Source organism: Lycorma delicatula, chromosome 2, assembly GCF_047948215.1.
Source record: "Lycorma delicatula isolate Av1 chromosome 2, ASM4794821v1, whole genome shotgun sequence".
Classification (NCBI taxonomy): Eukaryota; Metazoa; Arthropoda; class Insecta; order Hemiptera; family Fulgoridae; genus Lycorma; species Lycorma delicatula.
Window position 1 is genome coordinate 142,258,008 of NC_134456.1, and position 276,708 is coordinate 142,534,715.

The following is a 276,708-nucleotide window of genomic DNA, read 5'->3' on the forward strand; positions in this document are numbered from 1 at the left end:
TGAATTCAGTTTAATCTTTTTTTTTTTTAATTTAAATATATTGATTTATTAATAATTATTAACCTCTGATTGTAAAAAAAATTGCGATAAATAATTCAATAATAATAATATTTTTTTTTTTTGCGGAGGGAGGTGGAAATGTATTTACGCACAGAGTGTCGGGCTCCCGCTGATGGTATTATCCAATCACTATCAGCAGACTACCGACTAAAAATACCCCCCTTTCTACCACGACTCGACCCGGAACCGTTTAACACATTACTTTCGGTCGAGTCCTCCTATACGAGCCTGATTAGGTGCTACCTAATTTTCAGGACTATCGAGGTCAATCTTTTTGGCCCTGAGAATGTTGCCGACGAATCGGGCTACACTTTTCCAGCTGCTCAGGTCGCGGAGCATCATCGCAACCACGTTGTGGGGACTCAGTTCTCCGAGATCCGCCTCTACTGTCCCTCGATCTGCCGCCCACCGAGCACATTTGAAGAAGGTGTGCTCAGCGTCGTCCCGTACACCGGGGCAATACAGGCAGTCGGGGGACGGCGCTTTGCCTATGACATGGAGGTAAGCGCGGAAGTACCCGTGACCCGTTAAAAATTGGGTCATGTAATACTCCACCTCTCCACGCCGTCGCTCCGTCCACGATCTGACCAGAGGGATAAGCCTTGCGTTCCATCGTCCTCTGGTCTTATGGTCCCCGGTCTCTTGCCATGCGAGGAACGTGCGAGTGCGTTCCTCGTTGGCATTGGTCACCCGGTCTTCGCCTGCCCGTCGCCTCCTGCAGCTCCCTTGCTAAAGTAGCAATGGGTATGACGCCGGCGACCACAAGTACTGCAGGCTCGGAGACCGTCCGATACATGGAAGCGACTCGCAAGGCTGCGGTGCGTTGCACCTGCGCGAGCCGCTTCCGGTTTCTCGCAACTCTTAATGCCTGGGTCCACACTTCCGACCCGTATAACAGGATGGAATGCACAGTGGACACACAGCATCGCAGACAGCAATCGCCGTCTGCTGGCCTTCGCCATAAGCCGGCTGAGAGCAGTTACGGCTTTCGCAGCTTTGTCGGCGGCTGTACGAAGCTGCTCAGCAAAGCTGAGTTTCCGGTCAATCATCATACCGAGGTACTTTGCAGCCGGCTTAGTCTCGACAACCTCTACCCCGACCCGTAGGGAGAGAAGGGTGTCGATACGCTTCTTCGTGAGAACTACGATCTCCGTTTTGCTGAGGGCTAGAGACAATCCATGGTCGTCCAGCCAGGCACCGACTCTGTGCATGGCTCGACCGAGCCTCAGTTGAGCGCGGTCTGCGACAAGTAGCGCAATGTCGTCAGCGTACCCAACCAAGGCAGATTCTTCAGGCTTCTCCAGCCTCAGCAAGCCATTGTAGACGGCGTTCCAAAGGTCGGGGCCGAGAATCGACCCCTGCGCCGCCCCTGACGTGATCGTAGTTCTACGCCAGCCTACTGCGGTCTCGTAAATGAGACCGCGGTTCCTCAGGTATGCGTCCACCATTCTGAGAAGGTATTGACGCACATGGAACGAATGCTCCAGGGCCCGAATCATATCGCTCCACCGTGCGGAGTTGAAAGCGTTTTTTACGTCCAACGTAACGAGAAGGACCACACGCCGCGAAAAATGATTGTGGTTCTCTGCTCGCCGTACTGCCTCAACAACCTCCTGAATTGCGTCTAGGGTCGACCGACCCTGCCGGAAACCGTACTGGTTAGGTGACAGGCCACCTGCCTGATTCATCGCCGCAACCAGTCTTTTCTTTAACAGCTTGTCCAATACCTTCCCAGCTGTGTCAAGCATACACAATGGGCGGTAGGAGGACGGCGATTCTGGGTTTTCTTTTCCCTTGGGAATTAGCACAAGACGCGCGGTCTTCCACCTGGCGCTAAAAGACCCAGCCTTCAGACATGCATTATACATGTCTAGTAGAAGACAGGGCCTGCAGCGCCCCACTAGTTTGAGTACCTCGTTCGGTATACCGTCGGGACCAGGGGCTTTTTTGCCTTTCAGTGACCGTAGGACTCCCTCCAGTTCCTCCATCGAGAAGAGTGGGAAGTCGCCCACGTCGCCGAAGTCCCGCTCGGCACGGACCGAGTGGGCCGGGAACATCTTAACGACGTGTTCCGCTTTAGCCTCGTCTAGTGGAGCTGATGACCGCGATACCCCCAATCGCCGAGTTACTATCTTGTAACCCAGCCCCCAAGGGTCTGCATCCACGGTCTCCGTCAGTTCTCTCCAGCAGCGTGCCTTGCTCACGTTGATGGCTCGACGAAGCCGCTTCTTTGCCGTCTTATACTCGGCTGACCTGGCGTTCGCGTCTATGCGATTCCTTGCACGTTGCGCCACCCGTCTTAGTCGAAGACACTCTCGGCGCAACCCCGCAATCTCCGGTGTCCACCAGTACACGGGTCGCTTCTGGTGCCTCGGCCCCCCGTGGGGCAATGAAGCGTCGCATGCAGAAGCGATCAGCCGCATGGTCGTAGCAACTATGGCTTCAGCGCCAGCGTCCCTCCTGTTGGTGAAGTTTTCAGGGGCTACCACCCTGCCAAGAAAAAGACAGATCTTTCTGTTGAATTTATTCTCGTCGATTTTGTTGACGGTATATCTTTTCACCAGCCCCGGGCGCTCTCGTGTACCATCTAGGACTCTAAATGAGATATATTGGTGGTCGCTACCGGTATAATCTTCGAGAACTCTCCAGTCCTGAACGAGCGTGACCAGCTCTTCGGATGCGAGGGAAATATCAGGAATGGTTTCCAAATATCCTGGGCGGCGGAACGTCGTCGTGTTACCTGTACTGAGAATCAGGAGTCCAGTACTTGCCGCCATATCCAGAATGTATTTCCCTCTGGAGTTGCTTTGCGCCATAGCCCAGTCTACCGCCCTGGAGTTGAAGTCCCCAGCTACCAACAACTCACCAGCGGCAGCGAGGATAACATCCTCCAGCGCGTCAACTTTCCGGCGAAAGACCGCTATCGAATCATTTCGGGTGAGGTAACAGCTAAATATCGTCACTTCACCGCAGCAGATCCAAACAAACCCCTCGCCTGCGCCGTGCCTCCAAACTTGTGCTCTGCTGCGATACGGAATCCATATCGCGGCAGTCCCGAGCGAGTCTCGGAACCATTGGGAGTCGTCACGATCCAGGTACTGCTCGCTGATCAGCACCAAAGCCTCCCTGTCTCTGGCTTGCTGCAGCAGCAAGTCATCAGATAGCCGGCTCCTGTTAAGGTTGGCCTGTATTATGTTCAACATTTTAACGAAGCCTTCTCTTCGCCTGCTCCAGGGCTGCCCGGAAGACCTGACACTCCCTTGTTCCAGGTGCGTGAGCCAGCTGCGAATTGTTCACCCCTTTTTCTTGGCAGACCATGCACCGAGGGGGGCGGAACACTCCTTAGCCTTGTGCTCCCCTTACCCGCACTTATGGCTGAGCTGGCTTCTGTCAGGCCCCTTACATCCACGAGCCAGATGCCCATACCCATGGCACCTGAAACACCGTGGGACTGTGCCCTGGGTCTGATTTGGCAGTACAACCAGCCAATCCTTATCTTGGATTGGCTTAGTAGTCTGGAAGCAGCCTTCTCTCCAATCTCTATTAATGCTGCTTTCTGCTCCCTGGCATTAGCACTGGTAACACTAACTCGGCAGTCTCCTATATCTCTGAGATCTCTTCTCAGTGCTGCTTCCACATCCTCCTTCCCTGTGACGCAGTCTAGACCTCGGATCTCCAGTGTCTCCCTCAGTTCCAGATTGTGGACTACAGCTCCTTCTCCGAGGACAGACTTAAGAACAGCGCTAAAGGTCTTTTTGTCTTTGGTAGCGCTGCCGAGTTCTATCAGAATATCTCCCGCCCTAGTTTTCCTTATTGCCGCTACCTCTGCCTCAGTCTTCCCCAGTTTCACCCCCTTCCAAATTTGACTGAGCATTTCGGCATACAATAATAATAATAATAAAAAAGTGAAAAAAAAATAGAAGTTACAACTGAAATAAAATTTTATGTACTTTTAAAAATGTGTATATGTAATTTAATAGGCATACAAGGAAGTCAAGTGGTGTCCACATTAGATTTTTTTTTAATATTTTGGTAAAGAGTTGCATTCCATCAAGGCATTCATTCATTATTGGTTTCATTTTTGTTATTATCAATAATCTTAGCCAGTAAATTACATTCATATTTACAACAAACAGTGGGATTATGTGGCCATGTAATTTCCAGTTATGAATGATATTGTTTTGCTAAAATATAACTGGTTATTACTAGGTGTTTAATACAATTATAGATATAACTAAAGTTTTCACCAACTAAACTCACATATTCTGTTATTTGTACAATCTTCTCCACTTGTACTATTAACAGTGCCAATATTAGTTCAGATACCCGTTCCTGTATTTATACATTATAAACTTTGGCAAGTAATATATTACTATACCAGTTGCACAATATTATATTTGTTTAATCTATTAAATTATTGCAAGAAATATTACTGCTCTGGTTACAGTTTATTGTAAATGTCCACCAAGGACATGTAATGAACATTGCCCTTGTAATTTCAAAGTAACAGTGCCATTATGAAGAATTTTCTTCAAAGTAGTACTCTTACAATTGAATACACAGACTCCAACAGTTTTTCCATTTTTGGAAGCATTCCTGGAGATTTTTTTTTGGATGTTAGGAACCTTTTCATATTTTCCTGAATGTCTTCATTTGAGTTAAATCAGTTCCCTTTCAGTGAAAATTTCAATTTAGGAAACAGGTAGAAGTCGGCAGAGGATAAATAAGGGGAATAAGGGGTTGTGGGGAAGCACAGTAATTTGGAATTTGGTGAAAAATTCCTCGATCGAGAACGCACAATGAGCCGGTGCATTATCATGGTGGAGGACCTAAATCTTGTCTCGCCAGAGCATAAGCCTTTTCTTCCACACATTTTCGCGCAAACTGCTGAAGGACACTTTTATAGTATTCCTGGTTGATGGTTCTTCTCCCTAGGGAAAAATTTGCAATATAAACTTGAATAAAATCAACATTTTCTTCCGAATCGATTTTGTCATGTTTTTTTGGTTATGGTGAAATTGGACTCTTCCACTGCAATCATTATGCCTTTGATTCTGGATCATACTATAAACCCATGATTCGTCACCTGTAATTAACCTATTAAACAATCTGGGTCAGTTTTGCTCTTTTAATCACTTCTTGGGGTACTTCAAGTCGAAGTTGTTCCTGCTGGTGTGACAATACTTGATGCATGTTCAAATCTTCAGTGAAAATTGACTGAACTGTGAAGAAACTTAAATTTAATCCATCAGCCATTACTAATTGTAAGTCTATGGTCAGAGCGCACTAAATCATAAACTTTCACGTTTTCATTGATTTTTGAAGTGAAGAGCCATTCGGATGGGGGTCATCTTTGGCCGATTCACAGACACCTGTTTGAACCTGTTGAACCAGATAAAAATATTTGACCCTAGAAGACATTTGATGGCACAGAAATTTATCTCCAAAAGCTGTTTTTAAGAGTTCATAAGTTTCTTAAGATGATTTTCCAGTTCTCATACAAAATTTGACACAACCTCTTTGTTCTGGTTTTTCATACATTTTGTGAAATTGATAATCTGCTAGTAATCGAAAACAGTCTTCACTCACCAAGATGCCACTATCGACTGAACAAAAATATTGCTGTGTTTTTGCAGGACGTTTCAAGAACAAAATAAACTTCCCCTTCCACTTCTGCAGGCAAACCTACTCCTCCTATTGAGCTGTGGCAGCAGCTGTTTTAAAATTTTCCATTCACATCTTGTATGACATGGAATTTATGTAATTATTTTCTTCAGTGAAATATATATTCTATTATCTGAATTTGACTATAGTTATCTACAGTAGATTAATTTATAAGTTGCTCCACAACGGTTAGTTGAGCCTTGTAAATTTGAATTGCTCATAAAATCTACAAAAAAATACCTTCCTTGATTTCAATCCTGGTTCAATTTTTTTTTAAATCCATAATAATGAAAAATGTTGTAACTTCGGGCAATTTTTATACATAATATGAAGCCTTCTAGGTTTAATGAGTAGATGGTTTATGCATTGACTAAATGAGCAGTCGGCTGTAAGATCTCGTGTAGTTTTAATCTTAGTTTGGTTTTTAAGTTTTATTTAAGATTGTTAACTATTTTATTAAATTAGTAAGTTGTATGGAATAAATATGAATATCATACATAGTCTTCCAATAGAGATGACCCAGAGGGGCTTCAGTGTTTAAATACTGTAAATAATAAAAACAAACAATTTAAAAAGAAAATGGCCCATGGTAATCTTGCACATGAATCTGATATTTATAAATTATTTTAATTCTCTTCTATTTAATAATAAAGAAACTACCTTTAAGTAGTAATAAAACTTTATAACACTAGAAATTAAGAAATAAATACGAGTAAAATTTAAAAATTCCATTTTGAAGTTAATACTTGTGAAGCTACAGCAATTCGTCTGACTTAAGTAAATTATTTTTTAATTTTTTTTTTGTAATTTACATGGACTCAGGGGGTGTCATGTATTTGACACTATTTGGTACTTTTTCGGAATTTCACAGCCACTCAATTTGGTCTGTTTTAAACTACCGTTAAATATTGCAGGTATTTATTTAGTTGGTAATAAGTTGTAAATAATTTGTATATTTAATTAATTAGACGAGATTAGCGAGCGTAGTTTATATTGGTTAGATTACGTTGATTCAGTGTACTAACGAATCGTAAATACATCAACATAACCTAACCAAATGACTACGCTCGCTTTGCTCGCTAACCTCGACTAATTAATGTTAAATTTATAAGTTATAAACAAATTATTACTAACAAAAGTGATAAAAATTTTCACCTTTTTCATCTGTGAAATTCCCAAAAAGTACCCGCTGTTATTTTTTCTTTTTTTTTAATAAAAATAATCCTTTTTTTATTTTATGATTATTCTGGGTGGTTTATGTTGTAAAATAAATATAAAAACAATATTTTTATTAATTGAATTTAAAACATGTGATCTGGTTTTTCCGGTTTCAAAACATATGGTAAAATAATTTCCAGTTATTTAGTTAAGTTTATCTTTAATCATATTACTTATACTTATTGATTTATTTAAGGACAGTTATTAATAAGTTAACATGAAAAATTGAAGTTTACACTTTTATAAAGTGAAAAAGATCATGAAATACTTTCTGAATATTTAGAAATATTTTTATAGAAATTTTCATGACTATGTGAAAATAATGAACAAATATTAAAAACACAAACTGCCAAAAAAAAACATTGCTGACAAACATTGCTCTTTAATATAGGATAATTACTAATATAGTATAATTAAAGAGTGTGCGGGTGACAATTTTGTATATAGTATATATATTTTTTTCTAATTTTTAAATTTATTATGTATAAACTATATATATATATATATATATATATATATATATATATATATAGATATTTCATAGGCTAATATATATAAATATCTATAGCCTATGATACTCCTGGTAATGTAAGGATTCCAATGCAGGGTCGGTCATACATCTTCGTTGAGCTGGTACAGTGGAACAAATACATACACCTAAATATATTGTACTCCATCTGTGCTGCATAGGAGTTCCTGTGGTTAAGATGTGCTCTTTAAATTAATAACAGACAAGAGTTTTACAAAATATATTATGTTTCATATTTATGTTTTTAGTATTCAAACATTTATAATTAAAAACAAAAAAAATCTTCATTTCGGAGGGGGATGTTAAGGTACCACCAAAGAAAACCTGCAAGTCTATAGGTATTAAACCTGTTTCTAGTGCTGGAACCAGAAAAATTCTTGTATAAAGTCATCTTCAGTACAAAAAAAAGTACATAGAAGTTAATCAGAAATAGAGAGATATGATAAAATATGTTAAAGAAAAATAATACCAACCAAGTTAATCAGTTACAGACTTGACTTTTTTTTTTTCATATATATATATATATATATATATATATATACCTTAACTGTACCAATAATGTAAGGAATACATGAGGTTATTCATCTAAATCAGTTCAGCTGTTGAGCTGCTGTGATGGAACAAACACATCCATCCATCCATACACACTAAATATGTTACACTTCTTTTTGGGCAGTTGTGTAAAAACATGTATTACATAAAATGGCTAAAATATTGATCAATATGATTTTTAAAGATTATGTTAAAAAAACAGTGAATAAATATGTAAAGCATGACAAAAGATTTTATTTTTTAAATTTATTTTTATCATTATGACCTCATTATATTTGTAAAATGCATTTTACAAATATTTTAACATGAAAAATATTGTACACAATAGAAAAATTGCCAGTTCAAAGAATAAGATGAAAGCATCAAAGGACATTGCTTAGACTGCTATAGGAAATCCATCACAAAGTGATCAGATATCTGATCTATTCAATCAAATGATTTTATCTTGATCATTAAGTAATTATTTTGTTAACAAACGTGAAAATTTAAAGTTGTAACACTAAACAAAAAATCCTAAATTACAATAATTACAATCCTTTAAATTTTCACCATAGGTTGAGATGATGTACAACCTTTAATAATTTTTTTTTTTTTAACAAATGAAGAAGTAATGGAGAAGAGTGATTTAATATTTTGAGAACAGTCTGTCAATCTAACAGCAGTTTAGTTTTATGAAGGGTAAATGTATTATTATAAATGTTATCTATAATTTTGTCTGATGCCGTGAATGCCATGAGCAGGTTATATCTTGCAATCAGATTATTTTATAATCTGTTTAAAGCATTCAATCCTATGAACTACAGTATACTGTTAGAAAAGATTCAGTTTTATATTTTTACTGTTATGGTTATTAATTGGACATACTCTTAATCAGGAAGTCATAAACAGAATTCAAATTTCATAATGTTTGCAGCTGGCTCAAATATGCAGAAGATATTCAATTTTAGAACCTTCTGTGATTAATATCTACCAGTTATGTATAACTGTTTTATTAGGTAATATTTTTGTATGTAGAAATGATACACAGCATCTGTAACAGATAACAATTCTTGCATTATAGAGATCTTATACAAATTCTGTTGGCTATGAATAAGTTGTACTGCAGTAATGGTTTGATCCTGAATACTTTTAAAACTTATTCGTTGAGCTCTATTTTTATGAATCTATGAAATAGAAAATAAGATATATAAAAAATTCTTTAAAGTTTTATAATTCTTTTACACCTAGTTTCAAAAAGTTAACAAATCTCATCTTACCCCGGTCACTATTGTATTCCGGGGTATGCTTATTTATATATTAACTGGTCCCTTGACAGTTAAAAATGAATCTTTCTGACAAACTTAAAACAGATCTCACAGAAACACCTTAGGGAACAACAGTTCTAATATTCATGAGTTCATTGGAACTGGTCTGTGATTTGGATTATTATTATTATAATGCTTTGATTATTTATATGTTTTTATTCTTGTTTTGCTTTGTTTGATTCCTTGTAACATATTTTCTACTGCAGTCAGGGTGTATTGTGACTAAAATTTAAATAAATATGATATACTATCTTACTCTAGTATTCTTAATAGTTATAATAACTTGGTGTTGCATTGTTAATGCCTAAAGTGGTTAGGGTACATGTTTAGTACATGATCAAAGAATACATCTGAGTGTTTTAGGATTGTATGTTTAATATGTTGTTCTATGTTAAATCTAAAGTGTTTATAAGCTGTATAAATTTTATAAACACTAATATACTGAATTGAACTTAACTAAATAAATTGTTAAATAAGTGGTTTGGTAATGTATTAAAGTGGTTCCTAACTACTTGAAGCTAAATGTCATTGGAAATGACAATCTGTAATACAATCTGGAAAAGTACAATCTGTAATATTACTGAGGAAGGAAGATTTGGATCAAAGTCATGAAAAAATCTTCAAGAAGCATATTTTAGGTATTTATGCCTAATTATTTTACAAAAATGAATTCTATTTAAAAGTAGTTTTTATTTAGTCATGATTATTTCTTACAAATGACTATTAAAATATTACATTTCCTATATATATATATATATATATATATATATATATATTTGGATATTACACATTGTTGGATTTATATATTTATATCCAACAGTTTTGATATTTTGGTTTAGAGAAGATACTGTTTTAATTTTGTCTTCTTCATACTGTTGTATAAATATCTAGGTATATTTGTGGAAATGGAGTTTCATTTACAATAATTTTCATTAAATCAAAAACAATTTAAACAAAAAGAATTGGATTCTAACATCAAAAACCGTTTGACATGTTGAATGGATATAGAGTTCATTTGTTACATTAAAAAAAGGGCATTTTAAAAAACTGATCCTTACAACACTCAAATATCAGAATAAAACTGATATTTATGTTGTAAAAATTGTAAATGATACAGTATGTTATTTGTTATATAAAGTTTATTACATGTTATTTGCAAAATTAAAGTTTAAAAATTGTGAACTGTTTTTTTTGAAAACAGAATTATCTTGCAGTTCATTTTTATTCATTTTAGATCTATCATTTTTAATATTTTATTAAATATTTTTTGATGAAAATGTAATTCTCTTTCAATTTCAGTACACTGTGGATACGCTGCAGATTGTGGTAAGTTTTATTATATGCTAAGGGCTTACCATTCAGATTCAAAATTACCGCTACTGAAGGAATTTTTAACAAAGAGAATAGTAACGATATTGTCCGGGTATTTCATTTTATTAACTTGAAGACACAAATATTTTTACTTTTATATATTTTTAATGGCATTTTAAATATTTAGTTAAACATATAATATTGTTTTTTATAAGCTATTCAAATAATTTTATATTAGATTTTTGATGTTTGCCTGCATTAGTATTGCGTCACAGTTGCTTAGCCAATCAGCGAGCAGATAAATTTTCATTTTTGCGGAGAAGATTCAGCCATGTTGAGTAGGGAAGTAACAAAGCTACAGGAAGGAAGGAGAACATCGGTTCGGCGTTTTTAACATCTTATACCACCACCTAGGACGTCATGGCTGACCCGGAAAAGCAGCCCGAACAACCAAAGGCTGTCTCACACAAGCCAGTCCTTGGTAAGCTTAGTTTAACAAGTTATCTTAATATTTATTTGGTGTATTGTTATTTATTCTTCGTGCGAAAAGCCGACCACTCGTGCCTCCATGTTCTAACACCCTACAGGTCTCTGACCTGAAGGCCGCATAGTAGTAATTAGCTAAAAATCGTTGCTATTGTTGCTACTTACTTGTTATGAATGCTTGGTTATTAAATATTGTAGGGATTTTCAGATTATTAACAGTATTTATAAGGCCATATTACAGAATGCTGCAGAGAGGGAACTTTAGTCGGCCTTAACATTCGAATGCAACGTGTTCGTTAATGAGTTAAGGTACATAAAATCTAATATTAAAAATAGTGTATGTAGTTGTTTGATATTTATGTACATATATTTGTATACTTTGTGCTGTAGATAGCTAGAATTAAATTCGGTTACATAGTTATTTTGGCAATTAATAGAACGTATAGGCTCTTTGTTTAAAAATTGTAATTTTTAGGGGTGTTTTCCTATTTTTATAATTAGCTGTCTTTAAATGTGATTTGTAGTTTGTACATACTACCTTTTTACATGAGTAATCGAGAATATTAGAAATTAATATTATCAGTTTCAGTAAATTGTGTAAAGAATTTTATCTAGGAAGGTTCTAATTAAAAAGGTGTGAATTTTTAATAAGTATATTTTATTTTTAATTTTAAAATCTACGTTAAGTATTTCTGCTGTGATTTGTAATTAAATTTAAAAAAATTAGAACAAACAGATTCATTATTGTTGAAGATTTTGGCATCAATGGTTTTGAATACTTACATATACAAATTACTTACTTATTACACAAATTTATATAAATACTTGCTTTAAATTTCAGATTAATGAATCTGACTTATTTTAAATTATGAATTTTTAATGTACATAAACAACTTTAATAAATAGCAAATTTAATTACACTTTTTATTTTAAAATTAGGTTTTTTATTGTGACCATATCTGATGCTATTTTTTCTATCATAACCAAACTAAAGAAATTGGTTTAGCTTACAGTTAACTAATTTTTACAGACTTTCCTGGTATTGTTAGTTAGCCTTGCAATTCTACCTTATTAATGAACAGTAATGTTCTTTTTTTTTGTGAATTTTGGGCAATGGTTTTCCTGTCATCCCAATTTATTTTATGATCATAATTATTATATCCCCTTTTTTCTTGTGAATTAAGTTGAAGTGCTGCCTATTAGCTTATCTAAACAGATTTAATTTTTGCTTTCTCAAATGCTATTATGAAAATCTAGAGTAAAAAATACCTTTGAACAGACATTCCTAGTGTCGTTGCGTAATTTATTTTTGAAACAATTTCTTGTTAATCTCTTGCTCATGTTTACTACTATTTTATTCTTTTTAAAGCCTTCTATAAGGCTATTCCATTTATTCTTCTATAAGTCCTTCTTATTTATACTATCTTAAGGAAGCATTGGTCATGATGTCCAGTATCATTAGTATCCAGTATACATACTACTAGCAAGAAGTATGTATTCATTGGCATAGAAAATTCAACTTTTAAAATTTGATTTCATTGGGAAAAGTTGAGAAAATCTGCATTAAACAAAAAATATGGAAAAAAGGTTTATGTAAGTTTTGTTAGTTTTAATCAGATTCCACATAACAAATATTTTAAATATTTGTATGTGCTGTTAAAAATAAGTTATAGATTATCAGTGTTTTTTCTTTTTTTAATTAGAACAGTTGGTTTTTTGCAAAATTTACTATATTGATACGTGGAAGCTGGCTACTTTGAATTCAGTCTTTTATTCAACTGATAATGATAAACTGTGAAAGGTCATGGTTCGTGAACTTATGATGGAAAAATTATTATTGAAAGATAAAATAATATTTTTAGAACTTAATGATTAGCTATAATCTGTTTTTTTTTTTTTTTAATTAAAATTAATTTGGGTTCACCACCTTCTCAGAAACTGAAATTTATTCTCCCAGCAATTTTTCGCAAACTATTTTCCATTAATTGATAATTGATAATACATTCAGTAATTGATAGAATCTAATTAGGTATCAAAATTAAGTATACATGACCATAATTTGTGCGCATGTTAGATAATGGTACTACTGAGAATCCTTTATATCATACTGATTTTATGTTGCCTACCAATCTTTTCTGTTTGGACTTTCATTATAATAGTTTCTTCTGCTGGTTCAAACCAAACCACTTTAGTTTGCATTTTAATTTATTTCATTAATAAAATTCAGAAACTATTTTTTGAGTTCTAATTTAACTGTATAATTTCAAAACTTTCAACGAATAGGAAATTCATAGTGTCAGAATAACTGCTGTAATTGTGCATATAGTAAATATTTTTCTACTGTGGCTTTGGGTTAACAGGTTTAAATTTTTGTTCATAGTTGTACATTCCAAATTGTATAGGTACTGTGTATATATATTTTGTTACAATAATACTGCACATTATGTGCAGTATACATAATTTTAGACACATTATTCAATTGACAAAACTATTTTGGCTATTGTGCTTTCTTTACTTGCTGCATTTCAAAAACAAAATTTAACAAATCAATTTTATCAGAATTCAATTTAAATAAATTCTTTATTTAAAAAATAAAATAGTCATTGTGTTGAAATTTGTTGAAAGAAAGTTTGATTTGCCCATCGTGTAAACTTTATCCAGAATTATTTTTTTTAATGTCTCATGCCTGACACTGAACCTGTGCCTGTGTATAGCATGGGCTGGAGTTTCCATGTTGGTATACAAAGCCCATGTATAGCATGGGCTGTCGTACTTTATTCCATTAAAAATTTCACTTGTATTTGTCTTGTTAGTAGTTTAAGGACAATTTTAATGGCAAATTGATTATTACATTTATAATGGATGACATTTGTGATAGGAAGTTAATTCATACATGAAGTTGAATAGTTTTGTTCAAAAAAGTTATGTTCAAGGGTGAGTAATATTTCAAATGTTTAAATTTGTCAACTTTGTTCAATTGATATGTCAAGCAGATGGTGAGATTGTAGATAAAAACAAATATAGGCCATCAAAAACTAACAGTATTATTGGTAGTAGTTATATCATGTATCATTTATACTGATATCAACCTGCAATGCCAGTATTCAATAAAAATAGCGTGGAATATCAAATTCAATAAATCAACTGTTCAATTTATATTGAAGTTTCTGGAATGTAGGATGAAATTATTTAAATTTGAATTGCTCAAAACTCTTAACTGATCAAAATAGAACAATTTTTAAAGGAATTAAAAAACTTTTAAGAAAGTGATCACTGGTTTACTGTGTTTATATGCACTAAAACTGATCTCTAACAATCACAAGATTTTGAATGTGATCAGTTTTTATCCATTCTTTTGAATCTTTATATGATAAAACCCCTCTTTCATACAGTGAAGTAGGCAATGATCCTTAAAGAACATTTATACATTTTTCAATTTATCCAGCTTTGTTTTCTGTTGGTTTGGTGTCAGGCAGGATATGGTTTCTCAACAAGCCCAATAAGTATGACTGATAAAAGTGTATATAATAGACCTTAGTATTTATAGTATGTAACCATAACTGGTTTATGCTGACATTTGAGGTCTACACTAGTAAATCATACATACTGGTGATTCTTTATCTAGATAAGAGAGAGAAAATATATGAAAGCTATTGGAACTTGTATGCTGCACTGTAAAGAATTGAATACATTAAATGTGAACTAAATATATATGATCATAATTTCACAAAATGACTGCATTTGAAATTATAATTATTTCATATTATTGACATTCAAATGGAAATAGTGGTCAAAAAAATTTCTCATTATCAGTGGCTAATGCCTTCATTATATTATATCATGCTTCAAATAAATGCTGTTTGAAATTTTATCATTTGGCATTAGGATTAGGGGGAAAAGCAGGTATTCTTGCATGGAGAAGAAAGCACAACCTGAAAGTGTGTGTGACAAGTTTGTTCTGAAAAGGGAAAAGCTACTGCTACTTGAAAGGCTGGATGTAGCAGTTGTTTACCAGAGTGCTGTCTATATCACATCAAAGCAAATTATTTGCTTTTACATGATTGAAGTGTAGTGTAAATTTTTTTTTGTAAATGTATTTGATTTTGAAATATAATTAACAGCTCGTGTAAAAGTTCAAATATTGTGATTATATTTACAAACTATCAAAGATAGGTTGGGACTTATCAAAAATAGGTTGGTTTGGACTTAATGTCAGAATACCAGGATCTCTTAAATTTCACATTTTCTTCTAGGATTCAAAGTGTTAATGGAAAATTCATTTGAAGTGTATGATATACTTCAAATAATATTCCAGAACAGGTTTTATTTTGATGTTATCAATTTCCTCTTAAAAAAAAAATTGAAACTGTTGAGACTAGGGTGGTTGTGTTTAAATAAATAGTACTGTCATGAATTTATGTGGATAACTCTACTATATAAACTAAATTTTTTAAATGATGTACAGAAATGTTTGAAAGACCGTATTTTATTACTTGATAATGTTAAGAGTGATAAAACATGCTATTAATTTATTCAATTGTTTACATAACACTGAATGTTGTTACAGCAAACCTTTTAATTTAAACTATTGTTCAAGATAAATAGAATTAATATTTGCACCACCACCAGTTTATACAAGCAGTATGCTTTTATTATATAGCAACTTCTTTTGCTTAATGAAGGTATAGAGACATCTGTTTTTGTACTAGTTTTTAAAATTTGAAACATAATTATCCCAAAAATTTTTAACAAAACAAAATTACCTTTCATTTCATTTTCAATAATTTTTTGTTGGCCTTAACATGAATTCAGTTGGTCCTTTAAAAATCATGACCCCTCTTCCAGAGGATATGGTTTGATAGTTTGGTTTCTATGAGTAGTTTACTTTCAGAAAGAAGTTTGTAAGAAGTATCCCTCACCTTCCTAGGAAAGTAGGACATAAAGCTAAATCTTGGGGAATTATTTTCTTTTTTGGATACCAAAGAAAACTGCTGAAACCTTAACTATGAATCAAGGCTTCCTAAATATTTTTTCAGTGTTGCAGAGGGACTAGTTTTTTCCCTCCTTTTTTAGCTTAAATCAACCCCATGTTTGTTTAACATGCAAAAAAATACAACTTTGCATCAAAGTTCTATTGATTTTATTATATTTAAATGCTTTAGGTTGAAAATGTTACAAAATGAATTAACAATCTTTTAACTTAACTTTTGTGAATATTACTAGATGTAAAGAAAATATGAAAATAAAATGTTGGAAAACAAGTACTTAGTAAGCATTTTAAGACCTATAAAATTCTTGCATTAAAATTGGTAAAATGTCGGTCATATGTTTGAGACATTGACATTGTAAGATGTTTGAGACAGTTTTTAGACCACTAAATATAGTGGCAAATTGTTTTATTTGGTGCTGTATCTGAGTAATTGCTATATTTGCTTGACATTGTACAGGGATTGAACTGATGTATAAATTGTGACAAGTGTTATTTTTCATATTTGTGAATTCACAACAATTAGTATTGGTAAACTTAAAAATTAACTTTAAACATCTCATCTCTTAACAGATAAAGTATTTAAATGTTGAGTGGGTTTTGTAACTATTACTTTTCTCCAATGAGGTCATTGCCATGAGTACCTAGTTTCAATTCTAACTTGTTTCACTAGCAGCCTTCACTTTCAATATTGATCTATTTTTTTTTAAGTCTGAACATTTACTTTGAAATTAATGTATTATTTTCTTGTATCTTTTTTCACTTTTGATAGTGGGAGTTTTTATCAGTAGTGATACCAATCATCAAAGTGTATTCCAACCTCACACTAATATGCACATAAAATATATTACTCTTGCATGCATACTTTAAATGATTACTGTATTCAGTAGGACTGTCCCAAAATGCCTACAGGATGTGCATCATTAATAGTACAGGAAAATTGTTAGCAAATGTTTTTATTTTCTATTGATGAAACTTGTTTTGAAATGTTCTTGGATATTTTCATTAATATCAGATGCATTGTTTTTGTCATTGCACATGATTTACAAAATTAGTCTTTATGCAAGTTGAATAGTTAGTTTTATCTTTGGGTGTAAGTTGCAAAAGTTTTTTTTCTTCAAATAAGCATGCTTAATCTTGCATTTATAGTACTTTCAGTGATCTTTGTACTATGTCTTATCACAAATGGTTGAATTTTAAATTTTATTGTTATTTTTATCTTTAATGATAATATTCCTAAGAATATCTTTAATAGCCTAGTTATATTCATGTAAAAGAGATTAGTATTTACAAATTAGCATATCTTGTCATCATGTATATACTAATTTGTAATCGTGCTTGACTGAGCAATTCTAAATCTGAAAATATTATGCTTAAATTAAGATTGAGTTAACTGTAATAGGGGCGCTACAGTGAACTGAATTTGTGCAGATTTTTTAAAACTGCAGATTTTGATACTACTCTAAATGAAAATTCTTAACAGTATACTTGCTAAATTATACATGATAGGATTTCCTGTATCCATTCTTTACTTTATATGGTGTACTTAGCAAACTTAGATAATTTTAACATGAATGAAAATTGCCATATTTTATGGAATACTCCAATCTCTGTAAACTTTGGAAACCACCAGTAATTGTACTGTATAAGTAATCTTTCCACAATTTTATCTTCCTGTGAGGTAAAATAACCCACTCTCATGACTTGGAAAACCTCCACTAAATAATGTTTACTGTGTTTACTGTTCACAATTGTTTCTTGTATAAATTCTGACATTAAAAGAATTTGTAAGGTGTGGAGGTTTTTGATTGAGCTACTGAGGCAGTTTGTATATCAGAAAATGTATTACTTGCCAAAGTATTGTTTATAAAAAATTGTATTGAATTCACTGAATATGAATATTTATATAACACAGAACAATTAGTTTAACATCAGGGTTGTATTATATATATCAGTAGAAAGGCATATTTAGTGTGAAAGTACTGGTCACTGTGAGCTGGTATATAATTTTACCAGTGTAAGTACTTAGTACAGAGTGAGTACTTATGTACATAGGCAATTAGTGTGGGAAGATAATTAAATTGTGTAACAAAAAAGGGTCATGAGCTTTTTGAAGATTTCCATTTTAAGAATTTTTTAGCAATTTCAGTTGATGAAGCTGTATGGCCTTGAATCTCTCTTGTATGAAAGTTGTATTTTTGTGTGCATTCATATATGCACACTTATGAACTGCATGTTTCAGCCTATAAGAATTTTTATTTGTAATGAATTGCTGCTTAACAAACTGTCATTACAGAATAATTTTTGGTTGTTAAAATTAACTGTTTAATGTGTGATATTGTCAAACTTCAAATAGTTTGCCACATGAATGAAATCAATTTTATTAGAGTTCAGTTTTGTATGTTTAAGTGAGTACCATTTTACCTCAGCTGCAGCATGGCTGTGTTAATGCACATGTGCACAAACTACATCTATTGGTTTGCTGCAGATGCCATTATATGATTTTTACATGTCTTTTAGTTTCTGTGCATGCTTAAGTTATGTAATTCATTACTCAGCTGAAAGTTATGGAATCATCAGAAATTGGCATGAAATGATGGAATGGTGAGAAAATGGGTAGGGCATGTAGAGGCTAGTAAAAAGGTAACTGTATGGCATGGAGTGGGAGACCCTGTTATTACTGATGACCTGATGCAGAGAATTAATGGAAAAGTACAATAGAATACTGTTAATGATTTTTTCATCACTATAATAATTGAATTTATATAAATGAACTCCTTAAATTTCATGTAGTATTTTCTATGAAATTGTCTTACTCTAAAATTGTTGGATGTTGTGCTCACACTGGTTATCAAAAATGGTTGCAGAAAAAAGTAGTGCTTTGAATTTTCTATGATAGAAAGCGATAAAGGAGAGTTATTAAGCTGAATTGTTACTGTTGAGACACAGGTCTTGTATTAAATCTGTCAGTAGTCCATGGAATGGACACTCAGTATATCTCCCCAAGTAAAGTTCAAGCAAACAGTTTGCCCAGGAAATCATGTGAACTGTGTTTTGGGATACAGGGAGGCCATACCGTCGGTCGAAACTATAAATAGAAGAATGTTGTAACTTTTGACTAAATTGTATCGTAAAATTCAAAACAAGCATGGCATGGTCAGTGCAGGAATGATGCTGGTTTTTAGCATTGTCATTTGGCTGGCAATACCTCAGTCAGCACACTCAAAACAGCCTTTTTTGAGTGCCAAAACTGTCTTCAGGCAGCAAATTTATATGAAACGAATGATAAGTCTCAAATTCTGTTTTAATATTTATGGCCATTTCTATTTTTAATTTGTTCATTAGTTTATCTTTCGCATTTTAATAAGTGTAATTGAAATTTAAAAGAAATAAGTTAGTCAGTCTCTTCTATTTGACAATTTCATTTATCAGTTGGATAAATGTTTTGCTATGTTTTTTTACAAATTTCATACCCTATTCTTTTGAATAGTGAATAGCTTATTCAGTAATATGAAACTACCACTAAATTTATTATGACTGTTTACCAAGAAATGAATAATTTAATATTTGATGAAAAGTAGCTGTGAAGTAGTCAAATGTTTGCCACACAAGAAATTTTGAGGTTTTAATGTTTGTATGTTTGCTGGTAGTGTAAAAAGATTTCTTGTACTTTGCTTTTTGTGTTAGCTTCATTAAAGTATACCTTTTGATTGTTGTTAAATTGTTCTGCAGAAAATATAAATCAAAATTTATCTTAGCATTGTTTTTATGCACCATTAATTTACATAAGATCATTTTTATGAGTTAATTTTTTACAACAGTCATATACTCTGCATAAGTCATAAATATTTTTATGAAACTATTTACTTTGTGATGTTCTTTTAGTGCAAATAATCAAGAGTAGATGTGAACTTTATATTTTATTTTAAAGGTTTTATCAGTCAAGTATTATCACCCACTTCCACTTTTTCTTGTAATTTATTTCTGAACATTCTTTTAAAAATGTTGTGGTTTATTGGAAGATTTTGCATTGTGTGGTTATTTTGAGATTCTAGGATTTATTTTAAGTATTATATATTTGTTAGTAAGCTCAGGAGAATTTACAAACCCTAATAATTTTTTTTTTTTTGTTTTGACCCACTTTTTGTTTCTTTTAACTGGTTTGATGAAGCTCTTAGATTCCCTATTTAGTGCCAGTAGTTTCATTTCTGTATACCCCACATTCTACATCCCTAACAATTTTTTTTACATATTCCAAACTTTGCCTGCCTGCACAATTTTTCCCCAACCTTCTGTCCCTCCAGTATCAAAGCTATTCCAGGATGGAATAACAGAAATGTTCTACTTCCATAATGTTTTCTCTTCCTATTTTTATATTCACTGGTCCATCTACATTATTTCTACTAAATTTCATTACTTTTATTTTATTTATTTTCATGTGGTAGTTCTTGCATAGGACTTTTCATGCTGTTCATTGTTTTTCTTTTATCCAATCTTTTTTATTCTCTACTACAATTACTATATCAGCGAATTGTAGCATCTTTACTTTTCACCTCTGTATTCTTCAAATTTGTCTGCTTCCTGGTTTCTTTGGTATCATGACAATAACTCTTTGAAGTCTGACTTCCCCTTTGTAAATGTTACACCAGTAAATATTACTGCATAGTTATTCTGCAGGTATCCTGTCCATCCCAGGAGCCTTTCTGCTATTCAAATCTTTTAATGAAAATCTTCTATTAAATTCAGACCTCTGTATTGTATCTCCCTTTACATCCTCTTCCTCTGTAACAGTTTCTAATTAATTTCTTCCATATTACTCAATATATTCCACCCATTACGCATTGCACATCATTCTTTTCATACATAGTTTTGAATTAAATTTTTCATGGTTTAAAGCACAGTGTAGCTTTAGTTTGTGCCTGAGAAACAAGAAGTAGAATCAAATTTAGTTTGCCTTATCATATGCTTTATATTAGCTAAATTTAAAATCATTATCTTTACTTAAATTTTAATAATTACTATTTATCATTATTAATAATAAAATGCTTAAGCAGACCAAAAATGCACTCTGTTAAAAGAAAAGGCATAGGCCCATGTCAAACCTAGTGTTCCTGTTTGTTCCTTAATTGTGCAGTTGTCACATTTTACTTATGTATATTTGAGAGGTTTAAAAGGCACACAGTTCTGTGTTATCTATGTAAAGTTACAAGTTATATTATACATATTTGTCGCCTTTATTAGTAATTTTTTTATTTTTAATAGTTTTTCTGAGCAGCCCAGGAATGGCTAAGTTTTCAGCAATGCTTTTGTAGCTTTTGGTTTCAACATGCAATAAAAGTGAAAACTGTTGTCAGTTATTGATTTACCTGCATCTTTAAAGATCTGATTACCATTACACTAAAAGTTGTTGCACTATTTTGTAAATAATGAAAACAATCTTTGTAGTTGACGCTGTCTGGTAGGAGAACCAGGAATGCTTTTTCAGTTCTGCTTTTATAATTATTTTTAGTTCTGCACAAGGATTTTAGTCATGTTAGAGAAGAAAATGTTAGGAAGGGTCTGCAAATGTTTTGGCTTCTGTCAGTTTATTTTTTTCTAGTTTGTTCTGTTGTAGCAAACTGTTTGTAGCACAGCAGTAATATAGGTTTCATTTGAGTTCAATGTCTATAACATTCTGTTTTAAACTGACAAATTGATGGTCTGTAGGATAATACAAGTTAGTATTTATTTTATTATACAAAATTAGTTTTTCATATTTGACATTTTCAAATAAGAATAGTAAGGTAACTTGTACTCTTAAGTGTTGTTTTAATAATTTTAGTGCAAGAAAAAAATGAGTCAAATAGAGATATAAGCTTCTTTTTTTCCAGCTATGAGGGTAACCGGGGTCGTAAAATGGTTCAATGTGAAGAGCGGCTATGGGTTCATTAACAGGTAAAAAAGCTACTCAAAATAAAGTTTTGAGGTTTTTTTTTATAGTAATATAGAATTAAAAATATTAAAATAAGCAACTAAGTTTATATATCATAATGTACTTGTGTTGAAATTTTATATACTGTCAAATACGACAAAATAGTAGCTCCTATTTGTTGTCTCCCATCATTAATAGATTGCTTTAATTAACTTAGAGTAATCTAAGTTAATCCTTTACAGTGCTGTGGAATTGTAGAAATGTTCATTGTCATTAAAAAAATACTCATCGTAGCAATTATATAATCGTATAATCACTATGATTTAATGGGCTGTGTAAAGAAATTAAATCACTACACAGAGATATTAACTGCACTACATAACTTTTCAAATATTACACCTAACCAACCTATAAGGAAATAGAAACTAATTGCCTGTGACATCCTGTGCCTGGTACATCAGTCTTTGTAAACATTTAATAGGTGAAATCCAGATGTGATTCACAGTTGAGAATCTTTAGCAGGATGATTCTATATTACCCACCGGGTTGGTCTAGTGGTTAACGCGTCTTCCCAAATCAGCTGATTTGGAAGTTGAGAGTTACAGCGTTACAAGTCCTAGTAAAGCCAGATATTTTTACATGGATTTGAATACTAGATCGTGGATACCGGTGTTCTTTGGTGGTTGGGTTTCAATTAACCACACATCTCAGGAATGGTTGAACTGAGAATAGTTTGAATGGTGTGAGTAGTTTGCATTTGGGGTATCTCTTGTGATATGCTCCTCTTAATGATGCTTACTGCAAACAGTTCATCCATCACATTCTTGATGTAAATTCTCATCCTACTAAGATGTTAGAATTCAGCTGAGGGAGCAACCCAAAAAACCCAGGAAAAGTACTTAGATGAAAAGCTTTTTGTATATTCATCTGATATTCTGTACTAAAACATGTTTTAGTGATATCAGTCGTATTGTATTAGGTGTTTATCATTTTCTGAGTAGTGTAGGCATAATAATAACTCGGCACTCTTAGCACATTTGCTATATAATATATATATTTTTTCAATCAAATTATATTATAAAAAATATTTTTTAGCATGGGTTTGGCATTGCTAGTGGTGACTGTCTAGCACTGACTAATGTAATTTCACAATTTGCATAGAAAAAATTTCTAAATCCATTTTGCGTAGTTATTCAACAAGAAATTGCGCCTAAGAAATTAGGTGAAATCTTGAGGTAGAGGGTGCCCTGCTGCACAGTGTTTCTGATCGAAGTAATTGACAAAGGTTGGTCAAAATCAGTCCAGTTGTGGAGATTGAGGCCAACATCACACACATACATACAAACATTTACATCTGGATAAATTCCATGTGGTTTTTTGGGTTCCTTAGGTATCAAAAACTTGATCTAGTGAAAACCGCACTACCCAAATTGGTCAGGAGTTATAATTGAAATATAGCTTTGTGGTGCTAGTAATTTCTAAATGTTTTAAAAAAGGAATTGCATGCTATTTATTCTGTTAAAATGTTATTTATGCTTATATTATCTTGCCCTGTATGTTATACTGTAGTACAGTATACTGGGAGATTCAAAAAACAATTTCATAACTTTAAAAGCATAATAAATTTAAAAAAATAACGTAACTTCAATTTGTGGTAGTCTCATTTCATGCTTTGTTAATAAGTACTAAAATTTGTTCACCAGCACCGTTACCAATATTTTTAAATTTGGATAAATTTACTGGTGTGAAATGTGCTTTGTTTGGTTTCACGATTTGTCAGCAACTGCAGTTTGTAGAGTACGGTAGGGTAGGCATACATGGCACCACCTTTGTTGACAAGTTGTACTGAGGATGCCCACGTGTAACAACTCTGAAAGCTTAGCATGTATTCCAAAGAAATCAACGTACATCATGTGAGATGGGCAATCCATAAACCAGTATTTGGTGTATATCACTAAATTTCACTTTGAATTGCACAATTCAAAGTGCATATTATAATGTAAAAAATTACACTTAAGCCATACACACTAACCGGTGGTTCAACACATTTCAGATGACAAAGTTGCTAGGTTGCAGTTTTGTGGGGAAATGATTAAAATTGTAAATGCATTTTAGATAATATAATTTTTAGTGATTGGCAAAGTTTCACATCAGTGGCAAGGTGAACATCCATAACTGCTGATTATGGATTAGTGAAAACCCTTGTGAAACTTTGCAGCACATTCATGATAGCCCTAAGGCCAATGTTTTTTTGTACCCCAAGGCCTGTTCTTCCAGGAGGCATCTGTAGATGGTATAGTTTACCTGCACATAGTTTTGAAAAAAAAAACTGTTCAAATGAAGAAGCACTTCGCTGAAAAAAGGAATTGAATCTATCCCCTTATTAAAAGATTAGCCATGTCTGGTTTCTAGTTTCCACTTTAGGTCTCCTCCAGCTCTTCTTAATTTAAACCTGTAGAATTAATATTCAGTTTTCCTAGATGTTTACTTGGGAGAAGGTACTCCAAATTTCAGCTTTCTTTCTGGAACATGTGAGGGACATTCAATAATTAGACAAATTGATGTAGAAAAACTATTTTTACAAAATGAGACTTTTGCTACTTACAGTATTAATATACTTGTCCCCACAATGAACTGGTTTTTTTTATAGTTGATGCAGCAAACGAAGTCTGTTTTGTTGTTTGAGCCACTTTCCCACAGATTCTTTGACCTCCTTGTTGTTGCTGAGCATTTTTTCCACACAAGGGCTACTTGAGTGGACCAAACAAATGAAAAACAGAGGGAGCCAAATCCTAGACTGTAGGGAGGATGTGGTAGTATCTCCCAACCTAATTTTTCCAAAGGTTTCTTGGGTCAACTGGGCAGTGTGAGGGTGAGCATTGTTGTCTTGTAGCAAACCTTTTCTTTGAGATCAGCAATAAGACAAATATTGCAGATCTCAAAGAAAAGGTTTGCTACATGACAATTACTTTTTTCATCAGCATGTCTGAGTAGTACACACTGATTACTATATGCTGATTTTCCAAGTAATTACAAAAAACACCGTGGGCATCCCAAAATACAGTCAACATGAATCTTTTCCTGTGATTCTTGTGTTCAGAAATTTCTTTGACAGGTGAGCTGGTTTGCTTCCATTTCATGCTTTGTCTTTTGGACTGTGGTTCAAAATGGTGAAGCAGTTTCATGTTAAAATCTTGTTTAGAAAGGGTCACAGTTTAGAAAGTCTGTACACAGATTGTCTTGTTTTAACTCTTTTCGGACCCACCTTGCATTTGTTTTGCTGTACTTGAGATTTTTACTGTGTTACGAACTTTGCCAACGCTTACTGCAACTGTTGTGTCAACTGTAATACGTTCGTCAATGAGTTGACGATGCTCGTCAGTAACTGAGGTTTGACGGTTTTTGAACTGTTCTACCCACTTATAAAAATTTCGGTTCAATTTTCACCATATTGTAAAATCATTGAGAAAAGATTTTAGCCGGTTTCACTTTCAGAAAGCAAAAAACGGATCACCGAACGTCTCTTTAATTATCTGAATTGTATCTTTAATTATTGAATCTCTCTTGTAGAACGGGGAGTTAAGTACGGTTATATTACTGCAAATAACAAATATGATATGACAAAGAACGGTTGAATTTTCCAAATTTATTAAAATCGTAAAATTCGTTACAAACTGAATTTACAGAAATTAAATGGTGATATTCGAATTGTACTTGTTAAAACTGCATAAAAATCTGCCCAGAGAAACACATATACATTATTGCAGCGCCCCCTTGTGGCCGATAACCGTAAAACTGATTTTACCTACATAATGCAAAACCGCATCGAAGTCTGTCGAGTAAGTCTGTCTGTAGTGCATGTATGTCTGTCATTTCATTCTGCTGATTAATGTATTCATCCGTGTATTGAGTTAAGGGTTAATTTTAGTTACGGCATTATGTTTTGTGACTTAGGCGACAGTGATCCATCCAGTTAATTGTTCCCCCATAAAAATGTATAAATTTTGACAGTGCCAAATGATGGCATTAAACCGTTTGAGAACAGATCGATATTGAGTAGGAATATAGGGGGCGTTTGGTGTGTCGCCCACAATTTTTGAAAAGCTGATGATGTAACCTTTAATGATTTTTCTTGAACACTTTACAATACATAAAATTTAAATTGAAAATGAAATATTCAATTAAATTATGTAAAAAAATACTTTTAACTGCGTAGTAGATGTACTAAGCGTATTTTTTAAATCTGTATCTTACTTTAACGTATTTTTAACCGGCACTTGAATTTTTGGTAGACAGATTTTAACGTATATGTGATGAACGTAATGAATTTCATTAAAGCCCTAATTGAGAAATGTACAATATTCAGCTTACTCTTTTTTATTCGTAGTTTTAATCATAGTATTTTAATAGTTGATTAATGAAATAATTTGCATAATTTTGCTATTGCGGTGTGCATGGAAAATTTATTGCCGTGAAAATTTTATGTTAAACGTAGCGGTAGATTTTGATAAGATGTTTTACGTTTGTGTAGAATGGAATTAAGAGAATGAAAATGAAGGTGAGGAGTTGAAAGGTCTTAGTGTAGCGTAGTAGTCTTATGTAGGTAGGGTTTGCTATATTGAGCGTGGGTAGTAATGCGGGCTCTCGTCTCGCTCATCCATACCAACCAACCGACCGACCGACCGTCAGCCAGCCAGCCGGCTGCACTAGACACGCGCTTGCTTCCCTCCCGGCTTGACTAAGTTCATTGACCTCGCGCTTTAGGCGATTGACCCACATCATATTTTTTCCTTTACTTACTGATGAACCTACTCTGATAAAAAAATGTTTAATCATAAGATTTTAAATTTTTTATTGCCTTATTAATCTGATGGTTCGTGATATTAAAAAAATTGCTTATAAACTTAACTAAATGTCAACTTTGACATTTGTCAGAAACTAGTAAAAGTTCAAGTTTTAAAAAAGTTTTAAAACCAGTGGTTTCTTAGTTTAGTAGCTTAGTAGTTAAGAACCTTAACCTAAATTTGCATATCAGATTTTTGCCTGTAAATATTCCAAAAAAACCTTAATTATTTTTTCTATTCATTAAGCAAAGTGAAATCAATTTTAATAAACCTTGCACGTGGGATTCCTCTTTAATAAGAAAATATTTAAAAATTATTTTGAATTGTTTTCTGATTGCCTAGTAAATGAAAAAATGTAGAGTTTTTACATTCAAGGTTTTTACAAATAAGTATGAAATTTGGTTTTGGGATTATTACCTCTTCTGGGAGTGATGAAATAGAATAGTGATTAGTATGGGTTAATGATTTGTATATAATTGATGGATGTATGTTTTATTTATTCATTCCTTTATTTTTTCTTCCCAGGAGTGATACAAAGGAAGATGTATTTGTCCATCAGGTATGTGCTAATATTTTTTGTTAGTTTAAAATTAAGTTTTAATTGATAATGAATGTGTATATTTTCAAGGAAATAGATTTTATCCAATTTTTGAAATTGGGGTTCTTGCTGTATAAATCCCATTAAATTTTTTCCTTATTTTCCTAAAATAAGGACTTATTGCTTTCATTTTAAAAAAATGAAGTACATACAATTTTACATAAAATTTTACAATTGTTTATTGTAAAATATTTTTTACAAATAGAGGTTAATAATTAATAAATCAAATTCTTCCCCCCTTGAAAAAATCCAAATATTTCATGAATTTTAGATTTTATTTGGTATTATTTTGAACCAAAGTAAATAAGTACTGCTTATATCGGTTGAAAAGCTCTTGTTGAGGGCTCATTGAGAACACTATTGGTCCGGTTGATTGCAGCCCAAAATTTCAACATCCTACATACAGATAATCAGTTTTTGAATACACTGAAACTAGTCAAAATGGATGTTCCCATTGAAATTGAATTTTTCTTTTTTGGAAACTTTTGGTCCAGTTGATTGCAATAAAAGTTCATAATGGATGTTTCCATTGAAATCTGAACTGAATTTTTCACAATCACAATACTTCCTTTACTTCATACAAGGAAGTAAAAACATTTTTCTTTCTGGTATGGCTAATGTTATGCCTTAAAATGTTATTGAATCTGTAAACTTTTGTAAAGTCTAACAAACTGATAGTGAAAGCAGTATTTTATAAACTAAACTAAGACTGCCAGATTTTCATCTTTAAAGTTATAGTCAAATGTTTTTGGGCCAGGGAATTATTTCCTTTATCTTCAGTTGAAGCATGTTAGTTTAATGATAACAAGTTTTTGGCAGTCTTGAGCATAACTTGCCCAAAAAGAGGAGTGCAAGGCTTTACTTGCTTAGTATTAATGTTCAGATAAAATTAAGTGTGGGGGAGGGCTTACTCAAATTGTAGCATTCAACTGTTGAAAAATGTTGTGGCAGGAAAACTGAAATAGGCAGTTGAAGTAATGTTTACTTTGTTGATGCAATGTATTTAGTGGAAGAATTTGATAAAATGAGGAATTTTGAAAAAAATCACTAACTCATGAAGAATTGCATTGCATTTTAGCAACTGCCATTGATGCAACTAAAGTTGAACTTATTGATGTTGATGAAAATATAACAAGACCCCTTCATCAGGTTCAATTGATATAACTGATTCATTTATATACTGAAAGACATTGATGTTAAAAAATTTATAGGGAGAAACCAAAAAACTGTAAATGTAAAAAGAAACTGGCTTAGACTGGCACTGTCAGAAAGAGGCTTCCTTATTGCCCATTAATAGTTCTAAAGAATTGCAGAAAATAGAGGTACATTTGATTTTACATATCAAAACAAATTTGTGACAGTTACCAGTAACCATAATGGCATACATCAATTATCAGATATACGAGGTGTGATCAAAAAATACGGTGAATAATCTTTTATTAAAAAAAGTAATAAGGTTACATAGATTTTATCTCCTTCAAAGTACTGTCCGTGGCTAGCAATGTACTTATCCCAACGATGACTCCATGACTGGAGGCATTTCTGGAAGGCGTCTTTTGGAAGGGCGTTCAGCTGCTCGGTTGTGTCCCTCTCAATGTTAGCAATGATGTCAAAACGTTTTCCTTTAAGCACAGTTTTAATTTTTGGGAAGAGCCAAAAGTCGCATGGTGCTAAATCCGGTGAGTATGGCGGAAGTGGACAGACAGGAACACTTCAGCCAAAAACTCACATGGTGCTAAATCCGGTGAATATGGCGGATGTGGACAGACAGGAACACTTTTCAGCCAAAAACTCGCAAATGAGAAGCGAGGTGTGACACGGCATGTTGTCGTGGTGAAGAAGGAAGCCATTATTGGTCCATTTTTCTGGTCGCTTTCTTCGTACGTCGTTTCGCAAAATGCTTTGAACGGATCCGTACGAGATGTTAAGGTCTTCCGATAGCTCTCGAATAGTCATTCGCCTGTTTGAACGAACCATTGTTTCCACTTTTTGCACATTTTAAACTGTTTTTTAAGGTTACTGGACGTCCTGCACGCTGCTCGTCTTCAACACTCATTTCCATTTTTAAATCGCTCATACCACTTGTACACAGTCTTCAAAGTTACATTATCGCCATACACAGATTCTAACATTTCGTGAGCTTCTTTGGCACTCTTTTGCAACTTAAAACAAAACTTAATGTTCATGCGTTGTTCAAAATCCATGTTGCGCGACAGACATGATAAACACAACCTCACTCTGCAGTTCTGGCAGCTGACTGGCAAGCTCGAACGTGTTACAACTTGTCCCTGCCTGTCTCAGTTGATCATGCTATTGGACAAATTACAGCATATGGATGTAGCATCGGCAGTTGCCGCTATAAAAATTCATTCACCGTATTTTTTGATCACACCTCGTATATCCATTATTGCTCATCACTAAGCAGAATATACTAAAAAAAGTAAATGATAAATTTGAGTGCATAGAAAAAATGGTGGTGGCCAAATAATTCTAAAATCAGTCAAATTGATTTTTAGGTCTAGTCTCGCATTATCACTAAAAATACCATGAAACATTGCTGAAAATGAAGAAAAATGTAAAGATATTCTCCCTCGTCACAAATGGCAACCAAGGATTGTGAGTTAAAATTCAGTTTGCTAGTAGAAGTGAAAAAAGCTAGACACTAATCTATGCAGAAACCATAGTTTTGGTGTGTAAAATGTAAAGTGCATTAGCAGCAAGTAAGTTTTTATAGAAAAAATTTAAAAAAATGAAAATAGCTGTAATGTAAATTGAGTGCATTAGCAGCAAGGAAGTTTTTATAGAAAAAATTTAAAAAAATGAAAATAGCTGTAATGTAAATTGTTCACATGGCACCATTTTTATGATTAATAATTTTTTGCATACTTTTTGTGAAAGGTGTGTGTCTTATTCCTGAGCAATAGATATTTTTATTTATATGAAAATATTTCTAGCTTTATCTACTTATGTCCAGCAGTTAATGGGTTAATGTAAAGATTTTTTGTATATGTACACTTCATTTATTTTTCTTTTTAAATTTTATATAACTTTAGTCAGAAATTTCTTCTAAATGTGCAATTTCATTGTTGATTTTTTTGGGGAAATATTCATTCTCCTTCCTTGTTGGTTTTTGTACATGACATAAAAACTAATTACTCAGATATATTTTTCAGATAAACAGCATAAGAAATTAAATTAGGATTAAAATAAAAATTTAAATATTATGCATTAACCATTGTCAAATTAGATTAATATCTAAACATATATTACATTTTTTCTGGATATAATGATTTACGTCATTTTCATTAAAAATTAGCCGTCTAAAGGTGAAAAGTGATTTAATGGATTTCCATAAGTAACAACTGATTTTTACTCAGTATGACTGACAGCTAATGCTTTGCAAACTGCTCTGGTGTATGTTGGCTTTGAATAATATTTGACACATTTGAGAAATAATAATAATAATTCACATTGAGAAATGAAAATTGTATAGGTGGTGTGGTTATATTTTTGTCTAACAAAACTTGTTATTGTTTAAAAGAAAATGCTTATTTTGATATGTTAAGTGATATGTTAAGTGTATATGAATATTTTTAGGGTTGGACATAGAAAACTGCTTTAATTGACTTTGTATTTAATTTCAGTCAGCAATCTTAAAAAACAACCCTAAGAAGGCGGTACGCAGTGTGGGTGATGGAGAAACTGTTGAGTTCGATGTAGTAGCAGGGGAGAAAGGTAATGAAGCTGCCAATGTAACTGGCCCTGCTGGTGAACCGGTCAGAGGTTCACCATATGCTGCAGATAAACGACGTGCATTCTGGCGATACTACAGCCACAGACGTGGTACAAACAGAGGTGGACCAGGCGGGCGTCGCCGTGAAGGATACGACAGCGGTAAAGGGGATGGTGAAGAGGGCTCTAGTGGTGAAGGAAGAGACGGTGGACCTCCTCAGCGACGATACCGCCCAAGACCACGATTTGAACCCAATTATTACAACAGACCCAGGCGTCTACCACAAAACCTGGATGATGTAAGAACTATTGCAGTATATTTTCCATTTATAAATTATTATAAGAACAATTTGTTGCTTAAATCCATTTAGTTATAAATACACTGCTGTTATAATAGTACACTACATACAAAACTGTTCATTAATGAATACACTTTGTGATATCTTTTCACAGATGTTGGGGTAATATTCATATTTGGTGTCATTCAGTCATTAGCTATAATTTTGTCAATCCTAGTGTAAATACACTACATTTAAAATAATTTATAAATTCAGTTCATTTATAAAGATACAGAAAGACAAATGAAGTAGCAAAAAAAAACCTGGTAGACAATATTGTAATTGATTTGCTGGCAACTTGCAGCATCTGTTAGAAAAGTTGCAGGGAGAAATTTTGTTAGTGCTGTGCAGGTTTGTTAAACAATCAGATGAGTACATGTTTCTTTGAGATGTTATCCATGAAACATTTAGCATTACTCAAATTACTTTAGGAAAAATTAGGTAAAATGTTATAGCCAATCTGCAATTCTACTTTAGTTGTCAGGGCTGTGAAATCTAAATTTCAAAACAAGTGCAAACACCAATTGGCCAAATTATTGGGTCTTAAGTATTTTGTATTGAAAGGATTACTCTGTTCCCGTCATAAACCTGGACATTGAGCAATATATTTTTAGTTAACTTTAAATTCAATTTATTAAAATGTATTGTAATGATGAATGTAAGATTACAAGACCAGTGAGCTGAAGTTAATATAAGTATGTTTGTCATAATAGGGTGATGGCAAGGAGGTATCCGGGGAATATGCTGGAGAGGGAGAAGGCGGCAGGAGGGGCCGTGGTGGTCCACCACGTAGGTTCTTCCGTCGAAGCAACAATTACAGGGGAGCCAGGCCACCACCACGTAGACCACGCTCCCAGGATGGGCAAAACATGAGCGAAAGTGAAAGGGATGGCGGTGGTAGACCACCACCACCACGTCAACGATACCGCAGGAGAGTCCAGCGCTCGCAGAATAACCCTCGTAACAGCCAAAGTGACGTTGAGGCAAAGCCTAAGGTAATGTAATAAAAGTAATAATGGTTGTATATTTTTTATACAGTTATCTGTGCGCACGCGCACACACACACACACACACACACACACACACACACACACACATGCACACGCACACATACATACATACATACATACACACACACACACACACACACACATACACACACTCATAATTAAGAGGTTTCTAATAGCACCTTAGGCATGCTGTACATATCTGAAGTGATGTTACTATTAAAAGGAAGCTCCAAAACTGAAATTAAAGAAGGAAAAGTTACCTTATCCTTAACATTACTTTTTGTAATAAATTTTACAATATAATAATTTTGTAATATAATAGTAATGAATTATTAAAATTTATTAAAAGTAAAATTTAATAAAATTATTCAAATAAAAACACTTCTTTATATTTACAACAGATAGTGAACATAACTAGTGTTATGGTGGAACACAACACCAGTGAAAAAAGAATGAAAAGAATTATTAAAGCAAAAGAAAATGTTATTTTCCTCTCAATGAAGGAGTTATGATTTTGGGAGAAATCTTAAAGCATTAATTTTTTAAGATGCCAGTTTTTAAACGAAGTGGTGGCAAATAAAATATAAAGTTATCAACATTATCAGATTCTACAAAAATTTTTAATTCTACTAAACCAATTAGTGTTAATCAAGTCTGGCTTGATAAATATTTGTATCTGTAGTTTTTGGTCCACCTCTTTTGTAGTAATTTGTTCTGAACACAATGCAAAAAATGAATTGTAATTGCTGTAATGCCAAGTAATTTTATTAGTTACGTGATACTATTATGTGACGATTTTATATTTGTTTTTAAATTAATTTTTGATTTAAGCAATTGGATAAATTATTTTTAAATATTTAATGAAATTTTTGTTTCAGTCTGAGCAGAACTTGGCTGCTTCGGGCCAGCCAGAAGTAAGTTGTATTATTATTATTATTAATATTAATAAATAGTTAATTGTGCAGCACACTGTTTAGGGATATAGAGTAAATCAAATTAAATAAATTTAGAATTACTCTGTTTTCAGTCTGGTTAATTCTAGTAATGTTTTTGGTATTATGCTTTGTATTGTTTTTGTTAATTTAAAAATTTGAATAAGTAGTTTTTTAGCTTTAAATATGCAAGCCCAATATCTGAGATTACAAGAAGAGTATTGATGTTTTTATATTATAATACTGCAACTGCTTGCATATATTGCCATTTCTGTAAGAGAAAAGCAGGATTGTTTCTATCCGTGGTCAATTTCTTGGTGCATGGGACATATACCAGTTAACCTGGTAATTAAAATTTTACAGAATTTTTACTCCCAATTCAGGTGGGAGCCCACTACCCTTGATGGATTAGCATATTCCATTATCTCCATATTTTCAATTTCAAAATTATTTTTCATCTGCTCCATGTCTAAAGCCTTGGTAATATTCTCATTTAATTTAAAATCCCGTTGTATATGTTCACCTGGTATTGTTTTCAAGGGAAACTGCTCTTTGTGTGATTATAGTATGAATTTTAAGTTTATTTGGTTATTAGTTATGAGGAGCAAACTTGCTTTTGGTACATTTAGTGTCACTAAATGTTAATTCTCTGTATTTTAAGATTAGAGTTTAGGAATGAATGTGTCATTTGACACTGGTAAAATAAATGAGTTATTAAATTTAATTTTATTTTACAGCCTGAGCAAACATCAGCAGCTCCTACTACAGATCAAGTAAGTTTTAATGGGTGTGGTTGCTCTGGCTTAACATTAAACTAACTCCCTTTTTATATCTAAAATTTAACAAATTTGATTTTTTAACACAAGACATGCTTTGAGATAAATGAAATCTTTTAATTTTAATTAACTGCTGAGAAAAATAATAATCATAGGTTATCTTTCTTTGCATTGATCTAAAGATTAAAATAATTGCAAAATTTTAAGTGAGATAATTTTTTTATTAAAAGCTGGTGTAATTTTGCATGAGATTTAATCATTTTTAATAATGAAATGTTATATATTAATGGTGTAGGTTAGTGGTAGGTATAACTGACAAGTCTAGGAAAATATGTACATAATAAAGGTGCTGGATGACATAAGTCGCAATAAATAAAAAATTACACCTTAATTCACTTATGTTAGGTCTTCACACTATTTGTAAATCATGTTTAGAAACAGTAACATTTCAACTTGCTGAGGTACCCAAGAAAATTCTTCCTTTGGGGTAGTCTCCATAAGAATTATCTGGTTCAAATGTGAAGATCCTTTTATCCCTTCCAGTGCTATTTTCACTTTGTCTGCCTTTAAAATTTAAAACATGTTTATGTAGAAGAAACGAGAATCTGTTTTCTTCAGTCTGGCCTAATATGAAGCTGTGATACTTCTGCTAAGGAGAAATTGCAATATGTACTTGTTTACTACTTGTGATATTTCTGTTTACTCTGAAATATTTATCTAAAAAGATTTAAATATCATTTTTAAGATCCTCAATTTTTTGTCCTTTCCTTAAATTAAAATTACTAATTTATAGTAACATAAAAATTAGTAAAAATATAGAAATAATGAAAAAGTATAGAAAAAAAAATCTATATAAATAAAAATGTAAATGTTTGTTCAGCACAACGTTGCAATCGAATATCTGTGTTTTTATATACTTACTATTTGTATACCTAAGATGTCACACCTGTGACAGGTAAAAACATGTTGGACATAAAAGCAACACACTATACCAAATTTTAAGATTCCATTTCAATGTTTCTGATGTCTGCTATAGATTGCTGGACAGATTTATGCATGAGGAAAAAGAAAATAGGGAAAGATCAAAAAGTAAAAGGGAAGAAGGGGGAAAAGAAAAGGGAAAGGAGAAAAAAGTGAAGGGGGAAAGGGAAATGGGGGATGAAATGGAAAGGGAATATGGTGCAAATTAAAATGGGAAAAAAGATAAGTTCTGTAATGTAATTTTCATTCAGTCCTTACTGTTCACGCCAAACGAAATGGAGGATTGTAATTTTATAGAGCCTGTGGCTTACACTGATGTTCCCATTAAAGTTGTTTCTACTTAATTAATGGATGATTATTAATAATCATCCAAAAAATGTACTAATACATTTTGTCAGGGGTTTGTATTAGCAGTGTAAAGCTTAAGTTTAAACAATGTCAAAATTTAAAAATGTACTTACTTTTTTCTACTGAGAAAAGGCCTTTGTGGTTGATCTATCTTGTTCTAAAGTCTACTTCCTATTGCTTTCATCCTATTAATTTTTATATACACTTTCCAATTTTATCCTTAGCTAACATGCATTTAATTTTAATTCCTCCCTATTCCTCTTGAATTGTCAGATTTAATTAATTGTGGATAAGGGGAAAAAATCAAATTAACCAACCATAGGAAACAAGTAAATAAAGTAGATATTTTAATATTTGAGGTATTGGCAAATATGTTACTTAGTTAAATTTTGATACTTATTTAGGTAGTTAAAATAAAATTTTACTTCTTTGATATAATATTGTTTTAAATCTTTATTACAGGATGGAGTGCAGGCTCAGTCTGTTCAGAACACCACCACAGAGAGCTCCGCCTAGAAAGGCAGAAACATCATTTTGCCTTTTTAACATCATTTATAAACATCTTTATTATATCTACATACCTTACAACCTTAAATTGAATTTAAAACATCATTCTTATTATTAATACCTTTTATTTTATCTTTTGTTTTGTTAACATCCGTTTTTTTCTTCTGTTGTGTTATGCATATGTCAATTTAAAGGAAAAAAGAGAGACCTGTAATACATAGAAAGAACAGTTATAAAAGTAGTCTGCTGGTTATAATGGTTACTTTTGAAATTAAGTTTGTTATTTTGTCATGTATTGATTTTTCTGTTTGTGTTACAAATAATGGTTCTGTATTATTAAGACCTGCCATTTTATATGTACTCGTATACTGATGCAGCATCATTTGATAACGACTCAGAAAACCCGGGTTTATTAAATAAGCATTAGAGGATATGTTAATTATTTTATAATGGCTTTAAATTTATAATTTTATATTTTTTATTTTTGGTTAAGCATTAACAAATCTTTTGTATTGTTTTAATTTATATTAATATTTATTTTTGAGAGTATTTTTGTTTCTTTTTATGAAATTGAGATCTATAACTACAACGGGTTTTGTCATTGATAATTTTTGTCTGTATTTTTATTTGCGTACATTGATAGATTTAAATAATAGTGTGGGGTTTTCTGTTGCAAGAAGATTAAGTGTTAAAAAAAGGTCTGTCATTTTTGTTTTATTTTTCGTAAATATATATATAATGTATACTGGTTTTCATTATTTTGGGCACATCTCAATAATTGTAGATTTGTTAACAACTATTTGTGGGTTATTTATGTGATTAGGTAAAAAGATTTGTGCTCAAGTTCTTTTTAAGACTGTGTGAAATTTTTTATTTTAAAAAATCTGTCTGTAAAAAACGTTTTTGCTGTTTGTTCCTTAATGTAACTAAATTTTTTCCACTAAATTAAACAACTGAAGAACTATTCAGAGCTGTTCTGAATAGGAAAAAAATTATTGCCTATTAAGTCTGGTAATAAAAAGGTAGCTTTAAATTTTGAGGCTGCTGCTGAAGAGCTGCTGTCTGTATTTTAAAAGTCTAGTATGAGATACTGCCATCATATTTATTGTAACTTAAGAATTAAAACGTCTAACGTTTTTAATATTATCAATCATTAAAGATCTTTACTAAAAGCAATTTTTATCATGCTGACATGATAAAAATTTCATCACAAACAAAGCTGTGATGTGCTTTTAGAACAGTCTGTAAGTGATGAAAATAAGCAGAGCATAATATCTTCTGCTTACATAAATTGTACAAATTTCTAAAAGAAGGAAGAGAAGTCAATGAAAGTTTTAATTTTTTCACGAAACATTTGCATTTTGAATAAACAAGCCAAAAAAATGGATGAGGTTGTTTTTTGTTCTTTTCCCAGTAATCCTAGTTTTTCCAGTATCCATAGAGATGCATACAACATGACTTCATAGTAGTTATTGTTAAGATTTATTTTGACATCTTAATAAGGTTTGACACCTGTAGGACTAAATGAGCATAATTAACATCTGGTAGGACTTGATTTACTGCACTCACTTTTAAGCCTTGCAGAGGCAGACAACAATGGCAAAAGTGACAGGGCTATATGCCCAACAGGTCACTGGAGGGATCTACAATGACCAAAGTTGTAAACATTTGGTCAGAATTATTTAAATTGTGCAGGTAGCTGACCTGCTGGATGAACATTGATCAAATATGCAGAGCTATTTTGAAATAATTTTTAGCTGGGTTTTAAGTCCATTAGAACTCTATAGGAAAATACTCCCAAAAACTTAAAAAACAAGAAACAAGCTACTTTCTTAAAATTTTAATGGAATTTAAAAATTGTATGTTTTGATCTAATTTTGGATTGTTTTATTATAAAATTCTGAATTTTTATAGTAAGCAGAAAACTGATTGGTTCAGTCTGATAATTGCACAATGTGAACATGCACATGTGCACTCTCACACTCTCTCACTTCCAGATCCCAAAACAAATTAAGCTTGATTTTTTGCAATCTATACCAGCTAATCTGTCCATGTTATGATGCTGCCCAGCATAGTAGTACAGGTGTTGTTACAGTAGGTCTTAAGCGGTTGAGTTTTACATTTCATGGTATGGAGGACACTATACCATGAAATGGTATGTGTCGTCCACTTATACATCCATGGTGTGGAGGACTTACCTACTTACATCCACTTTGCTTTGGGAGTTCTGCAACTGGTGAAAACAAAATTATTTACTAAAAAGGCAATAGGCAGAAGTAAATCCTCAACTGGAATGCAATTTTCAACATCAGCTGTTTTATTGATTTTTATTGGACCCAGCTTCTGTTGTGCCACTTCCATTTACTAGATATGAATTTCAATGACCAGGATCTTAGGTTTTTGTTGAATTATATATTGAATGCACTTTGAATCTAGTGTATTGTTCAATGAATTGCCATGCAGAGATAGCGTGCAATTAAAGGTGACTTAATGCCTAGGAATTTAATAAACTTTTCTGCAATATATCTGGTTTATGTATATTTTATGTACATATATTAAGATATTTTTAAATGAATATGTTCTTAATTTGGCTTCACCCAAAAACCTCAGAATGGTCGATCAGACTGTAAAATACTACACTGTAATACTTTACATATCATTCTCTGTAATACTTGTGGTTCCAGAAGCTAAAACAGAAAAAAAGAACCAAGAAGCTATATCAATTTCATGTCTGCAATGAAACCGTTAAAATTTTAGTCACTCAAACCCACTGGGTTGGTCTAGTGGTGTACGTGTCTTCCCAAATCAGCTGATTTGGAAGCTGAGAGTTCCAGTGTCGAAGTCCTAGTAAAGCCAGTTATTTTTACACTGATTTGAATACTAGATCATGGATACCCGGTGTTCTTTGGTGGTTGGGTTTTCAATTAACCACACATCTCAGGAATGGTCGAACTGAGAATGTACAAGACTACACTCATACATACAGCCTCTGAAGTATTAATGGTAGTTACTGGAGCCTAAACCGGAAAAAGAAAGATTTTAGTCAAACCCAATTTGTACATCACAGTATTATACTTTATCATACTTTACATCACAGTATTTTTAAATAACATTGAAACCAGGTGAGTAAAGATGGTACCACAGTAACTTATAAGAGATCAAAGCAAACATCCAAGTCTATTGAATTGCTAAGATATCTGGACCTACAATCAGTAGGTATTGCTTAACTTAAGGTTATTTCATTCACATTGCTGTAATACATAGGAGAAATGGTGCGTTTACTATATGAGAGTAATATGTGTAATTTGAGTTTACTATTCGTATGTGTTGATCGTGTAGTGTGCAGACACAGACACTGAATGTCAATTTTTTTATCGTTTTACCTGACACATTTTAACAAAAGCTGAGTTAGATGAAGTTGTCACAATGGGAGTTAAGGCTATCAATCTTATGGCTCTTCATGTGTTAATGTATTCCACCATATTTTTTTTGTTGCTATAATGGACTGTGTTTTTCAAGTACTGTCTGATGTATAACTCTCATCCAGTAATGTTTGACATTCTTCATAGCAATCACAATTAGACTGTGGATTTAGCTACAACCTTGTATATGCGTTTTGAAAATTATCTTGTGAATCTTACGTTACATTTATTAAATTTTGTTAAGTTATTATTTTACAGCTTAAAGTTTATAATTTAAATCATTTTTATTGTACACTACCATAAATAAAAGATAGCAGAAATAGAATTTAAATAAAAAGTATAACATTTTATTTAGTAAAAACAACATATATTTAATAATATTTGGTGTGATATCACTAAAGACTGGAAATTTTAATGAGGGATAACTGAAAATATCGTGGGATTTATCTGAGAATATCCTGCTAGAATATCTATTAGCTGAGAAGGTTCTTGTTTTGTAATTGAGTGAATAAAAATGTTCCAGAACTACAGCAGGCCATCCTTGACTCTTGGACCTTCAACCCTGATTTGATCTACAACCACTATGCTAACTTGTAACTTGGTAGGTTTTAATAAATCAAAAGGAATGCGAAGAACATACTCAACATGGATCCATTGCATTATTTCTTTAAAATTAAGCTATAACAAATTTAAAAAAAACTATTTTATAAAATACAGTATAGTTAATGAAAAGTAGCAGGACATTTGACACTGTTTCAACCATGTTGACACCAATAACTATTGAACTATTTCCCTAAAACTTGCTGGTAATTCAAGAATTGTATTCTGTGTTCACATGTACTGATCTGTCAGTCACACAATACCATCAAAGTATTTTTACATAGCTTCCAGTTTTTCTGACCCCTCTCCAAATAAATATTGGGCTTGAAGTCATTGTAATGGTTTATGCTTTGAATAGAATTTAATTTTTAAATTTGTTTCAAACAATATTTAGCATATTATTGGGAATCAGTTAGGTCTTAATGATTTGATCTAAAGGAGTTTACAAAGACAGTGCTAATGTGAGATTGGGGAGGACCAGATTAACACATGCTCCTCAATGAAAATCGTCCAAATTAATCTGAATCATTCGGTGCTTGCGCATTCTATGATGGAGAGATACCTTTCGGAGGGGGTGCTAATATAGCACTCATCTCTGAACCTTATGCGCTTAGGGGTAAGATAGTATCAGAATGTGGTGGTGTGACTAATATGGCTGTGTAGTCCTCTCCCTGTACGGGAAGTACTCCAATGGAGGGGAGGATACATAAGGGTGCAGATTTGTGTTATCTATTATTATGCCTGTTATATTTCATCCAATATTGATACAAGGAGACACGGATGAACCTTGCAAGAGAATTGTATGTCTGTAGGCTGGCGATTTTAATGTGTGGTCTACGACTGGCATCAGTGCATACAGATCCCCAGGGAGGTTATCATGGAAATAGATTTGGTTTGCCTTAACGTTGGAACGGTTAAGACGTTCAGAAGAGGGAATTATGGATCTGTAATTGATGTCTCATTTTCCACCATGGGCCTTGCAGAAAAGATTACTAGCTGGAGCGTCTAGGACGGGTACTCAGCAAGTGACTATCAGCCGACAGTTATAACTGATGGTAGAGGTGGTAACACTGTATGGCAGCACCAACAAGGCTGAAGCATCTGGGATCTTGATCCGGGACATGTTATGGGGAATATAAATTTTGAGCTTGTAAATGAAGCGATTACTCTGCTGAGGATAAAGCTAGATGCCTGGTTGTTGAGTTACAGTGGGTATGCAATAAAGACACTTCCTCGTAGGTATAACAGAAGGGCTGTCAGCTGTTTTACTGGTGGATGGCAGATATTACATGAAAAAGGAAGGAGTATATAACTGCTAGATGAGTGGTAAGGACTCTGCTGGGGCTGTAAATGTATAAGGCCAAGAAAAGGGAGTTAGCACGCACGATTAGTAATTCCAAAAGACGTTGTTTGAGGAAATTAATCTGTGAGGTTGAAATGGATTTCTGGGGAAGACCGTACCGCCTGCTAGTCAGGAACGGTGTCAAACCCAGGACACTGTTTACTTGGGACCCAGGTGAGGTCACTGATATCATATTGAGGAGCTATTCCCCGTAGAGAAGGTAATTTGCCGGAGCTGGAGGAAAATGAGGGGCCTGTGGCATTGCTTGGTATGGAGAAACTTCTTGCAGCAGTAGAGCGTAAGCCTGACAAATAAGGTGCAGAGCATATCTGCTTTCTAACCAGATGGTTAAGGTGGTGGTCCGGGCATATCCCGAGACTTTTCTGAGTGAATTTAATACATATTTACAAGAGGGTGTGTTTCCTAAGAGGTGGAGGCGGCAGCGCCTTATCCTGATTTCCAAGCTGGGCAGGGACTTAGTGCTTCCAGCCTCATACAGGCCCTTATCAAGGTAATTCTATAAAAAAAGGTCTTAATGCCTAGTTCCCTGCAATTTCTTTCAGGTAAACATCTGAAAAGTAGTATTAAGAATTTTCATTTGTTGGCCACAATTGTATAAATTTTTTGTTGATTACAATATTAACTGAGAAATTTAATGTCACTTATTATTTACCAATATGTTGTTTTATCATTTACTAATTTTATATGTTGACAACATTTTTACCTAATTTTTATGTTACATGTAAGAAGGAGTTTTTCTTGGATGGATAATGTGCTAAATTAAAGTAGAATCATCATTCTGTTATATTTTGGTTTGCTGCATGGTTTCATGAGACAAGTTTATAATACTAAACTTGATGATTATTAAAAAGTCCATAAACAAGCAATGCAAAATTAAATATTAATTTCATTTATTATTATTACTATTTGTACAAAATACAAATAATAGCCTAATAATAATAATAAAATTTTGTTATATTTAAGTTAATAATAAAAGAAAATAACAAATGCTTAATGTAGAATAGATGAACAGCTGAAATAAACACAAGCACTGTGTGTGCTTTTACTGTTGAGTCAACTGGTGGTTTAGATGTCTTTATTAAACATTTTTTCTACATCAATATTAGTTTAGCAATGGAGTATTTAATTACATTAATTTATTTACAAATAACAGTAAAAATGATATAAACTATTTACTTTCACCTGTAATACTTCTTTTGTTATGTCACTTATGCCTTTTAAGAAACATTAACAATTGTAAAGATCATCTTTTCTCATTAACTAATTAATAAAAAAATAAAAATAATAAATGTCTACTTTCATTTGAGGAAAAACTTATAGTAAAAAAATCTTTTTTCAAGATCGTAAATATTAATAATTCTTCTTTGACTAAAAATAAAATTGTTAATTAAAAAAAAAGTTAATGGTTAAAGATTATTCATATTAAAATTAACATTCACCCCGCCCTCGGTAAGTGAAGGACGGTAGAGCGACACTTTTGCTGTTGGACTGTGAGTTGAAGAGTGAACTAAAAAAATATACGCCTGTTTAATGTTACACTAGTTTAAATTAGAAATTCAGTATAGTAACAGATTTATAGTTTCAAAAAAATCCTTAAAGAATTAGAAAGGAATTCTTCCGTACTTATATTCCTGTTTCTCTTAAACATTCTTTTCATCGTGAAATGCTTTCACTAAACTAAATAAATACTGATCATATTAGAAGTAAAAAAACTAATACATATGTAAGTTTTAACTTCTTGGCGAAAAATAGTTACTAGTTTAAGAGATGTGTTTTGGTAGCATTGATTTATCTCAAACTGGTACAGATCGCTGACAGTGCGCAAGTGAATATTGACGTAGTTTTGTTTTAAAACTTGTTTATCAACAGGTGTTTCAATTTTTTCCTTGACGTTTGTGAGCGAGTGCGAATTATTTCCTGAATCTCTTATTTCTAATTAGTCGAATTTACCAGAACAAAACTAAGTGAAATTAAAAAAAAGGGGCGTAAATAACCTAAAATGTGAGAAACATAATTGTAAATATTAGATCATTCTCATGAATATCACTACGAACGACCCTAAATAAATAGTTGGGTAAGTAATTAGTAATGATTGTTGGTCGATTTTTTTTGACCTATGCGAATTTTTTTGCCCATTACCATGTTTTATCTACGTGCAAAGTTGCGTTGCCTTTGTGCATTGCAGCATTTTATTCACAAACACGAGAATACAGCTAAAGCATTTTCAGAACTTGAAACTAACATATCAAACTACTAGTTATATCCGCATTTTTATCTTGCTAGGATGAGATTTTATGAACGTTTGAATTTTGATATTCACGGCATTCCATGTTTTTAGAAGTTCGAAAAATTTTTTAATATGTACACTACCATTTATTTTAGTGATGTGTGGTTTTTTGGCTTTAGTTTGTTTAGAATGAACTGTAATGAGACGATTAAAATCTTAAAATATTATTCTGCGGTTTCGTTACATCATTTTTAGGAATGGCTTGGATTAGCTGTTTTTCTGATCTGTAAACATCTATCTAATTATAAACCCATTTATTCACGTTTGTTACAAGTAATTAAGAGGCATTCACCTCATTTAATTAATTCATCCCATGTTTCATCATGGCAACATTTACCATTAAAAACTTGTATTTTGACTAGAGTGTGTTCATAAAATTTCTTTGTTTTGCTGATGTTAAAAACATCTTTTTGAGTCATTTCAATCATTTCTAATAACTTGCTCATTTTTATACTTTATTATGTTTGCCTGTTATCAGTTTCACTTTCACCTCAATACTTATAAATGAAATAATGATTATTTTTTAAAACTGTCAACCCTTTCTGCAGGAGCTTTAAAATAAGTCTATTTAGAAATTTCAAGTTTTTCACCTTTACTTCTTTTATTCAAGAATCAACACTTTGAACACTTTTGTTCATGTACTAAGACACGAATACTTGTAATTATGGATCATATTTTTCTTTTTGAGACATTAACCAGGTGATTTATTTAATGCTATTCTTTCATTCTGTGCTATTCATTTAATTTTAGATAATTACTACGTTTTATATTTCAAGTTATCTGTTTATTTATCCAATCTTTGCCCTTTACAGTTTTTGTCTTTTACATGTACTTCAGTTACCATATTAACTAAAGCTGATGTCTGTTGCAAGGTCCCACCAACCTAGTTTGTCTCCTACAGGAATCTGCTACATATTTCTGTCCTCTCTTATTCATAAAACCATTCATTTTGAATTTTATTAACATACAGACTGTATTTCCAAGCCGATTTTATCTATTCTTTTTCTGTTGCCCATGATTCACCCCCCATTTAGCTGAACAAATATCTTCAAAAATGCATTTTTAATTCTTAGTCTAAATATATTAGCAGTTTTCTTTTCAACAAAATATTTGATTTTAAAATAATGTAATTCTCCTACTTACACATTGTGGTCTCAAATTTATTAAATGGATCATTATCCTCCTTTCTGTCATATTTTGTTATCTTTGCTTTATTCTTGTTTATTTTCCAATTGAATTCTCTACAGTAATAAATACATTCCATTTCATTGTTTCTTCTAATTCATCTGAACATCCTTCACCTTGAATAGTTATACCAATCTGAAAATTTTCTTTCAGTTCCTGCATTAGTTTTACTATGTACAAGTTGAAAACAATGAGGAAAGACTATCCTTCCCTCATTACTTTCTAAATTAAAGCTTGTTTTTATTTATTTTTTACTATCTGATTCTTATACAGACTATAAATAACTTTTTTTTTATATCTAAGGCTCAATTTTCTTAAAATTTTAAATATTTGATTCTATTTTATGCAGAAATGCTTTCTTCAGATCTATAGTTGCCTTGGAAGTGGCTATTCTTCTTATGTATGCTTTTGAACTTATACCCATGCATTTTTTGAAATTAAATTGATCTTCATCTAATAAACCTCCTACTTCATGTTTTATTTAATTAAATGTCATAGTATTTTGAGTAATGAGGCATTAAATTAGAGGTTTGATTGTTTACCTGCTCATATATTCTTTGGTTTGGTAAAAAAATTAAGAAAATCTCAATCAATAAATTTTACTCTTAATTTTGTGTAAGTTACATTTGAATAAATAAACTGATTTAGATGGTTTATTATCAATTGCTACTGATTTGTTCTTGTTCAAATATTTCAGAGCTCCATCAAATTCAGATCATAATCACACCCCTCCTCTGAAGATGTCTTCTGAAATCAATTTTTTTTATCCTCTAGTACTTTTATCACAGTCTTTTTGCTCTGTGTTGCCCTTTGTATTCCTACTATCTATTAGTTTTTTACTTTTTCTATCACAAAAGTTTAGATGTACACCTTTGATACAAATGTATTTTGTTTCTTTTCCCTAGAGCTCTCTTAGAGAATATAGTTTTCATTAGTTGATACAGTTTTGTGCATTTGTACATTCTGAATTATGCAGCTGTGTACATTCTGCATTCATTGTTCACTTTTAGTATATTTCTCATTATCCATAGTCTTTTTTTTTTTGTTTGATTAATTTTCTATCTGTCATTTCTTCTGCTCTAATTAGTTCTTTTTTAATTTTACCATTATTTTTCAACTGAATCTAAAGTTATAGTAATTTCTAAGCCTGAACTTGTGATTTGTTGAAATTTTAACTTTTAACATATCTTTTATGCTGTCTATATTCCACATCTTTGTTCTCATTTTTTTTGTTAAATTTTTTAAAGCTAATCTGCACTTCATTGTTATTAAATTCTCAGAATCAATGTCAGATCTTGGGTGTGTTTTACAGTCTATAATTTAATTCCAAAATTTCTTTTCAATCATATATCTGTCTGATGTCTTACTGTGTCTTCTTGTGTCACCAATGTGCACCTTCACTTTTATGATTTTTGAATTGGTATGTTATCAATCACTAGTTTATTCTTAGTGGAACATTTTAATATAGTTCCTCTTTATCTTTCTGACGCAGCCAGTTATCTCCCAACCATTTTCCCTTGTCATCCTTCTCCTATAATGGCATTCAAGTCTCCCCTAATCATTAAATTATTCAGATTTTACTTAGATTGCTCTTTATTTTTTGCTAGTCTCATATTACTGGGCTTTCCTTTATCTGTAACCTGTTGAAGATAAGGAATGTTGGGGCAACATCCTGTTGCCTGCCTGCAGCTAGGCTTCTGATCTAATATAGAGGGACATATCACGTATTAAATAGAATACAGTGAGGGCATGCTACAAAACAACTTAAAAATCATTAGAAACTAAAGATTCACTGATTTTTACTTAAAATGAAGATTAAGTTAGATAAATATTTAAATGACTGTAAAGAGAGGATTTATTTCAAATTATTAACAGTGTTTAACAATTTAATTATCTATTTTATTCATCAGGGGTGTTTTGAGTTAATGAAAAATTAAAGATATTATTGTTTAAGTTTCTTAAATTTTACTGTTATCCCCAAGTAATGAGAGAGGTTTGTATTTCTATTGTTAACTGGATAAAATGTACAAGTATGTCCCAAGTCAATGCACAATAACTTATTGTGCATTGATGAAATTGAAAAAAAAAAGTTGTGAGGAAAATTAGACATTAATTAAGATTTATAATTAGTGATGTACAAAAATGGATTTGAGGTAGTCATTTTGTAAATTGTGAGTATTCTTCATTCTCTCCTCATTCTATCCACTGTAGTGTTGAGGTTGCTTTATTCCTACATCTCCATCTATATTTCCATAGCCAGTGTCTTCATTCTACCCAGTTCCAGTGCGTTTTCATTCACCTCCCTTCACATTTATTTGGTACGATTTTCATTGGAATATCCAGGTCTGCCTCCTACACTACTGCCTACCATATTAGCATTCAGACTATTTTACCTTTGCATTATTACTCATTCTTCGTAGGTGGCTCTATCATCTTATACCTTAGCTATTAAACATCCATGCTTAACATTCTAGCCTTATCTGATTTTGCCACTTATTGTATTTCTCAGAATTCTTGCAATTTTCACATGCGATTTAATTTCTGTGGTTCACATTTTGTTCATATATTCTGCCTCTGTCAGCTACCTAAGGTGTGATAAAAAATGAAGAGAATTTTTTAATTTTACACGCCGTGTCATTTTTATGAGTTTGTCTTTGATAGCAGCACTGCTTATAATGTATATCATTATTTTCAACACATTAGACATTTAGTTCAAATTTGGCAAGCCAAGTAATAAGGATGTGTTTTATTAAGATTGGTGATTTATTGATTTCAAAATGACAGAACAAAAAATTGTATTAAATTTTGGGTTAAAAATGGAATAAAGTGAAGTGTTGACTTCTGTTGACTCCTATTCTGTTTAAAATGTGATGTTAAATTGTGAATTGGTTATTTTTAATTTTGAGAATAGAAAATAAGATTGATGATCTATTAACCTGTAATTACTAACAGTTTTCTGTAAGTAATTAAAGTATTAATTACTTATAAATGTTTAAAAATTAAGTTGTTCAGTTATTGTTATCAATCTGCTGTTTATCAAATACTTACTAATGTTGATCAGATGTCTTTATATGCCTTTTGGTTAAATAATGTGCTATACTCATTAATGTATGTTTAGAATGAATACTCATGATGGATAGGATAAAATTAATCTTAATTTAAAATGCTTTTGTTAAGTAAATTAGTTTTATTGAATTTTGTTTCAGGAGATTAAATAAATGTATATAAAATGGAAACAATCATAATAATTTGTGTTTTGGCATTAATATTTGTTAGCGCATTTTTTAGTTTAGTTTTAGTATGTCGACATAAAAACATTCGTAGTAAAACTTCACATTATGTAAAAAAGATTTCAAATCCTCAAAAATTGTAAGTTATATCTTCTAATTTTTCATTAATATATTTTTTATTTAATACTTTAAGGTGTATCACTTCTATATTAACTTTGTAATTGTCTGTGTGATTAGCAAGTACAGCTTGCCTACAGATAAACACAGACTTTTGTTGTTAATAAATAAATAGGATGATTACGTTAATAGATCCAAATACAGTAAACAGAAATTGCAACTTCTAAAAATTTTTGCAGTAGATTTTCAGGTGGTACTTTCACCTTTATGTGACTGGACATTTTTACTGTGCGATTAGGTTTTGCTTATTGAAAAAAAAATGATTTTCTAATTTAATCTGGTTGCTTGTTTACCAGTACTTTCTCCAGAATATTATTTGTTGGATATTTCCAGAATGTTATTTATAAACAGTAATTAACCTACTATAATTTTTTTAAATGGTTCCAAAATCTATTTATCTAATATATTTTAAAAATAATGAAAGATTGAAAGCACATAACCATTAAGCATACAGAACAGAATGCTCACTGTTCATTTTATGGAATAAACTCAACTATGAATTTGCCACTTTATATATCATCTTAAGCTATTTATTTGATAAAATTTCATATTACAAATTGGTCCTTCTGAAATAAATAGTAAACTGTTATATGACTTAATAGTTGTTACGTTTCAGTTAAATTCAGCATTTTATTTCAGCCTTTTGAGTTTATAAAATGATTGTGTAAAGTTTAGTTAGAATTCAGAATTGTTTTAATTTATAGAAAGCTTAGATGACTGAAGGTTTTTTGAAATAAAGCCACCATCAAGTTAAGCTGTGATTACAGCTCAATGACACCAACCATTGGAGGATTGTTTCATGATATTCTACTGGACTGTGTTTAGTACACTATCCAGTCAAGTATGTGTCAACTAAGAACATCTAATGTATTTTCTACCATTATAAAATTATTTAATCTTAATATGATGCTTGATTATCTAAATTATTCACTGAAGTGTGGTTTCTTTTAAAAAGAAATGATTTATCATTGTGATTGAAATGATTTATAATTATTTTTTGATTTTCTTGTTAAGTGGATGAATGTAGATGTATTATTTACATCTATAGATTCTTTTGTTACGATGCCTGCATGTACAAGAAAGAAGTGCAGTTGCTAATTGTAATTGGGGTTACTGTTAAAATGTATTGATTCTTTAAGAGTTATACATTGTTGAGAGTCCGATCTCAATTTTTGATAACTACTCTCATGATCATGTGGCTACAGGTAACCAAATAATCTGTTGTGGCTAAAAATAATAAAATGTTTTCCAGTAACAGAATCAGCAAAGAGGAAGACAATTTAGTATGTTTTTAATGCCTTTTCCCAGCATTTTTTGCTTTTAAAGAAAGCAAAGATTGTATGTTGTTTTCAAGGAATGGATAAAAAAGGTGATTTATAAAATGTCAGATTCTCAAAACTTGATTAAAAAAATATACCAATTTTGTGTGAATAGTAATATCAATAGGTGTACAAATAAAATCAGTTTGTTATTTGCTATTGCTCTATCCTTTACAGTAGAGTTAATATCTGATTACAGTGAAATGAAATTTTGAGGTGCTGTTTCAAAATTTTTATGACTAAAAAATACCACCTAGTAATTAAAAAATAGTTCTTTGAACTGTTATAGAACAAGTACATGCACCATGACCCTAATTGCTAGCCAAGCGTAGTGTCCTTGATATCTACTTCATCTGTCATGCACTTGCATATCAGTACCAGTATTGTTTAGTTTATCAGCTCGCTGTTAATGCAGCATTTTTTAAAATACAAATCATGACTAAGCAGTAAATAGTGTAACAGGTCTTGGATGTATCTGTAGGTTAAATGGATTGTTATCATTTGTTTTTTTACTCAGGATAATTTTTTAGTACTTTATTAATGGAAACTTGTTTTTGATATAGAAAAGTATATTATTGGTGGTTGTTATTGTTATAAGTTTATTGTAACACTATTTGTATTTTTTATTGTTATTATTTATTTATTAACTTTGAATGAGTTTTTTTATAATACCAGAAAATTATAAAATACCTTTTAGAGAATCATTGTACTTTTGTTCTTTTATTTATAGAATTTAATTTACAGCAGTAAATGCATTTTTTTTTTTTTTTTTTAGTCATCACGATAATTCTACTCTTTTAGTGTCTGATTTAGAATTGGGTGAAGTTTGTCTTCATCCTCAAATAGAACAGATTCTAGAACAATGGACTGCAGATGCTTCAGGTAAATGTTTTTTCAAGTTTCTGGAAGTTTTAGTTACAAGATCTGTTCAAAAAGTATCCGATCATAGGTTGTGAAAAGATTAGCTATATAGTGGCTTCCAATCTTAGCCTTCGTTGAAGTAGTCCCCACGTGGTTCCACATACTTAAACTAGCCTGTATTGCTGGAAATAATTTTTAGATCTCTTGGAATAAATACCAACAACTGTGCTGTCGTTTTCATTATTACGCTCTTATGAGTATCAAATATAAACATTTGCAACGGCGTCTTAAGCTTTGTAAACAATGCAGAGAGTCATGTCTGGTGAGTAAAGAACCTAGTGACCCTGAGGAATTCTGTGCTTGACCAAGAAAACCAGAGTTGGATGTGATGAGTGGTTGGATGTGTTATTTTGATGCATCTTCCAACTACATCTACTTAATAATGAATTGTTTCATTAGGTATCACAAAACTTTTGACATTACTTCATGCCATATTGTTGTGTTCAAGTATTCAATCGTTATACACATAATAAAAATGTGACTAGCATCTATTATATCTATTATGCTAATACACACAATGGCTGCTTGACAAAAACTGATGCACTCTATGAGATTACAAAAACAAACACCCTTAACCTTTTCTGATCATGTAGCCATTAAATGATGCTATGTACGGCATCAGTTTTAAAACGCTGTTACAAAATCATTTTATATGGTATCTAAGTTGGTTATTTTGTTTTATATTCACAAAGGAATCAGTTTTATTACACAATTTGAACGAGGTTTTTACGATGTTAAATGTTTTATTTAGCCTAGAAAAAATATGAACATTTTTTTCTCAGAAATGTGCTTGTGTGTGTGTGTGTGACTTGTGTATTATAATTGCTATGAGGGTTACGGATTTATTTATTATTTACAGAAATAGCTTATTATATTAGCAACATATCGATATAATAAATTATGTTATATGGCACAAACAAAAAAAAAAGGTTGTTGTGGTCATAAATATGTCACTTTTACTTGAGGTCTAAAATATCTTTTCTGACAATAGATATCGGTAAATATGAAACGCATAACGATTTGTAATGAATAACAGTATACAGTAAAAATTGTTTTTTGTAAATCTGAATAGTCTTTTAAGTGGTGTGAATTTTTATAAAACGTAGTTTTCTGAATCTACTTTCACTTATACTAACGTATGAGATTTATGACACGGGTTTTTCATCAAATTTTGCCCAATTTTCAACCGATTTGCCTGAAAGTATTATTTTTAAAATCAGCAAACTATGTTTCATAAAGACAAAACAAAAAAAAAATTTTGCTAATAAAAAACGCCGTAGAAATGCACAAAAAATCCTGCAATTAAATTATCATAATTTCTGTACAGTTTCAATTTTTTTGTTGTTATGGGCATAAAAAACATCCAATCTTAACGGTTTTTTTTTGTCAGAATCTGTTAAATCTCTTTAATGTACTGTAATTTTTTGAAATTTTTTTCACAAGAGGTTAGCATAAGAATATGAAAAGAGGTAATCAGATACCAACATAGTGAGAGGCAATCATTTACCAACATTTTTTTTTTTACGGAGCGCTAATCAACCGTGGATCATTGTGATGGGAAAAGGTTAAGCACTTGATACTATTTTGTGCTCTACCAAGCTTTACCACTTGCATTCAAGTACTCTTTGAGAAAGAAATATGGTTGTATACTTTTTGAATTAAACTCTTTTCTTCCTATTTCACTGTGGGAGATTTATGATGGATACTGTTGTGACAAAATGGGATGATTTGGTTAATGATGTCAACACTTAGTTCAGATACCATGTAACCTTCAGGTAAATCAGTATTATAAAAAATTTAGACACTCGGTGATGATTTATTTTTGATAAATCATATACCTTGAGTGTAGGATTAAGAAGGAAATATAGTGCTTAGCTTAGGTATTTTAGCTAGTGATGTGGCTATAAATGATTTTGATAATCTAAGTAGATTTATCTTCAGGTAGTGACAAATTGTTGAACCTACTCAAAGTGATAACGATGATGATTCAGAACATGGGGTGGGGGGGGATATGTGGTTCCACACACAGAACTTAAATGGGTAATAAAAGCATATCCTCCTGAGCCAGAATTATTACTCAAAGAAGAATTCAAAGTAAGGAATCTTGGCATAAACAACTGCCTACAGAGTAGCAGTCCCTCTGGCATAATTCTACCTGTTTTTTCTGACAGTTCAGAAAAAAATAAATATGCACAAGAGTGCATTCACAAGTCAGATTCTGGCAATATGGTTCCCTTTTCCAGAAATCAAAAATGATTTGATGTATCTATCCTCGAGATGAAATATATATCCTTAGTGATAAATGTGGGGTTCAATCCAAAAAACAATAAAGAGAAATATTGGAGCACTTCAAAATCCCAAATAATTGAGTTTTCCCCATGTACAATGTCACTAAATCGTTTTGAACTTATATCTTCTGTTTTCCATATAAGTTCACAACACATTCCTTCTGGGCAACCAAGCCATGACCCATTTTACAAAGTTGAACCACTTCTTAATGCTGTGAAATTCATTCAAAACACATTTTACTCCAAAAAAATGTATCGATTGATGATTGGTATGAAAAATAGATTTGCACATATTAATTACTTCCCAAGTAAAAGACATAATACTAGGTTTGGAATTAAGATGTTTGAAGTGGTTGAAAATAAACATAGTTATATAATGCATACCAAACTTTATAGTGGAAAAACTTTTTAGCTGATTCTAATGTGACCCTTTCACTGAAAGAGTAATTATGCACTTTCTATTGAATAAAGGCTTTCATGTTTCTATAATTTTTATATTAAACTTCCTTTAGCAAAACGATTGTTAGGTAACAAAATATTTTGTACTGGAACAGCAAGTAAAAGATACAAAATTCTACTGAGATCAGTACTAAGTACAAAACTTGACCCTCAGACCTCCGTATATTTCAGAAATAAAGAACTACTTCAAGTTGGTTATTGGGAAAAGTGCACAAGAAACCTCAGTACCTTATCACAACTGGCTACCATGCCGAGGACAAAATTATTCTAATCATGGCAAACCAAATAATAAACCAGTTTTCACTCATAAATATAATTTGAATACGGGTGGGGTGGATAACAAGGATAAGTCAGTCTACCATCTAACATGTGACTAAGCAACAAGAAAATATTGGAAGAAAATTTTCTATAGCTTGTTGGATGTGGCTTTGTTCAATGTTTGTGTCTTATATAATTTGAATACTGACAAACCCTTGGTTATGAGGAATTTTTAGTCAGCATTGTTGAGAGCCTAGTTGATGAAGAAACTCTTGGTAATATTCAAAATGAACCTGGATCATCACAAGATGTAGGACATCAACTGGTATGCTTGCCAAGAATCAAATTGCAGTTGTGCCTGGTCTGTTCCATCCCCCAGCAAAAAATCCTGCAGTCATTTCTGGTGCCCACGTTTAACTGTGGTGTTCATCCACAGTGCTTCCATAAGTTGGAACACTTTTGGAGACCCAATAAGGCAGACAGAAAAAGAAATCGCTCTGAAGATATGGCGGATGAATCCAATGTTCTCTAGAGCACCAAAATGTTGTATATAGTGTAAGAATAACTTAATTTTTTTTCCTAGTAATGTAAAGTAGCAAAAAATGTACATTTTCTTCATAACCACAAAGTTGTGAACGTTATGTATATAATATAAGTTTGGTTATGGTAGTGTTTGTTTGGTTTATGTAGACTGAAACTTTTGAAAGTGAACATGTTTTTTTTATTTTTCTGATATTGTATCAAGACTTTCTCAAACAAACAACTTTGTGGGTATAACTGTTGTATTGTATTATTATTCATTATTTTCTGAAAAAAAAAAATTTATATCGCTTAATGATTTGTAAAAGAAAAATAATTTTTTGAATTTTTAAAAAAATTGTTTGCAAAATGCCTAAAAAATGCTTAACAGAAGGTAATATAGTCAGCGGGTTTAGGGTTAACATTTAAAAACGTGCAGTATTTTATTAAATAGGTGAGGAATTTTTCATTTTAGAGGTATATGAAATATTTTTTTCTTTAGGGTTGGCAGTATGAAACTACTGCTATTTATTTATTTTGATTTAAAGATGATTTATAATAAAGTAATTGTAGATTATCTTCTTTTTTTTAATGATAGATCACTTAATCAATTTTCATGACATTTTCAAAATAATCAGCTTTAAAAATTAATTATGTTATTATGTGTAAATTGCATTGCATCAGATCAGTCTGCAATGATCCAATGATCAATCTTTTTAGATCCTAATTATTCCAAAACAATTCCTTTTTTATCTAGTAATAGTTAATATATGAGGCATAAAGTAAGTACCATTTCCTTCTATCTCTGCCACATCATTGCAATTGTAGCTCTGAGCAAGCATGCCACATTCTCTCATTTGTTGGCTTTTGATAGACATCATTAAAAATACAGTGATGTTTGTTTACAGTTTATTAAAATGTTTAAAAAGTTCAAGTCAATTGAGACTCCCATGGGAGCTATGTGAGAAATGTCAAAACAGCTGATATTCATTGGCAAATTGGTGAATTTTATGGTGAAATAGCTTTAAATGATGGAATGGTAGAGAATGGGTGCAGCAGTTCAATGAGTGATGCAGTAATGTGCATGATGAGTAAAGGAGTGGGGGCTCTTCTGTCAAAATAATGATTTGGTTATGCAAGTGGATGAAAAATTAAAGAAAATCAATAGGTTACAATATTATTGTTAGGTTTTGACTTCCCTGAAATTTCATTAACATTTTTGCCTGAAATCATAACAAAACCTTGTGTATTACAAACGCTGCTCTTGTTGGATGCTGAAAATGTTGAGGAGATTTGCAAAACCAAGCGATTGGACTTGGTTCAGTCTTTTGTTATTTGATTTGAAAATAAAGGTGGTGATTTTTTGTGAGGCAAATAGTGACTGGTGATGAGACTCAAGTGTTCATATTGCCAAACAATCCAAATAAATGGCAACACATAATATATAGAAAAAAAAACAAGAAATTCTAAACCACCATTTGAACATGAAAAATGATATGCACTGCCTTCCAGGATAAGAAGTGGTTTGTTGGTTGACTTCTTGACTATAGATGCTTTGTTTTACTGTGGTAACTCTAAAAAACAAAAGGCGCCATTAAATCCACAGCAAGAGGCTTATTCATTCGAGAGAGGTTTTTTTGCTTCATAACAAAGCTCATCTGCATGTTGCCAGTGAAACTCAAGTCTGACTGAACAGTTTGGGTGGGAGCAATTGAAGCACCCACCTTGTAGATTATTGATCAGTTGTTGAGTGACTACCACTTGTATCTCAAATTTCAAGCGATTTCTTGCTGGTCAGCACTACGATAATGTTGTCGACATGATAAATGGTGTACAATTACTGGTGGTACCTTTCTTTGAGGAATAAATGAAAACTGATTAAAAAATGTCTTAATAGTGGTGGTATTTATGTAGAAAAGTAATTTAAGATATGCTCTTCCTTGTAATGATAAAATTATTCAGTCGAAAATTGTGTACACTTTTTAATATCATAATGGTATTTGTTTTTTTTTGGAATATGCCTCATAATTACCTTGACTAATGCAAAAGTTTATTTTATTAGTAATCTCTAATAATAAAAATTAAAAAAATTAATCCTTATCTGTCAACAATCCATAAAAATAGTAAATATTTTTTTTTATTATGAAATAACAAAAAAAACCATACAATGATTTCTGAGCTAGGATTCTCTGAATGTGAGAAAATGTGAGGACTGAATAATTTTTTTCTGTAATTGACAAATATTATAACATAACTCATAGAATTTAGGCAAAATAGTTTTAATTTAAAAAAAAAAAACTACCATTAATTTAATTTATAATTAAATACTGAATTATATTTGAACTACCTTTTAAAATAATTTTTTTTTTTGGTGTTTGGACGTATATTGAATTTTAAACTTTATTTATTATAATTTTCATGATATATAAATATTTATTTTGATTAATTGATGATCAGATTCATATGAATTACCTCTCTCTATATATTTTTATAATTATTTTTTATTAAATAATTTTTATAAATAGTGTATTTTACACACAGTACTGTCTTGAACTCCATATGATAATAATTGTCTGGGACAATGTGTACAAACATCAAATTCACTTTCTGAGCACCATTATTTGATGAACAAATTTTTTGGATTAGAAAAAATTCTTCTACCATCTATCCATCATTTAAGTGATTGAAATAAATTATTGAACAATTGCTTCTTGAAAGTCAATTCAGCTGTTCTGAAGTTACAGGAACAAACAAATATTTCACTTAAATGCATTATATTCCTTCTTGTATGGTTGGCTGAAAATATAGAGTGGAATTAATAGAAATATTCATGTGTTGTTAAATTAAAAATATTATATTTTACAAATTAAAAAATGCCATTGTGTAAATAAAAGTGCAATAAAAATTAAATGTAGAATTTTGGGGTTCTAAAACATGTGTTGGGTGAAAATGAAATTTACTTTTAAACATTTTGTTTTGAAGAGGTGAGTGATATAAAATTCATCACAGTACTCAGAAAATAGTATAGGAAAAGCTTTACATTATACTAGTCATCTTGTATAATAGTATCTGTTTTTTTATATTTCAAATAGAAACTGATGTTAGTAGTATATTTTAATGTAATTTTGTTTTAGGTCTTATAACTCACTGCTTAGAAATTTTAAAATTATGTCGTCGTGTTACAAACAGAGTTGCAGCTTTAATGGTTGGACATCAGAATGCTAAGACTTTAAATGAAATTATTCAGGTAATAAATAAATTGTAATTAAAAAAAAAACCATAAAAAATATAGTTAGAACTATTGGCATCTAAGTTGGCACAAAAAAGTACTAGCATTCAGCAAACATTTGGCACGGTACTAGGCCGACTGAAGTCATTTTCAGTTTAATGTAGTTATGTTTATAACCAAAATGATATACAGTGCTGTTTAATTAAAACTATTTTAGTATCCCAATTAATATTATTATTTTTAAAATACTTTAAATTGTTTTTTCTATTCACTTTATTGCTGTAGCTCGTAAATTCTGAAGTTGCTGTAGTCGTAAATTCTAAAGAGCTTGTGTCTGATTTTGAATTCACATTTATCACAAAATTGTCAATGTGCAGAAAATTTAAATGTTCATCTTCAATGTATTTTTTTTCAATGTTGACAACATGCTCACAGACATTGTTCCACTCAGCTTCGGACACTTTGTAAAATTCCTCTTCAGTTAACTTAAGAACGTTCAACGTGTTAAAAGTTGTATTTCTTTTAGCTACTTGCCCTTTCATTTGACTCCATATCATTTCAATGGCATTTAAGTCAGGTTGATAAGGTGGCAACCATAGAACTGTGTGACGATAATGTTAAAAAATGTCATCTATTAGAAATTTCTTTTGATTTTCTTTGTGTAATTTTATATCATCATATAATTCAGTATTCATCATAGCAGGAGAACAGTTAATTTGTTGTTCGGCTAACCATTTTTTCATAATGCTTTATAAAGAGTTAGAATTTGGTGGCTTTTGCTGCAGAATGTTGTGATACAATGCATTATCTAGTACAATGACCGACTGAGATGGTAAGTTGGGAATACACTTTTCCTGTAATCATTTCGTGTACTTAGAATCCATCGATTTGTGATAATCTGCTTTCTTATTTGACTCATATATAAGTAAAGCATTTTTAATGAATCCTTTATTAGAGCCGTCATGAACAATTGTTAATAGTGAGCCCTTGGATACTGGTATTTTCAGTTCCTCATGAAGGTTTGTTGTGTCTACCCATAATTTTGGTGTCGCATGATTACTGTGAATGTAGGTTTTATCCGTGTATACATTCGATCTTCTTCGCGAAACAGGAAAATTTGTCATAGAAATTTCATTCTTTGCATTTTAATGTCATGCTGTTCCGTCAGTATTTTCCAGTTGTCTTCTGTTTTTTCTATCTAAATCCCATTTTACATAATATTCTCCTTAAAGATCTTTCACTCCTTTTGAAATTAATTTCACTTTGTCGGGCTTTTTGGATAATTCTCTTTACAATAGGAATGCATTTTTTGATTACAAAAAATTTATTTATTAAAACGCCTCAATGCATCTGTGTCAAACAAATCTAAATCACACACAGTACTGGGGCAATTTACACGTTTTCTTCTTATGAAACGAACACAGATGGTTTCTCAGTTTCATTTGATTTCCCTTCTGGTATAATTCTTTGGATTCTTTGTTTTGATACTTTTGTTGCTTGAACAACTGTTTTCAGTATTTCAGTTTTCCTCACTACTCCAGTTTCAGCATTGTTTTATAAAAAGAAATTGTAAACATTGAATAAAATTGTTCCTTGCCTGACTATGAACTATTGTACCTTTTCCTCCTAACTTGGGCATTTTAAAAGAAAATAACTGTATTGAAATATTAAAAGTTTAAATGACTGAATTTATGACAAAGCCTTAAATGAAAATAGTACAACAAATAGTAAAAATAAGTCAATAACAGAGCTGTTCACTTCATTAAGTAAAATACACTGCAATAAATGTTTCTATAATAACCACTTGTAGAACATAATTACAAGCGATGTGTGACATATGATTCTTCACAGCACAATGTTTAGAGTTGATGTGTTTACAATAATTTATAAATAGCACATAAATCAAGTATCATTCATGAATGATTCTACTATTATTAGTTGCTATATAACAAGAAATAGACCTAGATCACAACAATATATAATTTAAAATAAATAATATAATTCAATATATAATTTATATAATATTTTCAATATATAATTTATATAATATTTTCAATATATAATTTAGAATAAAATTCAACAATTACATTTGCTACAGCAAGTTTATGAAACCTGTTCTATTTATATTACCATATCACAAAAGACATAGAAAATTACAATGTTTTTAATTTGCTTGTAATAGAGGCCAATGCATGTAAAATGCTAGCTAGTACATAGGCTTTTAGTCCGTGCGCCAACATATGTGCTGATATATTTACTTTTTCTCAGATTTGAATGCCTTCTTAATGATAAACCAGGTGTTTGGTTTTAATAAATGGCTTCTTGGGAGTTGTCAGCCAGAGTCTGGGCAGACAACCTGCTGTTTAATAAGTTGATGGAACTATTTATTATGAGGTTGTTTACTGTTAGTGAATGTTAATGTAAAATAGAAAGAAAATAATGTTAATTATTATTAATCCATGTCTTTTTTATTTCTCAAACTTCTCACTCCGTAATTCTTTAGTTTCCTCTCACCTTAGATTTTCTTTATGGTGCCATCATCTTTCCTGCTCTTATCTTAGATTTTATATAAAACATTTTTTTCACAACATTACAGATTTTTTCTGCAGTAATTAAAAAGGTCATGATGCCTTTTTTGAAGTTTACGTTCAGTATGTGCTGTAGTAATTGTGTGTGAACTTTTGTTCACAAATCATATGGATGAATAGGTAGATCAGTGGAGTTTCTTTGTATAAGTTGCTGCTGTATTATTATTTTGTCGACTCATAAGAGATTAATACTGTGTGAGATTCAAGAGAGACAAATCTGTTGTAATAGTTACCATTTGAAAATCACATGAATTACAGATCATGCAGTTTTAATGATTTCATGTAAGAATTTTTTCATTGTGATTGACATAGTTGTAGTCATTTTTGATTGCAGGTAGCAAAGCGAATTTCAGTTCGTGTTGATGATATGGTGCGTACAATGTACCCGCCATTGGATAGTTGTTTATTAGAGGCAAGATCAGTTGCACTTGTGCTGGCTGTAACACAACTTACGCTTGTTGCAAAAAATGGAATACGTGAAGCTTCCTCACACTTGGAATGGGCTGATCAAGCTTTAGCAGATATGGATGTTCACTTAATGGTAAAATAAATATTTTGTTAGTTTATAACTACAATATGCTGTAGTTCAGTAGTGTTTCCTACTGGTTCAGCAAAGAATGGGTTATCAATTAAATTGCTTTGTTTCCAAAAAGGTTTTTTTTTACTTTTTTATATGATAAAAAAATAGTATCATAAAAAATTAGAATATACATTCTAATTTTTTGTGATGGCAGATTCTGTTTTAGTTTGACAGTTAATGTAAAAAATAGCAGTGTATAGAAAATTGTTTACTACAAATATTCAGTGGTATTCTTAGATAAAAAATTGTGATTTTAATGAAATGGATAAGAATTGAATACTTAATATTCATTTATTTACAATAACAGTATAACAAATAAAAAATCTGTACGTGAATGTTTGTAATATTATTTACGTAATAATTATGAAGTTTATTTTCAGGTTGTGAACCCAAATGGTTGTTGATGACTTGACTCATGATAGGAATAATAAGCACTTGTTCCCAGATAGGAAATAATGTCAGCATTCTGGGGAATGAAGTGATTTTCCATTTATTTCATTAATGAGTCAAATATACTGTTATAGAGTAGCATGTTAAGCCTATAAAAATACTAATGATATTCAACCATACAAAATAGTGCACACTATCTATCACTCTTTTTCACAGGACTGACTGTATTACTCAAAGAAACAGCTCAGTTAGTGTCTCTTGTACCTTAGATGCTTCATACGCATTATAGCCCTTACAAATACTGGGAGAGATCTGTAATTATTTAAATTAATTTAAACAAATTAATTTCCCCTTTATCTTCTGAAGTAATTTGTTAAAGATACAATCTCTTCATTCAATTTATAGTTGTTAGAATTAGATAATTTTTAATATATTATTATGCAAGATATTTTAAAATTAAAAAAAAAAACATTTTGTTGACTGATGAATTAATGTACCACAGAAGCTTACAAAGGAGCTTGTATGTGGGATTGTGAAAATGGAAATTAGCGAATGAAAAATGGTATGCCTGTCCGGGATTTGAACTCGGGACCTCTGGATGAAAGGCAGAGACATTACCACTCCGTTAAATTTTTCTTAAATTAGCAAACTACATAATTTAAAAATTTATTTATGAAAAAGAATTTAGCATTTAAAGCTTTTTTCTGTTATAGGTTTTAAGAGAAGCGGCTTTATCCCAAGAAGCAGCATCTTGCATTCAGACTGCCACTGGATCTAAACCGATGAATAAAGATTATAAGTAGAAACTTTTATCAAAATTATGAAAAGTATTGTCATTATTGGAAAAAGTATTATGGGTGATCATATGCTAAAGTAATTAACTGCGTGTAACAGTTAATAAATAAGAAGTTATGTTCTTTTACCTAAAATCAAATAAAAACATGAACTTTAAAAATTTTGTTGTCATAAAAGTTCACAATATTTTTTATATAAATAAAAATGTATTCCTTATATTTTTTTATTTATGCTTTTGCAGCACAAAAACTGTTGTAAGTAAATAAAATAAAATAGTAGTAAATTTTCTAAAACTATGTAGTCGTTAAATTTGCTTTAGTTTAAGATTGTTCAGTTTTGTTTTATGAAACCTTGTAATTTTTCATTGAATCTTAGTTTGTGGTAACCAGTGCTACTGCTTCTGCCATTTTAGATGCACAAGTACTTATAAGTCATCCCTGTTCATCTGTACCAATTTAAACTTATGTTTTGTTTTCAAGATGGAGTATTTTCTAATATTGCTTGTTTGCGACATATTTATTCTTCTTTCTTGTCATTTAGATTGGTATCATTGGTGTTCATAAATGAACATGGTCTAGCAAAATAAATATATTTTTTTTACAGAAAAATCTGGTTGCTGTACAGTATATAAACAAGCTGACAGCAATTGCAAGATGGTGTTTTTGATTTCCAGAAAAATCTTGTTGAAGCTTTTATTTGATGTTTTATTATTAGTAGGAAGACAAGATTCAATTTCATCAGATCCTCAGCATGTTACCATTTTGTTCCAGAAATTATGGAGCTGTTTTTACTCAAATTTAGGTATACCAAAATTAAAACAGTGTAGCTGTATTTTTAATAGACTATTCCAGTAGTAAATTTAAATAACAGACAAGAACCGGTGTATTCGATGTGGTTGTGGCCTTTCGCAATTTAAATAACAGGAAAATCATCCGTAAATTAAAGAAAATTAATTTTGTATTATCACCCTGCTTGTAGCTTATTTCATCACCTTTTGTCAGTTGCAGCCAGTATTTAAAATTCTTAATATTTTTAATATTCTTAAGTATTTTTTGCTCATATGTAGGTGTGTGATGTTCACAAAATTATATGTTTGGTATGTTTTTGTTTTAAGAAATTTGGAAAGTTTGAAAAAGAATTGAAATTACTTCTAAAGGTTGTCCGATAGAATGGATAGAAGTCTGTAATAACAATTATTGTTATTTTGAAGTGGTAAAGACTAAAATTAGGCTTAAATTTAAATTAGATTTTACATTTGAGTATCTTTCTTTGTGTTGTGGCTTGCTTAAAAATGGAAACTATTAATCGTTAATTAGTTTCAAAGTGTATGAATAATTTTTTTTTATCAGAAAAATTGCAAATCTATCAGTTCCATGATTATTTATAAATTTATATCAGATTTATTTAAAAATCAGTTTTCTTAAAGATCTGATAATACAAGGGTTGTCAGTTTGCAACTGACAGTGCTTAAAAGCAATAATCTTTTTTGTGCATTTCTAATGTGCTGATGCACGTTTTTTTGGTCATGATGCCTATTATGTCATGGTACTATTTAAGTGTAGTAATTCGGATAATCTTTAGCAAAAAGTGCTACAAAAGATTATTTACAGTATTTGCATTATGTATATGTTTACATACATACATCATAACCTCAACCAGAAAAATCAACTTATAACTAGATTGCATTATTTAAGAGAATATTAACAGTTTCTTCTAATGTTCAGTTTCTGAAGTTTGAACTGACAGTGTTCCGAGTTAAACAAATTGTTAGCTTACGTGTACTATTACTGTTTCTTGAATTAGTTTTCATAATAATAGCTATTTTTCATTAAGTGTCATTTTGAGTGAGTGTAGTTCAGTTTGCTGAACATTATACATTGCCATCTTAGACCAAAACAGAATTATTACATTCAATTGTTTTGTAAGAAGTAGCAGATAGTTTATGTTTATATCAATTTAATCATGTTTGTAGATAAATCTTGAAAAGAATTTTAAAAGATTTTTTCCAAATTTGCCAAATGTGTTGCCTGTTTTGTTAATGTTGACAATGAATAGTAACATATACGTCTTAAGAATATATATTGTGTTTCACATTTTTTTAATGTGTGTTTCTTAGACTAATGTTATTATTATTTTCTATTACTGTATTGAATTTTATAGCATGCATATTGCGTGCATACCTGTTCAAGCACATTCTAGAGTGAATAAAGAAAAGTACTCGAGGACTAGTAAAAATACTATGGTATTTCTATTTGGCTGTGCTTGTTTTTGGTTTGTAATTTATGTGGTTTTATTAATTGATTGATAATATTTTAATTTGCTGTTACATAACTTTAGTTATTTTTGTACATTTTATGTCCTTATATTTTGTAAATTTTCTGTTTTCATAATTATGTTAAAGTTGTTTTTTTAACATTTAGGCTAGATGTGAATTTATTTACTCTGTCGAATGAAAGTGATGATTTGATTTCTAATGTTATTCTTGAACAATATTTAACTTTCATTTTATAATTAATAAAACATTCAAAATGGGTAATCTGTGAAAGGTGTATCTAAAAATGTTTCAGATGTTTGAATTTAAAATAGTTATTTAAATAGTAAGACACATTAACCAAAAATACTCTCCTTCTCTTTGAACATACTTATCCCGTTTTCAATTAGAGGAATAGCCAGAAGTTACACAGTGCCTGTAAATAAGTTGGATGAGTATGCTGTAATGATTTTCATTTGTCAGGAAATGTTGCGCCAAAGATGATATATGGCAGAAAATATTTGCATAATGGTGGGTAGAACTGTTTACCTATTTCTCAGGTTGTTTTTTATATCCATTATTTCTTAAATGATCTAATAATCTCTAATAATATTCAGAGTTACCCTAATACTAAATTGCCTGTTTGATCAAATCATTTTACTTACTCTTTCAATGTTCTTTTGAGTTTTTGATGTTAAAGGATGCCCTGATCTTGTTTCACAATGATTACAGAAATTTGCTAGCATTACAAAATCATTTTTTAAACCATCTTTATGCTAATAAACATTTTAAAATTTCATATGTTTCTCTAGCACCTTTTTGCAGTTTGAAACAAACTTTCATGTTAATGTCATTATTTGCAATCCACAATTTACAACACATTAAAACACGCATTCTCTGAACTATAGCTCACAGCCGACTGATTATACCAAACAAGTTGAAATTTGTAACACATTGTTACTAAGGTGTGATGTATTGCTTCTCATGTTGAAGTTCCCTTTCTTGTTATTGGATTGCGCTTGGTAATGGGTTTTACTGTATATATTTATTTTGAGGAGTAGGAAGATGCTAGGATAATTTTGTTTGTTATAAGTGTAGGAATAATAAAGTTGCTCTAGAATGAAATCAACAGTATTAGATTTTTATAAAAAAATTTATTCCAGCACCTAACAGCAACTATTATTGTAATTTTTTATTAATTATTCTACATCTTTGTTTTCCAGTGCATGTCATACTTGATTTCTAACAGGAAACAGTTTTCTTGATAATTAATTCATCTTATTGTATACATAAATATATGTTTATTATCTATCTGCAAATTAAAATAAAATCTTTACAGATTAGGAACAATGTTATGTATGAAATACATATACATATACATATATACATACATATATACATATATAAATATCGTAGCAAATATTTATATATATTCTTTGCTATGTTTTTCTTTTTTTTCACTTTTTGACTGTTCATGTTAATAGATTTAAAAATATATTTACATTTAATTTACGCCCTTGTTAATAAATTAAAACTAAAAAAAATTAACATCTTTACAATACAGGATGTATTGTTTTTAATATACTTTTTTCAGTATCAAAAGGGCAATGTGCATTCATGTAATGTAAGCATTGTTGATAAGAAATTTTGTTTAATTCATGATTCCACTAGTATTGTTTGATTGTAATTATGTGGATAAATGTTATGTTTTAGAGGTATAAAATAATACTTATTTGAAAGAGGTTTAAAATTTTATTTTTCTCATTTAGAGGAGATTGCCATTATATGAAAAATGTTGAAAAAATAATCATTATGATTGCGTAATGAATGATTTAATTTAAATAATTTTGTGTTGGACAGTGTAGATTGAAGATTGCTATTTGTTGAAAGTTGATTGCTAAAGGTTTTTCTGATCATTTTAGCAAAGTTGCTGTTGAAAACAGTGTTATAATGCTGTGAACATTATAGTTAATGTGGTTTACTGGGTCATCAAGTACTCATTCAGTTATTATATTTATTAGAATCACTGAATTTGTAAGTGGTTATTTTGGGATCACTTAGTAAAGGTATTCAAATGACGATATTAAAATATTTATAATGTTTTAAAACAGTTCAGAAAGTTTTATTTAAAAACAATTAAAAATATTATTAATCTTACCAATATATACGACTATTAATGACGATTGCTTGGCTAGTTAGAAGAACCTTTCTGTGCACAGGTTGTGCCCAAGCAATTATAAATAACATCTGTTTGTGGTTAAATAATAAATATCTGGATAGGGGTTTTTTTTAATTATGTTGTAAATCAAACTCATACATATACATGTGTTATTACACATTTTTTTAAGGTATGTGTCCTTGAAATTTTGCTTTTTTATAGTTTGTAAATTGCGTGGGAAAAAGAATATATGTGTATTTTTTCTCCTTTTTTTTGAATATGCCAGTTTCTCCTTTGTATTTGGAAATTTTTCTGTAATTTTATAATTTATATTATTCTCTAGATATAAATACATTTTTTTTATTTTTCATGAATTTGTGAAGTAATTCTATTTACATAGAAATACATGCACTTGCGCTGATGGATTGATTTGCTTACAGCAAAAATTAATTTTGATGAAATAAACTATCTTTGCATGTATGTAAATACACATTGATGTATGTAGTCTTAACATGAACAGTATGTAGTATTAACATGACTGTATGAACAGTCTTAACATTACAGTAGATGATTTGTTTTTTTTTTATTTGTTTATCAATATTTTAATTTATATCAGTTATTTAATTGAACTTGTTCAGAGATGAAATTTTTAAGCAGATATTGGTACTCGTGTAAAAAAGTAGCTTTTATGATTCAGTTCTGACTGCAGTTTAACAGTCCTGCCATGCGATGCACAATTGGTATGGTCCCATCATTCTCTCCAACAAATTTGATGTATGTTTGTTCTTAAAAAAATAATTAAAATAATTTATCTTCCTAATAAACATTTATATAAAATTTATATTGTCCTCAATAACAATTGATAAAAGGATATATCTTTAAATATTTTACACAATTATTTTTACGTCCCTTGTGTTTTCCAGTGCTGTTTTATTCGTTCACTTCTTTGAAGATATCCATACCAATAAAATACATTAATAACTAAGAAACAAATAGGGAATACTATCCTTGATGCTCTGTCTATCTTTGATACAGAATTAAAACGAGGTGTTCTCTTTTTCCGTTTTCGATGACAGTTGCCTTGAAAGCTTGATCGGTTTGATGATCTGTGAGCTGTTTGAGATGGTGTTGGCAAGGTGTAGACAGGATCAGAAACTGGTGTTTGCACTGTTGGTGAAGTGGGACAACCTGTAAATGAAGAGAAGTAAGTTAACAAATTGTTCAAGCTGATACTATTAACTTGTATAGGTTTTATTATATGATGGTAGTTCTAGGATTATGATTGTACATTTTATTTCTAAAAAGCTCTGTAATCTAGGAAGTAAGGTAAGTGCTTTGTATAAATATGCCTTTAGATAACAGAAATTATATATATCAGTATATGTATATTAGCTAGTTTCATTGTTTATCTTGGTCTTTTATTTATTAAATCTACTGTGAATGTATTGATTCACAGAACTTTCTGTTTATTTTTCATGTAGATAACAGTTAGTACACTTGTGTAATAACAACCTTAAGCTTATGTAACAGGCTGTAAATTACAACCTGTAATAACACCGTCATCTTATGGATTATGTTATACAGTCAACTTCCGATTATCTGCGAGTGGTTTAACCAGGTTGCAGCTTAACCAAGATGCCTGTGGGAAAAAATAAAGTTTTAAAAACTTATAAAGAAGCTAAATATTTACAGCTTTTTCATTGTTTTGTGAAAGGTTTTATTTCTTTATTCCTTTGCTACTTGAATTTTGCTTGTTTTGAATATGATAATGCTGTACTAAGAGAAACAATGTGGACAATGAGAGGAAGATAGTTCATTGTCGATATCTTTATGCTAAGCAAACTATGAAGTTCAATTAAAAGATAGTGATTTTAGTGACTAAAACAATCAATCGTGTATTATGTAAAAAAAATTGTCTGAAAGAGTAAAATGCATCCATCTATTTTTAGTGTCTGTGTATTTCTTTTCTCGTTAGCTACTGTAGTTTTAAAAAGTGTTTGTTATGCATGTATTACTTTCTGTACAGTCTGTTTTTGTACAGTATTAGTGAAAATTTGTTGTATATTAATATGTATTTGAATAAACACGTGGATATTACTTTTACCGTACGTAATAATATAGTATTGGTAGAATTTAGAGCTAGTGTGGACTGTATTTTTGATGAGATGGTAGATGATGAAATGAAGTAATGCTATTTTCTTCTTGAATCGTTGTATTTAATTTCTTGTCATCCTTGACATTTTGATTGAATTACAATAGTTACATTAAACTTAAGAATGTATGACACTTCAGTTATAATTGAACTTGAACATTACCAAGAAACTACGAGTCCCCTTGAACAGAAATGAAAACACGACCGCACTTCGTTGAAATTCTGACAGAATGATCGTACGGCTTAACTCGCCAGTGAGCGCTAGCACCCACTAGATTGCAGCACTGGATGGCTCAACGTGGAATGGAACAACTATACTGTATTTTATTTTATTTTCTGTTATACTTTTATATAATAGTGCATGTAAAAACTGTACTGCAGTACAGAGTGTATTAGGTCATTTTAATACATTTTGCTCTATTAAATATTTTTGGATCAACCACAATTTTGCTATGATTGTGGATTATCTGCGATCATCTTCTTGATTATTGTGGATAATTGGGAGTTGAGTGTAATTAAGTAACACAATGTCTTACCAAGAGATCATTTAAAATTAAGCAGATCATAAAGTCTTATTTAAAAAAATTTAATCAAGTTGAATTAAGAAAAAAAGTGCTTACTTTTATTTTTATTATGACCTTTTTGTGCTGTACATGCTTTGTACCTGTGTAGAAGTAAGGTACAGCAGTGCCAATGATGTAACATTGAACTCCCTTTAGACAATTACTACAGATTGGTTACACTTTGCCTGATTCATTGTTATGTTTATTTTTAACTAAAATGTTTAACAAAAGTCATTCTCTTCCTATTAATTCATTAGTTATAAGAAAGCATATACCAAAGAGTTATATAATTTATTCCTGTTTGTGCCAATTTCAAAGTTACATATTCTTTGGAAACAGTTCTTTCTCTTTGAGGTAACAAAAATAAATAATAATACTTAATTAGAGTAATACTCAAAAAATGACGAATATAAATTATGGATAAAATGCGTGATATAAAACTGTTTGAAACTGTTCTGTGTAATAAGCTTTTGTGGAGAAAACATTATTGTTGTTACACATTATGACATAACTTAATTTAATGTTTTGTCTTCAGAAATCAGAATTATAATAAAAAAAAAGTAACTGCATTGTAGTAAAAAATTTTTTTTTTTAAATGTTTGAACTTGGATCACAAACGGATATTATCCATTAACAATTAAGGTATTTTCTAATTACAATTGCTACTTTTTTGGCAAGTTCATGCTGCAGGGTGAATGACTGTTTATAGCGAGTTTCAAGATGCCCTCTCAAAATATGGTGAACCCATTTGCATGTATTCTCAGTTCCTGTATGGGGTGGACCGTTTATGGGTGGTCCATTTATTCCTAATACTAAGAATAAAGGAGAATTATAGGGAGTAGTATTCAAGCTATTCCAGCAAATTCTATGGTGCTTGGTAGCTCTCTTGGAAAACTATCAGTTAAGGGATTGGAAAGAGGCCTTATTCAGAATTCTAAATAGAGTCCCAAAAGATTAGTACCTTCGTTAGTATGATCATGAGGATTCAGGTAAGAAGTGAGGAGAAGGGTAGATCTTTGGAGAAGACATTGTCTTCCTTGTAAACAATTGTACTTGTTGTGAGGCGTGGAGGACCCAAGACAATAAAAATATTAAGGAGTAATAAAATAATACTGAAATTATTAATCCTCCTGCTTGAGGTTAGTAATGGATATCAGTGTAAAAAGCTACCAACACTCAAGATCATGGGCAATGTTGTCAAAGCCACAAAATACTGAACACCAGCAAAGGTGTGGTCTCTTGTCAAGTACTGCTAGAAATTGACCTCAATTGATTCATGAGGAAATTGTTCCCACGACTGGTGCTGATGTTCCTACTATTTCCATTTTGGTGAAAATGAGTTATTTGCCAACAGTTTCTGAGCTTGAGAAAATCTGCTTTGTCTGCCCTATGTGCTGACTCCAACATGCTGTTTTCATTGTCAGAATTTTGGACCTAGAAAATTATTCTTTGCTGAAAACTAAGCTTATGCTCCTTATAATCAGGATATAACTGTATGTGTCAAAGCTGAAAAGCCACAATCCTGTGACTGCCCCTTTTACAAGAAAGAATAGGCAGCTTTAAAGAGCTTGGTTGAGCAGAAACTGTGGTTTTATCTGGCGCATTGGGATTACAGGAAATTGCCTTGCATGAGAAATAAATATTTAATGGCTGCTAGCCAGCCATTAAATTTCTTTTAAAATGAACTAAAATTAAGTCTCATAGGATATAATTTCTAGCTTCATTTCTAGCATCTTAGGGCTATCCATGTTTTAACAAATAATTAATACTAAAGAAGAAAAATCATTTCATCTACAACAATTAAAGCGAATATGTTTTAATTTATTATTTTTTTTATTAAAGTTAAAAATAATTCTATGGAACATTCTTCATGGCTTTTAATGTAGTCTTGAAGGTAAAATATTAGATTTTATTAAGGCAACATGATCCTGTAATTATGTATCCTTAGGAAATGCACCTTCAGTGACAGGATAATGGCAGTCTGTAGTTACCACTGCGATCGTTTTATCTGTTCTTTCAGAGGCAGAGGACAAGTGGTATGATTGATAATCCTGAAGGACACAGTGATTGCTATAAGATTCCAATAGGCTATTTATATTAATTCTGTTGAAGTAAAAATTATAACCCTATTCAAAGTGAACATTTGCATTGTATAGCTACAGCTTTCACCCAACTCCCAACTTTTCCAGCTCAGATGTGAATCTTTTCCCTAAATTTCAGTGCTTTTGACGATTTCATTGCCCACCATTAACTCTGGGGGTCAGATTTCTGTTTTTGTTCTCAACCTGTCATTCTGCTTACCTTGTCTGCTTCCCTGCCTCGAGGATATTTTACAATGATCTTTACAAGTGATCATTAGCCAATAGTGATCCCTGTGAACAATAACTATGTCACTTTCAAAAGACCGTAAAAATGGGTTAAGATATACAATGAAATACTCACAAGACACATGTTCTCTATACTATAGCGAATATATCTCGTAAACTTCTGGGAAACCTAAGTGGCCACTTCTCTTGTGGTGGAAAGAGAAATGCCAGAGAATTTAGATAGAGAAATGCTGTGATGGAAAGAGAAATGCCAAAAATACCTCTGATATTGTAACTACTGGCCGATAATTGAACACCTAATCAAGTATCACAGGGTGCGAGCTGCATGACGAGTTTTCATGAACGCCAAGGAGACATAGTAAAGTAAATATGCCATATGATGCTCAGTTCTATGTAAAAGAAACTTTGAGCGGTATATGGTTCCAAGCTAAATCAGTCAGCCCTTGGATTAAATAACATGGTGCTAATAACACCCTTGGTGTGCTAATAACATTACCCTCTCGGGTTGCGACTAATTGTATCTTTCTACGTAGCCCATATCAGGTCCCAACCAGATCAACCTGTTATCTATATTCTGTTTAGTAATCCATACTTTAATCTGTATGAAAAATATCTTTGGTCATCTCTCCAATGGGTATCAAAACGGGGCACCTTTTTAATTCTCTGAACCTCGCCCTACCTTTGTTATTCTCTGTTAATCACTGTCCTTATCTGTCTTGGCAATTTTGTCAAATGCATGTTGGTTTTATATTAAATAAATATAACAAGTTGAGTACTAGTCCCATCATCCTTTAACAAGAATCTTCTAAAATTTTCTCCAATATGAGATCAGATGCAGTTGTGAATACCGATGGTTCTGAGTGTAATAATTCCGTCGGCTCTGCTTTTGTTGTGAACAAGTTTTTTTTCACTTCCATATATATTACCACTGTTTTTTGTTGCCAAACTGTATGTAAATTAACAAGGCTTTAAACATCAGCCTCAAATATTACCATGCCTTTGTTTGCAGTGATTCAATGAGTGCTTTGGAGGAGGTAGAGGATTTGTATTCTAGACAGCCTCTATTCAGAAGTTCACACAGCTATTTCTGTTTTAACTCATTACAGTGAATTTGATAGCTTCTGCTTTGTTCCAAGTCATACTGAAATTTTTGGCAATGAGCGAGGTTATAATGCTGATAAGGAAGCTGGCCTCCGTTAGACATTTGTTTTTCAACTTTTCCAATTTAATGAAATGAATAATTTGTATGGAGTGGAAGAGCAAATGGAATGCTGCAGTCGATAATAAGTTTGACGTATCAAGAACACTGTGTTGCTGAGGTGCTGTACTAGTAGAAAGAGTCAGAAGGGATGCGGCTATAATATGTTGTCTCCATCTAGGACACATCAGGTTAACTTGTGGATATCTTTTAATATCGATCTGTATCCCTACTTGTCTCCAATATAATTACTGCTTAACTCTGAACTACATCTGTTGCAGGGTTTATGTCTGTGGTTTAGAATGGAAAATAATAGTAGAGGCATTTTGTGTGTATATATATAAACCTATAATGATTTAGTACCATTTTTACTCTGTTTGATTTTTCATTAAAGATTCTGTGTGTTTAATTGTAAGGCTATTATTTTTATTTGTTTTAGTTTATTTGTTTCTGTAAAATATTTATCATCATAGGTAATAATGACAATCTTGCTTTTGTCTTTCCAAGTAATTGCCCATTTTAGATTAGTATCAGTTTAAAGTTGTTCAGTAATAACCTACTGAACAAGAAAGAAAAAGCTGTGTTAATGAGGGAATAATATGTTTATTTGCTGCTAGGTGTGATTTGTTTGTACTGAGAGGTTATCCTTGTAGGACTATGAATTTGAAGAATTTTTTTATATTAACTTACCAAGGCAAGAAGGTAAGCTGCTTGTCCATGAATCACGATGATGTTTTGGTCCAAATGCTACAGAGTAAGCAGATAGTGGAATTACCTGAATAAAAATAATAAATTGTGTTTAGATTAATACATAAAAACTTCATTAATGACATAATGAATTGTAATAAGTGTGGAAGATTATTTACCTTACCCGTTATGATGAACTTCAGCTGATAGCCAAATTTAAGTATACTTAGTAGTTTAATAATTTGTTGCTTTACTAAGAAAGGAAATAGATCACTCAATGGCCAGCTTGTACAAGCCATCCTATCATCAATTAATTAATAAATCACTGATTTAAAGGAACCTGTCAAGTACAGTATTGTTAATGTAACTAACACTAAAATAATGTTGTTTATCAATTGAGAAAAAATATTTTCTTGACTAGTTTTGCTTAACTTTTTAAAAAATTTAAAAAATGAATTTCTCAAACATGGTACTGCTGATGTGTTAAACGAATAAATTAACAATTACTATAATCCACCTTACCAGCAAGTTTAATTTTTTTTAATAATTGATAATTCATTTTTTGTTTATTAATATATCAATTTTTTATTTCGTTATTAATCCATATTATTTTTAGTTATAATGGCTGATTTACTATTATTTTTAATATAAATATTAATATAGTTCGGTTGGGTTTAATATTATTTTTAATGCATATTTTATTGAATTTAATATTAGCTATGATTTTGTTCATCTGTAACATTTATAACATTTATATACCAATTTTACATACCTATGTGCAAGAATTAATTTCTCAAACATGGTACTGCTGATATGTTAAATGAATAAATTAACAATATGAATAAATTAAACAATGGAAAATGGAAAAGAAGGGGAGAATGGCCAAAAGGCAAATCTAGAGTTTAACTAATTTAAAAATCAGCAAGTCAATTCTTCAATGGAACGTCAGTCAATGTTTGTCAAACATTCATGAGCTCCATGCTTGGTACATGATATAGACCAAATTTGTATATGTCTGCAAGAAATACATTTCTACTGAAATGATACCAACTAAGAAGATACAATACATTTCGGTGAGATCAACCACCAAATATAAGAGTTAAAGGTAGAGTAGTTATATTAACGACTAGAGCTACCACCAAAGTGGTTGAAATAAACACAAATCTGCAACTAGTCGCAATCAGAATGAAGCATTTGATGCAGACTACTATCTGTGGCATGTACTGGCCGAATTTTGATTGGACGGAAGATGATATAGGACTCCACCTCTAATACTGGTGGGTGACTTTAATGCATTTAATTTTCTATGGGAGTCGGATTGAGTAGATCCCTGTGGAAGAGAATTGGAAAATTTCCTACTGAATTCTGATTTCATTATCTTAAATGATGGTTCAGGAACTTTTTTCAATGCCAGAGATGGATTGATGTCTTGTATAGATCTAGTACTTATAACTACATTGGTAGCACTGAAGTACTCTTTTCATGTTTTAGAGGATTTACATGGAAGCGATCATTTTTCAGTACAAATTGTAACTGACATTACAAGGAAAATGTATCCCATTTCCAAAAGATGGCTGTTTGATAAGGCAGATTGGACAAGCTTCACAGCTAGGATGATACTCCCTGAAACAACTGGATTTATTGAAGCTGATGTCGACGCTATAACTAATGTCATACTTGACTCAGCATCAAGATATGATTAGAAAAAGGGTGAGAAGGGAAAGTTGTAAATAAATAAATGAAAGAGGAACTAGGGTTTTGGAATTTTACATGAATGTGAACTAGTGATTGTAACTACTCTATTTCAAAATCATAGAAGAGTAAGAAGGTACATGTAGGTGAGACTAGGAGGTCAGATAAATATAAAAGTTAAGTAGAAATTTCAGAATCATATTATGGAATTATGGGCTCTGCATAGAGGAATCATTTAAAAAAAGCATAAAGGAGTATGTAGAAGATAAATAAGTGTAGTGGAGGATAAAGACTTAAATAAATAAGTGATTGAAGGTATTGGTTGTAGCAAATATGTTGAGATAAAAATTTAGTACAGAACAAAAGGAATGAAAAATAGAATGTAACTAGATAACTGACTGACTCAAGAATTAAATAATAAGAAAAGCTATTAATTAGCAACCAAAGCTAATGTTGATCTCCATTGCAGAGTGGTAGTGTCTCAGCTTTTCATCCAGAGTTCCTGGGTTTGAATCTTGGTCAGACTTGGCATTTTTCATACATTTACAAAATTTATATTTATATATTCCAATACACAAGAATGTGGTGAATTAATTCATCAAGCAAAAAGAAAATGTGTTACATTTTATAAGCAGTACTCCCTTGCCAACAAAAACATTTTGTTTATTCTATAGTATGTAAATTATTTACAGTATAAGTGACCAACTTATAACTTTCAATGCCACTACAAATTTGTGTAAAGTATGCATGTAATTAAAGTTGCTTTGCAATTCATAACTATTTTTTGTAGTTTTTTCATACTGTTGGTAATGCATTTGTGTTTTTTGAAGTTCGGTATAAATGCTAATTCGGTAAAATGGAAATGGTAATTCGGTATGCTAATTTCGGTAAAAAACAACATGCTAATTTAAAGACTATCATGCCAATTTTAAATAATTTATAAAAACAGAAATATTGGTCTGAGATTTTACATTTTTAAAAAATTACTTAAAAACAGAAAAATAAACTGTACGATATAAGAAATTCAGAAATAAAATCAGTTATACCATCTGTAAAAGCTTGTTAGTCAGTTCTTAAAAGTAGATCGCTAGAATAAAATACCCCTTATAGTGGGAGAGTCAGATACTAAAAGAGTAATTTTTGGAAATTTTATAAAGAAATAATGAGATAGTCTGTAAGTGTAAGATTTTGTTACTTCAGTTGTAGCAGATGAGTTAACCTGAGTTATGAAGTCTTTTCTTGGTAAAGGTTATACTTGCCTGCTGCGTTTTATTTTATCCTATTTTGTGGTGTATGACCGTTACAAGGTTTCAAGCTATCTTAAATTAAAGATTAATATGGTAGCAGCAATTTTTTTTAATAGTAACTAATTGTTAAATTTTCAGTAATTTTTTATTAATAACCTCTACCGTCCTAACTGAAAAATTACAAAGTTTTTAATCCATCTGAAATTATCAACATGGTTGAAAGTAGCATTTTTGCTTTTTTGTAAACTTCAGGTGAATTTTATCCTAACAGAGTCAAATCTTGTTCGTTGATTAATAAAGCATAACTCATGATTGCAAATATTAAATACTACAAGCTATTAATTTTGCACTTCATATTTGAATGTTTCCTTAAATGTTATTGTATCTTTTCAGTCCTTCCAGCATGTCCTTGGAGCAGTATTAGTAAACAGTCAAATTTTATGACTTTTATGAAGTCACCATTTAATACAAAATCTAATTTTATTTTAAAGTACAAAAGTGGTGTTTCTTACCTCAAGGATTCTAGTATCCCCATTTGCTGAATAGTTACCTCTTCTTGAAAATGAGCTTTCATTTCTTCTTGGTCCGTGATCCTAAATTAAACATTATTGTAGCTGTAAATGTTATTGTAGTATTGTGGATGTTGCTGTGCATACAGCAAACATTTGTTTAAATATATGTTTATTATTATTATTATTATTACTTAAGTAGTGAATTTGCAACTGATGAATGTATTTTAGGGTGTAAATTGAAATCGTACTGTAATATATGGAGTAAACTGACAAGATTTTGGAACTTTGGTAAAATAATTTTAGTAGCTGCATGTCATTTAGATTTCTGGCTATTCAGTTTATGAGATCTAAACTTCTAGCATTTTAAAATATGAAACCTGAATAAAGTCTTGAACTTGGGAATGAAATACGTGAAATGTAGAGCATGAGAAAAGTGTAAAACCTCACTGGAGTGTTGAACATTCCAGAATAGAATCAATACAACACTGTCACTCTGATGCATCCTGATCCCAAAGGGGAAGACACCCACCATGTGACATTTCTGGTTGCCTTACCACCTCTACCGTACCTAGCCCTGGTGGGCTTTACTGGAGGTCATCTTCAAAAACCTTGGTGGTAAACATATTGTAGTCTCGCCTCAGCCAGGCTGCCACTGATGCGAATGCTGCAAGCGACATTTCCATTGATGTACTTCTTACAAAATAAAACACATCTCAGTTACTCTTAAAGAAGACTGAATCCGCAATGATTGAGTGAAGGAACTGAAATCACTTACACCTACCCGAGGAGATAAAAGTGAGTCTGACATACGACTTGAACTAAAACACACAAAACTTAAAACTAAAACATAAACCAAACATAATTAGTAAAGATATTGATAAAAACAAAGAACAAGAACAATAAAAACAAAAGAGACAAAGGAAGTCCAGCTGAGACTAAACCTCTTCTGCTAACCTTTCTTTTGCTAGATAAACCATGAATTTCTCAACTATAGACCATTCGGCCTGGTTACCCCAGTTGTGATGCAAATTTAGCACTGATCCAAGAATGTCCAGTCAAGAAATGATCTCGTTATGCTTCTCATCATATTTCATACGCTCATACAGCACATGAAAAGTCAACTAACATCTCGCACTGCGGGCATAAACTCGTATCACCCAAACCGCATCTCGCCAGCTTGCCCCGAAAAGCACCGTGTCCCGAACGAAACTTTGTGACATACTTAATTGAGGAAATCCAGTTGGCGTGTTTCAAGCTGCTAATATGTGGGAAGAGATAGTTCGTTATAAGCTCGTCTTCTGCCTCATTACATCTAGCTTGCTATAACTCAAAACCATGCTGCTCGATTTCCCGGAACTTTTCGGAAGTCAACTCGACCAGCTTCCTAGCAGCATAACGTTCTTGCCTTTCTACCGAAAGAATATCGATTGGTTTCACTCCCGCAATTACCAAGATAGCCTCTCGTGAATTAGTTCAGTAAACACCCGTTACCGTCAGCAGCATAAATCGGGCTCTCAGCAAGATATTCCAGTAACTTTGACATTTTAGCCTGCCCGCCCAAACAGGCTGTGCATATAGCATAATAGCCTCGCACACGCCTTTGTACAAGATGCTCATGGTCTTAAAATTAAGACCCCAATCAGGATTGACCACACGTCGGAATTCCGAAGAAGGCACTACAGGTCTTCTCCACGACGTATTGAAGGTGCTTCTTGAATTGCAACTTCTCGTCTAGAAACACCCCGAGGTACTTCTAAGGTTTAAAATATTTAATACCTTGGCCTGCGCCATCGAAACGCAGGCTTGCCGACTCAGCCAAATGGCCCTTGAGGAGCATCATAGTGGTCTTATACAGGCTGAACGTCATTTTGTGTTGATGAGCCCACAGCTGCAATATCCTGTACGTACGAGTGATCCTGAGCTCAACCTCCCTCCGTGAGCATCCTTCGACAGCAGGAGCCCGTCGTTGATATAAGCCATTGCGTGACACCCACTGGGCAATCTCAGCCGCGGAAGAGAATCAAACTCAACCACCCACGACAGAGAACTACCTTGGGGATAACCCTTAGACAATGTCTAATCTCATGGTTACTCTTGCGAAGCAACACATCGCGGTGACTGATATAGCTTTGCAGTACCTGCAATTCGCTATCTTCTTTGTAATTGGTAAATAGCTGAAGGCCACCACAGGTTATTAAAAGCACCGGAAATATCCAAGAAAATTCCGAAGACATATTCCGCCACGATCGTCGATACCACACTCATCACACGGAGTATGGGGTCCTCTGTACCTTTTCTGGGACGAAACCCGTACTGGTTCTCCACGTGCTGTCAGTCCCTCATTTATACGAAGATACAAGACCTTCTCAGACTACCAATAACCGGCAGCAGCGTCAGGAGCCTGCGAGACGAACTAACAGTGGGATTCTTGTTTCCTTCTTTAAACGATTTAACAATCCCTTTCTTCCAACATACAGTGTGATAGTTGTCACACTTACTCTTACCAATCGAACAAGGAGCTTCGCCATTATCCCGTCAAAGCCTGGGACCTTACCTCTGCCTAAACTACAAATAGCCCGACGAACTTCGGCCTCAGCAATCTCCAAAGAAAATATTCTTAAAAACTAGGAGTGCATAGTTTTTTAAATATTTCAAAAGTGTAGATATTTCTCTCATCAGGATGTGTTTCACAAAGGAAAATATTACTTTTCCTACAGAAACAGTATGAAACTTTCTATAGAAGATGTCGAATTTTTTAATTGGTAAATCAAATTTTTTTTTGTGTTAACCTTGAAATAAGGTCAAGGTCAAATACAAGGTTACCATAAGGTGTCGCTCTCCAATCTGAGAAATTTTTACTTAGGTCATTTTTTGTATTGTGCGTAGTTTATGTGAAAATCGCCTGGAGCGATGGCTGGGATAAGAAAGATCCCAGCCATGATGGAAAATTATGACTGTTTGTAGGCGTGCAAAAATATTAAAATGTACACTTGAAATTGTAATAATGTTATAATTATCAATTGAACCTGAATTTAACAAGTAGTTTGCTGGATACAAAGCATATATTATCGAAGGATGTTGTCATGCTGACAGTAAACACCTTGTTTGTGTAATATTATATTCTAAATTTTATTGTATGAAGTGTGTGGAGTGATTAGTAGGAGGAAATTAGACAAATGAGAAAGAGTGGGCACGTAACACTAACACAAATAAAGCAAACGAGCCTTACATTCTAATAACATGCATAAGTTGCTTACCTGCAGTAAAAAGAGAATGACATTCTTTTATTAGTAAACGAGAAAAGTTAATAAACTTGTGTAGATTTAAGCAAATCATTTTAATTAGGTTAAAAAATTTGCTTAAATCTGAAAATCCATTAATACTAATGTCATTTCACAACCTTTTTCCTCAATTTCGCATTCCAATGAGGTCTTCAATTACTAGTCTCATTGAATATTCTTTGGCTACTATGAATTAGATGTTTTGAGTTTATTTATAAAATAATATAAAAATAACTTTAATGAGTAAATAATATAACTTTGTTTAAAAATAAACAGTGAAATAAAGCTGAAAGTTTTATCATTAATAAAGGCTAATTTAATTTTTCAAGTATGGCACCGTTAGTATATAAGATTATTTGTATTTAAATAAAATAAATAAATTCAACCTTATCAACAATTCGTCTGCATTTCGAGTACTTTTGCTCATTCGACCATCATCAGGAAAAGTTTTCTTTCAATATAAAAGCATTAAAGTTAAAACTTAAGTAGATTGAAAAGTTATAAAATATTAAAATTACAACAAACCTAACAACTGCGTCTTTCCTACGTAACGGACGTAATTATTTTTACACTATGACGACCGGTTGTTATGACTTTAATATTTTTTAACTTTTCAATCTACTTATGTTAGTTTTAACTTTAATACTTCTAAATTGAAAGAAAACTTTTCTTGATGATGGTCGAATGATCGAAAGTACTCGAAAAGCAGACGAATTGTTGATAAGGTTGAATTTTAATTTATTTATTTATAAATAAAGGTTAATTTATCTATTGGTTATTTATTTTCATGATGCACTAAGTTATGTTGTATACTCTTTTGGGACAAAAAGAGTATTTGGTTCAAATACCAGTTATTTGCAACATTTTTTATACACCAAAAAGTTTAATTTCTTATATATGTGTATCAAAGACGAAAGTATAACACAGTTTTGTACCAACAGTACCGAATTCAATAATGCCTCTTTCCTTATACGTATTATTTTTCCATCTTAAGAGCTCTTTCGTGGGTTTTCCTCATCGTCAGTTAATAAAAAAATGTTAAAATCAAACTTCAAAATAAGTGACAATGAGGAAACCCTCGAAAGCGCTCTTAAAATGGAAAAACAATAAGCGTAAGGTAAGAGGCATTATTGAATTCTGTACTGCTGGTGGAAAACTGTGTTATACTTTTGTCTTTGATATATGAGTACAGAGGAAAATATGAACAAATACAATAACAAAAAATAATTGATATTATTAAGTTAAATATACATAAATGGATATATGTGTGATGTGTGTATGTTCCAGTATAACAATGAAACACCTAAATAATTTCCTAAAATAATTTACAATAACCTAAAAAAATGTAATAGGTGGTGCTACATTTTCTAGTGTACGTTTTCTTAACGTGAAATATAGAGTGGAAGGTAAGTCATTCTCTAACGTTTCTCCGTTATACCAACAAGTGCGTGATCTTTTGCCGTGACTTGGCCGATATTGAATTAGCAGAAATATCAAAAGAACTATTCCCGGAGTCAGTCACTTCTGTGCATAGGATAATGAGGAAGGAGAATGGTGTTGATGTACCAAACATCACTTATTCTAAGCTTTATCACTCCCACTGTCCTTGAGCGAATAAAAATTGGCTAGAGCCACATGGATCATGATGATAGCTCATACGCTGAGGTTGAAAAATGTATTAATTGTAAAGGTCCACACTTGGCAAGGTCTTGGGAATGTCCCCTTTATGAGGAAGAAAAGGTTATATTGAAGATATGTACTGAGCAGAAAGTATCCTTTTCTGTGGCACGTCGGGAGTATAGAAAATCCTCAACATGAGGAATCCTGTACAACCTGGCGTTAGTTATGTCCAGGCTCTTTCTAACAATGTACAAAAACAGAATGAATGCGCATCGTGCAAATAACTGCCAAATTGGTGCAGGCTTTGTCATACTAGGTAAAATTTCTTTTGAGTTCTGACAAGAACAAAGATAGTTTTGTTGAAAGGTCCGACAATGATGTATTGAAAGCCACTTCAATTGGTACACCACCAAATAAAACTCCCGCTGCACCAACAACGCAGCAAATAACTAAGATCCCGCTGAAGGGTTCGACAAAAAAGCCATCGCCTGGTACGGTATCTTTGGCCTCACAGGCTTCCAAATCTCCACTGCCGTCTCGAGATCTCTTCGAGGACATGGAGGTGGATGAAGTACTAGAAGAAAACTTCCTTAAAGTTATAAAGACCAAAATGAATAACCGGATAAAATTCTATATGCAATTTTCACGCAGTAATTTAATACACAACAAAAAAAAAATATTTCCAATGGCTAGAAATATTATTCAGTGGAATTTTAGCGGTTTCCGTTCTCGCGATGAGGATATTGAAATCCTTCTAAAGGAAGAAAACCCTTTAATACTGTGCAGGAGACTCACTTTCGTCCACAGGATGGTGTGTCCTTTCGCGGATAGCTTGCGAAATATGTGACTATCAAACTGAGGGCAGAGAACGAGAAGGTATGGTTGATTTCATAAAGGGAATGGTATTGGCCACGCGGATACCACTGAATACAAATATTCCTGCAGTTTCAGTGAAGATATTACCACTTTTTAACATATCATATTGGTTACCATTCACCAAATTCCGATATCAGTAAGGATGATCTGTCCAGTCTGTTATCCCAGATTCCTTTAACCTGCATAACAATTAGCGATTTCAACGCCCACCACTATTCATGGGGTTCACCATCATGTTCTTCCTGAGGAAATATAGTTGATCGACAGGCAGAACTTAGATCTTTTCTTATTGAACGATGGATCGTACACGTTTTATCATAGTCATCAGGTACATCTTCCTGCATCGAGATGTCGTCGTGTTCAGCATCGCTGCTTCCACGCCTTAACTGGCGCGTTTCCAAAACATTTTTTGGAAATGATCACAGACCGGTTATCTCGGTCAGTAGTAGTGATTTGCCTCAGAGTCAGCCACGCAGATGGTGGTTCAGAAAGCCGACTGGATTGGGTTGAAGGATTTCTTTGGCTAGTATGATAAGAGCTGTTGCGGTATTTTATTATATACAAAAGTTGTACAACACGGCTTGGAGGAGAAAAATTCTAAATAAACTGCGTGAATGGTGTGTACAAGGAAATCTTGCATTTATCAGGGGTTTCCTTAGCAGTCGGTCCTTTCGAGTTTGAGTGGGACGACGATATCCGAAAGTTTCACTCTAGAAAACGGAATAGCACAGGGAAGTGTCCAAGTGTTACCTTATTTGCCGTAGCCATAAATAGTATAACAAACTACGTGCAAAACCCCGTTTTGTGTTTATTTGTTGATGATTTTTCAACTTAAGTAACATCTAGAACTTTAGCTACTAGCGAGAGTCTGCTCCAAAATACAATAATCCGTTTATTATTGTGTTGTAAAATGACTGGATTCATGTATTCTCCGGAGAAAATAAATGCACCTGCTTTTCATTCTTGAGGGAAGATACTGACCCTAAAGTGCTTTCACGTGGTGAACAAGTTGAAGCATGTACTCGGATAGATTTTTAGGAATATGGTTTGACCAACGACTAATGTGGGTAACACATATAAAGGATACTGTATAAAGGAGTATTGTATAATATTCATTGGGTGGCTGATCGAGTATGCATGTTGCGCTTCTACCGAGCTCTTGTCCGTTTCCGCTCGGCTGCTCGGTTTACCTCTCTTAGAATGCTAGATGTAGTCAATCATTCATTCATCCACCTTGCTACAGGTGCATTTCGTTCAAGCCCTGAAAGTCTACTGATGGAAAGTGATGAGCCATCCCTTTCGAATAGACCTGCACTTTTTCGTCAGTACATATACTAAAATTGGAACGATACAGAGAAGATTGGCATGGCCCCTGCGTAAGGATGACACGCAAAATCGTGTTCCACATTTTTTATACATTTTCCTGCAATTATGTATTTATAACTTTACTTACTTTTATTACACCAATATATAATACGAAAGGTAAAGTCGATAGATGGGTGGAATATATTGAAGAGTTATACGGAGGAAATGAATTAGAAAATGGTGTTATAGAGGAAGAAGAGGAAGTTGAGGAGGATGAAATGGGAGAAACAATACTGAGATCTGAATTTAAGAGAGCATTAAAAGATTTAAATGGCAGAAAGGCTCCTGGAATAGACGGAATACCTGTAGAATTACTGCGCAGTGCAGGTGAGGAAGCGATTGATAGATTATACAAACTGGTGTGTAATATTTATGAAAATGGGGAATTCCCATCAGACTTCAAAAAAAGTGTTATAGTTATGATACCAAAGAAAGCAGGGGCAGATAAATGTGAAGAATACAGAACAATTAGTTTAACTAGTCATGCATCAAAAATCTTAACTAGAATTTTATACAGAAGAATTGAGAGGAGAGTGGAAGAAGTGTTAGGAGAAGACCAATTTGGTTTCAGGAAAAGTATAGGGACAAGGGAAGCAATTTTAGGCCTCAGATTAATAGTAGAAGGAAGATTAAAGAAAAACAAACCAACATACTTGGCGTTTATAGACCTAGAAAAGGCTTTCGATAACGTAGACTGGAATAAAATGTTCAGCATTTTAAAAAAATTAGGGTTCAAATACAGAGATAGAAGAACAATTGCTAACATGTACAGGAACCAAACAGCAACAATAACAATTGAAGAACATAAGAAAGAAGCCCTAATAAGAAAGGGAGTCCGACAAGGATGTTCCCTATCTCCGTTACTTTTTAATCTTTACATGGAACTAGCAGTTAATGATGTTAAAGAACAATTTAGATTCGGAGTAACTGTACAAGGTGAAAAGATAAAGATGCTACGATTTGCTGATGATATAGTAATTCTAGCCGAGAGTAAAAAGGATTTAGAAGAAACAATGAACGGCATAGATGAAGTCCTACGCAAGAACTATCGCATGAAAATAAACAAGAACAAAACAAAAGTAATGAAATGTAGTAGAAATAACAAAGATGGACCGCTGAATGTGAAAATAGGAGGAGAAAAGATTATGGAGGTAGAAGAATTTTGTTATTTGGGAAGTAAAATTACTAAAGATGGACGAAGCAGGAGCGATATAAAATGCCGAATAGCACAAGCTAAACGAGCCTTCAGTAAGAAATATAATTTGTTTACATCAAAAATTAATTTAAATGTCAGGAAAAGATTTTTGAAAGTGTATGTTTGGAGTGTCGCTTTATATGGAAGTGAAACTTGGACAATCGGAGTATCTGAGAAGAAAAGATTAGACGCTTTTGAAATGTGGTGCTATAGGAGAATGTTAAAAATCAGATGGGTGGATAAAGTGACAAATGAAGAGGTATTGCGGCAAATAGATGAAGAAAGAAGCATTTGGAAAAATAGTTAAAAGAAGAGACAGACTTATAGGCCACATATTAAGGCATCCTGGAATAGTCGCTTTAATATTGGAAGGACAGGTAGAAGGGAAAAATTGTGTAGGCAGGCCACGTTTGGAGTATGTAAAACAAATTGTTGGGGATGTAGGATGTAGAGGGTATACTGAAATGAAACGACTAGCACTAGATAGGGAATCTTGGAGAGCTGCATCAAACCAGTCAAATGACTGAAGACAAAAAAAAAACAAAAAAAAACTTACTTTTATAAGGTTATAATTAAATTAATAATTATAAATGTCTTGGTTCAATTAATTATGAAGCTTTTACAATATTTTGCGACGACCTGTGAAGAGGTCGCGGCGCAAAGTTTGGGAATCACTGTCTTAGACAGTGAAAGAGTAGTGGAGTTGCTATTTTCATGCGGAATGAGGTGTCGGCTACAAGGATACTACTAGCTACCCTCATTCCTGCTGTTGCTGTGAAGGTCTCCTCTATTCTCTTCAAATGACATATCTGCAATTTGTATTTCTCAGCGAACTCTGAGTTCAATGCTCTAGAAGTGTCGAATCTCCTCACGCGAATCCTATCGCTTTCGTTAACAGTAGGAATGCCCACCAAATTTCCTGGTGCTCATCTTTCTTCTCCTCTCGAGAAAATATGATAAACAGAGTGAGACAAAACTTGGACCTTTATCTACTGAATGATGGGTTATACATATTCATGTCCTTACAACCTGGTATATTGTCCAACAACAACCTCTCCTTATGCTCTCCGAGTTTACTCCCTCGTCTTAATAGGTCTGTTTGTGACTACTTTCACGGCAGTGACCACAGGCCAATTATATTATTGCTTTTGGTGTCGACCGCGAGGTGAACAAAAGGCTACGGAGATGGATTGTTGAAAAGGCGGTTTGGAACGGGTACCATAAAGCTTTCCCATCACAGTATGGCGATGGTGCGATAAGGACGGTCTTCCATTGACCATTTAGTGTCATTGGAAACAGCTATTGAAAACGTTTTCCTATTTCGCCAGCATCTCGCCGCTATCTTCTTTGGTATCGGAAAAGCGGCCTGTCAACGTGGAATTCTAAACACCCTCAAAGAATGGGGAATCAAGGGCAATATGCTAGCTTTTATTAGGGATTTCTTAAGTGACCGAACTTTCGTGTTGGAGATTCTCTATCGAGTATTGTCATCTTGGAGAATGAAGTATCTCAAGGAAGTGTAAAGTGTATTAAGTTCCACCTTATTTTCTATAGTCATCAACAGTATTACCAAATGTGTGCAGCCAACTTTTTCATGTTCTTTATTTGTTGATGATTTTGCTACATATATTACGTTCCGTTTAACAGCCACAGCAGAGAGACTACTACAGAACACTATATCTTGCCCTGAAGATTGGTTCAAGGTTATCGGCTTTGCCTTTTCATTTGAGATAACGAAAATTATAGTCTTTTCTACAAAAAAAAGCGGAACAAAAGGGCCTACGGGACCCTTTTTTTCCGCAAGTCTTTTTCAACGGAGAGCTAATTGCTATCTCTCCTGATGTCAGGTTTTTAGGTTTATTTTTTCATAGCCGATGTACGTGTAAGAATTATACACACATCAAAGAATTAAAAACAAAATGTTCCAAACTTTTAGATATGCTGCGAGTCCTTCAGCAACACCAACTGGGGAGCCGATCGGTCATTATGATACGTTTTTATTATTCCTTAGTTCGTTCCTGTTTTGGTTATGGTTGTGCCGCCTACTCTTCAGCGCGTCATACCGTGCTTAAAAAGCTAGATGCTGTACATCATGCTTTCCTTCGGCTTGCTACAAGCGTCTTTACATCAAGCCCTGTCGTAAGCTTGCTTGTTGACTGTGGTGAGCCATCATTATGGGATAGAAGGGACCAGCTTTTAGCATCTTATTTTGCCCGTCTTAAAGGACAGCCAAATCACCCGGTTTTTGACTCAGTCCTTGAGAATCCTAACTTAGGAAGGTACGAGGACCATCCACGTTATGCTGCACCTGCAGGTGTTTGTACCCGACGTTTACTGCACCTTATAAATGTTGACACACCTTCTATTTTTCCAACGGTGGCGTGTTCATATCCTCCGTCGGGAATCAAACTTATAAATTTTGTGTTTGATCTTATGATATTCAATAAAGAATCAACGCCACCTATACTATCTTTCAGAAAATGTTTCACTATATTCTGTCCATGATAAACCCAGATGCAGTAGTATAGAGAAATAGATCGATACAGATACAGATGAAAACGATACAGTTGGATGCGCATTTTTTGTTAATGACAGAACTTATATGTTTGGTCTACCTGGTATTATGAGTGTGTATTGCTGAACTATAAGCTATAAATAAGGCTCTGAATATCATTAACCCTAAATACCATCATATCCTTATCTGAAGCGACCTCGTGTCTCCAAGCCTTAGAAAATTTTTATTCCAGACATCCTATCGTTACTAAAATCTACAATGCAATCGCTGAGTTGAACAATCGCCACACACAAATGAGTTTCTGCTGGGGCCCTAGGCACGTGGGGAGGATACCAGGTAATGAACGTGCAGATTCCGCTGCTAAAGACGCATGTAAGCCTGAGCCTCTTTTACTACTCGTGTTACTGCATCCGACTTTATTAACTGTGAAAACTAATATTTCGCGCAAAGTGACAAGATCGGCTGGATTGCTACAGTAGATAACAAGCTCTGATATATCAAAGATACTGTGTTGCCATGGGATTTCTTCCACAGGAAAATTCGCTGAGAGGAAGTGGTCCTGAGCTGATTGTGAATAGGATATACGAGAGCTACTCTCGGGTACCTGATTTCAGCAGAAAATGCACCATTATGCGTAATATGCGACTTCTGATTAACTGTGCGCCACTTCCTTGTGAATTGTATATGTTATACGGCCTTTCATCACAAATTTAATCTATCCAGTAACATTCGTCATATCCTAGGCAATGACAAGAGTGTTAGATTAGATACTTTTATTCCTGAGAATAAACATATTTCACAAAATCTAATATTTACCTAGTTCTAGTATTCTTGAGTGAAATATTTTAAAAAAAATTATTATTTAATTTTAATGAACATAGTTTTAAACTTAGAACTTTAATCTTTGTTATCCGTGAAGGAGCCCTTTACATCCCTTATGGATTTTATTATTAAATTTTATATATTTTTATTTCTTATTTTTGTATTTCTTTTAAATAAATTTATTTTACTGTTCTTTATTTGTTCACCTTGGACTAGAAGCGGCAATCTGAGAGTTTGACTGTGATATTAGTTGTAAGTTTTTGTGATATTAGTTTAAGTTTTTGAGTGATATCTTATCAGTGGTATTAGCTTTAAGTTTTATTTTAAGTTTAATCTAGCTTTAGTTTTTAGCTTTTTATTTTTATCTTTTGTATGTGATATTAGTTGTAAATTTTTAGTAATGTTAGTCTTTGAGTTTTTAGTTATATTTTATGTATATTATTTCATTTAAGTTTTAGTTGTTTTTTGTACTTTAATTTTAATCAAGTAAAAAAATAACTTTCGAATAGACAGAATTTAATAATCTGCAGTTACGAAGCACAATCTAAAGCGTAGTGAAATCTTGAAAACTTTAATGAGGTGTTCTCTAACCAACATCTGATTCAATACCAGGATCAGAACCTAGATCTACTGCTCCACTAGGCATCAGAGCTCATCGCCTTTCCTCAGCTATAAAAACATACAATTACCTCCAGCCCTTACTGTTGCTCCATGGTATAACCCCGCTTGGAGGCCTTCTCTTGATGATTACTGCTTTGATCTTTGTCAGTATAATAAAAAGAACACAAATCCAGTTATTTTGTGAAACAAATTTTATAATATTATAAATAGCATGAGTTCTCCTCATGTTATAGTTTATACTGATGGCTCTAAAACCGTTAATTTTGTTGATTGTGCTTTTGTTGTAGTCAACAGAAAATACATGTTTGGCCTCCACAGCATCTTCAGTATTTTTGTTGCATAGCTAACATTTACTGTTAATAAGGCCTTAGGTATAATTAGCCCAACATTTTGACATTTACTTGTTTGCTCGGATTCGATGAATGATGTGTACTCCAGCCACGCTGTAGTTTATGAGATTCAGTCTGTTATCTTGCAAATGACTAGACATAATACAACAGTGAGCTTCTGCTGCATCTCCAGCCATATAGGAATTTTAGGCATTGAGTGCGCAGATAGTGTGGCAAAAGAGGCTTGTTTTCAGCCTACTTTTCCAACTTGTAATGATCTTGTGTGTTTCATGAAGAGGGTTGTTCACGATGAGTAGCAAAGTGAATGGGATGCTACTATTAACAATAAACTTCATCCAGTTAAGCACACTATGTCATGTGGAGCTCCTCATGCAGAAATAACTGTCGAGAGGAGGCTATTCTTTGCCATGTACGAATAGGGTGCTCGTTGATAAAAAGAGATGCACGCCTTTGTGCTCACTGTGACTGCCAACTAAAAGTGACCACATCCTTGTGGATTTATCTGTTATGCAGCGTTGCGTTGCAAGTTTAACTAGGGGCTAACATGCAAACTATTCTAGGGGATAATGAAAAGTTGCTATCTTATGTTTTATGGTTTCTTACGGCTGTCCATTTATATTCAAGTATTTGAACTGTAGCGTGCTTCAGCTATTCATGCCAATTGCTGTAAAGCAGATGGTAATTTTGTTATTTTAATTGAGATATGTAACATGATATATTTTTGTTTATCTGATTATTACAATAAATATATTGTGTCCGAGTGATAACACAGAAGTATTTTTTGCCCAGAAAAACAATAGAAGATTGGGATAAATAAATACCTGGGCAAATTTTTATTAATTAATCAGCTAATTAATTAATAAAAAATTGAACATGTTAATTACAATCTTGTTCTAAACATTGAATAGTAGATGTGCTACAAACAAATAAATAAAACGTACTACTACATCAGTATATTTATACTTATTTATTCTTTGGCAAAATTAGGGTTATAGAAAATGTTTGTTTTTTATGGTGTCTTTTTTATAATCATTTTTATTCATTACAGTTAGAAAGTAAGTATTGGTGTCATGATGATCATTTTTTGTTCATTATGGATTTTATGAACTTGTTTTAATTAATTACTTTTTATTTTCATTATTTAAATAATTAATTAAACAAAATTAAATTTAAATTCCTTGATTGGTTATATTTATTCATATCTTTCTGAAGTTTTGTAGTTGTTGAGTTTCCCAGTGCCTTAGGTTTAATAGAATTCGCTTGCAGTATCCTTCAGCTGTCATAAAAGATAACTAAGAGGCTACTATTTGCAGACTTTACTTGTTATCCAGTCTTGTTGCCTCCTTTTTATTGCTTTTCTTTTGATCCATTTGTCTAAGACTTTAACCTATACCAATCTCCTGATGGGTTCAAAATTCCTCTTTAGGATTGGTTGGCCCTTCTTTCCACACCGTTTCTTATCTTTGATTTTTCTTTCTTGAATAGATATCATGGTTATTGAATCATTTATCACAGCTCCTTCCTGTACTTTTGAGGAATTGTAGGTAATGGAGTGGCTGCTTACGTGGTAGAGAGTGAGGGAGATTACTCTTTCTGTGGGGGATTTTTCAGGGATTTCAATTCCATTTTGAGGGTTACATTATTGTAGTAATAAGATATACTATTACTGGATCTATATTTGTAATTATGGAAACATTTTTTCTTACAAAAACACTTTTAGATTTTAATATGAATAAGCAGTAAAATCTTCAAACATATTAAAGAATCATACTATTTCATATCTATTACTTTGCCAATAATTTGGTGTATTTGTTGTCAATTTACATTTCATCTAATTTTAAACTTGTTGAAAGGAGCAGAAATGTAGAACAAGGCTGTAAAATATATCCTATATAACAATGAATTACATGAAGACTGCAGAGCACTGTTGCTTCAAGATATTCATATGTTCTTAGCAAATTGTCAATAACACATATAACTGTGTTTGTACATGTAAATAAATTAGCGTAAAATGATCAACTGCCTGTTAATTCAATGTTAAGTTTTGCCATTGGTTTATTAGGGTGCTATAACACACTATAGTAGTAAAGTTAAATGCATTGTTGACATAATTTAAAAAAAAATTGGAAACAAAAAATTAATTTACAGGTTTTGAAATATTTGTATTTTTTCATGGACTAAATTATGTTATCATTGTTAAATCATTAACGATAAATGATTCATAAAAAAATGTAAGATACATACTACTGTTTCTACAGGCCGTGGATTATTCCAGTCTTCATCATCTGAACTTGATTCTGAGCTTAATTCAAAGCTGAAGTAACATTCCCCAGATCCATATTTGGTGAAGTAGTGAACAAGTGCAAACTATAACAAATATGAAAATGGATTACATGATTGATCAAGTGAATGGGGAATGGAGCAATCTACCAATTCATACAGGCGTATTTTTCAAAACTTTGACCTCATCTGGAGGGCCCCCTGATGTTTTAATCAAAATTTCCTAAAATATGTCTCTACTAATTTTTTATGGAGAATCCAAATCAGGTCTCGAAACCGAGAGGGCAAATAGTCTGGTTTCACCTGAACTGAATAGTCTGAATTCACCTGAACTGAATTGGTAAATTACTTAGCATTTATTAATAATAAATGGAAAATAAACATGTAAATTAATTTGTCTACAATTACTGTAGTCAATTTTAAATAAATGTGTGATTTAATACTACTAATGAAGTCAGTTTTATAATGATTTCTTGATAAACACTTTATTCTGATGAATACCTAAAATACATTATTTAGATCATGTTAGTAGGTGTTTGTAATTTATTAATAGGGTGATGTTTTTTCTTAAAAGAAAATCTTTTAATGTAATTTTAAATATATTAGTGGAAAATCTTTTAAATGGTTTGGTAATAATTAAAATTGGGAAATAATCCAACAATTATATTGAGTTATGTGTAAACACTTCTGTTGTTTGGTTTGACAGAGATGAATATCATTATTTATCTTATGATTAAATAATTATTATTTTTAGCAAAGATTGCACATTAATAAATATAAACCCATGACTAAGTTAATATTATTAATTTTCTAAATATCAGCCTACGTGATCCATATTTATGGGTGTTAAACTATAATCTGATAGCTTATTCTTCACTTTGCAAACTCATTATGACTTTGAAGGAATTTTAGGAAATGCTATTATACTTCATAGGAATATACGGGGGGTGTAATAAATATTTAACGATAATGTCAAGCTTAGCATATTACTCAGATACTAGAAAGCAAATCAGTATGGCTTGATTCCAACTTGTTATTTCTTCTCAGAATATAATTTGATAAAATTGAAATTAAAAGAATTTTTTTTTGTGAGATTAATGTCATGTTATTAAATATATATATATTTGAAACTTTACCTAATAAATTAAACTTCATAAAGACTTTAGTATCTGTTGATACTAAAATTACATCTGTAATCTAAAAACTGTACTCAAATCTCTTTCTGTTGCTCACAAATTACAGTACAGTTTGAAAATGTGTGGCTTATCTTTAGCTCAGTATTTGTATTATAACAGATTTCAGAAAACTGGTTCAGCCATTTTAATGCTTTATGATAGTAAGGCAACTTTCATACATGCGCAGATTGTTGGCACACTATTGTTTTGTTACTATTCTTGGTGTGCTACAGTTTGTTAACAGGTTGGATTAACCTGAAACTGCATTTTTGAGTTTATTGAGAATATAGTATGATTGATTGAGGTGTGATATAATATGATAGATTGAAGTTCAATAAGCTAACAAATAAGAATCTTCTGAACAAATTTATTGGCCACCATTTACTGACATCACTTTGAAAAATAAATTATATGAAAAATTATTACATATTACGTATATATCAAGAAACCTTACTGTAAAATTTCATAAAAATTGAAAAATGTATTGAGAAGTATCATAAACCCCCTAAAAAAATTAAAAAATGATTGATCAAAATAAAACCTTGCTTCAATCAGTCAATTAAAAAAATAAATCATTTTTTTTCCTAAAGAAGAACTATTGGGACTTTAGCATATACGAGGTGTGTTCAAAAAGTAACAAGGATTTTTGTTTTTGGAAAGAATTTTATTTATTTGTCTACATTAATGTTACCCCCTCCAAAATAGTCCCTGTTAGATATTATATAACTATGCCAGCGCTTTTTCCAATCCCCGAAACACTTCTGGAACTTTGGAATAGTGTTTAGCTCTTTCAGCTATTCACTTTTAATCTCATCTATGCTTGTAAAACGACGGCCCTTTAAGGTTCTCTTTTTTTGGGGAATAGAAAAAAAACATCTGGGGCCATATCTGGCGAACATGGCGGCTGGGGTGTCATTATAGTGTTGTTTTTGTCTAAAAATTGACGAAAAAGCAATGAAGTGTGAGCAGGCGCATTATCGTAGTGCAAAAGCCATGAATTGTTTCGCCACAAATCCGGGCGTTTTTTTAGGATTGCTTCGCAAACCGCGTTGAACTTGTAGGTAATACTATTTATTGATCGTTTGACCTTGTGGCAAGAACTCATGATCACTATGCGGTTAAAATCGAAGAATACGGTGAGAACAACCTTCACATTCGACGGTACTTGTTGAGCTTTTTTCGGTTTTGTTGATCCAATGCCTCCACTGGGACGATTGAGCCTTGTAGTTATATATCGTTGTTGACTTCATTTAGCGCCTCCTGAGCCGCTTTCGTTCACCGCTGTTTTTTTTGTTCGAAATTCTGGAACAAATTTTGCTGTCACACGTTTCATACCCAAAACACCCAAAAAAATTTCATGGTATGAGCCAGTTGATATCCCAACATCATCACCGACTTCTCTGATTGTGATTCGGCGAACATTCATAATCAGTTCTTTCACTTTTTCCACGTCTTCATCGGTTGTTGATGTGCTGGGGCGTCCGGGGCGCTCGTCAAATTCAACCCGTGAAGACGGGTTGAAGTTGACGAAGAAGGTTGACGGGAAACGCTTATACCACTCGTAAACCCTTGATTTACTCATAGCAGACTCCCCAAAAGCAATATTTAACATTTTTAAAACATTGCTACACTTTACTCCATTCTTATAGCAAAATTTAATACAAATTCTCTGATCCGTTATTTATACAAATAAAAAATCGCCGATCGTACCTAAACACGTTTTATCCTTTTGACAGTTGACAACAGACTAAACATCCAATATGCCTTAAAATGTACAGATACTTTTCAGACATGTTTACCACAACGAAAAAATCCCGAGAATCGGATTAATACAACCCACTAAATTTAAAAATTCTCGTTACTTTTTGAACACATCTCGTATATACCGTGAACTCTTTTTTAATTCACTTGAATGATTCTGAAAAGTAGTTGTATATGTTGAAAGTTCATGTGAACATTAAAAAAAACTCAAGTATATTAATTATGTTATAATATCAGGTTTGAATATTAGATAAAGCAGAGAAATAGAAGTGTTTTATATAATTGGGTATGAACTATATATTGTGTAGCTAGTTAGGTCTGAAATGTTTCATATGTGTTTTCTTTCATAATACTGTATTGCAATTTAATCATTTTAATTAAACTAATTGAATACAAGTCAAATGCAACCTAAAAATATTGTAATCAATTAAAAAACTGATTACCTTTTGTCTAATTACTGAGACCAATTTTATCATCTAATGAAAGAAAAACAATCTACTTTTATTTCTGGAAGCTTAAATGAAACATTACACAGCAAAAATTTACTTCACAAAAAGCACAGTGAAAATAAAGAAAAGATATTACCCATAGTGTCTCCATTACAGATTTGATGTGATAAAAGTAAATGTGTGCATGAGGGTAATGGACACATGTTATTGATATACCGTGTAATTGATTCACAGTTGATGGGTCTACAACAACATTAAACAATATTATTATTTCATTTATAACAAGCTTTATTGTTTGGTATGATTCTTATCTGGCTACTGAACAGATAACTGAAGTCATTTGTTATAGACTGTCTATATTTAATCCATTATTAAAGTTTTTATGAATAGAATTTGGTTAATGGAACAGTCGATAAAAATATTTTAACTAAGAGAAAGACTATTGCAGTATTTCTTTGAGTTACAGAGTGGTCAGAGGTACAGAGTTGGCTATGTATGTATGAAACATAACCAGATTAAATATTTCTCAATAAAAAAATGTGATGGTAAAACAGTCTCTTAGTATGATCTTTCATAGCAACTTGCATTAGCAGCATTTTTTTTATAACTGTAGATAAATATGATTGTATTTTTAATAATCCTGATAATCTTTAAATAAAATAAATTTAAATAGGAAAAAAATGCGATTTTTTTCTTTGAATTACTAATATTAATAATTAAAGCTTTGTTACAGTTTTATTTTAAATTTCTATTTTTCTTTTGTAATCCAAATACTATTCTTACCTGTATTATTGTAGCAAATATAAATCCAAATGAGAGAAAAACAAAAAAATCAAGAGCTGTTGGATATGGTACTTTTGGTAGATCTGTTCTTGCTTCTAACCCAAGAAATGTCATTGTCAATACTGTTGTAATACCTGTAGCAAAAATATCAAATTAAGAAATCTATTTTTCTTGAAATGATAATTTATTAAATATTTTCAATATTAAAAAATTATATTTTTAACATTTTTGTGTATATTTATTATCTTTATTACATATTTGATAAATTAACAATTTTCTTAACAGTTTTTATTTATTTCAGTGCCCTGAAAAAAATCAACAGAGAAAGAATTGACTTTTTTGTATTTTTTTGTGATATGGTAAATTTATGATCAGTTTATATCAGTAAAATGTATTGAATCATGTTTAAAAGTACTCTTACTTCTAAAATTAAGTTGTATTTTACCTTCACTTCTTCATGCATGTGTATCTTCATTTCTTCATGTGTTGTGTTTATGTAAAATTCCAATTCTGTGAGGTTTACCTTTTTCTTATCATTTGCTGTTTTTTTGTCAATGTTTTTATAGAAAACATCGATTCGGCTAATGTTTTACATTTTACATTATTGTTTTATTGTAATGGGATGATTTATGAAATCTGTTTATTATCTAAATGAAATAAACTATTTTAAATTAAAAAAACAAAAAATATGAAATTAACAGTCATTTTCTGGTAGTGTTTTTTAAGGTAATACGTCAAATTCATTAAGTCAGTATTTAAAGAAAAAATTAAAAGTACTATTTTCTAAATCTTTAATGTTTTTGCTTGAAGTTAGTTTTGTTTTGTTTTAAAAGTTTATTCTAATTTACTATTTTTAATTCTATGATCATTTAAAATAAGGAAATGTCAATAAAACCAAAGGTTTGGAACTTGGAACTTGTTTTTTTTTAACGGCCGTGACTTATTTTAGGTACTTCCTATTTTAAATAACCTTAAAATTAAAAAAAGTACATCTTTATGAATGTAAAAGAATTTTGGAGAAATAGCATAATGAGACTTCTATCAAGCATGCGTAAGGTCGTTTGGAATGTGGAAATGTATTAATTTTATCTTGGGTTCTTTTTAAATAATTTTTTTGGAACAAAAATATTTTAATTATCAAATTGGCATCAGATATTTATCATTCCAATACTAAGTATGACTATGAAACATTAAAAGGTTCTTTTAATTGTATATGAAGACCAATGTAATTTTTATTCAAAAAATCCTTCACTTATTCTATTGGAAGAAACTTTCAGTGGGATCAGAGGATTCATAATTTCAGTTGTTTTTTATTTATATTTTTCTTTACTATATATTTGCTATATTGTGGACACCACTTGCTGTCTTCTGTAAAATCCTTGTTTAGGTTTTGTCTTGACTGTAAAGTTAATTTTTTTCAACAAATACCACATCAGTGCCATGACTATTTTCATATAAATGCCAATGGCATGTATTGTACTCATCCAAAGAGTAACTGTGTATCTTTACCCAGCATTATTTGTTAAATATTTCCATTGGAACTGGTTATTAAATACTGTTTCTCCCATTAATATTTTATACTGTTATCAAGTGAATTTAGATCTAAGAATACTTTTGTTTGAGATTTCAATTTGTCATAAAACTATCAAATTATAGTGTGATACAATTTAATATATCCAGACTCAGTAATGATACAATTTTGAAATTTACAGTCCTTTTATAATCAAAACGGTCTGTACTGTAGTTACTGCTATGCCTAATAAAAGTAGAAGAATTGAATACAAGTATATTCTATTTAAAACTTTTGCAATAAACGTTAGTAGACTAGCAACATGAGTCTATACAGCTTAGTTTAAATAATATAAATCTATCAATAAGCCATGTGATAGCTTTAATGATGTTAACATATTTAGTGTATTCTGCTGAACAAATAATTAGAAAATTATTCATTAGAGTCTTCTTCATATTTTATTAGTTATTTATTTATATAAAAGATTCTGATAGTTATTTTGATCATAAAGTAAGATTGCTGTTATGGAAAAATAAAAATTTATGTTTAAAAAATATATAATTTTTAAGACAGACCAAACCAAATCTGTTATATAATGAGAGTCTTACTTCTACATATATATGATAAATATATATTTATCATATATATTAATGCATCATAACATTTAATGTATCATTCCTCTTAACCTGATCCTACTCGTGAAAAATTGGAACAGCAAACAAAAAATTGAAAGGTTGAATTATACTTCATAATTATGAATTGATAGTTGAACATCTAATAACTATTATATTTTTCTTCTACGATTCTAGGTGCAATTTAAATACATATGTTGGCATTTATTAATAGCTAATAAAGCAGTAGATAACACAATGAAAAGTAGTAGTTATAGATTATTATTATTGAATTTAACATTAAAACACTTTAATCAAGTGCTGATATGGCCAAAGTAGAAACTTGTTTAAATCTCTGAAAAATGTAAAGCTCTAGTTTAGTTTTGGTATACTTTTTGGTGTTTTTCCTCAATTTTACTTATTTTATTTTTATTAATTTTATTTTATTTTGGTGCTCTTTAGACGGTTACTGGTCTACCAACAATATATATGTTTATGTTTGTATATTGCTAATTTCTTTTTCTTTCTCTGTTCTCTAAGTCAGTTGACAATTAACAAACCTTTCATCTGACAGTTTAGGCTTGAAACTTTTCATACATTACAGAATCCATAAAAAGTAGTGTAATAAATGAATGTAATAAATAATAATAAATAAATATTTGTTTCATTAAGATTTTACAAAATAATTTATCTATGCAGTTTTCTTTACATTAAGTGAGCAGTGCTCAAATGATATTTGGAATTTGGAATAGAGATCTTGCTGTATAGAGGTTAGTACATCTGATGCGATTTAAATTACTTAAAAATCTATTTTAATCCTAAAATGTTCCTCCTTACTTTTATTTAAATTATAATAGCCATGTAAATTAATTGGTATAAATAAAACATACATAAAAAATAATTATGAATGAAAAACGGAACTTTGAAAAAGAAATTTTTCATTGATTAGTGTGACATTTTAGAAGTCTTCAGATATCTGGTGCAGCTTTCTTGATATTCCAGATTGAAGGCTCTATGAGCAATTCATATGAGAGTAATATAAAACCTTAAAAGCTATTCTGAAAAAAAATATTTGAGGTAGGTGTTTGACTATTTAAGTAAAAATGTAAATAAATAAACAATTTGTTATAGAAGGAGAAATGTATGTTTGTTCACTATTAAAAAACCATTTCAGTTAGACCAGTTAAATTTTTGCTATTACATTTTATAATACAAGGTTATATAAAAATAAATGGAACATTTGAAATACTTAATGGCAGCCATGTACAGTTGGCAGCACTGTTTTATGCAGAGGGAACCTTGCCACTCAGTCATCATGGAGCAGAGAAACTGTCAAATATAAACATTATAAAAATGTTTTACAAAGCCAACGATAGTTTGGAAGGTGTACAGGAATTCCGATGGCAATACAATTTAGCGTGTGTACATCAAAACACACAGATTAAAAACTTTGAAGAGATGGATCAGCTCTGAAAAAAAATCAACAGGACAACCAAGAAGTGCTTGTATTTCGTATAATATTGAGGATGTATGCATTTCAATCATACAGAGCCCACAATGTTCAATTCATAAACAAGCAGCTGTGGTTGGGTTATCCCGAAAGAGTGTTTGAAATTCTTAATTTTGACTTAAAATGTAATGCTTACAAATTTCAGATCTTGCAAGAACTGTAGGAGAATGATCACCAGTTTTGCTTTGATTTCTGTCAAAAGATCATAGCAAACATTAACGAGGACAAAAAAATTTCTGAATAAGCTTTCTGGGTGTCAGGTAAAGCACATTTTCATCTCACAGGTTACATGAACAAGCAAAATTATTGTTACTGGGCATACAGCAACCCTAATGAAGTTCATGAAGGCCCTTTACACAGTATCAAGGTGTAGCATGGTGAGTAGTTTTGTTGCACGGGGTCATCAAACTGTACTTTTTTTGAAAATGAGGAGTGGATCACAATAACTGTCCCTTTGGATTAGTATGTTCACATGCTACAATCTTTTATTATATCTGCATTGAACAATTTCCTACACCAGCTCAAAATGGTTTTAACAGGGTGGTGTGATGGTTGAGATGGCATACAGCAAGTCAATCATTGGCAGCTGAGTGAGAATTATTCAGTATCTATATTTCAAGATTAGGTGACATTTCCTGTCCACTAGGATCACTGGGAAACTTTTTGTTTGTATTTTTTCTTGTGGGGATACTTTAAGAGTGTGTTCTATAAGAATCAGCCAAAGTCACTGGGTTAATTGAAACAAACAGTTCAAGATTAAATTTGTGGTATCCCAATTGAGATGTTGCAGAGAGCAATGGGGAATCTCAAATGCACATTGGCATTGTACATACGTAGAGGAGGATGCCATCTACCTGATAGAATTTTCAAAAAAATTATATTAGGCATTTTGATAATTTAATATTTTTTTTTTATATATTATATTTTTTAATTATAATGCTTATGTTTCTGTCAACAAATTTTTTTATTGCCTTTTTCAAAAGTTTCCATATTTTTGTGTCACCTGCATATTTTTGCTCATCATTGTATTTAGTAGCATTAATTTTCTTTGAATAACGTGAAAAAGATTATTGATGATATAACTCAGTTTGTAAGCTTCTCTGAAATGATAATATTACATTAAAAAAAACCTTATCAATAATATAAAATATAACTAAAAGAATGCACAGTCTATATTATTAATTTTTATAACATGTTGACTTCTCACCTAATGATACTCTATCTGCAGTTGCCTCTCTGTTCAGCCAGAAGGACACCCATGACAGGACAACCAAAAGAACACAAGGACCATATACTTGTATCATAAAATTTCCCATGTGCCGTTGAAGATGAAAACTAACAACTAACATTGAATATTCTCCTGAAAAAATCATATTCCGTTGAAGGTGACAGTCCTTAATAGTAAAGTATTTGACAAAACATTTTATTGATAAGTACTCTTTATTTATGTATTTATTCTGTTTAAAGTTCATTTACTTGGAATTCTTCAGAAGATTTAATTATTAGACTTATTTATTAATTACTAGTGAAGATCTGCATATTTTGTTAAATTAGCCTGTTGCAGTTATTTGTAATATAAAAATATTTTACTAAAATAATTTTTAAAGATTTTATAAAAAGATCCGCTAATCTAAATTAAATTAAATCTCTTTTTTTCATATATCTAACTTCACCATATATAGAGTGGAACTTTTATATTGTACGAAAAATTATATGCCTGACAGATTTGAACCCAGGTCTTTCTTGATGGAAGACTAAGACACTACCAATCCACAAAGATCTAATAATTATAGGTAAATTATATTTTATTGAATGTTATTAAATAAATTTAAAAAATGTACTGTCAAAATAGATTGTTAGATAATTATTTTAAAGTCTCTGAATGGCGGGTTGGTGGGCCGACCTGCCATGCAGGACCTACTGCTGGCAGGTGGGCAGGCCTGTTAAAGTTGCACAAACATGCCCCTGGACTGAGTCATGCTTGACTGCAGATCTGGTCCAGGATGTATGAGGAAAAAAAAAAAAAGGTCAAAATTAATATTTTCACTAATATTCATTTAAATTGCAATAAAACTGCAAGACAGGAAACTTTCTTATCAGAGGGAAAAAAATTTTTGTTGAAAATGTATGTAATGATACTTTAAATTATTATTTTTTTAAATGAAAGTGACCACAATATATTACAAAAATAATGTAATGTTTGCTATATTTCAGAAAGTGTGCAAAATTTGATGTAACTTGTTTTATCAGAATTAAATGAATTTGTAACTAACTATTATTTAATCTATCTTAAATACAATAAAACAGTAATTTATGTTTAAAAACTACCTGCAGTAGTTTAATTAATTTTTCTTTTGTTCTTCATAAACCATCACTCAGCAGAAAATTTTATTATTGGGTTTAAAATTTAAAATGTTTTATGTTCAAGGAATTATGATTACATATAAAAATTTATTATGCTCATTAATAGATTATTTGCTCAATAAAAAGCATGTTTTTAAATGCATTCATTGTCTGTCAGTTGATCGCCCCTCTCTTACAGGCCAGTATTTTGATAGAAGTTCTTTAACATTGTTATTTTAAAAAATTGTTAATTTCTAATTCATGAAGTGTGAAATACACATCTTCCCTGTCTATATTATTAATGATGCCTTGAAATTGATAAAAAAATAACCTTTTTTCTCTTCAACCCAAGTTGTATTAAACTATGCAAAAAAGATAGTAGCAAAAAAATGTTTTATTTAAAAAAAAAAAAAACATGTGCTTTCTCCTTGTACTTTTCTACCTCACCAGGTTTTAATTTATGTCCATAAAGAATGGATCCATATGATTATTATTTCAGCTACACCATGTTTTTTATGCAAAGGGAAAATAGAAACTTAGAGGAGGTTACACAACATCTGTAGAAAAAATACTATTTAAGTATTTCAATAGAAACTTCGTATATTAAAGCGGTGGGTTCTTAAAAACAATTTTTTGGAATTAAATTTTGTGGTAACATTTTTTAAAAATATTTTTTTATCAAAGGTTTGATAGTCTTATCCTAAAAACATCCTAAACTAAAATCGTAGTTTAAATCTCTGGTTCAGTATAATTGTAAGTTGTTTAATGTAATAAATAAAATCTTTTGTTCGTAATCAAAAATTTTTTTCTGTATAGAAGAAATTTTATTTTATCCCAAACTGATAAATTAAGCAACTATTGGTAGTAATTAAAACTACTAAAATTTTATTTTATGTAAGTATTAAATAAACAGCAATGGAAAGTAAGATGGAATAAGTATAGGATAGAAAATAAGATGCATAGATGTTTGTTGCTATGATCATTTTGGCAGATGATATATGCTCCTCAAAGATTGTTAACAGCTTGGAGGAAGGAATGAAAGGGTATGAAATGAAAATAAATATGGGAAAAGTAAAGTCATGGAAGTAAACAACAAAGAGGATTTAGTGATAAGAAGTGAACAAAGAGTAGAAAAAGTAAAGAAGTTACAGATATTTGGGGACTGTAGTATCAGAGGGGTGGAAGAGTGCAATGGAAATAAAAGAATTGATAGCAGTGGTAGAGGAAGCCTTCACTAAGAAGAAGAAATTACTATGTAGTAAAATTCTGGAAGTTAAGGAAGAAGTTTTTTTGGTTGAGGGTCTCAAAGTAAAGTGGCTGAATATAATAAGAAATGAGGAAGTAATGAACAGGATTAAAGAAGAAAGACCACTGATGTGGGAATTACATAAAAGAAAAGGAAACTGTTTAGGACATGTGGTTAGAAGTTGAATCTTAATAACTGCAATGGAAGGGTCAGTTGAAAGAGGAAAGAGGCAAGAAAGAAGAAAGGAAGAGGATAATAAAATTATTATGTAAGGTGATGATTAGAAATTACAAGGTGATGAAGAAGAAGGCTTGGAACAGAAATGGATGGAGGCAGTGGTGGTGCAAGGGACCTGCCATCAGATAGAAGAACACTAGATGATGATGATGATGATTAAATAAACAAATTATTTATATTTTTTCTAAAATTTTATTAAGTTATTAATCTCTTGGATATTTTATTTTTGTGGATTATGTTATGCTATGTATAACAGGATAAACTAAAAACAGTAGTATAAAGCATAAAATTAACAATCAAAATGCACAGTAACAAACAAAAAATATTAAAAAAACTAAAACACATTATAAAACCTGGAGGTCCTGGTTTTGAATCCTGGTCAAGCATGGCAATTTTCATACGCTACAAAATTTCATTTTTATATCCTACACACAAGCGTCAAGCTTATGTGGCGATATCATTAACCAACCCCTCCCAAAAAAATGCTAAAAAACACATTACATTAATTATTAAATTTTCAAAAAAGACGCATTGCCTTAAGAAACCACAAATCGTCAAATTGCTTCCTAGAATATTTAGGATGTTAGCCCATAATTTAAATTTTCAACATAATATTGCATAACAGATACAGTCCTAAAGGATGAGGTGTATGTTTGTGTTAGTTGGAGGTTGCAGTGAACACAAACAGGTGCATCGGTCTGATTCATGAGGTTCCATGAGTAACTTTAGTGTGCCCTATTCGCAAAAGGCAAATAATAACCTCCTCTCGATTGTTATTCCTGCATGAAGAGCTCCACAATGATGGAGTTTCCTTAACTGTACAAAGTTTATTGTTGATGGTAGCACTACATTTGCTTTGTCACTCATTACAAACTGCCCTCTTCAGAAAACATACAATCACAAAATAATGCAATTTGTGAAAGAAGGCCATACATGTATCTTCTTTTGCCAACCACAAAAGCACAACCAAAAGAGTTATCATGTTTAGAGCTGTCTGTATAAACACTAGCATCAGGATTCATGCTATTTACAATATTATAAAATTTTTCTTGCAAGATAACCAGATTTGCGTACTTTTTATGATACCGACAAAGACTAAAGCAATAATTTACAAAAGAAGGCAGCCAGGGGTGTAATAATCTTGAGTAACAGGAAGTACTAGAAGTAATTGTATATTTAGAGTTAAGCAAAGGTGATGAGCTTTGACGCATAGCAGGGCAGTAGATCTTGATTGTTGCTGATATCGATTAAGATGTTGTTTGGAGAACACTATGCGAGCTACATAGTGGCAAATAATATGGTTTTGTCTATATCAAAGTGATGGCTCACCATTATTCAGTTATAGACTTACTACAGGGCTTGAACAAAACACACCGGATTTTTAGAATTTTACTTTCAGGTCCTTTAAATGTGGTCATTTAAATTAAGGTTGCCGAATCTCTGTCGTTCATGGTCTCGCTAGTAATGTACACACTGCATTGTTGTCTGTGAATTGTTTGGGTTGTGGTATCTTTGATTACGTGTGAGTTATTACGTTATAAAATCAATAGGAAAATCGAAGTTGCGCCGACTGTGAAATACGTGGAGTCATACGGTTTTTAAACCATCAAAACGTTAAGCCGGCTAAAATTCATAGACAGTTGGTTGCTGTGTACGGTGATAATGTAGTGAATGAAAGAAACGCCCGAAAATGGTGTGAAAGACTTAGAAATAACAGAATTAAATGTGCATGATGAAGACGTTCGGGGAGGCTCTCGATAATAACCGAGGACTTGTGAAAACGCGTCGATGATGTTGACGATCGTCGCTCAACGAATTCCGACCTGCCTTCTTTTTCCTGTTGTTTCAAGAGCTGTTATTAGTCGTATTGTTTATGACCATTTAGGGTTCAGAAAGGTTTGTGCATGTCGGGTGCCGCATATCTTAACGGAACCTCAAAAAAAATCCGAATGGGATCTGCTTTGGAAATTTTGATGCGCTACACAGAAAAAGGTGATGAGTTCCTTAATTCAATAGTTACCGGCTATGAAACATGATTTCGAATTACACGCCACAGAGAAAACGGCAGTCAAGTGGTCATAAAGGTCAAGCCACAGCCATTTAGACGTAAACTGATGGTCACAGTCTTTTGGGATCGGTTTGACATACTGCTGATTGACTTCAATACGTGGAACGAATATAAATGCAGAAGTCTATTGCGAAACTCTACGTAAGTTACGGCGCGCCATTCAAAATCGGCGACGGTGTGGCTGAGCGACGACGTCGTCCTGTTGCACGATAATGCACGTCCACATATTGCGGGTCGACGCGTGATTTACTGAGAACATTTGGATGGGAAATATACGATCAGCTACAATATAGTCCGGACTTAGCTCTTTCTGATTACCATTTGTTTGGGAAATTGAAAGAATTTTTGAGTGGTAAGCAATTCGCGGGTGACGATGAACTTAAAAATTCTGTTAATCAGTGGCCAAATGGACTGGTGGGAGAAGAATACGACGAGGATATATTGAAGCTCGTGTGTTGCTACGATAAATGTCAATTTATGTGGCGATTATATAGATAAGTAGGATAAGGTATGTAGTTTAAGAGAAATAAAAAATATTTACAAAGTTTTCAAAACAAATTTTTTTACAATGAAACTGTCTTTACTAACTTCTCGTAAATTGAATACTCATCTAAGAATAATGAACATATAATGACTTTCCGCACGCAGTTTGTAATAGTATATATGGCTACAGAAAACTAGGTAATAGGACACTTCCCTGTAGTATTTCGTTTTCTAGAGTGAGATTTTTAAGTAAGAATATCCCAGAGAGTAAAAAATATTTGCCATTTTAAACTTAGATTAATCTATCCACTAACCATTTAAATTATATTAAGTCCTGTCTATATCTTTTCACATCATATGTCACACATATGTATACATTATACCTATAATTTAAGCAAAACTCTTTCGAAATAAAAAGTTTCTTCAAGACTAGAATTTCAATTTTTTTATCAGTTTTATTAAACACTACATACTCGTATAGTAAAATTAATCAAAGAAATAATTTCTTTTTGTTATACATTCATTGTTAATTGTATTTTGTACTTGGAATCAACAGGACTGTACTCTGAAATAAGTTTGCAAGTTCCGTGCATAAACACAAGGATTATTCAGAGGATTTTTTATTCCCAAAATTGTTTGTTAGGCACACATAGATGTTAGAACAGCACAAGTTTTTAACATTTTAACTATGAATATCATTATATCTGAAGTTCGTAGTTTTTCGTGGTATGAAGTTACATAAATTTGTTATAGCATGGTATACATGTTAATATATATTGGGCTTATACAACATTGTGCAGTAGCTATAACAGTTGCAAGTGATCATATGAGATACAGTCACTCCAAAAATAGCCACCCCCAGGAATAACAAGAATATCATATCAGAGTTAGAAGGGAAAGCAAGGTCAATGTAGTTTCTTGTAGCCTACTTCAATGAATTGTGTATGCTGTGTATCACAAAGCTATACCAATATGAGTAGTATTCAGTCTTACAAGTGACGTCTTTACTCTCTTCATCATTAAGACTGATTTTATAATGACTATCATTACTTGCAAAGAAAGCCACGTACTTAGAATGGAACTTACGACAAGGTAGGGTAAATCAGAAAATTAATATACTGCTTTCTACGGGAAACAATATATTATAGTAAAATGTAGAAGGGAACCAGCAGCACGGTGATAAATAAGAAAAAGAAAAGAAAAGATACATTATCATTATTATGTTTTGTACACTTATTTACAATCAATTACAAGGTTGTTTAATTATCGGATGAAAATTTTGTGTTATCGTTTACAAAATGTATTTTGAATATCAAAATTGCTAAAATTCTTTAAAGAGATTATTCTTTTTTGTTGTACAGTATTTTCTGAGGTGGAAAGGTATATATTTTAAGGGTTAAAACTAGCTTTTTTGTTTTCTTACCCCTTCTTTCTTCACGATTTTTGAATAAATTTGCGCTTGCGCTTATAAACACGGCGTTGTATTGTTTATTGTGGAAAATTTTTTGCCGTTTCTTAAGTTATTGCGATGGAGTTTGTAAACAACTGCCAGAGGGTGTTTAATTTTATAGCTGCAAAGACAAAGAGAAGGTTTCGATATTGTCGAAGTCAGTGTTGCATCGATAGAAGGGGAAGGATTGTGATGTCATCGTATGCCTGCGGCACTTCATATCGTGTTGCTGTGCATACATCGACGGAAGAGTTGGAAGTCGGCAGTATATTACCGCTACCTCCATCCGGCCGACCCAACCTTTCTCATAGCTCGGTCTCACCCTTTCACCGGGTTACAGCAAGCACACCCACGCGCATACATACCACCGGTACATATCAAATGTTGATTACCGCCTGTGCAACTACAAAAGAAAACTGATAAACCTAAATACCTTACAATAACTTAACTCTTTTATGAGTTAACAGTTTTGGGTTTCGCTTCATATGTTAACTGTTTGCGTCTTGTCTTTGTTTTCATGTTCTACTTATATAATCGTGCGAATTTTATAATCTACATGTTTTTAAGTATTACATGAAGTTTTCTGTGTTTACGTTTGCATCATGTAATCAAAGTTAAGTAATACTCTTTAATTTGTTTAGCCTTCGGGAATCACCGTTAGAGGATGAATGAGAATGATATGTATGAGTGTAAATGAAGTGTAGCCTTGTACAGTCTCAGGTTCGACCATTCTTGAGATGTGTGGTTAATTGAAACCCAACTACGAAAGAACACCGGTATCCACGATCTAGTATTCAAATCCATGTAAAAATAACTGAATTTATTAGGATTTGAACGCTGAAACTCTCGACTTCCAAATCAGCTGATTTGGGAAGACGCGTTCATCACTAGACCATTCCGGTGGTTGATGTTAATTAATACCTGAAAAATTATGAAATCCAAATAAAGGAAAACTAAAAAAAAAAAAAAACAAAATAAAATAATAAACATTAAATAATTATTAAAAATAAAATAAAAAAATAAATAATTAAAATAACCATAAAAATTATTTAAATAAAAAATTCTAAATAAAAACGGAAAATAATCAAAAAGAGTGTAAAAAAATTAAAAAAAACCTCTTAATTATATTGCAACTCTTTGTTTTCTTGTAATTAATTACACATTTTTTTGGAGGTTTTTGAAAAGTTGACCAGATGGAGTCGATTCGCAGTCTTGGGCTGCGATTAAAAATCTGAATTCAGTTTACATATACCTAGATGATATGAAAAGGATATGAATCAATTTTTTGTTTTGTTAAAATTATAATTGCAATTAAAGTGATGTTACTTTTTGGATTACGTATTGCGAATAGAGTCTCGCTAATCCTAGTTAATGTGAACCGCAGGCCAGTGAGATTTTCCATAAACTGTGGAGAGTTTAAGTTTTTTTTTATATAGTCCACTATATTTGTTTGTTTTTTTGTGAAAGAATACCTTTTCTTTGCTGAACGTAGACTCCATAATTTGAGAAATAAAATATATTTCGATGTCATTTAGGGTTGTTCTATGTAGCGTATTGCGTTTTCCAAAAATATAATTCCGAACAAGTGCGTCACCTTTTGTAGTTGGTCATCTTCGTCTTTCTCCCGATGAGTTGCGTCGAAATGCTGTCTGGAAATGCACCACTATTATGTCGTTTTTGCAGTAATTTCTTCTTGGTTGTAAGATCCAGTCGTTCTTAACTTCTTCTTTAGTTGAGTATTCACTACCTGGTATTTTTTGTACTAACAGATCAAGTCGTTTCCTGTAGAACTTCACAGACAGGACCTTCACACACAGATATACATCTCTCTTCAGGAGAAGTAACGTTTTTCAATTTTTTTAAGGTTTCTATTTTAATTTTGTGAAATTAATTGTGACACTTGATGCGTCAAGCGTCCGCTATCCAATGAATCTCATGTTTACGTTTTTTCTTTCGAAATCAGTTCAATTTTCTGCAGTTTAACTTCTACTAGCACACACAGAAGCATCTTTCGTTTGTAAGATCTTCTTAAGTACTGCAGTGACTTCTTGGTTAATAGAATAAGACTGTAACATTTGGTGGCAGAAATATTTAATGTCGCCACTACACAGTACCTCCTCATCTGGGTGTGATAGGGCATTATCAATTGAAAGACTTGAACCCTGTTAAAATATTGTTCAAATTTAGATGGAATGGGGATAATTGCCTGGTATGGCCGTTTTTCTTAGCGAAAAAAAGCAGTTTGAATTTTTGTTATTATTTCTTTTTTCTTATGTTAATTCGTATAGTTGAGGTTACAGCATAGAGATCGAGAATGGAAAAGAGTGTTTACGGTACCACCCCTGAACTTCTTAATTTATTGATTTGAATATCGATAATTATTTCTTTAATAAATGTTTCCTTACTCTCCAAACCTTGCGAACCGGATAATTTTCACACAGTGCTGTTCTTTTTTCACACTTTTGAAATGAAATAATTCATCTTCAAATTTTCCAAATATATCTATTTATTTTTTCATGAAATTACACACATTACTGATTATCTCCGGAGCTTGCTGAATTAATATTTTCCGTTTCACCGTGAATTTAAGGTCATTCATTTTGCGTGGTACTAAAATACTCTTACTATAACTTATAAATAGGGAAAAGCGAAAAGTGACACTAATGGAAACACATTCTATCCACAAGCAACTGCTGTAAATGATTATTTTGGATTTGTCAACTTATGTTTAATTTAAGGTAATCGTTATTTGCTTTGTATACGATGCTTGTATACGATATATACTTATCGTTTGTAGGTATATTGATACGTTCCTACTGTAAGAGAGGGTGATTAATTTGTTATTAGTATTTGTTTTATTCGACAGTGTGCACATTATACGTCATTAACTGTTTGCGTGTTGGTTTGTTGTTTTTTAAAATAATAGATTTAAGATTTTGTCTAGATTTGCAGCGATTGTTTTTTTTTTAAATACTGAATAATACTTTTTATATCAACTAATTTTAGTAGTATATTATTTTCTCAAAAAATTAAAATTCTTGGTACAAGGAAGAATAGGTAAATATTTAGTACAATATTTTATGATATTAATACTGGTAGAATTGTAATTAACTTTAACATCTATTCCCAGCGATAATTCTAAGAAAGACTCGAGAGTAAAATTAAGCGGATTCTGTTTTGTGAAATCTGGTACAAGATACTTTTTAAAATAACTGATATTGAGCATAGCTGCTATCGGGCAGCAAGCAATAAATTCCGTGGCGTGAAATTTTTTCTTTTATTTTCATTAGAATAGATTGTTTTTTAGAGGTTTAGCAGAAAATTTTATTTTCCTGTCCGATAACAGCGCTAGGAATAACGGATAGTTTCTATAAAAAACAGACTTCCAAAAAATTTTGTTTTTGTTTATGAATGTCGAAGACTATTTAACTTTTTATCTCATAAATGTTTACTCTAAATCATTAAATTGGTTAGGAGGTCTGATTTTATTAAAGTGTAATAGGATTTATGAAAACTTTACATGTGCGTATCTTTTGCAATGTTATCAAAACTTTTTTTTAAACATGGTATCAAAAATATCCCATCGTGAATAATATTGCATGTAATACTTCTGAAGAAATAGTTTTTTATAAAATATTCATTTAAATAAATCTTTTTTTAAAAATGTATAGTGGATTTTATATACAAGGTATATTTTATTTACCAATAAAGACGCACCCTACAATAATGGCTTACAATCGGTAATCTGATAACAATTTTATATATATACTAGCAGACCTGGCAAAGCTATATATATATATATATATATATATATATATATATATATAGAGAGAGAGAGAGAGAGAGAGTGATAGAGAGTGAGGGAGAGAGAGAGTTTAAATGAACGCAATTGAAAATTTGATAAAAAAATTAAAAAACTGAAATTCACAAATTTTACCGTTCACTTTCCCCTTTCCCTTTCCAACTTCTCCCTCACCTCTCTTCCAGTTTCCTTTTTACCTTTTCTCGTTTTCCCCTTTTTTATTTCCTATTTTCCCCCTTTCCCATTTCCCCCCTTTTCCCTTTTGCCCGCGCGTAAATCGGCCCATCAGTTTTTTGGTCTTTAGCGGACGCACATACGAATATGCCTTTTATATATATATATATATATATATATATAAAATAAAAAAGTCTGTTTGTATATTTGTTTGTTTGTTTCGTAAATATCTCGACACCGGCCCCACTTAGCGGGTATAGTTTTTGCAAAGATAATTCTTTCCATGTAAGTAACATGTATTCTGAATATGAGGCAAATCGGACCATAAATACAATTTTTCGACGCCAGCGCCACCTATCGGGTCTAAACTAATTCAGAAACCTTCCCTGGCATGCGTCCAACCATTCCCCAAAGTTTCATCGCTATCGGATGGATGGTTTAGGAAGGCATAAGAGACATACAGATAGACCAAACATTCATTTTTATATATATTATATATATATATAGACGTCTTTTAGATATAAAGAAAACTATTAGCCATTTCATTTTTGTAACGTTATTTACATTGCTAGGTCTCTTATTAATATTATTTCGGTCTAACAAAATTATACACATTGTTTTAAAAAAAACAACAAAAACAAATAACACTTAAATCTAATTCGTAGTAATTGGTTGATTTTAATTTTAACCGTTTCGTTCCGTCGATGATTTAAACTTTTTTTCATATATTAACGTTCAAACCCTTATCACAAAGGTAGAAATAATTTATACCACTTTCTTAAAGATGGATTACTTTCAAGTTTTTTATCTCTTGACTGTTGTAACAGTCAAAAGATAGATTATCAACAGTTAAAAAAACTAAAAACTATAAAGTTTTGGTTTTTTTTTACATAATAATGTTAAATGATTATCATAGGGATTCACAGGGATAGGAAGTAAATCAATAAAAAATAATGTCCATTAATACACTACTTACAAAGAAAAAATACAAGTATAAACAAGCAATTATAAAATATGCCAAATATATTATACAGAGTGTTTTTTTAGTCCTGTTACCCAATTGTTAATGTCTGGTAATTTTTTTATAAGAAGGGAAATTTTGTTTTGTGATACGAAGTTGGTAGCGCTACTCAACCGGTATAGATACGGCAGTGTGAGTTGATTCTCCTTGAGCTGTGTACCGTTTAACTTTTGTACCGTTTCCGGTCGTGTTACAAACAGAATGTATTTTACTATAGAACAACGAGTTTTCATTCTTGAACAATATTTTGCTACGAAATCGTACGCGAGTGTAAAAGAATCATTTCAAATTAAATTTGTTGGTGTTCCTCTGCCAGAAAAAATGTCAATTTCTAGGTTAGCAAACCGATTTCGAGAGACAGGTAGTGTTTGTGACAGAAAACTTAGTGGTCGACCGACTCGCTTGACAGTTGACGTTTTAGAGAATGTGAAAACAAGATTGCTCAATTCTCCACGCAAAAGCTTACGAAAGCTTTCCACGCAAGTTGGTTTGTCACATTCGAGTGTTCAGAAAACTGCTAAAAAATTGAAATTGTATCTGTATCGCGTACGATTAGTCCAAGAGCTTCAGCCTCCAGATTTAAACAAGCGATTGCAATATTGCCGTTGGTTTAGGTCTCTTGTAAACGATAACGGAATCGAATTTTTAAACACAGTGTTCTTTAGTGATGAAGCTTGGATCCATCTCGATGGTTTTGTGAACAGTCAAAACTGTCGAATTTGGGCGGTTGAAAATCCTAACGCTTTACAAGACAAATCTTTGCATCCTGAAAAAATTGGTGTGTGGTGTGCGATATCTCGTCATCGTATAGTCGGACCCATATTCTTCGAACAGACAGTAAATGGTGAAGTATACATATTGTGCGCCAATTTGTGTACCTCCTGCAATCTCAAGAACGGTATTGCTGGTTTCAGCAAGACGGCGCTACATGCCACACGTCTCGAGAAACCGTGGATTTTCTGCAAGAGTTTTTTGATGATCGAATAATACGCAAGGGCTTATGGCCTCCAAGGTCCCCATACCTCACATCTCCTGACTACTTTTTGTTGGGCTATATTAAGTCCGAGGCCTTCAAAAACAATCCTCACACTATTGATGAACTTAAAGTCAATATTAGACTTAATCACGAATATTTCCAATGCAACTCTTAAAAAGGTTTCTGCTAATATGCTGAAAAGAGTCCGTGAGTGTATAACCGCAAGGGGTGGGCATTTTGAGCATATTCTTTAACAATTATGTAAGTAATAGCTTTTTATTAAATCTCTTTTGTAAGTAACAAATACATTTTTTATTCCACCTAAATTTCCCTTTCTTAAATTACATTTAAAATTGGGTAACAGGACTAAAAAATCACTCATTATGTAAAGACCCATTATGTTATTGCCATAATTCATAACGACGGACGTGCACTGAGAAATGTAAACAGATTTCATAAAAACATGTTGTTGTTGAATATACCTTGGTTAGTGGGATTAAAACGTTCACCGTATCTAACGAGGGTGATCGAAAGTTGAAAATTTTTCACCTAGGTTTATAACAAAACGATGGTTGCAATTTTATTAACGGAGTCCGTTGCTCAATTATTATAAAGTTTTCTGTTTTGACTATTATGTTTTAGATTCTGATTTTTAAGATATTAACCGTTTTCATAAACAATAAATGAAACAACCTTTTTATGTTTTATCCATTAAACGTAACATAAAACAATGATTTCGAATAAAAATATTGATTCGAAATAATTTGTAAATATGACCGTAAAATCATTGCTTATATTATTTAATTTCATAATGTAATAAAAGATTAGTTTTTGTGTACATTTATTTTTTAATCTATCATTAAAACACTTAACCGTGTTTTCTTCAGACCATCTACCGTGATTTAAATAAAATTCCTAAAATATGACATATCGTATTGTCTTTTTTAAAATTCGTTAGAGGAAAATTTTGTTCGATCGAAAGGTTATTAACAAGAAACCTAGCAACGTTTTAATAAAAATAAAATTGCTAAGAATTTTCTTTTTAATTTTGAAGATGCGTGTGTATAATTATTATGTAGGTTGCCAACTGTAGGTCGTATTGTAGGGCGCGTCTTCTTTACTGGTAGAATAAAATACATAAAGTTTACAATTCACTACGCATTTAAAAAAAAAAAAAATATTTAAACGGATATTTATAATAGATAGTAAGTGCCTTGTAATAAAACTTTTATTTCTGTTTTATTTTTAAAGCTGAATCTGATGGGAATATATTAATAATAAGTCACGTATCGCCAGAGGCGTAACTCGATCTGCTACAACACATTATCTCTTTTTTCAATGAAAAAGTAAACTAAATTATAATTCATATCACGTTTTCTTGGAGAATAATTTTGTTTCCATCTATTTTCAAATATTGAAACATTATGTGTGTTGAAGGTAATAAGTAATTTATACAGGTCAAGTGTTTGTAAATGTAATAATATTTAATGGAAAATGTGGATTAATATTAATTACTACTTCAATAAGGAATTCCGTCACTTTTTTCCGACGTTCGATTGCCAAGGAAATTTTATTTAAAAAAAATCGGATGTGGGCACCACATAATTTTCTAGTACTCCTATTAAATGTCATATACACATATATTAAAAATGAAAAGTACATCAAATTTTATTTCATTAATAACTTTTGATATTTTTTATTTTTTATTTTTATTATTGAATTATTTCCGTTGAAATCTGAAAACCGAAATTTTTCGCGATCGCAACACTTCCTTTTTCTTCTTACAAGGAAGTAACATAGCTTTCGACATTATTTATCTTTTTTATAAATTCGATTCAAATTTTGCACTGCATTTAATTTCACCTCAGTGGACTCTTATAACAATGTAAATTATTTTTGAGATCGTCTGTGTACATATTAGGGAACTCTAAGTATACATGTGTGGGCGCGCGTGCACACTTGTTTATAAGATATTGGGTTATTAAAATTAACAAGTATTCTTGTTTTACAAGGTAGAAATTGTTGTATTACGTAGAAGAAATTACTAATTTTATTTTTGTGTAAAAATTGTTAGACGTAATCGACATTGCGATCGTATACCAGATTTACCTATAAAATAATTTTTGACGTGTTTATATTTATTAAAATAATAAACTATAACTAAGCTCTTTGCATTTTGTTTGGATGATCAAAAGAAATTTATGTAGACTATATGTTGAGATATTCTGTAAATGTTTAGATTCACATCATATTATTTTGTACCCATTTTAGACTGGAGGTAAATCTTAGTTTACTCTCTTTTTAAGAAATAGCTTGCGCATTTTTTACCTTAAAATGAACATGCTAGCACGGTGTATGTAATGATATTTCTTATTAAAACTTTATTTATTCTGAATGGGATGTAAAAAATAGAAACTAGGATTGTCGCTAATTTACGTGCAGAATACATACTTAATTACGTAACAAGTACGGTATTTATGAATTTATTATTATTACTTAGCAAAGAGTAATAAAAAAATATCTTTTTTTATATTGTAGAATCTTTGGAACACTTGCCGTCCGTGGAATTCGTCTCTAGTGATGACATTAACTTATTTCACATTGAAGTTAGAGATTTCCAATACCTTTTTGTAGACGTATTTTTGAATCGTAGCTTTTTGCTTTGTAAGTGGGAGAATTGATTCCAGAATTTGTACGTGTACAAAATGTTCTCTTCTGTTGTTTCTACATGTATAAATGTAGAAGATTAGTTTACTAACTGACTTAAGAAGCACAACATAAGTAATTTAGAATAAAAAACACTTGAAGAAAACTTCCGTCCAGTAGATCATATTAACAAAGAAATTAACGTATAGAATTCTTTTCTTTGAGATTTTATGACAGTTTTTTGGCATCAGGAAACGAACAGTTTTCAACTATGGAGAGGTATTTGCGTATTTTTAAAGCTTTTTTTTAACATGTTGTTATGATGAGTAAAAACCTGTGGAGTGATGTTAAAAACTATTATGGATAGTAGGGAAAGCTAAGATGAAAATGACGGAAATGGTTGTTGATATATCGACGATTTTGAAGTATATGAATATAGAGAAGTAAAATTAGCGTTTTTTTTACGAGTGATTTTTTATATTAACTGCCTTTCATTCTCTACTTTCTCTGTATACAAGTAAGAGTTCGAGTATGATAAGTAAATATATTTTAATGGTTTCTGTTGTCGGGGAAACGTTACCGCCTTCCTTGAATTGCTGATCTTTTTTGTTGAAATATTAAACTCCAACCTTGCATGCTCTCTTTTTATAGGTAAATTATATACATACTCACTGCGCACGGAATACTGAGTTAGTCTGTCCCAAATTTTTAAAATTGTTTTAAATATAATGGAATTATTTTTATTTGCTTTTACAAAATATTGTAAGACTCTTATGTATGTTGCTATTTTAATAAATAAGGTATTACATTCATACTTTTCTGAATTTATTTTCAAATACTCGCGCTTTATTAAATCTTGGTTTTAAATTAAGACTAGGGTAGTATTAATTAAGTTATACTTTAATTATTTCGAGTATGAATAGTATTATTATGTTTTTTAAAGTTTATTATTATAATACTTTTTTCAATAAGTTTGTCTGCCATTTCATAACATTAAAATGTCAAGTTTTATTAATTTTTTAGACTGTAGTTTTTTTTTTGTTAATTTTAAATATTTTTTTTCTCACGAAGTTAAATTTCACTTTTTTAATATTAATAACATTGTACGCTTATTCATGAATGTTTAATTAATGCACTTTACATACTGAAAATCAGATTAATATTATTAAATAAAATCAAATATACTTTTTTCATTAAATTTCAAATTTTATTAAAAAAAATTATATTATTCTTATATAACATTTTAAATAGAAGCTATGTAGGGATATTTTTAGTGTAATAGTGATTACGTTGCTAAAAGGAATGCTGTTAATGATAAGTAATAAATTTCAGTAACTTTTTTTTTGTGTTTCCTATCAATATACAATAGGATTGTGATAAGGGATGGAGAATAAAACCACAGAAAGTCTATCGAAGTGGAATATCAGGCGAAAAGCAAACAATGATTGAAAACTGTGTCTAACGACATAATCGATTGCTACGGAATCTGGTGTCGTCCAATTGTCCCGTTCTGCGTGATAACTTATGACTTTTTAGAACGTTTTATTGAAGCTAAATGGGAAAAAGATAACGTAGTTTTGAAACTAATTTATTTGATAGTGGTAGACCGAGGTACAGGCAAAAACAATATGCGTTTTTAAATTATATTCTTTATTCGAATAGGTTATTTTGATTCTAAAACGATCAGAGAACATTTATGCTGTTTGGATTCTAATGTGTGATACCAATATCGTTTACAAATTTTTAATTATTATTATTATTATATTGTTACATGATCGTGACTCAACCAGGATATTGAGAGACTTAACAAACTAAAAATTTCTTACAAATATAATTTATTACTCTAAAACAAAGAAAATAAAATAAATATTAATAAATCCGGTAGACAATCGCGTCAAACACGAGCTCGCAGAATTACTCGCTTAACTACCAACTGTTCCCGCTGTTCCTGGCAGTATTTATATCTCTTTGCTTGCAGAATCAGTATCTGCCTTATTCCTAAATTGCTGAAGCGTAATAATTTTATCGTCCGCGCCCTTACATTTTCCCATAAATTCCTATTTCGGTCTTTCTCGTCAAACAACAGCTGTTGGATGTGCCATTGTCTGTTCTATAAAAAACAGATTATTAAACGGACCTGTTGGAATGAGAAAAGGATTCCTTTTAGTTCCTTCTGGATTCCTTTCATTATTATTTTCTCATACTTTCTTCCAATTGGAAGGAATCCTTTAAACCCCCCCCCCACCGGTGGATATAATGGTCCTGTTACAATATATTTTTTTTTTAGTAGTTGTAGTCAGAAAGACATTGTAATTATTAAATAAAGAGTCTGATAAATCAGACAATAGAATGCCACTTTGGTCATTTTCCGACGTTTTGACCAGGACTTTTAAATCAGAAAGCCGATTTTTTTTCAGAACGGTGATCGGATCAAAAGTACATCTATTGAATTTAAATCCATCTGACATATTAATTTAGGAATTTTGCCTATCATCTCAAGATTTAAAAAAAAATTATTGCTTTCGAAACCTTTATCTGTAAATTACATTCGGCGTTATATAAGACTAGAAAAAGCCAAATCTACTCTTTATTTCTTATTTCATAGCCCCCCAAAAAATCATGTTAATCTGAAAACGAAAGTTTTGAACCCCAATAATGAATGCTTTCTTTAAATACTGTTCAACAGTATTTCTCAATTAACCAGGAATTTTATTACAAAAGTTTAATTCCGGTTTGGCCGCTATCTTGTAAAATTTCGATTTATTTAGCGAATCTAACAAATCTATTAAATTTTTGAGGAAGAGCTAGCTTCTCTAAATTATCCGGTGAGAACAAAGTTTTAAGCCAGCAAAAAAATTATGAAGAACGGGCTAAAATGCATCTGGTTAGTCATGTACAATTTAACATCCATTTAAAAGAAAATTATTTTATAACTAATTAAACAGAGTGTATCGCGAAGTTCTCCCGGGACTTTCATTAACCTATTCTACTCGTGAAAATAATGAAGAAAATGCATGCTTCGTTTGCGAGCATATATTTCGATTAGTGAAAGATATCGCATGGATTTCAGCTACTACATGTACATTACTTCATGTGAAATGAGATCGTACTGAATTTTTAGGACGTTAATTATAGCGCAGAATTAGTGATTTCTGATGGTTTTTTACCCGAAAAACTTAATAAAATAGGTCTTAGAACCGTACCTGCAGTGGTTTTTGAGAAATATTGGGTGAAAAACAATAAATAGAGGTAAAAAACTCTTGTTTAAAAGTTTTATGTATTTATTATCCATTTAACAAAGTTACGGTACGTCAATCATAAAAAAAAGAAGATTTTTTACTCCAATCTATTGGTTTTCGCTCCAGATAAACTACTGCAGATACGGTCCTGGGACCTATTTTATTAAGCTTTTCAGATCCAAAACCATCAGAAATCACTAATTCTACTTCTTAATTAACGTTCTAAAAATTTCAGACGACCTCATTTCACATGATGTAATGTACATGTAGTTGCTGAAATCCAAACGGGATCTTTCACTAGCCGTAACCCGCAAACGAAGCATTTAGGACAATGTTTATATCAACTTTTTTCATTATTTTCACGAGTAGAATAGGTTATGAAAGTACTGGGAGAACTTCGTGATACTCTATGTATATCAGCAATATTTAACCTCTGCTTAATAAAATTTCTTTGCAACTAAATTAGGTATTTTTACTTCCTTGTACGGAGTAAAGGAAGTATTATAATCTCAAAAAATTTCTGTTTTCAAATTTCAACGGAAATATCCATTTTAATCATCCGTGAATCCATTTTGACTAGTTTCGGGGTGACGTCTGTTCGTACGTTCGTACAGGCTTTGGAAGATTCTTACTCTAGACATTCTTTAGTCACTGAACTCTATAACGCAATCGCTGAGTTGAACCGTCGCAACACAGCAGTGAGATTCTGTTGGATTCCTAGCCACATGGGAATTCCAGGTAATGAAAGTGCAGATTCCACTGCTAAATACGCATGAAATCAACCTCCTTTCACCACTCGTGTTGCTACTTCTGACTTTATTAATTGTATAAAACAGTCTCTTTAAGCAAAGTGGCAAGGTGACTGGACGGCTATCGTTGATAACAAACTCCGGCACATTAAAGATTCTGTGTTGTCATGCGACTCCTCATGCAGAAAAACACGTCGTGAGGAAGTGGTCCTGTGTCGATTACGGTTAGGACATACCAGAGTCACACACGAGTACTCATGTCAGGAGGACACACACCACTATGCGTACGATGCAACTGCCGCTTGACTGTGCGCCACATACTTGTGGTTTGCATATCTTATGCGGTGTTGTGTCGAAAATTTAAAATACTGAGAAGCATTTGTCAAATTCTGGACTTTAATAAGGAAGTTTTAGACGGGTGTTGTTATTTTTACGAAGTGTTAATATTTTACACAACATTTAAAATTGTATATTTTTTTGTTCTCGTGTTGAATGAAGAATTATTTTAATGTGTTTGTTTTTTCATTTAATTGTTTTGAGTTTTATTTGTTTTTATTCGGTATCCGAGAAGGGACCTTTTACTCCCCTCTCGGACTTTGTAAAATTCCATTTATTATTAATAATATTTTAGGTTTTAGCTGTGATATTAGTTGTAAGTTTTAGACTAGTTTTTTTATTTTATTTTATTATTTAAAAAAAACAATTATACCGGACGATGATAACGTGAAAGCGTTTTTCGCCCTCAAAAAAAAAAAAAGAAGAAAACGTACGTATGTATCTCGCATAACTGAAAAACGTTTAGCCATAGACTGTTGTAACATTTAGATGTCCACTCCCTTTTTGATTGCAATCGACTTTACCAAAAATGTCCAAAAAAGTCCAAAATTCAAAAAAATTGGATTTTGGAGATTTTCTTAACTGCAGTTATAAGCTCCAATTGAGAGATTTTCAACGATGTATCATAAGTGGTACTTATTTTCATTGGTTCCAGAGTTATAGCCAAATAAGATTTTAATTAATGAAATAGTTTGATCTTATAAGGGGAAGGTAGATCGGTTCGAATCTGACTTATTTCCAATTTTTTTTTAATTTTTTTAATTTAAATTTAATAATTATTAACTTCTGATTGTAAAAACATTGTTACAAAAAAAAAATCAGAAGTTATTAGTGAAATAAAATGTTATGTGCGTTTCATTTTAAAAAAAATGTGCATATGTAATTTAATAGGCGTATAAGAAAGTCATGTTTTGTTAACATCAGATTTTTATTTATGTTGAGCAAAACCGTTTTTCAACTCTTTTGTAGAAAGTTAGAAAATAAATTGTCAAAAAATACAGAAATTATTGTTTGAATAACCAACAAATTAAATTAATTGATATTAATTACATGTTTCTGTAATTAGGTATTATGAACTTAATTAGAACATAGTACGTACTAAACATGGCGTAACACACATGACAGTTTATGTTTAATGAGCTAGGCTAACAGTATTTTTCATCTTAAGATTATTTTAAGATTTTAAATATCCATTTACTATCTTTATTAGCGTATGTAGAAGTACAGTTTTCTTTTAGATAAGTAAGTAATTTTTAGTTTAATATGTCTGTATAATTCATTAAAAATAAGCTTAATTTATAACGATATTACTAATTATTTTTGTACATCAAATTATTCACTTTTGAAAGCCGGAAACTATTATTCTCTGCTAACATTGAGGATGATAAATAGAGTTGAATGTAAAATATCCATCTTTTATAATAATCAATGAATTCTCCTTATTTCATGATTAATTAATATGAAAAATGTTTGACTTATAAAAGTTTATTTATTCATTTTATATATTTATCAAAGTATTTGATAAGAACTTGTATTGTTAAAATATTTAGAGGGAAAAGGAATCATTCATGATCGATGATTCACCGCTCGTTCCAAGAATCTGAATAAAGGGCGTAAGTTAAAAAACAAGAAAGGTAAGTAAAATGAATAGAGCTAACTTTTATGGCTATTATTAAGGAGAACCTGATAATTTGTTTGAAACCATACTTTCTTCGACAACTTGGTCGGGAAAGAAAAGTGATTTAATAGTAATAAAAAAGAATCTGGTACCGATGTTCCTGAATTTTATTAGAATTTACATAAAGTTGAAATTTCTCTCTCAATGATAAAAGTTGAAAATTATTTTCACCTTACGACTTCTTATTTAAAGAAAAATTATAAAAAAAGTTTTGGAATGATTCTTAAAACTACCTACCTGATTCTTAAAACTACCTGGTTCAATATTACTGCGTAAAGCACACTTCAACCTGCTTAATGTATGAAATATGTATAACATGTTTGCAATACATTCCTGCATTAATTTAAAATTATATTAAATTTTTTTTGGATTTTTAAAAATAACAATTATTTTTTAGAAATTAAAAATATTTACTTCTTACTCTGCGGTAAGTTTTGAATATCAAATTCTTTCAGCAATGTTTAGAAAAAAAGGCTGGAAATGAGATGTTAAACGGTAGATAGTTGATTTATTTGAGAATTTAGAAGATAAATAAAAAAAGGTATTAAAATTAAAAAAAAAATTGCGATTTTTAATAAGCTTCAATAATTAATACCAGTTTTACATCTTTACAATATACTCATCTATTTTACATACCTGTAAGCTGAAAGTAAGTTCCGACGGGGAGTCTTACTCTTTAAGACTTTGGGGGTTAGCGTCCCCACGGCCCTAGCTTATGCAGCTTTTCTTCCCACTACACACTAAGCTGCTGAACTCTTTACATCATACACATACACCATATTACAAACGCTACACAAATTACAACATATATCCTTTCACAGCAACACAACTACATCTTACGCTTCTTTTCCTTACGCTTATACTCGGCGTTGTTGCGACACCTTACGAAACGCAATCGTAACCCAAGGTGGAAACTATCATGCCTATGTGTGGATGGCTGTACGTAGTGAGCCTCAAACGATGTCCTCTGGGCACCAGAGTGAATCCAGTTGTATGTAGCTCTAGCTCCAGTACGCGCATGCTCTGCTGGAGTGGTCTGTTACATCGCCGGTACTCGTGGAACCATATGTCTGTCCCATTAAATACTTCTTGGATGGTTGTTGGTCCACTTGAAAAAACCAACAAACCCGGGAGTTTAAAAAGACTTCGATCGACCTTATCAGCCAAAGATGTGTCTGGTGATGATGAAACGAGAAATAAAACAAAGACAGTTAATTATCAATAATATGGTTTATTGTAGTTAAATACAAGGAAGAAGGTAACAGATTTGGAAAGGTTTTACCTTTCTTAATTCATAAGTGCGCTGTCACAGCGTAGGGTGTGGCTCTACGAAGTCAATTAAAAAACTTGGGAGTGGCGCCCTGTTGATTTGAGTGGGGATGATCTGTTTTCACAGATTCCTTTGCTCTGCTTAATAATTGGCGATTTCAATGCCCATCATTATTCGTGAGACTCTTCATCATATTCTTCGAGTTAGTTGATCGTCTGAGGCAGAACTTGGATCTCTGCTATTGAATAAAATGGGTCGCACACGTTTATGTTGTTTTCATCAGGCGCATTTTCGTGCATCGGTCTATCAGTGTGTTCAGCAACCTTACTTCCACGTCTTATCTGCTGCATGTCCAGAAAATTCTCTGGAAGCGATCACAGACCATTTGTTTTCTGTCATAGTGATTCGCCTAAGAGTCTTCCTCACAGAGGGGACATTGAGAAAGCTGTTCAATACGACAGGAGTGGTAGTGTGATCCACCAACTTGCTATGTTTTCATATATGATACTCGATAGTGCAAATGAATCTATCCCACTAACATCTGAAAAAAGCGGCCTTTTATTCCTTGGTGGAACGAAGACTGCAGGAGTGCATTAAGGAATCTTTGGAGGGCGTTATGTAATTTCAATCGAAGGCATACGATAGATATGTTCTGCGTCTTCCGCAATGCCAGGTGTGCTAAACGGAAATCATGGTGTAGCTATAATAGAATATTTTCTAACCAGTTGTTTCCAGATTCATGGTCAGAAGCAATTGTGATTCCTGTACTGAAACCTGGGAAAGATAAATCATGCCCCTCAAGTTATTGTCCTACCTCCTTGACCAGTACTCTGTGCAGGAGATGGAACGAATGACAAACCGTCGTCTAGTATGGTACCTTGAAAGAAACGCTATAATTACTCTCGAACAATGCGGTTTTCACCAAGGTAGATCGTCCATCGATCATGTAATTGCCATAAATCTGTTTTCCAAAATGCATTTTTATTTTTCCAACTTCCGGTTGCTATATTTTTCATTTGCAGAAGGCGTAGGATACGGGTTGGAGGAGTGGAATTCTAAATACACTGCATGAATGGGGTATACAAGGGAATTTCCTTGCATTTGTCAGGAGTTTCCTCAATAATCGGTCCGTTCGAGTTGGAACGACGTTATCCGAAAGTTTCGCACTAGAAAATTAATTATCACGGGAATTGTTCTAATTGTTACCTTGTTTGCCGTAGCCATAAATAATATAACAAACTGCGTGCGAAAACCTGTTATGTATTCATTGATGATTTTCCTATTTACGTTGCACGTAGAACTTTAGCTGCTGTCAAAAGAGTGCTTCAAAACACAATAAACCACTTAGAATCATGGTGTAGAACGGCTGGATTCACATTTTCCCCAGAAAAAACGAAATGCATTTGCTTTTCCCGGTTGAGAGAATATGTTGACCTCGGCTCTTTTTATACGGTGAACCAGTTGAACCATGCTCGTGGGTTAGACTTTTACGGTTTTAGTTTGACCAAAGACTGACGTGAGTAACACATTTGTAGTAACTGAAGATTAAATGTCTCAAAATGGTAGACATGCTGAGAGTTCTATCTAATACCCGTTGAGGAGCGGATCGTATATTCATGTTGCTCTTCTACTGAAATCTGGTCCTTTCCCATTTAGACTATGACTACGTGGCTTGTTCATCCGCATGAGCCACCGCTCTTAGGATGCACGATGCAGTCTATCATTCATTTATCCGTCTTGCTACAGGTTTGTTTCTTTCAAGTCCTATTGTAAGTCTACTAGTGAACAATGGTGAGCTGGAGTAGACGAAAACAAATCATCTACTCCTGTGCAGCTCGCATTAAAGCAATCATCCGACCTTTGTGCGTGTTCTCTAACCCGAATTTTAATCGATGTCAAGAACAGCCGAGATCCATTGCTCCGCTAGGAATCAATCTGCCTTTTCTTATCTCTAAACATCCAATTACCTCCAGTTCTTAATATTACTCAATGTTATTACCCACCTTGGTGACCTTCTCCAGTGGATTACTTCTTTAGTCTTTGTCGATACCGTAAAAAGTACACGAATCCGGTTATCTTACGAGAAGAATTTTATAATATTGTAAGTAGCTTGATCATGATGAAGTATTTTATACCGATGGCTCTACATACGATAACTCTGTTGAATGTATTTTAGTGGTCGGTTGTAGAACGTACATGTTTAACATTCCCACTATTGCCACTGTTTTCCCCGCAGAGCTGTACGCTATTAATAAGGCCTAAATATAATTAGCCCTACATATCGAAACGTATTTGTCTGCTCTGATTTCATGAGTGCCATGCAGGCGATTAGTGACCTACTCTAAACGGTTGTCCGTGAAATTCAGTTCATTATTTCTGAAATGACTCGGCATAACAGAAGTGTGAGCTTCTACTGGATTCCCAGAAATATGGAAATTTTAGGCAACGAGCGCGCTGATAGTACTGCAAAAGAGGTTTGTTTGCAGCCCCTTTCATTAATTGCGTTGTTTCTGACAATCTTTTTTGTTTTTTGAAGCGAGTGGCTCGTGATGAGTGACAAAGTAAATTGAATGCTACCGTTGATCATTTGTTATCCAGTTTTCCAGTTTATATGTATATAAATATATATACACTGGAAAATAAAGACTTAGAAGTATATATATATATATATATATATTATATACATATATCCTGATTTAAAATTATTTTTTATGAATTCCTTACCATACATTTTAATTAAAATAACAGATATAATTAAACCTGCTATTAAATTCAGCCTTATATTCCAAGCCTGTAACTTATGCAGATGTCCAAACAATACACATATAGGTATTATAATGATACAATGTATTATAATTGTATAATGATAATGATTAGGGTATAATAGGGCAGGCTTAATTATATCTGTTATTATAATGAAAATGTATGGTAAGGAATTGATAAAAAATAATTTTAAATCTTAGTTTTTATTTTCTAGTTTTATAAATTTAGTGTTTCCTTTTGTTTCCATTTTAGGGTTCCATAAAGTTTTTCGTGTTATAATTTTTGACTGATACTTTCGTCTCCTTTATAAAAAAAAGTAAAAAAAAATGTATTTTAAATAAATTTTCTTTTTAGGGTTTATTGTTTGATGAACATTTATGAAGTATTAAGGGGAAAAAATGTTGGGTTGTAAATAGATGGTGGTTACAATTTTCTTTTTCATCATGGATCTCTTTTTAATTTCTCGTCTCCATTTTGGATAATGTGGGTAGGACAGATTCTGCTAGTCTGTGCTGAATACACAGCAGATCATACCAAGGAAAGCTCAGGTGGAGAATTAAGCCATTCAAGGAATGATCTTGGGAGGGAATGACTACCTGTAGTCCTATCTGGATTCAGTTTGTTTAATCCTTTGTGGGTGCACTATACGCATATAATGATTGAAGTCCTTATTGGATAAAAATTGAATTAATAATTCCTTCTAAAATAAAAAAGGCAAGTTTCTTTGTCTACATTTAATTGCAAATTTATTATTATTATTATAGAAAGGTATTCGATGCTGTTTTTATGAATTTGTTTTAACTTAGGTTTTTGTTGCTTTTGTAGTTTTGAGGAAGTGTATTCCTTTTAAATAAATATTGTAAGGCCTTTATACGAATTATATTGAGTAATATCTTTAATTTAATTATTAGAGGAACTTCGTATATCTTTGTATAGAGCCGGTTTTCTATATATATATATTTTAAATATTGTGTTTTTGTGCGTTATCTTAATGTAATTAATGTAATTTTATTTTTTAACATAATAGCTTTAACGAGTTATAATTCTTTTTATTGTTATTATTATTTAATAAAAAACTTGTTTTAATATTGGTTGTGAACACAAAATTGTGCTTTATAGCTTATTATTGGATTCAAAGCATACCTTTTATGATAGAATTGTTTTACATTTTTTTTATTATTCTTGTAACAAAAATCCTATCCAATCGAAACTGGAAATCATATTATTTTGAGATGGTTTATTTTACAGGTTGGTAGAGAAAGCCATTAATTTTATGTTTACATTTTTAATATAAAATAATGCAGTTTTTGTCTCTCTATTGCTATTGTTGTAAATTTATTATTGTAGCAGAGTTGTGTTCTAGGTTGAAGCATTTACTCATTACTTCGTGTAAAGAACATTAACCATATTGAGTTTTGCTCTATCTATTAAAAAATTCTGATATGAACACCACATGACTTCCTTGTACGCCTATTAAATTACATATAATCATTTTTTTAAATAAGTATATAAAATTTTAGTTTATTAATAATTTATGATATTTTTTCATATTTCTTTTTTTATTGTTATTATTGAATTATTATTTACTGCAAATTTTTTTTACAATCAGAGGTTATTAATTATTAATAAATCAATATATTTAAATTAAAAAAAAGTTAAAAAAATAAAAAAAAAGATGAAATCGGATTTGAATCAATGTGCCTTCCCCTTGTAAGATCCACATATTTCATTAATTAAAATTTTACTTGACTATAACTCTGGAACTAATGAAAATAGTACCACTTATGAAATATCATTGAAAAGCACTCAATGAGGGCTTATTAGTGAAGTTAAAAAAAGTCCAAAATCAAACTTTTTTTGGATTTTGAGCTTTTTTGGACGCTTTTGGTTCAGTCTATTGCAATCAAAATGGGAGGTGCACAATTAGATGTTACAACAGTTATAAATCCAAAATTTCAACATCCCACGGCTAATCGTTTTTGAGTTATGCGAGCGAGATACATACGTACAGATGTCACGTCGAAACTAGTCAAAATGGATAATTCCGTTGAAATATGAAAACCGAAATTTTTCGCGATCACAATACTTGTCAATATATGACAAAGAAATAACACTAACAATGTATACCTTGTATTATTTATTATTATTTTTTTAAGTGATGAATTTTATAATAGTTAATGTTGCTTAGTTTATTAAACGTGGTTTTATAAAGAACGTTATTATTTAAACTCACATGAATTAATATTAAATAGGTTTTTAATTAATTAAATTACTTTGAGTTGATTATTTGAGTTTATTTTAATTAGAATTACTTCATGGAATTTACATAGTATATGTTGAAAATGGTCGTTGGCGTATAGTCAATACCTATCCTTTTTTACTGGTTTCGATTTGTTTATTTTATAATCTTTATCATAGATTTGACCCAATTAGTTGTCGTATATGATAATGAAATCACTCTTTCAGCAGTTTGATTTTCTAGTTTTTAACCTTCCTTTACAATTTTTTTTTAGTATGCATCATCCTCTATCGATGATTATTAGTATAAATTCCTGCTTACAAGTAATTTAATTTATAGCCCGTCAAATTTATAAGTGGATTAAAATAATTTCTAAAATCTATTGTGTTATTTAGGGTTTGTTAAATATAATATTAAAAGTAAAATATAATATTAAAAGTTAAAAGTAAAATCTCTTTAAACATATAATTTTAGTAATATCAGTTTATAGGAGGTTTTTAAATTTTTCATATTCAGAATAGAATATTTCATAATTTAATTTTATAGATTTTACTATTATTATTATTCACCGATTTATTTAAAAAGAAATCATTTTGTTTCTATTTAATTAATACAGTCGCATAATTTTGTTTAAAAATTAAACGATTTTAAAATTCTTATTTAAAAAAATCGAAATCGATACACATTTGCAAAATGGGTAAACTATATCCATTCAAAACTCCACTTTCATTAAATTAAAGACGAAAAAATTAATTAAAAAAAAAAAACATTTGTAAACAACAGTTAGACTTTTATTCAAAATTTTATGTCAGAATATTGTGTTTATATACCGATTATGATTCGTATTTACATGTATACTGTTCGATTAAATCTCGGTAATAGTTTGATGTTTTTGTCGAGAGGTGGAAATTGTCTTTGATGAAATCCTCAAAAAAATAGAAATGGCTGTTCATCGTTTTTCTAATTTTACAAGCGCAAGTTGCTTTTTGACATATTGCAATTGTTTGGAGAAAGGTCTTCATTGTGCTACATGAATTACAAACAGATTTTTATTATTTTTGTTATGTTGATGTTATAATTATTATTAATAACTATATATATATATATATATATATATATATATATATATATATACAGGGTGTCCCATATAAAACGCAACCCATCAATCACTCATCCATGAAATTTCAAAAGTCAAGCTTACTCCCCTACTCGTTACTGAAATGGACTCGTCCAACATCTGAACATCGCGGCGACGCAGTAGAATACTACCGATAGTAACAACAATGCAATCATAACGTTCAGTGTATTGCTAGAGACAAGATGGTGTTTTCGCTAGGTGAACGTGTTTTCATTGTCGAGTCGTACTTCAGTACGAAATCAGTGGTTGCAGTGCAAGATTTGTTTCGCCATAAGTACCCAGATAAACCAGATCCTAACAAAACATCAGTATTAAGGTTAGTTGCAAAATTTAGAGAGACTGGTTCTGTTAATAACAAGGAACACAAAAGATCTGCGTCAGTGTTGAATACAGATAGTCACTGAAATCAAAGACCGATTACTCGCCTTGCCAAATAATCGATCAGACGTTTGTCTGCTGAAATTAATTTGTCTAAATCAACTGTTCATCGGCCGACCAAACAATTACAATTACGACCTTATCGCATTCAAACGGTTCATCAACTTCTTGAGCCCGACAAAGAAAAACGGCTACAATATTGTCAATGGATCCGTCGATTACTGCGTGAGGGAATTAATGTTATGGATTCGTTATTTTTCACAGAAGAAGCCCGGTTTCATTTGGATGGCTACGTAAACAGCCAAAACAGTAGAATTTGGAGTGCTGAAAATCCCCACGTTTATCACGAAAAACAATTACATCCGCAGAAGTTGGGCGTGTGGTGCGCGATATCGCGGAAGAAAATAATCGGTCCTATTTTTTTCGAGTACACCATTAATGCAGAACGATATCAGTATATTTTATTTCAGTTCATTGCACTCTTGGAAGAGGAAGACAGACACTACAACATGACGGTGCGACATCGCACTACGCAGGTTCAACTTCTGATTTCGTCGAGGAATTCTTTGGTAATCCTGTTATCGGTCGAGGCTTGTGGCCACCAAGATCTCCAGATTTGACTGCGGCGGATTTTTTTCTACGGGGTTACCTCAAAGAAAAAGCCTACAGCAACAAACCACTAACACTTGAACAATTGAAAGTCAATATTGAACAAGCTGTATTAAATATCCAGCCACAAACTTTGAAAAAGTTGCAAGAAAGAAAAAGTAAAAAGTAAAATGAATTGAAGCTTGTATTCAAGAAGATGGTGGCCACTTCCAACATTTACTCTAAATGTAAGGTAATGGATGGTAATAATAAAAATTACATTTACATTTACACATGCCTTTTTATTATTTCAATACCTACCAATATAAGGTTGGGTTGCGTTTTATATGGGTCACTCTGTATATGCACACAATTGCAGAAGAATCTTTCTGTGGTGGAGTTTTACAGTACAATATTTGTCAATGATTTATAAAGTATATTAATTTTTTTTTTTATAAATTATTTTATTACATCGTTTATTGAATTTATTATTGGATCTGTATCGTATTAGTTATCGGATTTAATTGATTTTGTCTTAATATTTTCTCTTTTTTTCTTTAAATAAACTTAATAAAATAAACGTTTGTTTCATAAAAATTTACACTGTTCACCCAGAGAGATAAGCCGATAGATAAGAAAGCATCTATCGTTAATTGAACGTTAGCTTCCGCAAGCCACACCATTCTAAGAGTTTTTCCAGGTAAGGATTTCCTTACCAAAGTCTAAGTTATTCTTAAGAAAATTTATTGTCCATGTATTTGAAATAATAAATACAAAAACCTTGATCGGTGATGCTCTGTTCCAATTCTGGGCGAATATACTACTATATCCTATAGAATCGTGAGTGAGATAGGGACCAGCTGCTTAGAGAGGGTTTGAAGTATTCCTAAGTGTGGTTTATTTCGTTCCACGGTCCTTCTATAGGTAAATCGTTTCCTTTCCAACATTAGTTATTTTTTTGTTATCGTTTATTCCACTTTTCAGGTGTTTCTAGGGGTTTCAGTCGGAGATCTGCTGGTTAACGCAAAGTTTGTTCAAACTTTTAGGTTACTACATCTTAGATATTTAAATTTTTATCCTATTAAATTTATATTTGAGTTGTGGGAAATCTTTCTCCAGTCGAGAAACTCTTATCAGGTTTCTTATAAGGTGGGTATCCCATTTCAGGGTTGAGTTGACTTTTATGTACAGCCGGGCCACAATAATAATATATGTCTTTTTTTATGTTTAATTTTATTAAATATAAATAAGTATGACGTAAATAAGAATATAATAATATAAATAAATATGTTTTAATTTATGTTTAATTTTTGTCTCTAATTTTATGTTTAAAAGTGGTTATAATAGTACTCCCTACAAAATGATCGATCATTTTATTAAAATAATTTTTTACACCTATGATTCCTTATTGAAAAAGCTGTTGTTTGAAAAATGGCCTAGTGCCCAAAAACCTTCGGTTCAAAAATGTCCAAAAAACAGAAAAGGTCACCTTTAAGGTGTTAATAGGTAAAAAATGTTTAATGTATTTTGTGATACTTTATTATTTATCGTTATTATTACCCCAAACATATTTTATACGTATTTTAGCGAGGAATATAAGATAGATTCAACTGCACCGATTTCCGTGATGGAGTAGTAGCGACTTGGCCTTTCATTCGGAGGTCCCGGGTTTGAATCCCGGTCAGGCATTGCATTATACCTGCATTACAAATTTTCATTTGGGCTAATGGCCATAAAAGTTGAGCCTATAATCTCGTAAAAAAAAAAATAATGTGAGAAAGTGCTGAAACCTTGATGAGAATCGTACCAGAGACTAGCTGAGGAAGTGACCAACATGTAGTAGCACTACATAAAACTGGCCGGTCTTTATAACGGGGCAAAGACGAGTTAAATTAAAATGTAATCGATAAAGTAAGTTTTCTTGTGTGAAAGAGTTCATTAATGAAATGAAATCGCACAGATAATAGAAAAGTGATTAGAAAGAAGACTACCTCAGTTTTTAATGTTGTTGAAGCGTTATTTTAAGCTTAAAATTCATCGAAAAAGATATAAGATGTGGGTAATTAGTGTGGAAAAAGCTGTTTTTTGTTGTTGAACCTTTATTAACTTTATATACAACTGACAAAAGTAAAATAGATGAATCTGATAACTATTTAGTTTTTAAGCATTTGAATTACAGTGTAACCTATAACGCGGTTATCGGGGGACTTACGTGACACCCGCGTTATTTCGAGATGTAAATTTTAAATCACAAAGGGGATCAATTAAAAAATAGGCAAAAAGTCAAGCAATAATGGTTTAATAGAAAAAGCCAATACAATATAATGTGTACTTTTTTTTGTTCTTCATCCTAATTTACTTTTTCAGATTTTTTTGGGATACAGGTTGCAAATCCGCGTTGTATCCGTAACCGCGGTATATCGAGCAGCATTATAGCGGGGCTGTACTGTAATATTTTTTCTTTGCGTACCAAAACTGAAAATTCCTTCTTCTCGTTTTATGTGTAACTACGTAAACTATATTAATTTTTGTTCTACATATTGCTTTTGTAATGATTAGTACTATTTTTTTCCACTCACCACTCATACACGCGCGCGTATTTTATTAATAGATTTTCTAGTTATTTAGGTGATAACATTAGAATTTATTTTTATTTATCGGAACGAGGGATGGCCTGAACAAAAGGTTTGAAGAATTACATTTATTGTATTTCAGTCATTCATAGTATTTCGATATTACCGAATTGAACAAAACCAAATCTAAACTTTTTAACATATAATTTTTTTAAACTGTGATTTTTTTTTAATTATAAACTTTTTTTAAATCTTAATGAAGGTTTCTTCTACTTGAAATAGTTACCATTTTCGTTTTTCAAATTATTTAATCTTACATTAACTTTAAGATTAAGGTTATTGTTTACGTTTCGGTTATTGGTTTTTGAATTCTCTCTCTCTTTCTATCTCAAGGGCTGTGCTGGATTACGAAAGACTATAATCCTCATTACAGTTCTATTGTTAATCATGAAAAGAGTAATGTCCAATAGTTTGTTTAATTTGAACTTTAACTAAACAGGATTTTTAAATTTTAATTTTGAGTTACTTCTTACTTAAATTTTTTGATACTAAGTTTTTAACTGTGTAGGGTTAAGTTATTTTATAAAAAATTAAAAAATATGATTGAATGATTGTTTTCTTATTGCATGATCCATCCTTTAAACAATTTGAATAAAACTGATAATTCCACTATTTAAACTCTTATACAAGCATATACTAAACTATCAAAATTAGAATAATAAATTATTCAAGATAATTTTTTTTAAAGTAAAATAGAATAGCTGAAAAGACCGTTTGAATTCTTTGGTGACGATAAAATAAAGATTTTATTCCTTCCTTTCTTTTTTTCTTTTTTTCTTTCTTTGTTGTTTAATATAAGTTATATTAAAAAAAAGAGTAGAAAAGTTCTAAAACATCGTAAAATAAGCACTACGTACAGCAAAGTTTTATCGAATGTTTGCTTATAATCTCAAATCTCAATCTAACCTTTGAAGTAACGAACTCTTTTTTTCGGGCTTTCCTTTAAGTATGAATAATTTCGATACCTATCTTTAAAGAAGTTTAAAACTGTTGTCACTTTGTTATTAACATATAAGGTTTTTTCCGAGACCTTAAAAGTCATTTTTAAACAGGGTTTATTAAAGAGCGCTTTTTTTTTAATCAATGTAGAAGTCATTAAGTATAAAAATATTCTATCATTATGGTTTTTTTCTTTAATAATAAATTTTACAGTTGATATCAAATTTTGTATAACAACAATAAACGAAACCCTGTTCTTTCAAAAGGAATAATTTAGAAATTTGATAGTTAACTGAAATTTGATTGTTAATTTAGTTAATAATTAATGGAGCTGCAGCCGAGATAAATTGCAAAACAGATAACCCAGGTATATAAAACCTTACCTCCCATATAGTAACTACACACCTATATTTATTAATAAATCATTAAGAACACGATATTAATGATAGGTTTATAATTTAGCATTTTCTCAGCTATATACTTTTATTTTTATAGTAACAAAATTTTCCACATCATTATATTTAAAAATGCGAGATAAAATAAATATTACGGGTCTAATACCTTTACCGACCAGTTTAAAGTTTAATAATGTACCTCTTAATAAAAGTAAAAAGTTGAGGGTGGGTTCAATTTTACTCCCCGCCCAATTTTTTGTTAACTTACGTCATTTTATTTCATTGCTGAAATTTTTCTTCATGATACTGAAGGAGAATTAGCAGGTTAAGTCCCACGTGTATCACTTCTAATACAATTAAATGTTATGCCATCTCCCATGCGTTTAAAAAACACACTTGGAATTTACTTTCCGATCCCATGCATATAATTTTTAATACATTTAAATGTCTCATAGCCCACGCGTATCAAAACTGATCACATTTTCAAAGTTGGTTCTTTAACCTGCGCTTGCCTGTAATGCACAAAGAATTGTATTTTCTGCTGTTCTCTAGTCTGGGTTGCGAGTAAGTAATACAATTCATTGGGTTGCACAATTTGTTAAAAATAGTGTCTGTCAGCTGTGATGTTTTAAAACCTTAGTGTTTCGTTTGATTACCGCGTTTAAGAATTTTGTTTCTGATGGTGTTGTCTGTTAGTTTCTTGCGGCTTTTATACGCCGCTTTCTGCAGTCATTTTATTAAAGTCCATATAAAATAAAATTACGCAGAATTCCTTTAAAGGAGTATTACTACAAGTAAAATCCTTTACCGTTTTTTATATTTTGTAGATTAGTTGAAATTTACCTAATTTCCATGTTTTAAGTTAAACGCCAATTTACTTTCAAATACGGAAAACTTTGACGTAAGTACATTTTAAAATTTGACTTACAAGTTATTTGAATTTCTGGTTTGGTGAATAAAATTGTTGTTCAATTGTTTATTCATTTGCCTAGTAACAGCAGATTGACACCTATTATTGAATAATCTTAAAATTAGAAAGTATATAGGATACATTAAAACGATAAGAATATTTGTTGGTTTTATTATTACTGTAATCGTAGAACAAAATGGTTTTTTAATGTAAAAAAATAAATGTAGATGAAAATATATTAAGTGAAATCCACATGCATTTAATATTCTTTCATAATATTAAAATAACAATCTTTGCCATTTCTTATAATTTTCTAAAATACACTATATGTATCGTTAAAATGTTTAAAGTTGCTGATTATCACGAAATCTGCGTAAATAAGGTGTTAAACATGAAATATTCTTATTTTTTACGTTTTTTAATCATAGATTATAATTATGACGGGTTTTTCTTACTTATATCTCTGCAACGTAGTTTTAATTTATAAATAATTCATTCACTAGAGGCTTCAGGAAATTTAGTATTTATGTAAGTACAATTTTAAACTTAGTCTTGTTATTATATGATTTGATTCATTTTGCAGATTAATTGAATCTTATAATGAATTTGGAGCTTAAAATATCTTTCACAATGACTGAAAAATATAAGAATCTTCTTAATTTGTTTTTTTTTTTTGTAATTTTTCTTCTGTTTTCAGTGATACATTTTTTTAATTCACTTTCTGACTGAAATAGTTATTTACTTAAAAGAAGTTAAAAAAAAAAGTCCAAATTAGTCAAGAACAGGTAAAAAGATTTCCTTATTAGGTAATTTAAAAAAAGTAAACTACTTAATTATTTAATTTTTAGTTAAATTAAGTTCTTTATTTCTTTGGTTTTTATTTTGGAAGTCTAAATGTGGGGTATTTTCCACTAATGTGGCAAATAAAGAAATATTTAATTAAATAGGTATCTTTTCTTTAAGTTTGAGATCACCCTGGATTTCTTTTCCTTATTATGAAGAGTTATTAAAAAAAAGGAAATATTCATCTTTAAAGATAGATATAATGTGACTTCTAATAATGATTGTGAAAAAGATTACAAGTAAAAAATAAATTTTTTATCCTCGATTAAAAGTGAAAGTCTGATATGTTTTGTTGACTCTCATAATTGTGTTCTTAATATATCGTTTATTTTCCAATCTAAAGGCTCTAGTTTTGAATCCTTGGTAAAGTCTGTTCTGAATAATCAGGTTAAAATTTAATTGAACTTTAAACCTACTTTGAACCAATCTTCTTTGACGGATTAATCACAAAATTATTTTTATTTTAAATAATATAACCCTGAATATTTTTTGTTTTTTTGTTATAATTAGTATATATTTTTTATTTAATTGATGGAGGTTTAAAATAAAATTAAAAAAAAAAAAAAAACTTTATATATATTTATGAAAGGTAGCAGTAATATGTAAACTCGGATATTTCAAATTTACTTTTATATAAAATATCATAAATTATTATTATAACAGTTTTAAAGTTTTCATTTTTTTGAAAACTATGTAATTTTGCTGTTTTATTTTTTTGTAGAAGCTTGTAGATATTTGAAATATGACAACTGTTCGTTGCTTTGCTTTTCTAAGGGAAGTTTTTCGCCGAGTAGTGTGAAAAATTGTACCCGCTAGACATTTTATTTCCTGATTTCACTGTTAAACTTGTTTATTCAATTTTAAGCTTTTGAGTTGTATTGATTTATTTATCAAAAGTAATTTTTTTTATTTCTAAATTTTTATGGAAGCAGTAACAACGGATTTTATATTAATAATATTAGTTATAATTTAAGTTGAAATAAAATTACGGCTGTCTAATTTTTGGTTGTTTTTTAAGATACGTGTAATGATTTAACTACGTAATTAAACTGCCGATTGTAGATAATCAGCAGAATATTCATTCAAATTAAAGTGAAAAATTGAGTAAAGATTTAGTTAATCTTTTTTGAATTTTTATTTAATTCTCTTGTTTTTATAGAATCTCTGTTAAAATCAAGAATGAATAACTCATATTTTTTCATTGAACTAAGAAAATATCAAGAAAACATTTATACAACGTGAATTAGTATATGGTAATCTGGAAATGACATCAATTCCTGCCTCCCTAATTGTAGTAGTCCGTATTCAACAATTGATCTAGCTTTAATATTTTATTTTTTTATTTTTTTTATATAGTGTTAGTATTTTCCTTATCCATTGAAGGTAGGAAATGAAATCTTTTCTCCGAGAGAGCGATAGCTTAATTTTTTTCTTTACACTTTTTATAATCAATAATAATAGTAATAATAATGCCCTGAGGTAGATAATCCCCATGTCCGGAACACAACATCTACGTTCCACGTCGAGGGCGGCAACAGCTGTACTCACGTACATTGCATATAGCTGGCTAACGGGGTTCCGAGTATTGTTTCTCGGATATACTTTTATCGGCCGATTTTCATCTGCAGGCCGAATTAGAGGACTGGATTTCGCGGCCACCTGCAGATACGAAATTTACAGATTATGGAAATGGATGATACTGCCTTTAGAGCTGGCTGGTCCAAATCAGACTTCATCTCCTTTTTTTTAATTTAAATTTATTGATTTATTAATAATATTATAAATAAGATTCAAATATTTCATTCAAATTCAGATTTCATTCAATATTTCAAATTTTATTTGCCTATAACTCTGAAACTAATGAAAATAAGTACCATTTATGATATATCGTTTAAAAGCTGTCAATGTGGGCTTATTACTGCAGTTCAGAAGTCCAAAATCCATTTTTTGGGGATTTTGGACTCTTTTGGTTCAGTCCATTGCAATCAAAAGGGGAGGTGCACAACTAGATGTTACAGTTCTAAATCCAAAATTTCAATATCCTGTGGATAATCGTTTTTGAGTATGCAAGATAACATACGTACAGACGTCACATCGAAACTAGTCAAAATGGATTCAGGGATGGTCAAAATGAATATTTCCTTTGAAATCTGAAAACCGAAATTTTTTGCGATCACAATACTTCGCTTAATTTTTGCAAGGAAGTAAAAAATGTTTATTTGTTTCTAGGTTTTTTCAAAACCCAGAGACAAATAAACATTTTTTTTCCGAATAGCTAGAAGCTTAAACTTGGAATACTTACATATAAGGGAGAGTTAGAAAAAAGTAAATTAAAATTAACAGCCTTAAGAGGGTGATTTAATTGGAGTTGAAGAAAGTGTCAACTGGTTGGTCTAAAAACTTGAAACTTGGCAGATATGTTCTTAGTAAAACCTTCCCAAAAATAGCTGTGGAAATTTTTTTTAACTCTTAAAATATTTTTTTACAGAAAAGTAGTAACATTTACTCAAATGATGTCAATATTTTATGAAATCTTCCCCATATAAAGCTTTATGCTGTAGGAATGTACGTAGAACCTTAATAACGTTCCTTATAAAAGAAAATGAAATGAAATCTGACAACAGAGCCAAAATTGATTCAAGATTTTTTCTCTATATTTGACCAATATAAGTAACTATTTGCCCAGAAAATTCATTGTGTAATGAAACAACACGCAGAACTCTGGGTAAATTCGGGTAGGAAAAACAACTTTAATCTGTCAATTTTATACAGGTGGTTCAACAAAAAATTAATAATGTTTTGACAAATTTCAGTACAACTCGAACCGATGCTAACAAGTAGCGAAAAAATCTTTTATAAATTACGGCAATAAACAATGAAAAATTAACTTTTGTTAAATAATTTAACAAAAAATTAAATAATTAAAAAAAAAAAAAAATCATTTGAAACAAAAAATAAAAATAAATAAGAGATGATTTTAAAATTAAATTTCTGAGCGCTGGATGAAACTTTAGCAATTTATACTTAGAAGTTTACAATAGAGTTACAAATAAATTTTTTTGTAACATTTACACTCTAAAAAAAATGGAGGTAAAACTGAATTACCGTATAGCTCATTTTCTGAATAGAAAGAAAATAGGAATTAGGTAAAAATATCAAGTTGGCCAAATGCTTACATTTGAAGTTATTAAAACTAATTATCCAAAACCCTTGGTAGAAAAGGGATTTTCAACCTTTTAAAGCTTAGAAGCTTTACTTTTAATAGATCTTCTTACTTTAAATGGATCTTTCCAATATCCATTCCTAGAATATTTATTTATTTCAGGGGATTTCATTTAGGTTCAACAATTTTTCTATAACGTAAAGAAATTTAAGTTCATGTTTCAGCTTTCGTGTTAAACTTGCTTTCCTCCGGTAAGAAAATGGACGTAGTTTACTCGGTAAAAAAATGGATGTAGCTCTTAAAAGTTAAAGCTTCGGCAGATTTATTCTTTGTTTGAAATATAAATGTACTGTGTACTAACAAACCCAGTATTGAAGCACGAGATATGGTGTAGTATTTAAATTGATAAATTGATACAAGCATTAGGGATCATTATATGTAAATTAAGTTAAATAAATGAAAACTCTATCCCAAAATGTAAACATCTATATAATTTACAAAACTACAAGTATTTTTTGACCGAAGATACGAAGTTGCAGTTAGTGAATTATTTTTTTTTATAACTTACCAGATCTAAGTATATCTGTTTGATTAGCTGATGGTGTATCGATGAGGTCAAATTGCGATAGTTTCATATCGTTAGCCGTTACAACCTTTCTTCTCCATACGTAAGTTACGTCCTTTACTGTATAGCCGACTGTAAAAAAAAAGAAGATTAACTTTAATTTTTGTGAGGAGAATTTAATTAAATTCACTTACAAAAGTTAAGGTTGTGAATTTTAATTATATGACTTTAACAGAGTTCAGAAAGTACATAAATTTAAAGTCTTTATTTCATTTATAATATAAATTATTTTTATTATATTCTTTGTACTTGGAATTCATATATATGAATTCCAAGTATATATATATATATATATATATATATATGTAACATTATTGTAATAATTAATTATACTCGTACATTCGTAATAAACACATGTTGAGTCTTTGAAGGATGGAACAAGAGACTGACTAACAATAGAGAATTAGATAGATTCATTTAATAAGGGCAACAAAAAAGTGAGAATTTATAAATAGTAAAAGAAAGAGTGAAAATTTATAAAAAGAAAAAAAATTTTACAAACAAAAAAGGAGGAAATGAAACCTAAGTCTTAACAGTGGTTTTGACGCTTATAAAGCATTTGAGGTTAATGCGGCATTTGCCACAATTATTTTTTCTGAGAGTAGGACGTTCATCATTAGTAGAAATAATAGCTACATAATCCCAACATTCAACAGAGGTAATGAATGAAAGAATTCACATATTAATGAATAGCGTTATTCTCGAAAATCGGCTGAGCTTTCATAGAGGCTACATCAGCTCTTTAGACGATCAGGGTCCAAAATGGCAAGATACTCAACAGAAAATGACAACTGAGATGTATATTATAGTTACTAAGAAGATAAACGGACGTGTGCAAGTCTGAAATTATTCAATGAAAACTAAAATAAATACACAAAATAAAAACTAATCCAGGCAGATGGTAAACGATACCCACCTGACGGGTAATTGATTTGAAATTGATAATGTAAACAGGTTTACATTATCATCTTGAAGATCTCAATTTTCCCAATAAGTACATATTTGTCATTATTCTATAATAGCTATAACACAACCGACCATTAAAAGCATTTAACTAGGAAGCTTAGCGGAGCATCGCCAGAAATCGGAAGTTCAAAAGTCGGTTACCCTTGTTTGCCTCAAGCAGAAATAAAAAACGACAAATATCTCGAACTTATTAAACAGCGACTCAGTATCTTAATTTCAGAGCATATGATCGATAAGTCAACCATTCAGATATTATACTAGTCTGTTACACTACCTCCGATCACCATCTTATAAAACATTTTTAATCGAAATGGATCGCACGCTTTTTTAACGGCCTCATTGCCTCGGAGATCTACTAACTAGAATAAAATATCATATTTTAAAGTCTTATGACGTCGCTATAAGACAAAGACTGTGGAAGATGCTTAATGCAGTGGATAAGTCAGATGAAAAAGAAAAGCAGAAGATTGAATCAACTATTACGAGATGTTGAACATTCGTTCATATTGTGTATATAAAAAAGTGTTTGAAGATCGGCAACTAAAATCTAAAGGTAAAATGGTCCATTTTTAAAAATTTAATTTACGTCATTATTAAAGTTGGATGCAAACAAAACATTAAAATCCGATCTGTCTATTAAAAATATGAACGAATGTTAACTGTACAACAATTTCAGATTTTTTTATTTCATCATATATATTAATAAAATTGAATTGCTTTGTGGCATAGTGGCTGAGATTGTTGAAATTTAAGAGTAAATTGCTAAATTTGATTAATTGGTATTTGGAAAAAAATTATAAATTTTCTATCGCTTTTTGTAACACTAAAGTTTAGGGACCGTATGTAATATTTCATTGCAGCAGTATAAGATAATAGAATAGTACAAGTAATATTTAACTATAATAATGATAACTGTGTAAACAAACGAGAGCTGATAAAAGCGCATGTTTATATAAGTTTGGGTGCGCACAGGGGCATTCAAACAGTTCTTATCGATATTTTTTTGGACATCATTGTTAGACTTTAATTAAAATTTTGTAATTAAAACATTATACATTATTTGGTTGCATGTTTGAACAGTTATATTAATTATTGACAGAAAACCACCATAACCTACATAGTATTTGTATGAGTATTTGCACACCTCAGTAATTCGTGTGGGCATTTAATTTACAACACGATCGGATAAAGACTAGCTATCCACGGCTAGCAACAATGCGTGTAATTAGATTCTGAAAATCGTTTTAATTTCACAAAATGGAACAACACTGGATAAGTTTCACCATTAGCTTCCCGCCTCCGGGTGGGCGGTTCACTTCGGTCAGCTTGACGCGAACACAATTGTTATGAAAACAACGTTGTCGGCTTTTAACAATGAAATTAACCCGACCCGATTCCAACACATTACGCAATTAAGTAACGAATGGTACTAATTCCCAGCAGAATTAGTGCTTCTGAGGTTGTAGTAGATAATCATTTGTAAGATTTTAAAGAGTTTTCTTGTGTCATAACTTCTCAGAGTGATTTATTGTAGGTTATATATAAAGATATTGAATTAATAGGAATATTTTAATATGAGAATCGATATTTCTGGAAAGATATATCGTTTTAAATTCTTAGTCTTACTAATGAAACTATGCAAATAGCTCCAAGAACAAATGCATTTCACATTCTTTCTATTTAATTCGTTCTAACTAGCTTTAGTATTCCAAAATTATTTCCAACCGTAAATTCTGGACGATAAAAAATAACTATTTTTATTTACATATGGTGTATTATATAATTTTCCATTCTTACTGTAAACACAAAAATTATGTTATTGACAATTAAAATCGTTAATTGAAATTATAAACTTTTACAGTTTCTTTTACTTCATTATTTTTCGTGAAAGATGTTATAATTTCGTAAATGTAATAATTAAAATAATAAACGTAAATGTAATATAAAAGAATATGCAATAATAAATGCTATAGTTTCATGATTTAACATCGTTACACCTGGTTTTGTAGTGCAAATTTTCTGTAACTTCGTTAGAAGTAAAAACTTTACTAAGTAAAAAATAACAGTAGTAAGTTAAATTTTTAAGGAACAGTTGTACTGTGACAACTTATTCAACGTAAATGCTATTGATTTCCGTGTATTTTACTCTTGATAAAACAAAATTTATTAAAAATCATAAGAAGCTTCTCGTTTAACGTATTGGTTTCATTAAAAGATGATCTTATGCAATTATAGCTTCTAGAAATTAGAATTTTGTAATTTTTACCTTAATTTTAATTTATGAAACAGAATTTAAATTACAAGAACTTACTGTTTCCGTAACTGGTGTTACAGTAAATGGTCGTTCGTGAATAATTATTTATATATCAAGTAAATATTTAAGTAATTGGTTAAACGAATTAAGCGTTAAAATTAAACAGATGTTTATGATTATAATTGCAAATTTTAATTGCAATTTTAAAAGCTAACTTAATTACAAAGTAGTTTTGAACAGAAAGAGGTCCTTAAGGAAAAGGAAAACATTATACTTACTAGTGTCGGTTCGAAAAGGGGCAAAAGGAATTCTTTTCCTCTTTACAAATATTTCTGAAATTTTTAATATTTTTTTAACGGCAACTTTTATAGCATCGGGATAAAAACTATATTCAATTTCGGGGTAAAAAATGTTTAATTTACAAAATAAAAACTACGCCAAAGGAGTATTATATAGCAACGTTTTGTGGTAACTAATTGTAATAATAGTAACATATGTTATATAACTAATTGTAATTACAACTAATTGCGTTGTATTGGTCAGCCAGTCGGTACAACGGTTATCATTCAGATAAGATTGTATCTGCCGGCTGATTCCGAGGCTATAATAACGTTTTGTTCAAACCCTTTAATTAAGAGTTTTGGACTTAATGTGGTTTAGTGTTTATGAAAAAAGTATTTGTCAAAACAAACCTTATTCAAAGATGTGGTTTAGTGTTTAAAAACAAACCTTATTCAAAGATATTTTTGTAAATTAAAAAATCTTATGTTTGTTAAGTTAATGAGGTATCTCATTAATAGCTTTCTTGGTTTAAATAATCCGTATTAAAAGAAGTTTATGAAAAAATATTTGTCAAAACAAACCTTACTCAAAGATATTTTTGTAAATTTAAACATTTAAAACATTGTAAATTTGAGGTGGTCTTGAGGTTTATTAAAAAATCTTTTTGGAAATCTGACGCATGGTGCAGTAATCACAGTAGAAGTTTTACCTTTCATGTTGTCGGTTGCCGTTGGGGTTGGATTTCAGCCAATCAAACATAAATACTGCTCCTACAGTCGTTAGGGATTTCTTTTGTTGTCTGATAATCCGTGTGTATCAAATATATCACTGCAGAAGGTATAAATAATTGTTAATCCATTAATCAACCAACTACATACGGACTCTTGGTGGTTCTTGGTGGTTCAGACGGTCTGGATTTCCATTGAAGGGTAAGTATGTTGAAAAATCACATGATTGCCTCTAAGGAATTTTTTATTGTATTTTCAATTATTTAAATTTACTTATTATATATTTCTTAAGAGTTTGCGCAATTTATCAATGCTTAGTATTACAGATAATCCGTACCATTCTTTCCGAAGAGGGAGCCTCTCCCAAAAAATACAATTAAAATTCCGTGACAATTATTCGTTAATATGGTAGTGTTTCAATTTAAAAACAAACTATTCCCTATAATTCTAAATTACTTTTGTAACGATTTTGTAAAGATTTTGTAACGATTTATAAATTAAATTATTGTTATTAAAGAAAATTTATTAACTTCTTCTGAGTATTCTGCAATATTTTATTACAATATTTAAAATCTATACTTTTGAATAGAAAATAAAAAAAAACTTTAACTTACAGCTGCCGAATTTTAAAGGACATCTTTGTGTATCCATTGGAAAATTTTCTAGGTTCATCGGACAACCAGCTTTAATCGTCAACCTGAAAACATATCAATACTATTTAGAAAAAATATGAATATCTTTATAAATTATTAAACTATACCGTTCTTTACCTGTATTCATCATTGATAGAACGTTTGTAATGTTATTCGCACCGGTTCGGTAACTTTTATTTTTCTTTAATTTACCAAAATTTAAATAGTGTTTATTATTATAACAAGATTTTATACATTTTCAGCTCTTTGAAACCTCTTTTATCATTATTCTTATTGGTTAAGTTAGGTTTGATGTTTTGATGAACGGGTTTGCTTAAATTAAATAAAAACATTTATAGTCATTGTAATAATCTTTTTACTGGAGGACCACATGTCAATCTCTTTACCTCCAAAAGGGTGTGATTTGTTTTCATTTTTAATCATTTTCCACGTTTTAATTTCATTAATTGATTAATAACTTTGATAAAAACAACGAAAATTGTTCAATAATTTTTGTTTTACTTGAGTAAAATAAACGGGAATTAATAAGATTTCTTATTAATAAAGGAAACTGAGTTAGTAAAATTTCTAATACAAGAATGAAACGGGAGTTAATAAAATTTCTACAGTCTATTGCATTTTGTTTCGTATAATCTGATTTAATCTCTTATATTTTACTCTTACGTTATACTTCTAATGAAGAAATTATTTAAAATATTTCATTTCATTAAATCTAAATGAAAAAAAAAAAATGAAACCGTCGTAAAACATGAACGACGTTTCAGTGAACATGTGCAGTAAATGTTACATAGGGTAAGTAGGTAATAGTCTCTGAATATTTTGCCGAAAGGTAAAAGGTAGAATACAGAATACGAATGGTGAAAGGACAAGAAAAATACAATATGAAAATAAGGTGAATCGACCTGAAAGAAGGACAAGTTTATACTCGTAAAAACATGTTTTTTGCTGTTATTAAATTTGTATCGAATGAATTTTTATTTATTGAAATAATATCGGTCTAAGGATAATTTTTTAAATTTTACCCTTATTTCGCGTAATTAAATATTTATACGGCTAATAAATTGGGTTAAACCTTATTTCATCGAGATCATCCTTAGTGTGAGTTAGATGATATATTCGTTTCGGCCTCAAAATATTCTGTAGTCATCTTACACTTATCCTTCCTGCAGAATTGTTAAACATTCTTTCCTATTGTAGGAAATGTGCTACTGTCTATTTGTTAACTCGTATTACAAAGATTTTTAAAAACTTGCTTTATATTTTTTAGTCATACATTTCATGGGCTTAATTAGTAAGTTAATTTGGATTTCAAAACATTTTTTACACCCGCACCCTTATATCCACCCTTACTTTACCGTTTCTCAAACCTTTCAGTATTTGCAACCCAATTTTCAATCATAATTCTCATACAGTAAAGATGGTCCCGGAGGTTAAAAAAAAGAAAGGAAAGACTACTTTGGAAGTCGAGAGTTACAGCTTTCAAGTTCTAGTAAAGGAAGTTACTTTTATACGGATTTGAATACTAGATCGTGGATACCGGTGTTTTTTGGTGGTTGGGTTTAATTATTCACACATCTCAGGAATGGTCAAACTGAGACTGTACAACGCTATACTTCATTTATACTCATACATATCATTCTCATTCATCCTCTGAAGTAATACCTGAAGGGTAATTCACGGAGGCTAAACAAGAAAAAGAAAGGCTACGTTTTGTGTTAAAAGCATAGCCTCATAAATGCAGGGGCATGTATGTTTAAAGTATTCTAAGTTTGGGAGTCTTGTACGAATATTATATCGTAAATTTGCTTTTCCGTTCTTTACAAATTTATTAATCCTAAATGCCTTAAATTTAATCTGTGAATTACGCTTAAATAATAATTTATTATTTATGCAAAATGTTTGCATATAATTTATTTATAATTTTTAATAAAATAAATTTTCATATTCTTTTACCATATCATCGTAGTTTTCATTAAAAATCACCGCATTAATTTTTAACTGATAAACTATAAGAAAATTTGTTGTTACACTTGTTATTGGCTGTATTAATATTTGAATTAGTTCAATTAACCAGTTATATTGTAACATTTTGTTTAAAGATCAAAACTTTTTCCTTTATTCCTTGACACCAACCGCACTTACAATACAGTTTATTCCTATTTGTAACAATAATAAAAAAAAAATCCCTCTGCGTCATTGTTTTCGTTTTAATAATTATTAAAAAGTATCATCTACATATTATTGTTTTCAAATATCAAAGGTATTTTTTTATTAATGCCTGTTTTTATATTCAGTGAAATTTATTTTATAATTGTTTAATAAATTATATATAAAAGAATTGAATTATTTAACCTTTTTTAAATATACAGTTGAATAATTTTACATAAAAATCTACAACTGTATTTCGTTTCGTTTTTCAGATTACATAATATTTGTATTAATTAATGATTCCAGCAACCGTATGTATAAAATATTTAAATATTTTTAGGTTAACTCTTAAAATAAATTATTGCATTGCATTTTTCAATAATTAAAAAATAACTAAATTATGACTAAACATATAAACACACTATACGATAAGAAAAAAGTGTTATCTCCGTTAGTCATTGGATTTAGAAAAGTACTGAACTAGTTTAAATGTGACTGCCACCAAAGGAAAGAAGAAAGTTTGTTTGGCTTATGTCCAAAACGCTATTTTATAAGCTTCCGTTTTTTATTAGCTCTTATATCATACAGGAAGTAACCGATATATATCAAAAGTGATATAACCTCACAGCAAATATAAATTGCAAACAAATGAGTTTTCTTCGATGGATATAAGATTTTCCGTTCACGAATAATTTTTTTAAAATCATTTATTTTTTCAAAGGAAATTTCTTTTTCTGTACTGAAAACTTAGTTTAGGTCTTTTGGTGGAAATTATGTATACTATTTTTGGGAGCGGCTATACTCGATGCTTTTATCTTTTGTTCGTAATCTAGCATTATGAGAATTGTATCGTTGAAGAAGAGAACTAATAAATTCTTAACCAGTTAATCTTACGACAGTATTACTACTTTAGACAGTTATGCGAGTAAAAACTTGGTTAATCGAAAAGCCTACTCATGAAGTCTTAAATGATTTGTTATGAGATCGTTCTATGTGTTTATACACCCATTTACAGTTACTGATGGATTATAATGAATTTTTTAGCGTGTGAAAAATGCCATGCTCAACAACTCTGCTACGGAGATCGGACATATATTACTAGCAAATTCATGAACTTATGATTTTAAAATAGTACAAAAGGGTTTTGAATTAATTTTAATATTAAGAGATAAGGGAGTCTAATGAGAATTTTTTATGTGGTTATCCATGCCTTTTGGGCAATTTTATGCTTACGATTTCTTCTTTGTAGTCTAATGGAATTTTACTGGGTGGTTTGTAAAAGTATTGGACTGATTTTTTTCTTCTATAACCGGTGACAGTAGTATAAAAACACTTAATACAACGGCCAGTAGATTCAAATCCTTTTGAAAGTTATTAGTTTCTCCGATAAAAATTTACCAGCAACCGCAAGACGACTTATTTCGTAGTTTTTGCGATAACAGAACGTTTCAAATATTATTTCTTCTAAAGTAATTAAGGTTAAATGAATTAATGAACTTTGGAGTTTACCGGTTTATAAACTTATAATCTAATTAAAGTTTTAAAGTGAAGAGTTACTTGTTTAAAACATTTATTGAAAATTTATCAAAGCTGTTATTGATTTATGTAATACGAATGTAGTTATATTACAGTGACAGTTAGACGAAGGTAGAGTTAGTAGTAACTCTAGACGAAGGTAGAGATAGAAATTAGTATTTGTCTCTTCTAGTTATAAACATATTGCTACTTCTAATTTGTATTCCAAGTTAACTTCTAACTTAATTGATATATCAACCTTACATTTCATTTCACACCTTATTAACTTTATTATTATAATTTATGCTATTTTCCAATTTCTATAACAGAATTTTTTTTTGCAGTGTAATAAATTATTTAAAACAACGATCAAGTAATAGTAACATCAGCATTAAAATTAGAACTCCCTGTTTTATTAAAATTTCAACATAAATTAATTAAAAATGAGTTTAATTTACACCCTAAATCAAACTTAGTTTTATTTAACCGTAACACGTAAAAGAGAGTAACACGTATTTTAGCGTAGTAACATAACATTTTTTATAATGTCAGTCAATATTCTTATTGAATTTTCCCTTCTCCATCGGTCTGCAGCCGCCCTGATGGCTACTATTCTTATTTATTTTTTTATCGTAAATTCCAGACGTTTTCTGTTTTTATAAAATGTGTTCGTTTACGTGATTACTTCTGGTAAATAACTGTAGAGCGCAATCGCGCAGACGAGTTGTTGGTGACAGTTTATTAATATTATTTACTTACAGAAGTAATTTGTTACGAATATATTTAGTAAAATTTTGGGGTTGGCAAGAAATTAATTTCGGTTTTCACAAATAGATAGCTGGAAACAAAATTACGCGCAATTTGCTTCTAAAATATTCTAGAATTGACAGCGATCAAATCCCAAAAAATAAATCATAACATTGACAGATTCATTAAAAATTCTACAGCTTCAATTCAATACATTTTATGTTGAAACAGTATCTGACAAATCAACGCCAACTTCGAATTTTTTTTTTTAGAATCATTAAAAATACTTCGAGTATATAAATTAAAAATAAATATTTAGACAAACTTTTACGACTTTAAAAAATGGATCAGTATTATGGGTGCATTTATCTCTGAATAAAACTGCATTATGGATGCATTTATATCGGAATTAAGTTGAAAAACAACCAAAAATAAAACCTTAAATTTTGGTTACTGCTTTAGGAAAATCTATTTTATAACAATATCTCTGTCCTAAAGCAGTAACCAAAATGTAAGGTTCTATTTTAATTTTTTGAATAGATCCCAGTGCAGTTCTATTAATTTAATAAAAATATTAAAGTTAAAATATTTTTATCAAAATGAGTGGCAACAGAAGTCTACAATCTAATTACTTATCGGGAAAAATGTTTGCACGAACATTATTTAGATAAAATGGTTGTAGTGAGTTGTGTCTCTTTATGAGTACAATAAATTGATAAACGACATTAAAATGTTCCTAGTAATAATAAATTTAACTTTATTATAATAGTCTTAAATTAATTGCATATAATCTGTTAAAACGTTATGTTGAATTAAAACATCAATTTTTGTGATCACTCATTCGTTAGTTAAGCCCTAACAATCAACTACGTGCTTATGAAATGCTTAGGGAGCTTAAGGGAGTCCTAGACAACGTCGTCTGTTTTCTAACATTGACATTCCAGATGTAAGCAGTCAATATTACTTATTTGTAAGGGTGAAAGTAATAAAATTAAATTTAATTCCTAGATCTCATGTTAAAATATTTGTTGATAATCTTAGCGTTTAATTATGTTAATATAATTTAACACCTAGGTAATTGTAAAGTGTAAATTTTACATTTAATCGATAATAAAAATAGTTATGCAAAGTTTTTACATTTACTTCAATAAAACATTTTTTTTATTAGTTTATAAATTGTATAAATCGGGTATAAATTCTACCGTATTTACTGTTCGAATTGCTTTAACATTTCTTTCTTAATTGCTTTAACATCGTATCGATTTCTTACTGTTTTAATTTAATAAAACATGTTTTGTCTTTATTTTTTCTACCTGGTTATGAGTTTATTTCAAAAAGATAAAGGCGAAATGTGTTAAAAGTACGATTTTAAATCGCGCACTACATTGCTAATGTATATGCATATATGTATATGTGATGCATATGTATTTTGCGAATATAAATTGAAAGTAGGTCCACAGTTTTAAAAATATTACATATTAACTTTTCACTTTTTACTCTTGAATTGCACGTCTCATTTTTCTGAGATTAAATTTTTTACCTAGATCAGATCTTTATTTTATGAAATTTTTTGTCGTATTTTTATTTTACAATCTTTTTAATATTGAAATAATTTTGTATATCATTTACAAAGTATTAGAAACACTGTATAATGAAGTGATATTTTTCCTTTTCTCTTATTTATTTACAGACTTTTTAATTTGTTTTTCTTTTTAAAAACCATACCATTTAATACATTAAAACATGTTTTAATCGTTTACTTTTTTCATTTAATGCTTTATTTTTCTGTTTACATTATTCTTTTATCAAGGAATCTGTAAAAAGTTTTATTCTGTCGACATGTTGAAATATTTTATTAATGTTAACATTTCATTTTAGTCTACACATAATCATCAAAACCATTTTAATAATATGTATAAAAAATCTGATTGGACATCACATGACTTCCGACATCACATGACTTCCTTGTACGCCTATTAAATTACATATACACATTTTTAAAAGCACATATTATTTATTGTACATTTTTTTTACAATCAGAGGATAATAATTATTAATAAATCAATATATCTAAATTAAAAAAAAAGGAAATTGAACCGATGTGCCTTCCCCTTGTAAGATCCAAGTATTATGAAGATTAAACTTTTATTTGAGTATAACTCTGAAATCATTAAAAATCAAGTACCACTTATATCGTTGAAAAGTTCTCAATGAGGGCTTACTTTTGAATTTTGGTCAATTTTAGACACTTTTGGTCCTGTTGATTGAATCAAAAGGGGAGGTCACAACTAGATGTTATAACAGTCCTCAATCCAAAATTTCAACATTCTACGGCTAATCGTTTTTGAGTTATGCGTGATACATTCGTATAAAAACTAGTCAAAACACCACGCCGTACGTCACGCCGTAACTAGTCAAAATGGATTCAGAGATGGTCAAAATGGATATTTCCGTTGAAATCTGAAAACCGAAATTACATTTCAATAATACTTTTTTTCAGAAAAAAATAATTTTACTGTATCCGTGTTTCAAAGGTAATCTAGAAGTATACGGTTAGAGATTTAAGAAAACGTTAATATTCACTATCAATAAATCCATTTAGAAATGTAAAGAAAAATTTTATGTACATGTTGCTATAAAGTGAAAGTAAAATAGTTAATCCAAATTTATATATGTGAGGCTTAAATTGAGTAATTAAAAATGAAAGATTCTTGAAAATTATCGATTAAAAATGTCAGATGTCAAATGTCAAATGTCAGATGATACATATTTTTTGTGTATTTACGGAGATTTTGTGCGTGGTATTTACAAGTGCAACAATCTTTTGTAATAGTATAGCAATATGAAGCCCCTTTGACGGCTGTTTTAAAATGCTGGTCGATAATATCAAGAACTATAATCTGAAGAAATTTTCTTAACAATTTTGTAAAAGTAACAGTATATGATAAAATAGAAACAAACCGGAATCCAATCGGGAAAAAATTAGGTTTAGAAGCATAAAACTTCATTGAGGTTTTAGGTTTATAATTGCTAAAATTTGTCACAAGCAAAGTTAATGAAAGTAAAGAAATTTACTTTTTGGCACAAGTCAATTTTCGATCTATCCAAAGAGAAAAAATTATTCGGAAGAAAAAAAATCTTTTACGAAGAATAAACGATTGAACACTGTTCACGCATACAACCACGCTTCTTCAAAACAGATATTTGTCTCCGAATTTATTTTCAAAATTAATGTACTTAAAAAAAAAAAATGTTTAGGAGCAAATATGACTGTCTACATGGAACTCTATGGACAATACCATCTTCAACTCTACGCAAAAAATGAAATCAAATCACATTCTTAAGCTTAAATTTTCATACGATCATTTTCCTTCTAATGCATGTTAAAATTTGATGAAAATTCGTTGAGTCGTTCCTCCTACTCAGGAGGAGGTTCTTGACCGATCAGTATCAGCTGATCTCGGTCGGACCACTTCTGAAGTCTGAATATATTTATAAGTAGTTACTGTGGGAATTAAATGCACTTCAATAAAAAAACTAGAATGCTAATCGGAAAATCTGTTTGGCGCATAAGATTACATTTTTATCCAGGATTCTTAAATACAATTCATATAACCAAAATCATTCTTATTTATTTAAATTGAGTTTAAAGGCACAACGAGTCGAAAACCCCTATTTTAAAGATAATAGAAGTAGTCTCGCCGTCTCTCTGTAAAGTTTTCATGCTTTCCAACGAGGGCGCTACCGACGCCCGTCGATATGTAGTTCGTTTTTAACCTCACTGATCCTAAAAATCGAAATTTAAGAATTTTAATATATTATTTCTAAGTTGTTGCTGCAAATTTTACTACAAAAGATAAATATGAAAAACTAAAAGCACGACTGCCAAAAAAAAATCCATTGCTGACAAACATTTCCCTTTACTATAGGATAATTACTAAGAATAAGATAATTAAGGAGCGTGCGGGTGACAATTTGCTATGTAGCGTTAAATAAGGTGCATTTCTGAGTATATCAGTTAATTTTTGTTCTGGTTTGGATCGATCATGATTTTGTATTTGCTATTATTAAGTGGTATTTGCTATTATACTAGCAAATACCACTTTGAAGTTTGAAAATAGTAGGATTGGTTGCGAAGACTATTTCTGAAAAATCGTAACCTGTTAGATCGAGAGTGTACCTGATGCATGCAAAAGTTAGCCTTCAACTGAATTTTGAAAATCGGACGATTGTTTGTAGAGATATTATAAGAGCACCTCATAGCGTCCCAGAGGCACTCCGTTTGTCAGTTGATGGTGATGATTAGTCTAGCCTCGAATCACCTCACCACTCTAGCCTCACACGCAGTCCCGACGGGAAGCCGATTATTATTTATTTAATGTAAATTTAATTCTATTATTTTTGTAATTTTATTCATTTACTTCAAACCCAGCTAACACAGTGATGGGGTCTCACAGTTCACATTAATTCAATTCATTAAAGTTTGGACTTCAACCGACAAATCTCCATTACTACATGTATATTACCGTAATAATTACGTGTATATTATCGTATATTTATGTAGCCTATGACACTCCTGGTAACACAAGACAACGGGGTTCATACATCTAAATCAGTTAAGCCGTTGAGCTGCCATTATGAAACAGACAAACAAACACCCTACAGACATTGCACTCTCTTTGGGCAGTCGTAAAAATTTAACAATAAAAAGGAATTGCGCAAGTTAACTTAAATTAAGTTGGAAATGAAATAAAGATATATATATGATAGATTTGTATTGTAGAATAAATACAATTATGCCAACGAGATATTTAGCTGCAAACTAGTCTGTAACGACGAAACGCGTTTATGTCGCATAGAAAAGTGAAGTAAACGCCGTTTCTTACCGGGCTATAAGTATTTTATTAGTCAGTATTATAATGACGTATATTTATTTTAATTTTAAACGATGATAATTGATTTACAGTGCTTACAGAAAAAAGTAGTTCTCAACGATCACCCGAATGCTGTACAATTACTACTCGAAAACAATGGTAGATTATACCACACCCACCTTATAGTCTTTTCCCAGTTTTATATTTTCAACTCAGCCGTAAAATCTGAAAAGAGGATTTTCTCATAAACTTTAATATTGAAGAGGTGATTTTGAAATGGGTATTTTGAAGTAAAAAATGAATGCCAAGGAATTCAAAATACAGGTTGTAAAAGGAATATACAGCATGAAATGACGGATTTTTTGTTTAGTGATTAATATCCCCTACTGAGTAGAGGCAGTATATTTATTAATGCACTGGTGCTCGATTGAAAGGGATAGATTAATTTGCTACTTAATCATCTGAGCAAAATAGCAAATAAAGATACCTGAATAAGAGATACCAGTCAGGGTATTTTTCCCTTAGATTAATGATGTTCAACATACAGCAAGTTCCTGTGGTAAATAGAGTGAAGGTATTAATTGTTTGTTTGTTGGAATGTTATCTGCATTTTCGTGAGCTTCGGGCGCTATTGCTTAACAATACTTTCTGTTCTTTGAAAATGGCAACGGAAAACTCCTCACTCCTCAGTTTCCGTAGTAAGCCTGACAAGGGTTATTCTTGATGAAACTGTTATTTTTGTCACTCATATCAGGTTCAGTAACAAAAGTGTACGCTGATTAATTTTATTTAAAGAATAAAATTAAATGCCAATCTTCGTGGCGGAGAGATAGAATCTCGGTCTTTATCAGGGAGATCCGGGTTCGAATTACAGTCACGCAAATTTCTATATTCCCGTTTATACACTGTGTGGTGACTTAATTCATCAAGCAAATGTATTTAGAATAAATTTTATTGCCTGTAAAGTTTTATTTTTAATCTTACACGCAGAAGAATAATTTAGAAAAGGATTACAATATAAATTATATTCGTAAAGAATAAAATAGATTTTATGAATATATTATCGATGCTAAATAAATGTATTCTTTTTTTTAATGCAGGATTTCTTTTTTCTTTAAGAAATGATATAAGATTCGCATTTATCAACTGAATGGTATTTGGAGACTTATCGCAAACGGAATGAAAGTGATTCTATAACAATGTATAAAGACGCTGACAAATTTGATGGCTCTCGGTAGCCATTCGGAAAGACTTACATAGGGGTAGGGTTAGCAAGAGTGAAAGGGAGGCATCTTTCACACGTCAGCAATATACCATCAGATTTATTGCAGTTTCTGGACTCTAATTTCTCTCCCTCAAAATCTACCATTATTTCTACTGGTAAAAGGTTATTTATTTAGGACGATAATAATTACTCGGCAACACTATTTATTCCTTTATATTTTATTTTATGGCGTTAACTCATATAATTAATTAATGTGACCCTGCATACGATTAATTTTCATTGAATAAAATGTAAATAAATTTAAAAAAAATTACGGATGATTGTACGGAAACTTGTTATTTAGATAGATAGTTCGATTATAAAAATTTTTACTAACTTTTAATTTTAATTACAAGAAATTAATGATATTATTGGTGTATTTTAGTGGAATAGAATAACCAGTTGCATGTCGGTTCTTTTAAAAAATGTTTTAAATAACGTGTAATATAGAAACTTTTACCCAGGCTCGATCATGCAAATCTCTGTTAAATCAACGTTTTTTTATATTTTTTGAAAATATCTAACTCATTTTGTAACATTTTTGAACTTTTCTAAATGTGAAAAATCTAATTAAAAAAAAATTTACGTCGATAATATCAATGTAAACAAATTAAAAAATCTGATGTGGACACCATATCACTTCCTTGTAAGCCTTTTAAATTACATACACACATTTTTTTTTTTTTAAATGAAAAGTATATAAAATTTTATTTCATTAATAACTTGTAATATTTTTTCATATATATTTTTTTTATTGTTATTATTGAATTATTATTTATTGTAAAAATGTTTTTACAATCAGAGGTTAATAATTATTAATAAATCTATATAGTTAAATTAAGAAAAAAAAAATGTAAAGAAAAAAGAGATGTAAAGTCTGAATCTAACCTATGTGCCCCTCTCCTTGTAAAATCCAATTATTTCATTAATTAAAATTTTATTTGGCTATAACTCTGGAACCAATGAAAATAAGTACCACTTATGATATATCGTTGAAAGGCTCTCAATAAGGGATTATTTCTGCAATTAAGAAAATGTACAAAATTCAAATTTTTTGAATTCAGTTGGTTGAATTCAAAAGTGGAGGTGCACAACTAGATGTTACAACAGTCCTAAATTCGAAATTTCATATTCTACGGCCAATCGTTTTTGAGTTATGCGAGGTACATACGTACGTACAGACGTCACGACGAAGCTAGTCAAAATGGATTCAAGGATGGTCAAAATGGATATTTCCGTTGAAATTTGAAAACCGAAATTTTTCGCGATCACAATACTTCCTTTGCTTCGTACAAGGAAGTAAAATTTGTTACAAAATAAAATATTGTTTTAAGATATAAAACTTTGTAATTTATAATACTTATGTTGAAATATTTTTGACTTTTGAAAATTTTGTTATTCTTTGTATACGAAATCCACATAAAAATTATAAAAAAATTTCCCATTACTTGGGTGGACTTGAGTTGATTTAATGTGTACGATCACTTTTTTTTTTATTGTTTATTGACTAAATTATACTGATGTTTGTACCTGATTAAATTTGTTTTTAATAATAAATTTAATAATAATCTAGAATGAATGATGTAGTTTTAATTCTTTGGGTTTGATTAAATATCCTATTTTACGAAAAATATTTAAATCTGAATGTAAAAGCTTCTACTTATAAAATAATAATAGATACGATCAGTATTTTATTTTAAGTAAAATTGTTTATTTATAAATGAAATATGAAATTTTAAATTTGATAGAATTGAGGTTCTGGAGAAGTATAAAAGATATGAAACCATTTAGAGGATGCTTTATGAGGATGCAAAAAAGTTCAAAGCTGAATTCTTTAAAAAAAATTTATTATATACATTGCTGCTTTAAATATTAAATTTTTTGAGAACATTTTTAAAACTTCAGTTAACTTTAATAAAACAATTAAAATCAAATTTTTCAATTTAAATTATCTAAGAGTTATTTATCGGTTTCCATTTTAGATTTATGTAAAATTTTATTTATTTAAAAAGAATTGAAGTTACACTACTTCGTGCGTGGATACATATTCAATACATATACGTAAGTATGTTCTATTGTCTTTATATGCACTTCCATTAAAGAGTACGGACATTACGGTTTCAGAGTACGAAATGATCCATATTTTTTTTAATCCCTAAATATGCTCTTTAAAACGTAATTAATGCGCTAATGTATGAGTTTTATACTTACGCATATTTCACTTGTCCTATGTTGAATTTACATTGTCAGTGAAAAAAAAAATTATTTCTGAAGAAATAAAAAAAAAAAAACTAAACTTTATCCTTAAAGAATTTTCTACTTAAAATGAATACGGTAATAATGAAACAATAATGCACTTACTGCTTTTCACAGTTTATAACAATTAAAAAAATTGATTTTATATAAAAATATGTGGTTGAAGTCTTCTCAATGATGGCGATCACATACATTGTATGGTACGAGACATTGGACAACAAAAAATTACTGTCCTGAAAATCTATTGTGTTTTTATTTTTATTTTCACTAATATTTATCAATAAATTAAAAAAAAAATTGTATTAATTATGCCACTTGAGAAAGATGGTAAATTAATTAAAATAAAAAGAAAGAATTAAGGGAAAACGAAATAATTTTTATTTAGTTTTGTCTAAGACCAGACAGATTATTTCCACTTTTCCAAGCATAATCGAGAGAGGACAATAAGAAATTTTGTTGAGATTGAAAGAGGGAAAGAAACAAATTTTGGACGGCGGATGAAAACAAGTTAAGCAGCGTATGATAAACAATATAAGTAGTAAAGTAGTGGCCGTGTACAAGACCCAGGATGACTCCACATCGTGTTTTTTTGATCCCAGGAGATAAGCTTTGAGAGGTTACATTTCGATAAATGGATTTTTCTGCTAAAGTTATTTTTTGTGTTTTATTTTCTTTAATCAGCAACAACATGCAATTCAGGAAAGTAGTACGGAAATGGGCATACGGACGTCAAAATCAAAGATGGCGGACCGCCGCCATATTGGAATTTCCCCTTTTCCCTGTGGGAATTTACCTTTTCCCTTTTACTTTTTCCCTGTGAGAATTTACATTTTCCCTTTTTTCCGTTGTTGTTCCTTTTCCCTTTTTTTGTATTGAGTGAAAATTGTTGTATATAAGCTACCCCAGCACACAGCCGTGGCTCGCCAGGAGGCGGCGGCGGCAGTCGCAGCTATGTGTGTATTCGCGTGCGTGCGTTGACGTAGCGACGCGAGTTATTGACAGTGCGAGGTATGGCACGCGACTGAAGAACAGCTGACGAACATGGCTTAAGGTTGAGCGTCCTGTTTTGAACGTCCTACAGTGGTAGGCGCGAAAGCGCCACATCCTACCGACCAATCACAGCGCCGGATCCAAAGCGACCGCGCATGCGCAACACGTAGACCGTTACTGATGCTACCACCACCACCGCTGCAGACACGTGCCTACATGTAAATTAAAACTTAACACTGATTACAAACATAGGAATGTGCTAACTTATGGTAATGCAAAACACAGATTCTCACGATCGACAGTAGCGTCACGCAACACACACTATACTTTTACTTTGTATTATTACAAATGAAGCAGTAAAATCTCCTCCTCCTTCTCGATGAAAGTGAATGTACTTCACGATTCAAATATTCTTTGTACATTATGAAATAAATCGATAAACCCCTCCCTTTTCAAACCAATCACTCTCGTGGTAATTTATTTGAGAATCTTCTTCCGTATCTTATCAGCAGTAACGGTCAGTAACGCGCGGTCGCGCGCCACACCTCGCACTGGCAACAACTCGCCGCCGCTACGTCAACATACGCACGCACGCGAACGCACACCCAGCCGCGACTGCAGCCACCGCCTTTTGGGGCTCGAGCCACGTCCGTGTGCTGGAGTAGCGGGTGAGGCCTCCCAGTGCAACGGCCACGACAACTAGGATCATTCTCGAGGTACGTCATTTTTTTATTCACACACACGCACGCACACACGCACGCACACGAACACATACACACACACACACACACACACACTTTAATTTTTTTCACTCAATACAAAAAAGGAAAAGGGTAATTCCAACACGGGAAAATGGGAAAAGGGAAATTCCCAAAATAATTCCCATAATATTGTGTTAGCAGTAACAGAATAATTGAAATGTAATAAAACATTATCAATTAGTATGTTGTACTTATAACTAAAACAAAACACTTTTTAATATTACAATCATCTAATCAAAACTGGATTGTTTTAATTAAAGTTTATCTTTATGATTTTACGTACCTTAAAACTATACTTTAAAATGTAACATAGCAATTTTAACAAATAGTTTGATAACAATATTATGATAAATCATTTCCATAGTAATATGATAAAAGTAACAAAATTTTACTTACGAAATTTCTATACGACTTGATGAAAGGAATTTTTAGGAACGTTAAGACATTTCCTTCATTAGTGAAATGAAGGGTTAGTGAAGGACTAAGGAATTACCTTAACATCGCCGGCTAAAAAAGGGTTTATTTTTTGTTAATCCTTTCTATTTTATTTTATTTAAAGGCTGAACTCGATAAACAATTTAAATTATTGACAGCTATTAGAACTTCATTACACTGTGCATTATTGTTTTCTTTCATGTCGGGTGAGAACCCTTAATACTCACTAGAATTATTTTCAGTTATCTATTAACGTTCTCTTTTATGAATATTTTTTTACTTTTCTTTTGTTGATTTTTTACTAATAATTATTTTCTGTTTTTGAGGGTGTTCTGTGGTAAACCCTTAGAATTTTTGCATTCCTGAGTAGTGGGGAAATAGGGATACGGGCGACAAATCTAATATGGCGGACAAGCCGCCATTTTGGATTCCGAGCGGCGCATCTTGGAAAGACGTCACAAATTCAAGATGGAGGGGAGATTGAATTATCTTGGAATCCAATAAGGTGGCGCCTGCAATCTTGAATCCCTTTTTCCTTGTGGGAATTTCCCTTTTCCCATTTTCCCGTGTTGGAATTACCCTTTTCCTTTTTTGTATTGAGTGAAAAAAATTAAAGTGTGTGTGTGTGTGTGTATGTGTTCGTGTGCGTGCGTGTGTGCGTGCGTGTGTGTGAATAAAAAAATGACGTACCTCGAGAATGATCCTAGTTGTCGTGGCCGTTGCACTGGGAGGCCTCACCCGCTACTCCAGCACACGGACGTGGCTCGAGCCCCAAAAGGCGGTGGCTGCAGTCGCGGCTGGGTGTGCGTTCGCGTGCGTGCGTATGTTGACGTAGCGGCGGCGAGTTGTTGCCAGTGCGAGGTGTGGCGCGCGACCGCGCGTTACTGACCGTTACTGCTGATAAGATACGGAAGAAGATTCTCAAATAAATTACCACGAGTGTGATTGGTTTGAAAAGGGAGGGGTTTATCGATTTATTTCATAATGTACAAAGACTATTTGAATCGTGAAGTACATTCACTTTCATCGAGAAGGAGGAGGAGATTTTACTGCTTCATTTGTAATAATACAAAGTAAAAGTATAGTGTGTGTTGCGTGACGCTACTGTCGATCGTGAGAATCTGTGTTTTGCATTACCATAAGTTAGCACATTCCTATGTTTGTAATCAGTGTTAAGTTTTAATTTACATGTAGGCACGTGTCTGCAGCGGTGGTGGTGGTAGCATCAGTAACGGTCTACGTGTTGCGCATGCGCGGTCGCTTTGGATCCGGCGCTGTGATTGGTCGGTAGGATGTGGCGCTTTCGCGCCTACCACTGTAGGACGTTCAAAACAGGACGCTCAACCTTAAGCCATGTTCGTCAGCTGTTCTTCAGTCGCGTGCCATACCTCGCACTGTCAATAACTCGCGTCGCTACGTCAACGCACGCACGCGAATACACACATAGCTGCGACTGCCGCCGCCGCCTCCTGGCGAGCCACGGCTGTGTGCTGGGGTAGCTTATATACAACAATTTTCACTCAATACAAAAAAAGGGAAAAGGAACAACAACGGAAAAAAGGGAAAATGTAAATTCTCACAGGGAAAAAGTAAAAGGGAAAAGGTAAATTCCCACAGGGAAAAGGGGAAATTCCAATATGGCGGCGGTCCGCCATCTTTGATTTTGACGTCCGTATGCCCATTTCCGTACTACTTTCCTGAATTGCATGTTGTTGCTGATTAAAGAAAATAAAACACAAAAAATAACTTTAGCAGAAAAATCCATTTATCGAAATGTAACCTCTCAAAGCTTATCTCCTGGGATCAAAAAAACACGATGTGGAGTCATCCTGGGTCTTGTACACGGCCACTACTTTACTACTTATATTGTTTATCATACGCTGCTTAACTTGTTTTCATCCGCCGTCCAAAATTTGTTTCTTTCCCTCTTTCAATCTCAACAAAATTTCTTATTGTCCTCTCTCGATTATGCTTGGAAAAGTGGAAATAATCTGTCTGGTCTTAGACAAAACTAAATAAAAATTATTTCGTTTTCCCTTAATTCTTTCTTTTTATTTTAATTAATTTACCATCTTTCTCAAGTGGCATAATTAATACAATTTTTTTTTTAATTTATTGTTACAATTATTCTGTTACTGCTAACACAATGTTTTTCTGTAGAATATTTATATATATATATATATATATATATATATATATATATATATATATATATAATACATATTATAATATATAATTATATTAAACACAATATTATTAAAGCCAAGCAAAAAAAGAAAACCAAAAATTATCTGACTGTGCACAACGTATTTCGTCTAAATCATAACGCGCGAACGCACATATTCTTATATAATAATAATAATAATAATATATTACAACAAAACTTCTGTAGTTAGGTAACTTTTTTCAAGATTGTTAGAAAGAAAATTAGATTGTGTACGTTTTAAATAAAAAAGTAGATATATGAATTCAAACCAAAAACTTCTGGCACTTTAGTCACTTTGGTCAGATCCGATCGTGTCTAATGATCAAGATAAAAGCAGTTTTAAAACCATAATCTTTTACATTAAAGCTGACTCGAGCTAAAAAGTTTTTGTAGGAAGATTTGTGGTTAATGGGGTTGATCTTATTGTACAAGGGCGGCGCACTATCATTTAGATACGAATGGATTTGTTCGAACATCGTACTAAATGAAGAAGGTCTGGGTTCAGAGTCGGTAAACTGGGTCATTAGGTCTAGGAGAGCGCTAAGTATAGAAATCTGTCGACTCAGCGGGTGCTCGTTCATCGCCCACTCACACTCCGTCACCCTTCACCACCCCCTGTTACTTCTTCTTCATTTTACAAACTCCCTTAGGTAGAGCGCATACATTCCTACCTACCGTCTCTACATTTCTCTCCTTTCTACCGAAAGCAACACTCAAGATAACAGAAATTAGATGAGCTTTTGACTTTTATCTCGACATGTGGGAACCAACGAACTGTTAACACAATTGTTGATAGAAGCGAATATGATGAAGAAATTTGAATCGACCCTTATATAAATTAAATTTTTAAATACGAGTAAAACTTTGTGTTAAACTTTGTTGAACTTTTTAAAACGAAGCTAAAAAACGTTAATGCTACTTCAATAATAAAAAATGCATTTATAAATGTTGAAAGAGGTATTCATGTGAACGATAAAAAAATTTATAAAATATGTTTCAATTCTTACGTTAACACTAAAAATATTTACTTGGAACGCTGAATCGATATTATTGATGAGTAATAAACTCCTAGTATTATTATGTTTTATCAAGTTGAAATAATTTTTAAATTGTCCATTTAGTACTTTCAGTGATAATTTACGTAAGATAACTATAAGTACCGCTTAGCACTAACGTCACTAAAAAATTACATTTTCAATACCAAAGGAAAATTTCTGTAAAATAAATTGTAATAAATAGAAATTAATAAATGCAAATAAATAGAAATCAATCGTGATAATAAAAGTGCCGTTTATTTTCAGTAGAATTTATAAGTGCACATCTATTTGAAACAAAGAAGATAATTAAAGGGAGTTGTATTAAACATTGGTGATTTTATTTTTTAAGCAATTTATATTTTAAAATGGGTATAGACGGATAAAAATAGCACCTTTTAAATTATATTTTTAAAAACAACTAAATTGTATAGTTGTAAAATCCTTTTACTGTTACTGACGTAACATTTTATGTAACTTTAAATTTGTAAGTAATGAATTAATTTGATTTTTTAAAGTATTTTAAGGAATAAGAGAAAAACTAAAGATGTATTTTACATCGACTGCTGGTCGGCTAAAATTTATTTTATTTTCCAACTTGGCAATACAACTTTTTACTTTCTTGTACGAAGTAAAAGAAATATTATACGGCGAAAAATTTCGGTTTTCATATTTCAATAGAAATATCCATTTTGACTATCCCTGAATCTATTTTGACTAGTTTCGGCGTTATATTTGTACGTCTCTATCTCGCATAACTCAAAAAATATTAGCCGTAGGTTGTTGAAATTTTGGATTTAGAACTGTTGTAACATCTAATTGTGGACCTCTTATTTTGATTGCAATCGACTGAACTATAATGTCCAAAAAAACCCAAAATCCAAAACATTTGGATTTTATACTTTTTAATTGCAGTAATAAACCCTCATTGAGAGATTTTCAACGGTATATCAAAAGTGGTACATGTTTTTATTAGTCAAAGTTACAGCCAAATAAAATTTTAATTAATGAAATATTTGGGTCTTATTAGGGGAAGGCACATCGGTACGAATCAGACTTCATCTCCTTTTTTTAACTTTTTTAAAAATTTTTAATATATTGATTTATTAATAATTATTAACGTAATTAATAATTATTGTAAAAAAAATACATTAAATAATAATTCAATAAAAAAATTATGAAAAAATATCAAGGAATTTACTTCAGTTTAGATTTAAATCAAAGAAACTATTGAATATGATTTTTTTTATTAATTAAAGTACTATTGAAGAAGTAAACTAATTATATCTTTTAGTGGTAAAATCATTACAGTGGTATAGCTAAACTTTCTTCATCTTCGTACTCTAAGTCTACCGACTGTTTCGACAATGAGTTCTTATTTATGATATTCTTGTTTTGTGTTTAATACTATATCGCACTATTTGCAGTCGTTTTATTTTGTAACGGTAATCGTTTTTTGTGTAAACATTTTTATTACGTCGTCTATATTTTCAGTAATATGTATTTTAGTAACGATAAATATTTTTCTATTATTAGCGACTGCCTTCAATATCATACTTAAAGATAATAAAATCATTCTAAAATTAGTCACTCTGCCAGGGTAATTGTTGCGTTTAGTTAAAAAAAAGACGGACAAAGAAAAAGCATTAAAAGAAAAGATGATTAAGCTATGTGACTTTTTTTAAGTTGAATAATAGACATATTCTTTCAGAGTATGGTTTCTTTGCGGGTACTGTAACGATTCATGACGGACTATTCCGAATTTTTGCGGTAGATATGCAAATCTTTTTTAAAATTTTTAATGGCAACGAAGTATCCACTATACCTAGAAAATATGTTTTGTAAGAAATTAAGGGAATTTGTAGAATCCTGGTATTATTTAAAATCGAAAATTTACCGCAATTTCAAGTTCAATTTAATAATGTTTCTGGGGATAGAGTATCGAATAAAAATAACCTGTCATAGATGTTTTTCAATTCCTTAGCAAGATGTCATTAATATCAATATACTACTTGTAAAAGTTTAGGAAGCGTAAACACACAGATGCACTTATTGGCACTGTTAAACCGTATTACAGGGCATCGTAGGTAGCAAGAAGCCAGACGCCGGTCCATCCATAAACTTCACTTCGACTGAGCTTTTAAATAAAGACATGTGCAAATAGAAGGCTTGTCGAGTATTATGTTTAGACAATTATTTGCTTAGCTGTACGAGAAAAAGAGTTTATTAATCAATACACCATGATAGGGTCATGGTTATGATACGGTACATTCGATCTTTTGCAAATGAGTTTTTAAATTTCACACGGGGCTGTATTGTTGACGTGCTCCTCAAACACAATGATTATTTAATACAGGTCAGTATTTTTTTTTCGAATTTCAATAAAAAGTTAGGAGGTGTCTCAAAATAAAAAAATAAAAATCATAGTTGTTATCTTCACAATACACAACGATTAGTAATGACAGCTATATTTAGTTATTAATGCTGATAGTTGCATTATTTACTAATACCTACATGTGTTCTTATGTGTCGTTAAAACTGAAACTCAGCCGTCATCATTCATGACAATAGACGTGACTAAAATTGAGAAAATTTATTTCGAGTATGTGAATAACGATCACGTTATTGTAATGAGAAAACGAATGTTAAGTCCATAATATGGACACCAGATTCTTTCCTTTTCTTTTTATACGTGATGATGCGACTGGCGACTACAGCTCTTTCCTTTGAATAACTTGCTAGAAAATATACAACTGTACATCCTGTTCAAAGTTGGATTGATGAGATTTTCATGTAAAGTAAGTCCAAGCATGGACTATAGATCTTTCCTTTTTTTTGACTCTTTGTCTCTCTTCTTACTTTTTCTTTAGTTTTGTATATCTTTTACTCTTTTCAACTCGTAGATTTTATTTTTTTGAACTTGAATGTAGGACATAAAATATATTATTATATATACCAAGTGACGTCTAATAACGTTGCTATGCAACTACATATTTTAAGAACTTTTTTCTTTTGCTTGTTTTCTTTTAAGCGAGATGAGATCAGAAATAACTTACATTAATATTATTTGACGAACGGTAAGACCTTTATTTTTATATGAAATAATATGTGCGAATCTATTTCGGATTACATTTTGTTGCAAAATGTAATTTTGATAATGCAAAAAAAGTATATTCTATTACGTAGAACAGTTTTTTAACGTACTAGAATTGCGAGAAGATAGAAAAATTAAAGATACAAAATTAAAGCGGTTTATATGAAGACAATGTATATTTTACTCTAAGAAAAGATTATATTTAAGATCGTATGGTTGTTGATCTACTTCAAAGAAATCAGAAAAATCTGATTAGGCTTCGTGCTAGCTCCCTCAGATTATATTTTATATAAATCGAATTATTAAGAATAATAGTTAAATACTCATAAACTAACTTACTATGGAAAATTTGCGAATTTATATTATATATGTATCTAAATTAACAGAAATTAACTAGAAAGTAATTATCTAAACCGTATACTGGCTGATTCGTTTTCGTTGATTTTGCGGTAAATTTGTTACATTACAAACATTTTCCTATTACGAAATTAACATCCATGTAATAACTGAGATTGAATGTACAAGGAATAATTTCCGGTTCCATTATTTCATGGTATACCACATACTGCTACGTGGAAGTAAACATTTCATTATCGTTATTAAACGATAATGAAGTATTCAGTTAACTAATTATATTATTTAATATAATAACTCGATTGTCAGTCGATAAAATATTTTTTTGTTGTATCTGATTTATTTAAAATAATTTCCACTTATGAAATTCCATTCCATCGTAAACCATTTTGTAGTAAGAAATTACAAAATGGTTTTGTAGTTTCTTACTACAAAAAAACTAAAAAAATTTAATTTTTGATATGGTTTTTAAATCGATCAAATTTGAAGTCATTCAAAGGCTAGAGTAATTTTTGGAATTTAGAGGTAAAATTCAAACTGCACGATTACTGATTAAGGTTAAACAGAGAAACAGTTTTTTGTGCGGAATGCATCCGTGTAAATTAAAAAAAAGAACTCTGGAACTTATAGATGGAGAAGTTTCACTCGGTGTGCTGAGAACTTAAATTCTTTAATTTTTTTTAAGGGAATTATAATGATGCAGGGTATTTTTTAGCAGCGGTTGATTTAATTGAAGATTAAACTGTGTATTATAGCTTAAAAACAGAAACATAATTTCCGAAGACATTTTTGTTAATATAAAGGAACAAATAAACTGTCCAATTCTAACTTTACAAATTAGTTTGCATGTACTTCTTAAACGTGGTTAAAATATTTTGCACATTCTTTTAAATTCTTGTGTTTTAATTTCCGAAATTCTTGTGATTATTTTTTTTTTGTTGATATTTATGTTACATCATTTTATATTGCTTTATAAATATATTTTTTTTAATTAACTAAATAATTACTCTAGTAACCGAAAGAAAATCTTTTAATTATCATAATTTTCTTTATTGGAAGTAGAAGAATTCCGTTCCTTCTACTGAGTCTTTGACTTAGCCTACATCATGTACGTGCATACCGTTTCATAAACGCTAATCTTTATTTTTCTTTACTAGTTTAGCTATAATATTTCCTTCTAGAAACAAATAGCGATGTATGTATTAATCATGGCTTACCGGCCTTCTCAAACCAAACTCCTACTGAGAATCCTAGTAACCGCAACCTAGGGTTCTGTAACAACCTACTCAAAAGCCTATTTTTTGTTTTTTTCTGCTTTTCATAGTGTTCATGTATTGCTAAGATAAAGCTCTATAACCCATACAGTTATTTCCAAGAATTTAATTATAATTTAAGAAATCTAATATATATGTACCAGCATATTTCTTTTCTCACCATGAAAATTATCCTGTCTTGTGTAAATTTGCTTTTGGTCTAAATAGTTTTTTAGAATAAATAATTTTGTTGTTATTCAGCTTTGAAGAATTAGGGATGGCTTTCAATTTTGATTAATTTAGTTTTGAATATTGTTAACAATAGTATCGATACGGGGGGCCGTGAGTTTTATTAGAATCATAATTTAATTTTTTGTTTTTCTAACCTTTCTTCCTTTTCAATAAATTTTATTTCATTGTATAGTAACATCAAGAAAAGAAAAACTGTACAAAACAAAAAAAAAAGAACGATTAACGTAAAAAATGCCATCCTCTTCATTATTACTAAATGATTCAATTCTATTTTTAATTTGCACTGGCTGTTAATCTTTTAAAGCGTATTTTTAGGTCGGTAAGATGCAGGTGGAGAACAAATATTCGAAATCCAATTCTTACGAGGTAAAGAAAATATACATTGTATTGAGGCGATTCTGTTTACGACATACTTGTATGTTTTTCATATGTAATCAAATAAGAATATTGCTACCAAAAATAATTAAAAATTTTCAAAACTAAATCGAAAATACTTTACACATTTCTTGTTTTTTTAGTATTTACTCATTTTTTACTTCCTTGTACGAAGTAAAGGAAGTATTGTGATCGCGAAAAATGTCTGATTTCAGATTTCAACGGAAATATCCATTTTGACTTTTTTTGGCGTGACGTCCATACATACGTACGTATATATCTCGCATAACTCAAAAACGATTAGCCGTAGGATATTGAAATTTTGGATTTAGAAGCACCTCCCATTTTGGTTGCAATCGACTGAACCAAAAGTGTACAAAAAACCCCAAAATCCAAAACAATTTGGATTTTGGAATTTTTGTTAACTACAGTAATAAGCCCTCATTTAGAGCTATTCAATGATATATCATAAGTGGTACTTATTTTCATTGCTTCCAGAGTTATAGCAAAACAAAAATTTAATAATGAAATATTTGAATCTTAGTGAAAGGTGGCACATCGGTTCGAATCAGACTTCATCTCCTTTTTTTTATATATTTTTTTTATTTAAATATATTAATTTATTAATTAACCTCTCATTGTAAAAAAAAATTACGACGAATAATAATTCAATAATAATAATAATAATAAAAAAAAAAAAATATGAAAAAATTACAGAAGTTTTTAATGAAATAAAATTTTATGTACTTTCTATCTAAAAAAAAAAAACAAAAAAACGTGTGTATGTAATTTAATAGGCGTACAAGGAAGTCATGTGGTGTCCACATCAGAACTTTTTAGCTTAAATTAACTTACAGGGTCTTAGCTCAATCATAAATTGGTAATCAGATAACCTGTTTTACGGAGAACAGTACCGAGTCATAATATTACTATATAATCCAAGTCAACAAGTAAAACAAGTAACTGAAACAAACGACTTTAATTAAAATGAAAACTGAGTTCTTCAGCATCACACAATAACCCAATTGGGAATATTATTCTCCCGATCTCGCATTTTATGTATCTATCTTTGTTTTTTTGGTCATTGGTAACTCACACGGCTATTTGCTCTATATGGTGTTATAATTAGCTTGTATACAAAGCATAGACGGCTATAAAAATACCCTTCCCAGATCTATGGAATTTATCCAGTCAGAAGGGTATATTACTAACGATTAGATTTTAACCAGATAAAAACTGTTTTTCAGAATTAATACTTTTTTTAAATAAATATAATTTCTAAAAAAGTAATTACTGAATAGCTATTGAATTTTGAACAAGTCAGTGGGATTTACTTGTATACTTTTTATCGCAGCAAAGAAACACAACGCTGCAACCGAAAAAAAATCTAAAAATTTAGGGTTGAAAGTTTTACTTATTTTTATCGTTCAAATTGCCTTGTATGTCGGCAGCAGTTGAACATGAGTGTGCTGCAAGAAATTTTCATTGGCCGACGGTCACAAAACCTAAAATGTAAGTTAGATTGTGAAATTTGGTAGCTCATCCTCATCGTACATTTTAAATTAAAATATTTTTTTACTCAAATTAAACTGCCTTTGAACTATTAAACTCATCAACTTGACATTTTAAAGTGTTAAAAACAGAAATTGTTGCGATATTTTATTAAGGAATAATTATAGATATTTATTTTAGAATTTATTAGTTACTTCATATTTACTAATTTTAAATTTGCGAGTTACGTTTAATATTTGCTGACTAAAGCTATACAGTTTTTGTTTAAATATATTTCACTAAAATTACTGTTAATATCCGTAAATGAAATCTATAAAAAGTCTGATGGGAACACGACATGACTTCCTTGAACACCTATTTAATTACATATACACATTTTTTTAAAATGAAAAGTATATAAAATTCTATTTCATTAATAATTATTTTATATTTTTCTATTTCTTTACTATTTACATTTCTTTACTAGGAGATATTTTTCTTATTTTTGTATTTATCATTATTATTGAATTATTATTTATTGTAAATTTTTTTACAGTTAGAGGTTAATAATTATTAATAAATCAATATATTTAAAGTAAAAAAAGCTAAGAAGAAAAGAAAGGGAGTGAAGTTTGATTTGAACCGATGTGCCCTTCCCCTTATGAAATCCAAATATTTCATTAATTAAAATTTTGTTTTGCTATAACTCTGGAACCAATGAAAACAAGTACCACTTATGATATATCGTTGAGAAGCTCTCATTGAGGGTTTATTATTGCAGTTAAGAAAAAGTCCAAAATCCCTTTTTTTTGGATATTTTGAGCTTTTTTGGTCACTTTTGGTTCAGTCGACTGCAATAAAAAGAGGAGGTGCACAACTAGATGTTACAGTAGTCCTAAATCCAAAGTTTTAACATCCTACGGCTAATCATTTTTGAGTTAAGCGGGATACATACGTACGTACGTACTTTCTTCACGCCGAAACTAGTCAAAATGGATTCAAAGATGGTCAAAATGGATATTTCCCGTTGAAATCTTGTGTAACCACTCAAGGAATTTGAAATCCCAAGAGGTAACTTTTCAAACAATAAAAATTGTAAAAACGTTATTTTTGCAATAAATATTGGCTTTGCAAAAAATGACAATTTTTAACGGGGTTTTGGCTTTACTGCAGTTACTAATTAAAAAAATTCAATGTTTAAGGGCTTAAATTATAGGTACTGCAAATGTTCACAAATTTTACTGGAAAAATTTTGTCTAGGAAGTTTATCTTGGCCTACAAAATTGAAAAACCGATTTTCACCATATTTGAACGGCAGCCATTTTATCCAGTTAGCGAAAATTTTGTCCAGTCGCATATAAACAAGTTATACTTACCCTAACCTACAACCCCATGTACTTCCCTGAACTCTACTAACATTTTAGAAAAAAACTCCCTGTTGACTGTACTGTATGGTATGTTATTTGTATTTTATTAATGTTGTAAAGTTGGATTTATTTTTAAGGATAAAAAAAAATTATAACAAATTCTTTACAAATAAATAAAAATTACGCGAAATTTATTTATTTTTCTTCAAAATTATAATGTTTTAGAAAGTATTCTAAGTCAGCGATTAATAATTCAGCGATTGATTTTGCGCAATCTCAGACTTGTCAGTTGCAAGAATATGCACTTTACATTTGAAATGAAATAGTACAGAATCACAAAACAAATGTCATAGTACAATAAAAAAAAAAAACACATTCTAAGTACCTTGTATTTGGTTAGGTAATATTAGTAGTTAAAATGATACTGAATTAGTTGTTCCAACATAAGTAATTATATATATAAATTAAGTCTTATCTATTCACCATTTCGTTTTGTTTCTTTGTACAAGATTTTCAAACTATTTTTTGTTTAATCTTTATTTAATGTTACAAAATTTGATTGAATTACACTAGATTAGTTTTACAGTAAATTAAAAAAGTTAATAATTAAAAAAAAATTGTTATATGGTTTAAATTTAATTAAAAGACATGTTATTTGCATATATAGTAATTACGTAGATTTAGAAAATCTACCTACAATTGCATAGATTAAGCATAATTAACTTGTTCAAATTTGAATTGTAATAAACTTATTTGTAATTATTTTACTTTATTTAAATGATTAAATTATAAATTTACTATAACATTGACTGGTATCAGGTGTTGTTACCAGATTTACATGAATGAATATGAATGCTGTTTTGTGGTATTGTTACAATGTCGTTGTAGCAGCACCGATATTGTATTCCAGTTATAGTGGTTGAATAACTGATTCCTATTTGTTATATTTTGTGTAAAATTACTTTATTCATGAATCGTTTAGTATTTGCAATCATCCTTTAAAATTATTTACTTTTTGATTTGTTTTTCAGAATAAATAAAATTCGTGTAATTTTATTAAACGCTGAAAATTCCTATTATCTAATAAAAAAACTACTATTACATAATTAAATTCAACAATATTTTAGAGGATTTAAAATTATAAATATTAAAATTTGAATCGTTAAATCTTTAATATAGCTCAGCTTTACTTCAATTAATATCTTTTTGAATAATCTTCTCTAATATCTGATATTTTTGAGGTTTTTCATAATAGTAATATGGTTCAGAATTTCTTACCCATTGCTGATTGGATTTAGCTGAAATCAATTTTGATTGTAACTTTAAATAATATGTGAAAATAATGACAGAAATTTCCAGCTATAATAGTGATCTAAGTTAAACGGGGAAGATTATAAAAATGTTAGATTTTGAGCTACCTTTTCACTCAGTATAATATTTGATTACCAATTGATGGAATTCTACGAACCTCACTACTGAATTTTATCATTAAAATCTTGGGAAAATAGCATTAGGAAATTTTTTTAAAAAGTTTTATACTTTTTAAGAGATTTGTTGTTGAATATTTTAATAAGTAATGAAAATGTTAAAAAAAAGTCTTAAGAAGCTAAGAGAAGTCTTTCAGTAGGATCAAATCATTTAAAAGTTAAAGAAACATTTTTCAGAATTTGGTGAACATTCATTTTTTTATCTTACAAGTCATTAACTGGTTGTATTTTCCATTAAGCAGATCAAGAATTTTAAACTACAATTGAAGATATCTTTCGAATTTCTCTAAATATGTCCTGTTTACGTTGAGTTTAGGTAGAATAAAGAAAAACTATAATGAAAGAACATTGTTGAGTTTAGTTGTGACATAACCGAGTGAAAATTATTGGAAAAATTTAATAATTTATTACTAGAATCAGTAACGTTGATTTGATATTTTAATTTTAAAAGAATCAGAAATAGGTAGTTAAAAAACGGTGGTGACTGAGTTGCTAGTGAGGAGGGGTAAATACAAATTCAAGAAAGAAGAAATTACACTGGCGAGAAGAATGGTTGGAGATGATTGGAAAAACTGTCACTTAAGTAGCTAGATTACGGAAAACCGCTTCAAAAAACTTTAAACAGTCAAAAAGAAAATTGTTAATAAAATTTTATTTCCTTTAAAATTCTTTTTTCTAACATTTATAAACAATAAAACAAAATTTAAATATATTCTGTCAGTTATTTATCTGTTCAGAATTATATAAAATAAAATTGTCAAACAACATCTATTGCCTGCTACGTTTATTTTCTTAAAATCACTAATTTTGGGAACAATCTTTTTAATGAATCCTGATTAATTTAGGAAAAACTAATGGAATCTAAAAGTAAGCCGTATTACGATGTTTACAGAAGAATAAGTAACCTGCAGGGACAATGCAGTCGTGGGCATATGATTTTCCTCCACGAGTGAAGTTTTTAATACAATACAAAAATTATGAAACGTCATTAATTTTGTAGTTCCTCAGGAGTTTCTGGTTTTTCATAGTTTATGGTATTTTAAACGGGTATATATATATTTCATTATATGTGTAGTACGTGCATTTAGTATTTTCAGAACCTTTTGCTACCAACTCTGAAAGAAGAAAATTCACTTCGGTGTGTTCATAAAGGAAAAAGGTGCAGCAATTGGTGAAGCGAATGGAAAAAAATCCTAAGAATGGGAAACACAAGAAAAAGTAACTGATATAGACCGATTATACGATAACGACCGTTTCTGTTTATTCATTGTGCTTTGTAGTTCTAGTAACCGACAAAACATGAAAAAAATCATCATATCGAAATATTTTAAAAAAGGGAGTTCAGGCAAACAAGTAAATGTTCGACAAAATTATAAAAAATATTTCAGACTGTACACTTCGGGAATACCAGATTTTTCTGTTAAGGATTAATTTCTATCTAATATTTATCCCTCATTATCTCCTGCATTCTTCTACGAAAAAATAACAGCTTTTATAAATAGGTTTTATATGATATTCCTAGTTCTTTTATGATATTGCATATGTAAAGAATTTGTAAAACTGTATGACAAATAAAAGTAGATTTGTGTGATACTCAAAATCTACGAAGTGGAAAGAAGTTTTAATTTGTTTACAAAAGACCCTTGTGAATTTTTTCTTTAGGCTGATCGAAATGAAGTAATAGATGAAAAACAAATTTTTGAAGATAACTTTTCCTACCTGATTTACTCAGCATGAAATCGAAACCGATTAACTTTTCTCTTGTTTTAACTGTTAACTTGCTCTTAGGATTTGTTTCTAGCGGAATAGAGACGTTTATTTGTAGCATGAAGTAGATTTTACTTCAGTAGGTTAAAAATAAGGCTGGAACTTTAATAATTGGAAATGTAATTATCCTTTATGTTGTAGTATACGTTTATGTTTAGTCTCGTTGAACGCTCAAGCAGGTACTAGCTTTTAGTTTAAGGATAATTATTCAATCATCACTGCTCGCATGTAGTTGTGGTGCTTGCCACATTCATCCTACAGCTGTTCATTCCACTGCTATAAATTTTTTTTTATTGTTACATCAAACATACAGCAGATGTATTTTGAAGAGAAGGTGGAGTCAGTGAAATTATAAATTAAAAATTGAAAAATATTAATTATAAATTGTTGAAAGGAAACATCTGTCTTCATTCTTTCATTGTAGTTAAATTGTATGACTGGAAGATGGCAGATATTTTTTAACTACATTTTCATTGTTAAATTTTGGACATAGATAGTTTTTTGTAAACCTTCTCATTTTAGTATTTTCTGTTCCCTATTAAAATCGCGTCAGGTTTTATTCCTGGGATGAAATATTTTTTACTCCAATATAACCAATTCATCTTTTTACCTTTACTGAGTCGGTCATAAGACTATTGTAGAATATTTTCATGATATTTTAGAAATTAAATCTGGGGATTGCATCGAAATAAATATTCTCAGTCTTTGATTGTTTTATGAAAGCTATCTACGAGTAGTTAGCGTTACCGTAGTGTCTTGGATTTTACGATATTCCTGACTATCTATATAAGAATCAGTCTATTTTTCTAACTCCGCTTTATTTATATTTCAAGATGGTAAGTGTAATTTATTTTTCATTGTTTTTAATCTTACACATTGTATCTAAATTAAATTCAGTCCTAGTATTTTAATTTTTTCAGAGTAATTTTTCAATTAATAATATATCTAAACACGGCTAATATTTTTTGTATTTAAAAGTTCGATTCGATGTTCAACCCATATTTCAACTTTCTTCTGCTAAATTATATCAGGACTAAAGCTTTCTTTTGTCACTAAATTAGTAGCTGGATTAAACTACCTAGTTATTAAACTAGTAACTGTTAGTTAATAAACTGTTGTTAAATTAACAACTGGAATATCCAAATAAATATTTAAACATTGATATATTTTTATACTGTATTTTACTGGAAGCCCAATTTACTAATTTTATAAATATATATTTTGTGACGTATTTATTTGTTCATATTATATTCGATTACATTTATATATAATCTCGAATCCTATTTAAATTTGCAAAGACGCAAAGACCTCACAAAGAAGGTAAAATTTATTATTGTTTAAGATATAGGTTTTATTTACAAATATGTTACAAGCCCACGAGCTGGTCTAGTGGTTAACTCGTCGTCGCAAATCAGTTGTTTAACAGCTGATTTTCGAAAACGAAGAGGTTTTCATTTACATATCGTCATATCATACAAATAATCCATCTCACCGGGTGGTGTGGAGGGAGTTGCTTATTTTTCTGTAGTCGAGCAGATTGCAAATACATATTATGAAAAAAAATATATGTCACACCCACACACACACACACACACACACACACACACACACACACACACACACACACACACACACACACACACATATATATATATATATAAGAATTTTCAGGAAACCTGTGACAACTTTACAATTATTAAATAAAAAAAAAACTGTTTTATACATAAATACTTCGGCCGTTTATTATTTGAAACTGAACATAGCTGTGTAAATGGGGTAAAATTACTGCCTCCAAAACGAGGAATACGCATGCTTTTTCACCAAAGACAAAAACTGTCAGGATATAAACTGTCAGCTACAGGATGGTACAGTCATAGTCAGAAAATTATTGAAAAGAGCCAGTTGCATGATTTTTTAGGGGGGTATATTTACAATTTGATATAAATAGAATACATTTATGTTATAAAATACACAATATAAATACCAGATTTAAACACAGCTACACGGTAATTCGCGTCTCACTTCTTTTGCTACTGTACATGCACTGATGTTGACACCACGAACCCAGTTACGGAATGAAATGGGCGCGCGCTACTATTGCTAACCTCTAACGAACGCCTTAAAGCACTGTCTGTAGCCTCGTGCCGGGTGTCTGTCTAAAACTGAGTTGCCAAAATCGAACAGCCAAGTATACTTATTATTAAATACTTAAGTTTACACTCTTAATAATATGAGTACGTATTCTGTTGTTGAATAAACACAAATGTTTCAAATACGTTTGCAATTTATTGTATTGTTTTATATGATAAATTGTTTATCTTCCTTTTGATCTGTTATATAATTTTTACAAAAAAATTTAGAAATAAGAACTGCATTTAAACACAATCACTTTGTAAAGAGTGAATAGAAGAATAAAGCAATGCATCATCAATCACAGCTGAAATCCCAGGATACTGGGTCATGATAATCGTTAACTGTTTATCGTCGTCATTGCAGCAAGGATATAGCTATCCGTATTACACCTCGTATGTTGATGAATGTTTCCTCCAGTTCTACAATTGGTGGCGTTTTATCCTTGCTTTTGCGAGGATAAAATCTAACAGTAAAGAGTATTGTTTTGTTTCATTTTCGACAGACATCAGCATGTAAGCTTGGCATTTGTGTCAGCAGAAAACATTTCTACTATGATATCTACATGTAGACAATTTATTATCTCTCTCTCTCTCTCTCTCTCTCTCATTACCTGTCTCTCTTTCTGTCTATCTATCTATCTATTATATATATATATATATATATATATATATATAGGTTTGTGGATAAGTACTTAATGGTATAACTTGATACGTATACAAACACACCTACATAATTACTTAATACAAAATATAAAACGATAACTACTCCTCTTAAAAGATTTCACCTTAACGTAAAGAAAAACTTCAAATTTACTCAATACGACAGTGGTTTCATGTGAAAAAAATTTCACATGTTTAGCATACGACAAGCCTTATCTTCTTAATATTCCAGCAACATTTTGGTGGTCATCCCTTGCCGTAAGGGTTGGTCATATCAAAAATTGTTTCAGACAAAAGTTTTAGGTAATGTTTAGAGGACTAACGACAACTTTTCGATTCGATACTGTACCTATTAAGGGAGGTATGCATTTTTTGTCTTCGAAACTCCATTTTTTCAAACCCCTTGGACCAATGGTTGGTGATATAAAAAAAAATTAACGTAGATAAGTTAAAATTTACTTAGATAAGTTTTAGGTCTTTATCCAAAAAAATAGTACGAATTTTAAACCAATTCGATATTTTACTTCATAAGAAAGTTATAGATATATTTTTGTTTTTTGAAAAAGCCCTCCCCATTTCCAACCCTATGGTCCATTTTGATCGTTAACAATCTCGACCTAGATTTTGGGACGAGTTATTTTTAAGAAACAATTTGGAAATGATTGACGCGAAATTACGACAGTTATCGTATCCACAATAAAGTGAAATATATATACGTATATCAACTTTTGAGCTGACGGTGGTTTTGGGGTCTGGGGATGTGAAACGTGAAGATATGTCGAAATTTTCGACTGGTACCCATTAAAATAGTTAGCTTTGTTATGAATTCTACCTAAATATAAAATAAAGGCAGGAATTAAATTAATAAAACCATAAGAACAATTGTTTGACATACATCTTTATTTTCACATTTATATAATATACAATAATAATGTAGTATAAGTTTTATAATTTTTTTTGATTGAATCAGTTATGAAAATCTACAATATTTTTCTTTAAATTGTAAAATAAAAAAAATTATAAATTGTATTTACTTATTTATGTCATTCATGTTTTTCAAGCAAAAAGTTAAATAAAATAAATTATTAATTAAAAATGTATTAATTAATTATACGTAAATATTATTAATATTAAAAATACTAATAAAACTTTTTAAACGTAACTGAAAAAGTTAATTTATCAACAGAATAAAAAAGATTTTTCTAAGTAAAAAATATTATTATAATAAATAATAAAAATAATATTATAAGAATGATAATAATAAACGAAGATGACAATAAAAATAAGCTTACACTTAACGATAATACAAATTTTATAATAAATTTTATCCGTATGCTACATACCATTCTGATCATGTGGATAATCATTCCTTAATTAAAAATATCATTATTTATTGTAGTAAGTTAATTCTGATATTTAACACATTATATTCTAATATAATCTAAATAAAACACCAATCGAACTAAATTGGAGATAAATTAAATATTCATTAGGTTATCAACTGGATCTCTTTCCATTTGTATTTAATTAACTTTATATAAAATTACTTTTCACTAACTTATAATATTACACTTAAAATTACGTATAATAAGAAAAATTGAGCAGGGTTTAAATTTTGATAAGATGCAAACGTATGTAGGTAATTATGATTGTTTATGAGAATTACTAAATTAATGATTATCTTATTTGGTTGATGCACTTTTCCAAGTGTATTCATTTTAAGCTGGAGCTGGTGCAGGTGCTGGAGCTGGGGCTGGAGCCGGAGCAGCAGGTGCAGGGGCAGCGCCAGGGTCAGCGGTACCGGGAGGTCTTTGTCCGCTAATCAAGGAGCCCAGCTGAGCGGTTGAATTTCCCAGCATCGATGACAGCATTTCTATACGTGATGTCGCGTAATTCTTTTTAAATTTTAAATATCTCTGAAAGAATTCTCCTAGAACATTAGTTAAACTTGCTGTCGCCTCGAATAAACTCCCTGCTAACCCGGCTGCTGGTGATCCACTTGCTCCTGTAGCTGGGGCTCCTGCCGCAGGAGCGGGAGCTGGTGCGGGAGCGGCTGCAGCTGGAGGTGTAGTTGCGGGTGCAGCTGGTGCCGTAGTTTCTCCATACTACAAAAGAAACAAAGAACGATAGTTGTAACATTTAAATTTTATTAAAGAAAATCTAATTATTTATGGAAAATACATAAAATAGCCGTACAGAGTTTTTCCAATAATCCTTGTTACATATAGCAATTTTTTTTATAAAAGTCGATCCGTTCAAGCTATGTATTTGAAATGTTTTGATCTAGCACAAATGTCTTTTAATCTTAGATTAAGATTACATGATTTCTAATTTTTTATACAAAAATTACGTATTTAGCTTCAAAGAACCTTTTGTTATTTGAGGAAAATTTTGAATCTGAGTCAAATCTTTGTCTTAGTGTAAAATTTTAAAAATATGCCAAAACGTTTGTTCCTTCTTAATTTCCCAAACCGTTAGCCCTATAATTCTAAAAACTATTCATATACTGCAAACAAAATTCGTTGATAGGAATTTGCAATTAAAACATATGAATTCTTTTTTGCCAAACGTTTAATTAGCTGATTCAATTCAGGATTAAATAATTTTAAAATACCTGTATGTCAATACTAAGATGAAATTAATTAATACTAAAAATTTGTGATTATTCAAAATATTGCTCAAGGAAAATATGATGGGTATCCATCTCCAAAGAAACAAAAAAAAAATTAAATATTACATCACGATCTCAAATTTTACTTTTATTTTTTTTTAAATAAATAAATAATTTTAAATTCTCTGGGACAGCCCAAAAAATCAATTAAATATTTTTTCAATCATGAGTCAATATTATTTTAAAATTTAATTCTTTTAAAATAGATAAAATGTCAATAAATTTGAAATAAACGGGACTCATCATTTCTAGAACGGTGTTTACAATAATTTCATTAAACATTCACAAGTAAGACGAGCAATTCTTAAAACTTGAAATATTAAATATTCAGAACTTTATTATTAAAAATCAATTTCATTCGTCATTTTCAAGGAAAATTCATTTCTATTTGGAAATTTAATCAAAGCTTTTAAATCATAGTAATTGTTTCATTTTAAAAATTGATCTTTGAAATTAATAAGTTTACGTGTACTTCTATTTGAATTAAAAATCAATAGTTTACATTTATTCAGTCACGTTAATAATTTATTTTATTTTTACATCATAAAAAATCAGTTTTAACCATAAAAATAAAAGAAGATTAATAATTTTCAATAAATATCTTAAGAAATTAAACATTTAATAAAAAACTGTTTCATTTTTAAATAATAATCAGAAACCTTATGAGGTACAAGTTATTTGTGTTTTATAATATATACTCAATTTAAAACACTTCTTTTTTATCAAATTTATAAAAGCATTGATTTATGAACCATGATTTTTATTTTCGACCGTAAAAAAAGACTTATGCGACGATTATCCGGTTTGTTTTTAGTGTATCTTATCTCATAGTTTGAGAATAATTTGTCCTAAATTGACTGATCGTAGAATTTAAAATTATAAAATTTAAAGGATTTTTATTAAATCTATTTTCCATTAACTTACTAAGAAGGATAAATGATTTTTTTTTTGTAGAGAATTGCATGCATGCTGTATTCATTTATGTGATAGATTTTTAGGGTTTTGATGTTTTAACATCATGTATAAGGTTGAGTTCAGATACAAAAGAATGGAATTTATAATTCTATTTTTGGTGGTGACAGTAAATAACATAAATTGAAGGCAAAATCCTTAATTCATGACTTTACGAACGAATTTTAGTTTACAAACAGTAAAGAAAAAAGAATAAATATATAAATATTTAAAATTTTAACAAACTTAAATTAAATTCCTTCTTTCTGAAATAATTTTTGTAATTTAAGCCATAACTACATAATTTCACGGGTTAGCCAGAGTCATGGGTTTATTCATGAACATCAAAACAGCAAATTAAAAAGCTTAGATATACGGCTCGTTTTAAAGGTTTTTTCCATGTAAATCCTTTATAAAAATTTTTTGGGCACTTTATTTCTGTTAATAAAAAAAACTACCGTAATTCTACTTTTCATGTAAGTTGTCTTTTGATTACGTATCACATACAATTTCCAGAACAGAAAATTACCCTGGAGATATTCTCGCATATTTTAAAGTATATCAACCATCTAAATTTCAGTCTTCTAAAGCAAAGCAATTTGAGAGGTTCAGCTTCAAAAACAAGTAATCGTTATTTTCTTTCCCGAGATTTCGCGATTATTCTCGGGAAAGAGAATATGATAAATAAATTTAGGCCACTGCTACATTATGAATTACCTTCAGATAAGTTTTTTACTAATATTCTTTTTTCATGAAAAATAAATTATTGTAATAAAATAACTTAGCATTTTCATTAAAAAAAAAACAATATTAGTTTTTTCCTCTTCAATGATTTGCAACTTTATATTGAATTTTATTTCAAATAAAAATATTTATTAATGTTTACAAAAAAATTTAATAAATTGTTATATCTTTTTTACGAGTTAACACTTATCATTTTTTTTATTATTAATTTTTATCTTCCCTTCGACCTATATGGCCAATCCTATGCTATCTGATGTGAAAAGAATTTAATAACGACTGGCCAATAGAAGTCGATGATTATTGAAGAACTGGGATGATTAATAACCGTACGAAAGAAGTATGCAATAAAGTAGACGATTTATTAATGTTAAACAGTTTGTTTTGTTTTTTGCCTAAATATTAAAATAGAAATTTCATTTTTCTGTTATTTCCTTATATAAATATCATGAGGTCATAATTGCGTAAATTTACTTACTCGTGCATTAAATACGAAGATCGTATTTATCCAAAATAGAAATAATTTTTGCTATTTATCTACCGGCATATTTTTTATTAAATATTATTTGTATATGTATATTTGTTTCTTTGGATTTATTTTTACTCTAAATTAAATTCTAAACATTTTTCTAAAACATTTCTATATTTTGAATAACTTTAACTAAAAAATCCAAATAACAATGGATTAAATTTTAAAAGATTGCTTTATTTTTAAATTAACTCGTCAGCCGTTCAATTTTTACTGATAACAATTTAAAAAAAATCTTACTGGTAGTTACGATGCTTTAATTACTTAGCTAAACAAAATGTTCTTTTTTACATAAAATATCACTTTTAGAATTACTTAAACATTTTTGAATAAATTGTTAAAATATCTTTTTATTGAGAACTGATTCTTTACTTTTTAATTTGTTTGTTTATAGAAGAAGCAATAACAAATTATGGATTCTATATTAATGAAAATTTGTCTGTTAAATAATTAAAAATAAAAGAGTTAGATAATTAGATAGTTAATTAATGACTAAAACCAACCTGTATTATGCTGAGGTTGCTTATGAGAAAGAGTAAGCTTAACTGCACAGCTGAGGTAGACCACATCTTCGATGCTGCTCTTGGTGTGAATGGAACGTTTCCAGCAGCCCCTAAATCCCATATCATATCGAAGATTCAAATAAGCATTCCTTGTCACGATCTAAATTTGCATAATCAATCGTACAATCTGCCGCCTTGTTTCCGACAAGCAATGACATTGATCCACTAATTAAAAGACAATGCATGTTTCTTTTTTTTTTAAATAGTTTTAAAAATATACCTTCGTTAAACTTTTAATTCAGGGTTAATATTAATCGACCTTCCTTGTCAGAATAAGTGTAACAGTCGTTTCATTAATTTCTAGGTTAATTAAATTCTGTCTTGTAAGACAAAATGAAATGTCTGATAATTTTTAAAGCTTTAAAAATGATCAGGAAGTAAACAAAATAAACGATTTTTCATGATTTTTAATGAACAACTTAATTACGAACAAAAAAAGAAGTACAAATTAATAAATAATGCATTAAAAAAATTCCACGTTTTATTTTTCTAGAAAGTAATTTTCTCATTCAGTTAGACTATTAAATTATGAAACTTAAGTAAGTAAAACAACTGAAATTAAGTTAGTAAATTAATATCATAAATTTTTAATACTATTTTTTACGCGCTAAATTTTACTTACTAACGTTTTAATTTTTAATTCATAAGAATTATTTTTAAAAAAATTTGTAGAATATCAAAACCGAAAATGGGTGAATAAATTTATGCCGGTTGGATATGGTTTTTTATATCGGATATTTCAGTAATATAATGAGCACTTTGTACTATTACAGACCAAATTTCGTCTATAAATCTTGTTACCTTAACACCGTTTCTACAGCCTTTGTTTAAAGAGTAGGATGATGGTGCAGAAATAAAACAAAATCTAAAAATAATTAACAAAGATCTGCTGGTTGTTGCAATAAACTTTAACCAAACAGTTATTTTTAATTTTTAGCAGCTTTTGAATGGCTTAAGGATACTTTAAACTCAAAATTATTGATTTCTAGTAAGATAGGTTCTTCAATTGTCAAGTGTTTATCAAAGGTGATTTTATAAAATATTTGACATTAAAAATTTGCAAATATATTTTGGTTTACGACCCACATCCAACGTACTAAACGATATATAAAAATTCCATACATTTATTGAACCAGAAATGAGTAACGTGCACCAAGATGACAAAAAAATTAATTTACGGAAACTGCATTTAGCTTCTTTTTTGCCTTTTGGTTTTTTTTAAACAACCATTTAATTTGTTGTTTTCTCCTTCACTTCTTTGTTTTTTCTTTTGAATTTTAGTTAATTCACTCAGTTGCCTTCATTACTTTGAATATCTTTCTTTTCTGTTTCATTTAATTGCAACTCTTTCACCATATGTTTTCCAGGATTAATTCTTAGATTATTCTGCATGTCACTGTTGTTCCTCCATTAGAATAGGTTACTTTATTAGTAAGACCCAGTTGCTTATTCCTACAAAAACAATTTTTCGAAGTCTTCGTCATATGATATTATGTGGTTTAAACATGCAAGCATGCGTCAGAAGTTTTAGTTTAGCAAGCTCTCTGAAATTCGGCTTAATTTTTTACATTGAAACAGACGACAAAGAATGCACTTGACAATATTCCTCAAATACACTCTAATAATGTAATCAGGCTTTGTCGTATTTGTATCACGATTCTAATTCTTTAGGATATAAGTGATTCGATATCTCATTATTTCTGCGGATAGATAGCTCTTAATGTAGTAACTTATTCATTTAATCATAAGTCTATAATCTACTCTTACCGCTGATTCCCTTTTTCAACTCACGAAACAAGTAAAAAATATTTTTTTAAAGACATTAAGTTACGTTGACAAATTAATATCTGAGCACCAGCACTATACATACAGCAGTTGTTTGTAATATCAACGTGTAAATTATGTAATAAATATATTTGTAAAAAATGTAGAGCAAAAGATTTTATATAATTAAGCCAAATACTATAAAAGTTGTTGTTTTATGCTCCGTATTAGCCCGAACTTGATGTGAAAACTTACACAGCTGTTTTTATTTATGAAAAAATGCCAGTTTTAAAGTATGCTACTCTTACACCGTTTTATACAGGAAAGACTAGAGAGATTATTAAGCTAATAAAAAAATTATTTTTTAAAATCTTTTTTCGGCTTAAAACTTTTGGGTTTATTTTTTAATCTGGTATTTTGACGAAAGGGTTTTTATTTATGTTTTCATTAACAATGCACTACTTTAAAAGTAATCATAAATCAAGTTTTTTGTAAAATATATTATGAAGGTTAGCTTACCGTCTTTCCAAACTATATAATCAGGGAGGATCCTTTTTCTTTTCTTTTTCCTGTTTAACCTCCGGTAACTACCATTTTGATAATTCTTCAGAGGATGAATGAGGATGATATGTATGAGTGTGTAGTCTTGTACATTCTCAGTTCAACCATTTCTGAGATGTGTGGTTAATTGAAACCCAACCACCAAAGAACACCGGTATCCACGATCTAGTATTCAAATCCATGTAAAAATATCTGGCTTTACTAGGACTTGAACGCTGTAACTCTCGACTTCCAGAATCAGGGAGGATCCACTTTTTTTATACTTCACTCAAACTTTATCAAATATTTAATTTTAAGCAAAAGCTTATTCAAAATAATGAAGTATAGAAGATAAATGGATATAAAAATTATTTCTAAATGGAGCAAATGCCCTTTTCAAAAGTTATCTTTGAAAGTTTTATTTTTATTTCTCAAAAATTTCACAAGGTAAGAATAAAACTATCACTTGGTCACACTTTAAAAAATAAATTGTTTTAAAATAAAAATCTTATTAATTATTTAACTTAAAAAAAAATAACTAAAATACTTAGAAACACACTTCCATGCATAATGATATATATGCCCAAACAAGTTCATACTTTAAATTTGTTTTTGAAAAAGTATAAGCCACATTTTGTGACGATCGATGAAATTATTTATCTTTAGTGATTTTAATAGTTTATTTATCTACCCATAACCTTAAAATTAATAACACATAAGCACATTATATATTCAAATAATTTTCAATCTATCAAAAACACTATATCAAGATTCATTTTAAATTTCGTTGATGATACCTGGAACATAAATAGTTATGTAATCTCTTAGTTTTATATTTAAACCATTATGTAGTCCTAACCTTACAGATCGTAAAGCTATTTGAAATTTATTACTTTTTTAGGGACAACTATTATATATGTTACAACAAAATAAATGTTACTACGTATACATTTATTTTGGTTTTACTTTAATAAGTAAAATATCAATTAGGTTTCACCTACTACTGCTTTTTCAGACATATTTAAATTAACTTTTCTTTTCACAGGGACGTAAATAGTATTGTAATTCTAATTAATTTATAATATAAATTTAAACAGTCGATTATTAAAAAAGGTGAAAAAGTCACAAATTTTAAGTTATAGTATAAAGATTTGATGAATGTATAAGATCTTTCATTTTTATTCCAATATATTATATGAGAATACATTATTTACTTGATAGAGAAGAAAAAAATATCCTCTCTATCTCTCTCTCTTAGTAACAGCCAAAAGCATCATGTTAGTTTAGAGTTATGGCTGAGCATTTCCACTGGGAAAATAAATAGTTGCCAAAGATAATGGAAGTAAGGTCAATTTATTTCATTCTTAATGTGCTTAGTAATTTATGTCAGCCTAAAGGGGTAAAATTGGAAACAATTGATTGGTAAAAAAAAAAGAGAAAATATTTTGATTACTAAAAAAAAATTACAAAAACAAATTATTATTTCTAACCTCTGAATGAATACAGTTACGAACGATATACACTAATGAATTTCATGATTATTCATGATTTTAATAAATATGACAGGACGTACTCGTGCATATTTTAAAACTCATGTACGAATGTATGTGATTTATTAAAAAATCGAAATACAAGTGTTTTTAAATTTGTGTCGTTTTTTTATATTTTTAATACGAGTTTTTTAATTATTTTTTAACGATTGATAATTTGATTTTTCATTTAAAAATTCATTTATGATTAAACTCAACCGAGTGAAAAAAAGAAAATTATTCAAAGTTTAGGTTAAAATGATGGTACTATAAAATTAAGTATTACGATATGGTAAGGTTTTGTAAGACTATTATTTTGAGGTGCACTATCAATTTATGATAGTAAAATGATTATTCATCCAGAAGAAACTGCATTTGCTAATAATTAAACAGGTCAGAGTAGTGGTATAGTATGTGAATATGCTAATAATAGCCTGCGTAAAACAAATGATTGACACAGAAATTTGCTACATCATGTTTTACCATTAACATTTCATGTACGATGTAAACTAAATTCAACGAGTTTAAATAGGTCGCAACGAATTTCAATACATATGATGGGTCTCTCCTGTATTGTAGATATTTTGTGTACACACGATACTTATATGAAACTTTTTATTCCAAAAATTTTTAATATCATTTTTAGTTTGCTTATTTATGAAATTTAAAAAGAACAAAATGCTCAATAATGGTTTACAAAAGTTTTTTCTTAAAACGGGTTATTCAGCGTTTTCTTTCCTTCCAATTTATCTTAACCGTTTAAAAGAGAAACTATAACCAACCATTTGCATTTAATTTTTCTTGACGATCATAAATAATTTTTTAAATTGAATTTTCCTCTAATAAGAGTTTAAAATGCACGAGTAAAAATCAGAGTATGCTAGAGTTAAAAATATTTAAAAAAATTGACTTAGACTTTAAAGAATTTTTGGATCGGCCAATCGGCCAAAACCTTCATCATATACAGTAGTCGTACAAAAAACTTTTACTCTACAAAGAGGTTCTTGCCGGATTTTATCCGGCAAGAACCTCAATCTCCGGCAATTAGAGTAAAATCTAATCTCATAATTATTCTTCATAAACACGGTGGGCTACAATTCAGTTTCTCTTACATGCAGATCTAAACACTAAAATATTTTGTAACAGAATGGAAATCTTGGTTTTGCGGGAATCAGTTGGTTTTGATTAAATGATACGAAGTTGATAATTAACTGAACTATTCTATAGTAGTTAGTTCATTTTTGTATCGTATGGAGGTAATTGTCATTTAAGTACACAAAACAAGAACAAATTTTTAAGCTTTAGTGTCGATAGGAAAACAATAAGGTAAAGATATCATCTATAAATAAATCCATGCAAAGGTTTTTAATATTACTGATCGTTTAATATTTGCATAAATTTAACATAAAATTAGTAAATTTATGGAAGTTATGAAAGACGACATTAACATTTAGGGTAATTACAATTTAGAAAACAATCAATCCATTGGGGAGAGATTAGTGTAGCCCTCAATTGTCAATCGGAAGGATTTCTATTAGGCTGGAAGTATCCAGAAAAATTTTATTACTGATTTCTAAAAGTGTTAAAAGGTTTAAGTTTCATCGGCCAAAATTACTTGATGCATTTCGTGAAGATAATTTTAATCATGTTAATGATTTTTCATGAATTTGGTGACGTGACGGATGGAAGTTTTTGAAAAATTCGTTGTGAAAGAAATCCTCATTTTCATTAGTTCAATGATGTGATTTCATAAAACGAATTGAATGATCTAGTTAACCATCACAATTGTACTTATTAAGAATCCTCGCAAAATAATAGAGAAGGAACGTTATATACCTGGAGTTCTTGTTTGATTTGAGATCACAAAAAAATGAATTGGGATTTTCTTTGATTTCTTCGATAGTATGAAAGTGGATATGACGCATTTCATTTCTTGAGCTGTCGTTCTTCCTAAGCTATTAACATCTTTGTAAAAATCTGATCCCTTAAAATTTGAATCCACTTAAAATTTTCTTTTCCGAAGAAAATTTTATTCCCTCCCTTCAAATGTTCTAATCTCTTCAAAAAATCTTCTTAACAACATTTTTTTAACATGACACTTCCACATTTCATTACGGAAGCTAACGATGACAGGAAAAATTAAGGGAATACCTCAATATTACTTTAAAATCATTTATTTCTTACATTAAGATTGGTGAAATACAAATATATAGAAAGGATATAAAAGTATTTATTATTCGTTTTGTCGAAATTTATTCATAATTATCTTCTGCGTGATTTCACCTGTCTTACAAAATCTTAAACCTTAGTATATTAACAATAGAATTCATTTTATTAAGTTTTCCCATAAATTATTTTGTAATTTTGGAAGATTTTACGTGCAAAAATTAAATAATAAAATAATTTGTAATAAAAATTTGATTTCTGTTTTATTTAATTTAAAAGAAAGAAAATAATGAATAAAATTAAAAAAAAATTACTATATTGAATTAACTTTTTAAGGAGCAGTTCTGTGAAAAGATTTTTTTTTGTGTGGGAAAGATGGGTGACCACGTAGAGGAAAGAGGAAATATTTTTTGGTTCAAATTTTTTTAAGAAATTTTGTTCAGAAAAAATTAAAAACATTTCATCAAAAAATAATTTCATTATTATCAGTTGTTCAAATGGTACTCCAAAAATGTGAGGTTATTGATTTATATTTTGAAAAAATAAGTGAAGGAGCGAAAGAAAAATCCGCTGTAGCAAAAATCGCCATAAATAACTCGCCACGAAACATCTGTTCTTTAAACATGCCATGGAAAATCTATTACTAAGAAAGTAATGAACCGATACAGCCAGAAGAAGAATGTTTAACGCTGCTTGTTAAATGATAGTTTTACAAGGAGCCCAAGTTTCGTGGTGTAAGTGGGAAAACGAATTGTAATATTTTCAAAATTTTTTTTAAGAGAATATTTGTGCTGCCGAGTAACACTCCTAATTATATTATACACTTTGAAAACAAATCTCAACTTATCTATTTGCAGGCATTACAGATGCAACTAAAATACGTATTGAAGACGTTAACCCTTTACAATAACAAGTTACCCAAAATATTAACGGAAATTGCATCAGAATTCCCGCTGCAATTCCCGTGGGAATGGCGGCACAAAGAGTCAGCATTGAAATACGTGGGATGGCAAAAACAGTAGATTACTATTGTTAGAAATTTAGGGTTAGATATGGTGTTTGATATACTCGTAAATGAAAGACACAGATGGAAAGGTCAATTTAACTTTATTTTAGAGAAAATGAACGAGAAATTATAAAGAAGTGTGTTTTAAAAGACCTAACCGTGCGCCGTATCACTATATATATCACAAATTAAATTCAAGTTAAAGTGAAAGGGAATAAAAAAAAATATTTAAGTACTAGATACTTTTATTAATACAGTTTTAAGAGCAAGAGATGGGCTCTACCCTTAAACAGTGTGACATTTATGGAGGATGAAAGGCCTAGATGTTTCTTAGGGTAATCTCAAGAGAAGGAAACCGTTTTAATTTTTCTAGGTTCATGTGGATTTCTCGAAATAAATAAATAATTTATAACCGGGACTGACTAAAATTTAGATGGCAGTGAGTCGAGGAAATGCTAATATGGTTTGCGTAGACTGCCTGTATAAGTTTTGAGGAAAACTAATATTGAACATTATTAAAAACCAACTGTTTTCTTCTTTGAATTTGTGAAGTCAACTTGGGAAATGGCTTCGTAGGGTTTTGACAAAGGTCTGAAAATATTTATATCAGAATTTTTGTAAATTAATTTCGTTTTGTTTTTGAGTGAATTATTTTGTTATAATTAAATTTATCTCAATAAACGCTTATTGATTATTAATAAGTATTAATAATATTAATATTGAGTATTAATAATGCATATGAGGAAATTAAAACAACTACTAAGGAAACGCTTTTAATAACATGGTTATTTTACTGCTACAGGACGGAAAAACTGTTTTTTTTCTCAATAATAAAAAAAAGCTTACCATACAGTTGCAGGAATTTCCTGTCACGGGGCTTTTCTGATGCATGGCTGACACATACAACTTAATTATTTATAATTTTATTTAAATACAATATTTTTTGTTTATTTAATACAATGATTCTAAGTAAAGGGCGCGCGCATACCGTATTTCATTCGCGCTGCACTAGCGCTCCTAGTGGCCACAGGGGGTACTATTGACGCAGTATACCCACTAGCCACTATTTTAGAGCATTTTTTGGGTTGGAGTGCGATTATGAACAAATTTTTCTCAATATTATTTTTTTAGGTATTATTATTTTTTGATTGTTAACAAATGTGCCTAAGAAAAATAAAACCTTAATTAGGCGAAGTATTCGAGATGCTGAGGCTGACCTTGCTCTACAGCTTTACTCCCTTGACCTTTTATGTTGAAAATTTAATGGCAAAATTTAATATTCCGTATACAGAAGTAATCTGACCAAGTTAGGTCAAAGTCGGTCTAGTAGTTCTGGAGATATAAGGTGTGAGACACACACACACACACACACACACACACACACACACACACAACACACGTAAATACGAATTTCCGGAAAATTTCCATCCGGTTTTTTGGGTTCCATAGACGTCAAAACTTCAAGATTCGGTGAAAAACCGCATATGCCCAAATTGGACCGATATAATACTTTCTCTACTACAGCTACAGCTCTGATATAGTGTGGGAGAAGTAAAAAATACGGGAAAGTAAAAAGAACAAAGAAGAAATCAAAAGAATTTCAGAGTTCTAGTATAGTTATTTGGGTGGCCTTCTTCGTTTAGAAAAATAAGATTAATAAAATTTAAAAAATCCTGAATTATTTTTACTACAGCATGAACATTTTCGTTTTATTTATATAAATTAAATTAGTTGCATCCTATGATAAAAAGAGGGATTCATGCATTTTTTTCAATATGTTGTAAATAATTTTCGATTTCGTTATCAATAAATTTTGCTAGTTCCATAATTTCATTCAGGAGGTTCCTTACGACGGCTGCAGTTATGTCCATACGACCGTAATGATAGATAAATAAGTATTAATAGCTACGATGTGAATCTCAGTATATCTACGAAAATGTTTTAATATATCTAAAACAATAATAAAATAACTCATTTCTTCAATACATACCATCGATTTATCAGTATTTGCTGTAAATTGTAATACAATCAATAAATTTAAGCATTTTCAGTGTTATTGACCGTGCAAAATGTTTTTTACGTTTTGCAACCGGGTGATATTTACGGTAGTCACTTCCGTGAAGATCTTTATAACTTTGTTCCCAGTGTTTGGAGGTCACAAACATATTATTCAAGAACTTAAAAAAAAAAATAACATTTCTCTTCTTTTGTTAGTATTCTTTTATTGGAAAGAATGTACAATTAATATTTTTTTACGTTAATATCGAACTACTATGTGTAATAAGAAAGATCTCACTAAAAATTATGAAAATTAATTTATATGTGTGAATACAAAAATATTTTCTCACGTAAATAAAAGGTAAAAATACGTTTTGATAAATTTACGTAACAAATTTATCGAAAGTTAATTAGTTAATATATGATACTTATACCGTAGCCTTTGTTATATATTTCGACATATTACTTCCTAAAAAATGATTTTAAAAAGGATTGAGCCGTAATTGAACCCTGCCTTTCCTCACTCTGTTTGTGATCATAATTACTCCAAGGGTTTAGCGACCAAAAGATTCTGTCATGTTTCAGATTATCTTCCTTATCAATGGTATTATCATTTTGTACAGTCGATGTGTCTTCTGTTTGATTTTTTGACACATTACTCGCATTTTCTTTTAAGTTTTTTCTTTCATTTAGTTGTAGATCGAATTTTTCATTACCAATGATCGCATCAAGGAGACGTCCTCCATTTTGTGCCGTTCTTACAAACATCAGTTGAGTATCATCTAGTACATCATTTACAACACTTCCTACCGATTTAACAGCATCATTTCCTGCTTTTAAAATGACATCGAATCGTGTTATAGGAATTTCGTTCTTTGATTTTTTGATACTGTTTTCAACATTTACATCTGGCTTACTCAAATCAGTGCTGTTTCTTTTATCTAGTGAAAATTCAGGAAGAGTTACATTTTCTGTTGTGTTTTGATTTTCTTTACCGTGTACGATTTCTTGTTCTATGTTATTTTTATCTTTAGTACTTTTAGTATTTTTCGACAATAAACCGTTATTTGGGGTTTCTTCTATTAATTTCCCTTCTAACTTAGAAGATTTGTTTTCTGTGTCAAAAGTTTTTTCACCGGTTATTGAAATCAAATCGTCTTGTTTAGGGATTGAGTTTTTTAAATCTGCTTCCCTTTTCGCTTCTTCAGTTATTATCTTGTCATCTGTATTTTGTGAGGTGTTACCTGTTATTGGAACCGTATATTTTTGTGACACTTCTGTTGTAGAATCTTTACTATTTTCAGTTTTCTGTTCGTCAGAATACTTTTCGTCAGTTAATGCATTATTCAAGTTTTCGTTAGGTGTTAATTTTTTTGTAACCGGTAAATTTCTTTCCGTTATGTCATCTGTTTCATCATCTATTTCTGTTAAGGGATTATCTATTGGAATCGGAATTTTTTTTACTTCTATAGCGGGATTTTCTTCTTTTATCTCTTCTTTAGAGTTTTTCTCTACGGTTTTTGGGATCGTATATTTTTGTGGCACTTCTTTTGTGAAATCTTTACTATTTTCTTCGTCAGAATATTTTTCGTCAGCTAATACATTATTTATGTTTTCATTAGGTGTTATTTTTTTTGTAACTGGTAAACTTCTCTCGATTATGGAATTTGTTTCATCTGTTTTTGTTAAGGCATTCTCTATTGGATTCGGAGAATTTTTTACTTCTATAGCGGGATTCTCTTCTGTTTTCTCTTCACTAGAATATTTCTCTTCGGTGTTTAAAGTGATATTTTTATTCTGCTTCGTTTCTGAATTTTCTCTGTTCGCTGAATCCTTTTTCGCTGTGTTACTTATTTTATCATTCGGTTTTTTTGAGGATTTATCTGTTATTGGAGTCACAGGTATTTTTTCTTCTTTTGTAGAGTTTGTACTATGTTTAGTTTCTTTTTTGGTTGTGGAATATTTATTTTTATCGATCAATTGAGCATTATTATTCTCTTCCGGTTTTGAATTTTCAAGATCAGTATCATTTTCTTTCGTTGCAGTGTGATCTGTTGTCGCTGTCGTAACATTTTTTGCGCAGGTACATGTCTGGGGAGCTTTTGTTTGTTCTAATGATGCTGTTTCTACTTTAATGGAACTTTTCTGCTTCCCTGTATTACTTACTTCATCAATGTCTGTCCTCTTGGACGGATGCAACTCTTGCTCTGATGTACTAGTATTAATTTTAACGACTAAATTTCTTGAGGTATTAACTGGCGCAACATTTTGTGCATCTACTACAGGACTGACATTATTATCTTTAGAGCCATTCGTTATAACAGGATCGTTTTCGTTTTTTAGGGACTGAGTTATTTCGTTTTTATTCGTATTTTTTAAAGAAGAATTTATTTCACCGTTTGATCTTACAGTACGGTTTTCATTATCAGAAAGTTCAGTTTTTTCTTTATTCAATTTATTGTTGTTATCTTTATTATTGTCTGAGTTTGAAGCAAATTCTAAATCATTTTCCTCTATATTATTTATTTTTTCATCGGCTGTTCCTACAGAAGTTTCTGTTACATCTTTTGTTAAACTCGTATTATTTGGTGTCGTATGTTTTGTAATTTCTTCAATACTCTTCTCAGAGATTGAATACGTGATCGATAACTAGAAAAAAAATGTATATTAAAAAAAATTAAATAACAATAATTTTATTTGCGAAATTACTAATTGATGTAACAGAATTGCTATTTATAAGGATAATTATTATTTGCTTTCTTTTTTATGTGACCAGTATTTTGCATCATATCAGTCTGCTTTAGATGTATCTGGTTTACTTAATTCCCAAGCAGTCCTTAAATATTCTAGTAAAAAAAGAAAAACAAATTTTTTTTTCTATCTTATAGATCAGAGAGTATAGCTATAATTAAAATTAAAAGCAGTGTAGCACAGAAGAAGTGACATCTAAGAGAAAAAAAATCTGATGAGTAAAAAATCAAATTCAGATAATTATTGATGAATTGTGAATAATTGATAAGAACTTTATTTTAACTATTAACTTATTTTCTACCGAAAATAATAATTCCAGGCATATTATCTGACCTCAGTTGATTTGTACAACGGCTGACCGTAGGTTTTATGATCCGTACAAACACATTAAATCTTTCTTGGTCGTAGTTTATAGTATGATTGCTCTTAACTAAAATTAAAAAGATTACATAAAAATAGCAAAATTTTATTATTTTGTTTATTTTTCTACTTATTTATTTTATCCATGATTATCTAGAATATGTAAAAATTTTAATAATTATGTAAATGTAAAAAAGAAATAGCGAATTTCTTAAGTAAAATTTTTTGTTTAGGTTATATTTATCTTATTACCAGTTACAGCCGGGAGGGTTGCAATGATTTTAACTGTAAGAAATATTTAATGTAGTTACTCACGGTACTACACACATAAGCGCCACGGTATCAGCGTTTATATTCTCGATAGTTATATAATCACCTGCGAATCTTTTCATCAAATTGCTAATTAAACTTTTGATTAAATTAACAAGTACATTAAAGTCATTTAAATGCTGATAACAAAAAAAATAATTGAAATTTCATTAGTTAATTTAATCATCTGTGAAAGACTGTTTATATTGAATTTATCTTATTTAATTACGGTAACTGATGAAAAAAATCTTTGTTTGAGAGTCGTATTTGATTTTAATAGGTAGTTATTTTATTTTGAAACGTTAATGGTGCTTTGTGAAGTCCTAGCCAACAGGAAAATATAACACTGATCGTGCTGGTTTAACTTTTAGATGATATAAAGATTTAAAAAATACTTTTTAATTATCAAGATATTGATTGCTAGCACGATTTGTTTGACAGATTGCGGTTTTTATTAAATTCTTATCTTTCAAATGTGTTTAATTGCGCCATAAGTTCCAACTTCAAAAGATTGTTCCGTATAATTTTAAATTCTCGAAAAAAATATTTTTCAGATACTCAGAAACCCGAATCAGTTACAATGAACCACTTATAAGTCTTTCAATAAAATTTTTCTATACAAGTATTTTTAAAATTCTTTAATTAATATAAGCGATTAAAAAAAAAAAAAAACAACAAAATATCGGTTATTATTATAGGTTTATAGTTTAACGTTTGCATAGGAATAACAGTGTTTTGAAGTTCTGAATTAATTACTAATAAATATTAAGATATTAATTATTTAGTTAGTAATGACTATTATATAACGGGTTTTCCGTGGATGTTGGGAGTAAGTCTAATGTAGTTCCAAAAACTCTATTCTGTTTCTTCTGAGTATTAAAATAGGTATAAAATGGGTACGTATGTACCCATTTTGGGTAATGTTTTCCATTTGTTTCTTAGTAAATATGAGAGTAATAGAGAAAGCATATTATTGGTGTTAATTGAACGTAAAAATATGGTTTTGTAAAATTCATTAATAACGGGAAACGGTTATTAGGATCAAACTAGTGATATATCTACTGTAATCTATTTATTAATTGGTAACATACCTTCAATAAGATTAAGTCGAATGATTTTGTGTGGTAGTTTAGTAGGATATTTCAATACTCAAAAAGATTCTGTGAAGTGTGAAAATGTTGTCTTTAAACAAAAAACCTTTAAACTAGTTCATAATATGAGAAATAAAATATCCATAAGTTATACGTTATTTCTTCCGGTTAAGGGGAAGGGAAAATTTATATCATAAAAATGCTGTACCGTCGCTTGTAATTAGAAAAACCTATTTTAATATTCACACAAACTTTTACATGTAATAACTTATCTTATCAACAATTCTGAGTCACTTTTAACTGTTAATACTTACGTTACGATCAATTTTTTTGTAAATTTCTTACTGAAAAATTGTAATCAGCATGCTTTTTTAATAAATGGGATAATTGTATTTTAAATTTTGTAAGTGTACTAGAGCTTGACAGGCTGCTACGCAATGCTAACGCTAGATCTTGCTTCACGAGATTTTTCGTCTCTTTTTTCGTTCTACGGTTTGGTATCTATTTAGGGTGGTGACTGATTGTGGTGAGAGCTGGTTAGAGGCGGGAGAATTTATTTTTATTTTTAAACTAGGATAATTTTTTTTTTTAATTTATTGCGTTAGTACTTCTCACTAAACTACTTTCAGCATTTTCAGCTGTAAAGAATGATATAGTAGTACATCAGATTTATTTATTCAATGGTCTCTATAAACAAAGATGGGGGTAGCAGAAGGTGGCGACTACTGATGACATATATAGGAGTCATAAGGTTTCATTTTAAAAAAAATTGGCGAATTCGGTCCAGTGGAGTCTGTCAAGGGTTTTACCAATTATTTTAAATATACAGATGATAATTATTTTGATACCGGTATGTATATATATATATATATATATATATATATATATATATACATATAAACTTTTATTCATGAACATAAATTTTAAGAGCAAATTGTTTTTTTGCGGTTCTTTCCATTTTTAAATGCTTTTAACAAGAGGAAAATCTTACAAGTTAATAGAGCAGTTTTCTCGGACCCTTCGTTTTTTAGAATGTTTTCGTTTAATTAAAAAATAGAATAATGAACAAAATTATTCAATTTTAATCTCATTTAAAATTAAAACGAAGTGTTATTAATTATCATTATAAAAAAAAGAAAATTTTTTAGTAATATTTTACAGTAGTTAATTTTTGCATCATGATATCCGCTTCCTAATTCCTCTGTAGTAATAAATAGTTATTAATTAACTAGAATAAATAGTTATTTATTCTCTGTAACAAGACGTATCATTTTTGTTATAATTTATTTAAGCTTAAAATTATAAACTTTTAGCCCACTAAATTTTATAAATACTAAATCTTTTCAGCCATTCACCAGTTATTTTCTGTGGCTTTAATCAGTGAAAATACACGGTGACCAAAGAAAAACCTTAACATTTTTACATCGAGTCGTTATTGAATTCTAATAACACAAAAATAATTTTGAAGAAATGTTTAAAACGATCTATTTTTAAAATTTACTTGGTTTTTTGTTTCAAATTATTTTAAAAATTTCATCGCGGTCATTTTAAAGAAAAAGACAAACATAATTTTTATTAGAATTTTCCATCTAACGATCTGGCTTTGTGAAACTAATCTATTGTTATCCGATTTAAAAACGTTTTTAAAGTACAAACACACATTTCTATTTTAAATTAAAGAAAACTTTCTATGATTTTAGATAGCTTTAGAAGTCTGTATTATATCGATATACAGAAATTAATAAAATAGTTTACTTGGGATGAATAGATAAAGAGTACTTTGAGATATCCAGGAATAGGAAAGATACGCAAAAGACTTAAGTACTGTTTTTGTTTTTAAAAAATCTTTACTCATAATTTTACTATTTTCGATGTACATAAATTTATTGAAATGGAAATGGTTTTAATTAAAAGAGATACGGCAAAATTTTAACTGATACGGCAAAATTATTGTAATAGGTTGAAGTACACGTTTATTACAATGAATTATTTCAATTTAATAATTTATTTCAGATATGACTAGTTTACCCATTTAAATATGGATGAAGCTAATCTAGGACAACGGTGAACAGTATTCTATTATTATGAATGAACGTAAATAAAACGATATTTTAGAGGTATTTTCTATACCAAATTGATCATTTGTATCATTTGCAGTCAGATAGAATCCCATTAAATACAATGATATTGTATGACGTGTACCTTTGTACGACTCAGGTTTTGTTTATTATCCGTTTGACTAGTTATATAAGAAATTTGTTTTCTGTATGTGGCTGTCCCCAAACTTCAACCTCAACATAAAGAAACGCTTGTTAACTTTAAAATGAAATCCTTGAAATGGAAAAAAAAACATTTTGTCTGGACTAAATATAAAAAAAATATTTTTGCGAGATCTAAAGATAAGAATGAGGAGATGACATTATGGTGAAAATCTTAGTCGATGAACTTATTATATATATATATACACACACACACAGTATATAAACAAACCCTAATTTAATTGAATTATATTTTCGTTCTTTTCATTGCTCAAAACATAAAGGTAATTCATTTTCATCCCCCTATTCCCATTCACCATCATACGGCCGAAAGTAATTTCTTCGAAAAGTCGGCAAAAAATATAAAAAGCATTCTATGAATTCAATCTCTACACACTTTACTGCTCTGACCGTACACTCTAAGAGTGTACGACAATATTCACCCGGATTCTTTTCACTTCGGGCGTAAAGAATCCGGTTTTTGTGGTGAAAGGAGTGATATCACTTACAGTTGAATATCACCTATGTTTCGAAGGGATCGACAAGCTTATGTGGTAAAGTATATTCAGTAAAGTGAAGGAGGTAACAGGAAACCACACTTATCATAGTAAATCTAGCTTGAGATGTTTATTATTCTTGAGAATGGCTGTGGTTTTCTTGGAAGTAAATTGTTTTTATGTCGGTTAACTTTCATAACCTTACGGTTACGGCATGTAACGATTTAAGTTTAAAAATCCACTCAATCCGCTGTGTCGCCGATGAATTTCGTTGTTCAATTAATGCACAACCTTCAATTTAAAAATAAAAACATATTTTTATGAACCTATGAAAACGGAAGCTAGAAAACCCGCAGTTTGGATTAACAGGACTTAAGTTCATAAGGAATAAGTTACGTAATTTAGTAATATCTATTTTACATACTAATGGCGCATCATTATTTGAAATTCAGGTTCTGTTTAAAACTCTCTGAATTTATGTGACGTAAATTCGTACGTAATTGATTTTTACTTACTTGGGCATAACATACGATCGTCCAGACTAATATTTCCAATCTAAAATATTTCATATTTTTATTCACTAATATTCGTTTAATTTTTAAATTAATTTTAGCCACATCATGTAAGAAACACTATCATTTTTTAAATTAATTTTTACTAAATTTAAAATGAATTTTCTTTACACAACACTCAAATAATCACTTAATAGTAGCAAACTAATTAACATTAATTAAACTGAAATCGAATCACTGTGTTGGTAAATGTTTACCACTGAATTATTATAAAAATTTAATTTTTTAAATAATTCTTGAAGAAGTTGAAATAATCTGTAAGTTGAATTTAGCGAAGAAAAATTTTAACGTTAGCACAATTTACAACATTTTTTACGAACATTTTAGCGTTAAAAGATTTGTTAATTTTTTCTTCTCTCAGTTTTTTAGGAATGATGCAAAAGTCTTCTTCAACTGTATTATGTTTTTCTATGTCTTATCAACATAAACAGTAGATTAGTTTTGACTATAAAATAATGTTTCATTTGTGACACTATTTTTAATGAAGCATTTAATCGAATAAAATTATATTGCTCATGTAATTAATATCAGCAAGATAAAGCAATAAAACCTTTACAAAAAAAAAAAATGCATAAAAAGTAAATTAATATAATCTTTTTCGGCTTAATTATTGCAAAAAAAAAAAATATTAAAAATAATCTCTAGTTATCAGAAAAAATAGAGACCTAAACAAATGAAATTTAAGAACCGAGTCGAGTGTAATCTTTTATTGAGCTAAACGTAAAAAACCTATCTTTTATACTTCAGTAGATTTTTCATAAAATTCTCGATACGCAGTATTGGATTGCGTTATTTTATCAATAATAATTTAATAAACTGAACTGGCTTTCTGCAACAGCTCTAATATTTCATAATTTTTAATGTAATTGAATGAAAAACCGGTAATGTAATTATTAGTAAATGTTTCGTTTACTGCAAGTAAACCATAATATACTACAAACAAAAGAATGTTCTGTTTTAACTTATTTTTTAATAATAAGTCGTTTAAACAGGAAGAAACATTTTTTTACATTTTCAGAAGAAATGCCAAAAAAATACATGCGTTCTGGTAATGTGTATACAATTTTCGAACTCTGTAAGAAAAATTTTCAAAACAATGTGTAGAATATGAAGATAAAATATGGACTAAGACTCTATGATACGGTATGAACCTATATTATTATTCGTATCAGATAATTTAGAGAATAATTGGACAATGGTTGTTTAAAAAAAATTCATTTCCTGAAATTATATCCAAATAATTTTTAATAATAGACAAAATTCATTAAAACAGTTCATTTAAACCTTTTAGTCAGTCGCTCACTAAGTTTTACGAGTGGGGTCTACTCGTAATGAAAGTGTAGTCGTTCTCCAGTTATAAGAATTTTAGGAAAACTTGTTATTTGTTGTGACCTCCTATGACTTTTTTAGAAAATAAACTTATTACGAATATAATTGCAGTAAATCAAATTTATTCGATTTAATTTTAACAGTATTTTTTGTGTACATACATATTCATGCGCGTGAGTACTACGGGTGATGATTTGGAGCAACCACCTAAACTTTCTCCTTAAATAATTTTGACTTAGAACTCTTAAAATAATTTCCACTTTAATTTCACTTTAAAATAATCTTGCCTTTAGTGTTCACATCTTTCTCTTTCCACTTTGAATTCTCTAAATATAATTTCAATGGACTACAACCAATTAAACAGCTATCGCATATTTAATTGCTATTTATTGCATAATCGATTTTATTTAACCAAGCTATAGTTTAGCCATTGATACCTTTATCAATTATTCCATATTTCTTTACTAGTATCTTCCTTTGATCATAACCAACTGGAATTTCTTTGTGATCTTTTTATTTGCAAGATTTTTAATCTTTACTTCTATTGCTATTTGATTATAAGTTACAGCTACACATTTGGTTTCTTTTTCAACCATTTTACGCATAACATACGTATCCAATACATTTGAATTTGCATAGTTCAAAGGAAACCTTTTTACTTCCTTGTTCGAAGTAAAGGAAGTATTGTGATCGCAAAAAATTTCGGTTTTCAGATATAAACGGAAATATCCATTTTGACCATCCCTGAATCCATTTAGACTAGTTTCGGCGTGAGGTCTGTACATACGTTTTTTTGTACGTGTGTATTTTGCATAACTCAAAAACGATTAGCCGTAGGATGTTGTAATTTTGGATTTAGGACTGTTGTAAAATCTAGTTGTGCACCTTCTCTTTTGATTGCAATCGATTGAACCAAAAGTGTCCAAAAAAAGCCCAAAATTACAAAAAAATTGGATTTTTGAATTTTTCTTAATTGTAGTAATAAACCCTCATTGAGAGTTTTTCAGCGATATATGGTAAGTGGTACTTATTTTCATTGATTCCAGAGTTACAGCCAAATAAAATTTTAATTAATGAAATATCTGGTTCTTACAAGGGGAAGGCACATCCGTTCAAATCCGACTTCATTTCCTTTTTTTAACTTTTTTTTTAATTTGTCGTGTACTGATTTATTAATTAACTCTGATTGTAAAACGTTTTACAACAAATAATAATTCAATAACAAAAAAAGAAAAAAAAAGAAAAAATATTAGAAGTTATTAATGAAATAAAATTTTTTATGTACTTTTCATTTTAAAAAACCTCCTCTATGAATCATGAGACCTTGCCGTTGGTGAGGGGGCTTGAGTGCTCAGGGATACGGAGTAGCTGGACCGAAGGTGCAACTATATCGGAGAGGTATCTGTTGAGAGCCAGACTAAGGAATGATTCCTGAAAGAGGGCAGCAGCTCTTTCAGTAGTTGTTAGGGGCGTGAGTCAGAATGACTTAAACGGCCATATCATCACTCAGTCCTCTGAGTACTGCGCAGCTGAAAGCAATGGAAAACTACAGCTGATTTTTTTCCAAGAAAATGGGGCTCTCTGCATTTTCATATAGCAATGATGGAGGCGCATTCCTTGGTAAAATATTCCGGAGGTAAACTAGTCTCCCGTTTGGATCTCCGGGTGGGGACTACTAAGGAAGGGGTCACCAGAAAATTAAAAAATAACATTCTACGAGTCGGAGCGTGGAATGTTAGAAGTTTAAAAAAGGTTGGTAGGCTAGAAAATTTAAAAAGGGAAATGGATAGGATAAATGTGGATGTAGTAGGAATTAGTGAGGTTCGGTGGGAAGAGGAAGGCGACTTTTGGTCAGGTGATTTTAGAATAATTAACTCAGCTTCAAATAATGGGCAGGCAGGGGTAGGTTTCATAATGAACAAGAAGATAGGGAAGAGAGTAGAGTATTTCAAAACGCATAGCGATAGAATCATTGTAATAAGGATAAAATCAAAACCTAAACCGACAACGATTCTTAACGTCTATATGCCTACAAGCGCCCATGATGATGATGTAGTAGAGTGTGTATACGAAGAGATTGATGAAGCAATTAAACACGTAAAAGGAGATGAAAATTTAATTATAGTTGGAGATTGGAATGCAAGCATTGGAAAAGGCAAGGAAGGAAATGTAGTGGGTGAATACGGGCTGGGCAAAAGGAATGAAAGAGGGGACCGACTTATAGAATTTTGCACGAAGTATAATTTAGTAATTGCCAAGACCCAATTTAAAAATCATAATAGAAGAATATACACTTGGAAAAAGCCAGGCGATACTGCAAGGTATCAGATAGATAATATCATGGTTAAGCAAAGTTTTAGAAATCAACTCGTTGTCTGCAAAACTTTCCCTGGAGCAGACATTGATAGCGACCATAATTTGGTGATAATGAAATGTAGATTGGGGTTTAAAAACCTGAAGAAAAGGTGTCAGATGAATCGGTGGAATTTAGAGAAGCTTGAGGAAGAGGAGGTAAAGACGATTTTTGAGGAGGACATCGCAAGAGGTATGAGTAAAAAAGATAAGGTAGAAAATGTAGAAGAAGAATGGGAGAATGTTAAAAAGGAAATTCTTAAATCAGCTAAGCAAACTTAGGCGGAATAAAGAGAACTGGTAGAAAATCTTGGGTTTCAGACGATATATTGCAGCTGATGGATGAACGTAAAAAATATAAGAATGCTAGTGATGAAGAAAGTAAAAGGAACTATCGGCAATTAATAAATGCTATAAACAGGATGTGTAAACTGGCGAAAGAAGAGTGGATTAAAGAAAAGTGTTCAGAAGTGGAAAGAGAAATGAACATTGGTAAAATAGACGGAGCATACAGGAAAGTTAAGGAAAATTTTGGGGTACATAAAGTAAAATCTAATAATGTGTTAAACAAAGATGGTACACCAATATATAATACGAAAGGTAAAGTCGATAGATGGGTGGAATATATTGAAGAGTTATATGGAGGAAATGAATTAGAAAATGGTGTTATAGAGGAAGAAGAGGAAGTTGAGGAGGATGAAATGGGAGAAACAATACTGAGATCTGAATTTAAGAGAGCATTAAAAGATTTAAATGGCAGAAAGGCTCCTGGACTAGACGGAGTACCTGTAGAATTACTGCGCAGTGCAGGTGAGGAAGCGATTGATAGATTATACAAACTGGTGTGTAATGTTTATGAAAAAGGGGAATTTCCGTCAGACTTCAAAAAAAGTATTATAGTCATCATACCAAAGAAAGCAGGGGCAGATAAATGTGAAGAATACAGAACAATTAGTTTAACTAGTCATGCATCAAAAATCTTAACTAGAATTCTATACAGAAGAATTGAGAGGAGAGTGGAAGAAGTGTTAGGAGAAGACCAATTTGGTTTCAGGAAAAGTATAGGGACAAGGGAAGCAATTTTAGGCCTCAGATTAATAGTAGAAGGAAGATTAAAGAAAAACAAACCAACATACTTGGCGTTTATAGACCTAGAAAAGGCATTCGATAACGTAGACTGGAATAAAATGTTCAGCATTTAAAAAAATTAGGGTTCAAATACAGAGATAGAAGAACAATTGCTAACATGTACAGGAACCAAACAGCAACAGTAATAATTGAAGAACATAAGAAAGAAGCCGTAATAAGAAAGGGAGTCCGACAAGGATGTTCCCTATCTCCGTTACTTTTTAATCTTTACATGGAACTAGCAGTTAATGATGTTAAAGAACAATTTAGATTCGGAGTAACAGTACAAGGTGAAAAGATAAAGATGCTACGATTTGATGATGATATAGTAATTCTAGCCGAGAGTAAAAAGGATTTAGAAGAAACAATGAACGGCATAGATGAAGTCCTACGCAAGAACTATCGCATGAAAATAAACAAGAACAAAACAAAAGTAATGAAATGTAGTAGAAATAACAAAGATAGACCACTGAATGTGAAAATAGGAGGAGAAAAGATTATGGAGGTAGAAGAATTTTGTTATTTGGGAAGTAGAATTATATAAAGATGGACGAAGCAGGAGCGATATAAAATGCCGAATAGCACAAGCGAAACGAGCCTTCAGTAAGAAATATAATTTGTTTACATCAAAAATTAATTTAAATGTCAGGAAAAGATTTTTGAAAGCATATGTTTGGAGTGTCGCTTTATATGGAAGTGAAACTTGGACAATCGGAGTATCTGAGAAGAAAAGATTAGAAGCTTTTGAAATGTGGTGCTATAGGAGAATGTTAAAAATCGGATGGGTGGATAAAGTGACAAATGAAGAGGTATTGCGGCAAATAGATGAAGAAAGAAGCATTTGAAAAACTATAGTTAAAAGAAGAGACAGACTTATAGGCCACATACTAAGGCATCCTGGAATAGTCGCTTTAATATTGGAAGGACAGGTAGAAGTAAAAAATTGTGTAGGCAGGCCACGATTGGAATATGTAAAACAAATTGTTAGGGATGTTGGATGTAGAGGGTATACTGAAATGAAACGACTAGCACTAGAATGACTGAAGACAAAAAAAAAAATTAAAAATGGGTATATGTAATTTAATAGGTGAACAAGGAAGTCATATGGTGTCCACATCAGATTTTTACAGACTGGGAAGCGTCGTCATGCGTTTAGCTGAAAAATGCATTTATTATTTCACATAGCCCACAATCGAATACACGTTTGGGTAGAACATTTTCAATATAAGCATAAAAATGTAAACATTGCTTTTAAATTAGTTTAGATAAATAATAATTATAAATCGTATACGTATTTTATAAAATAATTAAAGACCTATGTTATAATTTATGCACAATATTATCTTAATATTAAAAACTTTAGTACTATCACAGTCCACAGTCACATAAAAAATTTTGAATTAAAAATGTTTTCAGATAACTTTTAAATAATTTAGCCGAGACTTATTTTTTTTACGAGAAGAAAGCTTATTAAAATAAAGGCAATTTTTATGTAGGTATCTAATTAGCTTTTACTTTCAGTTTTTATTTTCATGATATGGTAATCAATACGTGTCAATACCTGGTTTTGTGATCATGAAATACCGCATTTACCTAAAAGTAGCATGCATTAGATAACAGAACTAATCTAAATTATTAGAGTGAATAAAATTTTAATAATTATTTTTCTTAAAACTGTAAAAATACTATATAGTAAAAGTACTGTAACAGAGATCCAAATGAAATCCTATGCAAAGTTGCTGCAAAATAATTTTCAGTCAAAAACGTAAGACATCAAAATTCTCAGAATTTTTAATTCCTTCTGATTAAGTTGAGCGTGAATCCAAATCCAAACCAAGAAGTTTAATTTTGGGATTGTTGCGTTGTATTTTATATTTATTATCTGCCTAGGTTTGAATCAGTGTTTAAAGATAATAAAGTTTGTCTTATTCGTTTTTAACCGAAGATTATTATCATATAATCTTTCCAGTATTACAAAAGTGTTCTTAACTAAGCAGTTGTAGGTTGTTTCAGTTAATTTGGCAATGAATGATTAATTAAGTGAATTAAATATAAAGCAATTCTATCTTGAATCATTTAAAACATTTTGAGATCATCAATTTACATTGTTTAAGAGCACTATTAGAAGAAATTTCACCCCAACCTCTTGCTGTTTTGTTTGTAAACTGAGTTACCTTTAAGTTAACCGGTTAGTAAATTTTCTTGAAACAAGAAATTTTTTGAAATTAATATGCTTTGCTATTTAAAAAGAAGCGAAAGAGGCGTTAAATAAAATCATTCTTTTTTCTGCGTTTTATATAATCCATTTATTTATAAATCTCTTACAATATGTGAAACATAACTTAATCGTCAGCTGGGTGTATGAGTTCTGGTTTGAAATCTACATCTTAGTGATATAATAAGACAGTGAAATATATAAACTTGTTTTCTGTTTTGATTGATGGCACCCTTAATCTTCACATCGATATTCGAGATTCTCAAACACAAAGAAATTGACAATTGTAGTTTATTTCTAAATCTATTTTTAATAATTATCATGGGGAGAAATTTATCTTCACAGATGCATGAGGTTATGAAGAAAATGGCACTTTGAAAGATGAAGAGGAAAGGATAGGAAATTTATTTTGCACTGGTAACTAAAATGAAATTTTCCGTCAAAATTCATTTTTTAAAAGGTATTTTCTAATTGATCAATTGATTCCTTGCCTTTGTCACATCACTCTGAGTTATATTATCTGTCCATATTTTATATTCATTTTTTCATTTCTTCAGCAAAGTAGTAATAAAAGTTTTGTTTCAATGACTTCAAATGAGTGATTATCAGGGAAATGATGTCTTCAAACGATTTTATTTTATTATATTTTTTAATGAAAGCTTCAAAAAACAATCATATTTGCTATCTTGATATTTTTTTTCTATAATGAAAGCTAATTGATGAAATCGCCAGTTTATATCAGCTCCAACCTAACCTTGTAAATTCAATTCATTGATTTTTCAGAGAATTACTTCCTGATCCATATTACAAATATTAAATGACCCGTATTAGAAATATTTAAATTTAGATTATCTTCATTTTGACGCTTTTATGAAGTAGTATATCACCCCAGGCGACGTTTGAGAATGTATAGAGTTGCATTCCGTACTTAACAATTGTGTTATTGACGGGAGATAATGCAGAAGTAGCAATACTGCCACCAGGCATTTTTGTTTTTAGAAAAATATAGAAAAATGTATATAATAATAATAATATAATAATAAAAGAACGAAACATTAAACCAATCTTCTGAGTTAACTCTAAACCAGTTTTTACTATTTTAAATGGCAAAATTGATAATAAAACAAAAAAATAATTTAGTGAAAAGAGTAATTTACTGACTATATTAATATTCTAATCATTGCATTAAAATACGTTTAATCGAAACAATTTATATAATAAGCAATAAGAGTTACGGAAAAATAGTTAATTATGTTACCCTTTTAAACAAATCATATGTAATCATATTTTAAACAAATTATATGTAGGGCCCTTGCACTTACATAAAACAGAAACGTTAAAATGAAAACATAAAACACACATTAGAAGAAAATGCACAAAAAGTCTTGACAAACCATATAATTTTACGACCCCTGTATTGAGGTGTCATATAAAATATTAAAAAATAAAAAATAATTTTTCAAAATAGAGACGTGATTAAGAAAACATGATTAAGAGACTTAAGATTAAGAATTCGGATTAAGAGACAATATTGCTGCTGATTTAGAAAATGACGAAAAAGGAAAAATAGTTGCATATCTAGAAGCATGCTTACCTAGAATGAATAATATTTTTATATACAGTAAATTTATTGAATTGTTAATTAGCTGTAATTCTTTTCTTTTTTTTTTTGCTTAAATTCACTCCATATAGTTGTTCCTACATTCAAATCAAAAATCGTGTGAAGATTTAGTTAATACTAGGTTTGTAATTATTTTTGTTTTTAAGCATAAAAAAAAAACATCGACGGGCTTTGAACAAATGTTATCAATTAAAAAAAAAAAAAAAAATCTACTGAAAAATAATAATTAGAGGAAAAAAGGTTTACACTTCATGGCATATTTGGTTTTAATCAATAGGATTTTTTATTTTATTTGAATAGCACCAGATATCAGATTCGTTTTATATGCCACATTGTGATCAACTTTACCGAATTTATTTCTTTTGCCTACACCACACTTATATTTGTGTGTATATATGTAAAAAAAAACATTACATATATTTTTGTTTTTTTGTATATAAAACGAAATTTTTGTTCCGTAATCTAAGAGAATTATTTAAAAATAAGAACTATGTTTCATTATGTTTATTTTAAATTAAAATAATTATTTAAAAAAAAAGACACTTAAAAAATCTTTATTTATAGTCGCATCGAAAAGTAAAGTCATTAGCGACTTATTAATATCCGCGTGAATGTACCGGTAAACGTGTAGTCTTGAACAGATTCAGGCCAACCATTCCTGGGACGTATGGTTAATTGAAACCAAACTACCAAAAAAAAAAAAAAAACATCAAAGAAAAAAGAGCATGGCGAACAGCCTGGGCTCATTAGTCTCCATGGAGGGGTCCGTGGGAGGCCTGTTCGAAAGGGGGCTCCGTGGCTTTCGAGACTTCAGTGAAGAGTTACCTTCGGCTGGGACTGGAACCCAGATGATGTCTGACGCGCCGTCTTATGATGCCGGGGATGACCTGGCGGGCAAGGGTGAGAAATGGAAGAGGGAACCGAGTGATGAGGTGAGGAGGGATGTTTCGATTCAGGGAGAACCTTGTGTGTTTGAACCTCGCCCATCTACTGGGGGAGGTTGGAACATATATTAAAACGTTAGTAAAGCTCATAGCAGCGAACGCTACCACCAAACTAGAGATTACGAAGTGCTTCTCCTTGATCACGGAGCTGATGCGGCGTACGGAGGAGCTGAGAGGTTCGGGTTCTTTGTGTAGCGCTGTACTGAGGCGAGATATAACTGAGGTGGCCTCGCAAACTGTACAGATGGAATATGGGAGGCTTTTGGAGCGTGTTGAAAGTTGAGTGCTGGAGTAGACGAAACTAACTTTATTAGGGTTTGAATCTTAGAACTCTCGACTTCGAAGTCAGCTGAATTACGACGACGACCTTGTGGGTTAAGTTTTTTTAAATTTACGTAACTCAAAATAGTGGCTTATTAAATCCAATATTATTGTTAGTGATAATTCTGTTAAAATTTACTCAAAGAAATCTTATACCATGATCAAAAGAAAAGGAAAAAAATACTATTAATATTATTACATTTTTTTATACCCTTTATTTACAATCAGTTTCTTGAATAATGAAATTATAAGTAAATTGTACAGAGTAATAATGACATTAAAGGGAGGCATCCAGTGATACCTCCCAAGACAATATAAAACGTTTAAACAAAGTACAGTTAAATAAAAAGTATAACTAATAATAATATAACTAAACGTAACAAAGTACACTAGAATTCGACAGATAACTAAAAAGAACAAGTTATTTTGGTAACATAACATAACACAACATAGTTATAGAGAACAATAAAGTCAAACGGTTAACAAAATAGAACAAGCAATTGAGTATAACAAATTTTCATGTCATATATAAGAAAAAAAATCAAAACCATTAAACAAAATAATTCAATAAATTTAAACAATTCATAATTCGTAAACAATGAAACAAAAGAATTCATATTAATAAACTGAAATACATGCAGTCTCACCAGTCGTCTCACATTTGGACTATTAGCCACAAGGTTAACAGCTAGATAGATGGTTTTCGTGCACGTTGAGCCTAAGTACATACTTTGAATTTGTCCGTGAATTTTTTCAGGAATAGACGGCCTAGGTAATAATGGATATTCTTGTTCTTCGCAAACCATGGCGTGTCCTATATGTTTCTCAGCACTTTGTTCTGCAATCTTTGGATGATTTCGATATTATTATTGCTTGGTCTACCCCAAACTTGTATCCCGTAGGGCCATATTGGTTTTAAAAACGCTCTGCACAACAACAGTTTGTTATTATTTATTGTTATTTAACAACAATACGGACCTCCTCCTAGTAACCAACCAGTTCAACCGTCTAAGCTGGATATTTAATTAATTGTTTTCTCTTTCCTCTCACGTGATTTTTCCATGTTAGGCTGCAATCCAAATGAAGTCCTAGCTATCGTACATTGTCCGAATGAGGGATATAAATTCCATCTAGGCTGACTCATGGGGAGACTCCCCTCCTCATCGCAAAGTCATATGACTTGATTTTGCAGTATTAACATCCACCTTCTATTTTGCTTCGATATGATTCTCAGTCTGTGTAGTTTTTTGCAGTTCTGAGGATTTTTTCTTCTTTATAACCATCGTGCTGTCAGCAGAACTGGCGAATGATCGGATGAGGAATTATAATTATTCTCAACATTGGTGTAAAGAGAGAAACTCCCGAGATGACATAAAAATATAATAAGTCAGGCCCCTTCGTTTCATCTGTAGGCCAGTATGTAAGCTGCAGACCAGAAATTACATTCAGCTGCAAGTTGTCAATACTATCTTTTAAGGCCGTCCCTCGAGTCGTTATGAACCCAGATCCCCACAGTACATGCATCCGTCACTTTCACAATAAAAGGGGATCCAGATTGCCGAAGAATTCAGAAAAGAAATCATCTGTGATCGTATGACGAGGAGGACAACAAGTTGCAGATAAAACGATTGGTTCAAGTCAGTCCAATATTTCAATCGTAGTCGGTAAATACGTTGGTAAAGCCTGGAAACAGGTGATGCCTTAAAGATATAATCTCTAACACAGAAATAGTTACGGTCAGTAAGTGAGTTTTGGAAATAAGTATGATGATTACCTCCAATTTCTCCCTTCAACTTACTAGGCCATTGGCGTTCCAGGTCGTAATTCTTGAAGTCATCACCATTAACAGATCTTGCTAACAACTTTTGTCAGTAAGTTTATCAGACTACCAATGTGTTGCACAAAGAATCCAGTCTTAGGTGCTAGGTTGTTCCTTCCACCAAACACATCAAAGTCGTTGTTGTCTGCAACCGGCCATAAGATCTAGGAAGCTCAGAACAACCTTTCGATTCCTCTTGCGACCTTCGAGTCATAGAAGGAAAGTTACTTTTACTGAAGTCAAATGGTCCCGTTTGCGATCATGCAGGAGGAGTGCTTTCCTCACATAAGATCCTCTTTGCCTCTCCTTCCATTCTAAGATCTACACCCTACATTCTTTATAATTTTCAGGATGATCCAAATGGTAGAGTGGACACGTTACCGGATAGTATTATCCTTCTTAGCACAATCCGCGGTTCTATGTCCAACTGGGCACTTTAATCATCTTTATGCATCATGTGAATTATGCTATACCAGAAGACATCCGTGATGTTTCGAAGCGAACACTACAGTTATATACTTTAACGCGAAGATCTCCCCCCCCCTGTTACATGCGGTTCAAAGTTGACAAAGAAGGTTGGCAGAAGCTCTTTCGTCACTCGATGACTGACGTTAACAATATTTCGGACCCTTTGTCCATTGTCCTTGGCTCTCAGATTCGAGGAATTAGATCGAATTCAGGGCAGCCCAGGCTTGCAAGGTACTCCAGTTATGGAGTTTGCAACATAAGATGGTGTTTACATCAGAGAAAACAACGATGATGTTGCTCAAGAACAGACTAACTGTTACACAACGACCTCGTGTATCAATGGCGAGTCATAGAATTAGGTATGTTCCGCTTCAGAAAAATATTTCCTTAAAATAAGGAATTTTTTAATTTCGACCTTTTGTCCAGCTTCGTCATCATCAGGCAGTATATCGTCAAGTAATTTGTGTAAAATTTCAATCATATCTGAAATTACACCGTGCCGGGTCGAGAGAACAGACACAAGAACATATTGTACTAGAGGGTAAACCTAATTTTTAGTCGTTTAATACAAGATGCAAGTACACGAAAATGGATACTAACCGTTTTCATGAAAAATAAAGAAATAATTGATTTCTCGTTGCCTTCTTCACTAGACCGAATATACTGTTGGAAATCAGCATATCCCAAGCCTTCCAAAATGCAAGATATATTCTACCACACAAATGAATCATTCATTAATATCTACTCAGGGACAAGCTGAATAATATATATCATTATGACGGGTCAGACAGCGTATTGTATGTAATTAATGTACCTCTAAGCAGCGATACATTTCCCTTTCAACAAGAAAAACAGTAAGATTAAAAACAATGATTACTATGGAAATAAATTTTTGAATTGACATTTTTTAAAATCGTGATGACTGCATTAATCTGTCAGATCTTGCCGTCCTTAGATGATATGTAACAACTTACTCATATTTGTGAAGATTAGGACTATACTATAAAACTAAAGCCTTATTACCACAATGCCACTTTTCAGTGTACCAGTTTTGGTTTTGAACTGCTTCAACAATTTTTTTTTAGTCAACGCACCTAGAAAACTGTAATTTTCTTGTTAAATTTTATGCATTTTTTTTGGGAAAAGGTATTTCATCCAGTGAAATAAATAGAATATAACATTGTATTGTCTTTAAAGGATGATATCTTATCTGCTGCTCACCGAATTATATATATATTATTATTATTATTATTACATTATCTATCTATGTAAAAAGACGTATGCTGGCTGACTGACTAATTTATCAACGCCCAACAAAAACTACTGAAGATAAATTGATGAAAATTTGTATATACATTCTTCTTACGGCGTAAGTGCACACTAAGAAAGGATTTTTTGAAATTCTGAATCAAATTGTATGTAATCTTGATGAATATCTAAAAAAAATTGTTAGAATTTTTAAATTCCGTTTTAAAAGGTTAAAATGGATTTTGAATTTTTTTTGTAACCTGGCTATATTTTTTTAATTTCTCGGAAGAAATTAAGATATCACCTTGACCTTTAGTAAACTTCATGTGAATATTAAAAACTAATTTTTAGATTTTTGAAATTCCAAGTTTAAAGGGTTAAAAGGCATTTTAATTTTTTTTTAAAACCGGCTATTTTTTTAAAATTTTTCGATAACAAATGAAGATATCAACTTCATCTTTGGTGTGTGTAATTAACATGTAAATATCTTGCTAGGAAATTTAACAATGCTAGCAAATTTTACTCATTTCCAACTATACTAAACGAGATATTCACTAGATTGGGGTTTGCAAATATTCTTCAGATAAATATCTAAAAAGCATTTTCTGTTTTTTTTTTAAATTTCTATTTTTTAAAGGGTGCGATGGTGTAAGGCGCGGGGCTCAACCAACACAGCCACTGATACAGTATGTATGACATGACTGGTTCCGGTTAATTGCTAAAAAACATAAAATAAAAGTTAGTAAAAAAAAAAGAAAAAGAGAAACGAAATGAAGTACTGTTACTTCCTAATGGTGTTTGTCAGGTAACGATAAGAACCGGACTAAATACGTTTCAGTGATTGCCAATTTTCCCCATTTCAGACTATGCTAAACGAGATATTCAATAGATTTGGGTGCAAATATTTTTCAAATAAATATCTGAAAACCTTTTTCGGGTTTTTTGAATTTTAATATTTCAAGAGGTAAAAAATAAATTATTTTTTACAGTTTTGGCGTTTTAAGCTACCGTTATTGAATCAATCTTTATGAAATATGGTAACACTGTGATAGTAATCTATGTTTGTAATTCTGTTTTTGTATTTCACGAGCGAAGCCGCGACGAGAAATCTAAAAACTAATTAGTGGTCCTCTGAAAAACTGTTCCTCTGAAACTGAAACAGATACAATACGCTGATAATTATTATAAGTTGATCAGGCTTTAATTTTTATTTATCATTATTATTCTCAGAAACATGAGTTTAATGAACACAGAAAGTCTATGGTGGGGCAGAGAGCCCTCTGTCGACGGGAAACGCAAGTAACGATATAGCGCGAGCAAAGTTGCAATGAGGATGGTAGTATATATATATATTTTTTTTTTTTTGATTGAGACTAACGGCTAAACCTATTTTTTTCTTAAGTCAAGACAACACGTAGAACTATCCTTCCAACCTGAACTGATAGTTAATTTCTTTTATCACTTGTATATCTATGCTGGTGGCGATGGTGACGTAAATAATTAAGTTAGACTGATGGATTACCGTAAGCATGGACATGTACTAGAAAGAGAAATTTATATCAGAGTGAGGAAGAGGTCGGATAGAAGCGTCTATTAAAACATATCTCTCCTTCGCTACCAACGAGCAAATTTTATCTGCTTAAGTTATACCCGCAGCATGATGCTGTAATAATATAAATATATTTAATGGAAAGTAAAAGCACATCATCAGTAATTATCTCAGTGTTATATTCATTAGAAATAATTGTCGTCGATAATTTATTTTTTCTGACAGCGAGTGTTGTGAAGAGGGTTTAAATTATAGATTATTCTCTCTTCTAACAGATTAATAGTTTACTTGTCATCTAGATTTAGGTGATTGTATTACACCACATATCAGGATTGTACAACAATATTTTATTTCATTAAATAAAAATAACAATAATTTGCATTGTTATCCCTCATAACATATATTTTCAAAGAAATATACCGTATTATATGTTATTTGGTAAAAAAAAATGGATATTCGTATCAAAGCAAGCGTGTTGTGGCAGTGTCAGTAAATCCGCTTTCACTGCATGAAACCTCTTCTGAATTATTTTTTTTCTCTTCAGTAAAGTACTTTTAACTACCCTCTCTACAGTACATCCTGCGAACCTATATCACTCACCCTTTTACCACTATCGCTCTATATATTAGGTTAGAACTAATTAATTATTACTCTTGCAGTTATTATATTATTTAATATAATCACTGCAAGAGTAAGTACGCACATATAAGTGTATTCTATACTTTTTTTATCCTATGGTTATCAAAATTGCCGATCCTCATAGCGGAATGGTTGCGACTAAGTCTTTCTTTTGAAAGTTCTGGGTTCGAGCTCCGATCATGTATGAATTTTTTCATTTGCTATTAATTTATTATCCATCGTATTATTGGACGTCAGCCTTATGCTACTATTGTATGAATAAATAAGAAAAAGCTCCAAAGTAAATGTGTTTAGTCTTCAAGAACACGTATGTAATTATTCCTATAATTATAAGCCTATCTTACAAATATAATGAATTTTATTATTGATGACGTAATAAAATAAAATTAGTAGTGTATAATACAGTAAGGCTATTTCTAACCTCATGTAAGTTTTTCTTTTAATTTTTAGCATTACCAAACTCATTTTGTTGGTAAAGTGGTAAAAATATCCCCTAACTGAAAAATATATATTTTATAAAATTATATATATTATATTTTATAATATGTATATATATATTTTTAATTGAAATATATGATTTAATATAATATTCTAGATATTTGTATTGCTTTTATTATTGTTATTACTAATTCCATCTTCTGTGATAACTTACTTGGAATTTGTTAGAGATCACATAAATCGATTCGTCCAATTTTATCAGATATTTATGTGGATAAGTAAAGATTAATGGGATTATATTAATAATTTGATGTGAAAGACAAAATAACCGTAGAGGTGACGAGTGTATATTTTTCTCGATAGATTCTTACTGAGATGCTGGCTACATTCATAATAGATTGTTCATACTGAAACGCTTGGTTGATTTTTTAAAAAATAAAAATAAAATATTTGTAGAAAGAGGAAAATATTTATAGGGTTTCTTGGGACTTGAAGTTTTGGGTGGTGAGTAAACGTAGTAGTAATCGACCATAATTTTAGATAAAAAAATAATCTCAGTCGCATATGTTCTTGTATAAAGGAAATAACAAATATCATTTTAAGGTCCGGAAATGTTTTTTTAGTGAGTTACGGCTAGCGAAAGATTTTGCCCGGAATTCAGCTCCCCCCTTGAAATGAGGTCGTACTGAAATTTTTAGGACGTTAATTGAGATACGCGACGGGGTACGCTAGTGAATTATAAAATAAGCACAATAAATACTTAGGCAGATCAAAATTATTTCTCTATTTAGTGAGAAATAATTGTTGATAAAACATTAAGGGTTAATAATAGGAGCATTATATTAATATTAATATCAGAAGTAACATTACTTCTGATATTATATACATATTACAATATGTCTATTAAAAATACATACAAAATAAAACTTTGTATTTCAAAATTATATAGAAGAGATTTTAGAAATTTATAATAAACTTATAATATCACTTCTGAAAGAAAATAATAGTAATACTTTTAAACTAATGCTTTTTAATAATAAGTGATAGAAAATCAATATTAATATTTGGTAGATCCACATCATTAAAAAAATATCAATGTAACACTATTAACAGAGCGTTACACGCTTTGCTGATTATAAAAATTAATCAAATAATTTAATGTATCAAAATATATAACAGCAAATAATGACTGTCATAAACTGTATAAATAAATGCATAAGATTAAATTCAAATGGTATAATAAAATAGATTTTTACTATCTTAAAAAGTATAAAATTATATATATATATATATATATATATATATTTGTGTGTGTGCGCGCGTGCGCGTATGCTCTTATAACTTAAAATAAAACGCTCCTAAAATGTTTAAAAAAGGTTTAACCAGTTATGATATATCTTATTACCAATATATATATATATATATATATATATATATAAAATACCAGATATACAGGTAGTTAAATATAACATACCCATTTTGAAAAAAAAATATTCAAATATGTAGAACTTTCATAGAGGTAGGAATCATACTTATCGAGAGATAAAAAGTAATAACTGAAAAATTTGTAAAAACAATCGCAAGACGTAATATTTTTGTAGCTCAGCATAATTTACAAATCCTTTATTTAGGAATAATTTTTACAGAATTTAACAACTTTAGGCATAGATTAAGAAAGCTAGTGAACCTGAACAAAACCTTTCTCTTTTAACATGTAAATGATTATAAGTTTAAAGCATGAAACAATTTAAAATAAGTTAGTAACACTTCTAATCTGTACGACTTTAAAACCGTATGAGAAAAAAATTCAGCATATTTAAAAAGTATCAACAAATTTTAGCTGTTAAGTTTAAAATATAGAGTTTCCTAAAGTAAGAATGCGAATCATCACCTATTCTATTCAACGTAATTCGTGGAAATTGAAGTAAATGGAAATCTACTGAAATAGAATAAAGAAACAGAACACATGACTTTTGCACATGATATGATAATATGGGGTGAAGATATTGAGAAAGTACAAGGGGTGCTAGATGAATGGAATCAGCAGCTTAAGTTGGTGGATCTTGAATTAGCAAAGAGAAGTGTGCAATGATTCCAACCTTGAAGTGTCTCTTTTCTAACCTCTTGTTTCATAATAGAACGAGATAAAATGCTGGAACGAGACATTCGACTAAATACCAATACTCTGAAAGTTACAGAAAAATTTACTTATTTAGGAGCCGAAATAACAAGCGATATTAGAGTGGAACACGAAATCGCAAAGTGGCTGGAGAAAGGGGAAAAGCTGTTCCAGCGTGTGAGTTATTTGATTTGGCACAAGAAAATACCGAAGGAGTATAAGATGTATTATGTACCGGTAGTAACGTTTGTAGCGGAGACTTGAGTGTTGAGAGAGACAGACTGGCAAGATAAATTTCCTGAGAAGCGTAGCAGGAAAAACTTGAATGGACTGAATAAGGAATGAAGACATCAGAGAGGAGGATGGAATGGAAAATCTGAGAAAAAGGTGGCTGATTGAATTGGCTAGGAAATGTGAAAAAAAATGCATGCGGGCAGGATCCCAAGAGTGCGAGAAGAAGAGAATGGAGGTAAAAAGACCTAAAGAGCGCCCACACAAAAGGTGGTTGAATGATGTAATGAACCATCTACAGAAGAAAGGCTTTCCAAGGGAGGAAATTTGTAAAGAAGAAACTTGAAAGAACAGAGGGAAGTGGAGAGGCTTAGTCAACGCCTAGACCCACATTGGTGGAACAGGAGCGGTGATCGAACAGAATCGATTTCTGTGTCGAATAACAGCTAGTTGTCATTAATGCTTAAGTAACCAAATAAATGCTAGTAAACAAATAAACTGAAACAAAGGATTTTAATTTTTTTTTACAAAAAATTTTAACAAGTCTTGGTACACATCAATCTTCTTTAAAACGAAAAAACAAATCATTAAAAAATTGAAAAACCTACTCAAAAAATTTAACATCACATTAATATTAGTAAAATATCTAAAATATAATTAAAATTGGGTTATCATTAGTTAATAAAGTCTGTCTTTCACATCATCCTTCTAGACTGTCTGGATATGAACAAACCAAAATGGAAACGAATCAAATCACAAAAAATCACCAATTCAAGTAAACCGATAGAAAAATAGAATCATAGAATCGATAGTTCTTGAAAATCAATTCTAGTATTTATTTTTAATTAATATAGCGTTTGAATTCAGTCTAGCATTTAGGTAATAGAGTATAGGTTAGTTCACGGTACGTTGAATAAGATTCTTATTGTATAGTATTTTCAAAAAACGATTGGTGGTTTAACGTTCTTCCTCACCTCGCCGACCCAACCGATCCTGGTTATTCCCTATTTATACTTTTCTTTCTTTTTCCTGTTTAGCCTCCGGTAATTTCCTTTCAGATAATATTTCAGAGGATGAATGAGGATGATATGTATGAGTGTAAATGAAGTGTAGTCTTGTACAGTCTCAGTTCGACCATTCTCTTGAGATGTGTGGTTAATTGAAACCCAACCACCAAAGAACACCGGCATCCACGATCTAGTATTCAAATCCGTGTAAAAATAACTGACTTTACTAGAACTTGAACGCTGGAACTCTCGACTACCAAATCAGCTGATATGGGAAGACGCGTTCACCATTAGGCCAACCCGGCGAGTTTCCCTATTCATACTGTTTTGTGTTAATTTTTTGTGTACCAAAAATTTTGTTCTTCCAGTATATTATAAATGATGTTTAATTTCAACTAGTTTTATGAACAGGCTGATTCAAATTACATAATTCTAAGAGATGTAGACATTTTTGAGGCGGAGTATAAGGAAAATATGAGGTTTGTCTTTAAAGTAATGAATATCTGAAGTTTAGCTTTACTTTTGTACAGTCATAAATGATAGAATTGAAATATAAATATGTATTTTTTTTCAGGGTGTCATTTGACAAGTAAGACGATGCTTTTAGTACAAAAATAATTAATTAGTTTTTTACCGGTTGAAGAGAGATATGTTTACATTTTTATAAAATTATTTATTATTATATGATAATGACACTAGAACACGAAAATATTCATGCTCTAAAAATTATATTCTGTGTTAATTTCAAATTTAATTGGTACGTACGTGTACTTTGTTTTTTTTTTTGTGATACAATTTTCAGAAAAATTTCTGTGAATAGTTTGGGTGGCATTATAAAAAAAATTAAAAAAAAGGTTACCTGTTTTAATTTCTATTCGACCTCTTACGACCTATAAAGGGGTACTACTGTTGTAAAAAACTAACTACTTACGTGTCAGTAAAAAGTGTTTCTTTCCATTTGAAAATAAAATTGTATTTGAAAATTTTTTTATATAAAATAACAGTTTGTTTCTATCACTTGGAAAAACTTCACTTTTGTAATGAAATATATATATATATATATATATATATATATTGCACTTGGTTGGTTTAAACCGGTTGAGAGGAAATAACAACATGGAAGGAGTATCATTGTGAAACCTTCACCTGCCAATTCTTTTCACAAGTAAACACCGTGCCTTGGCTAATTGTTAAATGAAAGCAAATAATTATTGTAATCCAGCGCGAAGAATCGGAAATAAAATAAAACGGTAAAACTGTCAACTTTTTTGTTTTGTGATGTGTGTTGAACTCACTTTTACCTTCTACGGGTAGGTAATTCAATTCCTTAAGGTTTGCTTAAAACTCGATGAAATGTGTTTTGTTTTAATTCCGATGGGAATGTCACTCGTAGCATTCTTATTGGTGGCATCCTGGCCGAGGAATATATCAAAATCCGGGGTTTTGAAGATGACCTCCGATAAAGCCAATAACGGCTCGGAACGGATGGGGTGGTGGAGGGTATCTTCCCTACGAGGTCAGGATGAAACCCTTAAATTTTTAAATTTCTATTAATAACTATAATTTTACATAGATGCGATTAATCCAAAATTACACTTAAAAATTTGATTGCAAGACAAGCATATTTTATTTTTTTCATCCTCTGTTATGACTTAATTATTTGAGGCTTATTTTCCAAAAAAAGAATAATTAAAATTAATTAATAAACTAATGTTCTTTGTCTTATTCACAGAATGTAAGAACGCAACTGATGCAGTTAGTCGAATGATAAACGTTGCTCTATCGGTAACTCTAAAAGTTTAGTGGTTTTTCTAAACTGATAAGACTGTCCTAAAACTGATAAGGTGTCCTATATTTTTTGTCCCTTTAGAAAAAATTACATTAATTTGTAACATATTAAATAATCTCTGTCTAACACCGATTTATTATTCTGATTCATCCGAGTGTTATCATCTTCATTAAAAACAGTTCCTGTAACTAACCCAACGGGTTGGCCTAGTGGTGAACGCGTCTTTGCAAATCAGCAGATTTCGAAGTCGAGAGTGCCAACGTTCAAGTCCTAGTAAAGGCAGTTACTTTTATACGGATTTGAATACTAGATCGTGGATACGATTGATAATAGTCAACCTGAGACTGTACAAGACTACACTTTACTTACACTCATATATATCATCCTCATTCATCCATGGAAGTAATACCTGACGGAAATTCCCGGAGGCTAAACGGGAAAAAAAGTTCCTGTAACTAACAGAATGAATTGTTATCTTTTTTTAAGGATGAACATAATCCTTTTTTCTTTATTTTTCCTGTTTAGCCTCCGGTAATTATTTTTCAGATAATACTTCAGAGGATGAAAGAGGATGATATGTATGAGTGTAAATAATGTGCAGTCTTGTACAGTCTCAGTTCGACCATTCCTGAGATGTGTGGTTAATTGAAACCAACCACCAAAGAACACCGGTATCCACGATCTAGTGTTCAAAATCCATGTAAAAATAATTGACTTTACTAGGGATGAACGTAATCTAAATTTCTGTAACATCACGTTGCTGATACATTTGACTGAATGATTAAAGAAAAACTATGCATATATTTCTTATCTTACGAAGCCTTACATAGGATTCTTATCATTTTTAGGGTTTAGTATACCATTTTTGAGAGTGACTAGGTCTCATTTTTTATAGTTTACAATCCTTTAGCTATGACATCATCATTCACGTATAATACACTGCCTCTTATCATTTACCTTACTATTGCAAATTTATGCGTTTATACTATTTAAACTTTTCATTAGATTAGACAGAAATATGTTATACAGTTGTAAAAACAAACCACCTTGTTATAAGTAATTGTTAACTGTTTAATATTCATTTTTTTAAGACGTTTTTATGAGCACAATTTATAGGGCAATGCAAGTTATACTAATAAAAAAAACTATCAACTTTATTTTTTTACATGAATTTATACGGACGACTACATTTCATATTATCATCAATTATGGAGCATCTATTAAGATTTAAGTAAACATTTCCCTCTTAGAAACTATATTGTAACTATAAGTACTATTTTGAAATTAATTCCTATAATGGTTTTTATTTTTTCAGTCCGTGTAATCAACAAAGGAAAAAATGTGACCTACAGAAATTTGTTTATTTCTGAGTGTAAAAGGTGATAATATATTTATTTTTATCACATTTATCGTAACTGGCTTTCTCCTTTTTGTATTTTGGTATCGTTAAATATTACAATTCGTAAAAATGTTCTAATGAACGAACCTTTTTTATAACTACCTGATTTATATTTGAAAATAACATAATTCTATAATTAAATCTTTATGTATTTACTCTATTATTTTTCGGATAAGTTTTATATTTCATCCTTCGTCTGTAAAACCAGGATATACGAATTTGTTTTTGTTATTCTCTTATTCTATTTATTTTACTAATCGTTATCTTCATTTGCGTAACATTTCATTCCTCATATTCTGCCCTTATCTATTTTAAAATTGAATTTTCTTCCGATAAAGAAAGCAGTTGACTGAACTATACTTAGGTCTGTTGTTTTAACTGATTTTTATCCGATAAAGATTTAGATCCTCAAATTTTGGCATTTTTATTTTTTACTGGTAACTAGTTAGTATCATTACTTATTTGTCGACAATCGTAGTTATATTTTTATTCAAATACAGTCAGACAAAATGTATTTTTTGTTTCTTTATGGATGGAATTCAACCTAATTCGTATTTTTTTTTTTTATTCCTATAAGAGAAAATGCTTACTGTGCAATGTTACTTTAAACTAAATATAAGTTCACAATTTTGCTCTGAAGTTGGATAATTGGAGTTCCTTGCAGAGTTTTCAGATAGTACTACCTGGTAAATTTTACTGCTTTCTTTTATCGTACTTCTTTATATTTTATTTTCGAATAAAGTAAAATACTACTTAACTATTAGACGTAAACATTTTCAGTTATCTTTTTTAAATTGCTGAAAAAAATAAATAAAAACTAAAAGCATTCAGTTATTATAAATTTATTAACTTAATTGTCAGTAAAATTGTACTTATTCTTGTTAAATTGATCTAATAAGAGTTTTATTATAAAGGTTTTTATGAACATTTAAAATGTTTGGTAACATGCATTTAAAGATTTTTATAGGTTTAATTTTCTCATAATTTTAATGCACTATGTAGTCAGTGACCTAAACTAAAATCAGTTTTTCGTTAATATTCTTGTTTATGAAGCCTTGTGAAAGCTTTATGAAACTTTTTATGAGTCCAGTTGTAATTCGGAGGAGGTTTGAGTTCTGGTAGCGAAGTTGTATCTGACTTATTCTGGTGGTTCATGTTTCATTGTGTTCGTCATTAATATTTCCAAGATTTTATGATTAGAGTCCTATAATGATCCAAAAAATGAATCTTTACTAATCTTTGAATAGTAAGGAAAGTGTACGTTTTGAGCAGTTCGGGAGCTATTGACAATTTTTTACTTTTTACTTCCCCAAGAAATTATCGATGACCTTTTGGAATGATTCCCTTACTATCGTTTCAGAATTGTTCAATTTCTTCTTAAAGTTGTTATCCTGCATTAGCAACCAAATACATACGTGACCAAAATTAAAAAAAACCCAAAAACCCAGATATTTCATTCTTGATTTTCATTTTAATAATTTTGGAATAGATTCTCTACGTATAAAGTAACTTTACATGATAATCCGATTCCCATTAATTAGTCAGAAACTTTGATCCCACCAAGTTTTATATTTTATAATGCAAAAAAAATTCTGTCTTCTTGAAGTTTAGAAATAATTAGCTAATATTTTTTTCTGCACGAAGCATTGTCAATTTTTCATTAACATTTTAAAGAAAGATGAGATTCTAATTATTTTTTATAGAATCAATAAAAAATCTATATATATATCAGAATCAAGCTGTCCTAATGCGAGTAATACTGAATAGAAATCAATAAAGCCTGAATAAATTTATAGGATATTTGTATTTATCTTGACTGTTCTTTCTCTTAAAATTTTAAGAAGAATTTGAAAAAGTCTAAAACAATAGTAAGGAAATCATTCCAAAAAATTATCGATAATTTTTTCAGAAGTAGAAGAAAAAAATTGCGAATAGTTGTTAAACTACTCAAAATGGTAATAAAATGTCTGCTTATTTTAACCACTAGTTGAAAATTATTTTTCTGTAAAAAAATTAAACCTAACCTATTTGTTAATAAATCAGGTTTCCTATAAACCTGGATTACTTGAAAAAACTAACAAAATAATACCGTTCTAGTAAAAATGATTAAAGTTGAATAATTTTTAGAATTAATGGAGAAAGAAGTATTAGAATAATCGTATTATTCTAATTTATTGTTTTTATTTTAATTAATTATTTTTTACTAAATTTTTTCAGAAAAGTTAAAAAATTTTTCAAATTGAATGTTACACTATAAAAATGAATGGATTTACTCCAAAATTGGCAGTACGTGAAATTCAATTTAAACAAAAAAATAAATATAATGAGCCAATAATAATAATAAGTAATTATTTAGATAAAGAATAAAACTTTAAAAAAATATTGATAATCAATTATTGCTGGCAGAGTATTAGAATGCTTATATTCTAATGATTATAATAATCTTATATTCTATAGATTTTAAGTGTAAATGTGTAGAAAAAGTTGACTCAAATAAGAGAAGGAAATAAATAATATACTAAGTTACACTTTTAAGTGATATTTAAGTTTGGAAACAGCTTTATACTGCATATCTGACAGGTGTTTGGAGGCAGAAAGAAATGGTCAAAAAATCTACATTATGATGGGTTTTTAATTTTTGTCCGCCATTTTGGATCCGTTCTATTGAATCAGTCTTATTTTTTTAAGTAGGAAGGTTACATATGATACATGATTTTGATTTAAAGTTTTACACGAAAAATAATGGTGCAACCCATTTTTCTGTTAATGCTTTCATTAAAATTATAAGCATTCAATTGCAATAACTAAAAAACGTGTTAGCAATAAAACGAGGTAAAGAACTTTAAACAGTGCTATCATATTGATAATAATAAACTATAACAAATAATTAACAACGCAACGAATTAAACGGCTTTGTCAACTGATATTATTTTTTAAATAAAAATTAACTTCCCGTGTTAATATTTGCTGGTATTTGTTACTTTTCGTAAATGAAACAAATCATCTGGAAATACTTACTTAAAAAATGTATTATTAATTTAGTTGAGTAAATTAGCTGTTAATTTACAACAATTTAGTTCGTATTACGTTGAAACAATCCTGCTTATTAAGTGTTGTTAATTATTAGTTAATGTTTATTATTATCAATATGGTAACACTGTTTAAAGTTCATTATTGTATGCATTATGAATGTAAAATGCAATAAAATTGTTCATGCAGCGCATTTTACCTCGTTTTATCGTTAACACGATTTTTCCGTCATTGAAAATTTGAATACTTGTAACTCGATAATGAATGCATTGTATAATCTATCTATCGCTTCCTCACCTGCACTACGCAGTAATTCTGCAGGTATTCCGTATATCCCAGCAGCCTTTCTGCCATTCACATCTTTTAATGCTTTATTAATTTCAAATCTCAGTATTCTACCTCCCTTTTCATCCTCTTCGATTTCCTCTTCTTCCTCTATAAACACCAGTTTCTAATTCATTTCCTCCTATAACTCTTCAATATATTCCATGCCCCTATTGACCTTTTTTTCGTATTATAAATCGGTGTACCAGATTATACAAACTGGTGTGTAATATTTACGAAAAAGGGGAAGTTCCGTCAGACTTCAAAACGAGTGTTATTGTCATGATACCAAAGAAAGCAGGAGCAGATAAATGTGAAGAATACAGAACAGTTAGCTTAACTACTCACGCATCTAAAATATTAACTAGAATTGTGTACAGAAGAAATGAGAGGAGAGTGGAAGAAATGTTAAGAGAAGACCAATTTGGTTTCAGGAAAAGTATAGGGACAAGGGAAGCAATTTTAGTGCTCAGATTAATAGCAGAAAGAAGATTAAAGAAAAAACCAACATACATAGCATTTACAGACATAGAAAGGCATTTGATAACGTAAACTGGAATAAATGCTCAGAATTTAAAAAATTTAGGGCTCAAGTACAGAGGTAGAACAACAAATTATAACATTTGCAGGAACAAAACCACAACAATAATAATAATCGAAGAGCATTAAAAATGGGAGTCAGACAAGGGTGTTCCATGCATAGAACTAACAGCTGATGTTAAAGAACAGCTTAGATCCGGAGTAATAGTGCAAGATGAAAATATAAAGTTATACGATTTTTTGATGAAGTATTAATTCTGGGTAAGAGTAAAAGAAATTTAGAAGAAACAATGAGTGGCATGGATGAAGTCCTACGTAAGAAATACCACATGAATATAAACAAGAACAGAAGGAAAGTAATGAAATATAGTAGAAGTAAAGTAAATGGAACACTGAATATAAAAATAAGACGAGAAAAACTACGGAGGCAGAAGAATTTTGTTATTTGGGAAGAAGAATTTCTAAAGATGGAGGAAGCAAGAGCGAAAAACAGAATGCCGAATAGCACAGGCGAAACGAATTTTAGTCAGAAATACAATTTGCTTACATCAAAAATTAATTTAAAAATCAGGAAAGCAGTTTTGAAAGTATATGTTTGGAGCATAGCTATAATGGAAGTGAAACTTAAATGATCGAAGTACCTGAGAAGAAAAGATTAGAAGCTTTTGAAATGTGGCGCTGTAGGAGAATGTTAAAAATCAGATGGGTGGATAAAGTGACAAATGAAGAGGTGTTGCGGCAAATTGATGAAGAAAGAAGCATTTTGAAAAATATAGCTAAAAGAAGAGACAGACAGAAGCCATATCTTAAATCCTGTAATAGACGCTTTGATATTGGAGAGAAAGGTGAATGGGAAAAATTATGCAGGCAGGCAACGTTTGGAATATTTAAAACAAATTGTTAAGGATGTAGGATATAGGAGGTATATCGAAATGAAACGACTGGCACTAGATAGAACATCATGGAGAGCTGCATCTAACCAGTCAAATAACTGAGACAAAAAAAAAAACAAAAAACGAAGGCATTAACAGAAAAACGGGTTGCATTTTTACTTTTCTTGTAAATTTTAAATAGAAATCATGTGTCATATATCCACCTTTCTATTTAAAAAATTAAGTTTGATTCAATATGGCAGACAAAAATTAAAAACCTACCCATAATGCAGATTTTTTTCACAATGTGAAACTCCATTTCTTTCTGCCTCCAAATACCTCTCAAATATGCAGTGTAAAGCTGTTTCCATAATTAAATGTCACCTTGTAAATGTAATTTATGTTATTATGAGCTAATTTGCATTTAAATATTATTATAACGACTAAATTCTTTATATTATATATTAATTGTTTTACAATTAATATTTGGTATATTGATCTCCATAGCATAATCTCAGCCTTTTTCTTTCATTCGGAAGTTCCGGGTTCGAATCCCGTTCAGGCACGGCATTTTTCATCAGATACATAATTTCCATTTTCATATTTCCTCACACAAATTTGAGCTTATGTGGTAAATGAAATTCATCAAGCAAAAAAAGAAAAAATCTAGATATATATTTACATTTCAGTAATTTAAAAAAAAAAATATTTTTGAACTACAAAACTTTACGGAAATTTTTAAAGGAATTCGGTGGTTCTCCTAATACTACTTTTTATTTACTGGTATAGAAATAAATAATACTTTTTTAACAGGTTGATCGCTACACCCAAAACAGCAATACAAGACTACACAGCTACAAAACTTGTTTCCTTCATTTTTTGCCTCTTTTCAATCTATATTTCATTTTGTCTTAAATTATGAGTATTTGTAATTATAATAAAAAAGTGAGACATGATTTGGGTCTCACAGTATTTCAGTAAACAAGACATAAATGGAATTTATTTATGTTTATTATTTTATTTTTTGAACCACGAGACGTAAATGTGTTGTTCACAAAGAAAACTTTCATCTGATTTTTTTATATCGTTCAACTGATTATTTTATATCTCATTTTGTAATGACATAATTCAAAAGGAACTCTGACGTGAAAAAATAAAATATTTCTAGTAAAATTCCGAGTAGAAGTTTCTAAAAATATTCAAAAAAAGAATCTGTTGTGCACAATTTAAAATACTTTTAATCTATAATTATTTTGATTTAATAGTGATTTAGAAAAAAAGGTCTACGCATATATGCAAAGCGCACCCCCGAAAGTGGGTCTTAACTTGTTTTCTGACCTAAACAAAAAAATTATTTTACAAATTAAGTTTATTTTGTAACAATAGTGTAAAATTTATAATTTTGCGGAAATAACTCAGTATCTTTTGAATGAGGCTATGCACAAAGAAGCTACCGTTGGAATCATCGACATTTTTTCAGTTAAATTAAGACGTTTTGATCTAATAGTACATTGCAAGGGCAATAAAGGCCCTTGCAGTTAGAAATCAGTATTGCATTAAGACATCAAAACTGATCTCATACCCCAGCTGCACATACAACTTAACACCCACTCAGGTCTCATAGCAGTCAGCCGGTTAAAATAATTCTTGATTAGTTATCAGAATAATTGAGAATTATACTTTTCATTCGAATATAATGTTTCAAACTCTAAGAAATGTGTTTTTTTACTATTCATTCGCTGTTGGATGTGATACGCATATAAAAAGTTTATCTTCTTTATATTTGTATATGTTAAAGAAAATTTTACAACTTTTTTTATGAGAATGATAACTGTAAAATTAAAACATTTATTCATTAAAATAAGTACACCAATTTTATTTAAACTATAATTTTTTATTATTTATTTATGCTTATAAGAATTATATTGACCGTATTGCTAATTTCACGCTTTTAAATTTTAATTGAACAAATATAATTTTTATTTAGTAAACACACTCTAATTTAATTTGTTTATTAGTTGCTATAAAATATTCACTAATCTTCGGTTACAGTTTGTAAATTTAATTTTTCATTGAATTAAAAATGAATCTTAAATGACGCATTACAATCGATAAAATGTTTTGACAGATAATCATAGTAACAACTCTTAGTTTTTGGAATTACTGTTCACTAGGTCTTCAGTGAAGATGAATGGAGAATTTAAGAAAGTCAGAAATTGGCTTTATTGGACAGTAAAGGAAATATAAGATAACTAATTAGTTAATCTCAGAAGCAGTTTGTTAATAATATATTCCTTAGTACAACATGATTTCATTTATTTTTCATACTAAGGTAAGAAACAGAAATATGAATTGCTCGGTGTATGTTACAAATTATAATCTATTTTTATCTGAAGTCTGAGTAAATAACCGTGCACACACGCCCATGTATAAGCGATCGGTAAATAATTTGGGATAGTATATTAGCATGCAATATTCACTTTCAGTAATATTAGCGTGCAATAAAGTGCCCGCTTTTGATCGTGTTTAAATAAAGACGCACGCTTTCTGTATTCCCCGAGTTTTAGTATCGCTAACCGTAGAAGTACGGTTCACACCGTCCACACTTATTTCTGAATCACATTCATATAATCTTTCTGTTGCAAGCGACGTCCTAATATTTCGAGTGAATTGTTAATAATGATTAAAAACAATCATTTTGATATTTTTACACAATTATTAATTATTTTTGAAGAATTGTATACTTTTGAAATCGTTCTTTCTTTCGATGCAGCTTAACGGCCAGTTTTACCTTTTTCCTAACTGCTATCTTTTTCTTTTAAAACTACGATAAAATTACTCAAAATCCATATTTCAATTACAAATGAATCAAAATAAAAAAAAAAAATTGACTTCGCACTGAAATCCGGAGCCGACCCCCGGGCCACCAGAGACCACTGGGGCCTACCCTAGGGCCGCTTCATTCCCCATTTCCGCTGAGCTCGTTTCGTTCGCCATTTCCGTCTGACCAAAAGGCTCCACTCCCTAAACTCCCACACTGTTTGTTATCCTCATGGTTGTGAGAATAATACTGATAAATAACAATTAAAGTATTCATCAGGCTTTATAGAAATCTGAAAAAGAAACTAAAATACAAAAGACAGAATAGTAAGTAGTAACTATGGTAACGAAAGTGTACACACCTTTGACGACGAAAAATTCATAACTTATTTATATTGCCATGGTGACAGAAATACAATAATGAAGTAAGGGATTAATCTTTTTTTAAAATAAATATCTTTAATTCACAACTTCACATCTACGTGGACTAGGGAAACCTCGGTCTATGGCTTAAAACCTTCCCAGGGATAACTTTCAAATTTGCAATGTATCTTGCAAATTTGAAAGCAATCTTTTGGAGATAATTTATTGTTTATGGTGTAGTTAATTTGAAAGCTAAGTTAATGTATATTTTATGTGCGTTTGAGAAAGCTATCTGAAAAAGCCAATATGCAGCAAGCATATTTTTATGTGTCTACATAACCAGAGTTAATGCAGGGAGCATCTAGCCAAAACACGTAAAACACAATTGAGGAGGAAGGGTCAGTGATAAGGGAAAGAGGGGAAAACTGGGAAAAAGTCGATCTATCCAAAGAAAGGCTGAAAATGTGATGAAACAAACAACTTTACCTAGAGAACTAATTCAAGTCCTCCTTCCAGACAGTATCCATAATGTTGAAGTACAATGGAATATTTTTATACGCGATTGAAGGGGTTTATTAATGATCGATGTTCTTGCATCGATCTTAAATCTATGCTGAAAAAATTATTTTTCCTTTAGATGGTAAAGAGTCTCCGTATAGATCAGTCTGATGCTTATTTCAGGGAAATCTTTACTTCCACTGATAGTAAAATTTTTAGAAGAATCGAAGTTTATTATAGAATATTTATTTTGAGTTAAAAAAATAAATATCGTTCTTAATATCGTTCCAAATAATCAGCGTTCTTAAGAAAAAAGAATATTACCGCAGTTCATGGTTTGAATTCTTTTTATAAATAAAAGTATTAAAATAATTGTTACATGGTTTTATGATTTTCCTGCATTTTCAGCATTTTACAGCATTTTCCTTAAAAATTAAAAATCATTCTGTAAAAATCCGTGATGAATATGTCATTCGATATACTATCATATATTCATAACTATTCATTAAATATTATATCCATTATACTATTGCTATATTCATATACATTATATGTCATATATATTTACATGTCATTCATAATACTATTCACAACACTGATTCTATCCACACTTTTACCTTCTTGTCACTTGTGCATCTTGCTTTAACAAGCTTTACCTCTAATTAATAGTTTATTAATAAATAATGTATTTTAGCAATTGTCCTTTGTGATTGCATTCATGTAATTATTATTTAATGTAAATTAAATTAATAATGTATATTTGTTTGTATTTGAAATAGATATAACATTAACACACACACACACACACACACACACACACACACACACACACACACACACACACACACACACACACACACACACACACACACACACTGTATATATACACAATATTTCTAATTATTTTTAGGGTAGTTTTATAAGTGAAATAAGTTTTAATTCTTATAAAATAAAATAAAAAAATAAAAAAATAAATAAAATTAAACAAATTTTCAAATTTAAGTAAGATATATTTATTTATTATCTTTTATTTAAAAGTAGTAAAAAATATAGTTGTAGGATAAGTAATAAAGAAAGGAGGATAAGTTCATTAATAAAAATAGCATGCTCATATTTTATAGTTATTTACATACTTTAATTTTCATTGATCTCAACAATTCACTGTTTTTAACCTGAATACAATATATAGATGTTAAAGCTAATTAATTACTTATATTGCTATTATTATACTATTGTTAATCATGCAGTTTTAACAGCAGTCGTGACTGATCCCTCTGTTGCCAAGGATTTTACTTGAGAAACTGTATTCTCACTGCTAGCCTTTTCTAGATTTGTCTCGACGTTAGAGACTGCTGTTTTTACTCCTTCTTTAATCTCTGTTTCTTTTAGAGAAATAGTACTGCTAGCCTTATCTAAAGTTTCTTCTACCTTAGAGGTTGCTGTCTCTGCTGCATCTTTAACTTCTTTTGTTGCTTGAGCAGCTACATTGTTAGTCTTATCTACAACTTCTTCTACCTTAGAGGTTGCTGTATGTGCTGCATCTTTAACTTCTTTTGTTGCTTGAGCAGCTAAATTGTTAGTGTTATCTACAAGCTCTTCTACCTTAGAGGTTGCTGTTTGTGCTGCATCTTTAACTTCTTTCGTTGCTTGAGCAGCTAAATTGTTTGTCTTATCTACAACTTCCTCTACTTTAGATGTTACTGATTGTGCTGTTTCTTTAACATCCGATTTTACTTGAGAAACAAGATGGGAAGACTTATCTACTGCTGCTTCTAATTTTGAGGTTATTGAATCTTTTGATTCGGATTTTTTTTGAGCCGAAAAATTGGTAGACTTATCGATACCCGATTTTACATTTTCGCCCAGTCCTAAAGCTAATTTACCAGTGGATTGAAATGTAGATCCCAAGCCAAACAAACTGTCACCCAATATTGTGCTAGGTACCTGAACACTATTTTTTCCAAGATCAGTAGCCGTTTTGATTCCTTTATCAGCTTCACCTAAAATATTATTGGTACTTGTGGTTAGTATTCCTGCCAAGCCTTGAATCGCGGCTCCTTCTACGTTTAGTTTTTTATTAACTCCTTCAGAAACAGTTCCAACCAGTTTTTTACTTGTATCAGTAACGGATTTGTTAATTTCTGTAACTGCTTCAGTTGTGAGTGAGGGTGCCGAAAAAGAAAACTATAAAAGAAAATGTTTAAATTATCGTATATTGTAAAATCGTTTAAATTTGCAATAAAATATAATAAATAAATAAATATATATACATATATAATTATAAAAACATAAGTAAATAAAAATTTAAAGAATTTTCTGCAGTTATACAATTTAAGAATTTTAAATATGCATTCATAAGTTTTAATACATCAGTATATTTAAAAAAAATAAATCGTACTAATTTTTACATTGTGTATACTGGTATACAATAATTTTAACTGTTTTTATATAATTCACATTAATGTACCAGTGTTGCGCTTGTTTATGAGTGGAATTAATTTCTGCATTCACATAATTTTAAAGTTTTTTTACTTACTATTACAGTAAAAAATTTAAGAAAGAAAATTTTATTTAATTTTTAAAATAATTTATGTCACCGTAGCCTAAGCTTACTAAACAATTAAATTCATTTCTATGTAGCACATACATGCCTATTAAATCCTCTTTATATTATATTTATCCTGCGATTAGTGATATATGATATAAGTCTTAGTGAAATTTGATTTTTAAACCTCTCAGTGTAAGTTTTAAGATATGTTTCATTTTAGTGATGATGGTTTGAATATTTCTACACGTAAAAATACACATAGTGTGTAATTTCTATACATAGAAAAAAATAAGTTTGTCATCCTGTTGCTCTTTTAATTTCTGGAGAAAATATTAAGAATGATTAAAATTAAATTGTATTTAAAATTTTAGTCATCATTAATACATTTCAATTATATATAACTGAATAACAAGCATAACAGCTTGTTATTCAAACGATCTATATAACAAAAAAAGATGTGCTAAATCATTATTGAAATAAGAAAACGATCAAAATCTTTTAAAATATTTTCATTTAATATCTGACACTAGATCGGCATTTCGACTGTTAATCAACCATCATCAGTAGATAGTAAATAAATATAGAAGAAATAGTATTTATTACTATTTCTTAATAAATACTTAAGTAATAAATACTTCTATGGCAGAGTAGGAGCAATTCATTCAGAAGGTTCTGGATATGAACCCGATCAGGCATAACGTTTTTCTACCCTACATAATTTCCATTTTATATTCTCGAGAACCAGTTCTATATTTAGTTAGTGAATTAATTAACAAAAAATAAACAAAATGAATAAAAAAATAAACAATAGTTAAATAAAATACCTGTTTCATAATATTTTGAAAGTATTGATTGTAAATTAATATTTATTATTATTATTTCATATTTTTTTCCTAATTTTTTAATTTACTTGTTTAATTATTTAAAAAAAAAATCAGACCATTGTGTCTCATATGAAACAATTTTTTTTCTTTTCCAATTTAAATCTGTATCATGTTGACATCATTCAAGATCAAAGCTGGATGGATTAGAAGAACAGAACGGTGCGCAAATTGTTTATTAATTAAATATCCAAATAGAAAAAATTTAAATGGTATATACTTTTTTAAAAGTTTAAGATTAAAAATGAAAACGGATATTTTGATCATTCATGTGTCTAATTAACGCCATTGTAAAAATATTTTTCGGTAAATGCACCAGAATAAAACATTTTTCAAAAAAAAATATTTCAAGAATTTTCCTCATGATTTAATAATGTATTGTTTGCTAGTATTTGAAATTTAGTTGCATTGAATTTTATGAGAGGCTTGTTTTACAAAACATCACTTGCATAAATGAATAAAAATTATATAATTCTTAAAAGTGATATTAAATGTTAATCATATATCATCAAAGAAAATAAATAATTTGCTATTAGCAGTAAAATTCAGTAACAGCTTGTTAGCTTGTAACATGAAATCATATCGATACATTATAATTAAAAATGTAAATAATAAAATTATTATAAGAGTGAACATTTAATTTAAACATAAAATTATTATTTTTAAGTAATTTGAGTGATAAAGCAATTCTATTTTAATTTTAAAAAATGGATATATTTATTAGTAAATTGTTTCTGTTAAATGTTTTTAGTTAACTCAAAAAGTTTTCTTTGTCAAAGAAAGATTAATGTTAGGTAGGATATACATGCTATTTTTTATAACTTTATACTTAGATGTAACTTTAAATTTTTTGACTAAGATTTTGAAATCAACGGTACATTTGGAAATAATCTTTCATATTAAAAACAAAAAAAAAAATAATAATACATATATCAATTTATATTATATTATCATATCCTTTACTTTTTTTTTATAAAATATTTAAGTTTCTGTAGCTGAATCAATTATTATATTAACATTTGAAATTCTAATTCCATTTGGATCAATCCTTTCAATCCGTACAGTAAAATTACTTTCTGTAATAATAATAAAGATATAACTGAAGAATTTATTCGGTTGTCTTTGATTAATTTTTTTTTACAAAATATTAATTTTAACCATGATATGAATAAAAAATATTTGCATTGTGTCATATTATTGTACCAAATGAGAAGAGGATGTTTAATATAAACAATTAAGTAACTGAATAGCATGAAAAATTTCATTTTGATTTATTTCAAAATGAAGTACTATAAATTTAGTTTCAGTTAAAAAATTTATTGTGAATACTAATAAAATTAAAAAAAAATATTTTTTTGCATTATTATATTCTGTAAAGATTTAAAAATAATGAGATTTATTTATCCAAGTTTTATTAGAAACTATACATATAACAGCAACAGAAAAATTAACTTTAATAATGTTATGTTTATTCAAGAAATAGAAAAATTTCCTTCCACACATAAAACTCAAACTTAATCTCGAAACCAATTATTAAAATAATTAAAATTTATTTGACACACAAGTAGAATATGTAAATGGTTTACAACCAATCTTATAATGTTAATTCAATTTTTTAAACAACGTATTCAGTTTACTTTTTGGAAATTAGAAACATAATCACGTTCTGTTTGAAAATGTCAGACTGTAATATGTTTACATTATATAAATTACATTATAATATCAGTAATACGGTCCACTCTTTATCTATACATATATATAAGCGTTTTATTAATTTTTTTAACAGAAAATAATTAAACTTATTTACATGGCAATTATGCAATTTTGATCTACGCCTGCTGTTTGGTTTACAATAAACCACAAAGTATAACATATTTATGGTTATACTATGTATTTATGGAAAAAACGGTGTTTTGGGCTCTACCATGTCCATTTTTTTTTTAAATAAAATTATTTTTATTGAGGATTTTGTATTACAATATTATTATTATTCAGAATTTTTTATTTTATGTTTTATTCACTCATTAGTATTTACTGCATATAGTATAAAGAAATAGAAATACCTGTAATGCACATGAAATTACGCATGTGAAAAAGATTACTTTAACGAAAGCCATTGCACTATTCTCACTTTGCTTTATCACTTAAGCTCCAGTTTTAAAAGTGACAGAAGTTAAATTTAACATTTTAATTTATATGTTTGTTCACTCGAATTTGTTATCATAAGAGATTTTAATTCATTAATCGTAGTATTACACAGTTAACACGTCATGATTTCTTTTGTTAGATCAGTGAACAAAGCAACCATACTTTACCATAAAGACGCAGTCAGTTATTAAGAAGTGCTGTATTGTAATTATTGATAAAATTTTACTATTTGCTAAGTAAACAATACTAGTAATAATTACAAAAATCTAAAGATACTTTACAACTGTTTAGAAAAGAACTAAACTTACCTTAATGTGGTTATAATTTTAATTCTTTTGAATTCAGTACTGTTATGAATACTTAAAGTAAGCAAATATACATTTTTAATTTGGAATAAAACAAATAATTAACAATACGTAATATCAGGTGCGGTTATTTACATAAAAGACAGGTGAATGGTTCTTACGTTTGTCAGTTAATGTAGTACGTGTGTGTGTGTGTGTGTGTTCTCATGTTTACGTGTAATGCTGCAGCCTGGTAGACGTACGGGATTTTTATACGCATAGAAGTAATATAAAATGATTGTGTATCTGTAGTCTACACTAAACCTATAACAACGTAAATTTAGTCCCATACCGTTGTTTTTGAATTCATTTTTGTAAATCTTAATAAGTTTTACATACAGGTGATATTAAAATATGGAAACGACCCTTCATATTTCAAAACTGAGAAGTAATAGGAGATAGAAACAAGTGCGAATACAAAATTACTATATTACAAAAAGCTACAAAATTACTACGGTGTGTTTAAAAGTTTTTCTGCCGTCTTGGATCCGCCACATTGAATCAAACTTTTTATTTCTTTAATTAGGATGGTGGAAATAAAACACATGATCTTAATGTAAAAATTTATGAAGAAAACCGTATGTCGATAATTGCCTTCGTTTTCGAGATATAAGGAATCAAATTAGCAAAACCGAAAAGATTTCGGTGTTAGGTAAAACGCTTCGTAGTAACTATTCTATTTCATATTATCTTCAAAATTTCATCCATCAGCAAATGTTAAACCGTTAATGTTGTAAGTATAGGCCAAAACACTTAGAATTTATTTTATTTGTATTTACAACGAATGCTAATTACAACAGTTTTAATATCATAGTTTTATTATCATATTTTCATGATTTGAATAATATTTTATTCTATTATAATAGTTTAAATATTAATTATTAAAGTATTATAATTTATTACATGATAACATTAATAAAATTATTTCAGTTGAGATCGTGTCCAACTATCGGGAGAAAACGAAAACTGGTTTATTAATCTAAAGTGATTTTCTTCAAGAATTTTTGCCATAACTTTATTATTTATGAACGGATTTGAATATTAAGATGTCATAAAATGTTTAACATATCTTATAAAACATAACATTTAAACAATCTAGCGGTTGCGAAGATATTAACAATTAAAAAATAATTACACGGCCGCCATCTTGAAACGGACGTGGAAATCAGGATCATTATTTTTATACAAGTAACATTATAGATAGCCTAGCTGTATATGAGATTTCAGTTCGATAAGATTAACCGTTGCTGAGAAATACGAGTAGATTTTTATATTAAAAATACAAACTGACGGATAGCCGGGAAATTAAGCGTTTCCGGATACAATTTGATGTAAAGTCTTTTCTTTTTTCGATGTGGCGGACCATCCCCTGAATTCTTGAAACAAATTTTATAAACACTCTATGTGTGTGTATATATATATAATTATAGAGTAGCCAGCTGATTTTGAATTGGTATTTAATATTGGCTACAATCATAATTTTTCTATTATTAATAATAAAGAAAAATTACTTAAATAACATTTTTGAAGTTGTATTTTTCCAGTTTTTTCAGTACGGATATGAAAGGATCCAATTATTTAATGATGAAAACATATCTTACAAATTGATGTTCAAAGGGTGTATAACAACAAGCTTGCTTAAGGCCAGATAAACTGGAAGTAATGAGCGGAAAAAATTTGAAGTCTCCAGAATCAGATTTTTACTTACGTTTAGTCAGTAATTTTTTTGTCGGCTTTTATATTTGAATAACACTGTGAAAGTCCTGGAAACACTGGAAGCAGTGTTGGAAAGTTCTGGAAACATTGTGAAAGATTTTTTTGAACGAGCATATTTCACCAAGAAGCAATCGGGTAATTTATTAAAATTAGTATATTCAATACTAGGAAAATAAAAATTAATACATTCCTGAGAACGGAGGAAGCATTTAAATCTTTTGAAAATTATGTCAAACTTATTTACGTACTTGTAAAACAGTTTTTATCTTAAAATAATAATAATTTTGTTTATATAAAAATAAAAAAAATAAAATCATTATTGAAACTAATCTGAAAAGAACATTTTGCAACGTTTTGCAATAGATGAACAAATGTTTTATTTTTTACAAAATCTTTCTTTAAAGGTTCCGTGGTCAGTTGTGTATCTACGTATTTGAATATTAAACCACATAGTTATGTTCTTACAAGCGATGAAAAGTATAAAAGAATCTTATTATTTTGTTTTCACAGAAAAAATCTTGATTATTATATAAACTTTTCTTTGTTACAATATAAAATGTTGCAGTTAATAAATGTAAAAAAAGTAATCATTTTATTCATCATAGGTTTATTTATTATACAATTTTATTTCAGTATAATGAAAAGAAATAAAAATACACGTGTAACGGCGTATTTATTTGGAGATTATAATCTGAACTGCATTTTTTTTATGAATAAAAACGATAGCCATATGTGATCGCAGTAGTTTTTTGTGACCATCATCTGAAAAGCTCTAGATTAATATTTACCAGGTTTTGTTGATTGTATATAGATCAATATTTTTTTTTATTTACTCAACTTTACAAGGAAAAACTATAATAGAAAAAAATAATTATGGCAAGGAGGATAAAATAGGTGGCTGGAAGATTGCGTTATTTTCCTTCGTCCTCAGTTAGCCACATCTTACACCGCATGTTATTTCTCCTCTCATATGTATTAAAAATATTTCTTAATAGGATTTGCAATTTTACTTCAACATTTACGTTCAAAAATGTATTCCGCTCATAAAATTTAATATACCGTCAACAAAAAGTTCATTGATTCTACATCGTTACATTAAAAATCTACTTTTTAATCTCTTTGCCTTGAAATTTTATTTTCCATTCGTTCTATATGTTATCATTTTTAACGCCTTTGGGCGAATTGTAATTTAGTCGTATCGTATGTGCTTTCAAGCAAAACTGATTGATATTTTCTTTCGCGATTACGAACACCAAACCAGTGTAAATTGACAGCGTCCGAAACAGTAAATTCTGTTTAGGCAATTAAATTTTCTATCCGGTTTACACTTTGATACTCAGATAAAAATTGAAGCGTACATTTTTTGAATGAAGTTTTATATTAAAATGTTCATAACTTTTATATCTATTAAATTCATTATAGTTATTCATTATAGCGCTATCCCATCATATATATATATATATATATATATATATATATATATATATATATATCCCATATTATCTTTTCTATTTTTTTAATATGCTTCCAAATTTCATAATCTAATAAAGATTATAGACGTATAAAGTAATTATGTATTTTAATAATAAATTATAAGTATGATTATAAAGTCTAGAGACGTTATTCTTACTATAAATATGAAAATAAAAACATACAAAGTACAAAATAAATAAATTATAATTTTATTTTTTGACTGTTTGGCTATACGTTCTTATATTACTGTTCGTTCAGTTCGATTATTGTACCCCAGTATTATATTCTGTAATTATACCCAGATAAGAATATCTCTAGCTAGATACAAGAAATAGAAAATATCAGTTTAAATGCCGACGGTGCAATGATGGTAGGATGGTTGTTAAGAAGAAGAGACGTTGTTGCTGCTGCACAAATTAAATTCTTAAAAAATTGCATTCAGTAAGAAGAATGAAATATCTTCGACCTATGGTTTACCTAGACGGAATACTGAGTCAAAATTACTCCATAAATTATGTATGTGGCGAAATAGTACAACTAGCAATGGTTTTAGAGTTCCGGTCGGAAAATGGATTGCGATTAGTTAACTACAATACCGGATCAAATCGAATCAGAATGCAAAGTAAATCTCTCATACGCAAAGGATATTACCATCAGAATATGAACAATGAAGTACGTATAGAGCAGTTTATAAATCTGGTATACAGTTTGAAAGAAGGCTGTATAATTATTATATATGTCAGTTACCATTCTTGTTTTTAGGGAAGTTTCAGATGAGAAATATATATATAAAAAATAATCAGTAGCCTTGTTAAATTAATATAAAATAGAATATGATCCTTGTTACACAATCCCAGAGATGGTGAGGAAAATCGATTAGTACTGGTGGAATTATTGAACTTGCGATTAGTATGAGATCACAGCACAAATGGGACAGCTTAGCAGGTAGCAAGAGTACTTCCCTATTATTGGAAATATAATAGATAAAACTAATCTTTTTCCCAAATAAAGAGAGAGTGAGAGAGAGAGATTGAATGAGAGAGCGCGGAAAATAATACTTTTAAACAGAAGTTTATCAGGAAATTATTGGAGAACGCTTTAAAACGACTGATGATAATCTACAGGAAAAATAAGTCAAAAAGTTTGAAAAATTAGTAGATTTTATCAGAAAAGTTTAAAAGATGAAATTACAGCAATTTTATATATTTCTGGGGCGATGGAATCGGATCGAGTTCTGGTTCGGATAAGATGTAAAGTAGTACGTAATATTAGTCAGTGTAGATTTTAAAAATACGCTGAAATTAATTTCTTTTCATATATGTCTTTTATATAATCTTTTATATATTTTCTTTATATATATTTTATATATATATATATATATATATATATATATATATATATATATATATATAAAAGACAAAAGGTTTTGTCTTTATTGTAAATATAAACGGCTGAGGTAACTTTTATTTTAAGCACATGAGCCTAATTTTTATTCTAATCATTTGATATGCTTTATTTATTTATTTTTTTTTTTGTAATAAAATCTAATTATTGATTGTTTAAAATATTTATTGACTTTACACGTACTAATTTATTTGTTTGTTCTTTCGGTAGAATAAAAGAATTATTAATAAAATATAATTACAAAAAGTATTATTTTTTATATGCTGCTAACAAGCTTTTTTTATTTTTACATCTGTAATTTTTTTTTTGACTGATGAATTAATTCACAATAGAAGGTTACAAAGAAGCTTGTACTGTTGTAGTGTGCAAATGGAAATTTTCAACGAAAAAATGCCATGTCAGAATGGGATACAAACCCGAGATTTCTCGGTGGAAGGCCGAGACGCTCCCACGGAGATCGGTGAATATATTGACATAAGTTAAAAAAATAAAATCGAGAATAAACATCTACTGTAAAATATGTATTCAAAATCAGTAGTAAGTAAATTTTAAAATGACCGCGAATTGTCACGTGTTTGTGACAGCAACACGTCAGAGATATTGAGAGTTAGGACAGGAAAGAATTTCTTATAAATATAATTTATTACTTTTAAATAAATTAAACAAAGTAGCAAACCAAATTAGACGGAACATTAATTTAATAATTAAATTATAAATATCAAATTACAATTATGATTCGCTGTACACTTTATAATAACTAACCGAAACTAACATTGAGTTAACAATAAATGAAAAATCTACAACTCATGCAATTTATTTTATGGAAGTATTACTCACTTTTACTATTTATAAACGAACTACCCTGAACTTCATGAATGAATAAAATTACTGTCACTTCCACTCCTGTTCACAAATAACTCACCGAACAACGTTTTATTTTCAACCACTAACCAAAATTGAATATTCACTCTTAACTCGTTTGATAACAAACACTTATTGTGGTCGTTTTTATCTCACAATGCACCGAACTCCAACTTGAAGAAACTGTCACTCCAGAACGGAGTGCAAGGATAACTGGAGATTTATGTATCCTCTTTCTAGTCGGAGAACCTGGACCACACTCCTTTGCTGCTGAGTCTTTCTTATTGTTGGGCGGGTATTTGTTAATTTTTGTTATGTATTAGTTTTGTTTATGGACGGAATTGAGGATTGCGTTCCAATACTTAGAGATCACTTTGAAACTTTACTTGGGCTGACCTCGGGAGACTAGCTATGTATTTGCGTCTTTTTCCCGGGACGAATTCCCTTCAGTCTATTTATTGAAGGCCTGTCGCTTCTAGCGCCTTTTGGCCTAGTAGGAATGCGCCTGATGGAACCTTAGTTGTTAGAGGATGCTATGCACTCCCCTCGTCGGTGGGAGTCGTATATGCTGATGATGGCCTAAATTTTAAGTTATAAGAAAGGCGGATGGTTAGTGAATTAAACTTTTTTCCTTTCTTTTCTTGCTTGAACGGGAATTACCGTTCAGGTATTACTTCAGAGGATGAATGACGATGATATGTATGAATGTAAATGAAGTGTAGTCTTGTATAGTCTCAGTTCGACCATTCCTGAGATGTATGGTTAATTGAAACCCAACTATCAAAGAACACCAGTATCCACAATCTAGTATTCAAATCCGTATAAATGCGACTGCCTTTACTAGGACTTGAACGCTGTTACTCTTGACTTCCAAATCACCTGATTTGTGAAGACGCGTTCACCCAACCCGGTGGGTTAACGTGAATTAAGGTTTGATTCACGAAATCCTAACTTTCCTACCCCCTGACCCCCAAAAAGTATTTTTTTGATTACTTTTTTGGATACATACATTTTACTTACCCCCAACCCCACTAATTTTTTTTGGGGGGCTCCTGCCCGTGTGGGGTGTCCTTGGATACGGAACGACCCCCTGAGGCCAGTGCCACGATATGCGTCGACGTGGGTCCCTGCCTTCAGAAGATACTCGCAACGGGCCGGATAATCGAAATCGACCATTTCAAGAAAGGAACATCCAGTAACAGAGACTAAAGGGGTGGAAACTAGTACTATCGGGTCTGTTAGTGTACAGGAGAAGTAAAACTAGAAACCTGCTGATGCTAGAGGGACAAAACGAGTGAGGGCTGGCTCGTAAGAAGAGGAAGAGGCCCCTCTTACACTCAAGGAGGTGACTTATAAGCTGGGGCACGCCCTAATCCAGCTACGCCAGAATTTGGGAAAGTCCAGTACCACGGCGATCAAAGCCCATGAGCGAGAATTAACAGAAATATACAAGGAACTGCAACGGATTAATGAAGAGACATTGGAAATAACTGAACAGGGGACACAGACTGATAGGCAATACAGAGACGAGATGTCCGACATATTAGATGTAGACTTGACGGATGAGCAATTACTGGACAGGCTACCGACAAGATGGTCCACCTGGGTCATGAATAGATTGACCCAGGTTAATGCTCTTAAGATGGGTGACGACAGCTGTTACTTTGTTGACCTGGCTAACCAAAGGCCAAACAGTCAATACTTTGGAACAAGTCCTGGTGCATTGGTGCTGCAAGACTCTACTATCATGGAAGACAATAAAATAACAACAAGAGGAACTAAATATACAGTACTGTATAATTCAGAAAATGGAGAAAGGATGATGGCATCCCATGCAATCAAAGCGCTGAGGAGGGTTGTGGATAAGTCTGAATCCTCAGTGTTCGTCATTCCCCCGGGGACGGCGGGTACGATAATCAAGAAAGTCGTAATTTACCTGATGCGCAAAGGCAAAACACTACCTAGAATGGTCTTGCCCAATTTGGGAGACCAAGCTCGCGCTAGATCTAGATCGGCGTCGGCGAGGAGGGGCACCCCGCCGGTGACCGATAGAAAAACAGTTGTAGTTAAAGCGCCCGGCAAATCATATGCTGATTTATTAAAGACCGTGAAGGACAAGGTCAGTGTGGACGAGGCCGGAGAAGTACTTTCAATAAGAAAGGGGAGGAATCAAGAACTAGAAGTCAGGATTAAGGGCACCCAGAAGGCGGGGGAATTTACTTCAATGCTGAGAGACCGTGTATCGGACCTGCAAGTGGATGTCAGAACCAGAGGGGATCGTAGGAGGGTGGTCCATATTAAAGATCTAGTATGCGATACAACCGAGCAAAAAGTGTAGGAGGTAGTTGAGAGAGTACTGAGAGCAGACGAAAGCTTTCAGGTGACTTCGCTCCGAGGCGCATACGGCGACACCAGGAACGCGACAGTAATCACTACCTATAGAGGCGCAACCAAATTGGAGGCTTCGAGACTAAGGGTCGGCTGAGTCAACTGTAGGACATACATCCGGACAGAAAATGAAAAATGTTATAGATGCTGGAGAACGGGCCATGGTAGCAGGCTCTGTAAAGGACCCGATTGAACAAACTTATGTAATATTTGCGGTGAACCAGGTCACATAATAACGGATTGTCGCGAGGCCTCAAAGTGCCTCGACTGCAGAATCTGGCTCACAAAACGGGCAGTGCTGTTTGTACTAAGTCACATGATTAGAATGTTATTAATAAACAACCACAGGAGTATCTTATCGAATGACTTACTAGAAGAAATTGCCACTAGAGGCAATTATGACTTCCTAGTGACTACTGAGCCGCACGTTTATTCAGCAGCCAGATCACAATGGGTCTCTGATACGAATGGAGATGTGGCCATTAGAAGGGTAGCAGGAAACAGGGAATATGGCCTTTACCGTAGAGTGGAGGGTTTGGTAGCAGTTGAACTAAACGAAATAGTTATAATTGGCGTTTATATAAGCCCAAACATTCCATTGGGATCGTTCTAAGACAAGATATTCCAGCTTCAACGCATTGGCATGCAGTCTCACAAAAGAGTACTTATTCTCGGGGATTTCAATTGTAGAACAACGGCGGCAGGTGCAATCTCCTCCAACGCCTGGGGAGAGATTCTTGGAATTTCTAGCAATCACCGGCGCAGTATGCATTAATGATGGTATGCCCACATTCAAAGAGAATGTGGGCACGAATCGATCTTAGATTTGTCTATAATAGATCGAAGAATGGACCCAGATCTGACTGCATTTATCGTACTGAGCGAAGAGACCGGCAGTGACCACCTGGCGGTCTCAGTTGTAATCAGTGATCATCACACAGGGAGACACGGCAGAACATCACCCCCAGACTAACAAATAGGCAGATTCAACTGGTGGTTAGGAGATCTGCAAGCATAATTGTAGAACAGGCGCAGATTAATCCAGACATGTTTCAGGAGATAATAGTCGAAGAAATCGCCAGAGTTCCACACAGAACTGACAAGTACCACCCGGTATACTGGTGGAGTCGCGAAATAGAGGACCAGAGGAATCTCATGCAGAGATGTAGAAGAAAGGCGCAGAGAATGCGTGCTCGTGCGGGTACGGTGGAAGAGAGTAATTTGGCCATCGAGGAATACAGAGCGGCAAGGAAAAACTGAACTTTCTAATAAAACAGACTAAAAAAGGGAAATGGCTGGAACTATCTCGCGAACTGGATGCCGACCCATGGGGTCGCGCATTCCAGATAGTGACAAAACGCCTTGGCAGACACATGCCTATGTTAAACAAGGACACCGTGGCTCAGCAAATTAGCATACTCTACTCAAGGGAAGAAACGGAAAATCGTGAAGAAATCACATGTGTTCGAGGTAGATTTACACAGCAAGCGGTGATTAATGCGGTTAAAAAACTAAATAATAAGAAAAGCCCGAGGCCGGATGGGATCCCAGCGGCAATCATCAAGGGCCTCGCTGAAGTGATTCTGTGGGAATTAGTCGATGTCGCTAGCTATGGACTGCAGAATTGTGTCTTCTTTAGCTGTTGGAAAGCAGCCAGAACAGTCTTCTAGCCCAAACCAGGTGCTACTGCGGGACAAGGTGAATACCGCCCTATCAGCTTGATCAATAACATGGGAAAAGTGGTGGAGAGGTTAATTGCGTGTAGACTGCAAGAAGAATTAGAACAGAAGAAGAATCTATATGTAGATCAATACGGTTTTCGTAAAGGATACTCAACGATAAACGCAATTAATAGGGTGACAAATTGGGCGGCAGGAGTTCGGGAGGGCACCTAGCGGACAAGAAGACTATCTTTAATGATACTATTAGATATAAAAAATGCCTTCGGCTCAGTCCCTTGGCCTGCGATTATAAATGCGTTAAAAAGAATGAACATCAGTATATATTTAATCAACCAAATTAATCACTACCTGCATGAAAGATATACGGAAATCTGAACGATTGAAGGAACTGTTACATTTCAGATATTTAGAAGGTGTTCCGCAGGGGTCAGTGTTAGGACCCCTGCTCTAGAATGTTTTTTATGACCAGATCTTTAGACTGCGTTACCCCGAAGGGGTAACTATCGTAAGTTATGGGGATGATGTGGCAATTTTGGTCGAGGATCGAGAAGTAGAGAATTTGGAGGTCAAAGCTAATCAGTCTCTCGGAATAATCGACGAATGGCTAGAAAGCAACAAGTTACAGGTGTCCCCTGCCAAGTCGAGATGTATTCTTTTCTCCAGTAGAAGAAGAGTCCGGGGAATCAACATCGCAATACGAGGGGAGCATATCTTAGAGGTGAGTTGCACCAAATACCTTGGTGTAATGCTCGGTAAGAGTCTTAAATTTGGAAGGCACATAAAGATGATATGCAAATGGGTAGCCCCCACTATAAGGGCGTTAAGGGGATTGTTCAATAACCATAGCATACCTAGAGCTTCTGTCAGGAGACTGATCACATCAGCCATGATATCGTCAGCGTTATATGCAGCCCCGGTATGGGGTGAAACAATGAGCATACAAAGAAATAAACAGAGATTAAGAAGTGTACACCGGGTTGCGTTATTGGGGGTTGTGGCGGAGTACCGCACCCTATCTTATGATGCGCTGTGTGTCTTGGCTGGGGTACCACCAATCGAATTACAAATAAGAAATCGAAGGCTGAGAGCAACGGGTATGTCAAAAACTGAAGCGGAAGTAGAGACTAGGAATAACTGGCAGACCGAATGGTCTGTCTCATTGGTTGGGGTATGGACAAGACGATTGATCCCTGATCTGGAGGTCTGGCTGGAAAGAAAACACGGCAATCTAGATTATTATATGACACAACTAATGTCTGGGCATGGCTCATTTGGCTATTACTTGCATAGATTTGGCAAAAGGTTATCGCCTATATGTATCTACTGTAACGAAGTAGACGATGTTGAACAAACAATCTTCGATTGTCGCAAATGGGTCCAGTACAGAAATGAAATGGCAGCAAACAACTTAACAGCTGAAAATCTGGTCGGGTGGTTATTGGTCAATGAAGCAAACTGGGACTGGTTTTCGAATTTCGCAAGAAATATCCTCAGGATAAAAGAAGAAGACTCAAGACGCCAGGGGTTATAGGGGCCCAATTGTAGGGAAGGGAGGACCAGCCCTGCCCCGGAGGGCCTGTATGCTCAGGTATGCGGGTTCCTTGATGGGGTGGGGACTCCTGGGGTAGGCTGTACGGGTAAATGTAAAGACCGAGTCCCGGCCGGCGGTGTTGGTCCCGGGGACGCTTCGGTGCTTTCTGGGGTTGGCACCGTCGGTTTGGGGCAGGGCATAAAGACCGAGACCCGATTCCCTGAGGGGGGGGGGGACGGAATAGCCGGACCTCGTCTCTTCCATGGGGGATTGGAGGCAGGCGCTAAAAAAAGATCCGGAACTGGGTGGGGCTAACCTGCCGTGCCGGGTGTAAAACCGGTGGGCGGGGGACGCTCCCTTAGAGTCAAATGGACACGTTCCTGGGCCGAGTATACTTAAGTGGATGTCCGGCCCAGGAATGAAGGGGGGAAAAAAAAGGTTTGATTGAATCTTCTTTCACTACTCTGGCTCCGGCAGGTATTATTATCTCCTACTCTGTAATAACAATAATGGACCTTCCTCTTGTCACAAAAGTGACAAATTCAATCTAGCACTAAGGTATTTGGTCAAAAAATATAATGAGTGTTGTTAAAATTTCAGGTCAGGAAATTTGGACAAAATATTGAGGTATTTAAAGTAAAAAAAAATTTGTATCTTCTACCGCTGTTATAAACGTTGAAAATTATTTCCTTCAAGATAAAGTTTCATTTAGTAAAAATAATTAAAAATCGATAGTTGGAAACATAAAAAAATTGAAAAAGTTAAAAAACTTTTACCTTTAAGAGTGGTTCTTCTTTTACCTATTAATTCACCATTAAGGGTAGAAAACTTTTTCCTTCTTTACAACACTTCATTTAGAAAAAAAGAAATAAGGTAAACTCAATTTGATAGTTTGAAACAGTAGAAAATTAGTTTGGTTAATCGTAAAATTGATAAAACTGTGATCAAATCAAAACTTTGAATCATTTTATGAATTATTTTTCAAAAAGTTCTGCTTCCCTTGATGCAGTTTCTTTAAACAGAGTTACAAATTCAATATCTTCTTGCCCGATTTTTCTCTTTTAATTTAATGGAATTGAACCTCTAATCTACAAGATATAATAAAAATTTCATTTCATGAACTCAAAACTGTACACTCATAAAACTAAACCTGCTTTTTGTTTTAGAATCAAAAAGTATAATATTGGAATCTTTGTCCAAAAATAATTCCAGAAATATAAAAATAAACTGGGATGGTAAATTTTTAAGTAATATCAAATGTGTCTATACTTTCAAGTATTGTTCTTATATAATTTTAATTACTTAATCAAATTATTGTTTCCGTGAGTACTTTTTAATCATTAAAATAATATAAACTAATAATCCTGTTCAGAAGTCAAAAGGAAATATCTTTATCCAAAATAGAAATAAAGTTCTCGTAGGAGAACAATAACATATTGTGCTTAGAATATTGTACATTTTGCACAGATATTAGGAAGTGAGATTTGATAGTACAAACAAAACTTGTGTATAATAAAGCTACTACTCAGTTGCCTAAAATTAGAGAAATTTCCTTAACGCTATGAATAACAGTTTTAGACTGAACATCCAGGTGATGTGATGCGCGATACTCTCTGAAGCAACAGTGCAGTAACGTGTAAACGTGTAACCAATTAATCATGTCTCCTTTTATCCTTCACAATACAATTTGCCACTGATAATTGTAGAACTACTGTTTGAGAATTACTTCATTTTTTTTTTGTGTAAATTCAGTTTTAATTCAGGGATTTAGAAACCTTGAAATTCTGAATAATTTATTTCCGTTTATAATTAATGTCATATTCAATTTTTAGTATTATATTCCAATCGTTCCATTTATCAAATTCCTTTTAATACTTATTTATACGTAGTAACTTTCTTCTCTCTTTCTTTTGTGTATTATTTGTCTTCTTTTACTTTTGACAATCATTTTGATACTCAAACATTTAAATGAAATTTTAATAGAATTATGGGGAATAAATTATTATATTGTTATTGCCTTATAATTTTACTTAATTTGTTCAAAGTAAGACACGGTATTTTGTAAAGTTATTTGCAATTAATCATTCTATTTAAACACGAAACCTCTTTGAATTATTTACATTTGTTACAGTTATTTTCTAATCGTTTGAGAATGTATTTGCATTAAATATTTAATTAATTTTTTTTTTTTAATTTTATATGATCAAATAATATAATACTGATAAGTTAATAAAACGCCTTATCCATGTTTATATACCGGTTTCCTTATGTTGGTAACGCGTACCAGATGAATAAATCTATAAAACTAGTCTTTTCTATTATGTACTCTTTATACATGAATGTAGGTTACTGAAATTAAATAGTCCCGTGCTCAAAAGTTTTAACCTAACAAACATTCCAACCAGGATGGATTTTTGTACTGAAGTTGTAATTTTTGTAGAGAATAAATATGTAAAAACTGAGGTCAGAATGTGAAAAAAAGTTAACCAAAAAAGGTCTTTTTGTTGTTATATTTTATTAAAGGAGATTTTAAATTTTTTTTGTGTTAAATCATGTAATTAAGACTAGTATAAAGAATGGGTGAAGTGAAAAACTAAAAAATTAAAATTTTTACGGTTAACTTTTTTCTTAGTGTAATATAACTTCTTCAAACGCTGATTAACAGAAACATTAAAAAAAAAAAAAACATTTTAAGTTAGGTTTACAAACTTGCATGTCATATTTAATAAATGTCCATTTAACAAATTTATATTTAGGATTTTATTCAAATAAAATTATTTGTTATTTTAATATTATTTATTTCAAATAAAATTCTGAAAGCAAATATTTTGTTTGACTCATTTTCTCCGTTTGCTTTTTGATAAATACACTCACAAAAATGTCTTAAAAAAAAATCCTTCGATCATAATGAACTCTATACATTATTTTATTATTTAGTGTCCAGAAAATAAAAAAAATATTTTGTGATTTTTACAAAATCGTATTTTAAATACAATTTTTTAGAGATTATAAATGTTTAAGACAAAAAATCTTAATAACTGCTGGAATTTAAAAAAAAAAATTATTTCAATATTTAGATTTTTACTTCCTTGTACGAAGCAAAAGAAGTATTGTGATTGCGAAAAATTTCGGTTTTTAGATTTCAACGGAAATATCCACTTCGACCATCCCTGAATCCATTTTGACTAGTTTCGGCGCGACGTCTTTACGTACGTACGTATATATCTCGCATAATTCGATTAAAACGATTAGCCGTAGGATGTTGAAGTCTTGGATATAAGACTGTTATAATATCTAGTTGTCCACCCTTCCCTTTTGATTGCAATCGACTGAACCAAAAGTGTCCAAAAAGCTCAAAACCCCAAAAAAATGAATTTTGGGCTTTTTCTTAACTGCAGTAATAAGCCGTCATTGAGAGCTTTTCTACGATATATCATAAGCGATATTTATTTTCATTGGTTCCAGAATTATAGCCAAATGAAATTTTAATTAATGAAATATTTGGATCAACGGAAAGGGACATCGGTTTAGGTCAGACTTCATCCCTTTTTTTTTTAATTTTAAATATATCGATTTATTAATAATTATTAACCTCTGATTGTAAAAAAAAAAAAAAAACATTTACGATAAATAATAATTCAATAATAAAAATTATTAATAAAAAAAAAAAAAAAAAATTATTATAAAGTTATTAATGAAATAAAACAAAAAAATATGAGAAAAAATTTTTTTCTCATAGTTTTCATTACTAACAGTAGAAAAATATAAAAGTAAGGAATGATAGTCGATAAGATTTAAAAATTAAACTAATAGCAAGATTTATTTACTTGAAATCCGTTATGCAATTCATAGGTTAGGATTCTTGAAAATTTCTCACTTTGGTAGTACGGCCCAAAGTGACAGTACTTTTTTTTTACTTAAATATGAAGTACCTTACATACAGAGAGTTCTGACATTGAATATCGAAACCCTTCATACATCTGTTTGATTAACATAGAAAATAAGAAAATAATATTTTTGTAGTTTTTTTATGGCTAACAATGGCTGAACAATGCGTTCCATCTTTCATGATCGTAAACTGGTGAAGTGATGTAGCATCCTGATGGTATGAAGGTACTAATATTTCGCAAAACAATTAATTAAAAGACTAATTTTAACGAACAGTAAATCATGAACTTATTCAATTAAAACAATAAAAACCAAATTTTTATTAATTTATTAATCTTTTATTGCACACAAAATTTAGTGCCGTGAATAAATTTTTTTTTCGTTTTTTAAACATTAAAAAAATTACTATTTAAATACCTTGAAAAGCGAGTTGAAGGAAAGAAATTGATGAACGCAGTTTTTACCTAACGGTTAAAAATGTATTTTTCTGTAATCACCAGTTGAAGCTTTTCACAAAAACTGTAAGTTAAGAAAAGATTCAACAGGTGCTATCCAATGCTTAATCCTTATAACATCTTATAATCAGCAGATTTTTAAAAGATTACGTTATTGTTACTTTGCAAAAGATAGAAGTAATTATTTGGTTCACTTGGATACTCTTTCATCTATAAATATGTTGAAACATCTTTATCAGTTAAATTTAATTCAATAAAATAGTTTAAAAAATAATGAAGATATGCATTACATTAAATAAATCTATTTTTATTTTTTTCATGTTTGGATGTCAGTAAGTATATGCTGCACTTGAATTGATAGAATAAATAAATCATGATTACTTTAGCAAGTTGTATGATGTAAACCAATAGGAAGAGAAATGGCAATATATTAAAAAGAGATATTTGTAACCGAATGTAACTTTTGTACTTAACGTAAGATTTTTTATAAATGATTCTCTTCCTGTTATGAACTATTGATTTATTGTATAGATAAACAGAAGTTTTTTTTTTTATTATTACGACACAGCAATTTTACAATCTGGTCAGTAAGATACTGGAATTGCACGCCGTACCCCACAATTCAAGCCCGTAATTCCAAACAGGCTTCAAAACTGATTTATAAATCAATAATTTACTTCCCACTAAAAGCCGAGATTTATATCCTATCAGCCAGTACATGTTTTTAAACTTGAGATCTAACTGTTTCTGCTTAAATTTGATATGTTTCGCCCATGTAAGTCGTAGTTCGAGATGAAAATCCAAATAATTGCAGTCAAATAAGGGGACTGATAATTATATAAATAAGGAACTAAATTATTCTATAAAATTAATACAGCTTCAAAATGTCTAAAACACTATCAACATTCTATCTTTGAAAATGCATAAATTTGTTTTCAATTCTGCTGTGTTTTAATTATTTTAAACTAATTTTTGTTTAACCGAGAAAATAAATTTTTAATTTTTGTATTTTACCCAGAGAATAAATGTAGAATTTAATGTTTTTGTAGAATAATTTCAATTTTCTGTTTAGTTTTAATGAATCGTAGAAAAACAGACCGATAAAACATGAACAAATTTTCTCTTACAAAAACACAAAATACCGTAAACAAATTAAAGCTTAATGTATAAAAAATTATTCTAAAATTGTTAAATAAATCTTTAATTAACTCACCGGGTTGGTCTAGAAGTAAACTCGTCGTCACAAATCAGCTGATTTCGAGAGTCGAAAGTTATAAGGTTCAAATGCTAATAAGGGCAGTTGATTTTATTCCGATTTGGATACTAGATCGTGAATATCAGTGTTCTTTGGTGGTTGGGTTTCAATAAATCACACGTCTCAGGATTGGTCGGCCAGAGTCTGTTCCAGCGCACACGTTATACACATACGTCATACACATATTGATGAGTCGCTAATGACTTTAATTGTTGATGCGACTATAAATAAAAATATTTTTAAAAAAACTTTTCTTTACTTCAGGAAATTTAATTTAAAAAAAATGCTTTAAAAAATAAACTAATAGTAAAAACTAAAATGAAGAAGATGTGAAAGATATTGTGGTAAAAGAGACGATCTAATCTATTTTTTATTGTGTAATGTCTGAGAACATGAAAGGATGAGTGAATGTTGACAGAACGAATGAATCATGATATAAACGACTAACACGTTTTCTACTGCTTATCATATTCTTAATACACAACCTGTAGTAGGAAAGAGGGTGGTAGTCCAAAGAGATATTTTGTAACAGAACGTGTTTATCAGTAGAATATTAAAAGAGGTGGTCTTACGAACGGCTGAAATTTTTTTATCTGCTGAATAGTGATATAAGCAAACCGCACATGATGTTCCCCTACACCGTTCCAGCCGGAAAGTCAAAACAAATTCCCTAGCCACTTCTCTATGGGGTGGGGGCTAGGTCAACGTAACCAATTACAAGATCAAACGGAAAATAGCAATTCATCAAGAGCAAGACTTTGTTACGTAAGCCGAGTCGTGGACAGTATGAGCTTCCCGTGATGAAGTTGCTATTTTACCATCATCGTCATAAGTTATTTATGAATAGATTTAGTCTTTGTAAAATCCGATCTAATCATGAACTCAATTTTGACTTTAATCTACAGGAATGAGATTAGTTGTATGTCTTATTAGATATAATTTCTGGTACAACGTACAAATTGACAAAATTAAACTTTAATTAAGGTTTTTTTTTTTGCTTATAACGAGGCTATTTTCAATTCCAATTATAAAGAGCTTAAGAACATGTCAATTTCTGATATGCTGCTTGTCCAGAATAACTTTAGTAATTTTTGGTATCTAAAATAATTTTAATAGTTTAGTTTTATTAGAAATCTTAACTAATTTTATTTATTCTTACATTTCTACGTAATAGTTCACGGGTCTAAGCCATTAGATGTGGGAGAGAGAGCAGGTTGTTACAGCAGTAACCCGTATGGAATTAATGGTAATTATTATTTAAAGAACTGCAATTAAAAAAGTTGTCATCAGCGGTAATTTGATATTCTGTTAATCCGACCAAGTTAAGATTGGCTTTTATTGGTATTTTAATCTTTATTCTTACATATATTTTATTTGACTGACAATAATTGTTCAAAATTATTTAATCGTATTTTAAGTTTACCTAAGATTTATTTTCCATAATACAATAGGCAAAAGGAAAAAAGGCAACTGTACATTCCTACTGGCCTCTATGACGCGAGTGATAGCGTCTCGTCCTTTCATCCGGAGGTCCCAGGTTTGAATCTCGGTTACGCATGGAATTTTCACACGCTACAAAAATTTCAATTTCATTTCATGCTCTGGAGCAATACCTGACTGGTCCTAGAGGTTAAAAAATACTGCTTATTTCTAAGACTGAAAAAAAATTCTTACCTTATTTGGATAAATGTTTCAATGATACGGACACGTACGTAGGTCATATTTATCAAAGAGTAGTTGCATAAGAACAGCAAAAAATATATTATTTAAAAAATAAAAAACAAGTAACTAGTTATGCAATTAGTGAAAACTAAGAGTATTACAAAATAACCTAGAATCTAACAGTTTACAATTATTTCTTCTTTTTCAATAAAATTATTAATATGTAAATAATTAGAGAAAAAATGAAATTATAATTTTATTTATATTTATTTCCCTGATAAAATTTTATTATAAATAGAAATATGTTTATCAAGTGAAGCTTAGAATTCTAAAATTCATAAAGAATTAAATTGTTGTTTCAAAAATATTACATTCATATTCCTCTTACTGCTGTTACTTTTATGAGTTTCGTGAATCAGGGTTGATGTATTATTTTGAGCATCGTGTTGGAGGTAGCTAGAACACTAAGATTCAACGAATTTTACACAACCTAAGCTTGTTCTTTCTATCTATTATTTATTCATTTGTGCTGTCCCAGTTACGCCCTTTTTCTTGTATTTTATCTGTGATTGTGAACGTATATATAGTTAATTTTTATTATTAATTTACTAAAAGAAAAAAAGAAGTTAAAGTTTACCAATAGACTGTTTACTTTTAGTTTATCGTGGTCTGTTTTGACGGCTATTTAGTGTTTAGTTTAGTATTTTTCTGACAAAATTATAAAAATATTAACTAACAGTTTGATTATTAGAACAAAGACATCTGCTTATTTAAAATTAAGAATAAATTCTTCAAACTGCATGGAACTTAGTTTTTTGGAAATGTTATATTAGTGATAGTAAATCCGAATAATAAAAAGGATGAAAGATTTTCAATATGGTGTTCATGAGAATGTTAAAAACTGAGTTGACAGTTTTAAAATGAAGTTTCAAGAAAGAATGTAAAGCCTGCTGTAGAGTTTCTCTGCAATCAGGAAGGCGTATTACGTCACCATTATCTTAAGACAGTCAATACCTAAGGTTCAGAATTTGTTTGGTAAGGGAAGACCATCGGGAATATATGAATTACTTAGAAAAACTATAATTGGGATAGAGAAAATATTACTTAAAGATCTTGGATCTAGCAAATATTAAGCAAAGTAATCTAGCAAAAATAACAAGGAAGTAGTTTGATAGAGGATCACAGTCTCAGATGACTGATGTTAAAAATAAGTTGATATTAAGTTGTATGTAATAACAATGCTAAGAAATAATTAAATATATTAAGCTTAACATCAAGTTAAACTTAATTTTAATTTTAATCGGCAATGAACACAATTCACATTCAAATTGTGAATTTTATACAATCGTGAAAAATAAATATTTACCATAAAATTGCAATAGATGAATTAAGAAACTGTAAAATTATATTAATTAACAACAGCTCTGCTTTATTAAAAATCCAAAATGATTCAAAATTCAACAATTTGCGAAGTATGTTTTATGCATATAGTGTTGCGTAAGTGGTTCCTGTTTGAGGTAAGTTTCACAAAGTTTAGTTCCCGATATAGAGAATTACTTGCAAAAACGGAAGTAAAGTTTAAACTACTTTCAAGGAAGACATTGTCTTTTGCAGAACATACTTACTCTCTTGAACTAAATGAATAACAATGACGATACTGCAAGTTACACTTGCGGTATTAGTTTCCATCCCATATTACACGCTTGCTTTGATTCTGATAGAAATTCAAGTCTATTATGTTAAGTAAATAAGATTATGTTGTACTTGTATTTACCTCTGTCACGATTCATACGTATGTGTAGGCTGTCTTAACTACTGATTAAAGAGTAAAGTGGCTGCCTAAAACACTTCGATATATTGATTTTAGTCAAAGTATACTTCATAATTAATGCGTTTTCTTCACTTACATAAAATTAGTCGACGATAATAAATAAAGAATTTACAAAACATATTAAAAAACTGATTTCAATGTTTCTCAATTTTCTTAGCATTCACTCAGAGTTTAAATACAACTCTTTTTACAGTAATAATGTTAAAATTATTTTTATCATTACTACAACCATATTCAATTTCATTTTTAAAGAAGAAATGTACAGATTTATTTATTAAACAATAGATGATTTAACCAAAATTTCAGAAATCTTCCTGTGAAAAATTACTCATAAGGTATCGTAAATTTATTTTCAAAAAAAATCTCAAATAAATTTTGCCCTATTTGAACAAAAATTACGTTAAAAAAAATTTCACCTCCATTTGTTATAAATATTTATCAATAATCTCATTATATTTAGAAAAAAATTTCAAGCTAACAGAATGTAATAGTAAAAAAAACATCAAGTTTTTAAAGAACTTTTAAAGTTTTCAAAAAAATCAGACGTGGACTCCACATGACTTCCTTGTACGCCTATTAAATCACACATTTTTTGCTGTATTTCATTTGAATGTAAGATACGATTATTTAATAAAGTTGACAGTTGCACAACTGCATTGTGGTGGACACCACATTCATAACATTATTTTGTGGTGTCCGTATGAACATTTTATATTAGTTTATATATTAATTTTGTTTCACATCGCTGAAGATGTTATCTGATGTAGGTGAGAACGTGTCGGATCCGTAACCATGCACACACCGGTTCGAATTCGACTTCATATACATGTATTTTAAAAAACATTTTTTAGTGTAAGTATATTAATTTATTAATAATTATTATCCTCTGTAAAAAAGTTAGGATTAAAATGAAAAGTATATAAAATTTTATTTCACTAATAACTTCTGATTTTTTCATATATTTTTTTCAATCAGAGTTTAATTAATAAATCAATATGTTTAAACTAAAAAAAGTTAAGAAAAGAAATGAAGTCGGATTCGAACCGATGTACCTTCCCCGTGTAAGATCCAAATATTACGTGAATTATACGTTTATTAATCTATAACTCTGGAACCAATGAAAATAACCACCACTTATGAATATCGTTGAATATCGAATGAGGTTAATAATACAGTTAAGAACAAGTCTAAAATACAAATTCTTTTGGATTTTGGGCTTTTTTGGACACTTTTGGTCAAGTCGATTGCAGTTAAAAGGGGAGGTGCACAACTAGATGTTACAACAGTCCTAAATCCAGAATTTCAACATCCTATGGCTAATCGTTTTTGAGTTATACGAGATACGGACAGCCGTCACGCAAACTTTTCAAAATAGATTCAGGGATGGTCAAAATGGATATTTCCGTTGAAATCTGAAAACCGAAATATTTCGCAATTGTAAATTTCCTTTACTTCGTACAAGGAAGTAAAAAAATTCGAATTTATTATTTCTTTGGCAGTATCATTTGATAATCATTTATAAATAACATTTTTATAAAGTCTAACATCCTTTTAGATGATGTATCCTATTAACCACTTTCCATCTTCTCATCTAATTACTAAAAAATAATAATATTAATATCCACAATATGCAGATACCTCTAGCAAATTGAATAATTTTTGATTATACAGTTTCTGAGATATAAAGCTAAAATCATATAAATAAAAGTAGAATTTTTTAGTAGAGTTTTTAGTAATTCAATTTTAAGTTTGTTTATTTAATTTCGGTAAAGTAACTAAGGTAAACGAGGATTTATAGGTATAAATTTTTGAATTATTTTTCTCCTTCTTTCAGACGAGTATTTATTGCAATAAAGGCCGTCTCTCGAATCCCAACCACCAAACTCTTCTATCCCGCCAACTTTCCTTATCTTTATCGCATCTGTCACTCCAGACATCCACTGCCTGTAAGAGTCGTCCACGTTTGCTCCTCTCACTTGGAGTTCATTCCAACATCGTCCTAGACCATCTATACTCCTCCATTCTCCGAAAAATCCATGTAATCGTCTTCCCTCCAAAACATCAATCTCTGTACCAGTTGCCTCAATTTCCTCATTTCTCACGCACTGCATTGTAGAAATTCCACAACTCCTGCGCAGCAAATCCTTCTGCACAGCCATATTTTCGCTAGAAGTCCTAATTTTTAATTATTCATTTCTCATTAAACTTGACTATATCTTATGTGCCTAACGTAAAAATAATAATTTTAAACGTGTTATTTTATTTTTTTCATAGAAGAAAGAGTCAAAATGGTATGTGAAGTCCAGTGGAGATGTACGAAAATCGCAAATGAATACAAATGGTTTCATAGACATACTTAAAGGAGGGTTTTAATACGTGATGAACATTATATTTCCAGCTTAGAACTAATGTTTTCTATTGAATTTCTTTAGTAGTAAGTTTTAAGATCTTTTCATTAATATGAGATGACTCATAAAAATCATCAGGAACTTTCTTTTTGAAAGTCTTTGAAAGAGAGCTTTCAACATTTTAAAGTAGACTTGCGTGTCCCGGCACCGGAGCTGGTTGAAGTCTATCTTCAAATTAAACATAGACTGACTGCACATCCTCATGATGTTCCTACTCTGCACACAAACCGCTATGCAAAAATACTGTACCAAACAATACTTACTCGTTTTTTCTTTATAAAAAAAAAAACGCTAAACATATTTATTATGGAGAACTACAATAAGATTTTGTTAAATCCTTTATTTAGATTTCAATTAAAAAAAGATTACCGATTATTTATCTAATTAGACATTTTATAATCATGAATCATTTTAAAGTTATTAATATATATTTTTTTTTTTTTGTAAAAAAGCCTAAATTTTAATTTCAGCATCAAAACAACGAGACTATTTGGTACTCTTTAATCGATGAGACGTTTGAATAGAGTTGGAGGAATAGAATTTTTACTCCTAGGTTAAATTAATGATTTGCTTGTTAGGCTATGTAATGGGTCATTTTAAAATCATAGAACTGAACTAAAAGAAACAGAAAATAGATGTAAACTGTAAGAAATTTAAATTGAGATGCTTAGGGCTAAATCTACTCTTCTTTAGATTTAAAGATTAAATGAAATATTCATTGAAAATAATTTTGTAGAGTTAAATATTCCTTATTCTTTTTTTTAAATTAATCATTTATTGCAGTTCATTATACTGTTAAATTTAAGTAAATAATTAATAAAATTAGTTAATTAGAGCTTAAATGATTTAATAAATAATGAATATTAAACTCTTTGATTACATAACAATAATTAGCTTTGTTTGAAGCAGACGGTAATTTAAATTATGTAAAAGATAAAAAAGAATATTTTCTGCGGTATTAGAATACATTGATTTAATTAGAGAATATATTTTATTTGTTATTGTCCCACATTACTTCTTTTTTTTAAAATAGATACTTAAAGAATATTTTTTATCCTAAGATTTAAGTATAATTTATAAGTTAACGTTTTTATAATTAGAGGACCATTTACAAATTGAAAATTACTTCATTGTTTTAAAACTGTCGACCTACTGTAAATAGGCAATAATTTTTATTGCGTTATGACAACTTTCTATAATTTCACGGAAAATTATGTTTTAACATTTTGTTTTTATACTGATCCCATTTATTGCGTCAATGAATGTCGTTTTTTAATTTCTTAAACTTCATTATAAATTTAAAAAAAAAATAATAAATTGTATGGGATGAAGAAAAAAGCATAGAAAACCATAAGTTTTTTTAATGTAATTTAAACTTTCAGTATGTATTATAAAAATCAAATTCCAAGCTCTCTTTGGTGTAGCAATATTGTACTGTTAGTTTATTTTGCGGCTGAGGTAGCTACATATTACAGCTCGTATCATTAGCACACAGATCAGTAACCTTACAGTTCCTCCCTACTCATACCAGCTTGAGCAAGAGTAAATCTAAACAGGCAGACAGTTGGTTATTGCAAACTCATGAGACGATCGTCGTCCTTCTATTCCCTTCTGAACCTAATAAACCGCAGGCAACGATAGTGTAGGAAGTAAATATAACAGAAATTAAGTCTCTGTTATTTTCTTTGCCTGTTTAAAGCTTTGCTCTTCTAGCGTCGATTTATTAAATCAGTTCAAATGTCTAATAAGAAAAATTCTTACTTCATACTAAGTTACATTTTTTTGAGGTTTTTTTAATCTAATAATATTTTTTACTTAAATAAAAAACTTTTGTGATAATTTTATGATAAAAGAATAAAATTAATTAACTAACAAAACATACAAATATCAGTTGATCTAAACAAACCCTTCTAAGAAATTAATTTTACTGAACATTATTAGATAGCAACTGAACCCTCCCGTCTTTCTATATACACTAAATACAAAATTTGTTGTTTTAGTTACGTTTAAATGATTAATAATTCCAGATAAAGTAAGAGAATAAATAAATCACTTTCATATTTAAACATGATACAATTTAAACATATTTAAACACAATACCTAATTGAAAAAGCTTATGGTTTAGCAACGTAGAACCAATTATGCAACTAATCGTATGTAAACATAGTTGCTAGGAATAAGTTTTAAGTATATTATTTCATTTCACGATATGGAAGTGAACTCACCATCCGTTTTTTCTTTGAGAAAACTTAAAAAGTAAATTTTTACATTCAATATCATCCACGATGTGCGAACTGAAATATAATCTGTTGAGTAATGTATCCCACAGAAAAAAATTTGGAAGTGAAAGGAGAATACGTGGCCAATTCACATTCATAACTTGAAATGTCAAGTTCTTTAGATTTACCCATATGTTTGCAACGTGCTTGCAAAAGGTCCTCCTAAAAGTCTTAAACAATAATTGACGTACCATCCAGATGGCTTCCAAAAGTAGGTGCAGTGTAATACAGGACATTTGAAACATTTTTTTTTTTTCAGTGAGATCAAATAATTTTCTATTTAATATAATTTTTTCTTTGTAGACTATTAACACAAGGTAAAGTTTAAGTTTTGAAAAGTTTTCGCTTTATTTACCATCAAATGGTTTTAAAAATAACCATTTGATGACCATAAAAAATAACCATAATGTTTTTCTTACATTTATTTGAAATTCTGTTACTGTCAAGAATTACCAGTATAAAAACCAAACTGTTTTGTACGATTTGCTACCAGTAGCTGTATTACGTCCTACATCTGTAAAAGGGTCTGGGCTATGGTAACTCGATAGCGTTTTTCGACCTCCAATAAAATAATCTCTGTCTATTATAAATAAAATTATTAAAAAGTTATTATTATATTATTCACCCTTACAATTAAGTGCTGATTGTTTTTTGTTTTTTTTCAACCAGTCGCCGGGTCCACCGTTAAGTATTGCTTAAGATGATGAGACGAATGATTTGTAACGTATGTGCAATTGCCATGGCTGACCGGGATTCGAACCCGGATCGCCGGATGAAAGGCCGAGACGTACCACTCGCACCACGGAGGCCGGCAACTGCTGATTGTTAGTAACAAATAAACACACAAATAACTAAAAATTAAATTTGTGTGATTTGAGTCAGACATGAAGTGTATATTTATTAAAAAAGCTAGGAAGAAACTGGTTGTAATCTCCAAAAATGTAATGAAAACATTTTTGCAACGAAAACTTATGTTGTTCTCCAGGAAAAATTTATCATGTCCTTCGCAATATCAGATACAAAAAGTGATCGACTGAAAAAATTACAAAATTTTTTTTTGAGATCATTATATAAAATCAATAAGTCATAATCATATTCTTTTTGTCTCATATTAGAAGGCGAAGATTGAATTTGTCTTCACGAATTTACCGCAATATTATGAATTAACGAAATTTGAATTAAGTATTAAAAAAGAGGGCAAATTAGAAAAATGGGATTATTTAAATACCTACTTTGGTATTAGATAATTATATATATTAAGATATAACAAAGAAATATAATTTCCAAGCAATTTTATTTTTTATAAATAGAATTGTTAATTAAAGTTACGAAAGATCAATAAAGGAAGAAAACTGTTTAAATTCATACATAGATTAACCTTTTTTAAACATAATTTTAAATTTTCTATGGTGTAACTTTAAACTGTAATCATTAAAGTTGTAAAAGTATGCAATAAGAATATTTAATTATAATGTAACGTGAAGTAAAATCTTATATTAGTCGATTTTAAACAATTAAAATGTTTGAAAACTGTAACGTGTATTTATTACATAAATTTCTCTTAAATTAAATATCTAATGAATGGTAAACGTATGTGAATTTCGGAGTATTCCACATTCAATCGATGATTACAAACGTCATTCTTATGCAAAATTAATAACAACTTAACTGGATTTTAGGGTGTCCCATATAAAACGCAACCCAACCTTATATTGGTAGGTATTGAAATAATAAAAAGGCATGTGAAAATGCAAATGTATTTTTATTATTACCAACCATTACCTTACATTTAGAGTAAACGTTGTAAGTGGCCACCATCTTCTTGAATACAAGCTTCCATTCTTTTTACAGCGTTTCTTGAACTTTTTTCAAAGTTTGTGGCTGGATATTTAATACAGCTTGTTCAATATTGACTTTCAATTGTTCAAGTGTTCGTGGTTTGTTGCTGTAGGCTTTTCTTTGAGGTAACCCCGTCGAAAAAATCCGCTGCAGTCAAATCTGGAGATCTTGGTGGCCACAAGCCTCGACCGATAACACGATTACCAAAGAATTCCTCGACGAAATCAGAAGTTGAAACTGCGTAGTGCGATGTCGCACCGTTATGTTGTAGCCAGCAGTGTCTGTCTTCCTCTTCCAAGAGTGCAATGAACTGAAATAAAATATCCTGATATCGTTCTGCATTAATGGTGTACTCGAAAAAAATAGGACTGATTATTTTCTTCCGCGATATCGCGCACCACGTGCCCAACTTCTGCGGGTGTAATTGTTTTTCGTGATAAACGTGGGGATTTTCAGCGCTCCAAATTCTACTGTTTTGGCTGTTTACGTAGCCATCCAAATGAAACTGTCCTTCATCTGTGAAAAATAACGAATCCAATAGAGAAAAATAGCGAATTAATTCCCTCACGCAAAAATCGACGGAACCATTGACAATATTGTAGCCGTTTTTCTTTGTCGAGCTCAAGAAGTTGATGAACCGTTTGAATGCGATAAGGTCGTAATTGTAATTGTTTGGTCGCCCGATGAACAGTTGATTTAGACAAATTAATTTCAGCAAACAAACGTCTGATCGATTTATTTGGCGAGGCGAGTAATCGGTTTTTGATTTCAGAGACTGTATCTGTATTCAACACTGAAGCAGATCATTTATGTTCCTTGTTATTAACAGAACCAGTCTCTCTAAATTTTGCAACTAAATTTAATACTGATGTTTTGTTAGGAGCTGTACTGAAGTACGACTCAACAATGAAAACACGTTCATCTAGCGAAAACACCATCTTGTCTCTAGCAATACACTGAACGTTATGATTGCATTGTTGTTACTATCGGTAGTGTTCTACTGCGTCGCCGCGATGTTCAGATGTTGGACGAGTCCATTTCAGTAACGAGTAAGGGAGTAAGCTTGACTTTTGAAATTTCATGGATGAGTGATTGATGGCTTGCGTTTTATATGGGACACCCTTATTTAGAGATTCAATGTAAAATTATATAAAAACATTAATTTATAATCACATAAAATCCGGACTTAAAAAAAAATACACTAAAACGTAAAATATAATAGATTTCTAATTCAGTTTTATTTTCGAGTTTCCGAATTGGGCATTCAGCAAAAAAAAAAAAAAAATAACAAAAAACCAATAAATTGCTTTTTCTTAATACCGACCTCATAATAATTAATACCGACATTTAAAGAAATTTTAAAATGTTATTTTTTTACTAGTACTATTTTAAGTTGGTTTAATTTTTGTTACTTATATAAAAAAAAAATAAAATTAGTCCTAAGAATAAATTCTCTAATGAAGAGAAGCTCTTTTCAATAAACGCAAAGGTGAGAAACATATCCTAAAAAAAAACTTACAAAAAGAAACAACGAGAAGAGGCTACTAAAAAGCATGGAGTAAGAACTTTGAAATGATAGCACATCTCTTATTTTGTTACAGTAGTTTTGCAACGGAAACAATTTTTACACAAAAGTATTCTGAATATCACAATAACATCAGACTATATATCATTACGCTATAACAAAAATCAATAATAATAGTAATCAGTGGTGATAGCAATAAAAATTCTAATTACGTATATAGATGATGTATTTCGTCGTTCAAAACATCTTAAAATTTTTCAAGAAAGTTAACTTCAACATTACTTCCGATAAAAAATTGATCATCGATATTTCTTAAATTTTTTGTGCAAGGCTTGCAATAAACATAGACAAATATATATGGACGTACAGAACGAATTGAGTACCCTTCTACTTGAACTCGGTAAAAAATAACTTGTATATTATTATTTTTTTTTGCGGCACTTTTTTTGTTGGGCTACATTTTTAATTATGAATAAATCCAATTATTTAAACTAACAACGAGTTAGTTAATAAATGACCAGTTTTTTAAAAATCAGTAACCACTGATTTAAAAAAAAAGATATGTAGAATACTTTAAAGTTTTTATTTTTTATATGTATTTTTTAATTAACTATGTGCTGTATTTCATATCATATAAATGAATGATTATAAAGGGAAACAAAATTAGATCTCAAATAACGAGATTCTCCCGTTTCAAAGTAATATTTGGTTATACTAATATGAGTTTTCCTGTTTGAAGGTAAATATTTTTACTGACTTTTTGAAGGGTTTTAACCCGTCTTTTATAAAGATGAAAATTTTTGTTTAAAAAAATATACCTCTTCTAATTCGCTGTTATTTTACAGTCTATCTCATAAAACAAATCAATACTTTATATTTGATTTTATTCACCCTCCTTCAACAGCTGGTAATCATATTACCACGAGGCTGTAATAAGATATAAATTGCAATTTCTATTTACATTTAATTATAGCTGTGGAAATATTTGGTTTTTAGTATTGTTAATTATTATGTCAAAAAATTAGGCCGAATGTTTTTACGGAAAATATAATTAATTTTCACAACAAACATCAAGTTTTTTAATAAAATACTCTATTTTTTAGCGTTGAATTGTGTAATTTCATTGTTTTATAAATATCAGTTATTCAATCAGGCATTGAAATTATTTTTAAAACGTAACATGGTGTTATTACGCGTAGTTTCATATTATGTTTTTAATTACGTGCAACCTCGGGAGTAATTGTTTTTATTTTTTATTTACAGGAGCGAGCAAAGAGGGCAAACCCTACGCAAAATCATTGATCTGTGTAATACAAATGAATCTCATTAAATTTGTTTGATGTTTACTAAAATTACTGCGAAACATAATAAAACACGATCTAAAATATTTAATGCCGACCAAGCGTAGTTAAAACGAATTTAGTTATATTGTATGACCTAAAAGTATGTATTTTAATGTACTCGTTCCGTTATTCTTTTAAACAACGGACTATAAAATTTTAACAATAATAAACTCGTATATTTTTTTTACAACTATAACATTAAAATAATGTAATTTTATTACAAATAATACTAATACCATAATAAGCCTTCATTACGATACACGAACACGGATAGTCTTATACAAAAATTGATACACGCTGATCCATTATCTTAACTGTAATTACCTATTAAATTTATTTTATAATTGTCGTATAATCTGTAATTATCAGTAATATAAAAAAAAAGATTAATTATAACTTTTAATAAATTAAGTTAAAAGTAAAAAAAAGAGCTCAATATTTATTTTTCAAACCTAAAATGTACGATTTCATTAATAAAAACTGAATTAAAAAAAAAGTGAAATATAGATTATTAATAAAAATAAATCAATGCGTAGTACTTTTTTAAATTAAGAAAGCAACTAATAAAAACAAAAGTTTCTAATTTTTATTGAAGGAAAAGTTTTGTATACTCGTGTTTAGTATAAGAGATATGTAATGTTCTGTAATTATTAAAGTTTTTTCTCAAGTAATTTCCAAGAAAAAGTTTTTCTTTGAAATATATTTTAAATTGCTAAACCGATGAGATGTTTATTCTGAAGCAGCAGAATTCATCATTTCACTGCCTTTAATAGTAAATGATACACAATTAATTATAAAATGCATATCTTTGTTGCGGAAACCTGCAGTAAATAACTTGAAGTTCTAATAAGTATATGCTGTTTTTAATTTAAACTATGCAACTAATTATAGTGGATAAAGTATATAGTTAAGTTAGAACTTTGTTCGACAATTTGAATTTTGAAGTTAAAGTTTTAAGGTTAATATATTTAAAATTTTTAGTTAGTTAACATTGTGTATTCTAGCAATTGAGCTCTTACTCTCTATACCTGGCAAGATCATTTTGAGCTCTGTGTAGTATTTTTAAAATAAAAGCTTTTTTGTTCAACATGTATAATCAATCCTTTTATTTAATATTAACTGATCCTGAAGTGCTTTACTATTGCTAGATTTGAGTATATATGTATAAAGATTAAATTAACACAATTGAAAGTTTGATATAACATTAAAAAACTGAACATTACGGAACTTCATAAAATTTAACCTTTCACTTTATAAAAGTCAGAATGTAAATAAATCCAATTGGCAAAACAATAGCACCTATCGGATTTAATTCAAACTACTCTCTAAACAAAGTAGTCGGTCAAAATATCCCTAACTTTCTTTTTACTGGTCAGGTCGAGGATTTCAATAGCTTTAAATCTCCGGACAACGCGGACTATTTTGCAAAAAACCGCGCCAGTAAATTGATCCAGTAGGTTTTTAGTCTCTAGCAGACACATATAAAAACCTTTTATATATATAGATGAAGTAGATTCCAGTATTTAATGCTGGAGGTAGGCAACTACTGTAACATTTTCAGATCATTTATCATATTTGTTTTATTAAAATAAATATTTCAACTTTAACAATAATATTAACAACACAAATAATTAATGTTTTAGATATTTTCCAGAAATTCTGCAACCTTTACGTAATGACAAAAAAATATATCATGTGAGTTCTTGTAATAAGCAGTTGTCAAACCGGGCTTCATATTTCTATAGCTAATTTCGTTATAAATCCTGAAATCAGTTAATATTTTTTTCTTGTTTATAAAGCGTATCTCAGTAAAAGTTTTATTTTAGAAAATTAAAAGTATTGTATTTGTAAAATTAAAATAAATTATTTTAAAACTGTATGGTGCAACATAAATTAAAATGTCTAAAATAGTTTTAAAATTTACCAGTAGTATTTGTAAAAAGTTAAAAATTTCCCAAGACAATAATATGGTATAAATTCTTTACTGAAAAATTTGATTAAATTGAACTTGTAAATTAGTTCTTGTGCTATAATATAATATTAATATTAACATGACAGGCGTTCAAGAGGCAAGCATGACACAATAATTTAGTAAATGCTATGTTGAAACCTAATCGGTGAATAAATCACACTCAAATTTGCCGTTTACAGCGATTTCTTTACATATTTGTTTGCTTAAAGAAGTAATTAGTTAATAAGTTATCACTAGTTACATTATTGTAAGAATTTATGAAGGCGTACACCGTAATTAAACGTTGTATAACTAATTATTTGAATAGACAACGCTGCGATATTCGCTGCGTGCAAACGGTGGGGGGAGGCAGACTACCAACGATGAAATATCCAGGGATCATAAGTTTTCATTTAAAAAAAAAAAATTGTGGAATCGGTCTAGTGGTTGGGGATGGGAGACTCTGTAAAGATTTTTGTCAATTAGTTTAAATATGTATCTACATATTTACAATAACTATCTACATTTAAAATAACTGTTCAATCTATCTAGATTGAACAGTTATTTTAAATGTTAAAGAAGTATTAGGTACGTTAAAATGTTATTGTTATATATACTTTAAAAAATCTATCCTGAACCTTTTTGCACTAGTAAAACTTATCACAATAATTATTTATAAAAAAGAAATTAAACACTTGGAGAGTAAACAATAAAATTTTAACGTACTAATATTTATAACACGTACATTTTCAGGTTGGGCAGAGACTAACAACTACAAATGAACAAGGACTACACAGGATGGGGATTATACGACGGAAGATTTGTCTTGAGCTGGATTATATTTATCCTTCAACTGAGAATAGAATACATTGTACATAATTTTTTTGTTCCGTTCCGGCCTTCTTGAAAAAACATCCGCTGTTTACATTCCTCATGTGTATTATCTCTTTATGCATAATACAGTATATCAAATAATGGAAGAAATAAGCTTAAAAGATAATCTATTAACACAATATTAAACGGGGTATTATTCCTAGCGTAGTCTGATTTAAGCATAAAATGTCAGCAAGAATGCAACTTTATAATTTATTTAAGAAATAAGTTTAAATAAAAGTTAAATCTCTTCTTTTTTTATCTTGCAGAAATTTACATTAAATCTTAAAAAATGTATAATATATAATTTATTTAAATCTTAAAAAATAATACTTTCAACTTTCAGTATTGAAAAAAAATTCTTTACTTACAGGGGGCTAAATTATGACTGTCATACGTTGGGCTAAAAATTACTGCTAATTAATGTGTGAAAACTAAATTTATAGAAAAATCCTGAAAAACTTTGTATTTTTGGAGTTGAAATGATTTTTGATTGCATCATTGACTGTTATAGCCAACAAGATTTCCCCGTGTTGCCTACTTTAAAAAAAGCATACTGGAGTTATGATTTTGAAACAGGAATAATTTTGGTTGTTAATTTTAATATCTAAATTTGTTGTGACAAAAACTTTTAATAATAAAAAAGGAAAACCAAAATAAAAATTAAAAACAATACAATAGTTATAATAGATTTGTAGGTAATTCATTTGTCCTACAACAGACCCTAAATATTATGTGTACAATAACTCTTTTTCATAGATGAAAAACCATAATGTATGAACAAATGTTTTTAAAAGAATATTAAAAATATACAAAATGCACGTATTAAAAAAACAGTGATGAAATAAACATATTTCTACTCGTATTTAATATTTTTTTAAAGAGATAAGTAAATAGATAGAGGGAGAGAGAGAGCTAGAGAGAGAGAGAGAGAGAGCGCCCCCCCCCACACACACACACACACACAGACAGACAGACAGACAGAGAGAGAGAGAGAGAGAGAGGATTATTATAATGCAATGCAATTTTAAAAGACATATATAGCAAATTAAAAATTATATTTTTTTTAACGCCATATTGGCATTTTAACTCTCTAAGTATTAGAGTGATAGGGCAGGATACATTCAAATGGTGTGAAAGAGACCTGGTAACGGACACAATTTAAGGCAGTTATTTCCAAACTTAGAAAATCTGTTTCTCCGGTTGTTGCTGCTGAAGACGTGGCTGCCCCGTGATCACCAGCACCGCCTCTGTCGACACTGAGGCTTATGCTGATGTCACCTTGAGGTTCATGAGGCGCTATATCCCCTCTAGGATTCTTCTGTTGCGCCCCACGGCCATGGCTCTCCTCCACGCCGGAACGCCGTAGAGAAGTGTTGCATTGACCACGTGTGAATATAGCCTTCTTTTCGATGCTCGTGGTCCGCCGATGTTTGAGAGCAACCTAGGCAGACGCTGCACCATTCGTCCCGTCTTTTCGCTAACCTCTTTTACCTTTCACTTGACGGGTGAACGATCGCTTGTGGTCCATCCACATTCCCAAGTACTTGGTGGTTTCCCGCGACTGGACCACTTCTCCCTCGATGTTGATCGCGATGGGCGCCAACATCCATCTCCCCGCCAGCGGGACGAAAACAGATTTCCTTCGGGACAGCTGCAACCCCTTTTCCGTCACTATCTTCCGATTTTAGCTATAGCAGCGTTCGCAGCGTCAGCCACCCACTCCTCAGTCTTCCCCACAACCACGAAGGCTGAATCATCAGCGTAGGCAATGGGAGTCACCTCTCCCGGGTAACGCAGCCGAAGTACCTCATCATAGACCACGTTCGGCAGGAGGGGTCCCAAGAGAGAGCCTTAGATATCCGATCCACCATCCACCGAGATCCCCCACTACCGCCTCGTTGGGTTCTGATATCATAACTATATCCACTGCCTCTCGCTGGACCACCTCCCAGAGTAGTTCCATAGCCCGCCATTCTTTTGCAATTCTTTTAGGTCACAGCGCACATTCTTTTGCTCCTTCGCAATGCTCCCGTCTGTGCCCCGGTCGTTCACAAGTGAAACTGATTCGACCTACCCGGACCCAAACACTGCGATGTTACGTGTCCCGCTCCTGAAAAACACCTGAAAAATTTGTCCTCAATTTCTCTGATATAGGCGCGGCAATGGACCCAAACTATCTTAATTCGTTCGTCCATCAACCTCTTCGCCGCACGAAAAACCTCTGCATCTCCTATTACTTTCGCCACTACAGATCTCGATATCACTGCCAGTGGGCGAATCCTCTCTTTCGAAGTACGAGGACTTACAGCGTCCCCGCGGGACCTCTTCTTTTACCCTGTCTTCTGCGGCGATCTAGGCTGCTTTCGCTTAAGTGTTGGTTTTGGGGTCGTTCCCATCTCACTCTCTTCCATATCTACCTCACATATGGTCGTCTGACAGCCGTCATCGCCCGTGGAACTGCCCAGTTCTGAGTGCGCAGTGCCAGACGGCAGCCAACGATTCAACTGCCTGATTATTTCCCTGGAGGTTTTGCGACCGTAGTCTAACTGCCACGGATCCACCATCCTAGTAATTTCAGCACGAACCGTTATGGCAGAACCCTAAATACGGCCTTCCGACTGAAGTAAACAAATGCTTTGCATCTGTTCTCCAGTCTCACCGGCTCCTGTCAGAAAATCGTGGATTAATTCACTCCCTTCCTGCCCCACACTAATAAAGACGGGATGGTGATCCTTTCGATCTCGTAGTCCTCAAAATCAGTCATTTTTATTTCACTCGCAATAGTTTACAAGTTTAAGAAATAAACAATCCGCTATTATAAAAAAACCTAGGAAATAAGTTATTTATTCGTTTGAAATCAATGAAAATCCTCTCAAATGCGCAAAAAAAGGTCCGCAAAGCCTCGTCGTACTGTTAATAATCTTAGCTAAGGACAAAAATGTCTTTATTGCCAAAAACAAAATCAAAGTCTAGCCTAGGTTACCCTGATAACGGTAGACCATAGGAAAAGGTTAAATTTAACATTAAACGCAACGAAACAAGAAAAAAAAAACAAAACTAAAACACAACAAAATTAAGAAAGGAACGCAGAAAACAAAAACGAGAACAAAATAAATAACAAAACTATCAGAAAACTTAACGCAAGTGTAGAGCTGAGGATAAGCCCGCATTGTCTCTTCTAGACCTCAATATTGATTTCTACATGGGGACTTATTAACCATATACAATGTGTAGAGAATCTAAAGTAACTGTTTTATATCTGGCATTTACTCCGTAGCATCAATTAGTTAATATTAGATCATTTACAGTCATTAATTTTCATCACAGATATTTTTGTTTTTATTTTTTTGTTGTGAAAGAGCGGGCATCAACAGCTATGGTCATTAGCTCGGTGGAAATTGGTAGCATGTTAAAAGATACTATGCCTGCTCGGGATTCGAACCCGGGATCTCCGCACGTAATGCTGAGATGCTAGTTACTCAGCCACAGAGGTCGGCTACATATTTCCTTATTTTATTCATTTTAAAATATTATCAATTTGTAACTCTTACTTATCTTATGGTAGAGTAAGTAAGAATTGATAAAAATTAGTAGAAAATTAAACTAAATAAATATCAAATTTACATTATTCGTGCAGGACCAAAAAATATTATAAGTTATTTTAAACACGTTACTAAGCAAATGTTACATTGTTAAATTTTAAAATAAACAATGTTAAAATGTTATTAGATCCTTTTAATTATTTGGATTTGAGTGACTTGCTTTGTTTGTACATGTTAACAAATAATTATCTAACTGTACTCTTTGGTACTGCTGCTAAATGAACTAATTTAGATAATCAATTTTGCAGATTTGTTAGAACTTAAATGATTAAAATTTTATTCAATACCAAACTTTGTTTGATTAATTTAACTCACTCGTATTACTTCCTCAAGGAAATGTAATGCTAGGAAATAACTTTTAAATTCTTAAACTGAACATGTAAAATTTATGTTAAATATGGCAAAAAAGATATTTAGTTTTAAACTTAATTTATTACATTTTAAAGTTATTTAATTTTTATTTTTCAATTATACTGTAAAGCGTCAATACAAATTTCCGTAACAGGAAATATTATCTGTATTGTATGATAAAAGGTCCTACCCTTTATCATACAAAAGAAAATAAACGTTGAAAAACAGAAAAGTTTTTAAATCTATTCACTAGTATAACAGTCATAGTAATAACTAAATTGAGTTATGACGTTTACGAAGTACATGTCCATGCCCGAAACCAGTTAAGGAATGAAGGTACAGTAATGTATTGTTTTAGGATATATACGAATGAATGATTATAATAATTGAGGATATTAATATTATCTAGCGTCTTCTTTATTTTGTCAGAATGATTAAATCCTCTCGTAAGCATTAATTGTTGTGTTTGGGAATATGGGATTTTTTAAACACTATACCTGACCATGATTCAAACCTGGGACTTCCTTGGAATTAAGGAGATCAGTAGTGTTTTCACTTTATAAAACTTACCGACAGTATTTGTGAACTGTAAAGTAAACTCTAGGACGTGTGGTTTCACATATAACGAAAGTATTTGAATTTCATCTTTGCGAAAGATAAATTTCCATGGTATTTTTTGTTTCATGAAAAAGAAGCAACTAATTCCCTTTGTATCTGTATCATTCAAGCATAACGGAAAATTTTGAATTATGGTTAGGCATAATTCAGCAAAAGCTACTTATTTTATTGTCTTAAAAGAAAGCGGTACTGAATTGTAGTGGTTTTTTAGGGAAAACATGATCTTATTAATTTTTTATTTCCACGACGACCAAAAAATTAAAATTATTTTACATGAGAATATGTTTTTGATCATTTGGAATTTTTCAGTTGCTCAGATTTCAGTTCGTTTTGTGATTTTTAAACAACATAGGTTAAAGCAATCTAATCTAAATAATTAAAAAAACAAAAAAAAATATCACACAGATTACCTTCATTACATCGAGTGGGCTGTAAATCCTTCTATATTTCATATTATTGTTATATATATATGCTATATTTCACCGTGAAGGTGATTGAGTGTGTGCCTGCCGTATTTTCAACGCAAAGATTTTAACGGACATGTTTGGTACAGCACACAGAAACAAACACTCCGTTGAATACCTACAGCTTAGTTTACACCTTTTCTATATATATATTCTATATTCACGGAAAAAGGAACGTGATTCGTCAGTTTCTACCGTGCGATGGGTTTATCGTTAATGGGCTGATTTGTAGGAAAGTTATGCAGATAACATTTCAATTTGCGATGATTTCCCGCTGTATCTCCACTCATCCAAACAGAATTTGGTTGTGATTATTTTCTACAACATAATGTACATTATAACTTTCAATACTTTAATTTAAAAGTAATTATATTATTATAATAATATTAATTATTATAATATTATAATAATATTATTATTATTAATTATTATAATATTATTATAATTATATTATTAGATTATATTATTTTTAGATAACAAATGTGAGCTGGTGGAGACATTTAAAAAAGATCCATTTTGTGCAAAACCTTTTTTTATTTATTAATTATTTAAATACCGGCTATTCATAAATCTGAAAATCCTTTGAAAATAATAAATTACGATACGGATTTAACTAATAAAATATATTATCCATAATGTGTTATACTTAATTCATTGAACAGAATTTAACATACTCGGGAGGTATTGTTTTTTGAAGTGATTAGTATTAAATAAATTAAAAATTTACCCAAATACTTTGTTAAAATATTTATAATGAAGTATGGAATGGAGTTCTTTACGGTATGATGGGGTTTAGTACTATGATGATCATTAAGTTGAAGACTTTTTCATGTGGAGATTGAGATTACTAAATGATATATTTTTTGGCATAATTGGTTACCGATATTAAAAATGAACATTACAAGGTGAGGATATTAAATATTTATATTATTATTTAAATTATGGCTTGTGTGAAGTTGCAGAATGGCTTGTCTTATTTGTAAGTCAACCATGAAGGTGATGCGGCTAACATCCTGTCGCGACTACGCCCGCTCTATGTGGTTACTTGGGTTTCCCGTCGCGATAAATATTTTTTTATTTTATGGTTTTTAGTCAAGTAACCGGAGGCAGATGCAGCCAGTCGTGTCGCACATACAGTGGCAGTGACTGTGTTCGTTGAGTCACCCCGCTATGCAACGTCGCATCCCTTAAAAAATCGAAATTCATAAAACTCGAAAACAATTTTTAGATATTTATTTTAAGACTAACTACAAGCCCAAATGTACTGTATATCTCGTTTAGTGTAGTCGGAAATGGTGAAAATTAAAAAAAATCTACAAAAATTGTTTAAAAAATTTTTTACCTTTCATTTGTTACCGAGAATTTAAAAGAATAGCCGGGTCTCAAAAATCCATTTTAATCCTTTAAACTCGAAATTTAAAAAAAATTTCTTTCTCAATGTGTCCTTACACGGTAAGAAGAACGTATATACAAATTTTATATCAATGTATCTTCAGTAGGTTTTGCTGGGCGTTCATGATTATCTCACGACTACATGTTTCATATACATATATTTAAAAAAATATTTAACACAATTCTAATAAAATATATAATTTTAAACTTTAATTAATCACTTTTTTTACTTTTAATGAATCATAATTTAATTTCAGTATCACTTACTTATACTTAATTCACTTATAAACATTCTATCTGATGAACTGAATTATAACTCTTACGCGTATTTTTTTCAAACCAAGACCCCTCATATCTTTAAAATAACTCAAATTTCACCAAATAATCACTGCATTAATTATTCTGACCAACTTTTATTCAATTTTTATTTAGCTCCCCCCGTCATCTGAGTTTGGTTAGAGAGTTGCTAAAATTATTAAATAATACATTAGATGTCAGTTACAGTTTACAACGGTACATAATTTTTCAATTTCTTTAATTTATATAAGAAGGTAGCCCTTTTATAATTTTCGCTGATTAATGAAGTTATTCACAAATTATTTTTACAGACGCTTATTTTTAAAAATAATACAATAAATATAATTTTTACCTGAATCAATGTTTAATAAATCTAAATTTCTTCAGAAATATAATTACCAATATGAGTACAATCTTTTTATCTATTTTTCCCGGACAAAATATTTTTATAAAGATTTTATTAAGAGTAACTTAAAATATTTTTTTATTGTTCAAATTCTATAGCAAATTAAAAGCATTTTTGTTTCTTTCTGAATTGTCTGAAATTATTAAATTAAAAAAAAATTAATTTACTGTTTAATACCCAATGCTGGTGCGTTGAAAACTGCAAAAACTCTCCATATTATTTTATTAAGCTTATAAATATTAATGTATCCACCTTGGTAGACTCTGTAAATAGATAACAGTTCCACTTTCATTCGTCCACATTCAAAAATCGATACAATTCATAGCCTCAGACATAAAAAGTCGCTACATCGCTAAAGATGAGTGACTGCAAAATCGTTAACCTCATACTTCTTCATTACTTTAAAGCAATAATGAAGATACACTATCTGTCATAAATACTGAGAACTTGGGTTTAAATTTCAGAAGAATCACCAAACTAATTGTTGCTAAATACCCAGTTTGTAACTTTAATGAATTTGCTGAGGCTAGATTTGTATAACATGATTTACATACAGTCTTTTCATTTGGCTCTGGACGTTTTAGCCGAAGAGCGACAGACAAGCAGCTTTGTTATCTCTAAAATTTTCATGTTATTTTACATTGATATGTACAGGATTCTTATGCTTGAAATAATCTCTGAACTGTTAGCACAATGTGTTTTCGTGTATTATAACACAAGAAATGCAGTCTTACGTTGACTCAGTGTCATTTTTGTTAAACTTCCGCCTGGCAGATAAGCCGTGCCAGGTAAATGTGAACGGTTTCCTTAACAATAAGTAATTTGATGAGGCTAGCATCGTTTTAACTAATGTTTGTTATTTGTAAATTCTAACAATTTGAATAGTTTCATGGACTTGTAAATAACTCATATCTATAGTTACGAAAGATTAATTATTAAAAAAAAAAAATTATTAATACAGTATTTTAATTGAATTTTTTTTTTTTTTACTGGAATTTGTCCTAAGGTATTGCACATCACGCCTGTTTATTTCCAAATACTTTAT

The 276,708-nt window shown here is 30.7% G+C and overlaps 5 protein-coding genes, 1 long non-coding RNA gene and 1 pseudogene across 8 annotated transcripts; 4 read left to right on the forward strand and 3 right to left on the reverse strand.

Moving 5' to 3' along the window:
• The first annotated feature begins 10,958 nt into the window (after positions 1-10,958).
• Positions 10,959-37,475, forward strand: yps (Y-box binding protein ypsilon schachtel). 2 transcript variants are annotated; one of them, XM_075356383.1, is made up of 8 exons: positions 10,959-11,119; positions 21,982-22,045; positions 27,392-27,425; positions 31,109-31,495; positions 32,248-32,529; positions 33,423-33,458; positions 34,214-34,249; positions 36,044-37,475. In XM_075356383.1, the coding sequence occupies exons 1-8, from the start codon at positions 11,059-11,061 to the stop codon at positions 36,095-36,097; spliced, it is 954 nt and encodes a 317-aa protein (XP_075212498.1). In that variant the 5' UTR covers positions 10,959-11,058; the 3' UTR covers positions 36,098-37,475. The 2 variants fall into 2 exon arrangements, with proteins under 2 accessions (XP_075212498.1, XP_075212499.1); XM_075356384.1 differs by lacking the exon at positions 34,214-34,249.
• Positions 37,476-43,248: 5,773 nt separating this feature from the next.
• Positions 43,249-61,994, forward strand: LOC142319283 (transmembrane protein 98-like). The gene is made up of 6 exons (XM_075356387.1): positions 43,249-43,547; positions 48,152-48,314; positions 50,447-50,553; positions 57,251-57,363; positions 60,268-60,474; positions 61,617-61,994. The coding sequence occupies exons 2-6, from the start codon at positions 48,175-48,177 to the stop codon at positions 61,704-61,706; spliced, it is 657 nt and encodes a 218-aa protein (XP_075212502.1). The 5' UTR covers positions 43,249-43,547; positions 48,152-48,174; the 3' UTR covers positions 61,707-61,994.
• A 4,618-nt stretch (positions 61,995-66,612) lies between these two features.
• On the reverse strand, positions 66,613-145,823 carry LOC142319967 (gamma-aminobutyric acid receptor alpha-like). The gene is made up of 9 exons (XM_075357646.1): positions 145,792-145,823; positions 144,386-144,468; positions 139,485-139,613; positions 100,417-100,569; positions 95,579-95,712; positions 91,375-91,497; positions 76,486-76,566; positions 73,038-73,122; positions 66,613-67,295 (listed from the first exon to the last, which is right to left on the reverse strand). Exons 1-9 carry the CDS (start codon positions 145,821-145,823, stop codon positions 67,009-67,011), a joined length of 1,107 nt encoding a protein of 368 aa, XP_075213761.1. The 3' UTR covers positions 66,613-67,008.
• On the forward strand, positions 83,574-83,674 carry LOC142320687 (U6 spliceosomal RNA; annotated as a pseudogene).
• A 32,266-nt stretch (positions 145,824-178,089) lies between the features above and the next one.
• LOC142320267 (uncharacterized) lies at positions 178,090-182,396 on the reverse strand. The gene is made up of 2 exons (XM_075357967.1): positions 182,282-182,396; positions 178,090-178,991 (listed from the first exon to the last, which is right to left on the reverse strand). The coding sequence occupies exons 1-2, from the start codon at positions 182,345-182,347 to the stop codon at positions 178,605-178,607; spliced, it is 453 nt and encodes a 150-aa protein (XP_075214082.1). The 5' UTR covers positions 182,348-182,396; the 3' UTR covers positions 178,090-178,604.
• A 48,962-nt stretch (positions 182,397-231,358) lies between these two features.
• LOC142319281 (uncharacterized) lies at positions 231,359-235,919 on the reverse strand. Its single transcript, XM_075356385.1, has 2 exons — positions 235,738-235,919; positions 231,359-232,429 (listed from the first exon to the last, which is right to left on the reverse strand). The coding sequence occupies exons 1-2, from the start codon at positions 235,789-235,791 to the stop codon at positions 231,485-231,487; spliced, it is 999 nt and encodes a 332-aa protein (XP_075212500.1). The 5' UTR covers positions 235,792-235,919; the 3' UTR covers positions 231,359-231,484.
• Positions 235,920-236,288: 369 nt separating this feature from the next.
• Positions 236,289-266,025, forward strand: LOC142319282 (uncharacterized). Of its 2 annotated transcripts, XR_012755162.1 has the most exons (4): positions 236,289-236,899; positions 258,587-258,746; positions 261,669-261,823; positions 265,627-266,025. It is a non-coding gene; the product is annotated as an uncharacterized LOC142319282 (long non-coding RNA). The 2 variants fall into 2 exon arrangements; XR_012755163.1 differs by lacking the exon at positions 261,669-261,823.
• The last annotated feature ends 10,683 nt before the right edge of the window (positions 266,026-276,708 follow it).

What these genes read in the sequence shown, in the direction of transcription:
- LOC142319283 (XM_075356387.1), top strand. Translation starts at nt 48,175, where the DNA reads ATGGAAACAATCATAATAATTTGTGTTTTGGCATTAATATTTGTTAGC. An exon ending in ATGGACTGCAGATGCTTCAG is followed by an intron (nt 50,554 to 57,250) that starts GTAAATGTTTTT and finishes ATTTTGTTTTAG; the next exon opens with GTCTTATAACTCACTGCTTA. An exon ending in CTTTAAATGAAATTATTCAG is followed by an intron (nt 57,364 to 60,267) that starts GTAATAAATAAA and finishes TTTTGATTGCAG; the next exon opens with GTAGCAAAGCGAATTTCAGT.
- LOC142319281 (XM_075356385.1), bottom strand. Translation starts at nt 235,791, where the DNA reads ATGGCTTTCGTTAAAGTAATCTTTTTCACATGCGTAATTTCATGTGCA. An exon ending in TAATTTCATGTGCATTACAG is followed by an intron (nt 232,430 to 235,737) that starts GTATTTCTATTT and finishes TTTCTTTTATAG; the next exon opens with TTTTCTTTTTCGGCACCCTC.
- LOC142320267 (XM_075357967.1), bottom strand. Translation starts at nt 182,347, where the DNA reads ATGTGGTCTACCTCAGCTGTGCAGTTAAGCTTACTCTTTCTCATAAGC. An exon ending in GCAACCTCAGCATAATACAG is followed by an intron (nt 178,992 to 182,281) that starts GTTGGTTTTAGT and finishes TTTCTTTTGTAG; the next exon opens with TATGGAGAAACTACGGCACC.
- LOC142319967 (XM_075357646.1), bottom strand. Translation starts at nt 145,823, where the DNA reads ATGATTGAAAATTGGGTTGCAAATACTGAAAG. An exon ending in TCCTTTAAAATTCGGCAGCT is followed by an intron (nt 139,614 to 144,385) that starts GTAAGTTAAAGT and finishes TTTTTTTTACAG; the next exon opens with TCGGCTATACAGTAAAGGAC. An exon ending in GGGATACTAGAATCCTTGAG is followed by an intron (nt 73,123 to 76,485) that starts GTAAGAAACACC and finishes ATTTTTATTCAG; the next exon opens with GTAATTCCACTATCTGCTTA.
- yps (XM_075356383.1), top strand. Translation starts at nt 11,059, where the DNA reads ATGGCTGACCCGGAAAAGCAGCCCGAACAACCAAAGGCTGTCTCACAC. An exon ending in AAGATGTATTTGTCCATCAG is followed by an intron (nt 27,426 to 31,108) that starts GTATGTGCTAAT and finishes ATTTAATTTCAG; the next exon opens with TCAGCAATCTTAAAAAACAA. An exon ending in CAGCTCCTACTACAGATCAA is followed by an intron (nt 34,250 to 36,043) that starts GTAAGTTTTAAT and finishes TCTTTATTACAG; the next exon opens with GATGGAGTGCAGGCTCAGTC.